Below are 268,063 nucleotides of genomic sequence, written 5' to 3'. Positions count from 1 at the left end.
GATTTTATGCGCGGATGCGCAGAAGCAAGAATGAGGCAATTAAAAGCACAAGACTATAAGCCTAATGCCTTGAAGTACGAACACTCCTGTCAAACCTCTCTAAAATATCGTGTTTCTGCTGTTTTAAGTATGAATATTACTTTCAAATTAACTGAAGCAACCATTATGCAGCCAACACGGGCGAAGAGAGGGACAGCAGCCTAGACAGCAATGATTAAATGAAGGCCACGGTATGCTGTTCAATTACCAATTGCTGCGAGGAGATGGTCGACTTATCCTCACCTCGGCCAATTGTTGTCTCAAATTGCTGTCGAGATATTTTTCACTACTTCAGATATTGTTCACTCGAGATAAATCGAGTAAATTATCAGTAAATTCCACAGGTCTAAGAAACAAAACATTATCATCATATTTTTTTTCTGTTTTGTTCCTCTCTCTTCACCCCCTTTGGCTGTAGGCCTATGGTCTTCTTTCGTATGGTTACTTATGTGGACTCTGGAGGTTTTCCTGGTTCAACTGTATAAATATAGATTGAAAGTAATTTTCCCTTACAGGTTTATTTGAGTTATATTGATTAACTAAAATGTGACCATTAACACCAAGATAAATTTTCAGAAAATATACGATAATGCAGGCGTTGTTTATAGGCCTAGATACTATATATTCAATTGACAATGTTAAGCCTAAACATCTACTTAACAAATTGATAGCCTAAACGTGATCTATTAACCTGTTCAGAGTATAGCCTCGTTTTCCTAAAAAGGGGAATTTGTTCAAAAACTTCACTTCATGTTTTTTTTTTCTTCAAAACACCCCTCTAGCTATACAATGGAGTGTCCAGCTCGCGAGTATAGCATAGATATAGAATAAAAAGTTTTATAACACCTCACCCACAGATTCTGTGTCTTGATTGGCCGAGAGCGAGTCACATGTTACTTTCTAATTTTGCTATCTTTCTGTGCACGGCCAAAAGTACTATGCGCATAGCAACCAAAGTACTATGCGCATAGCAACCAAAGTACTATTTCCACGGCGCGGTATTTGTGTGCAAATGCATGCTGGTGTGCGCATTGCGCGTTGTGCGTAGCGCATACTATTCCAAAGAGAGCGCGCCGCAGACTTGGGTTCAAACATTTCATGAAGGGGTAGTTTTTAAGAGAGAAATACATTTTCCACCAATTTTGTATTGAAATTGAAGTTTATTTCAACTGTGTTCAGATTTAAATAATTTAAAATATTAAAATCAAGCAGAATCTGTGGGTGAAGTGTTATAAAACAAATATTGAATGCTTTATCTCGTGGTGAAGTAAAACTAGCCTCCCTCGGCGATCCATGGACCATTCTATTTTCCCTCGGCTTCGCCTCGGGAAAATAGAATGTCCATGGATCACCTCGGGAGGATAGTTTTACTACACCACTCGAAGCATTCAATATTTGTATACTATATCTATGGAGTATAGTCATAACTAATTCCCTTTATGGATGTTGGCGCGCGCGTCACGCGTACTGCGCGATGTCAAGCAGAAAGCAGCTGTGGCGGCGCGTTGTGAATTTAGGACCATGAAATACTTAATAATTAGTCTGGTTCCCTATCCCCATTGTTCTTTGAACTTCAAAATAATATGGAGGCAGGTCAACCTCGTCCCCAGGGTGTCAAGCAGTACGCACCCACCACTACCTGCTCTCTCACCCTGGTATTGGATGATTTTGCACGTGCAAGCATGTGCATGTTGTGAATAACAACACCAAGTACATGTACACGATATAAATCCAATTCTAGCCAATTGCGGTATCGAATCAGGATACAGGAAGAAAATTTCCTATCCAGGGCTTACTACTGGAAACGAGGTTGGAAATAAAGTAAGCACTGGGGACGAGGTTGGGGACAGTTAGCTATCACGGCAACCACGTCCCCAGGGTGTCGAGCAGTACGCGCCCATCACTACCTGCTCTCTCACCCTGTTGCATGTGCAAGATTCAAGATGAACACGTACATGTATGCAAGTGAGAAATAGTCTGGTGCCTGCATTCGCGTTACATTAGCGTTTGTTTTTGTATGCAGTGTCTGGGGTAAAAATAGCCCGACTGCGTCTGGCCGTACGGTACTATCGCAAGCTCTGTAGTACAGAGCTTGCGATAATACTGTACGGCCAGACGCAGTCGGGCTAGGGTAAAAACAGAGTCAGTTTGTCGCAGCGCGGGTATGGCGTGAGTTACGAAAACACGATCTATTTAATTAAACTGTTAGGCGATCTTATCGAGACAACATGCAGTATCACATTCCATATTAATATGAACAAATTGGAAAGGAAATGAGTATTTTCGAGAAGGCGTGGACGAATGATCGCAAAAACATGTACTGCACGTTGTGAATAACAACACAAGTCCAGGTCACTGGGGACGAGGTTGCCAACGGTGAATCTTTCATACATCGGGAGGCATCCCTCCTGATGTAAGCAAATGATATGTATGACGTGTACAGGTCTGAATCCCGCCTCCTGAATTGAAAATCACAACGGTAATGTTTGCCCGCAACCAGCCTAATTCAAAATGGCAATAAGCCGCGCTACTAAAGTACAATATCCAATATATATATATCTTGAATATCTATAGACTCAACAAGAAAAGAAAGGGGAGGGAGATACAAAATTATTCCTTCATCCATGGATCCTCTATATATTAAAGGTGGTGGGAAAATATTCACGACAAAACAATTCACAACATGAATGCATGTCATGAATTCGTGTTCCGAAAAAAATATGCATTGCAGTGAACATTTTGCGACGCCGTGAAAGAAGTTGCGATGTTGTGAAATAAATCATTTAATTACGTCTTCATGTCTATTCAGGGACACAATAGTTTGGTGACCGTTTATCGGAGACTCTAGCCCGGCTGATAACTGAGCCCCACAACGGTCCGGGGGGCCGGGGGGCAGAACTCCCTAGGGAAACGTGTCCCCAACCTAGGAGATTCTGTCCCCAGGGGACCCCCCCCCCCCCCCAGTCTCACTCATTAATACCCATACACTGTACATGTACTAATCTTTATTAGGCCAAGTAAAAAAAACAAAACATGTTTGGCGTCCTGCTTTTTGAAAAAAAGGAGAAGGCCCTTTTTTCCATACAAAATGGCCGCCCAACCGGGCTATTTTTTAAGATAGCCGCCAGCTTTTTTTTTAAATGGCCGCCACTTGGACTCAGGAATAACATACCAGTTTTATATGAGCTAGATGCAACGGACAAAGAGGCCATAATGATGTCACTATTTACAATTTATCATTTTGTTGTGTGTGTGTGTGTTTTTTAAGAGGCGGCCTCAAAAAAGGAAGCGGGCGGGGACGCTAAAAATGTTTGTTTTTAGACCTTAGTGGTTCAACTTTGTTCTCATCATGGTACTCGTAATGTTTCTTGACCAACAGGAGTGATCATATAATGAGCTGGGGACGATAAGAAAATTTAGTAAAGTAGTTCCAGCGAGTCGCGCTTGGCGGACCACATCCCCTGGGGAACATATTCTCCGTTGGAGACCATAATCTCCGTTGTGCAAGGCGGACAGAATGACCTATAACATCTTAGACAACCGTGGCAAAGTTTCGCTCGAACCCCCCCCCCCCCCCCCCGGCAAACAGGACGCTGGTCAGGGCTGACGTCATTTGAGCTCTCATAGGATAGATTTGCAAGATTTGTAACGTAGAACGCGTCACACAAACTAGCTTCCGGTGCCCATCATGCGTAGCGCGCGCTAGCTGCTTCGCTCGTAAACCCCCCCCCCCCCCCCGCCAGTCAGTAGCCGTATCACGCACACAGCCCTGTTTGACCTCAGTTTTTCGTCCCAAGATCAAGCACAAAAAGCGTACGCGAGATTTTACGAGATTTATTCAAGACTACAGAAAAACACAAACAGTGCCTCGATACATGCACTGTTTGGCCAAGATGGCCAAATACGTGAAAAGTTAAAATCGTGTGCTTTATTTTGATAACAAAAATAACTGCTTTTGACAAATATAAAGTGTTAAGGCCTGTCAAACAAAATCATATATTTTTTATCAACAAGATCGAGGGCCGATAGTTTTTAGGTGTACATTTGATTCTTAAAAAAGGCCGAAACAAATGGCAAGGCTTAGTAGATAGAGGAAAGAATACGCTTCATTTTCATGTGAAACTCGTGCAGGAGACTTCTAATGTTTGGTCCAAATCGCGGGTTGAAAAATGAAGACTTTTGCGAGATTTCATGATAGACGTACATGTACGTTGGCCTATAAAACATTGTGAATAGCACGTGTTACAACACCTCACCCACAGATTCTGTGTCTTGATTGGCCGAGAGCGAGTCACATGTTACTTTCTAATTTTGCTATCTTTCTGTGCACGGCCAAAAGTACTATACCCGTAGCAACCAAAGAACTATACCATTAGCAACCAAAGTACTATTTGCACGGCGCGGTATTTGTGTGCAAATGCATGCTGGTGTGCGCGTTGCGCGTTGCGCGTAGCACGTAAGTGTTCCAAAGAGAGCGCGCCGCAGACTTGGGTTCAATCATTTCGTGAAGGGGTAGTTTGGAAAGAGAAATACATTTTTCACAAATTTTGTATTGAAATTGAAGTTTATTTCAACTGTGTTCAGATTTAAATGATTTAAAATAATAAAATCAAGCAGAATCTGTGGGTGAAGTGTTATAAAACAAATATTGAATGCTTTATCTCGTGGTGAAGTAAAACTAGCCTCCCTCGGTGATCCATGCACCATTCTATTTTCCCTCGGCTTCGCCTCGGGAAAATAGAATGTCTATGGATCACCTCGGGAGGCTAGTTTTACTACACCACTCAAAGCATTCAATATACTATTCGCGCACAATGAATGACTTATGAATATGCATCCGAATCAACTGTCTAGAGCTAGGTCTAGGTCTGCGCCCATTGAAAATACGCGGGGACGAGCTGACAATAGACGTAGCCGTAGCTCTGGAAGCCCGTTTCGGACACGGCTTAAGCACGCCATACTCGAGCGCCAGCTCGACCAATCAGTGGGCGTATGGGTCACAAGGTCACACCGTGTTTTGGTTTCTCGCTCTTTGCTTTACAATGGCGACGATCTTTTCGCGTTGTGAAAAATGGAAGTTGTTGGAAACATTAGGTGTACATCGAATTCATAAAATATCAACGACATCACGTTCACGAGATTTTTTGTAGATGAAGGTTCACTATTTCGTTTGATTACCTCAACATTTGGGAGACTTTCGTCGTTCTCGAAAAAAACCGGTAATTTCATGAAATAATTTTAGTCGATTTGTCCGTGAAATAATATCGTCAAAATGCATCGAAATCCTTTTTTGAGAAAAAAAACCTTGATAGATGTATGAAGTAGGTCTTTAATTACCTAAAACAACTTTGTTTGGATCGGTTGTGGTTTGCCATAAAAATTGCGAATTTTCTGAAGCCCTTTAGTCTTTACGGCCATCGTTCGCTGGCCTCGCGTTGCCGTCAGTTGTGTGGACGAGAAAATAGAGCAGATACGCGTGACACGGTGTAGCGTGAATATCCGACTCCATGAAGTACTGCACACGCGTGAGTACGATAATATGCTATTTTTAGGATCGTTTCCGGAGAGTGACCTGTCACGTGCGAGGGATCAACCAATAATAGGGAAATAGGGGTCCGATTTTCATAGGAGTCGGATTTTCATGTGACAACGGCATTAACTGACTGCCGCCCTGTAAACAGGACGCCGGTGGTCAGGGCTGACGTCATTTGAGCTCTCATTGGATAGATTTGCGTGACCTGTGACGTAGAACGCGTCGCACAAACTAGCTTCCGGCGCCCATCATGCGTAGCGCACGCTAGCTGCATGCCAAGGTCAATCTGTACTTCCTTCACAAGATTCTGTGAAGCTCATCAGCCCTTACCAGCGCCCTGTTTGCAGGGCGGGGGGTACTAGCGAATGGCAAAGTTGTCTGGGGACATTATCTCCTGGGGACAGAATTACCGTCCACAGCGGCATCAGGAACAGCGCCACCATCTATATATATAAGAGCAAGTTTTACTTGGCCTCCGAGACGATGTTTGCTCCTGAAAGGATCCGAGACCGCGCGGGAGACCGCGGCCGCGGTCTCCCGCGGCGCGAAAATTGCTCCACGTTCGTGAAAAAATGCGGAGGGTGTCTTCCGCCGGGTCGGACACTTCTCTCTATATATAAGAGCAAGTTTTACTCGGCCTCCGAGACGATGTTTGCTCCTGAAAGGATCCCAGACCGCAGTCTCCCGCAGCGCCAAAATTGCTCCACGTCCGTGGAAAAATGCGGAGGGTGTCTTCCGCCGGGTTGGACACTTCGGGTCGTCATAATTTTCCCGCACGGACCGTCGATCCGTTTCGTCGATTTTTCGTGACTGCATTTTGCACAGGAATTTGCCGTCGTTTGCGCTTTCACGTTGACTGCCTGGCCGCCCCCTGTGCTGGCTTTTCTGCGAGTCGAGACTGTGCGAGGTCAGCGGCTTCAACGTAGGGGTTCCATTTACGTGTTCTACTTGGCCGTTCTACAAAAGTATTCACCAAACGGTAGTATGGTGACCTTGGTAAAATATGTTTTGTCCATGGTGCGTGGCCACCAAGTGTCCCTATTGTTTCCTATGCTTTGCTTGCCGCCTCGGCGCCGAGTGCAACGAATACTCAGAAGGACTACACATTAGTATGCCTTACGCAGTCTGGCCAATCGAAAGTCTGCACTGCGTAGTACTTCCGGGCTATGCGTAAAAACCGTCGATGGTAACGCGTACTGCAGCCTACTCCACACCCTGGAAACGAGGTTGGGTCTACGGTGCTCGCTATTTGAAGCACAAGCCGGTGACGTGATATAGTGCTCTGTTGCTTCCATCATGTGTTTATAGCTCCATGCTTCCACCAAGGCTGAGCGTTGTGAGTTCCCTGCCCGCCACGTATAATTCAGTGTCGCGTTATGATTTAGGGGGCCTAGGCCGGCCTGTTTGGGATCAACGAAGGTCAAGGATCGATGCGTTGCTTCAAATATCACGATCTTAAACGCAGTCACAAAAAAATCGACGAAAAAGTGTCCGACCCGGCGGAAGACACCCTCCACATTTTTCCACGGACGTGGAGCCATTTTGGCGTCGCGGGAGACCGCGGTCTCGGATCCTTTCAGTTTCAGGAGCAAACATTCCTCGGAGGCCGAGTAAAACTTGCTCTTATATAGATGGTTGAACCAACTTGAATACATGTAAAAGTTGAATCGACTTTTTCCTCGCAGACGGTCTCGCAAATTGTAAGAAGTTCAACTTTACGTTTGTTGAAGAGTCCAATACTGAAACTTAATTATGACCTTCCTCCATGATTCAGACCGTTTGTAATTTTATGGTAACACTCAACATTTTCATTTCAAATGACACCTTCACGTTTTATTGCATTATGATTTATTGTCAAAACTGTACAATCAGCCTTCGCCTGTGTACTACGGTAACCTTTTTACTACGTTTTCCAATGCAACTGCCTCACAAAATGCCAATTTAACAGACGGGAACTTTACAGACAGTTGCCATGGTACATAATTATCATGTGCGTAAATCGACGGGGGACGGGGAACCCACCCCCACCCCCACATTTCAAAGCGGGGACATTGTTTGGTCCCCCCCCCCCACACTTTTTCTTCCCCAAATAAAAATTGTAGCCTACAATAATGATTCAATCGCTCAGAATACATGTAGCTGATTCAATTACTCCAAACTCAAAACTTTAAAAGATGATCTTTTGCTCAAATTGGTTTTAGTGGTCAGAAATTGCCTCAGATCACACCACAGAAATTGCTTTTCTATAACTGCATGTCTCCCCAACTATATCCCCCATTTACATTTAACTCCCCACATTTTCATCCCCAACACTACGCCCTACCCGATCTATGATCGGGTAAATCAGCTTGTTAATAATAGTTAGCCTACCCTCGGGCCTCGACCCGCGTCTAGAACTGCCGCGGCATAATAGTCAACTGGCATCATGAGATATTCCGCCTTAACACCATTTAATTTTTGTGCATTATTTCCGGAACATAATTGCTCAAAATCTGAAGTATAGTCCAACTAACCTATTAAAGCTGGTAGCTACTAACATTTTGAGAAAAGAGAGAAAACGTTAGCAGCAGCGCACACATTGTTAGGTCTCATAACTGGATATCATAGCTAACGCACGTACAAAAATTGCTCTATATGGTACATACAATAAAGTCTATCCGCGCGCCCAACCGCGGGCCCCCTATAACTTCTATGTATTTCCTCCATAAACCAAACCACATCATTCCAAGCGGAATACATTTGCAGGGTAGGCCTACATCTTTACTTTGAGCAAGGTTTCGATAATTCAATCGGTTTCAGTTTCTTTTCAGGGTAATTGCTAATGAAAAAACAATTCAATTATCGAATGTCGTATACTTCCGGGAACATGGGGAACGTGTGATTGGGTTTGCCTGCATCCCAACTTACAAGCTGGACCATTCGATCACTTCAGTTGGTATTAACTGTTTTCCTTCCTGATCCTTCATCAACAAATACATTTGACCCGCCCACAGCATTTCTTACCTCCATGCCCACAGTGACTCTTTTCTCGATCTATTGTTTCTACATAGAAAACTCAACCTTCATAACCTAGTCAACAAACGACATATAAAAGCCATTTTAAGGTTACAAGAATAAAACATTACAAAACACAGCTTACCTGCAGGAGCTATCAAGAGAAGCAGAATCAACGACGCGATGATCAGTGTCTTCAAATCCATCTCCTGACACTCGTTAGGATACAGCTATGGCTGTGTATTTATTCACGGGGCGCAGACACTTGCTCGCACCTCACCGCTGGAATCTCTCCAAGCCTACAACTGCCCAATAATTTCAAGAGTTGCCCCGCACCGAGTCCTCGCGTTGATCTCGTGACTATAGGAAGAATGCCAAGGCGTCCCCACTGACGAAATGGGATTTTCCCGGCCGAGTTGGGCAAGGGATGTGAGGTAACTGGCCCGCCATCTAATTGGTTCAAGGCCGTCACATGTTTCGCCTGGATCACCCGGCCTAAAAGTACTCCTGAAGCCCATCGTGCACACTCGGCAAAATGATTGTTTGCCATACCTTATTACAAGAATTCAATGTCGATCCGGGTCATACATAGCAAATCAACATGTCTCGCTTGGGAAATCCCCTTGCTTTTACTTCTGTTCGACACGGCACTGCCGTTTTGGGCCATTGTCTACACGTATATGCATCATATTTCAATCATTGAATTTTGTCAACAAAAGACTGGCGCCACATTTCACAATGTAGGAAGTATGCCTTGAAAGAGATATTACGGCCTGAAATCCCCGAAACTTGTTTGTTTTGGACTCTGTTTACATATCCTATTTCAAAGGTCTGGTTAAAAGGAAACTAATTTAATGTCGCACTGTTCCTGAGAAAAGACGAAATATCCCGGTTGTTTACTTCTGACGCGGCGGAGGATTTGTGCCATATGCATATCAACCTCGTCCCCAGTGCTTACTTTATTTCCAACTGCGTTTCCAATAGTAAGCCCTGGGTAGGAAACTTTGTTCCTGTATCCTGATTGGATACCGCAATTGGCTAGAAATGGATTTTTATCGTGTACTTGGTGTTGTTATTCAAAACGTGCAGTACGTATTTTCGCGATCATTCGTCCACGCCTTCTCGAAAATACTCATTTCCCTTCCAATTTGTTCATATTAATATGAAATGTGATACTGCATGTTGTTTCGATAAGATCAGAACAGTTTAATTAAATAAATCGTGTTTTCGTAACTCACGCCATGCTCGCGCTGCGACGAATTGACTCTGTTTTTACCCCAGACACCGCATACAAAAACAAGCACTAATGTAACGCACATGCAGGTACCAGACTATTCCTCATTTGCATACGTGTTCAAAAATCTTGCACATGCAAAATAATGATCCAATACCAGGGTGAGAGAGCAGGTAGTGATGGGCGCGTACTGCTCGATACCCTGGGGACGAGGTTGTATCCATACGTATTTCCAGCCGTGTCCATTCAATGTACGGTAGACGTTGTGTGTGTACGTGACACATAATACACACATCACCAATACACTTTTTTCGGGGATTTCAGGATGTAGTGCCCCTTTAAGAGTGGACGTTTACGGCTCTTTCCAATCACTGACCATTTGTAAATGATCCGTGTTTAAAACGCGTTTTGTAGCCCAAATGGGCGCCTTCCAGGACGCAATGTCCCTTATATACAAGGCTGAAGCATGATTAAACTAACTGTTGTTGGTGGAGTGGTCTCTCGTGTGGTCTCCTTAAGACACAAACCACATAGCCATTTGTCCCCATTATTTTATAAACAAGACAAGACAAGTTTAGTAAAGCTGGTCCCAGAGCGTGCAAAATGATGTTCAAACATGGAGGAATCAATTCCTCTGTGGTTCAAATGATTCAAAAAGGCTATTCACTGGAAGCCTTTTCATGCATCTGGTCTATCTATACACAGTGGGCCGGATTAGCCCATTCATTGGCGTAACGGGGTTATCGCTATACGATAACATTACCCGATGTAACGGTCTCGGTTATCCGGTGGCCTGATCTCTCCGGAATTCGCACGTTACCCTCGCAGGCTCAGTAATCCGCAGGGCTGCATTACCGGCACACTCACGCAAAAAGTGGTCGGCCAGCTTTCTATACAAAATCTATTGGCTCGTGGTTTTGTGCGTACACCTTATCAGTCAGCCGATCACGCTCAATTGACTTCGGCAAAACCGCAAGTCCCATCATAAAGAATACCGGACCGGAAAGTTAACCGGACCATTTTTTCCAAGAGTGTGTTTCTAATGGCTGATGGGCTTTAAAAAGAACTTTTGCAAATGGGAAAGACACTTTGGAAACATCCAATCAGTTTGGATATTATGCTTCATGAATTTCTGAATAAACGAGCACATTTTTAAACAGTATTTAATTACTATTATTTTTCGGTGTGGTGGGGGGGGGGGGCTAGACAGAAGTTATATCAGAATGGCGCAATAAGACCGACAGCGGGCGCAATAATTTTGATTAGGGTTTCAAAAATTTCTACGCGAGTCGTTTGCATAAAAAGTGACCCCACAATTTTTTGTAAAAACCGAGACCGTCTAGTTTAAAAATCGTGCGAATATAGCCGAGGATCATCTCCCTAGCTTTTGGGCTATTATCTAAGAGCAGATTTGATAAAATCAGGGTCCAAAAATGGGTCCTATTTGCACGAAAAAAATTTAGGGCATTGGTAAATTTGGCAGTATGCAGGCTCAGCCTTGATGCGACGGGCTTCGAAGCTTGTTGCCAGTGGACTTTCCGATGAATGCATTGGCGTCGCGAAGGAGACCACGGAGGGGGGGGGGGGGGGCAAGGGGGCGCCTGCCCCTCCCACGGAAAGGGGGGGAGGGGAAAAAGAAAAGCCCATGGATTATGAAAGGGCCGTGTCCGAGACGGCTACCATAGCTATATACGGCTATACGTTATTCATCTATGGTCTATGTCAGCATGTTCCCGCTGTATACATGTAGTAATAATCGATGTACACCATGGATAACAGCGCAAGACAGATTCGGACGCGGTTAAGTATGAGGTTTAACATCAACTTTTAATGCGAGTTGATTTGGCAATTTACCATAGACAACTTACCTCTCCAAAATTTTCAAATAAACCACACATTTATTGTGCTCATTCAGCGGGGCTCTAGTATCGTGTCTTTGGCAAACCGATGTCGTAAGTGATGAACATATGGCGCACCATCTATCGTCGACACAGGACCGCAAGTACTTTACCCGTAACCAATGCAACTTTACCCGTAACCAATGGAGAGCTGAAAAAAGGGTTAGGCCTACACAAACAACAACGCGGCCTCAGTCTTGTGTTCCTCTGTCGACACGCTGGAAGACTTCAAAACTGACGAACACGCCTGACCCACCCAGATCAGAATCTTTCGCTCTCTGGAGGCCGCCATGTTGATTAATAGGTCAGCTGACTTTTTTTTTTTTTTTTGCCCAGTTGCAGTCTTTGACACATTTCTGCCTAAGATTGTAATGACATACAGCCTGTAAGCTCCGATTGGCTGGCGGACGGGGTCGCTTTCTTATCAGACGTTCGCCCGCAGGCTCCCGGCGGACTCTCCGTCGAACCATGGGCGAACCATGGCAGATCCGGAATCGGTCGAACAGATTCAGCGGCTCGGCCTAAACGCTACTCTGTGCCAAAAACATCAACTGCCAACAAAATAATTGCTGGCCTTAAAAAAGCGGTTTTGGCTCCGAAGGGGAGAGTACAGGATACAGTCATGTGCAACAAGTACAATTGTTATACCACAGTATTACATTGCGAATTGGTATTGGTCCATCATCAATCACGTTTGTGAATATTGATTGGTCAGTAAGCTACGGGGCACGTGATCGTCCACTTTATCAACACCCGTAGACTATTTTCGTTTTGTTTTAGAGCTATAAAGTATGGCGTCCTGAAGCAGCGTAGAATACATAACATGTAAATTTATGCAGCATAAAGAAGACGTTGACAAAACTCAAAAGGGTGAAAAAAATTCACATCTTCGCGTTACCTGACGGTGACTGTTCCCCGGTCGTCAGTGGCCCGAGGAGTACTGTAGGTGACTACACGACGGCCGTCTGCCTCGCTAGTGGTGTAGGTGACGGATATCGGGCATGTTGAACCAAAAGACGGCGGGGTGGTGTCTGGTATTTGGTAAAAATATTTAGTCTAAATCAAGCAAACTTTGGTGCGCTGGGCAGAAAAGGTTAGGGTTGATAATAATGCAGTAAAACGTTCTGTCATTTTGACACCGTCCACCACCACACATAGTATGCTGTCTAACCCTATATGGTGCAATTCATTCGCTATGGGTTCACGCAATAGCCTACCCACAATGCCACACAATCCACCCGCCATTCTGCCTCTTTTCTTGAGTAAAATTTGGCCGTATCCAAATGACTGTCTTGGCTACGGCTTGCAATATTACATACGCGCCAGTGGAAGAACGCCAAACGTACCAATTTATGATGGTACTGGATAAATCTTATGGAGAACTTTGTACATGAAAACCCATAGACAATTTTGTGACAAAAGTGGGATCCTGTAAACAGGAGAATAGCCAATCAACAGCCACAAATTTTAACCAATTACTTACATAATGTTGCACACTGTGCTGTGTCTAACCTAAGTAATATTTACAAAATCGTAATGGCAGGAGCCTGCAGCAGCCGCCATTGCTCGGGTAGAGGACGAGGAATTCGCCCTTGTAGTTGAGGGCAACCAAAAGGTTGTCCGCAAATCCTCTGCCCTGCAGCGCAAAAAGATCGACACATTTGATAAGTGGGACTCCTCTTTCCATACCTTTATGGCCATTTTTGTGCAAAAACATCTGCAGCGCGCCCCCGAATTGTTAAAGTACGCCGAAACTGTTAGGCTTGCTGTCCGCCAGTTTCCAGGGTTCGGATGGCGACAATACGATGAGCAATTTCGCCTGCCACAATTAAGCAATTGTTGAGAAGGCTTGGAGGGGCAACCAGCCAATAAGAGACCTTGTTCTGCGACACTTGACAAGGCCTGGCTATGGGCCAATGAGAAGTAGGGTTGGTTCTTTACATTGTAGAGGTAGAAAGTTTAGGCGGGAAGGAAAAATTGCTATGCAGTCACTGAAGAAACAACTTGTATAGTCAATTTTACCTCACAGATTTTAATTCTCCGCCACCTTCCCATCCTCCTCCATTCCTTCTCCAATTTTCGAAGCGGATAAAATACCCCATGGTTCATTAATGATTTTTTACTCCTGCCATTACGATTTTGTAAATAATACTTGGGTTAGACACAGCACAGTGTGCAACATTATGTAAGTAATTTGATGGGTAGTTTTGTTGTCAACATGTCTTCCCCTGAGTCAGTACAACAGGGGAGGATGAGCCGTTCCTTCTTCTGTGAGTGCAAGCGAAGAAAGAACGGTGCATGCATGGACAATCTTTTTGTGGACTTAATTGGCGCGGCATACAATGTATGTACATACATGTACTAAGCTTTGTGGTGATATGAAGTTTCCTGGCACTTTCTTAATACATTTTCAGTTCGGCCTATCGTAAATAGGTCATATAGGCCTATTGCATTGATGATTGAGCTGTGGTGCTCCGAGTCAAATAGTGCTTGGAGCTGCCCTTGGGCCTTTGTGGGTGCCCAAAAAACCAAAATGCACAATAGCTATGGTCTCCGAGTCAAATGGTGCTCGGATGAGCTATTGGTGCTCTGGGCCTTTGTTGTGCCCAAACATTGGATATATATCTAATAATAATGTGCTGCATGCATGATGGGTCGGCTGCCCAGATTTCGGTACCCGACATAGGCCTATATGAATAAAAACCTTTCTGGTTGAGGCGTGCACACACACAACTTTCTGTGTTGCTTGTGGTCTATTTTTTTGTCTGCTTATAAGGGGCCTTTAAAACGCCTCTTACACGCAGTATCGCAAATTCTAGCAAAAAACTTGGCATAACTGTAAAGCGTATGCGTGGGTGGTAACGTTGGCAGGAATCGGCGGGAATCCTAACTATCAGTCTAATTTTATTTAACAAATGCACTTTTTGGTGTTTTTTGGTCAAATTTAATGATCATAATTTCCAAACAGTAATTTTTTTAACATTTTGAATTTTATTTTCTAATTTGGCAAGAACCAAATAGGTAAGAACTGCAGGCAGTAACAAGTTGACTTTCTCCTTCATATAAATCAAAACACGTTTTTCAAAGTTGCCACTTTTATCATTTTAAGAGCAGATTTCGCACTTTTTATGTTTACAGGGTATTGTGACACTATCAACACTTACAAAAAAAATATAATATGGGTGGAAAAATATTCTTTAGGATGTTTTCTTCCCAAAACAAGTTTAAAAAGTTGAAAATGTGGTATTCACTAAATTTGAATTTTGGCACACTTTGAGGCGATTCTGGCCCACTGTGGGACGGCCCAGCAGATTCAAAGTCTGGAGTAGATCCCTGAGAAGAGACAGTCTCCATGGACTCCCCCACTGAGGGAGCCTTTAGTCAAGGCCCGAGTGGCTATCATTTTTGGACGTGTGGCCGGCGCCCCGGATGCTGGCATGAAACAAGACCAGTGCGAGTGGCGAAGCCACGATGGCCTTTACTATCTCGCGCTTTGACTAAAGGCTACCACTGAGGAAGTTGGTGGCCATGGCCTCTGGATGGAGAGCAATGACCACGTTACGGGTCACTGAATTCTGAGACAATCTTTTAGTTATCGCCTAACGTTACGTTGTCTCTTAAAAGCATAAAGAGCTAGAGCTAGGCTGGATACAAAACTCACATTTACGACGAAGACGGAAAAAAAATAGAGCAGAAACAAAATAATGTATAAACACTTTATTCTAAACTAGAAAAACTCCTATTAGGGGAGTATGTATGGGGGACCCCCCGTGCACCCCCCCCCCACAACCCCCCCCCGCACCCCCCCCCCCCCTCAAAAAAAATCAAGATGGCGGCAAATATGGCCGCAAATATGGCCTCCAAAAGCGGTCAAATGTGAGAAAAATGATATATATTAGCCAAATAATATGATAAATGCATACATATAAATATTAAATACATGCTCTTAACCCTTACAAATTTATTTTAAGCAATCTTTCGTTTTGCTACCATGAACCAAATTTAAGATGGCTGCCAATATGGCTGCCAGAAACGGTCAAATTTGAATAGCCATATATCGGCCATAGATGTAAATGATGTGTATGAATGAAAGCTGCTGAGATTATGTACTTGAGACTTCATTGCATATCTGGATTTGTCTTACTTGCAAACATGTTCCAAATTCAAGATGGTGGTCTAAGTGACCGTAGTAAGGCCGGGCTTCCATCACCGGCCGGTGGCAGGTAATTCTGTCCCCCGGTAAAAGTGTCCGGGGGGACAGAATTACCTAGGTAAAAGTGTCCTCCCTGGCCCGTTAATTCTGTCCCCCTCCAGGTAATTCTGTCCCCCCCCCCCCCCCCCAGGTAATTCTGTCCCCCTCTTTTAAAACCCGGAAGGTTATTGTTTTGATGAATTCACTCTACAAGGTATACATTTTGGACTTTTAGTCTGCCCTTCATGAATATAAAAATATTTAATTTAGTCTATTAGATGATACGTGAACACAATGTTTCGATTCGGAATACGGTGATTAAGAGTCTATCGCGATTCTACCGCGATAGTTCAACACAGCGGCGATGCATGGCGATGGCCCTCGTCTCATTGATAGTATGATACAACGTCTACTTGGATTGGTCTGTGTTCCCATCATAGCGCGTAACGAAATTTCCTATTGGACGAATTTCCATTGTAGAGGGAGACGCACTGCCTCAAATCTTGCAGCATGTACTGGCGCGTGCGACCCGCTGCTGCTCTCATTACATACTGCATGGGGACACATTTACCAGGGGGACAGTTTCACCGTTGGGCAGGGGGACATTTTTACCTGGAGGGGGACAAATTTACCTAGATAAAAGTGTCCCCCCGGACACATTTACCGGGCCACGATCCGGTAAATGTGTCCGGGGGGACACATTTACCAGGGGGGACAGAATTACCTGTCACAGCGGCTTAAGTACAGGCCAGCCGGTAGCTCGGACGGTTAGTTAATCCTCTTCAAACCGGCGAGCAACCAGCCAGACTCTGGCTGAGGCACCCACCCACTAACAGGTGACATATTGAGTTCATGCCTGATAATTGCAGATCCAGCATCTGGGACCCAACAATGAGGGGTATTTAATCTGCTTAATCCTCCACGGTCAACAAAAGGCCTTAAGGGCGGGACTGCTATAGAGATTAACTGGCCACTTTCCTCGGGAGTCAGTTACAGGCGAATGGTTATAATTAGGGGTTACTTTCTCCTTTTTCTTTTGGTAAATTTTACTTTCATAGAAACCAAACTGTTAGGTAATGCGCTAAAACGAAATGTAATGAATTAATATATGCCAGCCATCCATCTATGGGAAAAATAGAGTCTAGAAGCTTGTTTACACCATGTTTACACAATAGACACTAATCCGCTTAGAACTCTTTGTTTAACTTTGGAGGCTGACAGGCTGCATACCAGTAGGTTGTTTGTTGAGTGAGTGAATTGCCATTGAGATACTGGAGCAAGACCGGCCTTGTACCGGCCGAGAGCGGCAAACATATCGGCTGAGGATCATACTCAAAAGGCCGGTACAGGGCAGCGCAGTGGAAGAAGTCAAATCATGGAGGTAGAATTAGATGTACCCATGCAGGAAATTCTACCTCCTAGAGAGCACATGGCTATATTACATGTATTTGGCTGATAAATGACGTTTTTCTATTTTCCAATAAGGCGCCCATATGGGCCGCTACATTGGCCGCCATTTTGAATTTGAAGCATGATAGCAACAAGAAAAAGATTTGCGAGGGTAAAAAACATATAACTAACAATTTTATTGATGCTTGTATCACATTATTTGGCTGATATGTGACTTTTTTTAATTTTTTTACAAATAAGGCGGCCATATTGGCCACCATATTGGCCGCCATTTTGAATCTGAAGCATGATAGCACGAAATAGATACCAGAAACGAATTTGCAAGGGTAGAAAACATATAGCTAATAATTTTATTGATGCTTTTATCACATTTTATGGCTAATATATATGACTTTTTTCGATTTTGTTTACCATTTTGGCTGCCTTATTGGCCACCATCCTGGCCATCATCATAAATTTGAAGCACGATAGCAAAAAAGAGTTACCAGAAATGAATCTGAGAGGGTCAAAATCATATTTTACAATTTTATTTATGATTTTATCATACTACTAGGCTGATATGTGATTTTTTTTTCATGGCGGCCACATCGGCCACCAAATTGGGCGCCATCTTGAATTTGAAGCATAATAGCAAAAAAGTGATACCAGAAATGAGTTTTTGAGGGTCTAAAACATATAACTAACCATTTTATTTATGCTTTTATCACATTATTTGGCTGATTTATGTTTTTACCAATTTTTGCGGCCATATTGGCCGCCATCTTGGATATTTCCTTCGCATCGGATTTTTTTTTACTGTTTACATCCAAAATGTGTTTTAGTACCCTAAAAGGCACCCCCCAAAAATTGGTGAAAGTTAGTTCTGGGGGGGGGGGTGCACGGGAGTCCCCCATACATACTCAACTATATACACATATGCCAGAATTAGGTAAGGATATGTTATTAAAAAAACAATCCGCCATTTGTATTGTACACGTCCGCCTTTTTGAACGTCGCTATAAGATAAAAGATCGCGGGGAACTGTGGGTAGGCTATCGAAGGAATACACTGATCAGTATGTGTGATCCATGGAGGTCAGTGGTGTTCACTTTTAGAGATTGAATTGCGCCCTCTTAGGAAAATGCCGCAGTAGCGCAGTAGACATTAAAAAAAAACACCTCAAAAAATGTAAACTGCCGAGTCGTAATCAAAACAATTCATCACAACTCAATCAAAAATCAAATCACACGCCAAATCATAAGGATGGGGATCAATATTAGCAACGGAATGCCTCCGTCGCAATCAAGTTGAATCAAACTGATAGCCTAATGGACTTGCGATTCGTGATTTTAGTCCAAAGGGCATCATGAGCTCAGCTTACTTTTATACAAAAGTAATCGAGAAATGTATTCTATTTTCAACTTATAATTGCACTTATAGGTTACCTGGTGGGGGCGGGGAACGCCTTCGTCTTCTGCGTCGTCGCCAGCTCTCTGAGGTAAAAAAAGAAGAAGAAAGTACTAATAAGACGAAGATACATGCAATGTTGCTAAAGACTCCTCTCTGCTACTTAGGAAGGGCACCTGTCGTTATCTAATAACCAAAGGCAATAGACCAGTTCACTTATCACATGTAATTCAAATTTTATGCGCGGATGCGCAGAAGCAAGAATGAGGCAATTAAAGGCACAAGACTATGCCTTGAGAGATTCTGTCTCCAGGGGAATTCCCTCCCCCCCCCCCCTCCAGTCTAACTAATTAATACACTGAACTAATCTTTATTAGTGGTTCAATTGTTTCTCTTTATGATATTCGTAATGTTTCATGACCAACAGAAGTGATTTATCTTTCCTTTTCTTTTATTTGGCTATACTTTGGAGAACTTATTGTTTGGTGCACAGGTGCGCAAAATGAGCGGGGGACTATAAGAATAATCTCTATTCCGATCGGGAAACGTGATTATAGTACCACGATAATACAGCGTCCCATCCTACATTGTATGCGTGCGCAGCTGATTTTCGATTAGTTGAGCATAATCAAAATATTACTTAATACACACTCTCAGAAAAAAAAACACACAAGTTGTGTAAAATTTAACCATGTTTTATATGTACTATACAAATTCGCTTGCAATTGTGTAAAAAGTTACATAATGCGTGTTGGGTAAAAGTTTTGTGTAGAACTTAACTTGATGTCTATGTAAATATATTTACACATTTATTAGGTAAAAGACAATTAAGTAAACTGTACATATCTTTCAGGTGAAACAATACTATATTATCATGTAAAATTGTTTTTTCTTAACGTAAACAACTACGGAAGCCCATCGAAACACGAACTGTTTCATTTTAATTTTATTTATTCCCTTCCTGAACTCTGCAGCATATCACAGCATAAAGCTATAAGTTGGAAAAATCATGACGTCTGTGACAACAGCTACTTTCGGTCTTTGAAGATAATTTCCTCAAGCTGTGTGATTGTCATACCGTCCCCTATCCATAGCAGTTCTTGGACACTTTGCAAGATAAGATACAAGTTACAACAGTACAGGATGCATAACCCATGGCCCACAGCTTGGCCACGGCGAGTATGCATGCATGAATGTATACGTGTACATAGGCCGAATACAGGCCAATTCGTACACAGGACAATTCGTACGTGGTCCAACTCGTACACAGAATTAAACTCGTCCAACTCGTACACAGAATTAAACTCGTATACAAAATTACATGTGGTCGACGAGTCTTGACTATGTACTGGGAACGGTGTGTCGTTCGATTTCTTTAAACTGGCTAATTTTTGCCCGCATACGAGTTGCCTGGCGTACGAGTTGGCCCGCGTACGACATGTACGAGTTGTCTCGCTACGAGTTGTTCACGTACGAGTGAACAGTGGCCGAGTTAAACACTACTAATATTAAGAATATCCTGGGGTTTTTATCGTACAAAGTGTCCAGGTATTTCTGGGGCTTGGGGACGGTATAACAATCACAAGAGCTTTAGAAAATGTTACCTTCAAAGACCGAAATTAGCTGCGGCATATCCCCTCGTTGAGACGTCACGGTGTGCATCTTCACTGATATGCTGTGCTGTGCTAGCTGCATCGCGTCACCGCGTGTACGTTTTTACCTTGTTTTAGTGCGTTTTACCTAATTGCAGTACGTTTTTACATAATTAAGGTAAACTGACTGCTTTACTTATTCAATATGTATTTTACAATTTACACGTTTTTCGAGGTACTTTTTTTCCGGCGAATTTTACCGAAATTGTTCATTATTTCACATATCAATTTTTACCTAATTATTTTTACATATCTTTTTGAGAGTGTAGGTTTTCCCGGACAATTTTGGAAAATGTACATTTGAATTTGTAAAACAAAAATTCAATTTGGCGCTGATTTTGAGAACGACGTACTATCCTGGTTTCATTTTCGCAATAACCAGCATTCGATTTCATTTCGCATCATTCAAATAAAACGAATGTGCACAACGTTTCATTTAAAGGATTACAAATACATGATTAGGCAGTCGTGTTTTTTTTTTTTTATTGTGCCACGGGCTGAATTGAACATTCTTTTTCATTTGTTATCATTTAAATTCGCATATTCTGCATTCAGTTTAAGTATACAGGCCTATACAAAATCATGATACAGCTTTCATTGATTCATTAATTAATCCAGGTATTGTAAACCTAATTGATCATTAAATTAATGTGTTTGTTCTTATATGCACAAAAGGCCTATTTGAAATAAGCAAATGAAATGTTAAAAAGATATAAATCTTACCAAAATAAAATCAATCAAAATAATCTTGTGGGCATAAGCCTATTATTGGGATGGTAAAGGGAAACATCACGTGTCATATTACAAGGTATATCTGGGAACGTTTTCATTGTTTGTTCTTTGTCTTAATTGTATTTTAATGTCTTTCAGTATTTCTTAAAGTTCTCTCCCGTTTTATCAGTTCGATTGCTTGGTTATGCGATTGTGGCAAATGCTGAGCAAAAAAAGAACGATTGTCTTCAGCTTAGGTTTTGAGGATTTATTACAAAAAGTTATTTTAAAAGACTACACCACATGGTTAAGTTAAATCATCATGAATATTCAAACATTCAATCATGCAATCAAACATTCCTCATATGTTACTTTTGGGAACACATAAATGAATTCCAATGCTTGACCGGGCATATCCGTTAAGTAACACTGCGCGGGAAATCGGCTGCACATTTATCGAAATAGATTGGTGATAAATTAAAAGGAATACAGGATTGCGGATGTGCCTTCGATTTCGCGCTAAAATGAAATGTCAATATACCAAATTCAGTGCACATTCGGGAAATCGTACGCTGATTTTTTTTACGACTGAATGCACCTTCATGAAAATAGAATTATCATTTTACCTCGTTTAATGCTTCACCGTTGTGTGTAATTGGTGTTTTTTTTGTGCATTTCCATTATTGCTTAATTTTGCTATCTTTCAGAATTATATTTACTAGTTTAAATGATTTATTGTTGCGTGTAATTGTTTGATAATATCTCTATTTTATCTCCTTTGTTTTTGTTGGCCAGTTGGAGTCTTATGGTTGGAGTTTTTTTTTCACTTTTAAATTTATGTTCTTATTTTTAACGTCATTTTGTGTGTAATGTTTGTTCTGTACAGCCTTTCCACAACCCATGAATTTGTCAAAAATTTATCATAATAATAATAATAATTTGTTAAATAGAAACAGGAATTTGGAACGTTCATTCTATTTTGCACGACTGAAACGAATGCTTCTTTTACAAATTCATGAACACATTTCCAAAATTATACGGGAAAACCTATACTATATTATAGCGATGTTTAAAACTAACTTATGAGGGCAGGTTTATTGAGGTTTTTTAGGTTAATTTTGGGATGAGTGACGATGAAGACGACAAAACACAACACGAAAATAAAGCTGGCGCACCGTGACGCACCGTGAATGAATGACAATTTGATTTTCTTGCATTACTAATTAATTTTCTTGCATTACTAATTAATTCTTTTGCAGTACTAATTAATTTTCTTGCATTACTAATCATTTGAGAAGTTAGTCAAATAAGAAATTTTTTCGGGGTTATAATTAGTCAAAATGACCCATACATTACAAACTATTATATAATAAAATAAGACACTGTGCACGACCAGTGAGCGAGTTGCACTTGGCGGACCTCATCCCCTGGGGGACATATTCTCCGTTGTGCAAGGTGAACAGACTGAATAACCTATAACATCCTAGACAACCCTGGCAAAGTTGTCTGGGGGACATTATCTCCTGGGGACAGAATCTCCGTCCACAGCGGCATCAGGAACAGCGCCACCATTAATAATATATAGTTAGCCTATACCCTCGGGCCTCGACCCATGACTAGAACTGCCACGGCATAATAGTCAAGTCGCATCATGAGACATATTCCGCCTTATTTAATTAGCATCATTTAATGTTTGTGCAATTATTTTTCTCGGAACATAATTGCTCAAAATCTGAAATAGTGTAGATACCAACTAACCTATTGAAGCTAGTAGCTACGAATATTTTGAGAAAAGAGAGAAAACGTATGCACACACATTGTTGGTTCTCATAACTGGATGTCACTGCTAAACGTACAAAAGTTGCTCTATATAATTATGGTACAATTAACAAGTCTGCCGCGCGCCCGGTCGCGGGCACCCTATATCACTTCAATACGGTGGCCCTGGAACGACATTTTAATATTGACTTTTTTAATGTGCACCTTGTAACCTCTTAATATTGACATTGTACCTTCGCAATATGCACGTTGCACGTAGCTTAAAATCGCATTGTGGAAGTTGTTCCTTCTTAATGTGAATGTTCCAACCTGTTAATGTTCACGTTCGATCTTGTCAATGTACACCATTGATCATTCTTGATGTCAACGTTGCACCTTGCTTCTTCGCAATATGAACCATGTACCTTCGCATTGTGAACGTTTGACCTTGCATCTTGTTAATATCATTGTTGAACCGTCCTCCTTCGCAATGTGAATCATGCATTCTAAAAAGTACGAAGTCCTTGCCAAGCCCTATAGTTAGACAACCAGTTATGATGGAGTTTCAATCTGACGGCTGTTTAATGTCACTTAACCTGGGCGTCTACCTTGTAGTGATTTGTATCATGACTCAAGGCTCTCTGTTTTATTTCACTCATCTTTTATAGTTCATGTTCATGCTAACCATAACCCAAGGTTGGGCATACATTTAAAAACATGTATCCTGAAGCAAATTTGTCATTGTTTCAAATAACCCGATCTAATCATTTCAACCGTTTACTATACACAAATTTATACCGGCCGGTTTGCTTTCTGAATGAAATGATTTCTTTCTTCCTGTACTTTCATCTTTGCCATATCCCAATAATTTTTGACTCGCCAACAGGGCTCCTTACCAAATAGTATGAGGATCCCCGCTGTTTTGACGAGCATTTGGATTTCGGGCTACTGCAGGGGCCATTCAGAATTTTCAATGTTTTAAAATTTCGACTTTTTTTCCAAATTATTTTGACCCACCCACCCACCCCTAATTTCGATTAATAAAAAACTGAACATGTACATGTACATGCACTTGCATGTACATGTACTTGAACACCATGTACATGTGTGTCTAGTTCAGTGACGGCGTGAAGTTGTCGGTCTTCCTCTTTTATGTGATAAAATATGTGATACCTCACCAACAAGTATCTTTTAACGAAATTCAATCAGAATATTTATCAATTTTTTTTTTTAAATGTTTAGTTGTTGTGTTACTTGTTGGTGTCCCTGCCACACTGTACGATGGTGTAGCCGTGCGTTATGCACGTGGATTGTTGACTTTCGTTTTGACTGGGACTTTACTGAATAGAGTCTGGTGACTGTACATAGAAATTTCTTTGAATAAAAGTCGAATCGTTCATTCATGTGCACTTGTTATGCAAAGCAGGGGCAGTGGTTCAAGGATATCTATGTCGACTTGCAAAAAGTGTGCAAGAACGCGACTTGAATGCTTTTATGTGTTCACAATACAACGACGCATAGTTATTTCACTGTGTGACACAGTGAGAAATTTTGGAATCATAATGGCGTCAGCGATACTTGCTGGGGAGCTCTTAAGTACGACTTTCTGTACTTTGGTACTGTTGTTTCCAGGACAATTGTGTGTACGGTAACCCGACGTACCCAGATTTTTAAAAACGAAATTGCCTACCTCAAACTTGTTAGTGCCATATTTGGCAACTATATTTGCGTTATTAGTTTAATTAAACAAATGAACAGGTTAATTAAACATAGTACCATTGAAGGTACCTAAAAGTAGACATAACAGCATAGAAGACCGACAGACGAACATAAAATGTTACAAAATAAACATACCGGTATTTGTCTGGATAATTTTTTAGGGCGTTACCGGCAAGTTAACACAAACTTGGTGTCAAATAGATCATGGGAGTTACTTTTCTTTGACTTTTCATACAAGTGTACATATACTTGAACTGTATGACCTGCAGTGGCGTAGCCACCGGGGGGGGGGGGGTCGCCTCCCCACTGAGATTTTGAGTTTCTAAAAAAATTATCATTGATCTACATGAGGCCCCCCCCCATGCAATGTTCCAGCCCCCCCCCCTTCCCCCCCCCCCCCCCCCCCCCCCCCCCCCCCCCCCCACTGAAAAATTCCTGGCTACGCCACTGACAGTACATACAGGGGACGAAGTTGGAAAAGAAATCGGAACGTTTGCGCGTAGTTCAGGCAAGTCAAAAGATCTATCTTTCTGGGGGTTTTTAATCTTTTTCCATGGAAAGTGAATTTCGATTTTCAATTATTTAGCTTTACCCACCCACCCACTATTTGGAAAAAAGATCGAAATTTTAAAACATTGAAAATTCTGAATGGCCCCTAATAAAGTCGAACCCTACATACCCCCCCCCCCCCCCCGGATATCCGCGCCTGACCGCAACATGAAGAATATTCGCAATTGGCTGACGACCAGTCATGTATGCATGAACTCCAAGCAAACAACTTCGTATAGGGTGCCCCGGCAACACTTGATCGCTGCAGCGGGTAAATCGCGCATTCAACCATAAAAGCGTCTAGCCCCTAGACAAGCTCGAGTATGTTGCGGGTGTATGCACTGAATAAACAATTAAATAATTGACAAGCCACCTGTCCCCCCGCGCGCTATCGCTTTTACAAAGATTGACGGGAATGGGACCGTTGGTGAAATCCCCGATATTTCCCCGAAGTAATAAATATCAATGTATGCCCTTACTATTGTTGTCATGCTTTATAAGACGTGGATATTATTTCGTAACGGTACCACCGCATATAAATGATGTTCCTTTCAATTACATCAATTCAATGTATTTCCTCCATAAACCAAACCACATCATTCCAAGCGGAATAAATTTGCAGAGTAGGCCTACATCTTCACTTTGAGCAAGGTTTCCGTACAAATTAAATCGGTTTAGTTGTCATAGAAAGAAAAAAAGAATCGCTTCAGTTTCTTTTCAGAGTAATTGCTAATAATCCTATGTAGGTACGGGGCTTTAATTAAAGCCATAAGCAACTTGTGTGAAACCCGTATACTTCCGGGAACGTGTAATTGGATTTGCCTGTATGATCCTAACTTACAAGCTAGGACATCCACACCACTCACTTCAGTTGGTATTAGCTGTTTTCCACCTGATCCCCTATTAACAAATACATTTGACCTGCCCACAGCATTTCCTACCTCCATGCCCACAGTGACTCGTTTCTCGATCTGACAACAGGATGCAGATATAACCATGGAGGAATAAGAATTCTTATTCCTCCATGATATAACCTGGGCTTGATAATTTTGTTAACAACTTCATGCTGTGCACGTCAATAAAACGTTGATGCAGATCAAGCCAGGTAGCGGCCAATAACCCGGCCATGGTTTTCAATCCTAACCTACATAGAAAACGCAACCTTCCAGGTAACCCAGTCAATAAACGACATATAAAGGAATACAAAATTACAAAACACATCTTACCTGCAGGAGTTATCAAGAGAAGCAGAATCAACGAAGCGATGATCAGTGTCTTCAAATCCATCTCCTGACACTCGTGAGGATACAGCTAGTGTGTGTACGTGCATTTATTCGCATGGGTCGCAGACACCTGCTCGCACCTCACCGCTGGGATCTCTCCAAGCCTGTATGTAACTCAATTGTTTCAAGAGTTCCCCCGCACCGCGGCCTCGCGTTGATCTCGTGACTAGAGCTACAGCCTAGGAAGAATGCCGAGGCGTCCCCACTGACGAAATGGGATTTTTCCGGCGAGTTGGGCAAGGGATGTGAGGTAACTGGCCCGCCATCTAATTGGTTCGAGGCCGTCACATGTTTCGCCTTGATCCCGAGATCAGCAGGACGAATGTATACCCCACCCTTTGTTTGCTACCTTGCATATGTATTTGTACTAATTATGCATGTAAATGTATGCAAATGATATTTAATGCTCTAATTAATATATAAAACTGCCATAACTTGAAGAGACAGTTGTTTTAATCCACCAAATTTGGGCAGTGTTTTTATGTGAACATGTGCAGTAATGTACTCTTGGCATTACACTGTTAAGTGTGTGCGAATTAAATTAATAAACAAAAGCATTCTGCGCACAACCAACTGACCAAGAGCCCAATTTGAAAGCAAAAAATGAAGTGTGCTCTTTGGTATGAAATCAGCTTGTTATCCATTAATTGCAAGTAGTAATTGTTTTTATGATTTATTAGTTAATTAGAAACTCATTTTAGATTTCACTAAAAACAAAAACAATCTTGAAAGACTGTCGTTGCCCTTCCCGGTCCCATACCTAGCCTCTATGCTGGCGGCGCGGCCGGGTGCTATACGATCCATGGACATCAGCCCGGAGAGCTTGACTTTCACTACGATAAATGAACATGATATATGTGCATTTATACTGCTGTATTCTTGTCATTTAATTGCCCCTGAACCATGAAAATGTATGAATTTGGTTGAGAAAAGAAATGAAACTTACAAAAAAAATACATGAAGCGACGCAATTCAAGTCAATAAAGACTAGCCCCATACAGCACGTGTACACATACAACATGTACACACGCACCCATACTTGTTTCACATGACTAGTGTGGACTTTCAATTGCTTTCGTGTAGTTAAGAAAAACCAGTGAAAAAACTCATTTTTCTCAAACTGTGAAAACTCTTTCAACCCAATTTTTTTTCTATGATTCCCTTTAGTGTTTCTCTTCATTCTGCTACGGATAAACCTAACCCAAAAATGCCTCTAAACCTGTTTTCCAGAAATGGGGAAACACTGTGTGGACGTGGGCAAGTCCACACAACGTCGGTGCTACCTACATTATGTGGACGTGTTTTGTTCGGAAGTCCACACTGCGTATGTAAGACAAGCTCACCCTATCAACCGCGTGTGGTCAGCCGGCCAGTGTTTTGCAGGCATGTTGTGCACTTGCGACACGGGTGCGAGTGGCGTTTTTTTCCTCGGGAGGGGCAACTTTGGAGACGATTTTTACATGAATAAATGACACTTATTGGCAAGATTAAACCATATTATGCAAGTACAGGAGACCACGGCATTTTGTGAATAATCCCTCATTATAAAGATGGGACTCTTCAAAATCATCTTATAAGGTTGGGGACCAGTAAATAAACTGCCATGGACCCCAGTGATAAATACCTCCACCTCCAAAATTCAGGTAAAATACCCAGAAGTGAGGTGTTTGAGCATGAGACACACGTCAAATTAAAGCTATTTCATCATCTTTCATTTTCTGTTCAATTTTTTTGGGGTAGTCCGATGACTTTTGGGAGAATGTCCTCCTGAACCCATCGTGTATGTGTTTGTGATTGTTTGTCAATGGCTCTACCTTATTTCAAGGTCGATCCGGGTCACAGCAAATCAACATACTAAGTCTGGCGTTGGAAACCCCCTTTCTTTTACTTCTGACGCAGCACTGCCGTTTTGGGCCATGCGTATCAATCATTGACTTTTGTCAACAAAAGAGTGGCACCACAAGCGACAATTTCAAGTTACTATGAGACTCCAGCGGTCCCACGCACACTTGCTAAGTACAACCGGTGACTCAACACTCCAATTTTGTATATTGAAATTTCTTGGCGCGTTAATTACCCGAAAATAGCAATTTTGCAAGGTATTGTTGTGTGAACGTTCATAAAAAAATTATATACTCTATAACACCATATCCATTCCAGGACGAATATCCCTTTTTAAAGTCTTTGGTCGTTTGTAAGTTCAAACCGTAAAAAAATCGTCTGTTGCCTGTCTACACATTGAGGAGAAAACCATACTGATTCTGTGACCATTGCTAATGAATTTAATCGTAGCTTTCAACTGAATGTTTCTACTGACGGTAATTCTTTTGTTCCTGTTCAGTGTAGTCACACCTGTAATCAGTTTAGGTTAACTTCGATTCAGACTACTCCATTTGAAGTTAAGAAACTGTTCGATAACCTCCAATGTTGTCACCTGGGATTGACAACATTTCGCCTATGCTCCTTAAATCGGCTGCCAAAAGTTTAGCTTATCACTTGGCCAATATTTTTAACTCTTCTCTTGCTACAAACAAGGTACCATCGGAATGGAAATTCGCTAATGTTGTTCCAATTCATGAAGCTGGGACTCCTCATAGTCAGGTGGCACACGATCATGGAATCGTGACCGACTGGTCCTTGAACTTGGCAGATAGATTCTTATAGCCCTAAAGAAGATATTTAGAAGGGATGACACCTGAAATTATTTTGGGAAGGGTGCCTAATTTGCGTAAAGCGTTAATCCATGCCGTATATTTATTCCCATATTTGGGTATAGATGATTATTTTTTTATTTTTTGAAAACTATATTTTAGTGATTTTACTTACATATCCTTATTTAAATAACACTTTCTAGCATATCGGAGACTTGAAGATTATAAGGACATAATAAAGATCCAAAATGGTAACCATTATACCCTAAAGTTGCGCGCATTTGCTTTTTCCTCAGATATCATCATAGTCCATGCAAAACCGCAGTATTGATGACCTTCAAATTCACAAAGTTACTTACTGGCAGAGTTACCCTAACCAAAATAAATGGGAAATCATGTGAAAAATTATATCATCTTGATATTTAGCCCACAAAAACATAAAAGGAAGGAAAATGAAGTGTCCGTAAATTGAGCTAAAGATTAGGCGAAGGGTTGCCTAACATGGGGACTAAATCAAGTTCAAGGATGAATCCCCAAAAATAAGCGGTTTTTTTTTAAATAATGATGTCTACGTCCAAACGTTTTCTTCCCAATAATTTTGAACTTGTTTAAGTCCCCACGATTAATAGGCAACCCCTCACCTACATTTTAGCCCAATTTTACGGACACCTCGTTTTTTCCCCGTTTTTGTTTTCTGGGCTAAATATCACGTTATTATTGCTCACATGATTTTCCATGGAGTTTTAATCGAGTAACTAAGCCAGTAAGCAACTTCGTGAATTTGAAGCTCATCAATACTAAGGTTTGGCAAGACTACTTGATGACATCTGGAGACCGTAAATACGCGCATCTTTAGAGTATAATAGTAGCCATTTTGGATCGTTACTATGTCCTCATAATTATCCAGTCAGTCTTAAATGCTTTAGAAAATGTTATTGAATTAAGGATGTGTAAGTAGAATCACCAAAATATACTTTTCAAAAAATAAACAAATGAAAAATTTACCCAAATATATGGGAATAAATAAATTACACGGTAGGGATTAACGATTTATGCAAATTAGGCACCCTTCGCAAAAGAATTTCAGGTGTCACAACAAATTCCAAACTGGAATCCTGCTGCTGCACAATTTTAACGTGTTTTTAGATGTGGTTATGGTCGAGAATAAGCTTTATGTGGCCTCTCTGGACTCCCATATAATTTGCACTAAGTTTAGTCGGGCACCATTTGCAGTCATCAGCCGACATTTGAAGCAAAACAATCAGGTAAAAAAAAAAAAAGCCGCGTCGCCGCACCACTTTTTGGGCAAGCTCCATACCAGAAACCGGAGACTTTTTTTTTTTGGCCTTATCACCGTTATACTACGATGCGCAAAAAAAGTGAGGTGTACGTGTGTTTTCACATGTTGTTCACGAATTGATCGTGGGCGGCCGGGCGCGGCAAAGCCGCCTGTCCACGAAGCCTGATTTTAAACGATGTGTGGATAACACAAAAGAATTTCAGGGTCACAACAATCTAACTGCCAAGTTTGGTACTTTGGACCTGTCGGTCACGATCTTGTAAAAAATTGGCTCTAAGCCACCTGACTATAAAACCGTCAGTCATATGCAATGGCCAGCTGAATTCTTTCTTTGGTGTACAAAGTCAGTGCTGTAAACCCAAAGTAGGAAAGGTAGGGCATATCGGAGTGTTTCGAAGAAAGCAGCTAGGCCAGGTCAATCGTAAAAAAATGATTATTGTGCTTTTGGAATGGAGTGTTTCGAAGAAAGCAGGCCAGGTCAATCGTAAAAATAAGATTATTGTGCTCTTGGAATGCTAGCTTAATAACCCAGCGACGATCCCCTTAAGACAGACAAAGCAGACGTTCCGAACGACGAAGCTAACCGGTTCTCCTCTGAACCGGCCCACAAACTGACACACAGAATTTGCTATCAAATGGTTTCACCACACATATTGGCGCTTATCAGCCAGTCGAAGAATCCATTCAAAAAGTTATACTTAACTATTTTTTTTTTCACAAACTGACCCTAAATGTCCTTTTATTTATTGGGGGGGGGGGGGGGTAAGCCCGTTGAAAAAGGGCATTTGAATGGAAAAATGCAGTCTTTACAAAATATTGGGGGGGGGGGGGGGGGTAAATACCCCCTCCCCCCCTCCGCTGCATGGCTACGCCTATGTTATAAATTCAGGCGCGGTTCTACGGGGGGGGGGGGGGCTAGGGGGGGGGCTGTAGCCCCCCGAAATTTTGTCTAGCCCCCCCCCCCAAAAAATTAATTCCTTAAAAAAAATAAAAAATTGCATTAGCAAAAAGAAGGATTGTGATGTACATGCAAACGGTCTCCCCAAAGAAGAAATAGCCGTGACAAGGGTGCATTAGTTAATATAGTGTGAATGATTTTAGGATTTAATTGGCGCTCCCCATTGAAAATATGGAAGTTCATCATCTTTAATTTATGCAAACTGTTCAACAGGTTGAGAACCATCATATTCAAGTAATCTCGATTTAAAATAGCGCCACCGCCAGCAGCGATGACACCGTGCAATGGAAGTTCCATTCACCGTGCAATGGAACTTCCATTGCACTGTGCGCCGCGCGCCGCGCGCGCGCCGTGCGTTGGGACGAATAATTCAATAACATGTGATCAATGATCCACCAATCAGATGACGGGGATTTATTCAGGCGAGGTGACAGATGAACTGTTCCATTCCACGAGCCGAAGCCGAGTGGAATGGAACATTTCATCTGTCATCGAATGAAATTATTCTTTCCATTGCACGAACGTGAAACATTCATTATTTGTTTTATAATTATAACACCTGAATAAATCCTTGTCATCTGATTGGTTGACCTTTAATAGCCAATTTATTCAGGTTAAAAACTGTTTAAAAGTGCGACAAGTTCATCATATCTATATTAATGCAAACTGTTCGACAGGTTAAGAACAATCATATTCAATTTATCTCGATTTAAAACAGCGCCACCACCAGCAGCAGCGACACCGTGCAATGGAAGTTCTATTCACAGTGCAATAGAACTTCCAATAGATCAATAGATCACCTCGGGAGGCTACACCACTTCATTATTTGTATAATAATACTTAGATTCTGCTTGGTTTTAATATTTTAAATTATTTAAATCAGAACACAATTAAAATAACCTTCAATTTCAATACCAAATTGTTGGGAAATGTATTTCTCTCTTTCAAACCACCCTTTCACGACATGTTTGAAGCCAACTCTGTTGCGGCCATTTGCGGCTCTCTTGGAAACAATACGCGCTACGCGCACTCCAGCATGCATTTGCACACAACTACTGCGCCATGGGTATAGTACTTTGGTTGCTATACGGGTACATGTATAGTACTTTTGGCCGTGCACTGAAAGATGGCAAAAATAGAAAGTAGCATGTGGCTCGCTCTCAGCCAATCAAGACACAGAATCTGTGGGTGAGGTGTTAATGTTATAATTGGCAATATGCTATATCATTAAAAACGGGACGGAGATATTTGTAACCATGTTTAGATCAGCTCTCGTATTTCCAAAGAGTGAACACTCAGTCAATTCGAGTGACGATTTAGAGTCCCACCGACTGAAACTAGGCACCAGACGTACAGGGTGAGTAAAACAAAAACGAAACCCAAATGTCGGGACTATTGTTTTAGTGAAGTTCTGCATGGAGCACTTTCAAAATCTAGGATGTTTTTTTCAGAGTATTTCAATCTAAAGTTGGAGTGGCTTTCACTCTAAATCATGTGGTCCCTAGTGTCACTCTTTGGTTCCGGCTTTATTGCTGGCTTCAGAAGAAGAGATTTTTTTAACTAATCAAAATACTCTAAATCTTATCATTAAACATAATAATACAAATGGACGAGAGAAAGATTGAGCACATGCCCCGAAGTATGCCGAAAACGAAGGCAAAGCCCACGTTCGGTAAAATACCGATAGAAATACAAGTAAATGTACATGCAGTAGTCATGTTGTGTCCAAGTAAATTCGACCAGAATTACGTAACGACATCCGACTGCAGTTCCGAATTTAGCACACAAAATGAGCATTTTTGGCATTATAAAAATAGCTTTAAAAAAGCTAGAGGTTTGGCGTTTGTTTTTGTGGCAAAAGCATGATGGGATGGGGCACTATACATTGTTTCAGTTCAATTATGAAAAGTCGATGTAAAAACAGCAGAAATGATGACATTTCGACATATTTCAGTACAGTTGAGAAGAAAACTCGCTGAGAATTCTTGTACGGGAAAAAACACATATAACGGAGAACAAAGAAATAATTGTAGCGAACCAAACGGTGTCGTGATGGGGATCACTCATCATCAGCCCCATCATCCAAAAATCAAGAGTTGCTTATTCCATCAGAAAAACAGTATGGACCAAATTCGATCAAGAAGTAACCCTAATAAAAACTACATTTTAGGCAAAAAAAAAAAAGGCTCCGGTTTCTGGTATGCGCGCGCGTCACCGTAGCCATGCGTCGGCAAAATGAAAAAGTTTTTTTTTTCAATGAAAGATGATGTCTCAAAACCGCCAAACTCACTGGTTTGACTGGAATCCTGCTGCTGCACAATTTTAACGTGTTTTTAGATGTGGTTATGGTCGAGAATAAGCTTTATGTGGCCTCTCTGGACTCCCATATAATTTGCACTAAGTTTAGTCGGGCACCATTTGCAGTCATCAGCCGACATTTGAAGCAAAACAATCAGGTAAAAAAAAAAAAGCCGCGTCGCCGCACCACTTTTTGGGCAAGCTCCATACCAGAAACCGGAGACTTTTTTTTTTTGGCCTTATCACCGTTATACTACGAAGCGCAAAAAAAGTGAGGTGTACGTGTGTTTTCACATGTTGTTCACGAATTGATCGTGGGCGGCCGGGCGCGGCAAAGCCGCCTGTCCACGAAGCCTGATTTTAAACGATGTGTGGATAACACAAAAGAATTTCAGGGTCACAACAATCTAACTGCCAAGTTGGTACTTTGGACCTGTCGGTCACGATCTTGTAAAAAATTGGCTCTAAGCCACCTGACTATAAAACCGTCAGTCATAATGCAATGGCCAGCTGAATTCTTTCTTTGGTGTACAAAGTCAGTGCTGTAAACCCAAAGTAGGAAAGGTAGGGCATATCGGAGTGTTTCGAAGAAAGCAGGCCAGGTCAATCGTAAAAATATGATTATTGTGCTCTTGGAATGCTAGCTTAATAACCCAGCGACGATCCCCTTAAGACAGACAAAGCAGACGTTCCGAACGACGAAGCTAACCGGTTCTCCTCTGAACCGGCCCACAAACTGACACACAGAATTTGCTATCAAATGGTTTCACCACACATATTGGCGCTCATCAGCCAGGCGAAGCATCCATTCGAAAAGTTATACTTATTTTTTTTTTTTTTTCACAAACTGACCCTAAATTTCCTTCTGAAAATTCGAACTTGGGGATTTTCCAGAAACATTATATGACAAGTGCTGTACTTGATATGAAATATATAAGCATTTTATAAAGCTAAGCTTCCGTATCGAAGTTCAAAAACAAAAGAGTGTCGCAGACGGGGGAGGGGAGGGGCTGGTACCATCGTCGATGGGGCGCTGTTCAAAACCGACAATTAATTATGCACACAAAGGGCCAATATAATGGTGCTTTTCAGGGCGATACATGTGCGAAATTCTTAAAAAGGCACCCAAAACGGCAGATGCCACCAAAAAGGACACCTATTCGTTTTTGAAAAGGGCACTTGTTCAGAAAATAGAGCACTTCGTGAAAAAGGGCACTCTTTACAAATTATTTGGGGGGGGGGGGGGTAAGCCCGTTGAAAAAGGGCATTTGAATGGAGAAAGGCAGTCTTTACAAAATAATGGGGGGGGGTAAATACCCCCTCCCCCCTCCGCTGTATGGCTACACCTATGTTATAAATTCAGGCGCGGTTCTACGGGGGGGCTAGGGGGGGCTGTAGCCCCCCAAAATTTTGTCTAGGCCCCCAAAATAAATTCCTTAAAAAAAAAAATTGCATTAGCAAAAAGAAGGATTGTGATGTACATGCAAACGGTCTCCCCAAAGAAGAAATAGCCGTGACAAGGGTGCATTAGTTAATATAGTGTGAATGATCTTAGGATTTAATTGGCGCTCCCCATTGAAAATATGGAAGTTCATCATATTTAATTTATGCAAACTGTTCAACAGGTTGAGAACCATCATATTCAAGTAATCTCGATTTAAAATAGCGCCACCGCCAGCAGCGATGACACCGTGCAATGGAAGTTCTATTCACCGTGCAATGGAACTTCCATTGCACTGTGCGCTGCGCGCCGCGCGCCGCGCGCGCGCTGTGCGTTGGGACGAATAATTCAATAACATGTGATCAATGATCCACCAATCAGATGACGGGGATTTATTCAGGCGAGGTGACAGATGAACTGTTCCATTCCACGAGCCGAAGCCGAGTGGAATGGAACATTTCATCTGTCATCGAATGAAATTATTCTTTCCATTGCACGAACGTGAAACATTCATTATTTGTTTTATAATTATAACACCTGAATAAATCCTTGTCATCTGATTGGTTGACCTTTAATAGCCAATTTATTCAGGTTAAAAACTGTTTAAAAGTGCGACAAGTTCATCATATCTATATTAATGCAAACTGTTCGACAGGTTAAGAACAATCATATTCAATTTATCTCGATTTAAAACAGCGCCACCACCAGCAGCAGCGACACCGTGCAATGGAAGTTCTATTCACAGTGCAATAGAACTTCCAATAGATCAATAGATCACCTCGGGAGGCTACACTACTTCATTATTTGTATAATAATACTTAGATTCTGCTTGGTTTTAATATTTTAAATTATTTAAATCTGAACACAATTAAAATAACCTTCAATTTCAATACCAAATTGTTGGGAAATGTATTTCTCTCTTTCAAACCACCCTTTCACGAAATGTTTGAAGCCAACTCTGTTGCGGCCATTTGCGGCTCTCTTGGAAACAATACGCGCTACGCGCAACGCGCACTCCAGCATGCATTTGCACACAACTACTGCGCCATGGGTATAGACCGCTTGCAGATGCGTTCGATAATCGACGCGCGAAGGCGCGCGACGCCATGTTGTGGGACAAGCGTATATCTATCTATGCACATTTTGTCCCATGACATGGCGTCGTGCACCTTCGCGCGTCAATTATCGATCGCGTCTGCAAGCGGTCTATAGCACTTTGGTTGCTATACGGGTATAGTACTTTTGGCCGTGCACTGAAAGATAGCAAAAATAGAAAGTAGCATGTGGCTCGCTCTCAGCCAATCAAGACACAGAATCTGTGGGTGAGGTGTTAATGTTGTAATTGGCAATATGCTATATCATTAAAAGTGGGACGGAGATATTTGTAACCATGTTTAGATCAGCTCTCGTATTTCTAAAGAGTGAACACTCAGTCAATTCGAGTGACGATTCACTCCCACTGACTGAAACTCTGAAAGGCACCAGACGTACAGGGTGAGTAAAACAAAAACGAAACCCAAATGTCGGGACTATTGTTTTAGTGAAGTTCCGCATGCAGCACTTTCAAAATCTAGGATGTGGAAGCCCAATTCATAAGCTTTCTTTTAGTACAAGAATCATTCAAATCACTCATGTACTTTTCAAATTACGGAATTTTAAACACAATCACCGTTTTAAAGTTCTGTCCACGGATCACAAAAAAGGTGTGTGTTCTTTCAGCAAAACGAAAACAATTCACACACACTGTTATCACTATATGATTTGTCTTCGTTTTGCTGAAAAACACTTATCTTTTTGTGATCCGTGGACAGAACTTTAAAACGGTGGTTGTGTTTACAATTCCGTAACTTAAAAATTACATGAGTGATTTGAATGATTCTTGTACTAAAAGAAAGCGAATTGGACTTTCATATCCTAGATTTTAAAAGTGCTGCATGGAGAAGTTCACTAAAACAACGGTCCTGACATTTATGTTTCGGGTTTTTTTACTCACCCATTATAGAGTGAAATCATTCAATCGAATAATTGCAATGGATTGGTTCTTTTTTTTCCAGAGTACTTCAATCTAAAGTTGGAGTGGCTTTCACTCTAAATCATGTGGTCCCTAGTGTCACTCTTTGGTTCCGGCTTTATTGCTGGCTTCAGAAGAAGAGATTTTTTTAACTAATCAAAATACTCTAAATCTTATCATTAAACATAATAATACAAATGGACGAGAGAAAGACTGAGCACATGCCCCGAAGTAGGCCGAAAACGAAGGCAAAGCCCACGTTCGGTAAAATACCGATAGAAATACAAGTAAATGTACATGCAGTAGTCATGTTGTGTCCATGCTAAGTAAATTTGACCAGAATTACGTAACGACATCCGACTGCAGTTCCGAATTTAGCACACAAAATGAGCATTTTTGGCATTATAAAAATAGCTTTAAAAAAGCTAGATGTTTGGCGTTTGTTTTTGTGGCAAAAGCATGATGGGATGGGGCACTATACATTGTTTCAGTTCAATTATGAAAAATCGATGTAAAAACAGCAGAAATGATGACATTTCGACACATATTTCAGTACAGTTGAGAAGAAAACTCGCTGAGAATTCTTGTACGGGAAAAAAAAAAAATTTATAACGGAGAACAAAGAAAAATGGTAGCATGGGCGTCGCGGGGGGGGGGCAAGGGGGGCACTTGCCCCACCCCCCCCCCCTGGAAAAGCAAAAAAAAAAAAGAAAAAAAAAGGAAGAAAAAAAAAAGAAGAAAAAAAAGAAAAAGAGGCGCGAGGACAAAGTGGTGTAAATTTAATGAGTTGGGGGGGGGAGGAATGTCCCTGCCCCCCCCCTCTAAAACTGATGAATCGAGAATGTGTTGAGAAATACAGGCATTTTTTGGCAAAATAAATTTTGCCCCCCTCTAGAAAAAATCCTGGCGACGCCCATGAATGGTAGCGAACCAAACGGTGTCGTGATGGGGATCACTCATCATCAGCCCCATCATCCAAAAATCAAGAGTTGCTTATTCCATCAGAAAAACGGTATGGACCAAATTCGATCAAGAAGTAACCCTAATAACTACATTATATCACCGTTATACAACAGAGCGCAATAAGTGAGGTGTACGTGTGTTTTCACATGTTGTTCACGAATTGATCGTGGGCGGCCGGCGCGGCAAAGCCGCCTGCCCACGAAGCCTAATTTTAAACGATGTGTGGGTAACATCATTGCCGGTGATTAGGTTAACTGTACCCATTACAATGTACAGCAGGGAGCCAGAACCATATGATTCAGGGGTGAAATATTAATCGGAGGGTTTGAGGGTCACTGCAGGCCCCAGTATGGTATATGTTTGTATAGATTGACCTACAGGCACTTCTAAAAGACCAATTTCTTTTGTTCAATGTAGACCCTTCACACCTTTACCTCAGGAATTCCAAATTCCAAAAGAAAGGGATTCATTTAAAAATCCTTAAAGCAGGAAAATCCTGACAAACAATTCTGAAATCAGGACGCGTCACCACTCTTGTTTACAATACGGACAAAAATGCCGGTCAAGCTGCCCATAAATGCGATGTCCCTGAACATCGATGTGTTTTGGAGACAAGCATAAATTATCAACTGTGGCCACTGTGCACAAGCCATCCATAGCCATAGAGAATAATATTGTGTACAATCAACAATAAAAAAAAAAGTAATACAATTCTACAGACATTTTTTAATATACATCATTTAAAAAAAGTTGAGATTCCAATATTTACTTCATTTCATACATTATACGTAATTAAGCACCATAAAAATACTGTTAACAGCTTTATATCCGTATAATGCCGTTAGGTTAAATGGATACAAACTTTGCAATGGGTCTGGGTTATACCCAGAAATCCTCTCGAGCATTTATACATGTACATGGTTCAATGATTCAGTATGAAGGAAATATAACTTCCAAGTTATGGAAGGTGCATGGCTTTGTAAAATGTAGGTATGGGTGATAAATTAAAAAAGGTGATGTGAAAAACCGTTCTGAAGATGAGCTGACAACCAACACTAGTCCATGCTATAAACCACAAAGAACCTCACATGCTGTCGCAATATCCCCCCATTAGTGGTGTCGGAGGGTAAGGCCAAGAATAAAACCCACATTTAGGATCAAATTTAGGCATGCTAAATAACTGTTTACATACAGTGAAGGTTGGACAGTGTGAAGTGCTGTGGACAGGAAGTCTACTAGTTGGCCTTCATTCAACTCCATGTTGAACTTCGCGATCTATTCTCAAAGCCATAAGTGATCCTAAAGTTTCAGCCTGGCCAGGCAAGAATGGTGTATTACAAAGCATTTTATCACTCAGTCCCCTCTAACAATGCATAATATGCCAGTAATTGAGTCATGTACAATGTTTTTTTGTTCTCACCTCAGGAAGCATTTCTTTGCTTACCATAGGAAGCCAATATGGAAATATTATTATACTCATTTTGTAAATTGACAGACTGAGCTTGATTAATTCCACAATCCTGTGTACAGTTAAAATACCCTGCTCATACAGTCAATTAAAAAATTCCGAACAGCAGTCTCAAGTGCATGATACTGATCGTTTCAGACAATAATTAGATTGACAAACTGCTTAGAGCTAGCATTATTCTGAAGTCTCCTATAATCAAAATGGTTTATTTCATCAACATGGGTGGAAACCCACATCACAACCTGATGACATGAAGGGTTCCACATGGACAAAGCAACTTTGCTTGCACCCAGCATCCACATACCAAACACAGGCTGATTATATAAAGCACCCTCTTGCTCTATGATACAAACAGACCGCTGTTTGGAGTCGTTCAGGTTCACACATTCCCGAATTAGTTATGAATACAACCAGAATAAACCAAGAATTGAAATTGGTTCCCGAATCACCCCAACAATTTTGAACATGTTCAAATGTATCGGGGTGCTTCCTGATCTTTAACGATCTTTCACCGAAGTAACAGAATCATCCCGAGGCAGTCAAGAACCCTCCCTGATTTACTCAAGAATTGCTATTCGTTGCGATTTGGCTTAAAAATCAGGAAGGTGTGAACCGAGCATTATGCTTGACAACTATGATAGCCAAAATGCCTGAGCAACTGGACTCAAAAGAGCACACAATGGGAACAACAGAGAAGATATAATGATCACAAACCATAGATGAAATGAACCCTAGTAATATAATATACACCATGGTAACATTTGTAAGGTTGTGCAGTGTATGAATCCTAAACCCTGGTAAAGGTAAAACTCCAATTTGTAGGATCGCCTTCGCATCATTTCAGAATACAAAAAAGTAAGTAAAAATTTAGACAAGAGGTACCACAGATAAAAAAAAAAAAAATTTCAAGTGACTTTCAGATTAAATGCGGACCCAGCATTTGATCCATCTACTGCCCAGCTGGCATCAAGAGACAAATCAAAAACAAACATCAGCAGAAACACTGCCTTCCAGAGCTGCCATCAAGTCAATCACAAGTTCAATCAAAAGTCATGTTACAAGCAACAGCAGAACAATGACAAACTAGACGAATGGTGTGTTTGTAATTAACAAGCACAGAGCTGATTCGATTTTGGAAAAATTATCATGTTAGGATTTTTTGTAAAGGAATTAGCTTTTGTAGATATACAAATTTTATCCCAATCACATGTCGGGACTAGGAGAATGTGCTTGTTACATCCGGGTTATCGTTATGACCGAGCTCGTTATAACGGGAGTCGACTGTACTTCCATAGATATTAAATCAGGCACATTTAATGTGACATCATGTGACACGTGAAGACGTCATCATGACGTCATTTCAAATTTTACCCGTAACACGTCCCTGTCTATATTGTAACATACAAAGTTTCGTCCCAATTGGATGGGGGTCCGCTCATAAGTCCGACGCCTCAAAGCTCCGACGCCTCGTAGGTCCGACAAATTAAATGCCTCGTTTTTTTCCGACGTCGGACTTATGAGGCGTCGGACCTATGAGGCGGAATAAATAAATGTTATGCCTCATAAGTCCGGCGCCTCAGAAGTCTGAAATTTCGGACTTATGAGGCGTCGGACCTATGAGGCGTCGGACTTATGATACGGCCCCATTGGATGTGTAGTTGTGGAGATGTAAGGCTTTAAATTATGCACATTAATGGGAGTCACATGACATGTGATGTTATCATGACGTCACTCCAATTTCACCTAAAACACGTCCCTGAGTACAACTTTTAAAAATGCACACCAAGTTTCATTCCAATCTGAGTTGTACTTCCGAAGATAAAGGGCCTGGGAAAAATGCATCTTTAATATGACGTCACCTGGCACATTATGACGTCATCATGATGAAAATCTTCGCTGACCATCTTCGACTGGTGGTCTACGTGTGCCAAGTATTACATTGATAAGATTGATAAAAGTGCTTAAGTTGTAGGGAAGAAAAAGGTGTACAAAACCTATAGAGAAAAAGTCTGAAAAAAAGGGGAAAACAAGAGTTGTTTTTGCCATTTATAAACCTTGTGAATTGACTTGAGACCGGATGACTTGTGACCGACTTGTGATGACTTGTGGTTGTGAATATTCTGCTGCCTTGATCTCTGGATTGAAAGTCATGGACTGACCAGCATGTCATAAAGATTCTTGCTTGAGAAAGTCTGAAAGAGTCAATTAAGCTGAAATATGAGGACTGCTGCTAATGTTTGTACTTACTTGTGTGCCAAGCCAACTGACTAGAGGGACAACAATAAATGTGCAACACAGTGTAGAGTACCCAATTAAATCTCCTAGCCAACTTCCTGCTCCCGTTCCTCACATGTGCCACACTGCCAGACTCAAATTATTTCCAGGGAAAAGTCTTCATGAAAAGTATATGTCTCAGCACACTACAACATTTTCTCCTTGGATTACTGTCAGTCCATCTTTGGTAATGAAAATATTGTCAAAAACTCTATGCGTAGTGTAACAATGATGCCATCTCATTTGACACCAGTTTAGTACTGAAGTCCTGTTTCAGCTTTCTGTCAGTGCCTCATTTAGCCACGCAGGTATAGGTTGGTCAATGCTCGACAAGTAAGCCAACAGCTGAACGTTGAAACCCTGGTAGAAGTGTCGGAGGTAAATCTCCATTTGGGCATCCATGGGAGGGTAGCTGCGACCTTTGCTCTTGCCCAAGCAGCGTGTGCGACCCTTCCTGAGGGCAAGGCAGTAAAATCCCTTCTTGTCGTCGTAACTGTTGACGAATGGGAAAACAAAAAGAGAAAACATGGAAAGGGCTTATAAACAGATGTGTCAATATCTGAGCCAGTAAAGCTAGCATCTCAAAACATGGAACATTAGTGTTACCAATGGAACACTCCTTATTCCCAAGGGAACAATGCAGTGTTCCCAGTCGATTTCACAAAATGTTAAGGACAAAGGAGTTGTCCAGACATCCTTAATACGCCCTTTTGGGCTGTAACTGGAAAGATCATTAAAAAGTATTGTATAATCATGCACACAACTATACCTTAAAAATTTGCATTTTTCGTGTAATTATTACATGAAGGCATTTTGGTTAACAAATGTCAGTCTTTTGGAATGCTAGTCTTGATTCCAGTCACACATGTTTTTTTTTTCAAAAATGTTGCTCAATTTTAAGACACACAAGCTCTTATTCATTTGTGACCTGATTTCCCCCAGTGATTTGTCTCTTGCTTGGTAAACATTATTTGTGGTGTCTTTTTGATTTACTGAACAATTACACTAATATTCATATTACACGTTACTCTTAATACTTACACAATTTTATCAGTGAAGTCAATAAATGCATTTATCGGTAGAAATGTTTGGATTTTCACCATGGCAACCACTGGATCAGCTCTCAACAAGTCACCATCTAACACCATCAACTGTCTCAAAAGAAACAAAAAATATCTGAATGAAGGACACGACAAAAGTCCAGCCAGCAATTCAACTTGGCTTTGCCCTTCATGTTTGTACCATTGCTTAATCGTATGAGGTGGTACAACACACTGATCAAATAAGGCAGATAAGGTTAATAAGGTTCTGACCAAGCGAAAATTCAGTGTGACATTATAACATCCCAGCGACACGTCGCAACCCGAGTTACGACGGGTAACACATCTCGCGACGCTTTGTACGATCCATTTCATGAAACTTGCAATGTGCTGAACACAATGAATTAGCCTGAAATATTGCAGTTAAAATTTCAAAGTAGCTATACAGTCCGCTGTATTTTTGTTTCCTTTAAAACTGCATCATACGTCCGCCATTTTGTTTAACGTTTTTCGAGAGGAGATCTGATGACTCTTTGTTGAATATCAGATGACTCTTTACTGTACGTTGAATAAATACACATAACAGTCAACCGTGTTGTGCTATAAATACACCTCAATTTACGATGCATTTTGTGAAATGAATCGCAGGACGCGTCGCAGCGCTACGATGCATCGTAAGTTACCATGAGTTTCCTGAAATCAGGAGCTGGGCAACTGGCCTGTGGTTATGCAACATCTGACTGCCTACAAAGAGAATATTCTTTCTCTTTTCAGACATGAAAAATCCTTAACTTCATCAGCTGTTTTGCCTTTTATCTCCAGCTCCAGCCTTAGATGAACAAAAGGAAAAAAGAGCAAGTAACTATCACTTCCATATCGCCAACTTGCGAAAGGTTCAAGTGAAAAGTGTGTGTCATTGGTAGTAGCTACACACTTCAAAGGACTCAGGGACATCCTCAGCTAAAATGCCTAGGCAGTTAGGAATAAATTATTCAATGTTCCTGTAGCAGATTATAAACTGTAATCTTCCGAACTTACAATCCTGAATCTGAAGTTGTGGAAAAGTAGTGATTTCTGAAATGGCTATATACAAAATGAAGAGTTTTGTCAATTTTAATTTGCATGCACTAGAGATGAAAACAATAAAATAACTGCCTGGAGTGAAAAGCTGCCAGCCTGTCTTTCTTATTCCATCTGACCTGGTTTGGTGGGTAGTACTGTAGCCATCTCTGCAGGTGCTGGATGTACTTGCCGGGATCCAGGCAACGACTCCTCAGTAAAGTGACTGGCCTTGGGGCTTCAGGGCCTGACGTTAGAATCTCGTAAAACGTGTGGTTCAGGCTGGCTGGATTTCCATGGGCCCTCTCATGCTGTTATATAGCAAAAACACTCAAATGACTCTGGAGTGACTAGGTCATCCCACAGGAATTATCTTAGCAATAAAAGTGATCCGCACTACAGTCCTCCAACAATTCTTTGCCTCCAAAACACCATCATTATTCACAGTCAAATTCCAACTTATATCAGTGGGAGCAAAAAAGTGAAAACTGCCAAAATACAAGTGTGCACACAATAATTACGTGCAACCTTTTTTTTACAACATTTGTACGCTATTTAGTATTTTTCAACAATTATTGTCAACGTTTTCATGACAAATATCCTTTGTGAAGTCATCTTTCCATCATATGCCACTGCATATTTACATTGTGTCAATGTTTCATTCCGGTACCCGCTGCTATATTTGATTCGAACCAGCCAGCCGACCCCAATGTCTGCGCTAGTAAGCAGGAGGTTGTGGGTTCGGGTCCCATCCGAGTGATTTTTTTCTCATCACTCGGGGGCAACACTGACTATACAGTGTTTATAAAATACGTTGGTGACCAAAAGGGCCAGACCCAATATTGAATTTACATCATCCCGATGCAAATTCCATCTTATGACCCACCTGTCAGTTTGTAAATATAATTGATAACTACAACGATAGTTTCAATAATCACTCATTTACCTTGTTAGAAAATTCATTTTGACACTATTTATATCAACAAGAATTGCAAACAAAAGAGTTTTATGTGTACAATTCTAAAGGTTTTTGGCTCAGAAATGTGTTGGGGTGCTCTTGTAGGCAGCCTTCATGTCCATGAAGTCATTTTTGATTGATTGAATAGAGAGATCGTACTGAATAAAAGACACAACAACTGATGAATCAAATGATACACTAATTTTTGTGTGCTTACATACCTGGTACCAGGAATGAGCTCTTTTGGCTGGATCAATCAATATTGCGATGAGCTTGGCCTTTGGAAGCAGCCAGTGCATCCTACGCGGTGCATACACATTGTCAAAGTACGTCGCACTCTTCTCAAACAATAAGTCAGTCGAGGTATTGTCAACTTGTGGGAAGAAATTCAAGTACCTTTAAAAGGAAGGTGGAAGAAAATAAACAATATTTCTGAAGGGGATTTGGGTCAGGGTCATTTATTGGGTAGAAGTTGTTACGGTGATACTTTATTGAGACAAACAACTAATGACCTTATTTCCCATGGTTCTTTGTTAAACAAACCTTTCACTGTTTGGAAATGTGCTCTTCTCTGCCTAAGCACTTCACATGGGATTGCAGATAAAGTAAAAAGAATGTCATTTCCTGTAATTCTGCAATTGAAATATTAATATATTTGGATAATGTCACTCACCACTCCAGTCCTTTGTAATAGTTTTTGGAGTTTGAGAAAAACTGGACTTCCTCGAAGGTCTCCTGGCTGGGAAGGTTGCTCATGATATTGGGATGAAGTGACAGGAACGTATAGAGTGCAGTGGTTCCTGAATGTAGCCAAACAAACACGATACCTGTAAGTCCACCTTGTATCTAAAAATACTGAAATCAATGTTGCAAGTGCAATTATTTCTGGTTCAGAAAGTTGAAGATTTGCACTATGAACATTTGAATTGGAGAGCTTTGCATTGTAAAAGGTTGTTTGGGGAAAAATGTATGGGTACACAATAGACCTTATGCATTACGATGGAGCTAGAGGGCAGTGGTTTGATTTGTCCCAGATAAGCATGAGTAAGCGTTTTGTGCTTTCATTGTAACAATGCATGCACAATGAGGTCTATAAGGTTCCCAATCCCTACACTATTCATTCTGATAGGGGCACAACCAGTCTGGCCTGTGAAAACATTATTGTTGTCAGGTGATAAACAGTTTGAAATTTGTCAAACAATGATTCCACAGCTAAACGTGGGCTGATTTTTTCTTATTAGAAAAATAGCAATTCTAAAAATAAAACTACTTTTCTGGGTAAAACTCGTAAATAGCACAGACAGTACGTTGTTAACATTTAAAAAAACAACAGGACTCTCTTTTGTGTAACATTTGACAAATGGAACTACTTTTCTTCCTTAGGACAATCTAAACTCAAATCTAAAACAATTTCTCAGTGGTTGCCATGATCTTTTTGGCCTTCGGTTTGAGTGCATGCATGAGCGTATGTGGAAAATTTTGATAGTTTATATTACAATAGTACAAAGGGCGCTGATATTTGTGTGTACATACTTTAAGCTGATCATTACATACTTATAGTGAAAATTGTTTAAATGTTTAACCAGCAGAAAAATGTAAACATCAAGTCACAGCCCTAATAAACAACTCAAGCTTATAATTGGCCTTCTCGAATTGTCTTCAAGTCACTTTATAAAGAGATTTTTCACTTTAAAAGAATGGCAAAATTGTTCAAAGACTGAAGGTGTTCAGTTATTCATGGCCAAATAATGACGGACTGTGTCGTGGCTGGATGAATGTGTTCATACACAGTTAATGCAAAAAGCCTATTAATGATTATGTGAAAACATAATTCAGTTCACAAAATAACATTTTGCTTGAAACACAAGTCTTGACAAACACCTGTTTTCTGTGGTCCAATCACCAGGAAGCTTGGAAGTCGATTGCAGTTGTGCTTTTCAGGAAGTATTTCTAAGTGTCGTTTGTCATAGCATGGGTTCTATTGAACAGGAAGACAAGAAAAAGACAAAGTGGATTAAGTACACTACACAGAAACTAAGGTCAATCACTTCCTTCCGATGGAGAAGACATTTTTTTTGGTAGGGGGGAGGCAAAAGTCATTAGAGATTAAAAAATCACACAATGACATGTGATATTCTAGGCTTGTCTTTCCTATTTCATGGCCCTACTAAATGATTTAAGCAAAAACACAAAAAAATGGCACTAATTGTGGCAGAAAGTGTGCAAAATCTTCCTTGGGTATTTCATCAAGGCATAGATGTACAAGCAAGCCTTTGCACATTCATGGGTGATTATTGTTTCATCACTTTGCCTATTTAATGTTTTTCAAGTGAAATGGATGTTTTTACATAATAATGTACCACCAATAGAATTGTTCCCTAATCACTTACTGTCCAAACAGGGTCTTGTTCTTCAGGAAACATATCAAAATATTTGATGGCCAAATCCAAGGGTGATTCAGCCTTGAGTTTGAGGTTGGTCCACTTCTGCACAAAGTTGACGACATTGTCAAACGTGTACAATGCCAACCGATCACTGCCGTAGTTGGTCATGTGTGTCATGTACACGTTGATCTGCACAAAAACAAGAATGAAACTATTCTATTTACAAACACAAAACAGTTTGTCAACAATGGTCAACAATTTTTCTCCAATTAATATTAAAGGGCCCATACTATGTATTTTTTTATGCAGTTCTTGAAAATACACCATTAAAATCAGGTTAAATGGGATGCCCACTTAAACAGATTTTAAATTTTTGTTTGGCCATTTTCAAGGGCATTCCGGTGCATTTTTGGTTTTGGTTCCAATACGAATTTCCATATTCATGAGCAAAAGTGTGATGTCATTTCAGGCAGAATCTTCAATATTACCGTTATTTCAGCACAGAATTTGTACATTTTGCTGTCACAAATTGTCTGTTCTTTGGTGATTCACTGTTGTGTCAGTACATGGCTGTAAGCCAATGAGCAAACTTTTCTCACAGATCTTTTCAATGAGCAAGTTTTTGGGTTCACAATTTGAACAGAAAACCCCAAAACTGAACCGTGCCCTCCTGAAACGACATCGTAGCAACAGCGCCCTCAGTTGTCAGGAAAAGCATGGAAATTGTCTAATGTTTAAAGAAGTGCACTTTCAATAAAATTAATCAATGAGGGATGTCAAATTGTTTTCATACATTTCAGGGAGAAAGTTGCACAAAATTTATTCGAAAGAAATATTCATTTCATGAACCCTTTAACCCTAGTCAATAAACAATGTGGGCATGAAAGGGTTAAGTGTCTTAAAAGATGACACTTTCAAAACTGTTGTTTGTTCAATTACTTTAATAGCCACCCACAATGTTTAGTTTAGATTTGCTGCCAATAGTTGTGTGCATCAAAGTCTTACTGGATTATTAACAATGGTTTGAAACAGCTCTCCTCCATAGATACTGCTGTCTAATCTCTCCCTACCACCTGGATATTGCTTCATGATGATAGTATGAGTGAACAAACCACACGTCTGTCTAGGAAGCACCTACAAAAAAAAAAGCATATTCATGTATATATACGTATAAATATATTTGTTAAGAATCATTATCACAAAAGTTATTTTCAATTAATTTCTAAAATGTTAAACATTAAAATAAGTTCATGTGTACAATGGACCCAGTTCAGTTTCCTTTCAGAAAACGAGCACTTACCTGTACATGTAGATTCTTTGGCATTGTCATAATTTAATTTGCCTTAGAAAATATTTTGAGTGTTAACAAGTTTTTTGGTCATCACTTGTATTTCCAAGATATTTGTATTCTGTGACTCTCTCAATCTCTTGGCCCTGGATGCCAATCTCTGACATCTACATGTACAAGTCCTCCCACCATTCCAAAGGCCTAACCTGGATGACGACACAATCACATGGCTGGAGACGATAGATCTTCCCATGTAATATTGCTGATGAAGAATCAAACAATCAACAACCGCCATGGATAACAACAGTTCTGAGCCCACCAATTTGCAAAATTATTAATTTTCACAAGGATAACAACTTGAAAAGTCCCATCATTTGAAGAAATTTTACCAGTATAAACTGAAGTGTCATTAGCATACCTAATCACAGGGCAAGGCATAAGAATCCTATAACCACTAGTGTACAGAGAGAACATAACAGGGGACAGCACACAGCCCTGGGGAGCTCCAGTATTTATGTCAATTGTATATGAAAAAGAATTGGAGAATCTAACTTTCTGTGCATGAGAGTTAAACACGAATCTGTCCATCTACAGACATATCTTTTTACCAGTTTGCGTCGGAGGACGTGATAACACGCACTAGCTGTTTTTATACACAGGCATTCCTGTTTGGTTAAAACGTCTAGATTGGGTGACGTCTAAACATGTTAATCCCTCGTGTCTTTTATACATGTACACACACACAAAGTCTGTGGAGGCGGACCGTGTGTTGATCTTGAATTGGCCGTTGTGCACGGCCTATTGTTGTACAATTTACGCTCCAGTGCTCACCCGGGAGTATTTAAACATATGAGGTTTCGGCAACAAAAATCAAACAAACACTTATGAAATTACTCATGCGAATCAGTATTTGTGGCATTTGGCTGTTTATCAGAAGTTGGTCGGAAATGTTGCCTTTTGCCAAAATCGAAATTTTCAGCAAAAATAATCCCGGTGCGAAGTGGTTAACCAAAACATGTGGCTGAATCGTATTGATAGCTAATGACTAATAAACAAAATGAGTTCTAACCTTCATGTTATCATTTTTGATGGTAGTATCCAACCTGCGACTTTGGCCTCGTTCATAATATGGCAAACTGCCTATTTCAACTTATTTTGGTTTTGATTGGGCCAAGCAAAAGTCTGAAACCAATGCTTGTGGAACTCCTGCTATATGTGCCTAGCCAATTTCTTTGAAACTTGTTGTTGAGTCTTTCTAGATATTCCATTCTATTCCTTGCAGTTGTATGTACATACATGTATTAAAAGGACACATCGTACACTGTACATTCAAAATAACAATGTGGCTTACTACTTGTAGCTACACGTGTAGCTGTTCACAGTGGTCACTATACATGTACTATGGCTCCATTACCATGATATCCTTGTATATGAAGCCTTGTCGCTTCCTAGCAGGTCTGAGGGCTGGGTACTCCTCCGTACTTGTTACTTTGATGCCCCAGACTTGCTTCCAGGCATTGTATAACATAGGGTAGGCTGGGTACACCCCAGAATGGTGTGGGGCCACGGCGTATGAGTCCTCCACAGGAATCTTATGACTCTGGAAGTGCAAAAGAGGAGTTACATGTCCTTCAACTTTTTGCGGGAACCTTATATCCTCTCAAATTCACTGCTGTGAGGATAAGGGGCTTCTAAGGGGCATCAAGTCCCATGTGCAATGATAATGACTAGGCTCTACCTTCCTCATTATGCAAATTCTTCAAAAACCTTTGATGGATTTTGAGGATCTGAAAGAGTTAGATTACCTCCAGCCTAAACTGAAAAAAGAAATCTTGTGACTCTTAAAAAGAAACGCCAATTAAAGAACAGAGTTCTGGAAATGCACCTACATGTAGGTTGTAACCTATTTATCTTTAATATATTATTCTGTATTGCAATTGTGTTTTAAGTCTTCTTGAGTTTTATAATAATGTGAATTTCTATTTTCATGAACAGAACAGGAATCAATAAAATTGCATTTTGCGATGAACAAAAATTGTGCAAGCATTTCTGGTGTTTTCTCAAAAAGGTGAGTGCGTACTGAGTAGACTTTCAATTTTATTCCATATGCACACAAAATGCAAATGGGACCATTTGCATTTTGTGTGACCAAAATTATTCAGGAGGTTAACTACTCAAACTGAGAGTCCAACAGGGCATGTTCATCACGTAGATCAAAGAGAAAATCAGCAATCCTCTGATAAGCAAAAGCTTGCCAATACAGTGGAACGCCGCTATAACGAACATCGTGGGATCCACAGAAAGTGTTCATAAAAACGATCGTTCGGTATAGCGATTTTGAACCGCCGGTACCCTCTTTTGACCAATAGTGAACTGGCATTTCTCACATCCAGCGGCCGCACGAGGAGTCGTCAGGAAACTTTAGCAACGGGTGGTTTTCCCTTTTATTCCTTGGGGAAATAATAGCCATCTATCGCTGTTCAACATTCAAACACGATGTAACTATGGGTCGTTTAATGTTCCGGAATTTAAAGCGGCCAAAATAGCGTTTTTGTACACTCCAGTAAATGTAATATGTTATAATCTGGTGCATAAGTAAGAACCCTCTAACTTCATGTTCAGGGTGAGTTATAGTGAGTCCTTACTCAAGTCCCAAAATATTGTTGAATATACATTGTAAGACTGAAGTTGAAGCCCTGGTCCTTTTGCAAATTCTTGAACATTTTCAGCAAACCTTTTTGTCCACACACTCAGATTTCAACCCATAATCAAAAGCAAAAATACTTGAACCATTGACTGGTTTCTAAGATGTTATTAAAACAAATCCACATTTAATTTCAATATTCTTGATGAACCTGGAGAAAGTACTGGATTGTTGACTTACTGCAAATAATTAGCTGTTTCGGTGTACACACCGAAACAGCTCTTGTTTCTGTTATTTTTTTTTTTCTCTTTTGTTTTTCAGACTTTTTTCTCATAGGATAACACGTGTTTTCGTTCTACAAGTCACTTTTGGCTTTTTTCCAAATCCGATCGACTTCAAACCTGGCACACACTTAGACCACCATCTGAAGATGTGTGCCGAAACTTTTCGTCATGCTGACGTCATCACGTGATTTATTATAGAATTTTGAATATTTAATTTTTCCCATAGACTTTGTACACAGAAATTTAAAAAAAAATGTCAATTTTCAGAGGGCATTTTCGACACTTTGCCAGTAATTCATTTACACCAATCTTTGTCCAAGCTATGACCCTAATTCAAACAACATTTTGCAATGATGACGTCATGATGACGTCATCCGGTGTTTATTGATAGGCAATTAAATTGTGACAATTTTAATATTTAAAAATGCATAAGAAATCAACCGTACGCGTCTGCAGCATTCTGTTGCCGGCAAGTGGTAGAGTAGGTTAAGGTCTTTATTTCATTCAGTGTGCGTGAAATCACGTGACCCTTGCTTCCGGTCGAAAAAGGCCAAAACCGGAAGTGGCTTATTATTTAAAAGTGGTAATAGATATGAACTTGCTTTTAACTGTGTTAGTCTCTTGGCTGAAAGTATTCTTCAAATCATCTACCGATGACGTCATGCAATCTTCGAGCGCCCTCTAGCGACAGGTTGAAAATTTTCAAAAATGTATTTTGAATAGATGTCTGTGGCGAAGTTTGTCGGAATCGCCTAAATATTGGTGTATATGATGACCTTGACCCACTTAAGACGTGTGCGAAGTTTAAGGTGTATGACGTCATCAGACCGGAAGTTATAATGAAAAGACCCTTTTTCCTTTGAAAATTTCTGAAAAATCAACCATGGCAGTTTTTATATTAGTTTTTACTTTAATTGTCTATTTAAGGGTAGGTCTAAAATATTTCAAAGCTTCGGGGCAATAAGCAAACTCGGACATGCCCTGCGCACGCTTAAAACTTCAGGTTGACAATAACTCTGCTTTAAAACATGCACAGTCCACAATGTACATGTACATGCACGTACGTTGTACATATCATATGTCAGTCAGCCCGCGCCAGCGCACGTGTTGCTGAGGTCAAATCCTGTCCACAGTGACCGTTTTAGCCGATTTCCGGCTAACTTTGACAGATTTTATGTTCATGCATTGTCAGGGACGTAGGATAGACACTTTTTGTATAGAATACGCATGTACATGTTCATTCGATCAGGATAAAACTCCTTTACGGCAGTCATTAATAAAACGGTCGAAACAGCTCAGTGTTTGTCCACAAACACATTTCTAGTTTTGCTTAAAGCACAAAAGGTTCAAGTAAAATTCCTACCTTTGCAAATCGGAAATTCTTTCTCATGTCTGCCACCAGCTGGCTCTGGTTGCTGAACATGTGGGGCTGGGCATGGTTCCACATGTGTGGAAACCAGGCAAACTTGTCAGCATGCATGACCAGTGCCTCGTCGCCTGCCTTCTCCTCCTCATTGCCACGTTTGAAGAACTTACCCGAGAAGCCCAGCTTGAAAGTGAAGCCTGGGATCTTATCAGCCAAGACCTGCTGCTCCAGGAGTAAGGCCTGCAACATCACATTATTTCAACTTTTTGTTTAATCAAAGGAACAATATTTAGGGGTGACAGTACTGACTTAAAATGAAGGAGCATTCAAGTCATGCAGTAACTCAGAACATTATACATGGTGGCTTGAGCGACCAGTCCATATGTGTGCACTTGGACCTGCAAAGGACCCTTCAAAGTGGTTTCAAAGGTTTCAAAAGGGCCTTTCAAAGGTTGATTATATGTGTTTTGAGAAAGACAAAATGTGCAATATTAACACGTTATCCACATACACAACTCAACTTTCATTTCAAATTTGGCAATGCAATTGCATTAGCTACATGTACAGCTTTTTTTGTTAGTTGACTTGCAGCACTAAATGTCTCCTTCTAAATCACACAAACTCAGGACATTAAAATGTCTCTGAATATGTCCGACTGGATGAAATCTATTTTCCCAACATTTTGATCTTCAAGGCACTGTATTTGCTGAAAATCCCCCAAATTCCCATGAATCCCATCTGTTCATACGTACCTCTACATCTTGCACGGTCATCCGAACTCCTTTCATCCCCACAAAAATATCATCTATGTCCACCTGTATGTATCTGTCTAGTGACTTTTGCAGGAGTCCCTGTGAGAGAAAGCTGACACTGTCCAGAAACAAAATATAGTGTAGCCAAAATCGGAAGTTGTTCCCGATGAATATTCTCTGAATGCCATCAAAGTGCCCCTGATCCATGAGCACCGTCGTGTGGAGGACCTCCGAGGGAGAGCGAAGTTGTAGGGAGTCCTGACTAAGAGTTTTGGCCTGGACCAGTGGCTTGTAGGACTCGTGATCAGTTCTGAAGACTGTCCAGTCATTGTAAGGTATGGTGCCATTGATGAACTGACCTGCTTTAGTAATGTGTAAGACATCGCTGGCGGATGGGTTGATTGTGAGGTCTTTGAGGCTCAGCCGTTGGTCCATGTAAACTGGGAATTCACCAACCTGTCTAGTGTATCCATTATCATCCTCTCTGACTACAGCAAAGGCAAGGATGCCTACATTGTATTTCCTGCAGTATTCATGTATGGTGTTCAGCAGGTATGGGTCCAGGCTGACATAGGAGTGAATACTCTGGAAGATGATGATTGAGAACTTGCCTGTCCGTTTGTGCTCCAGCCTGGGCCAGTGCCTCTCCTTGATCTGGACTGAGGTGAAGTCTATGTGGTTGGCTTCCAGGGCGCTGGTGAGATTGTAGGCAAAGACTGAATCAGAACGTTCTGTGATGATCAGCGCTGCAGGGATCAGATGTAGGTCATCCTGATCTGCAGCTGGTGAGTGCTTGCCCTGTCTGCGTCGGGCAGGGTGTCCCTCACTCCCACCCAGGGCCTGACTGGGGGGAAGCTTCAAGTGGAGATCCCGGTCGTGATCGCCCCGTAGTGGAGTCATCATGTTGTAACTCAAGAACCAGATGGAGAGAAGACTGAGCAGGACCAGCCCAAACATGATCTTCTTGATGCTGGTCATGCTGGAGTAACGGATCAGGTTCATCATAATCCCGGCAGATGGGAGCCACAGAACACAGACCTGGGATGGGCAAGATCCGTCATAAGACTCTACAAACATCCACTTGTCCAATCAACGTGTTCCAATCCATTCTATTCTGTGAAGTGACTGTCAACAAAATTAAAATTAAATGCTCAAGCACTGGAAACAGCTACTTTTTAATATCTACAATCCCCGCCAAAATGGTTGGGACACATGGAAATAATCTTAGCCTCCAATGGTCACCAACTCCCCGCTCCCCCGGTCAATGTTGTTCTCTTCAGCGGATGGAGTACACACCGCGCAATGAGAGACAACATTGAGCGGGGGCTGGGGGGTTGGGGGCCCAGCGAGATTTGGCCAGGATTGTAGCTCCATCACTACCATAAATGGTCTAGTCTGACTAAATTTGGACCCTACAAATCACCTTTATGAAATATTCAAAAATACCTCAGACAGTTTAGCTATTCCTATTGGTCGAGAGCCCGTCACGTGGCCGGTCTTAAACGGATGATAAAGACATGGCTAGCTGGTCTTAAACACTTTTCCAGTGTCACAATAAAATTTGGACTCCTAAAAATCCAGTGCCTCTTATCGTTTCATTGGTTGAACGTTCACAATCCTCACGAAGGCATGCGCAACACTACCAGGGAGTCAGAATTTTATAGTTCTAAATTCAAAACGCAACGCGCCAGGTGCGTTCTGCGCGACATCGCGCAGAACATGATACGCGCGCGTCAATCTCCATAAAAGGGTTGTTTACATCTTACTCGCCAGCTGAACACTCCATTATTTTGCAAGAGGGATGTTTCAAAAAGCATAAAGTGAATTTGTTGAACAAAATCAGGATGTTTTGAATGAATTATATGATTTTTTCTTACCGAAAAGGTATTTATGAATGGGAATAAATATGTGCTCCGTCGGTATTTATCACTCTGTTTAAGACCACTTAGAGTCTGGGTGCTGATAATTACCCTCGCCTCCGGCTCGGGTAATTATCAGCACCCAGACTCTAAGTGGTCTTAAACAGAGTGATAAAAACCTCCAGAGCACACATTTATTCCCTTATTATGACATGATCAGGCAATATAAGGGTCTGAGTGGATACTCTGTTTTGCTTCAACAATACCATGACTTCAGATTTCACCCCACCCCAAAAAAAGCTATAAAACTTTGCCCCATTAGTACAAATCAAAGTTTAAGATAGTGGTACTAAGGTTAACTTTAAGTATGTGATTTAAAGATTTGCAGAAAATGTGAAATGTCCTTGTTTTTTTCTGATTGCTGTCATTCGTTTTCATTCCCCATGGTTTTGGAATGACAGAAAGCACTGTCATGTAGAATGTCCCCAGTGTTGATGTGATCTTGAAGAATGTTAACTTATCACAGACAAAGTCTTTTGAAATAAAGTGTGAAATTGTTGCATCATGGATGCATATCGATAATGATATCTAGTCTTGTTCTTACCCCATACAATGCATTCCAAACAACATATTAAGGAGTGGGGAAAGTTAATTAGCATAGATATAAACTTAGTCCATGGGATGAGAGGCCGAAAACGCTTTAGTTTTCGAGATACGCGATCTGGTCCGCCAAATTTTATAAAACTTTCCAGACAGATAGATTATGATGTACCATATATCTAAAAAACTTTGTTCCCCGATCCACAGTTTGTTTGGGAATGAGAAAATCTGGGATAAAAATGCCGAAAATTTTGCATGAGAAAAAACTTAAGAAACAGCGCCCTCTGTTGACACAGTCAGAAACCTTTTCGCACGCAATGAGTGCTTGCCAGATAATACCAGTACATCTTTCAAGTTCCATAATAAGATCATTACAGATCAAATACGTCTTAGCCGTTGCCGAATGGCAGCATTCAGAAATCGAATTTGTCATGTAAAAATCAATTAGACGAATTTAATTTCTGACTAACATTTGGCGACAAACTCAGACTCTCAACAGAGCAGCTAGATGAAGCATGTAAGAAATGGGGCATGAAAATTAATGGAGCGAAATGTAGAATCTTATCCCCATCAGATGAAACAATCACTCTGGATGGGATACAGTTAGACTCCACGAGTAAATTTGTGTTCCTCGGAAGCATGGTACCAGGCAGCTCTGAAGACATAGAAAGAAGAATTTCCCTAGCCTCATCAGCATTCGGGAGACTGAAAACACCAATCTGGAATAACCGAAACATCAGTACCCCCTTAAAGGTACGACTGTTCCAAGTACTCATCCTTCCTATCGCGACATACGCTGCAGAAACATGGACCCTCAAAGCAGAAGACCAGCGTAAGCTGGAGTCCTTCGAAATGCGCTGTCTGAGAGCTATCCTCGGAGTGACTCTCCGAGATCGACACACCAACATCACAGTGCGGGAACAGCTGAAAGTGAAACTCACGATCACAGAAGTCATCAGGCGAAAGCGGTTGAAGTGGTTTGGCCATGTAGCAAGAAGGCCACCAGACAGCTATGTCGCTAGAGCATACCGGCAGGACTTCTTGAACCCAAGACCTCGTGGCAGACCTCCAAAGAAGTGGATCTCACAAATTCCTATAGCAACAGCCGAACGCCGAGCATCTCACCGTGAGGGCATTCGTGGTTGTCTACAACAGGGGAGCGCAAGGGTCCCATGGGACTGAGCATTTAAGTCAAGTAAGTCAAGTAACATTTGGCGTAGACTAGACGAAATCAATACCTCGGTACAAAAACGTATACTTCTTCTTTGAATTTGCTTTAGTGAACTGAATTTTAAATTGTCACACAAAAGACGAAATTAAACGTTGGAAGTGCACTAAATCGATGGTGATGGATGAATATGAATATTAGAAAAGGTGAATTCAAATAATAAACGTTATAAATTAGCCGGGAAAACCTATATAATCTAATTTAATTCATTTATGTATTTATATTCTTTTTTGGGAGGGGGGTATTTAAACCTGCACAGACTGTTGTTACCCACACAAAAAGAGTGGTGTTTAGATTACATAAGTTTGTTCAATCTGTACTGAATGAGCATTACTCGTGTATTTTCAACTAACCAAACGAGCTAAATGACCACATGTATACATTACAGGCCGATTAGATAATTGTTGTATAACATATCAAAAGTCTCATTAAATTGTTTGCAAACTTTTTTAAGAAGAGAAAATAAATTTATATTCCCCTTTTTGGAAGCTGTGAGTGGCAGCATTACAACTGCAATTTGTTTCAACCGAAACCGTTTTACCGTTTTAATTATTTTGAACATTGTTTTAAGAACCGATTCATCATTGCCCGTCCATTCCGTGAAACCACAAATAACCCAAACGGCTCACCGCTTCCTTTTTTGAGGCTGCATCAAATTTGTATTACTTTTTTTAATTTTAGGCATAACATTTTTTAAAGATGTTTCAGAAGTTCAGATGCTCCACCAGATGCCACACACTTCTATTTTTTTTTAAAACATGTTACTGTGAGATAACAGTTCACAAAATATTATTCTGAACTGTGGTTTAACCATCAAATTGATGTTTAGCTAAATACCTAACAATGTTAACATTCGATCTTAAATTTATAACGTGATCATTTCATGTTGGACAAAACTGTAACGGTGATATATTTGGTGATATATATGAGGTCCGATGAAAAAATAACAAAAATCTAGAACTATATAATATGAAAGCAGTGTCATCGAGACTACATGTATATATAGGAAGCTAGAAGAACTCATTGGCCGAGTTTGGGCGGGTCTTAATTGTTCTTGACACGGGACCGGGTATATCATTCTTGCAAACAACGACGGATAGGTGCATGGTGCGAGATCCTGTTCCGAGTGCAGTGTTCGTGGGTCGTGTTCCTGACGTTCGAGCGCGAGAACAATAAATACTCGCATCAGACCGCCCGAACTCGGAGTCGGACGGCCATTGCGTGAGAAAAGGTTTCTGAGTGTGTCAGTAGGGGGCGCTGTTTCTTATGTTTTTTCTCATGTAGGATTTTCGGAGTTTTCATCCCCAATTTTCTCATTCCCAAACAAACTGTGGATCAGGGAACAAATTTTTTTCGATATGGTACACCATAATCTACATGTCTGTGAGGTTTTATAAAATTCGGCGAACCAGACCGCGTGGCGAGCGAAAAAAGGCCTCGTCCCAAGGACCAATTGGTGAAATGACCAAATTGATATGCACCCTATGGCAATGATTTTGAACTTGATCTCAAAAAGATGCTGTCTGCGATCAATTTAAATTCTTCGAGATCACAGCAGCACTAACATGAGTGCTTTCTAATCGAGAATGAATGGTATCTTTTGATACAATGAGTATGACTCTGAGTAAGTAGTCTATGGTTTTTTTTTATCTGCATGCTGCAAGGTTCTGAAAGGTTCAGAAGGTTCTTCAAGTTCTGCAAAAATACCCACACCCTTTTCCATTCCTTTCCCAAAATTGTGGAGTTTAGGATTTTTTGAATTTTGGAACAGTATTTTGGGAGAAAATGTGACTTTCTGACCTGATATTTAAGGATGTGACATTTACACATTTCAATGTTTAAACGAAACAAATTATGAATCCATTTACAAATTTTCTAAAACGTTTAAAACGAAACCCTCGTTCACGCAATCTTCCTTTGACTTGAACATGTAGCAAATAACCATGTTTTCAAACCTATTTAATTTACAAAACCTTAGAAGTACCGCAGCACTTGATCACATTCGGGTGCATGTAGTTAAGTTTTTACTTTTTCAATGACTACTACGTTATTTATAATTTCAATCACTGTAGATTGATCATGTCAGTCATGCCAGTCAGCAGACATAATGGACAGGTGTCAGCCTTTGTGAAAAGCTAAATGTTTAAACATTTAAATGGTTCTTATAATATTTGCTAAACATTTACAAAATTAAATGCAAAGTCACATCCTTACTGATATTCCAGTAGCAGCCGTGCTAATCGACACATTCACACAGCTGTTGCCAATTTTGTTTTCAGTGTGTGCATTTGTCGCTGAGGTCCCTGTCACTGTTTTTACCCCATAGTTTCCTTCAAAAATCAAAACCCTGCCCTCTTTCCACAAAATTAATCCTGCAGATATTAACACGGTGTCATTGTCATCTACTTACATGTACATGTAGGTGAGTCCAAAAAGTTAAAAGGGGATTTTCTTTCTCTTGATAGGAATGGGGTCCTACATGTGAACTCCACAAACACCCCTTTCCCAGCACGCCCAAGGCCAAGCAAGTTGTTATCACATCAATCTCATCATCATACTTAATCTTCATCCCCGAAATTCTTTGGCGCGCGTGCATGCACACCCCGCACGCGGCCGCATACATGGTATAGTAACTGTGTTGCACGCGTGCGTAAGTCTTCACAAGGGAGTTCGTACTGAAAATGTTTTCACCGAAAGCGTGGATCTGCCGTTTATTTTTGGTAAACACGTTGCCCATGGACATATTTACCTTTTTTCTAAAACCAATGTAGGCATAATTATACAAAATTTCAGCTAGTTTAGCCGGCTTTCCTTCATTAAACGATATTTTGCCTGCTAGATTATACAGCGCATTATAAAAGGTATTAAATCACCTCCAGCATTGTGCACCTCCGATGGCCTAGTGGATAAGGGCATGAAGTTCATGAGTGAGAGATCCCTCGTTCAAATCCCTGCTGGCGACCTTTTCAATTTCTCTTTTTTTTTTCATCCAAAAAATTAAGAATATTGTTCTTTGCTTGTTTTAAATTGACTCCAACATTTAATTACAGAGCATAACATTTTCTTTTTGTGATTAGTGGCTCTGGAGGATTTGTTTTAAAGGGAAAAAGTCCGAAATTGTAAAATGGTCTGATTCCCATCTCGTGAATACGAAGTCACAACGACAATGTTGGCACGGAATTAGACTAAATTTGTCAAGGTAAAAATTTCTAAGTCCCCAAAAAAGCCACTGCGCATGTTCAGTGCTTAGCCGGCAAAATATCGTTTACTTAAATTTAGCCGGCGCTGGCTAAATATACACTGCCATAAAAATATACAAAAAATGTGTTATAATTTGTTTTGCTATGGTAGTAGAATTAATACCCTGGACGTCAGTCGTAATGCAATGAAGATGTCAGTCGTAATGCAATGAAGATGTCGAGCGCAATCTGGACGCTCACGCAATAGGGCAGTGATGTAGTGCCTTGATGCTGGGCCTTGGCCTTAAGGCTGCCTTAAGGCTGGATTTTAGGGCCTTGGCCTTGGCCTCGAGGCTTGAGGGCAAAAGCCTTGGCCTTAGCCTTGGCCTTGAGGGTTCAGGGCCTTGCAATTTTGAGTCAAGGCTCTTCAAGGCCCATAGATTTTTGCATTTTCCAGATAAATCTGTTCGAAATTTTGCTGTTACCATTTTAATCGTATTACCATGGAGGAGGGAAGCACCCTATAGATTTGTGTGTTGGGCACACTTCCACTTTTGTAGCATCACATTTTGTTACCATTGTAGTAGATTTGCTGCAAAAATATTCCGTACACTTGTGGGGCTAATGAGATGATCACTTTAATTGGATATAACTATGGAATAGATCTGATTGGTTGTATATGTCTCCCTGATAAGTGCTAAAGATTTGCATGTATCTGTTTTAGATAATGCTGATATTTCTGACCATGTTGGGCCAGTAAATAAAAATTTCCCAATTTATTTTCTTGGATCCCCCTTTTGTTACACTTGGGAGAATTGTGTGTCAATATAGAAGTAAATGATTATTTTGTTTAGTTAAACCATATTGAAGACCTGAACTTATACTTTAATAGATACAGTGCAGTCATAAAACGGTGTAGGCCTATGCGAGCATGTTGATTGCAATAAAAGAAATGTTGTTCTTCGTAACGAGCAATTCGTGATGATAAAGGCGGATCTAGGGGGGCCAAAAGGGGCCATGCCCCCCCCCCCCAAAAAAAAAACAAACCATTTTTTAAAATGTGATGTCGTAATAAAGGCAGGCAATGAGTACACCGCCATCTTTTCCTAAAAAAAAACATCGGTTAAAATGGTCAGAAATTGCCTCAAATCGCACCACAGAGCATCTCGAATCCCAAAAATTTTCGGGGCCCTTAAGCGGGCCCTGAAGCCCAAGCCGTAATTTTTTGACCCACTTTTTTTTGGGGGGGGGGGCCAAAATGTCTTTGCCCCCCCCCCCCCCCTAAATTGTGTTCTGGATCCGCCCTTGCGTGATGATGTGTCACTCATGTGACTATAATTAGTTCTATATCAGTGGTCATTTCATAAAACAGGGCCTTGGCCTTGGCCTTGGCCTTGAGGGTTAAGCCTTGGCCTTGGCCTCGAGGCTTGAGGGTCAAAGCCTTGGCCTTGGCCTTGAATGTCAAAGCCTTGGCCTTGGCCTTGGCCTTGGGGGTCAAAGCCTTTGCTCCAACACTGGAATAGGGAGTCCAGGAATTCCATTTTTTAAGAAAAAAATCTCATGTTTTGTGTAAGATCACTGAAAAGACAATTACACAACAAAATCAATGGCGTTTGAATCAGCTTCACACCTGTGTTCAAGGGCGGATCCAGAACACAATTTTTTGGGGGTCCAAAAAATTTTTTGGTCCCCCCCAAAAGTGGGTCACAAAAATTACGGCGTGGGGTTCGGGGCCCGCTTAAGGGCCCCGAAAAATTTTTGGATTCTAGATGCTCTGTGGTGCGATCTGAGGCAATTTCTGACCACTTTAACCAATGTTTTTTTTAGGAAAAGATGGTGGTGTACTCATTGCCTGCCTTTATTGCGATGTCACATCGGTTTCGTTTTGGGGGGGGCCATGGCCCCCTTTGGCCCCCCCCCCCCCCCCCTGGATCCGCCCTTGCCTGTGTTTGCACTTTGGAGATACAGCAATTTAATGGCCAAATTTGGAGTTTCAATTCTGTATGACTTACATGTACATTATTTACTTTTAGCGTGTCTTATAAATCTTACTTTCCAAACCCATCAAAATGTTTAATATCATAGGAATCCCCATTAAATAAACAATAACTTGATTTTTGAATCAGGTTTTTACCACTCATAACAAAAAAGTTATAATTTTTTCCCCAGACCTGGTACGCACTGTCGAGGCACACACCATGCAAACATTGCGATGCGACCAGACAATGCCAGACGGCCCGCCGTTAGGCATGGGCAAAGTATAGTTTTGATCCAGCTCCACATAACGCAGCAACACGGAATATGTGCACGCATTATCACTGTTACCGCGTGCAAAGGCCGATCCCGCTTCACACAACGCAGCAACACAGAACATGCATGCACACGTTATTACTGGCACCAATGCCATCCGCGTACAATAACATGCGGTAGTAGACTGGTCCGTACCATTTTTATTTATAAAGTTATGATAAAAACAGTTCGATTTATCAAGTAGATTTTAATTTTACACGGTGGTTTAAATGAAAGTGCCGGCGCACACGGTAATGTTTGGCGCAATCGGTCGATATGGAAAGCGCGAGTTAAGAATTCGTTTTTTCCATCCAAATGAATGCAAAGTTCTGAATTAATGTTTTTGATAATAGGAGTCAGGATTCCTCTTGGTATCAGGATATTTTTTGTATAATTTCTAGAGTCATGTTGATACTTATTAGCAATGTTTGAAATTGACTAATTTTGCGTGGTTACAGATATACGGCCCAAAACCACTGGACTCCCTACTAATACTACGACTGGACTTCATTGAAAGGGAACAGGAGGGAGTACAATAAACTTGTGCAAGATTCCAGATTGCACTGGACAAAGACGTCCAACCTGGGCTAGGCCATGCATGCCATGCCCATGGGGTACAATTGTGACAGTGCACATCTGTATGTGCTGGTAAGAAGGCCCTAAGTACTAGTACTACTGAAGTAAGTAGCCTAGGCCTAAAACAAGTAAGAAAGTCACATTTTCTTCCAAACATGCCAAAGTAGGCCAACTATACTGTTAGTATTTATAATAAAAATTACAAAAACCTAGAGACAGTTAGGGCCTAGGCCCCCTTATCTAAATAAAAAAAACTGCTTCAGTGCTTGGGGCCGCTTGGCCATGTTGGTTTTGGGTACTCCGCGTAGGCGTAGCGGAGCCCCATAGATGAATCACCAACGAATTTGTTGACTACTACAAAACGACTACTTAGTACAAAAATGTACATCAAAATGTACAGGTGTGTAGTCTATTGCCAGAAACCGCTGCACAGTTTTCCCCTAAACTCCGTATGGTATTTCTTCACATCCTCACGTATAATGCACCCAAACATCCCAGGTGGACTCTGTCGGATCTTTGCAAAAATTGATGCAAAAAATCTGCGTTCCATACTGAGCAACATCAAAGATACTAGAGAGGGGAAGATAGGACAGTCCGCGCAAAACAGTGAAACCGGAAGTACTTGCTCAAAGGTCACCCTGGGGAAGGGCGCCTCCTACGGCGGGTAGGTAAAACTTGCGACCAATAGCACAGCGCCATACAGTTTACAATGGGGAAGTCGAAGATTTGGTGCGCTGCAATTAATTGCCAAAATAGCCCCCCCAAAACACCACAACTGTCATTCTACCGTTTTTCAAAAGACAGTGAGAGGTAAGGCAAAAGCTTTTGGTTAAAAAATATTGATAAAAGTCCTGGTAAAGTAGGGATAGGATTTCAATTTGTTGTTTATGACGCCAACCGAAGGGAAAAATTAATGCATGTTGCTATGGACAGGAATGGACGAGCTTGTCCCTAAGTTGTAGTGTCCTGCCGACTGCGAGAATGAGATGAGGGGTCTATTTTATTGAATTTGCAGGACTAATAATGGAGACCAGTCATGAGGGTGCCCATGCTAGGCCTGATGAGCAGAGTACTTTAATAGAATGAATGGACCTAGCTTTATAGATAAATTAAAAATAGGAAATAGGCTCCTACATTTGTACTTTAGCTGCCATTTACTAGACATCACTTTACATCCAGCACCCTGTGCACAAATTCCATGGACTGGTCTGAAAAAATTCCAAGTGATTTTTCACTAATTTTCAGTAAATGCATCAATATTTTCCTTGCTATGTGAATTTTAAGGAAATGTTATTCTGCTGATTGCTGCTGTGTTAGGTCACAGTAGGGAAAATATTAAAGTGTTGTCCATTAGGCCTAGGCCTGCAATGCCATGGAACTTTTCCCTTCATATAAATACCATTATCATTTTAATTTAAGGCCTACATCCTGTTGTAACCTGCTAGCCAAGTGTGTGCTCCTAATCTGCAAGTTTTTGTTTTATCTTTATGGTCTAGTTAAATACCGGGGAAGGAACTAGTAAGCCCTATTAATTTATGAAAATATGAATGAATCATGTATGCCTTTTTTTTCTTTGGTCACAGATCAGCGAAGTGGGTGCAAGCCACAAGGCGAGATGATTGCGGGAAATGTCAGCAGACTACCTCAATAGAAACTGTAGAATATGTTCAGAACATTTTGAGAAATCTCAAATCCTGTGTGGAAGGCTAGTGTGGAATGCTATAACCACTTTGTTTAACATTCCTAACCCACCATCAAGCATTTCTCTGAAGCGCAAACGACCAAGTAGGGACACTAGTACCAGCAAAAGTCCCTTGTATTGTTATAATTTAATATTTTAGATAGTAGTATGGCTACGCATCCAGATGGAGACCACACTTATGCAAAGATCAAACCCACTGCCAGTGAAGTTTCTGAACCACAAGAGCCAAGCAGTGTGTACAATGATGACAATGCAGATCCAGATTCTGATGTACAAACACAGCCTACACAAAATGAACCTGGTAAGGAAAGTCTTTAATTTCTCTGTTTATAGCCGAAGAAAACATAACTGCACATGAACTGTTTGCAGGAAGAATTGTTGACCATCTCCCACAATGCAGGGGGAGAATGGACTCTCTGAAGCAAACTCTTGGTGGTATATTGCATTGTGAATATCCAGAATTCACTCCTGTAGGACCCAAGTGTGGGCACTTGAACTGAAATTATGTGCCTTATTATGTGCAGTAAAAACGTCCTTTTTAAAATGATTTTTTTTACTTTGGTCTTTGTAGAGAGTGCACAAGCTTCTGCAGGCACTTCAAAGGCTGCTACGACGAGCAAAGATCAGGTTAAGTCTACAGAAAGGGTCAAATACACAGACTAAGAAATAAAGTAAAACACCTAAAGGCTAATCTAGAAAAGATACCCAAACAATGTGGTTCAGTCAAAAACATCATACAAGATGCTTTTAAATTCTTTGATGAAACTGCCTTGCATTTCTTTGCAAGTCAGCTTCGAATTGGGAAAAGGAGAATGAAAGGTAGACGAGATACAAGTAATGAGAAACTTATGGCCTCTGCTTTGCACTACCAGAGCCCCGCAGCATACAGGTTTTGTCGCAAAATTAAGCTTTTTGCCTTACCAAGTGAACGGTCCTTAAGAAGATGGTTAGAGAGAGTACAAGTTCAACCAGGGTTTAATGACACTAGTTTTGAAATCCTGAAGCAGAAGGCTGAGACCATGTCCGAAAGAGAGAGGGTTTGTGTTTTAACACTGGATGAGATGAGCCTAAAGGCTGGGCTGTATTATGACTTGCATAAGGATGTCATAGAAGGAATGGAGGACTTTGGGTCACTTGGTAGGACAAAAAACTTGGCAACTCAAGCACTTGTATTTATGGTGAGGGGCCTCAGCTCAAAGTGGAAGCAACCTGTGGGGTACTTCCTATCCAATGGAGCTACCCCAGGTAACACACAGAAGGTGTTGTTATTGGAATGTTTGCAAAAACTGCAGGATGCGGGTTTCATAGTGAAAGTTGTTATCGGTGACCAGGGCTCCACCAATCAAAAAATGTTCAAAGAGCTGAATGTTTGTGCAGACAAACCTTACATTGAGTTAGAATCTGAGGATGGACGTACATGTACAAACAAAGTCTTCTTCATGTTCGACCCCCCACATCTTCTCAAAAATGTTCGAAACAATTTGAAGAGACACATCTTTGTAGTGGAGGGACATGAAGTAAAGTGGAACTATATTGTTGAGTTCTACAAGCATGATTCCACTCTTCCCTTGAGGATGGCACCAAAGCTGAAATCAAAGCACACAGAACTCCTTCCATTTGCCAATATGAGGGTTAACCTTGCAGCACAAGTCATGAGCCACAGTGTGGCATCTGGTATCTTAACATATGCATCCTTGGGAAATTTACCCTCGGAAGCTGGTTAAACAGCTCAGTTTTTGGAGCGTATGGATCACCTATTTGATTCTTTCAATGCTAGATCTTTAAAGTGTACAAAAGTATACAGAAGAGCAGTAAGAGTTGGGTCGCCCCATGTGCAGTTTTGGAAAGATTGCATACAATGGATCAAGAAATGGCAAATCAAAGATGGGTCAACAGAAGGAGTTGCCTGTTTTAATGGGTGGGTTCTGACCATAAGTGCTGTTGTCCAGTTGTTTGATGAACTTACTACCAGCGGCCTGTTCAAATTCCTGTTCACAAACAGGTTGAATCAGGACTGTCTAGAAAATCTGTTCTCTATCATAAGGAGTAGGGGAGGACATAGAGATAACCCTTCGGCAAATGAGTTCAGGGCTGCCTTGAAGCAAGTAATGTGTAGTAAGATGATGGTGCCTTTGGGACGTCAAAACTGAGAGGAAGATGGCTCAGTTTTCTTCAATTTTACAGTGTCAGGTGCCAGTCACTCTGAAAATAGGAAAGTGGCATCATTGGAGCAATCTGATAGTGTGTTTCAAGGTTTATGTGATGACCTAAGTGAAAGTTCAGACCAACTTCAAATGAACGCCATTGTGTATGTTGCAGGATATTTGGCCAAAAAAACACTAGCAAAGCACAATTGTCAAACATGTAAAAATGCATTGCTGAATGAAATAAATGTCATGGTACAATGTAGATCAATCTCAACTACTGACCAGCTTAAAAGCATACAGCAGTCACCAGTCCGACTTTGGAGGTTTGACAGTGCCTAGTGAAAATCTTGTCAAATTTTTTGAGGTGTGTGAGAAAGTGTTTGTCAAATTTTTTAACAACTTCTTTCACATCAAACACATTGGGAAACGAATTGAGGACAGAATTCTTGCAGTTACAGGTAAAACTGTCTGTTTGAGTTTGTGTCAAAGAGATCAAGAAATTAAATTTGTCTCATTTCTTGTAAGATTCAGATTGCATGCTGCAGTGAAGTTCTACAACAAGGACTTGACCAAAAGAAAGACTGACCAAAAAGGAAAGAGAAAAAACAGAAAGTTGATCAAAATATCCCATGTGTCTGCATAGTTTGCCACTTGTCCAATTACTGAAGAAAACAGGCACCGATGTACTAAATGATGCCCAAAATTTCATGCAAAATGACAACAATCTCTCAAAAGAGATATCCTTCATAGTGATTGGTTGATTGATTAAAATTCAACTGTTGAGGCCTACCATTGTTCAATGAAAACGAAATACTTATAACAGAGCAACTGAATTTGTTTAAGAGGATTTCGTATTTAAAAGTTTTCATTGATTATTTACAATGAAAAATTAATATTGCATATTCATTTGTAGAATATATGTATGTTATTTATAAGAGTATTTAAAGTTGATCAAAATATTCCATATGTCTGCATTTGCGATTTGCCCATTTGCTGACGAAAATAGGCACAAATGTAAATGATCTTTTGATGCCCAAAGGTTCATTACACAATCTCCAAACAGCTATTCTTTATATTGATTGCTTGCTTGATTTCAAAATCCAACTGCAAAGATCCACTATTCATCAAAAACAAAAGGAATGAACAGTTATGACACAGGAACTTTAATTGTTCGGGAGGCTTTTGTAATTAAAATTACCGGTATTCATAAAGTATTTAAAGTGAAATATTCCTATAATTATTAAATTAATTATTGATTAACAATTGATCTTGGTTCCATCTCAACTTCAGAAAAATATAGTTGAAATGATATGGTTGGATTTACTTCCTCTCATCCCCTCAATAACGAAATGTATTGTGACGTATAAACATGAAAAAATCGTCATCTTTTGCTTTTATCATGTCATTCATTGCTTTCTTTTTTGGATTCATTTCTCGTTGTATTTATTTTGTCATATAGTTCACGCGTACATTCTGCATAGCCGAGAGCACGTTTACTTACCTACCGTAAGCGGCGCCCTTTCCCATAGCGCATTTTGATGACGTCATGGTGTTTCCGAGGTCACCTTACGCGCTGTCCTATCTTCCCCTCTCTAGTATCTTTGGCAACATAGAGAAGTTACATGTGTATGAAGATTGCTTGCGATTGACTTGTGCGTGCATGGCTAGCATCAGATGGGCCAATCACAGTGCTCCTCGATTGGGCGCCTCAATTGGGTGCCTCTACGGCGCCCAATCAGAGCCAACCTCGTTTCCATGGGTACGATCTTGCTGCACCATGCTGGTTCCCATCATGCCTTGCGCGATCTTAACCCCTAGAATTGTCTCATTTAAATGTGTCAAATATTGGCACATTTAAATTAGGACTGCAGTCGATGTACCTAACGCACAACACCATGTTTAAAATGTTCAAAGTGGTTTTTTTGAAGAATTAATCCTTTCAAATATAAGGTTTCAACGTTGCGTTATTTTGCAAGGATTTGTATTAATGTACGTACCTCTTTAGTCCCTTTACAACCAACGATACAGGTATTTTGGGGCAAAAAAAACGAGGCTACCATAATCCATATTATACAGGCATCGTGCAGTTTTGAAAAAAAATGATTGTATGTGACATGACGTGCATAGCACGTGAGCGCATTATAGGGCGTGCAGTCTTCGAAATGCGCTCGCAGTATGCTCTGAATAGCCGGTCAGCGTCGATTACGTGTTCATCGCGGCCAGGGGTTAGTGAAGGAACGCGCACGTGCCCATGGAGTCGAGGCTGAATCAGAGCACGCTGTGATTTAGACTGTTTCCCCATTTTTGATGTTCGAATGATGATGGGGTCAGGGAACCAGACTAACTGTGATTGGCCTGTCTGATGCTACCCGTGCGCACGCGCACGCACGCACACAAGTCAATCGTAAGCGATATTCATGAACGTGCAACTTCTCCAGTTGCTCAGTACAGAACGCGGATTTTTTTCATCTTTTTTGCAAAGATCGGGACAGAATCCGATACGGAGTTTGGGGGAAAACTGTGCAGCAGTTTTCTGGCAACAGACTACACTTTGATGATGATGTACATTTTTGTACTTATTACAAATACAGTCGTTTTCCTAGTTCCGGATTTTTCCTAGTTCCGGATAGCTTCAAATAAAAACCTACCTCTTTTGGAATAGTCTCCAATAATTTTTTTTCTGACGAAGTGCATTTTGAAAAGGAAAATGTAAGCTTCTTGATACACAGAGATCTTTTCGATAAAATCTTTAGAAGAGGAATTTTGGCCAGATTTCTGAACGCACTTTGAAATGTTTGGACGGTTTGTAGAAAATCGCGAGAGCTGCGAATCGACGAAAAATTTTCTCCTTTGCACATCACTCGCACCGTGTGATTTCGAATATTTTGTTCATACACTACAGTCGTATAAACTCTTCCATCGAATGTTTGTTAAATCAAAATAAGTTGCAGAGTCTCTAATTTTAAAAAATTCGCCAACGAATGACCGAATGTGTTTGCCTAGTTCCGGATCACGCGTGCACTGACGACTGAACTACACGTGCGTTAATCGATTTTGTGTGACGTATTCTGTGCTGTGTCAAATGTTTTCGGTCCAAGCATGATTTCGTGCCGTTGTGCTGCAGACAAACGTTTCAAAATCATTTACGTTTTTCTCTTTTCTAAATTTGCTGGAATTCTCATGAATGAACTTTTATGGCAGTGGGTATTTAGCCGGAGACGGCAAACCTTTAGGAAACGTTAGCATGCCGGATATGCACTGAACATGCGCAGTTACATGTACTTTTTTTTTTTTTTTGTACTTAGACATTTTCCGGTGACAAATTTTAGTCTGGCTCCATGCCCACATAATTATTGTTGTAACTTCGTATTCACAAGATGGGAATCTGACCATTTTACCATGTTGGACTTTATTTCCCTTTAAAAAAAAAACCTCCAGAGCCACAAATCTGAGAAAGAAAATGTAATACTCTGCAATAAAATGTTTGAGACATGTTAAAAATTAAAAGAAGAATATTCTTATTTTTGGGGGATGAGAAAAAAAAACCTTAGAATTGTCGCCAGCGGGGATCGGGATTGAACCCGGGTCTTCCCGCTCATGAGATCCATTACTTATCCACCAGACCAGAGGTGCTGCACAATCGTTGGTGGTAATTTAATATATCTTATAATTCAGCCCTATCTTAGAGAGTACAGTACCCTCTGTTGATAGGGATTGCCGCCGGCAAACCTTTAGTAAACGTTAGCTTGCTGGTATTACCGTCAGCAAAATATCCACTATCAACTTTACCTGAGGTACTGTACAAGTAGACATGGATAATTAAGATGGTTGTACTGAAGTTTACTTACGATCCGGATGAAAAGTGAAATTTCCTGTTCAATTCCGAGAGCTCCCCTCGCAATCGTGAACACGTGAAATTTCCGACTCGTGTTAAATGTTTGAATGACGCGATGTGGTCTTCGTGCCCAGCGTTCATTCAATGGTCCCCGTATCCCGAGTGCGATTCCGTTACCGAGCACGCGTGATGCATCGATTATGATAATGACTGGGGCACGTTTGTAAACACAAGTGCATTTCGAACGATAATAGGTAAAGGTATAACACCCTAATTTTAAAAAATTGTCTAAAATTATCAAGTTATACATCAAATTAAAGCTCTTGTTGAGAGAGAATCAGTGGTGCAATTTGTTTTTGAAAATTTCTTTTGGTTTTGAGCTACGTCGTTTTAAAGATAATAAAGTTGTTACTTTGTGTGTAGCCCCACTAGTGTGGCCGTCGGTATGCTGCGCTGAACCTAAGGCCACACACCGTGGTCCGCGCACTACTGAGGACGTTTTCATAAAAATTGCAGGGAATTTCTTACATATGGTTGTATTCTACGATGTCCCATCTATCACTTCTGGGATGTAGGTGTAATGATGTTCAATTTTCCGAGATATTCTTGAATCTTTCTGGAGCCCATATGCACTCGTGAAACGTCCGGTGATTGCAGCCATTTTGAATGTGACAAGAGATGACCTCAAGCTGTGACGTCGCGTTTATGCAAATTGCTTGTCGAGCGGGGGCGCGAGTTGCAAATGCGACGGCCGTTTCCTGTACCATGCATTTATCGTCTGGGGGCCACGTGCACTGATCTCTATTCAGGATCTACGGCACAGGAAACAGCCGTCGCATTTGCAACTCGCGCCCTCGCGAGTCATTAATTTGTTTAGAACGTGTACGTTTCAGCCGTCTCCACCCTGGGTGTGTTCAAAGCCCATACTGTCGTACGGCGCGGATCGGAGCACGTATCATTACACGAAACAGTCGTTGATAAAGCGCGACTTGTTTTTCTTCGCGATCGAGCAACGACCGGGATGTCACGTCAGACGCCCTCATTGACAAGCTAATTCAAGAACTGAGCCTCCATGCAAACACATTGAACTGTAAGTTTTCAGACCATTTTGCTGTTTTTTCCCAAAATGTTCGCTGTTTGGGAACAATATAAGGGGTCTCATGGAATGTCAAGAATGTATAGATCAATCCAGGATAACTGTCTCTCTCATTTGTAATCTCTTTACCGGTTTTTTGGGGTCTTTTTGTCCTCGCGTGGGTTTGTGACTATGCTACTGTGATGGTGCTACCAAAGTATGGCGAATCGGTGGAGCGTTGGTATGGAGGGGTACCCGTAATTCAACGCTCCACTCAGTAGAGCTAGGGGCTACTTTGTGTGTCACTATTGTGAACATCATAGCGATCGCGGCACCCAATTTCACAAAAGTTATGTAAATATGTCAAGTTATACATCAAATTATAGCTAGTAATGTGAAGAATTCAAGGAAGTTATCGGCATATCTAGCCCCATAAATGTGGCCTATTTACTGGACTGCCTCCGTAAACATAGGCCACACATCCACATGTACAAAAACGTGTCGACTTTGCCAAATTTTGATTTTCACATTTAGGCTTACTTTGTAGGTTTTTTTTGCTTAAGAAGCATTCTCACCCTCTATATAGGCTAATCAGAAAGTGCTGCCTTTTTCAGATGTAGATTTTTCGTGAAATTTCCAGATTCATTTTGGAAAAATTCTGCCAACCGGACACCACTTTTTTCAATTAATTTTCTAGCACCAAAAGTTACCTCTTTTATGGTTATTCTCTCCACTTTCCCTCCTCTACTCTCACCCCCTCTTTTCCTTAATTTCTTTTTATCAATCAGTCGCTCACTTCATCGAGATTCGAACCTCGGACGCTTGCTTGATACACGAGTCTCTTAACCGCTAGGCCGCGCACGATCGCTGTTGCAATGATCAATCTTTGGACGTATTTGAAGTATCCATTGAAATAAACTAAATATTCATGAGAAAATAAATATTCATAATGACGTATTGCACTATCATTGGCCGGCTCATGCGACGTCTCATGCGACGTCATGGTTATTGATGTCATGCGTATAACGTACCGCTGTTCCAGACACTTCAATCAGTTTTGACCGGCTGCTTCAACTCAGATCTGCACTACATGTGCATGCAAAATGTGCTCCAAAAACACATTTTTACCAATTTTTTTTCGCATGTCCACTCTTTCCTGGATTCCTCTTGGTTGAAATCACAAGGTAAGGTGAAAATTTGGATGTTTGGCGGCAGGTAAGTGGTGTCCGGTTGGCAGAATTTTTCCCATTTATGGGGGTCGCACTAAAAAGTGTCAACACAGCGTCAACACGTGACAGAAGCATCAACACACCGTCAACACATCCAAAACACATTCTGAATTGACAGAAAAGGTATATAATTGTAAAGCATAGAATAAAAGAGAATTTTCATTGGATTGAGTTTCCATTTTGTTGTTTAAAATATAGTATTTTCACGCGAAAAAATGACCCTTCACTTGCACGGCCGTTGTCTGCCATTTTGACTTCGCACAAAGCTTGGACTACACCATTTAAAGTAGGGGTGTGTAGGTAATCTTGTCATAAACAACAGAGGGCGCCTTGCTGCAGAGAGGGACACCAGTGCACTCTGATCTATGAGGGACTGAGGTTTATTGTACAACGCTATCACCCTTTAGCATAATGGTATGGTCCGCGCTGCCACTGAGGCAACATGGCAGCCGATCTCGGAGCGGCACGGAGAGCCAATTTTCTTGAACTGAAAATCGCAATTTTCAGACGTTTAACCTATTGATTTTAAGCCAAAATCTTGTTTCTGCCCATACTGTATGGGTTACATACTGCTTTTGTCAATTTTAATGCATTTTGGATGTGTTGACGCTGTGTTGACGCCGTGTTGCAATGTTGACGCTTTGGAGTGTGTTGACGCTGTGTTGACGCTTTTTAGTATGACCGATTTATGGGGCTACGGCATATCATGATATGTCCGAATGTCAAAGAGGCGATAAGTTGCGGCCAAGCATGCCAAGTTACTCGGACTAACGATTACCACAATCACTGAATCAGGCACACCTTTGGGTGCAGAACGGACTCTCTGTAAAATATTGACAATAATTTAAAGCTCTGAGCCTATATCGTACTCACCTAGGGTCTAGCGGCGATGCATGTCCAGTCAGCTTTCGAGACATTTTTACTCGAGAATCCGAGAATCTGTCAAAAAATGCATGGCCGGCCGCTCTCTTATGATGGCGCCACCAAGCGCCAATGTAGCGACCGGAAAAAAAACAACCTGTGACGAATAGAACAATAGACCCAACCTCGTTCCCCAACCTCTTGCCACGAGGGTACGATCTTGCAGCGCCATGTTGTTTTCCATCATGCCTTGCGCGATCATAACCCCTGGAATAGACCGCTTGCAGACGCGATCGATAATTGACGCGCGAAGCTCAAAGGTGCACGACGCCATGTTATGGGACAAAATGTGCATGGATAGATATACGCCTGTCCCACAACATGGCGTCGCGCGCCTTCGCACTGCTCAATAGCCGTAGCCTTGTTGCCATTTTGTGATTAAACAATAACGACGTTGGGTTCAATGGACGTACGTATCATGTACATTACGTACGGGCGTGTACAAACTCATACAAGACCAGATCGCGCAGGAACAACTTTATCATTTCACAAAACCCATGTGTGAAGATCTTGACAGTTCGATGTAAAATGGAAATGGAATGATCTTATCCAAAGAACATCGCAATGATTCGTTGGACATTTGTGCATAAAGCAGTTAGAAATGGAAGAATTACTTCTTTCTTTAGATTTTTTTTTATGCATCTAAATTTATTGATTTTATATACATATTCACGTTTCCGTATAAAATTTGATCCCTGGTTTCTTTTTTAGTATTGTTTTGATTTTAAAATAAATCAACCCCTTTCTTTACTTCATTCATTCATTCATTCATTTTATTTTGCCAATATAAAAACAATACAAGATATACGCACCTCGTACTCGCGTACGTTGGAGTTATTAAACTGCGAACAACCAAACGTCGTTAATCGTCCAATCACAAAATGGCAACAAGGCTACGGCTATTGCGCAGTGCCTTCGCGCGTCGAGTATCGAACGCATCTGCAAGCGTTCTATTGTGTCAAAATATGGCACACTATGATTAAGGCTACGTCTATTGTCAGCGCGTCCCCGCGTATTTTCAATGGGCGCAGACCTAGACATAGCTCTAGACAACTGATTCGGATGCAGCCTAAGCTGCACTTTATCCGTTTTACGCGCCGATGCCATCTTTAAAATGTTGAAAGTTATGATTGGAAGAATCAATCCTTTCAAACATAAGGTTTGGCCGTTGCGTTATTTAGCAAAGATTCGTATTAAAATGTACGTACCCCTTTCGTCCCTTTACAACAGAAGATACGGGGGTTTTTTTTAGCGGAAAACGAGGCTGCCATAATCCATATCGCACACAACCTCGTCCCCAGTGCTTACTTTATTTCCAACCGTGTTTCCAATGAGAGAGCAGGTAGTGGTGGACGCGTACTGCTCGACACCCTGGGGACGAGGTTGTATCGCACAGGCATCGCGAGTTTTGAATAACAAACAATTTTCGTACGTGACGTGACGTGCAAAGCACGCGAGCGCCCTATGGGCGTGCCCGGCGTGCAATCTTCAATGCGCGCAGGACGCTCTGAATAGCCAGTCAGCATCGTTTACGTGTACATCACGGCCAGGGGTTGTGAAGGAATGCGCACGCGCCCATGGAGTCGAGGCTGCAATAGACCATTATCATGTTGTGGCCATCTTGGTTTTTCCAATTCAAATTAACGTAACCAAAGCGAAGCTGGAAGGGAAAAAATAATAATCTGGTTCCTTTTTCGAACAAAAAAAAAAACAATAGGGGGAGGGCCGGGGGACTTCCCCTCCCCCAGTTCCCTAGGTCGGATGGGAGTCAGGGGACCAAGGTCAAAATAATGTTCAAAATTTCTAGTTTAATTAGCATGTCCCGCACAAGTGCCGTTTTTGGATTAAAGTGTTGAGATTGACCCCTGATACCAAAAATGCTACTTTGGAAAAAAGTCGGAATAATTTAAAGATTAAATATTTCATATAATACAAAATACACGAATATTATATCCTGGGTAATAGTGCAGCTGCTTAGCCCCTTATTTTGGCCAAGCCGTGCACCAAATTGTGATAGGCCTAAGAGCATGAAGTTTGGCGTTCAGAGCCAAAACGGTCTGAGAATCATGTATACAAGTGTGACGTCATCAGTACAGAGGCTTATTAGAGGTGCGTGCATGGGCCCACCTTGAATCTTGCCGATTTGGGGGCGGAACTTTATTCAAAAAGGGGAGAGGAATAAGAACTCAGAAAAACTGTATACATTCATTCTTTTTCCCATGCCTTGAATATAAACATGACATAAAACATTATAGCATTTTTAAACGTCATTATATTCTCCCAATTTGTTGGCGTGGCCTAAATGTGTAAAGGGGTGGTGTATATGAGTGGTTTGATCCAATTGTGACAAATATCGTGCATTTTCGTGGCAACACCATGAAAATTGGCAGGTCTGGTTGAACTTCAAATGAGCTTGAACATATTTTTACGAGAGAGATCCACTTTGGAATGTTCTCACTGTGGGGGCGGAGCTTTATTTTGAAAGGGGGCGTACAAAAATCTCGAAAAAGTTCTTCGCGACAAAATTAAAATCGAAATTTTGGACATTTGACCTTGGTCCCCTGACCCCCATCCGACCTAGGGCAACTTAAGAATGGCCATTTCTGAACTACCCCCCCCCCCCCCCCCGACGGACAATGGCCAGCTGGTACCATCAAACCTTTTTGTGCTCAAATTGTTTACTAAACTCCACCTAGCTCCCGGTCTATTTGGTATTTGGTTAGGTTGGCTCGGTTTGGTACGTTTGGCGGGTCTGGTTTGGGCTCTAAAAAGAATAAAAGATAGGGGTTTACATTGGCAGTTGGAACCTTAAAAAATGTAGTATTCTGAAGTTACGTTTTGTGTTTGTTAATGTAATGAGAGGAAAATTAGTTTACATTTTTTACTTACTTGTTTTCAGTCTAATGTTTACCTGTCTTAGTATAGGATTTCATTGTGTTGAAGGTAATTACATTAAACATTTGCTTTGCTGTAATTTTCAGAAATGGATAAATTTCGGTGTTAGTATTTTATAGCAAATATTGTTACATTAAATTGCTCGTGAGGTTTTTGTTCACATATGCTGAAAAAACGAGAAAAATGCTATATATTCTTGTAGTCTGGTTCTCTGACTTTACTTCAGACGGAACGGATAGACGTCTGGGAATTGTCAGGTCAGAGCCTGGAACCAGACTAGCTGGCTTGCACGCGTTCAAGGATGTGTATACAAAATGTGGACTACCTACATTTGGTAAATTGGGGAGTAGTAAATTCAATTTTTTCCAACGATGGTCATGTGACCATCGTTGGAAATTGATACCAAAATTTCACTTTTCTTGAAAATGACAGTATTTCACATGATGCTTGACTGTTATTCACTTTATTCACTTTAAGTACGGCATAATAATTTGGTAGGTCGTTTTTTTATGTTAGCAAATGTTGTTTATACCTTTACGTTTAGTAGCGTCCCCCTTCCCAAATTCATTCAACAGACCAGCTTAAAAGCCACGTTCCATACTACATGTACATTTCATCTACTGTCTGTTCCCATCGGATCATTCCTGTGGTTCAAGTCGCTCATTAGCCCTGTGTGGGTTTTCCTTCCTCTTTGTTTCAAGGCGTCAAGGCGTAATTTGTTTTTACTTTGTAAAGTTTTTTTTTCTCTTTTGGCTTCTTTTTTTTCACTGGTTATTTTCCTAGCAATTTAAAAGTTATTTACTTTTGAATGACACATCGAGCAAAAAAATCCATCGATGTTTAGATATTGAATAATTTCTTCCCAAAATTCGAATTATTGGCTGCCAGACAATAATTATTTGGCTCCCGTAGGCAGGGCGGGTTCATTTGTGTGCAAAATTAAAGCATTTATCTTTCAGATGGTTGCAGACGCCCAAAATCGGTATACATACAAATTGAAAATTTTCTAGGAGAAAAAAATCCATATTTTAAGAGCACGGGGTAAGCAAATAATAAAGGCAGAACTTGTGTATGTTTTGGTCACGAGACATGCGTTTCCCCAAAGGTTTGTCGGCCTACATCTTACTTCGGATTTTCGGGTAATCGATAGAGCATGGAAAAATCTTTCATTTGATACACATTTTGTCTTAAGGGGCTACGTCATTCTGACGTTATTAACAGTATGAAAAAGACGGAAGGTTTTTCATTATTTACAACAAAATAATTGTGTTCCAAGTGCGCTAACGTCCCACTGAAGTGGGTACGCAAAGCCAAGGTTACTTCCGGCAAAAGGACGTTATTATTTACCATGCCGCTTAAGCGCACGTTTTATGCAGGGGGGGGGGGGAGGTCTTTAGCCTAAAAATATAAATAACATCAAACATAGCACCTTGAAATAAAAATGCACAATATTATTTCAATTAGCAACGAATTTCACGAGTCAAAATTTCAGCCTTAATAATAATAATATTTTATTCGGCAAATCCACATATATACACACAATTACAATAAATACATAAAATTTGATATTAAAACAAAAGGATACAAACAATAAGAAACCAAGTAAACACTACACACGAAAGACAGAACGTGGACAGTGCAGGGCTGCCAAGGAGAAAAATAAAAGTGAAACAAAACACTGTCGGCAATAGGGCGTGTCTCTCCAACCCTGCACAATGACAGACACATAATACAGACCAAGCAAAAAACAATTAAAAACACCAAAATTATTGTCTAAAAAGGTTTCAAGTTAAATGAGACTTGAGGGTTTGCATGGTGGAAAGATCAATAAGTGAGAGGTTTGCGGTAACACCATGTGGAACTATCTCTTTTGTGAGTATGTGTGGTTCTGAAGAGAACCGTTGGTTTAACTCGACGTTTCGAACAGTATGCTCTGTTCGTCATCAGGAGAATGCCGGGCTCTAGTTGGGATGGTGGTTTAAGTACTGCCAGGTGCCGAGTGTTCGGTGAACCGTGTAGGCGGGAAATTCTGACTGGATGCTAAGTGGGATCCTGAATACTGGGGTAGGCTGCTGGTTATTCATAGGATGGATATTTTTTTTTGGGGGGGGGCGTCGGGGTGATGTAAATCAAATTAGGTTTTGCCCTTCACCGACGTATAAACATGCACTGTATACTCAGTGTGTTACCTCCCGAGTGAAAGTTGGAAAACAATCACTCGGGTGGGACTCGAACCCACGACCTCAAGCTTTCTAGTGCAGACGTCTTACCACTCGACCACCGAGCTAACGGGATCGGTTGGCTGGTTCGAATCTGAAGTACATAGCAGCGGGTACCGCATTGACAATTCATAAGATGGAATTTTTGCGTCGGGGTGATGTAAATCTGCTGGTGTTCAGTGAGGCGTGTCAGAAGGGTGGGAGTGCAGCTGCAGTGAACTCACTGGGATGCCAAGGGTATAGGAGACCCATATGGCAACAAAACTAATCATGGGGGGGGGGGGAACTATGGGGATGGGCCGTTGTCCGTGGGTATAGAAGACCCATTGGACTCGCGATGAAGTAGTGGTCGCCAAATGTCACTGATGTGGTAGCCAATGTCTTGTGGGAACGGTGTCATGTTTGTAGATTTCCATGGCCTCTCGGACACGCCTGGGTGCCACTGTTGGATGCTGGTGATGAGTCTTGCTTATTGCCAGATGATGTTGTGGTCCATGCTGTGAGAATGTTTGATGATGGAGGATTTGTCGTACTCTCCTCGTCGGCCATGTGCTTTGTGTTCCTTCAGTCTTGTATGTGGTGATGTCACGCCCGGTTTCCCCGATGTATACTTGCCACATTCACATGGAATCCAGTAAACGCCTGGCTTGGTCTCGGGGCACTGTTTGTCTTTGTGGGACTGAAGGAAGTCGTGGATCTTGTTTGGTGCGCTGTGGAAGACCTTGATGTCGTTGTTGTTCAGGATGCGTTGGATGACGTGGGAGGAACTGCCTGTGTATGGTAGGGTGACTGATGACTTGCACCTATAGGGAATGACCTTGGGTATAAGAGACCCTTTGGTCGGGAGATGTTCTTGGGTCTTGTGTCTTGATGGTCTTGTATCCTTTGCATTGAAGGGCGGTCTTGACATGGTGGAGTTCTTGGTTCAGGTGTTCTTGGTCGCAAATGTTGAATGCTCTCCGTACCAGGGTGCGGTTGATGGACGACTTGGGTGGTGAAAGGATCGGCTGTGGAGGTAGCGGTCCGTGTGTGAGGGTTTGCGGTACACATTGCGACTGAGGGTTCCATCGAGTTGCCTAGATACCTCAACGTCCAGGAACGAGATGTAGCCATCACGTTCCTGATCCATTGTAGTTGCTTTGAGGTGTTCTAGAAACAGATGGAGGTTCTCAGTGCCGTGCGGCCACACGATGAAGGTATCATCCACATACCGGAGCCACACACTCGGTTTCTGGTCGGCTGTGAGGAGCCTGAGTGCTGTCTGTTCAAATTCTTCCATAAACAGGTCCGCCAGAACTGGGGATGAGGCGATCCCATGGTACCATATCAGCAGCTAAGCTTCACATTGGAAAGGCAAGAACTGCTTTATTTATTAAAACAGTTCGACATCAAGGCCCACGGCTCTGGAATAAAATCACTCCAGTTCCTTACTTTAGAAGTATGCATGGTTTTAAAAAGTATAAATTTGGCAAGTCTTGTTTTTTGCAAGTTTATGTTTCCCGAGTCTTGTTTTTTGCAAGTATATGTTTGGCGAATCTTGTTTTTTGCAAGTATAAATTTTGAAAATCTTGTTTTTTGCAAGTATGTTTCGCGAGTCTGGTTTTTTGCAAGTATAAATTTGACAAGTCGTGTTTTTTGCAATTATATCGTCACCGTTTTCACGAAGGGGCAATTTCATAAAAATCGTCCGTTTTTCGAAATTTGTTTTTTTTTGTGAAAATGAATAAAGATACCAATATCTACAACCTAGTGAGGCTATACTTTCAAAAAATTAATTAAAATCTTAATTAACCTAATTAACGAATGGGCGAATTTGCCAAAAGTGCCGTTTTGCGTTTTCACGCGAAGGGGCGAATTCCGCACTCTGGTATTAGTAAATTTTCAGTAAATAAATACATTGTAATATCACGAAAGGGCGAATTCCATGCGCGTGCAATAAAACGTTTTCACGAAGGGGCGAATTTCAAGGCGCATGCGCAGTGGAGCAGAATCTGCGCGTACAGTACAAAAAATGCATTGACTCAGACCGCAGAAAGGGCGAAATCTGCGCGTAGTTACTTTAGCGAATTCACGAAGGGGCGAATTTGCTAATCGGTCTTTGTTTTCGTTTTCACGAACAGCCACTTCTCTTAATTGATTAATTCTGCAAAACTTATCACATATTTTTCTTAAAGTTTGCTACATTTAGGAAGATAAGAAGCTCTCCTCAAGTTCCTCTGATACCTAAATCTTGCATATTTTATGCATCCTTAAGTTTCAAATTGTCAAATAAAAAAGGACCAACTTTAAACACGATTATCTCGAATGTTTGTTCAGACAGTTAAATACTAAATTCGCCTCTTCGTGAAAACGGTGACGATATGTTAGGCAAATCTTGTTTTTTGCAAGTATGTTTGGCGAGTCCAGTTTTGTGAAGTCTATTTTTAGTAACAGTCTTGTTTTTTGGAAGTATATATTTCCCGAGTCTTGTTTTTTGCAAGTATGTTTCGCGAGTCTTGTTTTTGTGAAGTCTATTTTTAGTAACAGTTGTTTTTTTGCAAGTATAATGTTTGGCGAATCTTGTTTTTTGCAAGTATAAAAAATTATGTTTCCCGAGTCTTGTTTTTTGCAAGTATAAGGAACAAGATAATGTTGCGTTCCATACAGTTGGGGCACCGTCGTACATCACCATAGGTCGACCGAATGGACCATGTCGATTTCTTGATGAAGCTATTCTGTGACAGTTCCACTCCGGCCTTCACGGTAGTGTCAATATCACCCTGTATGAGCAAATAAGATTAATTGTTCAGGTATTTTAATTATTTGTTGTTCACAAAGGCTGAAAGTGAAACGGCTTTCACAGATAAAGGATTTTACATTGGGACTTGTGCAACGACAAACTATTTTATAACGCCTATACATGTAATCATTTACCTGGATTAGATTCACTGTATTAAAGATGTATCCAGAAAATCACCACTGAAATGACCATCATCTTTAAGTTCATCCAATACTGTGTGCAGTGTTTTCGAAACACACTCCACCAATATTCGATGCGCTGATTGTGTTGACTGGTACCTTGTAGAAAACTCCTGTCTCCTGCAAACGCATCTTGGAAATTGGTTCTCATGAAGTGTTGCATTTGTCGAACTGTACCATTTTCAGTTCCAAAGTCTGACCGAATTACTCTTGGACATCCTATTTTGGCCCTTACCGTTCTCACATAATAACCAGCAATGACATAAGGATCGCTGTTTGTTACGTAAGCTTCTAACCAAAGCACATTCCTGGAAAACCCATCAATGCAGCCATTTATGCAAATGTCATAGGGTTTTAGTTTATCATACGAGTCCAAGTGCCACAGGAAATTGGGACCGCTTACGTGATATCTGCGTCTCTGAAGCCTCTCCTTGCCCTTTGTTGAAAACCTTGTTCAAGTATTTCTAACAGATGGCGCACTGTTTCTCTATCAATACTGATACCACTCTGAACGCATCGCAAGTGCATCCATTTATAGCCATGCAATTGCCCAGACGTTTGCAACTCTCCTTCGATAAAGGTGGCGACGTCTGCAATAACGGTGTGATTTTTTTCGCCGGAAAAGCCCTAGAGCTCGCAGTTTCCGGTTAAGATGCCGTTTGCTGATAACAATATTGTTGTTTGCGAGAAGTGATGCATTATTTCGTCGTAATTAAGGCCTAAATTAAAGTTGAAACGAATTAATTGGTTGCTCTCTACTACCGGCATGGCTACTTTCATCACAAACAACAGCGCCCTCATGCACACCGCCTAACAGACTTAAAAACAACAAGATTCGCAAAACATTTACTTACAAAAAACGAGACTCGAGAAACATATACTTTGTACTTGCAAAAAACAAGACTCGCTAAATTTATACTTGCAAAAAACAAGATTCGGGAAATATATACTTCAAAAAAACCAAGACTGTTACTAAAAATAGACTTCACAAAAACAAGACTCGCCAAACATACTTGCAAAAAACAAGATTTGCCAAACACATACTTGCAAAAAAACAAGATTCGCCAAATACGTACTTGCAAAAAACAAGACTTGCCAAATTTATACTTGCAAAAAACAAGATTCGCCAAACATATACTTGCAAAAAACAAGACTGTTACTAAAAAATAGACTTCACAAAAACAAGACTCGCGAAACATACTTGCAAAAAACAAGATTCGCCAAACATATACTCGCAAAAAAAAAAAAACTGTTACTAAAAATAGACTTCACAAAACTGGACTCGCCAAACATACTTGCAAAAAACAAGACTCGGGAAACATATACTTGCAAAAAAACAAGACTGTTACTAAAAATAGACTTCACAAAAACAAGACTTGCGAAAATTACTTGCAAAAAACAAGATTTTTCAAATTTATACTTGCAAAAAAACAAGATTCGCCAAACATATACTTGCAAAAAACAACTGAGACTCGGGAAACAGTATACTTGCAAAAAACAAGATTTGCCAAACATATACTTGCAAAAAACAAGATTCGCCAAACATGTACATCCAAAAAACAAGACTTGTTAAACATATACATCCAAAATTCAAGATTCACCAAACATATACTTGCAAAAGAGCCATTTATACATTCGATGGCACTAACAGGCTTTCGTACGTCTGGTGCTTCTAACGCCTTTTCCCTTCAGTTGGCACACGACGTTTAATTGTCATTTCGGGGGAACGTGTTTTTAGAGCCTATGCGGGGCGCATTCTGTTCGAGTCTACCGAATGTACCGAACATAGATTCATTTATTCTTAGAAAATGAATAAATTTTCAATCCGATGTCTTGTTGGAACGCTAGCAAATCAGCAACTAGATTATCTTTTTAACTTTTTTGGGATGCCCGCGTGAAGTATTAGACGGTTTCGAATTTTGTGACCTATTTTTTTAATAGCAATTTTTCTACTTTTGAAAAACAATTGGCCCACAATTAGTTCTGGAATAAACACATTCGAATTTCGCGAAAATTGGGGGGAAAGGTAGTCGAAAATTGTTGAAGAGAAATGGAACTTTGTTGATCGCTTTCCGTTTTGATCACTTTTTAAATTCTCCAAACATGTGAGAAAGTTTGAGAAAGTAGTCTGGATCTCTTCACGGCGAAATCTTTGAAACGTCCAAGGAAAGGTTCGAGGAAGGAACTAGACTTCCTTTCATTACACTGACGTCATTGCATTGAATTGGATCGATGAAAGTATATCGGTACCCGACTAAAACTGTAGCCATCGATCGCGATCGCGCGTACCTACCTACCATTCTGCGCTAGCTATCACCAGCTCTGTGCAGGCGGCGGAGGCACACACAAACACAAACGACTCAGTGTCAGTGATGATCGCACTCAATTTAAAGCCCTGAATTTTATCTGAACTTCGGATAGAATCTTTTAAAACCATACGTATTGAAAAGAAAAGTTACCCAATCTGGTGTCTAGATTGCATAGGAAAACATGACAACAAGACGGGTAAGTCCGCGACCAGTCACTGGGGGTTCGACCGCCGGACGGCTGACGCCGCGTGACGAAGTTGAGATGGACAAGATTATTGACGACGGGATGCAGCGGCGACCATCCAGCTCCGCTTCCCGCCAGGCCTGGAGCGACAATGACGGCTTTGACATCGGCAACGAGGAGAAAGGCATTAACGGCGACTATGGGGACGACTATGGGGACCAGGAGGACGACGGCGAGGTGGTTAACGCGCCCACTGCCATGGAAAGTGAGCTGTACGTCGGGGGAGAGATTCGCACCATTGATCCCAAGGTCGCCAAGCAGAAGGCGGAACAGGCAAAAGCAGGATGCTGGACCAAAGTCAAGAGAGGCATAAGATGTAAGTTAAATGATAACATTCAACGACAAAGATTGGGGAACGGGAAGAACATTTTGGTAATCCTATATAAGGTTAGAGACTCACCAAAACAGCTGACTAAATGACAATCAAAAGTGACATTCGATATTTCTTGGCACATTTGAACATTTGGCAATGACACCTCTTGAATATCAGCAGGTTTAATTTTGTAGAAAGAAGGCAGGGCTTTGATTTATGAGGGGTAAAAGACGACGATGACAAACAGAAAATATATTTAAAAAGCAAGATGGCGAACTGCAAAAAAAGGTAGAATTTAGTCACATTTTCTTTGAAAGTGCTTTCAAAATTACAACTAACATGAGTTTGAAGAAAAAAAGACTGCTTTGGCCTGCAAAAGTCACTTTGGTACTGGACAGTCATCTGCAAAAGTCAGTTTTGAACAGAATTCGTACAAAATAGAGGTGTCCTAAAAGTAAGGATTACCAAGATGTTGACTTCCAGCGGCGGGCCGCTCTTTCATTTTCATACCAAAAATTACTAGGCCTACTATTTTCGGCGATCGTGTAGTGTAGGCCCGGTTCCTAGTATAACTTACATAAAATTAATATATGGGAACAAAATCCACTTTAAAATTATTGGACCTACCAAACTAGTTGGCGACATTCACAATAAGCAGGTAGAGCCTATGTCATAGATACATGTAGAGGGCAGGGTTTTGATTTTTTGACGGAAATTTGGGGGTAAAAAAATGACGATGACAGCGCGGCGACAACACGTGACCCGAAAATAAAGATGACGATCACCGTGCGATGTACCGTGAGCACGCACGGCGCACTGAATCGTAAGGTTAGGTAGAATCATCAAATTTCAAAGTTGATTCGCTAGTGTAGTTTACTTTATCTCAAAGAGCTTTCAAAATGCAATTAAACAAGTGGTCTCCTGAGTCCTAGCTTCATAGGGCAAGCAGTTCTGAAATTATTGCATTTTTTAATTATTTTTTTGGCCTTAAATTAAAATGATGCTCAATTTGGCTGAAATCAATGTGACCACGTATGGGAAATTTACACACAAATAACGGCATTGCTGTTTTGGGGAATCCACAACTTTTTTCTCCAATGTGATTTTATAACAAATCAACTTTCTAAGGTCAACTACACCCTGCAATTCTCTTTTATTGATGTTTGGAGCGCGGCCTTGGGGGCACCCTACAGCAAGGTAGCCGCAAACAGAGGGCTTGTTTTCAGGCCAAAAATCGCAGTCGGAGATTTTTTTGGGGGAAAATGCCCATACTCGGCCACAACTTTACCTGCCGCTAAACACATCAAGTTTCACCTTACCTTGTGATTTCACCCAAGAGGAATCCAGGAAGCTGTGTGTTAATGCAAAAAAAATTAGGCAATGTGTTTTTAGAGCCCATTTCGGATGCACACGTTGTGCAGAACTGAGTTGAAGCAGCCGGTCAAAACTGATTAAGTGGCTGACAGACAGCGGTCCGTCATACGCATGACATCGACAACCATGACGTCGCATGAGCCGGCCAATGATAGTGCAATACTTCATTATGAATATTTATTTTCTCATGAACATTTAGTTTATTTCAATGGCTACTTCAAATACGTCCAAAGAATGATTATCGCAACAGCGATCATGCGCGGCCTAGCAGTTAAGAGTCTCGTGTTGCAAGCAAGAGTCCGAGGTTCGAATCTCGATGAAGTAAGTAACTGATAAATAAATAGAAATAAGGAAAGAAGAGGGTGAGAGGAGGGAAAGTGGAGGGAATAACCTTAAAGGATACAACTTTTGGTGCTTGAAAATTAATTGAAAAAAAGTTGTGGAAATTTTTCCATTTTTTTTCTCGCAATTTTTTGATGAAATATGAGTCATCCATCCTTCCTCGTGCCGTACAAATGGTTTGCGGGAATTTTTCAAAACCTCGCTTCTTTATAGGTTGCAGACCAGTAAATAGGTCCGAAATTGCCTACGCTGGCCAAATCACGATTTGCATGCCCTCAAAATCTTCAGTATTTGAGCATGCTGTGGGCCATGAACTTGAGGGTTTTTAAAAAAATGGGTGGAAGCCATGCACAGGACTGTGAGCTTGTAGTTCCGTTTAATTTGGATGAAATTGGGGCCCTTAAAGCGCTCTATTTTGCAATGGAGTGTAGGCATCGTTTTTCAACATGGCGATGGGCTTCAGGACTATTTTCAGGGGTGATCATCATCGGATGGAAATTTCTCCTAAAAGTCATCAGTTAACCCCCGAAAATTGAAAAGAAAATGAAAGATGATGAAATAAGCTTTAATTTGATGTGTGTCTCAAACACCTTGGAGAGTTGTGAGTATTTTTCCCGAATTTCTGAAGTGGGAGCATTTACCATTGGGTCTATGGAAGTTTATTTACTGGTCTGCAACCCTAAGTTGGAAGCAGCCGACCATATTGATTGAAGTGTCTGGAAGTTTAGTGCGGTATGCATGACATCGACAAAGCATGAGCCGGCCAATGACAGTGCAATTTGTCATTATGAATATTTAATTTCTCATGAATATTTAGTGTATGTAATATTCATTAGTCTTATTTCAATGGATACTTTAAATACGTCCAAAGATTGATTATTGCAACAAGTGGTAAACAGTAGTGGTAAAAGTGTTGTGTTTTAAAGAAGAGTCTGATGTTTGAATCTCGATGGATCTCCATGAAGTAAGTGACTGATTAATAAAGTGGAATGAAGGAAAGGAGAGGGTGAGAGAAGAGGAGGGAAAGTGAAGGAAATAACCATAAAGGATGCAACTTTTTGGCGCTTGAAAATTGATTGGAAAAAAGTGGAGGTCTAGTACGGAAATCTTTTTGACACAACAAACATGAAAACTACTTAATAAGTACCAGTCAGCTGTTAAATGACCTAGGGTTTGTGTCTGGAATTTAGAGAAGGTAATGAACCTCACAGTTTATAGCAGACTAGGTTTACAGTTGACTGAGTGTTCAAACAAACAACACAACAATTGGCCTACCCTTTCCAGCTAGATGTCAAACTTTGAACTTTAAAAACTTTATAACAACAAGTACTGTACACTGTATGGTGCCTAGAGCGTATCAATACCACATGGACTCATCATGGTTCCCAACTATATGATGACGTATTCCATTAGCATAAGAAATTCTGTATGGTGCCTAGAGCATTGTCGTATCAATACCACATCGACTCGTCATGGTTCCCGACTATACGATGACGTATGCATTAGCACTATGAATTCGCGTGATGTGTTCAGTACATGTACATGTATGTCGTGCACAATGTTTGTGTGCAAATCAGTGCAACCGTGCCTGTGGATTTGCTGAGAAACTTTTCTGGAAAGTACTTTTTTTTTTAAGGAAAAAACACACTTTCAGAAAAAGTAGAAAATATAAAAAAATTGGGGCGTGAGTGAAAATCGAGGCGGGCGGTGATGAAAACGTAAAAATCAATGTTGATTGGCCTTAACTGTAATTCAAAACAGGACCAAGGCCAAAAAAAAATAATATTTCTGTTTCCGGTTACCCTACGTACCCTACCTATTTATTTTGACAGCCCCTACCCTATTTGTTTTTGGGGAAAATGAGGAAAAAAAACCTGAAAATCATCCAACTACCAACTACCTTTTAGGCCCCAAAAAAACCCCTTCTGCTTCCGATTACATGCCTTTCGAAGATAGGGTCGGTCTGTCAGAAATACATGTATATTTTTTTTTATGTAGATTGAATGGGGTATTCAATTGAAATAGCGTGAAATATTTCCATTGCACTACGAAAGCTATACACAAAATGGACACAAAAAGTGAATAAAACCTACCTTAATTATTGTCAATATATTTACTTTCGATAATTCTTAGAATTAACCCTTACCCTACTTGACCCTCCAACGCATGCCAATTGTGCCTCAAGAAAATCTCCTATGTTTTTTGCATGGCCCTCCAATATCTGCCATGTCATTTCAAGGGTAACTGGACAGGCACTCCAATACATGCCACAGAGAACAATGAGAGTCCTCTGATAATAAAGTGAGTGCCCCCAGCTGGTCAGTATCAGGCACCCTCCAGGGCCTCCAACTCCTGCCAATTGGAGCCTTCACTGCTACATCAAAGTATCCTCCAATAAACTGCAGCTGGAGGGCATTGGCATAACCAACTGACATGCAGTAAACTACCCTCAGAGAGTAAGGGTTAATGGAAAATTCAGGCCATGCACAGACTGGTTACCGCATTTTCATCATGTCTTCTAGATTGGCCCCTGCGCGGCGCGGCGGGAACCAGTCGTCGCTGCATTGAACTACGTAGTTATATCGTGTAGTTATATCGTGTAGCAAACTTGTAAAAAGAACGAAGGTTTCTTTTGAAGAAAAAAAAGCAACTGTAAGAAAACTAATAAATACACGCATTTTTGACGCAAAAGGGTTGTTGAGAGGTATTTTTGGTTTTTTTTTTTTAATAGCCAATAAAAATTTTAGGGTCGCGGCCTAAAAATAGGGTCGGTTGGGTAACCGGAAGCAGAAGTGTTATTTTTTTTTTGCCTTACCCTTGACTACATGTAGACACCTCCATATGATCGTACACACAAAAATATTGCCCCCCCCAAAAAAATCCTACCTACCTGTCCTATTTTTATGCCCCGCGGCAAAGCCGAAGGGGCATACTGTTTCCGCCTTGTCCTTCCGTGAGTGGGTGGGCGTGGGTGTGTGCTCTTGTATTGTATTACGCTTGAGGACAGACAACAAAAGGAGCACAAAGGGGCCTTTGATCCTCGGACGACGGTGCCTATTGTTAAAACCGGTCCTCGATCGTACGGTTATGTGCTTAGTCTATGGGAAAGTGTTATATTAGAGGGACAAAGGGAAACACAATAGGTTGTCCTCAGGCGTATAGTAAAACACGACAGTGGGTGCGTGGGTGTGTGTGTTGGTGGATGGGTGTATGAACTTCAAATTTGAACATATGAACTTCAAATTTGGTTTGTGTATTGTTCTTGGTAATCCTAAGAAGCCTTTTGCATTTGGGGCCAAATGGTCAAGGGTCAAGGTCACAGTGGCTAAAACAAAAGAAATTTTGTCAGCGTGATAACTTGGGTATACTTTTACATATGAACTTCAAATTTGGTTTGTGGATCATTCTTGGTAATCCTAAGAAGCCTTTTGCATTTGGGGCCAAAAGGTCCAGGGTCAAGGTCACAGTGGCTGAAACAATAAAAATTTTGTCAGCGCGATAACTTGAGAAATACTTTACATATGAACTTCAAATTTGGTTTGTGGATTTTCCTTGGCAATCTTAAGAAGCCTTTTGCATTTGGGGCCAAAAGGTCAAGGGTCAAGGTCACAGTGGCTGAAACAATAGAAATTTTGTCAGCGCGATAACTTGAGAAATACTTTACATATGAACTTCAAATTTGGTTTGTGGATTGTCCTTGGCAATCCTAAGAAGCCTTTTGCATTTGGGGCCAAATTGTCAAGGTCACAGTGGCTTAAACAATAGAAATCTTGTATTTATTCTGAGATCATAGGGATTAGGGATTAATTCATATAAAACCTACAGAAGACACTAATGCTGTCAATGAACGTTCCATGTGACCAAGGTACATTGTCCTCAGGCGTATAGTAAAACACGACAGTGGGTGTGTTGGTGTGTGTGTTGGTGGATGGGTGTATGTGTGTGTCCGGACAAATCTTGTCAGCGCGATAACTTGAGAAATACTTAACATATGAACTTCAAATTTGGTTTGTGTATTGTTCTTGGTAATCCTAAGAAGCCTTTTGCATTTGGGGCCGAAAGATCAAGGGTCAAGGTCACTGTGGCTGAAACAATAGAAATTTTGTCAGCGCGATAACTTGAGAAATACTTTACATATGAACTTCAAATTTGGTTTGTGGATTGTCCTTGGCAATCCTAAGAAGCCTTTTGCATTTGGGGCCAAAAGGTCAAGGGTCAAGGTCACAGTGGCTGAAACAATAGAAATTTTGTCAGCTTGATAACTTGAGAAATACTTTACATATGAATTTTAATTTTGGTTTGTGGATTGTCCTTGGCAATCCTAAGAAGGCTATTGCATTTGGGGCCAAAAGGTCAAGGGTCAAGGTCACAGTGGCTAAAACAATAGAAATTTTGTCAGCGCGATAACTTGAGAAATACTTTACATGTGAACTTCAAATTTGGTTTGTGGATCGTTCTTGGTAATCCAAATAGGCCTATCGCATTGGGGGTCGAAAGGTCAAGGTCACAGTGGCTTAAACAATAGAAATCTTGTATTTATTCTGAGATCATAGGGATTAGGGATTAATTCATATAAAACCTACAGAAGACACTAATGCTGTCAATGAACGTTCCATGTGACCAAGGTACATGTAAGTTGATGTTTAAAAGAGTGGTGTTATGTCATGGAAACAGTCACGGTTGCGGGGCATTTGTGTTTGTAAACACACCTGACTTGTTATATTTTAAAATGCCATTTAGTCGGAAGCAGAACTATTTTTTTGGCCCAAGCGCTTACTTTGTTTGCAGCATATAATTAACCCTAGTCAGACCCTTGGTTTGTGATTATAACAGCAAGTGGTCGGAGTCGCATAAGTTTTAAAAAATATTGAGATATTGATGATATCATTTTTAAATCGCCGATTTTTTTCTCAACCTGCATATTCCTAAAAAAAAATTGGCGATACTTTTGTTTTTTACCCACAACTTCACTGATATCTGACGAGAGAGCAAAGCTTTTACCTCATTTTTGCTGCAATATGTACATGTACGTAAATCAAAACCTAAATCCAAATCTCAGGATGGCTCCTGACGAGTTTAGAACGCCAAAATAGCTATAGCACGAGCAGCTACATGAAGTGTCATGCACCACATTTACAGTACCCGGACAAAGAACAGAATAAATAATCGCTGGTCCCATTCACACTTAAATATCATTTGACAATGACTGTGTAACACCAGTGATTTTTCAGAACGGTACGCTCGTCGGCAGACTCCAGCACAGCCATTTGTGTGTGAACACATCTCTCGATTGATGTACGTGATATACATGTATGTTCGTAAACGTAAGCACACTACATTCACTGCTGCTTGTGCGTTTAGTATAGGATGTAAATAACGAATATTAGTTTTGTTGTCACACCACATCGCGGATCTGGTTGGCTTGAAATACTCATTCACAAAATAATTCAGGCTTCTTCTGCAGGCAGGATGGCTTAACATGCATTGCATCGGTGGTAGGTGCATGCTGTGTTAGGCCGGGGGAAAAATCTGATGAAAAAATATTCAAAACTATGCCGCTGGAAATTGTCAGTTTGAAGAGGTAAATTAAATTTAAAATCAAACCGCACATCATCGTAAAATTCACTGTCCGGTAAACACCAGGGTAATGAACACCAGGGTTCTGTTAGTCTGGTTCCCAGACCAAAAGGTTCCGACTATTCCTGATGAATCTTAGGTCAGGTAGCCTCCGGTAATACATTGTATTACTTAAAAAACTTTAAAAACTTAAAAAACTAGTTGATAATTAATATCCATTGCTTTTATTTAGAAAACTTGAAATTCAACGACAATTTTGTACTCGGATCGTAAATGAGCGGCAAACTTTTTGCTGTGTCATTTACTAATTTGAATTTGACAACTGTTACCAGCATTTTCCAAAACTCGGCGTGGTCTTCTTCAGCTCCGCCTGCTAACAGTGTTATTTGGGTGCCTAACTTTGAAGATTCCAGGTCAACATTAGTCAATGTTTTCTTACAGAAATATCCAACTGTATTTTAAATAAAACATTACTGTACATATTATGAAGCGAGTGATTTATTTAAAAATTTGATCGAACATTAAAAGCTACAAGTGATAAAGCGAGTTCGGAAATGAAGCCGAGTTTTTAAAAAGGGCCGTTACTGTTGTCACGTTTATTTTTAGCCACGGAGGCTGCCTGACCTACAATTTAGACGTGAGCGTCGGGAACAATTGTCAGGTCTAGGAACCAGACTTGGGTTCTGTATCCATTGTCGATTGTCAGTTGTGAATGTTGAAACTGTATCTTGTGTCATTATTTTTATCAGTAAATTTATGTTTCCTTGTTCAACAACCTTATCCTTTTATATAAACGACTGCTTTTTGGTAGCGTTCCCGACAACAAGGATAAACCGCAATCTTGAATTACCTCTTTATTATATTAACCATTGTCATTAAGCATTTAAACCAATCAAAAAGCCACAACTTATTATTCATGAAATATATTTGACCCCAGAGCTGAAAAAGTCCATAAGGGAAGGCCATCTTATCATAACTACTTATCATAAGTGGTGGGATTATATTCCGATTTGTCAAGGGCAGTGATGTTTTAAACAATCACTTTTCAATGAGATCGTGGGCAAGCCCATTCCAGGGCATGCAATGGCAAGTGTCGATGGAGGGACATACTGTACGGGTGACTTCTGTCACAGGTCAGGGAAACGCATGGAGAAAGAATTCGAAACAAACCAAGCTGCATTTAAAGCTGAGAGAGCTTTTTATTTTGGCTCCTCAAGAAGTTATCTCAGAAACAGGGCACTGCCATCTCTGATGGAAGTGAGCCTGTAGCTCTAGTGCGTTTGATGCTGTCCTCCCAACTTCAGGACTTAAAAGATCCAAAATCCAAGTAAAAAAAAAGGCTGTACAGGGTTACTGGTGGTACCTTACCACGCCGTGTACGTGCATGGATGTCGGGAGTCGGCCATGCACGCCAGTGAATCGCTGAATGATGGACAATTTGCACATGTCGGGTTTGCGGTGACTGCCGACGCCGCGTTTATAAAAATGGCTTCTGAGGAAATTGAAACTGTCGTAATCAGTGCAAAATCTGTGCAAATTTGTTATAAGGTTTACGCGGAAAAAAAGAAAACAATCTGTTTTAGCAAGTTCATATGTACAGTAAGCGAAAGTTCTTACCTTTCCGTCTGTGCGTTTATATTTGGAGCATTGTGAAGATCTAACTTAATGTGACATTTTGATCATGCTCTCCTTTGTTGGCGATTTTATCGCTGTATCGCCAAAATCGCGGGGGGGGGGGGGAATATATACTAAAGAAGAAATCAGTATCACCAGCGCTAGGGTAAAGTACTACATAGTACTACAAAAATTATGTATGCAGGTACCAAATACCAAAAAATACTATGAGTGATGTGCCCACTTATATGCTGAAGTACTGCATACTTCAGTTTGCTACTAGTAAAAAAATGTAAAACGATTCCGGTTCCACATTGCATTGTACTGGCCTGAAGATGTACCTCCTGGAATGTCAAGGTCATGTGATCTGACTTCCGGTGTTAACAGAAGTGCAATTATTAGAGATTGTATTTTCAATGTTAAAAGTGACAGTTTTTTGATAATTCATTAAATTATTTTGTACCGGCCAATAGACAATAAAAAAAAACATTTGGGAACAGCTTTGTGGTTGTTCAGTTACAACCACAATCTCTAGTTTATTTTTTCCAAGATGGCCACTTGGCCTACGTTGTCTATGGAGTCTTGGACATTATTTTTCTAAAGAAAGTAAAAAATGATTTTTATGCCCCGCGGCGAAGCCGAAGGGGCATACTGTTTCCGCCTTGTCCTTCCGTGGGTGGGTGGGTGTGTGCGTGAGCTTGTCTTACATACGCAGTGTGGACTTCCGAACAAAAGACGTCCACATAATGTAGGTAGCACCGACGTTGTGTGGACTTGCCCCACGTCCACACAGTGTTTCCCCATTTCTGGAAAACAGGTTTAGAGGCATTTTTGGGTTAGGTTTATCTGTAGCAGAATGAAGAGAAACACTAAAGGGAATCATAGAAAAAAAATTGGGTTGAAAGAGTTTTCACAGTTTGAGAAAAATGAGTTTTTTCACTGGTTTTTCTTAACTACACGAAAGCAATGGAAAGTCCACACTAGTCATGTGAAACAAGTGTGGGTGTGTGTGTGGGTGAGCTTGTCTTACATACGCAGTGTGGACTTCCGAACAAAAGACGTCCACATAATGTAGGTAGCACCGACGTTGTGTGGACTTGCCCACGTCCACACAGTGTTTCCCTATTTCTGGAAAACAGGTTTAGAGGCATTTTTGGGTTAGGTTTATCTGTAGCAGAATGAAGAGAAACACTAAAGGGAATCATAGAAAAAAAATTGGGTTGAAAGAGTTTTCACAGTTTGAGAAAAATGAGTTTTTTCACTGGTTTTTCTTAACTACACGAAAGCAATGGAAAGTCCACACTAGTCATGTGAAACAAGTGTGGGTGTGTGTGTGGGTGAGCTTGTCTTACATACGCAGTGTGGACTTCCGAACAAAAGACGTCCACATAATGTAGGTAGCACCGACGTTGTGTGGACTTGCCCACGTCCACACAGTGTTTCCCCATTTCTGGAAAACAGGTTTAGAGGCATTTTTGGGTTAGGTTTATCTGTAGCAGAATGAAGAGAAACACTAAAGGGAATCATAGAAAAAAAATTGGGTTGAAAGAGTTTTCACAGTTTGAGAAAAATGAGTTTTTTCACTGGTTTTTCTTAACTACACGAAAGCAATGGAAAGTCCACACTAGTCATGTGAAACAAGTATGGGTGGGTGGGTGTGTGTGTCCGGACAAATCTTGTCAGCACGATAACTTGAGAAATACTTAACATATGAAGTTCAAATTTGGTTTGTGGATTGTCCTTGGTAATCCTAAGAAGCCTTTTGCATTTGGGGCCGAAAGGTCAAGGGTCAAGGTCACAGTGGCTGAAACAATAGAAATTTTGTCAGCACGATAACTTGAGAAATACTTAACATATGAACTTCAAATTTGGTTTGTGGATTGTCCTTGGTAATCCTAAGAAGCCTTTTGCATTTGGGGCCGAAAGGTCAAGGGTCAAGGTCACAGTGGCTGAAACAATAGAAATTTTGTCAGCACGATAACTTGAGAAATACTTAACATATGAACTTCAAATTTGGCTTGTGGATTGTTCTTGGTAATCCTAAGAAACCTTTTGCATTTGGGGCCGAAAGGTCAAGGGTCAAGGTCACAGTGGCTGAAACAATAGAAATTTTGTCAGCGCGATAACTTGAGAAATACTTTACATATGAACTTCAAATTTGGTTTGTGGATTGTCCTTGGCAATTCTAAGAAGCCTTTTGCATTTGGGGCCAAAAGGTCAAGGGTCAAGGTCACAGTGGCTGAAACAATAGAAATTTTGTCAGCGCGATAACTTGAGATATACTTTACATATGAACTTCAAATTTGGTTTGTGGATTGTCCTTGGTAATCCTAAGAAGCCTTTTGCATTTGGGGCCAAAAGGTCAAGGGTCAAGGTCACAGTGGCTGAAACAAAAGAAATTTTGTCAGCGCGATAACTTGAGATATACTTTACATATGAACTTCAAATTTGGTTTGTGGATTGTCCTTGGCAATCCTAAGGAGCCTATTGCATTTGGGGTCGAAAGGTCAAGGGTCAAGGTCACAGTGGCTAAAACAATAGGAATCTTGTATTTATTCTGAGATCATAGGGATTAGGGATTAATTCATATAAAACCTACAGAAGACACTAATGCTGTCAATGAACGTTCCATTTGACCCAAGGTACATGTAAGTTGATGTTAGAGTGGTGTTATGTCATGGAAACAGTCACGGTTGCGGGGCATTTGTGTTTGTAAACACACCTGACTTGTTTTTTGTTTGTTTACTGATTTTTTATTTTTTTTTTTGATTTTTTAAAGTTACATCTCAGCTAATCTTTAATACCATGAATGAAGTGGCATCAGCACTCTGCATTCATTATGCAACTTGTGAAATGCCATTACATCATTACATGTTACTATTGGCCAACCATTTTGTGCTGCCCAAACATCCTGTACTTGCTACAAATGGTCTCCATTTAGAATGTCTGTGGGCCTTGCAAAGCCAATAATTTTAAAAGCTATATCATCCAAATGTCAATTGCAAACATCAATTACAAGAATTGTTTCAAACAATCTTTCCAAAAGCCTTCAATGGTGTGGGTTTTTTGTTTATTGTGTGTTTTTGTTTGTTAGTTTGTTTTTTGTGGTCATGCTTTTTGTAGGCCCAAAAACTTCATCTGCCGCCATCACTTTTTTTCCTTCTCGCTTGAGTGATGAGGCGAAGGACATGAAGGATTGCATACTTCAAAAGTGTGCAATGTTCTCTTTTCTGATCTCTTTATTTTCCAAAATACATATAAGAACTTGCTCCAATAAAGCTAGAAAAGCTGAAATGTGCAATAACAAAAAAAACCACTTGGCAAAATGTTTTAAATGTGCAATTTCATTTTTGTGTGTCTCTTTGTCATTACATGACTCTTTTCTGGAACTTTGTTTTGTAATGTAAATTTTTTCTTTTGTATAATCAAGGCTTTGCAGAATTAATGATTTGTTCCCACCCAACTAGGCAACCAAAAGAGCTTTTATTGATCCTGCCTTGCAAAATAGGTCCTACATATTGACAGGAAAAAAAATTAGTCCCTGCAAACACTGGCAATGGTAACGTTGGGCAGGCGTGACTGTGTATATTACTTGCGTCAGATGAATAATTGATGGCTGTAGCAAGTCACACAGATCAATATTGATAGATGGAAGAAGATACAAGGACAAAGAGAAAAGCATAAGGGCAGAGTGTGGTGAAAACCCCAAAAAGGTGTCATCATGGCAAGATGTATACTGTGTCTCTTTCATTAAAACAGGCCAAGTCACTGGGAAACATTACATTTGAGTCTAAATTTATCTTCATTGCCCTTTTTTCACTACAAAGTTTTCATAATGACAGAACACAAATTACACAATGCATACAATGTAAGTACACTGCACAAATCTCAAGCTCCCCCCTGAAAAAAGGGATTCACCAAAACAGCAGAAATGAAACAAAAGTCCATTATGATACCCTGTACATTTTTTAAAACTCATCTGATCTTGCACTTAAGTGTTTGGTGTTGCATACACAGGAGTTCTTTTGTTATGTCCCACAGAATATAGTGTACGAGTATACACATTGTAGATACATTACATAGGAATATATGGAACATGCAGGCTGATGGCAAGGAGTATATGTAACAAGAATGCTAACGTGTTGTGTTTTTTTTTGCGTAATAACTTAACTGAGTATGCGGCGGGGTGGAGGCAATGGCTTTCTTTTTTTCATCATTGGGATGTAATGTACATGCACCTGCACTTGCACCTGCACCTGCAGTTGTCTGACAGTCCATAGATAAAGCCAGAATTCACTTTGTAAGACCACAGCAAGCTTCACTGAAAACTTCGTTGTCGTTTTGTTTTTTCCCCAGCTCTTTGGAGAACCCGACAAACAGACGACACAAGAAAGGACAAGGAACTTCACGTTAAGACCACTCTGAGAGAACTCATCATTTACCTGGTCTTTCTGGTCTTTTTGTGCCTGCGTAAGTATGCTAGACACTCTAAACACTCTAAACCGAAAAAATGATAAATTTAAACAGTGACATCATTTTGGTCTCTTTCTCTGTTGCATCTAGCCCATGTAAAGCTGGTGTGTCATTTCCTGAGTCAAAGTACATGTAGTGGCCATTTACAAAAAAAAGCTGGCAGCCATCTTGAAAAATAGCCCGGCCGGTCATTCTTGAAAAAAAAAGGAAAAAAAAGGGCCTCCTCCTTCCTTTTTTTTCAAAAAGGCAGGACGGTAAACATGGTGTGTTTTTTTTATTTGGCCTTATTGTATGTGTCAAGCAGCTACAATGCATGTAACATGTATTGTTCACTTGTTCAGCCTTTGCTCTTGCAAATAATGTTTAGAGTTTGTTTAAAATCAGTCCCTGTTCGGTGTGTCGAGGTGTGTGAGTGTGTGTGTGTGTGTAATTCCTTCTGAAAATACAATGGTGTCCCTTTATTGTAAGTAAGCATACATGTACATGTACATTGTCAAAGCTCTATAATTGTAGTCTGGCTCACCTTGTATCAGAACTCTCATTAATTGAAGTGCTTAATATTGCGCACACACTGGCGGTTGCCATCTCCAAATTGCCATCTCCAAATTGACAGCCAGTTGTGGTGGCAGTTGCCATCACAACTGGCCTGTTGTTTCCAGTTTCCATGGCAACAATTGATCAGGCGTGAATTTGTTTGCGCACGCCGAGCTAGCGTTCTGCTCTTGCAAAAGGTTGAATGCATACTAATGCCGAGCGGAGTCTGGTGCAATGCCAAAAATCGTTGAGTTGTAATTGAAAAGTAATTAACCTTCACTGGGTCTTTGAAACGTCTCACAAGCTGTGCGTAAATTACAACTGACGTCAGTCTGTCACTAGACAACAGGAAGCAGATCGATTTTTGTAGGATATGGATAAAAAAATATGCAAATGTTGCAGGGCGACTAATCATTGTTATTAAAATTCCTTTTTTTTGTAAGGAGAGTCTTGAGATACCGGGTAGCATCCATACATTGGATCATGATTTATTTTATTTTATTTTTTATTTTATTTCTTTCTGGTAATGAAACCAAGGATTCCTCAAAAGTGCCCTAAGCACTGTACCGGTAGCTCGAAAGCCTGAAGAAGCCTGTAGAGAGAAGACAATGAGAAGAAATTACAGTTTTAGAGGTGGGAGGAAAGGCCCAGATGAATATTCTGAGGAAAACCCACGGAATCAGGTAGGGACTGAAAACCCAGTCCACATATTGGCCCGGGCGGGATTCGAACCTGGGTCACAGCAGTGGAAGGCGAGGAAAGTACCGCTACGCCAACCTGACTCCCCTTTTTCAAGGTTCATTAGTTAAACAGCTGCATTGACTGATTATAAATAACAAGTAAGGAATCACATCTAGCCAAAAAAAAAGCATTTTGAATGATTATATTTTATGCTTTCAGTCTTGTCCCCTCTAAATTCTTGTCTTTCTTTTTTCAGTCGTGTTTTTTATTTTGCTTATTGGCCTCCATGGCACTGTAGTAACAACACTAAAGTTGCTGTAGCTATGCAAGCTGCATACTATGTACATGCACATGTATATGATGCTTTGGGAAAGTGTTTATTTTGTGTACATTTTTGTGGGGAGTTTTTTTTGGGGGGGGAGCAAATTTAAGAAGGAAAGAAAGTCATGCAGTGGTTGTTTACTTGTCCAAGTGTGTATGACATGTAGGAACAAATTTTAAACTCTTGTGTTTTAGACAGATCAATGAACTTATTCCAACAGTTTCATGTAATCACCTGCGTTTCTGGCAGTGCAAATAGTGGAATTGCTTTGTGGAGATCATTACATTAATCTCCAAGTTGTATTGGGTGTTTCAAACGAGGGTCCTCTTGAAAGCTAGTGCTTTAAAATATTGATGGGGGGACAGCTATATGGAAATGAGTACAATATGCACAGGTACATGTAAGGTGCTAGAGGGTTTGTGCACAGTTGCACAGAGGCTCAGTAGGGAGAATTTAGAATTCTTGTTGCTGCATTGTGATGTACACTTTGTTCACATGCTGTGTAAGTGAACACTATTGAGATTTCTTTGGGTGGTGCCATAGAATTTATAGCAGTTTTAAGGATGCCTGGGATGTTTATTTTCTATAAATATGGACACTTTAGGTTAGCCTTTGTGGTTTATAGTTTGCCTGCCTTTTTTTTTAATACAGGAAATAGAGTCAGAAATAACTCTTCTCAAATCACTGAGGAGAGCTAATCATACTCATTAAAATATAAAGATAAAATAATAATGATCAAATATATAACTAGAACTATGTGGTTGTGAGTGAACAACCACAGAGCTGTTCGCAACATGTTTTTGATTGTCTGTTGCACAGTACAAAATGATTCAATGATTTGTTCTAAACAAATTTTACTATTAAATTGAAATTATAATATGAATCGGTGATGGTCTTGTTCGGGACACATTTTCCGAAGAGAAGCTGGTTGGGTTCTGAAAACATAAAATTGAAAATATATTTTTGGGAACAGGTCTGTTTGTACGAGATATAGACATATAAGTAGAGATCTATGTCTGTTTGCAACAGAAGATAGGGCTTTTCCGCATTATGATTTGTTTTTATCAATAATACGTCCCTGACTATGCATGAACATAAAATCTGTCAAAGTTAGCTGGAAATCGTCTAAAACGGTCACTGTGGACAGGATTTGACCTCAGCAACACGTGCGCTGTGCGCGGGCTGACTGACATACGATATGTACAACGTACGTGCATGTACATGTACAGGTACATTGTGGACGTCCTGTGCATGTTTTAAAGCAGAGGTATTGTCAACCTGAAGTTTGAAGCGTGCGCAGGGCATGTCCGAGTTTGCTTATTGCCTCGAAGCTTTGAAATGTTTAAGACCTACCCTTAAATAGACAATTAAAGTAAAAACTAATATAAAAACTGCCATGGTTGATTTTTCAGGAATTTTCTAAGGAAAAAGGGTCTTTTCATTATAACTTCCGGTCTGATGACGTCATACACCTTAAACTTTGCACACGTCTTAAGTGGGTCAAGGTCATCATATACACCAATATTTAGGCGATTCCAACAAACTTCGCCACAGACATCTATTCAAAATACATTTTTGAAAATGTTCAACCTGTCGCTAGAGGGCGCTCGAAGATTGCATGACGTCATCGGTAGATGATTTGAAGAATACTATCGGCCAAGAGACTAACACCGTTAAAAGCAAGTTCATATCTATTACCACTTTCAAATAATAAGCCACTTCCGGTTTTGGCCTTTTTCGACCGGAAGCAAGGGTCACGTGATTTCACGCACACTGAATGAAATAAAGACCTCAACCTACTCTACCACTTGCCGGCAACAGAATGCTGCGGACGCGTACGGTTGATTTCTTATACATTTTTAAATATTAAAATTGTCACAATTTAATTGCCTATAAATAAACACCGGATGACGTCATCATGACGTCATCATTACACAATGTTGTTTGAATTAGGGTCTTTGCTTGGACAAAGATTGGTGTAAATGAATTACTGGCAAAGAGTCGAAAAATGCCCTCTGAAAATTGACATTTAAAAAAAAAATTCTGTGTACAAAGTCTATGGGAAAAATTAAATATTCAAAATTCCATAATAAATCACGTGATGACGTCAGCATGACGAAAAGTTTCGGCACACATCCTCAGATGATGATTAATAACTATGCTGAGTTTAAAGTTGATCGGATTTAAAATAATTGCCAAAGTGGCTTGTAGAATAAAATCGTGTACAAAACCTATGGGGAAAGCGGAAAAAGAAAAAAAAAAAAAACTAGAAATGTGTTTGTGGACTAACACTGAGCTGTTTCGACCGTTTTATTAATGACTGCCGTAAAGGAGTTTCATCCAGGTCGAATGAACATGTACATGCGTATTCTATACAAAAAGTGTCTATCCTACGTCCCTGACTATGCATGAACATGAAATCTGTCAAAGTTAGCCGGAAATCGGCTAAAACGGTCACTGTGGACAGGATAGACCTCAGCAACACGTGCGCTGCGCGCGGGCTGACTGACATACGATATGTACAACGTACGTGCATGTACATGTACATTGTGGACTGTGCATGTTTTAAAGCAGAGTTATTGTCAACCTGAAGTTTTAAGCGTGCGCAGGGTATGTCCGAGTTTGCTTATTGCCTTGAAGCTTTGAAATATTTTAGACCTACCCTTAAATAGACAATTAAAGTAAAAACTAATAAAAAAACTGCCATGGTTGATTTTTCAGGAATTTTTTAAGGAAAAAGGGTCTTTTCATTATAACTTCCGGTCTGATGACGTCATACACCTTAAACTTTGCACACGTCTTAAGTGGGTCAAGGTCATTATATACACCAATATTTAGGCGATTCCGACAAACTTCGCCACAGACATCTATTCAAAATACATTTTTGAAAATATTCAACCTGTCGCTAGAGGGCGCTCGAAGATTGCATGACGTCATCGGTAGATGATTTGAAGAATACTTTTAGCCAAGAGATTAACACCGTTAAAAGCAAGATCATATCTATTACCACTTTTAAATAATAAGCCACTTCCGGTTTGGGCCTTTTTCGACCGGAAGCAAGGGTCACGTGATTTTACGCACACTGAATGAAATAAAGACCTCAACCTACTCTACCACTTGCCGACAAAAGAATGCTGCGGACGCGTACGGTTGATTTCTTATGCATTTTTAAATATTAAAAGTGTCACAATTTAATTGCCCATAAATAAACACCGGATGACGTCATCATGACGTCATCATTACACAATGTTGTTTGAATTAGGGTCTTTGCTTGGACAAAGATTGGTGTAAATGAATTACTGGCAAAGTGTCGAAAATGCCCTCTGAAAATTGACATTTTTTTTTAAATTTCTGTGTACAAAGTCTATGGGAAAAATTAAATATTCAAAAATCTATAATAAATCACGTGATGACGTCAGCATGACGAAAAGTTTCGGCGCACATCTTCAGATGGTGGTCTAAGTGTGTGCCAGGTTTGAAGTCGATCGGATTTGAAAAAAGTCCAAAAGTGCGTTGTAGAACGAAAACACGTGTTATCCTATGGAAAAAAAATGGAAGAAAAAAAAAAAAAAAGAGAAAAAAAAAACTAGAAATTGTGGTTGTGAACAACCACAGAGCTGTTCCCAATATTGATTATCTGTTGGACCCATAGACATATAAGTAGAAATCTATGTCTGTCTGCAACAGAAGATAGGGCTTTTCTGCATCATGATTTGTTTTTATCAATAATACGTCCCTGACTATGCATGAACATAAAAACTGTCAAAGTTAGCCGGAAATCGGCTAAAACGGTCACCGTGGATAGGATTTGACCTAAGCAACACGTGCGCTGTGCGCGGGCTGACTGACATACGATATGTACTACGTACAACGTACGTGCATGTACATGTACATGTACTGTACATTGTGGACATCCTGTGCATGTTTCAAAGCAGAGGTATTGTCAACCTGAAGTTTTAAGCGTGTGCAGGGCATGTCCGAGTTTGCTTATTGCCTCAGAGCTTTCAAATGTTTTAGACCTACCCTTCAATAGACAATTAAAGTAAAAACTAATATAAAAACTGCCATGGTTGATTTTTCAGGAATTTTCTAAGGAAAAAGGGTCTTTTCATTATAACTTCCGGTCTGATGACGTCATACACCTTAAACTTCGCACACGTCTTAAGTGGGTCAAGGTCATCATATACACCAATATTTAGGCGATTCCAACAAACTTCGCCACAGACATCTATTCAAAATACATTTTTAAATATTTTCAACCTGTCGCTAGAGGGCGCTCCAAGATTGCATGACGTCATTGGTAGATGATTTGAAGAATACTATCAGCCAAGAGACTAACACCGTTAAAAGCAAGTTCATATCTATTACCACTTTCAAATAATAAGCCACTTCCGGTTTTGGCCTTTTTCGACCGGAAGCAAGGGTCACGTGATTTCACGCACACTGAATGAAATAAAGACCTCAACCTACTCTACCACTTGCCGGCAACAGAATGCTGCGGACGCGTACGGTTGATTTCTTATGCATTTTTAAATATTAAAAGTGTCACTATTCAATTGCCTATAAATAAACACAGGATGACGTCATCATGACGTCATCATTACACAACGTTTTTTGAATTCGGGTCTTTGCTTGGACAAAGATTGGTGTATATGAATTACTGGCAAAGAGTTGAAAATGCCCTCTGAAAATCGACATTTTTTTATTAAATTCTGTGTACAAAGTCAATGGGAAAAATTAAATATTCAAAATTCTATAATAAATCACGTGATGACGTCAGCATGACGAAAAGTTTCGGCACACATCTTCAGATGATGCTTAATAACTATGCTGAGTTTAAAGTTGATCGGATTTAAAATAATTGCCAAAGTGGCTTGTAGAATAAAAACGTGTACAAAACCTATGGGAAAAGTGGAAAAAGAAAAAAAAAAAAAAAAAAAAAAAAAAAAGGAAAAAAAAAAACTTTAACGAAAACAAGAGCTGTTCCCAATTGAAATTGGGAACAGCTAAATAACAAAAACAAGAGCTGTTTCGGTGTGTACACCGAAACAGCTAAAAAAAAAAAGGAAAAAAAAAAACTTTAACAAAAACAATAGCTGTTCCCAATTGAAATTGGGAACAGCTAATAAAGCTGCTAGAAAGTGCTTACTGACTGGATTAACCCGAAATATACAAATAAACAAACTTACAATGTAGACAGCCTAATGTTTGGATTCTAACAGAATAATTTGAGTAAGGATCAAAACGTTAGGCCGTCTGAGTTTGTTGATTTAGTTTTATCATCGATATTGTAAAATTGTATCCTCCTTGGATGAGAATTCCTGTTAACGTAAGTATCGATGTCTTTTCCACTTCCAGTAATGATATTCAATGTGTACTTTCTGGTTTACCATACTTACATGTAAATGCGTTTGCTTCACATTAGAATTGCTTTAGGGAATACAACATTGCTAACATAAAAAAAAACCTACTAAATTATTATGAAATACCTTGCTGGACTGTTACCGGAAGAGCAGTAAAAATTGAATCTAACTCTAAAATTTACTACAGACAGAATTTTACTACAGACAAATACATTGTGGAAGTGTTAAGTGAGGAATGCCAAACACAAAAACATAATTTTGACGTCATCATACGAAAGGGTGCCCTCTAGCGGCACTTCAAAAACAGTTTAATCTTTTGAAATGTCAAAACCCTCAATCAAGCATTTATGAAATTGCCCTTACCGGTATATCCCGTGAAAAACCACAAATGAATTTGCAAGGTTTCATAATAATGACGTCATCAGACCAGAAGTTACTGCAGGGAGAATTCAACAATGATCATTAAATTTTTAATTTAAATCCATCATATGATCCCTGTCTCAGTTTTGCCCAAAAAATGGCATCGGTTACACTTAATATTGACCTTTTGCTTCCAAATGCTGTGACGTCATCAAATTAGAAGTTGGGTGTTATTATTACATACACTTAATTTCCATATTTCCATGCGCTATTTTTACTTTTTTGACTGATGACGTCATTAAACCGGAAATGACTTGTACGTGTACCTAAATGTTTACTGAAATTTATCATACCCTACAAGATGCATTCTCTTTGTACATAATAATTGGTACTGGAAATGTTAAAGTTCTTGATCCTTTTTTCTGACATAAACATATTCATAACTTAACTGGACAGTGTCTGATGAAATAATTGTCTACCCGACCACTCTGCGTTTGTAACAACAAATGCGAACCTCTAGTTAAATGTGTTTTTTCCACTATACAATAAATCTGAAGCAGCTTATTAAAAACTAACCTGTCGGAATTTCAGCTCAGTTCATATCATACTTTTTCAGAAATCTGTGAAAAGGCATCTTCATTTACTTGATGCAAAGCAAGGTTTCCATTGAAAGCACTTCCTTCCAAAACGTTGCTATACGTTTTGACTTACACCCTTTTGTAAAATATCTGGATATTTTGATGCTCCTCTAAAACAACGATTTAATTGCACTCCTCAAACATGAAGGTCTGTGTACACAATATTTGTTATTTGGGCATTTTTTAAAATTTTGGACAACCTGCCCTAAATATTGAGCGCTTCTGTTCCTAAAAAAAAAAATGTTGTGTTTTTTAAGATAGAGAGAGGGGGGCTATTTGGTTGTTTCAGCTACTTGCCGAAACAGCCTTTGTTTTCGTTAACATTTTTTTTTTTTTTTGGCTTTTACGCAAATTTGCGAAAAATTTGGGGTTCGCTACCGAGCGCTGGCGGTAGGTACACTGCACGCTGGCCGGCCAGCCATGCGTGAGCGAACTCTTTCGTTGGAATCCGATGTGATTGCATGTGCGTGCCCTGGTCATGCATGCAACACACACGCTGTATGATCGGACCAAACCATTTTTGTAATAAAGGGGTGTACTGTCTTGGGAACAATAATTATCAATATGTCCGCAGCAGAAAAGACAACTAATACTTTTTATCGAGTCCGAAATATTTCTTTATATGACAGTCAGTTGTTCAACGTCACAATATATGTTTTTTCTGGAAATGTATTCAAGAAACAACTTAAAACACAAAACACTTGATTTTTTGACGTGCTACTCGTTTGTAATCACAACAGTTCTGTTGTAAAAAAGGACTTATTTATTCTTAGGGCAAAACAAATCAGCATCTGTTGCCACAAAGTAAGATTTTTAGCGCTCCAGTCAAACGCCACATGGTGGGTTGCATACTCTCTCAAGTGCTGCGGGAAAATGTTGTCATTCACCGGCACAGGCATGACAGGCTGATGCCGGGCCATGCGCTAACTTGCCGGCAGCAATTCCCGGTGGTTATTTCTCATTGTCAATGTTTATATTTCTCGCCAATCATGATCATCTTAGTCGCGCTTTGAATTGTGTTTCTTCATGTTTCCACCACTTTTTGCAATTTTCCTGTAAAAGGTACCTTATATCATTATCAATAATGGAAAACCTTGTCCTTCCGTGGGTGGGTGTGTGCGTGGGTGAGCTTGTCTTACATACGCAGTGTGGACTTCCGAACAAAAGACGTCCACATAATGTAGGTAGCAGCGACGAAGTGTGGACTTGCCCACGTCCACACAGTGTTTCCCCATTTCTGGAAAACAGGTTTAGAGGCATTTTTGGGTTAGGTTTATCAGTTAGCAGAATGAAGAGAAACACTAAAGGGAATCATTGAAAAAAAATTGGGTTGTAAGAGTTTTCACAGTTTGAGAAAAATGAGTTTTTCCACTGGTGTTCCTTAACTACACGAAAAGAAAGGAAAGTCCACACTAGGTATGTGAAACAAGTATGGGTGGGTGGGTGTGTGTGTCCGAATAAATCTTGTCAGCGCGATAACTTGAGAAATGCTTAACATATGAACTTCAAATTTGGTTTGTGTATTGCTCTTGGTAATCCTAAGAAGCTTATTGCATTTTGGCCCGAAAGGTCCAGGGTCAAGGTCACAGTGGCTAAAACAATAGAGATTTTGACAGCGCGATAACCTGAGAAATACTTTACATGTGAACTTCAAATTTGGTTTGTGTAATGTTCTTGGTAATCCTAAGAACCCTTTTGCATTTTGGCCTGAAAGGTCCAGGGTCAAGGTCACAGTGGCTAAAACAATAGAGATTTTGACAGCGCGATTACCTGAGAAATACTTTACATGTGAACTTCAAATTTGGTTTGTGGATTGTCCTTGGCAATCCTAAGAAGCCTATTGCATTTTGGGCTGAAAGGTCAAGGGTCAAGGTCACAGTGGCTAAAACAAAAGAAATTGTCAGCGCGATAACTTGAGAAATACTTTACATGTGAACTTCAAATTTGGTTTGTGGATTGTTCTTGGTAATCCGAAGAAGCCTATTGCATTGGGGGTCGAAAGGTCAATGGTCAAGGTCACAGTGGCTAAAACAATAGAAATCTTGTATTTATTCTAAGATCAAAGGGTTTAATTCATATACATTTGTAAAACCTACAGAAAAACACTAATGCTGTCAATGAACGTTCCATGTGACCAAGGTACATGATGTAAGTTAAAAGAGTGGTGTTATGTCATGGGAACAGTCACGGTTGCGGGGCATTTGTGTTTGTAAACACACCTGACTTTGTTTTTACTTGTAATGGAAATAATTTTTTTTTTTTGTATCCAAAATTCAACAGGCCCACTTTCTGCAGCATACTGTTAGGGGTTTTTGCTCTTTTTTCAATCATAAATTATGCTACCAAATGGTCTTACATTGCACCACAGAGCATCTAGAATTGCAAAAAATTTCGCGGCCCTTGAGCGGGCCCCGGACCGCATGCCGTAAGGGCTTCACGCTTCGCGCTAGCAAGATCCATTCCTCGCATGCCCCTATCCTTTAATTTCATTCTGGCTAGAACCCTGCATGGCGAGAACATGAACTGGCTGTTACATTGAAGACATTATGAACATCAATTTCACAGTTCCAACTCACTGAAAAAAACCTTTATAGCAAGTTTCCTTATAATGAAAGTCGTTACAATTGCCGATGGTATGGAAAATGTCATGGCATAGAACTGCCGAGACAACATCATTTTTTGATGTCATAACAAGATATTTCAACAGCATTTTGCTCCCGGATTTCTTTTTTTTTTTATAGCAAAATGCTCTTATTGCAATAAACAAACCAAGAGACAGTACGCACTTGACATCATTTAATAAGGCCATCTAGGTGCATGCAACTGCAATTTTTTTCCTCAGATTTTTAGTTTTTGCCGACCGACCAACTCTACTTCAGAGGCAAAAAATACAAGAACCATAGAAATAAAACGGAATGCCTTTATAAAATCAACTGCATAAACCATTGTTATCACATTTGTTACGTTATATAGGTTTTTCCGGCCAAGTTAGCAGATTTGGCGGCCAAATTGGTGACCAATCACTCATTTTTCCACGAATTTGAATGCATGTGAAGATCAACATTCAATTAGCTAAAAATACCAATCAATTTAACATTTGAAGCATGCGATTTCACATTTTAATCATGCAATTTTAACAACAGGGCATTTAAATTAAAATTGCACAAACGAGCATCAAAATTCGCCGGAGCTTCCAGCTGTGTAAGTTTGGTCATTCAAATTCACCATTAAGCAGGCATTTGTGAAAAGTTGCAAATGAATTCGAAAGAGATATGTCATTCCGTTGTTTGTTAGAATTAGATGGAGTGCCTTTGTTCCAATTTGGAAGTACCGGTATGGATATAAAGACCTGTCTCCAACAAGATTCTGCCAATACTCTGATCACCATGCACACTGTTACCGGTAGCTTGAAGCACTAGAAATCAACATGGCAGCTTATGGGCGTTACATGAGAATTTCAAATGTAGATGCTTTGCACGGCAAGAGATCGATGGCTAACAGACCTGCAGGAGACAGTATCCTCATCATTCCAAAATAAAGAGAGACAAAAAGGGACTCTAAGATGATTAAACATCTAAAAAGTTAAAAAGATAGGCCTATAAACAAATATATATAACCAAGATCACAATTGAAAACAGAAGATCAAAAATCCAAAGATAAAGAATTAAGAACATATAGATTTATGTGAACACGATAAAAAGAAGGGAAAACATCACCTAAGTTTACTGTTGTTGTTTCATATATTTATATATGTTTAGTTATGCCCCTTTTTTGTTTAATTTGTTTACATTTTTACTTCTTTAGAATAAAGAGACGGATAGAAGACACTTTGAAAAAAAATGAAACGGAAAAGCAGAAATGATAAAAAGGTGGAAGTTAAAAGATTCGCTTCGTATGCCTTCGTTTTATTTTAATTTTTTTGAATGCAAAAAGTGCTAAATAGAATGCCAGAAATGAAAAAGAAATCAAGAATCTCATGCAAATAACCCTTGACCAAACCGACTGCTGAATTGAATGATCACTTAAACCGAATGACATAACTTCAAGTTAGGATGAGTTAAACAGAAAAATGTCAGGTCTTTAAACGAATTTGAACGCCTGAAAACTAATACGAACCACGGGAATGACAGCAGGGCGCTTCTCCGCTTCAAATTGGCCACTATCAAGATGAATTCGAATGCTATTTTTGCAAAATTGGCTGGGAAAACCTATTTTTTATTTTATATTCTGTCTTTCTAAGGTTGGGACATCAGCATTACAAATTTCAAGCTTTTCAGTCTGTTGGATTGGATGTTTATAACACAAGAATTGTGCAAAAGAATTCAACATTTGTTTGCACATTCTGTTTTTTCCCCAGTGACTTTTGGAATGACTAAACCAACCATGTACTACTACACCAAGGTGATGTCAGAACTATTCCTCGATGCTCCCTTTCCGGACACCAAGAATACTTTCCGTGGAATAACAACCATGAAAGATTTCTGGAGGGTAGGTAGATAGGACATTTCAGGGTTCTCCCCACGTACAAACATGCGTATCGGCCCGATACGCTGGAATTGCAGCCTGAAATGCTGGTCAAATTTTTCTTCCCATAACACGCACAATTTAATTATTATACACCCCATTAACATGCACAAAATAATGGTTATACACACGCCATTATTTCATCTTGACATGCAAAATCTTGACGAAAAACCTGTATTTCTGACGCATGTGTGATCAAACGCACATGTGCACGACATGGAAGCTGTGCCGCTGTACGAGTTTCATTCCACAGTGGCCACTGGCAGGCCAGTGCCATCGCCATTCACTGGTTCCCACAGCGTACGAACAGAATCAAAGTTATGATGAAGGACCGGAACCAGTGTCTACGGCCTACGTATACCATGCTGTACATTTACCATATCTAGTGAACGGGCTAGACTGGTTCCCTGACCTTACAATTCCCCAAAGTCCATAAATTGCTCCGTTTTATCTTAAGTGGGGTCAGGGAACCAGACTACAGGAACATGATTATTTTTCTTAGTTTTTCCAGCATCTACAAAACTTCAAACAAGTCAGTGTAACAATATTTGCTATAAAATACTAAACCCCCCCCCCTCCCAATCCATCCATTTCCAAAAATTACAGCAACAGCAAATGTTGTATATTCCCTAAAGACCCCCAGAGTTGCTCTAAAATGCACCAGAGAGCTCCTAAAGTTAATCAATTTTCAAGGCCCTTAAGCAGGCCCTGAACCCCACACCGTAGCTTCGCAAGTTGTTGAATCACGACAAAACTTCCCCCAACAGGTTTGAAAAAATCCGTGGGAGAACCATGCACTTGACCTAACTAATGATGGTCTTTGTCTGTTGAACTGGGTTTGAGCCTTCTTGGCCCTCAATTTAGGCCTGTACATGTAATTCCTTCTGAAACCACACAGGATTTCCGGAGTTTTAAATTATTCCTTTTTTAAAATTGCAAATAACATGTTGGTCCCATATACTTTTCTTGAACACATTGAATTTCCTGCAAAAGTGTTAAAGCCCATTGATAGTGTTAAAGCCCATTGACATTTACGTCCTTTCAATGTGCCATTACAGCACTATTTGCTTATTACAAATGCAGTTTTATCCTGTTGATAATTTGTGTTTCTACAAGTTCTAGCTTTGCAGTAATTTAAGATTCAAACACCTGTTGTAGTACATGTCGGGGTTGTATACATCTTCAATTTACCATGACATAATTTTCCCGGAACAGCAGATTTAACATTGTTCTGCCTTATCAACGGTCTCACTGGTCATGGACGTGGCACTCTCAACATTGATGAAAAAACTGAGAATTACTCCCATGCTGAGTAAACAAAGTCCACCACTCTGAAAATGAGCTGTACCCAGCTTAAACGTACATGTATACCCATTCCAGTCTGAGGGATTGTGCATTTAAAAGAAATTCTGACAATGCTGTCAATCCGAAACCAGAATGGTTCATCTAAATATCAACATGTGATATTGCTACCCTTCTGCGGATGCACCATCTTGCCTAAAAAGGCTAACATTTTTTATTGCCTCCTATAAAACATCAACGTAAGACAGATAGGTTTGGTAAGGTGCTTAAACTGCAGTGCACATATATTGCAAAGCACCTTGTACATTGTACATCCTGATCAGTTAATCTTGCTAACCCCTTACAGCAAAGGTTCCGTGTACACTTAACTTAATCTAGAGCAATTGTTTTGAATGAAAATGCTAGTTTCACATATAAATTTCTGTTGCACATTTTTGTTGTAGTTTGCCGAGACCCCACTTGTAGACGGTCTATACTGGGAAAAGTGGTACAATGATGACAACGTGACAGGTGACTCCCAGGGCTACATCTACTATGAGAACAAGCTGCTGGGCGTGCCCCGTATCCGACAGGTGAAAGTCACCAACAGCTCCTGTCTGGTACACAGCGATTTCCGTGAGGACATCAAACAGTGCTATGCCCATTACTCAGAGAGCGTGGAGGACACACAGCCCTTTGGGCTCATGAACGGAACTGCGTAAGGCTCAATTTGTTTTCCTTTTTTATATCTGAAACTTGGTACATCTTTTTTGGAGGGTAGGATTAGGCATAATATTTTGGCGATCACATCGGGAAAAAAGCTACGAAGTTTTCCTTCCGAAAATAGCTATATATGTCAGTAGGCAAACAAACAAAAACAGAAATATTACAAGTGTGTTTGACACCAAAAAGTTGTTAGATAAGCGGTTTTTCGAAGACACTTTTTGTAAGAGCTGATAAAAACTTTAGAGTCGTGCAATAACATTAGGATCAGTCAGGCGTGGGTCGGATAACCGCAAGCAGAAATATTATTTATTTTGTTTATTCTCGTTTAAAAAGTGGTTTTGTTCAAAAGGTGTTCCAGGGAGGCTTAGAATGTACTACATAGCATCTGGACTTTTTAGGCAACTGTGACTTCGTCTACAAGACACTGTGACGCTTTACAAGTTCACAAAAGTTTACTTTCTACATTCTGTAACTGGCAAACATTTTCTTCATCGTTTGAGCTCGATTTTAAGGATCCAATTCACTACTTTAGTTTATGCATCACCTTGATGATTTTGACTCTGTTACCCTACGTGTAAACACACATAACAGACGTAAATACTTGTTCCATAGTTGTGGGGACATACGCTCGTCTGTATGAGGTATTTGTGGGGACCGAAAATGCTGTGGAGACAGCGAAAGTCCCCATAACTCGGTCCTAATTTGCCTGGCAATAAGAAACTTCCCCATAATGCGGTGACGGCTCGCCCACTATTGTTGACAACTGCAATCCAACAGTAAGAAGCATTTGCTATCATTCTGCCTTGTGAATGCTGAACAGTGAAAGAAAATTTTATTCATACGAATTCAAACATTTGCTTATAATTCCTAAATGCTTTTACTCCAAAGTAAATACTTTTGCTGTTGACTTGTGCTTCCTAGCATTTGCTAGTTTTTGGATCCAACGTATCAGAGCATTCAAATGTCGTTAAGCATGATATTTCAGAGAAAAACTGGTGACGTGCTTTAAACATGAACCCCTCACTATTTTAACTACCTGTATGTTCAGTTGACATTTTGGGATTTTTTTAACTCAAATTTCCTCCCCAATAACCGTATGGACACTATAACTCAATGATATTTCAAGAAACCATATTATTGACACTAAATGTCAAAGAGTTTTGAATTTTTGTGAGATTAAGTAATTTCCTCGAATAGCAGGAACATCCAGTTTAGTTTCCCCTAATGACGATGATAGTAATTTCTATTTGAAACACAACTTTCATAACAATCAGTCCCAGAAGACTACATTATGCACGGTGAGTTAGCTCTCTAGTTATGTAATATTCTATGATACATTTACTTGCAAACAACCAGAAGGAAAGAGTAGATTGCTATTCCAGCACACCCCATGGAATCAGGCAGGAACTGATCCATGTTGGTCTGGCAGTGATTTGAAACCTGGTCACAGAGGTAACCACTGTGCCAACTTGACTCCTTATATGATTCCTCCATATGACTTGCAATACACATTTTTTACTTGCCCATATACTTTATTACATGTACCTCAGCTGGGAGCACAGCTCAGAGGAGAGCTTGGATGGTTCAGGTCACTCTGGCCGATTGGCCTCATACGGTGGTGGCGGCTACTATTTGGATCTGACCCATGAAAAGGCCGACTCTTTGGCCTCCATCATAGAGCTCAAGCAGAACTTGTGGCTGGACCGAGGAACCCGGGCCGTCATGGTGGACTTTTCCGTCTATAACGCCAACATCAATCTATTCTGCATTGTCAGGTGAGAATTTCAAAGACCGAAGTTTGGGGTATCACCATAAGAAAATAAATAGCAAAATGCTTTCACAATTTGATTGAACATGACTCTGGAATCTCTCTCATCTTAGTGGGTACATTTGCATAGAGTTCATAGGATAATCAGGTACTGTTAATGTAATGTTATTGTCAATGGTAGGTTGGTAGTAGAGTTTCCACCAACGGGCGGTGCCATTCCATCGTGGACATTCCGCACCGTCAAGCTCTTGCGCTACGTAACTGCCTTCGACTACTTTATCATGGCTTGCGAGGGCATCTTTGCACTCTTCATCCTCTACTACATCGTGGAGGAGATCCTGGAGATCAAGGTTCACCGCTTGTCTTATTTCAAGAGCACCTGGAACTGTCTGGATGTCATCATCATCATTGTAAGTACACAGCGATAATGACCCAATGTCCTGGGGCTGCTCAGCAGAAAAAAATTTTTTTGTGACAAATAATTAGTCACAAATTAAAAAGATTGACATGGTTTGGCTCGTAATCTATCACTGCTCAGCAAAAATTTAATGCGATTGAAAATTCTGTGCTTAAGCGTTTTGGCACTGTACACAGTTTTGTGAAGTTCAGAAAAAAATGACTCCAAGTATTGATAGTTGCGTATTTGTCATGAGGCCTTGTTCCTCCATTCATATAGAAATCATCACTTATCAAGGGATTGGCCAAATAGTGAGAGGAATACTGGGCAGGATTGTACTTGGTGCCTCCATAATCAAGGCTTTCAAAGAAGGGTTTCTTTTCGCTGGTTTGCTCAGTCTATTGGCATGACTTTGGTTGTGCATTATTACTAGTACTTTAACACAATTCCCAATGCTGCTTTATGTTAGATGCACCCTGGTGCAGTTTAGAGCATTTGAGAGGTCCTTGAAGGTAGATTTTTCTTGAAAATGAGGGGAACAATATTCTAATCTTTATTAAAAACTGCATGAATATTCGACAATAAAAACACACAAAATTTGAATGAAAAAAATGTGTTTACTCTTTGTTTTGCACATTACCAAGCATTTAGCTACAGTGTCCATGATGTAAGCAGGCTCTGGGGGGCAACTTTTTGTCACTCATCATTGATGAGCTTAGCTTTGAAAAAATAGGGTCAGAAATAGCACTGATATATTGTTGTATTATTATTTTAATATTTTGTAATATTGTGGACCGCCATGCTTCCAATGCCAAATCCAACACTGATCAGCCACTGGATATCACACTATGAGGCACCAGCAATCATATAGTGCTGATCCTGCTGCATGCAACGCGGCCCCATGGCACACCACGCCAAACGCCTACTTCCAATCTGGTTTGGGCTGCACCTGACCAAACATTCCATGGGATAATTCTTCCATTGCCCATCTCTGTCTAGGTTTCATTCTTGACTAGAGATAAATGTATCAGCCAAAGAAAAGTAAACATTTGGTTGTCGTTCAAACGTATAACAGATCATATGAGAAAATACATTATGTATGAGAAAGTTTATTGCGTTCATACAAGCTTTGTGAATCTTGGGGTCCATGTTGCAGTTCATGCATGTGAAGTGTGCATTGGTTTAATTACTGTCCTGATTTCATCTGACACCAGTTGGGCCGCACGGAACTTGTATTGTACTTGATATAGAAGGACTTTTACACATCCAAATTACACATGCACATGAATTTTGGTCTTTGCTGACATTTCCCCCCACAATATCGTAGTATTAATGACAAATTATGCCAATACTTTGTGTATTGGTGAGCCACAAAAAGTGATCGGCAAAATGTTTGTTGTACATATCCGGCAGAAATTCTTGCGTATTGGGCCTATAATATGTGAGAGAACATTGCAAATTATGTGTATACATATATATACAATTGTGTTCTACAGCCCCTCTGTCAATTTCTTCATAAAACATTATGTTAAGTTACAGTTAAAATAGTAGTCTTCTGTCATTTCTCTGTTTGTAATATCCCCTTTTCCCCTCTCTTTTTTTTTTGGGGGGGGGAACCTTCCCTGAGATGCGACACCAATTGTTATCTTTAAAAGGGAGTCATGTTATAGAATTTGTGAACACAACTTAACTTGTGCTCTTGCTCTTGCTAGGTATCAGTAGTATGTATGGCCTTCTATGTCTACCGTGCTCTGAGAGTGGATGAGATGATTGAGGACCTTCTGAGTCGACCTGATCAGTACTCAGACTTTGAGTTCCTGGGCTACTGCCAGTCCATCTTCAACAACGTGATTGCTGTGGCCGTCTTCCTGGCCTGGATCAAGGTAAGGGCTTCAAAGGTGACACACAGGTCAAAGGTCAACCTTGATGGTAATTATCTTATATAAGCGGATAGCAAGTGATGTGTCACCTGTGGTCTCACCAATGAGCTGATCACAAACATTTATATAATGCAGCTACAATGTACATCGAGGAGGGATTGTTTGGTATACATATCCAATTTATGTAATCGGGTAAATTTTCTTTGGCCGTACCATGTATAACATGTTGCTTAAACAGTGAACGAAGATATTAGATGGAACGCTGCACAACGCTATGGTGATTGAAGCAATGTGTGTATTGTATTTTTCACACAGATGACTAAAGATGTGAACGCATCTGAAGGGTTAACGCAGATTTTTTTTATAAGACACAGGCTCATAATAAGGGCCAGGGAAAGTTGAATGCATTGTGTAAATCTACAGCTATTCAAAGATTTACTCAGAGAAACTTCCCCTCATCCACTTTGAGCACAAACCTACAGTCCCCGTCCAATCTCCCAAGCTCTCCTATGGAATCTCATCATAAAATGACAGTGTCAACTTACACAGTCAGCTACGATTGCAGGGAATTTGTGTTGCATTAATATGCTTTACTGTAACCTTTCTGCACCCATAGGTGTTCAAATACATCAGCTTCAACAAGACCATGAACCAGCTCTCCTCGACCCTGTCCAAGTGCGCCAAAGATGTAGGTGGATTTACCATCATGTTCCTCATCATCTTCTTGGCTTATGCCCAGTTTGGCTACTTGGTGTTTGGCACCCAGATCAAGGATTTCAGCAGTGTCGGTGACTGCATGTAAGTTGGAGCTGAAACATGCATGTGTTGCATTCTATGGTTGGATGGGTTTGTGCACAGCCTTGATAGCATGGATGACATGTAAAGGCTTGGTTACTACCCACAAACTGACTCAAGAATGCTGTTGACTGTTTTCAGCTTTGGTTGATGTTGTAGAGACGATGACTCAAGATTAACTCTTTGAGTGTGCATGAGGTGTGATTCGTAAATCTTAAAGAGTCATGGCTACCCACAATGCTTTGCATTACCTTTTTAATATTTCATGAAAGAATCGGTGGATAGGGTTACGGTAGTGCGTACAAGTGAATGCAAAAGTCAGTTTGAACAGGTTTATGACAAATCCTGTATTGTTGTATCTTTTGTTGTATCTCCTAGTTTCACCTTGTTGCGTATCGTTCTTGGTGACTTCAACTTCCATGAGCTTCAGGAAGCCAATCGCGTTCTGGGCCCGATCTTTTTCATGACGTATGTGTTCGTGGTGTTCTTTGTATTGCTGGTAGGTATTCAATCACATTTTCAAAGTTATTACACATGAACGATAATCTTGTGAGTTCTTATAAGGCTATGTATCTACTATGGCCACCTATAATCTTGTGAGTTCCCATTAGGCCATGTATCTACTATGGCCACCTATAATCTTGTGAGTTCCTATTAGGCCATGTATCTACTATGGCCACCTATCTGCCATGGTCATTAGGTTGTGGCCAGCATCACATTGCAGCCACCTGGCCAATGGGGCCACCTAGCCACAGTGAGATCTATGTGTCTGTTGTGGCCACTTCCCCTTCAGTTTGGAATGTATGTATGATGTATGCCTTATGATTGGTTTGGAAGCAATTTTAAAAAATAAATAAAAACAAGTTAGAGGCAATTTGCTTAAATTTTACGGTTTAAGAGGTGGATATGTCTCAAAACCTAATTTTAGGAAGAATGAGTAGAGCGTGATTTGAAAGTGTTGGAAAATAATTTTTAAACCCAACAGGATGTGGATCGAGATTAATTGATTTGCTCAATGTGAATGTATTTCACACAAATGAAATTTATGGTGCAATCTTGTTGAATACATCCTTTAGTTGAGAATATTAAATTGCAGTATATTTCACGGTAAAAGAAACCCCTCTTCCCCATAGAACATGTTCTTGGCCATCATCAATGACACTTACAGCGAGGTCAAGGCTGATATTGCCAACCAGAAGTCAGAGTTCGAGCTCACAGACTACTTCAAGAAGGGCTATGAGAAGATGGTGGGCAAGCTGAACTTCAAGCGGGACAAGATTGCCGACATCCAGGAGGCACTGGCCCATGCAGATGCCAACGCAGACCAACATTTGGACTTTGACGAGTGGCGCCACGAGCTGAAATGGTAAAAGCTGAGACTGCATCTGAATGGCTTAGCTACGGCTTGTAATTACACATGCTGCCTGAGACATGGGGGGACAGGGGCCAGTGTTGTGGTCAATTCTAAGTCAGTTCTATAATTCACAAGGATAAACAGTAACAAAATAATGTCATTGACACGGTTTATTTGAATAGCTTGTGACTTGAATTGCAAACGGGAGGACTTGTGATTGACTTGTGAGGACTCAACTGAAACACTAGCAGAAGGTTTTAATTAAAAACTAAAACTAATTTCAAATTGCTCAGATAACAATGAAAAAAGCTCAGTCACATTTAAGTGTAAATTAGGATGTGCTTACCATGCAGAAATTGACTAAGCACAGATTGGAAAACATCAGATGTCTGTGCATAATTGCCCATCCCACAGGATGACTCCCCCAACCAAAACAAGGGAACAGAAAAGCAGTGCGGTCCAGTGCTATTTGAGAACTTCCATATCTATGAAGGTCTTAGTTAATATCCTGCTTTTGTTCACTTTCCTACTTGTTCAGTTGCAGGTTACATGTTGGTTCTATGAACTTTCCTTGTGTACACCTCAAACTTCCTGCTAATATTTAAGTAGCAAGCATACATTCCTAGCTCTTTGACCCAGTTTTAAATGTAATCTGGTTTGCTTACCATCTCGTGGTGACCTGGTTAAGATGTTTGACGATGTTTGACGCACTTGCCCTCTGTCTCAGATGACTGGTTCAAACCTCACCTGGTGCACCATATTCTCTAGGTCATGCTTTGTTTGGTTGCTTATTTATCTGGGAATCAACTTACATAAAATCTTATAATTTTCCCAAAGATTAACATTAGATGTCAATATCATTTAAAAAAATATCACTCGTTGTATACCAGAGATACAAAATGCTCGATAAGATGTTATTTCCCATTGTCGTCCTGCTACATTCATTTATGGATCCATTCCATACTGTTAACACAGTTTTTCCAAATGTGTCATAGATTTCTGGTTGTCGAAACATTGCTCACATGAATTGGTAACTTTTTCCCCCCAGCCGTGGGCATGCCGATGCAGAGATTGAGGCAGTGTTTGCCAAGTATGACGTCGATGGCGACCGCATCCTTGATGCAGAGGAGCAGATGAAGATGGCTGCTGATCTGGAAGGACAGAAGGTAGAAAACAATGAACTCAAACTCATGCACCACCTGTTGGGCTGGGGCTTGGCTCCCAGTATTTGTATGTAAACATCAGGAAGAATCCAAACAGAATTTAGTCAGAATTAAACAGATATACTTCATTCTGGCCCAGAGTAGCCTGTGCTTTCTTATTGTGTTCCATTTCCTTTCCTTTCACCTTTTCCAGACCGATCTGAACAACCAGTTGGCGGAGTTGGAGGAGGCCCAAGTGACCACTACCAACCGTCCCCAGACAGCTTCAGCTGGCCGCAGCAAGAGCCGTGTCAGCTTCAACGATGGCCTGGACAGTGATGATGAGGACTCTCAAGCTGGAGGGGGGCGTGGTGGAGTCAGTGGCGTCTCTTACGAAGAGTTTGTTGTGTAAGTTCATTTTATATGAAAACAGAAGTATGTTTGATAAGAATTTAAATAATCTTTTATTAAAAAAGAGGCCTTGTTTGTAGTCAAATATTTTCATGGTCCGAAAAGTATCCTAAATGTAAGGTGGTACATTAGGAATTAATCCTGTGAAAGAAACTAGACAGTGGTCTGGATAGTTAAGCTTTAGATAATGGGTAGGAGTTTGGACAAAACAGGATAGTATTTCTTTTAAAAGTTTAACAAGAACTGCCAATATCTGTACATTTTTTGCATATTTGTCAGCTGTGGGTCCAAACACTCATTAGCCTTGCCATGTGAAGAACTCAGCACAGCCTCGGTGCCTAGGCTTGACTCCCGCTGAACAACAGTACTAAACCAAGGACCATCTAGAGACCCACAGGGAATGAAACTATGCCCCTCAGTGGATGCAAGCAGAGTAGAGTGGAAATCAATTCATTTGTGAAATAAATCTGAAAAAGTTTTGAATAGACGAGGAAATGAATACCAAAAGTTGATTCAATTAATGAACCAATAACAGGGTGTTTATTAGGTAGTTCTGATTCTACTTATGGCATGCTCCAAAACTGGCTTTAAGAAAAGACTAATGACACAGAAGGACCAAGGATAAACACAACTGAGAACATGTTTGAAAATAGACAATGAAGACATTTTCAAGAGTACGTCAATCCAGAGTCAAGCAGCAAAAAATCTAAAGACGATTTGATGTGGTTTTAGAATAAACACAACCATAAGGCTTGTACGTCAGAGGTGTGCAAGCAATGTTTCATTCTTTCATTTATGTTTTACCTTGCCATTGTTTCAGAAACATTAAGATTATTTATGTGATTTCTGTGAACCAAATAAAAACATTAGAAATTTCAGAGTCTGTTTGCGTGTGGAAAACACATACTCCTTGACAATTTTGTCAAACAGATGTTAGCTTTTCCTCATGATGCACTGCTGGTAAACATGATTTGTGCCTATGTGAAGTGTCAAACTCATTCTTCAACATGATCTTTCTCTGACTTTTAGGTTGAGTCGTCGTGTGGACCGTATGGAACACTCCATTGGGAGCATTGTTTCTAAGATAGACGCTGTGCTGGTCAAGCTGGAAGCCATGGAGCGGGCCAAGCTGAAACGTCGTGAGACCATGGGCAAACTCCTAGACAGCATCACAGAGGTAAATCCTCCATGATAAACTCCCCACTCTTCCCTTCGTCCTTCAACTCCCCGCCCCCCTCCCCCCCCCCCACAAATCTGTGTTCGTAACCACTACAACCTTTATATTCATATGTGTCTTTCCTGTAAGATTTTTAGTCATGTGGTAACATGGTGATTTTCTTTCTGAACTTAATTTTGGAAATTCAACAGTTGTTTCTTAAAAGTATTTAAAGTATTTTGTACATGTTTGTAGATAAGCATCCAAATTAAGTGATCAAATCCTAGAGGGAACGCTGGCCATTTAAAAAAGAATTCTATAACAATAGAGATGCAGCTTCTATGCATTTTCTCTGGAAGCAAATTCCAGTTAAAAACTCCATATGAAGTATTTAAGAGGAATTGTATTTCATGAAGTTGCTTATCTTTTTGTTTTGTTTGACAAGCAATGTTTTTCTTCTTGCTTGACACTGTTTTTATGTTCTGTTCCCCTAATTAGGAGGTTCTGTGTTTTTTTTTCCTTTTCTTTTTTTGGCCATCCTCTTTTTCATTCTTTTTGCTCGTTTTTATACCTGCTTAACGTCAAAGGAGAGAGAAATTAAGCAAGCCTATAAGAGTACAATGGGCTTGCCTTCTCGGTCTGGTTCCTCGGCTTCTGCTTATAGTGACTATGATGAGGTATATTGTGTGTGTGTGTGTGTGTGTGTGTGTATTCGTTACTGCTTATCTCAGCTCCAGACTACTTTGTAATTAAACTTCAGTTTGTTTTACCTGCACCATAATAAGAGTGAGAAGTGCACCCATAACCTGTAATTACTGCCTTGTTAAATAAGAGCTACATAACTCCCTTTTTCAGGGTGTAATGAAGTTTCCTAAACCTTTGCAAAACAGCTTAACCCTAACCACTCCAACTCCATCAAAATCCATCCCCCCATTTTGGCGGATTTGGGGGACTTGGTCCAGAAGGCCTGGCGTGACTAAATGTTGATGGAGTACAATGGACTTGGGCCTAATGGCCTGAAGCAGTGCTAGGGGTATCCGATTGATTTTGCCTAGCTTCCTGTACTGCTATTGTGATAGCAAATCCATGACTGTCAACCAGTGCGTCAGTGGTGGATTCCATTATGTCATGTCCAGTTTTGTATTGGACGCACAGTGATTGATGGATTTTGTTGACGCACATTCTTCCAGTCAAGATGTCTCTCATTTTAAATATGTGGATGATATGACTTTTTCTCAGATTATTACAAATCCAGCCCAGTGTGAGATTATACAACAAGAACTTGACTGTTTTCATCAATGGTCTGTTGTTAATAACATGAAACTTAATCCATCAAAATGCAATTTTTTGTTCATAAATTTTGAGCGTAATTCACCGCAGTCACCATTTCTTCACATCGGTGACTCACCAATCGAAAGAACTCACTGTCTGAAAATTCTTGGTGTTCTAGTACAAGATAACCTCAAATGGGACAAACAGGTTGATGCTATGTGTAAAATGTTCAATCGTAGATTGTTTTTCCTACGTCAGTTAAAACGTTGTGGTGTCCCCATTCCAGATCTGGTTACTGTGTACATTCAATATGTCAGACCTACTCTAGAATATGCGACCCCTGTCTGGCACTCATGTTTATCAAAAAAGCAAGAGGAATGTCTAGAAAAATTACAGCGCAGGGCTTTTCGTATCATTTTGTCTTATGAATATTGTCTCAATAGATCTTACAGTGAAATATGTTCCCAACTCAATGTTCCCCCACTTTCCCGCCGCAGAGAACAATTGTGTTCCGTGTTTGGCAAATCATTACTCACTTCAAACAAATTCAGAGACTGGTTGCCCCCGATTAGGAACAATGGGTTAAGGAACAATGATCATCTCAGCACAATACGCTGTAGGACTAACAGGTACAAATGTAGCTCTATTCCCTACTTAACTGATCTGATTAACAAAGATATGTGACCTCTTTTTCCTGAGTTGATGAAAGAACTCGTTGTTGGTCACAGTTTCTGGTTAACTGGTTAACTTATTACATGAAGTAAGTTCGGTATTCATGAACGTATAGAGCTCACTCAATGACGGCCATCTCTGTGGGGGGGGGGGACTGCGACTGCGTATTTTACGCAGTCGGATTTGAATGATTTTAATTTTTATTACTTGTGTGTATTTTGTTGTGATTTACCTTTTTATTGTATTCATGAACGTATAGAGCTCACTCAATGACGGCCATCTCTGTGGGGGGTCTGCGACTGCGTATTTTACGCAGTCGGATTTGAATGATTTTAATTTTTATTACTTGTGTGTATTTTGTTGTGATTTACCTTTTTATTGTATCTTTTACACGATGTAATTCTCTGTAATTTTAATATGTAACAATTTTTAATGTGTGTAAATTAAACTGCAATTCGGCCTTTTGGCCGTGAAAGTTTAATAAAATAAACCATTAATAATAATAATAATAATAATTTTGATGGACTTCGTCCAGTTCCTAGTAAAAGACGCTAGGGAGTTAGGGTTAATGTGTTGAGGCAGATAACCACAGTCAATGGTTTGATGCGACCAACAAAAATAACTATTTTTTGTTGCACAGTTTGTTGTTAATTTTGCAGTGAGTTTGCTTCTAAATAGTCATTGCCTTTGAGTCATTTGTTTGAGTGAAAGCTGTTGCAGATTATAATGAGGGATTTGCTATTTCAGACTAAAAGTGCTTCCTATTTTGTGGCTTTGATGATCACATAATTCATGTTGCTTTTACATTTCTGGGTGTATTTTTGTTTTGATGCACAGATCTCTTCCTTGAACTTTAATAATGCTATTGCGCAGTCAATTCTCATGTAAAAATATTTGCAGCAAATAACCTGCATATCAGTGTAAATATAGCCTTGGTCAATGCTCTCGTCGTCATTCGTCCCGTACACGGTCAATCGTCGGCATATATCCTCACGCGCTATGCACATGCATGTAAAAATACAGCGCGAACAGCGACCTCACGCGGCCACTATTTTTATATGCAAATCAGTTGGGGACGATCGAGAGCCTTGGTTCAATCGTCCATGTGAGGTTTTGGGGGTGGTGCTCATTATGTTAATAGCCTTAGCTGAACTTAAATGTCGTTTTCTTATTGGTCGATCGTTGCGTGGAAACTTGCATAGTGAAACGTGGCACCGGCACCGTACATAATACACGTTGTGTGTCTCTGCACACGGCACCAATGCACAAAAACTGTGGTTCCACTCACGTCCGCAAAAGGCGAATAGCTGCAAATAATTTGATGACGTCCGGATTTACCAAGGTGTGATTGGACACTCCACATATTAGCCCCGCCTACACATCTGTATTCGCATACGAGGTCGTGCGTTAGAAATCCAGCGCAAAATAAAGAAAAACATAAGCTTTTGCCGACGATTGAACCAAGGCTCTCGATCGTCCCCAACTGATTTGCATAAAAAAAATAGTGGCCGCATGAGGTCGCTGTTCGCGCTGTATTTTTACATGCATGTGCATAGCGCGTGAGGATATATGCCGACGATTGACCGCGTACGGGACGAATAACGACGAGAGCATTGACCAAGGCTAGTGTAAATAGGAAATAAAAGGGGAAACCTTGATATCTGCCTGCACCCGGGTGTGAGATGTGCAGGATGTTTGAAAACCTACATTAGCAGAGTTTACCTGTTTACCCATGAAAAGACTTGACCATTAACATAGACCTTATGTAGGTGTCTCAGAGGATATTCTATGTCATTTCCATTACTTAACAAATGAATACACAAAAGGTATATTCCTGTCTATCCTAGCGATACAAATCTAGGAAAGATTCCCACATCTGGCCATCACTCATTTGTCCCTTCAGTGACTATCAGCCATCAGAAAGTGTTAATATGTCCTAAAAAGTCAAATTTTTGCAGGGAAAATTTTGAAGTATTTACTGAGAAAACACTTAAAAATGTTCAGACCAGTCGCATATGGTTTGTGCGCAGGGTGAAAAGTGATGGCCAGATATGGGAATCTTTCCCAAATGTATGTGGTATTGCCCTCTAACTCGGCCTCCCTTCGCTGTCTCTCCACCCAGGAGTATAAATACAAATGTAGGTGCCATGGTCCAATGGTTAGATGTTTGACTCATGTACGATGGTGTGTGGATTCGAACCCTGCCACTTAACTACAATTGCCTCTCTCCACCCATGAGTATGAATGGGTACTTGTGAGGGTAGAGGACCGAATGTGCACTGATATCGGCTGCCGTGTGGTCTCATGGCCTGATGAACCGGGAAATAATTGTAAAGCGTTTGGAGATTGTTGATACTATGGAAAGCGCTATATATGCATTACAATTAGTTAATTGCCCTGATCTCAAACTGCTGCGAGAAACTGATCACTGGTCTGACACGCTGATGAACAGGGTTAACAACTGTGGAGCACTTTGAAAATTTTGAATATATTTACCTAAGCATCACGTCATGATTGTTTATTTTTGGTTGAATCTCAGGATGAGAGCAGTGGGGGTAATGTGAAGCGAGAGCAGATGGAGCGTCTTGTCCGCGAGGAGCTGGAGCGCTGGGATTCAGATGCCTCCTTCTCTCAGACCAGTGGCCGGGCTGCCAGCAGGGGTGGCAGTGCCCAGCGCTCTCGACCTGGCAGCTCTGGATCCCAGAGGCTCACCCTTGGGGTAGGTTATCGTTAATTGTCTATGGATAACACTGTGACCCCTGCTAACATATCATGCCATCTCCCATTTCACATTTTAGTTTGCAACAAAGAAGACTGGCATGATTTCATGGATTCCAAAATTACATGGTATAGTGGAAGTCCTCATCAGTGTCACAGTCATCATGACCAATGCAAACTTGTGAATGGCAATTTGACATATTAAAAGAGTATTTTCTGTTTTCTTAAAAGAACATCCCGAGTGAAGTAATGCCTTGGACATCTGCCATACCACTTCACAGAGTGGTGTTCTTTGTGGAGAGCAGTGTAGCATGTTACTTCAGTTTAATTCTATATTGCAGGGTTGTAAAAGCTATCCTTTGTAATTTTGCAGATTGACTCTAATTCTGTATGTTTCTTCTTTTTTATTAAGTTATATGAACTCTGTATGTTTCTTCTTTGTTATTAAGTTACATAAACTTTTTTTATACGCTGTATATTGTACATTGTATATTTTTACTCAGTCTATGTAAGCCTAATAATTCGACAGACTCCATAACTCTACAAACACTGTGACTCCTATGAAACACCTCATACTTTTTTTGAAGATGGTGTTTCATTTTGTAAGTCTACAGACTTTGTAAAAGTCAGTGATTTATGTCTCTGCTACGTCATATATCTCCAGTCTGTAGAATTCTGAAGAGCAGAACAACAAACAACCAAGCAGTCTGTGTAACTCTGTACTCATATTGCATTATGACAATACCATAAACATGTATAATCACAATGACATGGCCTATGCAGATCATAGGCTATGCAGATCCCCTTCTGTTGACGCTGAGAGCCAAAATCTACAGAATATCAGCTACTCCCTATCAACAGCATTGTCCCAGTCTGTAGTGTTCTGCAGTATACTATTGTTTGTAGGATCCTCAATTTCTAATCAGTTGTTCCCTGATTTTTCTAGAATGCAAGCAGAAGTTCGACCAGTATGTCAAGAGATACCAAAAGTCGCCAGTCTGAGGTACTCCTCTAACTCAGAATAAAACATGAACTCAAATTTCACCATTGATGATGAAAAGAAAACCGTTTACAGAGTTTTAAATTTGACCATCCTTTGTGTTACTTTAACTGTTACTGTTTGCTCTTGCATGACATAATACTTGTGTGCATATTGATTGAATACAAGTGTGGGATTTTGACATTGCAAGTGTGCTTTTCCTTGATGGAATCGAACAAAGAAAGATCCAGGCTCATGTCAGTCTGTTATTAGGAAGTTTGTAAAGAAAGAGAGGTTGCTCATTTGCTCAGACAAGTGATGAAAAAAATATTCAAATTATGCAAATAAAAGATATTACGATACTGTTTAAAACACATTTCATGGTGTCTCAGAACAAAGACATTGACAAATGGGGTGACTGCCAACATACTGCACCTGTAGAGGACACATTTCCTGAGGTCACAGATTCAAATCCCATTTTGGATAAGGAGGGGAATCCACACTGAATATTAGGAATGCTATAAGCAAATCTTTCACACACAGTTTAAATGTTCTGCCAGCCCTTTACAAAAGTATGCACATATCACGCGTGGAAGATGCATGGAAAGTTGGTCTTTGCCCAGCGTCCTATTGAAAATATAAAAAACTATAAATGGTTTACACTGTATCTGATTGACACTATAGATAGTTGCTTATCATTGAAAAATACTTGTTAAATAAAACTGGAAGGCAGATCCCTCATTAACAAGGTCCCATTTTGTTAAATTTGGGTTCCATTTAAACATTTTGAAAAATGTGGCTGAGGATCTTTATTTTTTTTCCATTTAAACGTGTTGGTTAACTGTTTTCTTCCACTTAAAGATGTACTCTCCGTGCCCTTCAACAAATTTGTTTTTTGTTCTTACAACTTTATGTTTGATATTAACGGGATTTTTTAAAGTTTTTTTAAATATTTTGGATGTGTCCAAGCCTGTGGCTGCTTTTACGCTCATACAGATGGAGTAGACTAGTTTCCAGTCCCTACTTTATTGATTCTGATAGGGGGCGGGAACCAATCAACTCTGCGAGAACTGAATTATTGCCATGCCACAAATAATTTTAATTTATGAACTAATAATTCCTTTAACTTGGGCTTATTTCTACGTTCGAGTGAATAGCTTTTGTATTGCTAGAGAAAAGAGCAATTAAGAAAAATAGCACGGAAAGTACATCTTGAAAACAACCAACATGTTTTGGAATGTACATGTTCATCTACTGATACACAAAAGCACAGTTTGTTGTTTTGTGCACATTAAACCAGTTGTAAAAATTGCAAGTGTAATGATTTAAACAGTTTGATAGGATTACCATTAAGGTATAAACATCAGTTTCAGCACTTGTGTTGATACGAAATCTGTATTAGCTGCAGTGTTTACAAATGGGTATTTTTCCTAGTGTATGCTTCGCATGGTGTGCCAGAAAAGGGACTTAAATCCATGTTTCCAAATTTGATGTTGATCAGACTGTCCCATCACGTCCTTTAATTTTTCAACCTTCTTCCAATCCACTCATCCCCATAAGGTGACCTCCCCAGTGAGCAGAGCCCCTTCCACCACCTCCAGAAAATCCTCCATGTCCCCCCGCCCACAGACAAACGTGTCTGAGGTGGTAGTGGATGTGGATGTCAATGTAAGTTGGTTTTTTTGCAGTGAGTGACGTGATTTGATCCCTGTTTGGTGACTGCTATTGATAATGCCATTTCTTCGAAAGTTTGACTTTCCCAGTATTATTAGTTACACGATGTGCACATACAGAAAAGGTAAAATTCCTTTTAACCTGTAAATTTACTGTCCATTTGAGCAAAATTTCCGGAATTCTTCGCTTACAATTAGCAGAGCCATGACATTAAACCCTGATCTGGAAACAAAGGATAAAGAGATATATGTATTAAAACATACAAGAGAAGTTTGTAACATCCCCCCCCCCCCCACCAACCCACCACCGATGTTGATTTTGTATTTTGCATTGCTGGTGATTTGTAACAATGCTGAAGAGTCACATTGGTCCATTATGTCTTGTCAGAAAACAAAAATAAACATTTTTTTTTATCGAGTCATGAGTTTTGTATAAACACCCCCCCCCCCCCCCCACCGGGTAAAAATTGTGGAAACACTGCCACATTCTGTGTGATGTAAACTTTGCTCAGGTAAAATGTGAAGTCGTGTGTGAGGTCGTTTGTAGCAACCTATCATCTATGTCATTACACTCAAACCGTTTGTTTTGTTTGTCAAAAATCCCTCATCTCCATTTAAATGTCAACTCAAGGCTCCTCACAATGATGATGATGATGATGTGTTTGAGAAGGCTCGCGCTGCCAGCGTAGCCAGATATGAGGCAGCCTCTCGAGCCACGTCAGGGGCTGAATCTAGGGCTACCTCTGGGGCTGCTTCTAGGGCCACGTCTGGAAGCTTGTCTCGCGCCACCTCTTCCCTCTCAGAGGTCTCCACCAGCACCTCCCGCCCATCTACCCGAAACCTTAGCCCTCGGTCGGACTCTGTGTTGTCCAGCGTGAGTTTGAAGACTTGTGTGTGGGTCTCAGCTCTCACCGAAAACTATTCCAAATCGGGGCCATTTTTGAATGCATTTGACTTTCAAACAAACCCTTAATTTGAAGACTAATTTGCATGTTATTTTTCACATTCTGTTCATCATTTTCAAGCATTTATAGAAAATCTAGAGATAAAAGACAAGAAAATTTATTTTGATGAAATAAACTTACACAAAGCCAGTACAGCTGATCTGACTTGATCATTGTTTATGGGTCTTTGTAACTGTCTAAAATGGCCTTTGATTGCTCAGTATGTGTGGATATCCACAGTTGTGTGGATATCCACAGTTGTGTGGACATGATATCCACAGTTGTAGCACCGTGTGATTTTGATTTAGACCAGGTGGTTGCAATGCAAACAACTAACAGTAACCGACAGTAACATTGAGTGTATGTTGATATTTCCTCAGTATGATTACTAATAGTTTGGTTTTGTTTCACTTTCAGGTTTTGAAAGTTATCACAGTGACTGTCTAGAGTTTGTGAACATTTCTATGACATGTTTATATGAACGGAGAATTATTGCTTTAAAAATGTACCGTCTATGCTTTTCTGAGGTTTCAACCCGAATTATAGAGTGGTTTTTCTTTGGGGGTTTTTGTGGGAGGGGGTGTTTTGGTTATTATTTTTCTAGCACTACAAAAGTTGTTCTTTGAAATGAGACATTGAACGAAAATTTTAGAATTATTTGCAGCCTAACAAAAACTTAGTTATCGCAGTATAGACTGGTTGCTGCCCCTGTATCAGATGTGATAATGTAGAGGCTTTGAACCAGTGTGTTTGCATCGCAAATTTGTGGAATTAAACATAAAAGCCCTTTCTCAGGGGATTGCAGATATTCGAACATACAAGGTGAATGAACATTAGCTAGGAGAGAAACAATTGAATATTGTGAAGCGAATGGACAGTACATTTTTACAATCTCCAATGGGCATTGAGCCTGATGTCGTAAACCAAACCTTAAGAGTTACTCAAACACCTCCGCTGATTTCCTCGTTTTTTTACTCCTCATGAGCGCCATTACAAATTGAAAAGTTCTGTACAAAGTCTTGTATGGTTTGGAGTGTCCTCTTCTTTTTTATTGAATTTGCAGTTGCAGGCCTGCAGGTAGATTTTGAAGGATCCAGGAGGCTTTAGGATTAAAGTGGAATGTCTGTACTGTGCAAGCCTGGGTGATGGTTGCAGAACCTCTTAGCAGAGACATGTCACTATGTAGGGATATAGAAGCAGAAATCATATTGATCACCACAGTATACTACAAAAGATTGTGTATTAGCCATAGTGAAATCTACTCAACACTTTTGTGGAACTAGTGTTCTGTTTGGGAAAGATTTAATCTCACAGAGTGGAGTGATGATCATGTGTTGTACAGAGATTCCCTAAAGAATTCTTTCACTTTTGAGCACACTCACAAAGTTATATCCTGATTAACTCTTTATGATTCAAAGTATTCTTCTTTTTTTGTTCCTCCGTGTACTTTACGGATAATAGAAATCCTCTATTGGAGACGATGAGTAGTAAGTCAAGTGTGTGCCCAACCACAATGAGTTGATTAGCTGTTCTGTTACTTCAACCTCCTCAGTACCATACGTTTTACATTATATTACATTGCATTGTTCTAGATTCCACTCTGTGCCTTATGTGCACATCTACAACTCAGGATTTTTTAAGTGTGAGACTTGCCGCCTTTTGCCAGGTCAATAAGATTTTCCATCTCTCACTTGGCAATTGACTCAACTGCACACAGAACTGATGTATAATTTATGGCATTTAGACCTGTCAATCTTTTGGGGTTTGATCCGGTTAAAAAAGGGTTCAAATCAAGATGAATTATCTTGCCATGTCTGTTTTTCTGGGTATTGACTCTGCGCGCATGTTACCCCATCAACAGTTACAAAAGGAGAGTTGGGGGAGACAACGGGAGGTACTGTAGATTGCATAGCTGAATGCTGATGGTGCCTGACGCTCACACAAAGATGTTCTGGTTTTGTGCAGATTCAAAATAACATAAGTTGAGCAAAGTGAGCACTGTACACCCATGAACCAGTATGCATAAGTGGGTGTCCCTCCCACTATGTACTTGGCTGTCAGAAGTGGTAGCACTATCTATTGTCCATGCTCAGAGTCCCTAGGCGACACATACATGGACAGTTACTTGTTCAGCTCAACAACTGAGTTTCATTACACCCGATTGTACAGGGTGGTGCAAAAAGAAGGAAACCCACTTTCGACAGCAATTTTCACCTACTTATTGAGCGTATTTCAAAAATTCAATTTAATTGTTTTCAAATATTGATCTTTAAACATAAGTGACCCAAAAAAATTGCACATGCATATTTTGTCTCTGAGACATGGTAGTTTAAAAATTTCATGTGCCAAACTTGTTTGTCCACGGACGGCTTTATTCCATCCGCTTGACTGAGCTCCAGAGCTTGATTTGAAGGGGAAAAAACACTTCACTAGACTTACACGTGGACAACAGTAATTTTAGTGACTTGTATTCAATTTTTTATAAAGATTTTTTCACCATGTGTGGTTGAAGAGCTATACTGTACTAAATTATAAAAAAATCTCAGTTCAAAAAAGTTAAGTAAGTAGGTTATTCCTGTCAAATGTGGGTTTCCTTCTTTTTCACCACCCTGTGTATAGAGAGTCATCAATATGTCATGCACTAAACGGTACATTTTGTCACCTGAGCAATGTTAACCCCAATGAAAGGTAGCATTCTTTCTCTCCTTCCTGCAGGACTCAAACAACATGTCAACAAGCAATGTGTAAAGATGTCATAACTGCAACTGCTAAAATGATAACACATTGGCAAGAGCTTTTCAGTTCATTGTGGAACTCCCCATCAAGAAAAACGATTTCGTCTGCGAGGATTAAATTGCAAAACCTTATTGCTACAGTTCCTCTTGATATCACAGCCTACTGATTACCCAACTTATATGACCATGATCTATTTCATTTGGTTGCAGTGATGATTGGAACCAAATCGGTGACATTATGTCATTTTATGTCCTTAAGGCTAAGCCATTGATCAAATATTGAACCAGAACTATGTTGGACTTTCATTTATTTTCACCACAATTACCATCAAATCAAAGTATTAGAACAGATTATTAAAAGGATAAATTTAATGTACATTTATTGGTAAAAAGTGTGTATATGTAGGCATGCTGTTGTAGTTGTACAAAGAACATAATTTTTTTCCTAGTGTTGTAAGAGGAAAAAATCAATCTCTCTTTGCATCAAAATGCATCATCATTTTCCCTTAGATGTTTGAAGGTTCGTTCTGAATCTCAGGAAAAGGTGTATAATTCATTTAAAAACTAGATACCAATTTTGTGAATATTTGAGTAAATCTACTTATTCATGAATAGTAAGTGAGTTATATATACTGTCATTTGTAGTAATTGTGAGACTTGTGAAATGTGACAGATTCTGATGCTTGCATGTTTGAACTGTAATTCCTAGCGCATTTTACTGTATTAGAATTGTCAAATAGGCTGTTTTTCCCCACAAATATATCAATATTTCGCAAGTTGTAACCGCAGAATGTGATGTAGAAAAATGAACGAAAAGTGCCTTTGGAATGTTGTATTTGTACAAATTGCCTTGTGTTCATTGTGATTGCCGTGGTAGGTGATGAGACACAAATATTCCTTGCATATTATTTTGTGATATTCTTCAGTACTTAAATTGTAACTGTTTAATAAATTTAGCCTTAACCAAAGCTTCAGTACCAACAATATTCAACTAATACATTTGCATTTGTGCAGTGAAATATAGAACTGGTTTAGCTTTTTCCTAATTGTGATCGTTAGGAATTCAGTGCCTTCTAATTCTTGTAAACATTTGAAAATTGCACATTTTATCTGAAATTTTCGGTATGATTCCGTATAAGTATTTTTTGCCATCTTTCTCTTTGCTTTGCCCTAAACTGCTCAAGCATTCTTTGGTATTCACCTGGCCCTATCAAAGTATCTATTCTGTATATATTGTAAAATATTGTCAAATTACAGCAGGACATAGTTTTATTTATATTAAATTTATCTTTTAGATTTGAATATGTTCTATTTCTTGGAATTACAATTTATTTCATGTACAAGACTCACTCCTTTTAACGTTTTAGTGTTTACGTTTGTGTGTATGTGCACCATTTGGCCCTCTTTACTCTCTATTCTGGTACTCTTATTTTCCTATTTTTCAAATAGTTATTTATCTGCAGGGAATGCAGGGTTTGTTTTTCAATGTTGCTTTCAAAGTTATTTTCAGACAGTATTTCCCCTTCAGCATATTATTTGATTGGTACAAATTTTGCTTTTTATTTTAAGAAAGATAAACAAGAAGTACAAATTGTTATTAAGATATCTGTATCATTACGGACTGTCTTGTACTACAAAACAATGCTATTCTCTCCAGCTTAGAATTTTCAACTCTCCTTTTGTATTGCAGTATGTTGTCTTGTGTTGAAGGTATTATTTTTGTACATTTTCCCTTGTAATTTCAGCATGTTTTGGACAACGCTTGTACTACTTTCGTGCCTTAAACATTATATTTTTCTTGTGTCTTTTAACTGAAATATATGAGAATTCACCTTGATAAGAACAAAATCCAGACAGTGCCTTTGCCGTTATGTAACAATTATAGGGGGGGGGGGGTCTTCAATATATAGTAATTGCTTGCATCGTAAAGAAAAATTGCATCACTCTTTAAAATGAACACGTTGTTATATTAGGGAGAAGCCATCCAATTTTTTGGAATGATTATTCCCCAACTAAATTAATGTAAAAGCTTTAAAACTTAGGACATCGTAAGTCATTCAGTGGGAGTGTTCGTGTTAAGTAAATGTATGTTGAAGTAACCCTTCATTGTCCATTTAAAGATAGCTGATTCAGAATCAGACAAGAAAATCACTCTGAAAGACAAAATACGCCTGCAATATGTATAGCCTGTGCTGTCTTTGTTAAAAAGCATCTTTTTTTTCAATTGCTTTTATTTGGCAATAGAAATTCACTTTTGATTGAGACATTGAAAAAAAAAAAATTGTTACATATTTAGTTATGGAATAATAAGGACTGAACTAAATTTGAATGATTTGCTGACTAACAGATATCCCTCTTTCCTATCAGTATCGATATTGTAGGGATGGGCAACCAGTCTACTCGCAGGGCAGATCTATTTGCATGCAAAGGCAACCCAAAGTATTAGTAAAGCCTTTTTCAGAGGCATTTCTGCACAAAATGGAAATAAAGTAGTTTTGTCGTTTAAAGAAACATACAATTTAAAAAAATATGAAAGGAGAAAACATTTGAATTTGTTTAAGAGCACGGAGAGTACATCTTTAACTAGAAGCCATGTGTGTTGGCGTGTTTTGGCCATGACTTTCCTTTTGCCTGTTGCTGTTATGACAATATTGCCTTCTTTTGAATTTATTTCTTATACTTGCATTGTAATATAGTGCATGGACAATTATAATACATGATGTAGCTGCTCAACTAATGTAGAATATTCTTTACTAAGTTGTCATGGTCATTTGAAGTTTGACACTGTAAAAAAAAAAGAAATTCCACCTTTCATTATAGCTCTGTGTGCTTAAAGTATATCTGTATTTATGTAACTGAAGCAATATTGTATTCTGATTGCAACAATCTTTGTTAAAAGCTGACTAATGCACACTTATACCCAACAAACTTTGAACTTGAAAGTGAGACATTTAAAATATAGAAGACATTGGGTTTTTTTTTGAAGTATTATTATTATTATTATTTGTTTGGCTTGCTGCTCATAATACATGTAGAAAATACTTCAGCTTGATTGTGGTTTTAACCAAGAAAGGTAAAATGGACAATGAAGTCCCCACACAAATTCCCAGTAATTATGATTTCTTTTCATATTTGGCGCATCTTCTCAGCTTTAAACAAGGAGCCGTAACAATAGATGTTTTATTTAATTTAAAAAGAAGTATTGTGAATATAGAAATAGATTTAGGTCAGAGGTCATTGCATTCAACATTAAGAAAATATCCAACTTGCAATACGTGTTTAAGGGTTATCTAAATGGTGAACAAAAATCCAACAAACGAATGATTGTATTTAGACACAGCACCAAAAACCTTATTTACTTATATTTTTTGGATGTATCAAAATGGTCTGTGTCTCATTACTAAGCGATAGTTTCAAGGTTTGTTAGTCTTGCCTCAAGCTTCAAGTTGCTCTCCCCGTGTTGTTTTCAGGTTTCACCCTGAAAATATACAGATTTGCTTGCGAAATTGATATTTTTTCGAGCAATGCAAAAATTGTCACTTTTGAAATTCGTGTGCAAAGTAACACACAATAAAAACGATTTTTCAGAGGTTTGAAAACATCCAAAATAGAGAAAAAGTAATAATTTTCTGTTTAAATAAAACAAACAACCCCGTTTGGAGAAAAAGCACGAATTCAGCAACTTTAAGATCAAAGAAGGGTGTCATTTAGAGTTCAAGTAACAAGGGCGGATCCAGGCCAACTAATTTGTTTTGTTCCCCCCCCCCCCCAAAAAAAAGTGGGTCCAAAAATGTTTTGCCCCATATGAAAAGCATTGGGTGTACTATAGGACTCTTGTGCATGGCAATGGTGCATAGTGGCGCAATTGTAATGCTGTACACAGAGGCTGCCTTTTTTGCGACATCATCACTTTAAAAAAAAAAATGGGTTCTGTTCTGGGGGGGGGGGGCACGGCCCCGCTGCTCCCCCCCCCCCCCCCCCGGATCTGCTGTTGTTAAGTAATTACCTCAGTCAAGACGTTAGATGTGGCTGCATTTTTTCCCAACACAGTTCAATAGTCAAACCGTTTCATACAAGTTTACTGATGTCGATGCAAATTGCACATATCTTTTCACCTCCTGCAATAAGAGCGGAGTAGGCCCTGTAATACACTGTTTTCAATGAAAATGATGTTTGATTGGAGACAACAAAACTGGAAATGCAAGGATCTGTAATAAAACATTGACCAAGTGTGATAGTATCTTAGTTTCGTAATGTGTGCTGATTTATTTTTTAAATTAAACAAAGCACTATCAACACGGAGGATATTGTGCGTTGTTCAGTTGGATAATGTCAGAGAGAATCTGTTGAAGCTAAAAGTATGTATGGTGTGTTTGACCCGGAATTTTGTACAACTCCCCCCCCCCCCCCAAGTTATACTTTATATCAGTCTACGCCGTGTCTAGTTCAACATACTGTCTTTCATATTGCTACATACAATCGGCAATTTAAATGAGCGTTTAAACCCGGGAAGCCAATATTTCATTGACAGAACGTGAATAATCAGGAGAGTTGTGCTAATTCTCATGCATATTTTGCGTAAATGCCGCTTAATATTCCACCTCACTTAAAAAAGACCTACAAATTTTAAACGAATAATAATTTCATTATGACAATTTTCCCAACATTTATAGGATTTCCCCGCCTTTTCAGCCCCAAAGAAAAAATACATTAAAAAAAAATCACCATCGCGTTCAATTTCATTTGCATACCGGTAATCAAAAGGAAATCTTCCTCCTTGCATCAAGAAACAATCTTTAACCCAATATTTATCTGAATTAGAAAAAAAAGTGTTTTTAAAGCGTGTTAAAGAAACTTAACTAAATCTTTAAAGTTTGGTCCAAACAAATGAAGTTGTCACTCTCAATTTATTTCTAAAGACATGGGGTTTTTTTTGGGGGGGGGGGGGGGGGTTGGGGGGGGGGTACGGTGCCCCGCACCCATTGGTGGGTTGGTTAACCACCATCTTCCGTCTGAACAAAGTCATTTTATTCAGATATTAGGCAGGGGAAAAATCCTTATAAACGGTGCAGAAAATCTCAATGTTCCTTAAAGATTCCTGATATAATGTTCGTCAAACAATCTTGATTCATTGCTTCAGGAATTTGGACCCTTTTAATTGTCTCTGAGTTCATTCAACACTCTCCTCTAAACATCCAAGATTCGCCATGCGAAAATGGGAAACTTAAGATGCGTTTGATCTGATTTTCTGCTGCTCCGACAAACAAAAACCTGATTTCCAAATTCGGCAGTCAGCAAAAGGAGAAAATCACATCTGCATTTTACTCATTTGATTTTAAATCGTGAAAAGGGGGTCCGCTCATATTAAGTCCGACGCCTCATAAGTCCGACGCCTCATAAGTCCGACAGCCGTTTTTAATTAATTGCACATTAACATTAAGGGTTGCACCAACCAACCTCAACCCCCCCCCCCCCCCCTCGAATGTGTAATTATTTACGCCCGTAGCATTAACCCTTGCGCCACAAACTGCGCCGGCGGACTGATCTGCTTCGTGATATGCCATACAGCTATATTACTGGAGAGCTAACTTCATGTACAAAGAGATGCCTGCTGGGCGCATGGCGCATCTCTTCGAACATGAAGTTAACGCGCTAGTAATTTAATATAGCTCTACAGGGTGAGTAAAAAAAAAAAACGAAACCCATAATGTCGGGACTTTTGTTTTATTGAAGTTCTGCATGTGCACTTTCAAAATCAAGGACATGAAAGCCCATTTCAAAAGCTTTCTTTTAGTACGAGAATCATTCAAATCACTCATGTACTTTCAAGTTACGGAATTTTAAACACAACCACCGTTTTAAAGTTCTGTCCACGGATCACAAAAAAAAGGTGTGCGTTCTTTCAGCAAAACAAAAACAATTCACATGCATCCCTCTGTGATTGGTTTTCGTTTTGCTGAAAGAACACTGAACTTATTTAGTGATCCGTGGACAGACCTTAAAACGGTGGTTGAATGTGTTTAAATTCCGTAACTTGAAAAGTACATGAGTGATTTGAATTATTCTTGTACTAAAAGAAAGCTTATGAATGGGGCTTTCATAATCATATATAGATTTTGGAAAGTGCTACATGCAGAACTTCACTAAAACAATGGTTCCTACATTTGAACATTTGGGTTTGGTTTTGTTTTTACTTATGAGGCGTCCGACCTATGAGGCGAAATAAATAAATTGTGTGCCTCATATTAAGTCCGACGCCTCAAATTTCGGACTTATGAGGCGTCGGACTTATGAAACGCCCCCCCCCCCCCAAAAAAAGGAGTTCTTAAAAAAAATCAGTTATTTTATATTTATACGGTTCAGACGAATGGCTTTTTGCATTAAAATGTTTCAGAGACTTTCATTCCATGACTGTGTGCTCATGTAGGCCTACATGTATTTGTAAACAAGTTTTACACGGTCATGTGCGCAAGCTTCGATCGCCGGGCCATGGTCTAACTAAAGGCCGGGCCCACGCGTTAATTAATTTATCAATATTGATAATAAGGGCTGACTTTTTGTAACAGCAAATAAGTCCACAACAAAAAGCCGTTACCATTGAGGCGTGCTCATCATTATTTGACTATACTTGGTTGCAGAAAAAAATAATTTCGACCGTTTTAATTTTCCGTACGTATGGTTTCAAACATTGATCTCCATATATACGTATACACAGACGGAGATCAATGGTTTCAAAGTACAGTGCGCCCTCTATACAATTGACGATTCATCATGGCGGGTCCTGGTGGTGGGATCGATCTGGAGCTGAAAAAGGTGATTAAAAACTTAAAATCATTTCCTCCATTTGTGTTGCAACCTGAAGCCACTTCAGCGGTTGTGTACAAGGTCAATGGAGAGTCAAGACAATTTTCTAAGTATTTCCTAACGGAAATGTTTCTCAGTCCTCAATCGAACTCCGGCGTTTGTGTATCGTCCGGGTTAGCCCCATAAATGTGGCCTATTTACTGGACTGCCTCCGTAAACATAGGCCACACATCCACATGTACAAAAATCGTGTCGACGGAGCCAAATTTTGATTTTCACATTTAGGCTTAGTTTGTAGGTTTTTTTTGCTTTAGAAGCATACTCGCCCTCTGTATAGGCTAATCAGAAAGTGCTGCCTTTTTCAGATGTATATTTTTCGTGAAATTTCCAGATTCATTTTTACACGTTTGCGTATCAAAATTTCAACATGAAATTTCACAAAATTAGACATCTGAAAAAGGCAGCACTTTCTGATTAGCCTGTAAAGAGGGTGAGTATGCTTCTAAAGCAAAAAACCCTACAAACTAAGCCTAAATGTGAAAATCAAAATTTGGCTCCGTCGACACGATTTTTGTACATGTGGATGTGTGGCCTATGTTTACGGAGGCAGTCCAGTAAATAGGCCACATTTATGGGGCTACGTCCGGGTCAGTGTGGCCGTCGGTAAGCTGCGCTGACTGGCTGAATTGCCTAAGGTTCAGCGCAGCATACCGACGGCCACACTAGTGGGGCTACATGTATATCGTTCGGTGCCCCAAATTCGCGCTTCCCAGTATTCGCGCAACCAACTAGCTTTCTCGCCTCGTATCTTTTTTTTTCACACAACACGGACTGACGTCAAATCACCGTCGATGATCCATCGTCACATCGCCTTTCTTCTCGATGCAGTTATGCAGAAATCAAAAGCTTTTCCGAGAAGTAATTTGAAAGAAATCAAAGAGAATGTAAATTAGGGCTAGCATATTTCCGTACTGACTTTTCCGAGTAACTTGGACCCAACTTATTGCCTTTTTAACATTCGGACATGGAGTGGCGATAGTGGGGTCCAAGCTAATGGTTATATATGCCGAGCAACACAATTCTGTCATTGACCCAAAAACCCAACATTGCCCAACAAAAACATCAGATTTCACCCTCAAAACGGCCTCCAATTACTAGATACGCCACCTGAGGTACAAGTAGACATCGATAATTAAGATGGTTGTACTGAAGTTTACTTACAATCCGGATGAAAAGTGAAATTTCCTGTTCAATTCCCAGAGCTCCCCTCGCGATCGTGAACACGTTAAATTTCCGACTCGTGTTTGAATTGCGATGTGGTCTTCATGCCCAGCATTCATTCGATGGTTCCCGTATCCCGAGTGCGATTCCGTTACCGAGCGCGCGCGATGCATCAATTTTGATAATGAGCAGACTGGATCACGTTTGTAAACACAAATGCATTTCGAACGATGAAAGGGAGTCGGGAACTAGCTTGAACCGGTTTCCATCCATAAAATCTGCCCTAGTTTTCGGTACCGAGTTTGTTTGTTGGAATGAATATGCCTTAAAATATATTTCTGTCGGAATAAGACCTAATCATAATGTTTAAAGTACCCAAAAAGTAGGCCAATAGTAATACCTATTTTTTGTTTTTATTGAAATGATGTGTATCATGCAACCATGTGTCGAGGCGGCACGATTGGCCACGGTATGGTCGACTGCGTGCAGGCGTGCGCACCTGTATAATTGATTGATTGATCACAGGTGTATTAGAATGAGCAATAAATGCCGGAGAACATTGTTACAGAAGAGTGGTTTTGTTATTTTTTTTATGGAGGGGTCATTTCAAATATATATTCGTCCATGTACTTAAAAATATAGCCACGTCATACTAAAGTTATATTGCAAATGTTTCTATTTTGGGAGAATTTATATATACATTTGTAAAATGTTATGTAATTGGCACACGGTTGATTTTCAGAAAAACAAACATTCTCGGAACTCTTTCCATGCATAGGATTTAAGCTTCTTAGACTTTTGACAAAAGTATGTATATTATAATATTTGTGGATTTTTTTTATTTACCTCAAATTTTCAATTATGATATGATTTTAAATATTTTGCATGCAGTTGTTTTTACCAAAAATCGAAAGAAATTCATTTATTTCACATTAAACAAACGTGTATTTAGTAACAATGTCGGATGGCAAACAAAAGTTAGTTTATCAAACTACAGTAGAGACCAAAGTTATGCACATAAACTTATCCTTTATTCAACAAACATCGATCCACATTGTTTTAAGAAGTAGGACACAATGGAGACTCCATAGAATGACGTTTTCCGTTCGTGTGCGAATTATGGGCACGAAACTTTTGTGGCAGCCAATTTGACTCATCTGCAGACGACGACTTTCTTTTTCATTGCGGACCATGTGGACAAAATTTTGAGCATCGCATAATGCAATCCGACCATTCGTGATTCGAAACGGAGCCTGAGCAAGTGATGGGAATTGTAAATTTACTGCACAGATAAGTTTTACAGAATTTCCTACATTATTACACTTTTCAACAAAAAAAATTCTATAAACTGGAATAAAAGAGTAAGGAGTCAGTCTTAACGGCCGTTTCAAAATTTGCAGAGTCATGACCGTGATGACGCGCAGGTCACAGGTCACGCAAAATCCAACCAATCAGAGCGTGAATTCATTAGAGTATCCCAGCGTCCTGTTTGCAGGGCGGGGGGTACGAGCGAACAAAGATTTTGGAATGACAGGCAACAACCGCGGTGCGCTTTGCCAAAGTTGATGCACGCTCAGTAGATGATTAAAGCTCTTGTCTGGTTCCCTGACCCCATTGGCCTTTTGACTATAATTAAGGAGGCCGGGAAACAGTCTGGTAAATATCAGAGACGCCATGCTTTTTCAAAACCGTCTGAATTCTTTGACGAATTACCATGACTTTTGGATAACTAGACCTCTGAAGGTACCGAATTTAACAATTTTGTGCTATTTAGCAGTCACACTATAGCTGGGTTGATTTTCTGCAAAATAATTTCGATCTTTAATTAATTTTCGCCTCCCCTAGCAACGGGACCCTCCTTGCATATAGCACATGTGGGATGTGTGACGTTAAATACGGAGGTAGTCCAGTATTTCCGTCACATTTATGGGACTACTTCAGCGGTTGTGTACAAAGTCGGTCTCGGTCCCCTTTGGTCTCGATATTTTGGCTGGTCTTGAGTCGAGACCAGCCAAAATATCGACATTTGAGTCGGGCACATATTAAAGCAAAGCATTGTTTGAAATGCACTTGTGTTTACAAACGAAATCCAGTATACTCATTATCATAATCGATGCATCACGCTCGGTAACGGAATCGCACTCGGGATACGGGGACCATTGAAGGAACGCTGGGCACGCCACATCGCATTGTTCAAACATGAGTCGGAAATTTAACGTGTTCACGGTCGCAAGGGGAGCTCTCTGAATTCAAAATAATGGGGCAATTGATTTACATGTATGTATGTATGGGCCAAATGATATGTTTTTCTTTTTCCAATTCAAGATTTTAAAGGGGGGAGGGCTGTTAGACACCGGTGTAAGGACATCTACTGGGGGACACGTGCCCCCCCCCCCACCCCCACCCGACCCCCCCCCCCTCGACTCCTCCCTGCTACCCCCATAGTTACGCCACTATCTAGAGCTACATGTACATGTAGCAAAATGCTGCATAAGCAATGGACACAACATATTTGGGCTGTAAAGGGCAATGTACAGGTCAACGTGCACATGCAGTATGTACATTTGTATGTAAATATGTAAATCAGGTTTCTTCCTGGACATGCTATCTTTAAAAAATCATAACTTAAAAACTTTAAGAGCGGCCATCCCAATTTTTTTTAAGATTGTTGCTGACATCATAAACAAAAATTTGAAAAAAAATTACAAAATTTGAAGCATATTGATTTTCGTAATTCACGGTCAAATGTCATTTCGTTATGCATTTTCTCTGTGCTTCATGCTACGATTTTGGTTTTATTTTATGAAATGGAGGCCATTCAAAGAGCTTTAATATGATGTACAACTTCGCTTTGTAGGCGCTATAATTTTTTAGATACAGGTATTTAAAGTTCGGAGAATATGCTAATTAGTCAAAAGTTCGTTGACCCGTATCTCAAAAACTAATGAGCCAATTTACATAAAAATTCAGTTCTGGGGGTTTCTCATATAAGCCAATCATCACACCAAATATCGTTTCAATCTGTGAAGGTCGGGTCCAAAATCGTGTTGAATTGACACGGAATGACACTAAAACAACAAAGTTTGAAGTTATAAAAAGGGCTGAAAATTACTGACAGTTCCCATTCGCACATGAGTCATCATGACATCATGCGAAGCCAAGAACCTTCAGCAGTCTCTTTCTACTGAAGAGTCGGGAGTATTTCTGAAGACGATCATGGGGAAATCTGGAGGGAGAAAAGAGCGAAAGAAACGCCAAGGAGAGGGGAGAGATGACGATCTTGCAGGGAGTAGCAGGGGAAAGGAGCGTGGCAAGAAGAAGTCGACAGGGAAAAGTAAGGAGAAGAAGATCAGCTCTGCACTTCACAAGGATCAACTGCGGGCAGTAAAGAAAACTGAGCTACGCCAGGCAGTGCAGCAGAGTGCCATCGAAGCTGGGGTGAGGATGGGCAGAACATACAGGGCACTAGCAGAGACGTCTGAAAGCTCGGAGGAGGAGTTCCTGGACAACGCCTGTGTGTTCTTATCATCAGAAGACGGCCAGTGTGTTGACAGCAGCTTTTGAGGAAGAGTACGTAGCAGAAGAGAACGATGGAGAGAAGGATGAGGAGGAGACAGACGGCGAGGAAGAGTAGGACGACCAGGAGGATGAAGATGGAGAGGGGGATGAAGATGAGGAGTGGGAGAATGCTGAGGAGGAGGATGAAAGAGGAGAGGAAGAAGACGAGGATGAGATGGGGAGTGACATCCCGGAACCCCCTCCACGAAGGGAGGTATCAGCACAACGGCATCAACCACCACTGCCCCCAAAGACCAGAAGAGGCAAATAGCTGGATCCAGATTCCAATGACGATCCCGATCCACCATGGGTGCTTCAGCCAGACTTCCCCCCCCCCCCCCCCCCCAGATGAGCATGGTTGGACAAGGAGTCTAGCAGACGTCTTTGTGAGACCGTTCAGGGGGTAAACACCACCAGGGCCTAAGTTTCGGCGAAGTGAATCTCCGGAGTCTCCATCACTTTTTTCAATTCTTCCCTCTTTCATTGCTCCTGTCCATCGTCAAGTGGACAAATCTCACGCTGCAGGAAGCATGGAAGTCAACCACCACCATACAGGAGATTCGGGCGTGGTTTGGCATCCACCTACCAATGGGCCTGAACAAACTGCCCAACTACCATGGCTACTGATCCAAGCACCCTGCCCTCCAAAACATCATGATTGCCAATACGATGTCTCGCAACAGATTTGACACACTCAACACCCACCTCGCCTGTAACGACCCAGACAAAGACCCGGCACTGCTAAGAAGCAAGACAAGGCGGCGCAGCTTCAAGCGCAAGAACCCCCTGTACCCCCTTCAGCCTCTCTGGAACAAAGTCAGACGCCGTTGTATAAACCGCTATCAGGCCCTGCGAGAGCTTGCCGTCGATGAAGCCATGGTGAGGTATCGAGGATACAAAGCTGGCATAAAGACATTTTGTATGCCCCTGGAACCCATCCGGGTCGATTTCAAGAGTCGACAACAGGAACCGTCCTCAACTTCATGGCCCACCCCTGGAGGAAGAAGAAGATGACAGACATCACGACCAAAGTAATGAAACACCACCGAGGCCGCTACCACCATGTCTTCACTGACCGCCTGTATATGTACCTCCATCCCTCTGGCCAGAACCCTGCTAGCCCATCAAATCTACCTGACTGGAGCAGTAAAAAGCAACAGCCGAGGCCTGCCCAAGGATCTCACAGGGAGATTACGCCAGATGAGAAAGTGAAGAGGGGCACTTTCTATTCCAGACAGAGCGGTCAATTAGTTGTGACAGCATGGAAAGACAGCAGGGTCATGATGGTGCTGTCCTCGGCCCATCGAGGATGGCAGGACCCGGAGAACCACAACGTCCAGTGCAAAGTCCCAGATAAGAGTGGCCGGAGGAAGTCGAAAACCATCCCAGCTCCCCCTCAGGCCGTTGACTACATCGCCACCATGGGAGGGGTGGACAGAGGCGATCAGCTCCGTGCCTACTACTTGTGCTCCTGGAAGTCACAGTACTGGTGGAAAAAAAGTGTTGTGATGTACTTCCTGATGGCAGCAACCCATCACTACACGGCAACATCTACCTCAGACACCACTGAGTCTGCCCCTGAGCCATCAGCAGCCCCAAGCCTCCAAAGAAGAAGAAGAAAACCAAGAAATAGATAAGAAAAAGAAAATTTAGAAGAGAAATTTCCAACGAGAAAGAGCAGTTTATAACCGGAAAAGAAAAAGAGAAAAAAAGAAAACCTTTCAGTTCTTTGTATTTTGTTGAAAAGTACAAAAAAGAAAAAGGACAAAAAAAGACAAACACTGTCCTAATTTTTAATTTTTTTTTAAAGGCAATGATGTCAACTTGACATTACAAGCAGATGTTGTGCAAGTCAAGTTTCTGAGCCACCCAAAAACTTAACCAAGATTTGGTGAAACATTGACCATCAACCCACTGGAGGAATTTATATGATTCAGGCAGTGGTGACCAGTAATATTTGAGGCTTTTGCAGGGTTCAGGTTACATGGCACTTTAACACTATGAAAAAAATTGGAGGATTTTGCAGGATTCAGGTCATGTGTGGGAAATTGGGGGTAGGGAAATGAGGTGTACATGCGATCATGTGTCGCGGCGACGCGACATGGCCAACTGCGTGCAGGTGCGCCTATATAATTAATTGATGAATACCGCAGGTGTATAGGATGAGCAACAAATGCCGGAGAACGTTGTTTCACAAGGGTGGTTTTGTTAGGTTTTGGCTGGAAGGGTTATTGCAAAAACAATGTACTTAAAAATATAGCCACGGCATATACTAAAAGTTATAATAAATTACCGAGAATGGGTCATTAGGGAGACTTTCCCATAGACTTGTGCACAAAATTTGTCAAACTTAAATGTGCCCTAACTTAATATTCCCTTGCCCTTTTCCCACGAATTTCAGTATTTTTACTATTAGACCACGAGCAACAAATATAACCTTGCGACAGTAATATTTTGCCTCTAAAGGGGGGCTGTGCCATTAGGGAGACAGTTATGTGTCTCCCTAATGACCGGTGTCTCCCTATTATAAAAAAAAAACGATAAGGTTAAAGGTGTCTCCCTAACATTTGCCTAATGGTACATTTAGTAATATATTGCTTTTAGTGCTATTTTAAGAGAATCTTTTAAATTAGTAAAATGTTATGTAGTACTTAAGCACATGGTTGATTTTCAGCAAATTTTTTTTCTCGGAAAAAGATGTCAGATTTTAATAGTTATGACCAAAAAAATCCAAAATAATATAAGAAACGTGTCTTTTTGGTTGCATCGTAAGATTTACACCCCTAGAAACTGCAAAGTATTAGCTATGACATGTTAACTATAATACTGACAAGAGTGGGAGACCAACAAAGACACTGTACGGTCATATTTTCAACTTCTGCAGGCCCGGAAGCATCTGCCTGCATTACTTTAGTAATTACATGAAGTTGTAAAAAGCTGATTTTTTTCATTTTTTGCCTGATTTCCTGGTAAAACCTTCGCATTCCACGTATTTTCGGCTGCTGGTTAAAGTTTGTGCATCAAAGGATACGATCCGAGTGAAAGTACGTCATTATTAGGATGCATGCGTTGCAAAATATAAACATGAGTGCGTAGAAATAGGAGCGCGTAGCTTTAGGAGGGCTGACGATACTGTAACGTTACTTGCGGACCCTGAGAATGTCAGACAACTCGACCGTTGAGACAACTCGACTCGAGACAGCTCAACCGTTGAGACAACTCGACCATTGAGACAACTCAACCCCTTTCCCTTAAATTGTTCCGGACAACTGGTCATTTTGAAAAAGAACAAAATATTCTGATAAACTTGAAGTACCGTACATTGTAAAAGTAAGATCTTAAGAGACCCTAAAAAACCAGCCTCCACAAAACGGTCCTTTTTCCCTTAAAATCCCAACCCAGATTCCACTTACATACATGTACTTCATAACCATGCAGCAGTCATTTCACGAAGTTAATGACCGACTTGAAACAGGTAAAACAAAAAATGTGAAAAATGTTGATGATTTCGGTGGCTTGTTCATAAAAAAACGTCCACTTCCTCGGCTTTCGTCCATTTTGTGTGGTTAATTATGCAAATGCAATGCCTCATGATGACAATCAAAAAATACGTGCGGGGGATGTATGTGGGTACCATACCCACTTTCAGGCACCGATAGTGGGTTGACTTTTCATCTAGTGCACTGACCTGGAAAGACAATGATTGTTTCGCACATTACACGTTTCATGCACAAGGCACTCACAGTCCCTTTCCACGACATGGCACCAGACGTAAATTGCGCCAAAAGCCCATACTGTCATACGGCACGGTGCACTTAAATACCGGTATCACTTCACAAAACAGTTGTACTTGTTGATTCAGCGCGACTTGTTTTTCTTTGAAAGTGACGTGACACACGCGCTCGATCGATCAATAAAATGGTTGGCACAACTGGGCAGACACATGAATTGTGAGTGGTAAGTTTATCAGACTATTTTGTTCTTTTTTTCCTTCAAAATTACCGGTTTTTTTTGAACAATTTAAGGGGTCTTATGGAATGTCATGAATGTGTGGATCTGTCCAGGGTAACTGTCTTTCTCATTTGTATTCTGGGGGCCTTTTGTCTTCGCGAGGGTTTGCACAAAATGCATACCAGCAGGGTTGTAGCTACGCTGGCCAGCGCTTGCCGGCGCTAGTCAGCATTCCAAATCACCGGCCGGCACTCGGGGTGAAAATGAAGCTTGCCGGCCGGCATAAATTTTGCTGCATTACATGGTGATTTTGGAGTTTTGACACAGAACACATTTTTTTTGTAATAAAAAATCGTCATTTTTCTACTTACATGCGCAATTTTTGAAAAGAAAATCCAAGTTCCCTTCACAATTCACTATCGCGGTGATGAAAACCATAATGCGCTGCTTGCAATGCTGCTGTACTGGTTCCCGCCGCACCGCGCCGCGCACTACATTTAAAGGCGTGATGGAAAGGCAGCAACCAGTCTATGCATTTGACAACATAGTGTATAAATTAAACACTGCAGTACAGGTCGTACAAATGGTCGTAAACATCGATGGAGAAAGAAGAATTCTGCAAGTGTATTCACAGAACTTTACCTCCCTTTTCTGTGTTTGTATTTTTCATTTTTCTTGAATTTATTTCGAGGTTGTTCTGGTCGTACACGAGGCGATACAGTGCAGCGTGTTTCGCGAAATTTCATGCCGCAGCATGTGGTTTTTCGCCCGCTAGATACACAGTGCTTTCTCGCTGCTCACGCCCCTTGTCTACTGTGCTTTCCACGCGATATACAGACAGTAAGGCCAGTTTCCCGTCGTAACTAGCGTTGTGCATAGTGGTGTGCAAGACATGAATTCTCCGTTATTTTTAAAGAATAATCGACATTAAATATTGTTTACGTTAATTGAGGCAAATTTTTATCACTTTTTGTGACCATTTTTGTGTAGCTTCGTAGCACAAATAGAAATAGTTCGGGCCCAAATCATGCGCAAATTACCCCATTCAATCAGCACAAACAAATGTGCAAATACAAAATTCTGACCTACCGGCCCTATTTTTGAAAGGAATGTAATCGGAAGCAGAACTTTATTGGGGGGGGGTATGGGCCTAGTTCTGGTAATTTAAAAAAATGAACGGTAAACAAATTATATGTTTCTTTAATTTCTTGCATTTAACATCAGGAACTTTAATAGAATCTCATAATGTCCTAATAATAGAATCTCATAATGGGCCAACCGAGTACATATACATGTACATGTACAATTACTCGGTTGGCCTGTGAGCCCGAAACAACCGGCACTAAAAACTTTCTAGCTACAACCCTGCATACCGTGTACCAGTCATCAAAGTATGCCTATTAGATGGAGCGCTAGTACAGAGGATACCAAAGTTCCAGCGCTCCACTCAGTAGAGCTACAGCCTTTTAATTAACTAGAAGTAGCCGAGTTCCGCATGCGCAAAATGGTAGGAGTCCCACCAGTGGGTACCTTACTACCTGACTTACATGGCAGGATGACTGTAAGACCATGTTAAAATTCTGCTAAAAATATCCACTTCAAAAATCTGCCAAATCGCCCAGTATATATTGCTGTTCCATTGTGCAAGGGTTTGTTTCAGAGATCTTTCAATCTGGGTTGGGATGATAGAGGGAAAATGGACCAGGTTTGTAATACACTGGGGATATACTTGACTAAATGTGAGCCACACAGTGATGCATGCTAAATGTCATTGACGTCAGGAGTTTTTTTTTTACAATTTAATGTGGTTTTCCTGATTGTTAATAGGCCATAATCCAAGCTAGCATTAGACTGCCTGTGTATCAACTTGACTGTTCTGCAACCTTTGGTTCGGAAGCATGCTTTCTTGGCCTGTTCGTCACTATTACATGTAGATGGAAGTAAAGAAGTTTGGCATGATTCCTGGATAGATATGACAAAATTTCCCTCTTGAAATTCAATTTGTAGGAATTCTCAAACAACTTGGGATTATGGTGCTTGTAAACTTTGTTGATGAAGGGCAAAACCCGGTGTAAATCACATGTAATCTCCCCAATGCAAAATCCATCATCAGCCGGGAACAATGCAAATCAACCTTACTGAGCCAGATCAGGATTAATAGCCGTAATTCTTTTTCCTGTACAACAGGCTTTTCAGGAGCTGCAGATTAAGATGATTGATACTTCCCAGCAACTGAAGATTGCTGATGTCCAGATCGAGCAGCTGAGACGGCAACAGCACCATGCCCGTTTGACAGACAGTGAACTTTCGCAACTACCTCCTAGCACAAGGGTCTACGAAGGCGTTGGTCGAATGTGAGTAGAAACATTGTGATTGCAATTTCTACATGTATAGGCCTATTAATTCAATAATCACATCGACAACTTTTTTTGCCAGTAAATTCACTGAATCCACCACACCCAATGGCACACAGTCTTAGGACTTCCAACTTTGAAGGGGCATCAAGGCTCTTAAGTTAGTGGCTCACATCCCAGGGGATTTTGAATGATCTTGGAGGGGTAGGATCAACTCTTCACGTAACTCTGTTGGCATTTCATTTTGCCTGGAGTCTTTGTGAATCCTCCCATTATCCACAGTCTCTGTGTAGTGTGTAGGAATGTAACAATTCATTCAAAAACTTTCAAGGGGTTTTAGACTATGGATGTGACGTTTACACGTGTAAACGTTTAAACGAAAAAAAATCAAATCCGTTTAGAAATTTTCACAAATATTTAAACGGAACTCAAATTTTGAAAATGGGACCTTGTATTTTGCGCAATCTACCCTCCAGTTTTATTTACAAAGAAATTAAATTGTATCAGCGCACTGTTATCTTCACTGCTCCACAGAGAGCCGCACAACGCCCCATAAAGACCTCCCTGTGCTCACAGACGTGCGGCACATAGTGCAGCGCTGGAAGAAAACAAGCATAGCAGTCGGCATCACGGCTGAACGCACTTGATACATCACAGCCCGCCGTGCACGTGGCACGCCGGCGATAATTTCTCTGAGCTCAAAATTCTTGGGCACGATCTTCAGTTTGTAACAAGATTGGAATGCTTCCAGGTATTGCTACATGTATCTGTTGACTGACACGCTAAGAACTTTCTCAGACTACAAGGGAACCAATCTCTTAAGCGACATGCATGAGCATGAGATGATGAGAATGTTTTCATTCTTTTGGCGCTAAATGTGTTGATCGATTCTGATAAATTTATTATTTTGTTTATAAGTGTTCACATTCGCCAAAGAAATTCTCACTGGCTAGCAGCTTGTTAGCATGAATGTCCCAGAAGTAACTCCACCTGGGGCTGCTTATCAACAAAGATATACAATGTATAAGTGTTGAAGGTCGCCTGTCAATCACTGTCTCGAAATTTCTTTCCAGACAATAGTATATTTTTTTATGAGACACTTTTCTATTTCCCGGCTGGAATAGGGGCACATTTAATACAGCACTAGCATTTAATGCTTAATGTCAAAATATATTCCAAGTACATTTACACAAAATATTGTAGGCCATACATTTTCTGTAACCCTAACTCCTGGGGCTCTTTTACTTTACTAAGTATCCTGAATCCGCCAAAATCCACCAATTTTGTCATGCAAAAAATGCTGGTATCCTGAGTCCATCAAAATCCCCCAGTGTAGATACTGGAGGTATCCTGAATCCGCCAAAGTCCACCAGCAAGAGTCTTGATGGATTCTGGCGGATTCATACGGTGGCCCACAACTGTCACGGCAAAATCAAAAGCGCCACGGCAAGCGCAAAAGCGCCGCGGCAAGCGCAACAGCGCCGCGGCAAGCGCAACAGCGCCACGGCAAGCGCAAAAGCGCCACGGCAAGCGCAAAAGCGCCACGGCAAGCGCAAAAGCGCCGCGGCAAAAGTAAAAAGTGCCGCGGCAAAAGAAAAAGCGCCACAGCAAAAGAAAAAGCGCCGCAGCAAAAGAATAAAAAAGAGAAAAAAAGAAAAGAAAAAGATGCGCGAAGTCATAGTGGTGTAAATTGAATGAGTTGGGGGGGGGGCAAAATGTCCCTGCCCCCGTCTAAAACTGAGAAATCGAGAATTTGTTCAGAAATACAAGAATTTTTTGGGAAAAAGATGTTTTGCCCCCTCTAGAAAAAATCCTGGCGACGCCCATGAGTTCACCGGTGTGTATACCAGTGTAGGCACACAATTGAGCTGCCCAGAGTTTGGATATATAGAATAAGAAAGAAAGAAATTAACTTAGAACCTAGAACTCATTGGCCCACCCACCCCCGGCTCAAGAAACCAAGAAGCTGAACAAGACCTCATGATGCTTAGCGATAGCGATGATGAGTTGCCCTGTGGACAGTCTTCCACATCATCGCAGAATCAGCCTGCAGGGCAGAAAGAGGGCTTGTTTCCGGCATCAAATAGTTCCGTATTCACTCGAAACAAAGCAAACGGCTCTTTTCAGAGCCACCAAATTTTCATAGAAGAGCTTAGAACTGTGCATCTGAACGATAACACTTCTCCTTTGTTTGATGTCTCTCCCTTACCCCCCACCCCCTTTTTTAAGTTAATTTATTTCTTTCTTATTCTATATCCAAAGTCTTCGCCTGTGTTACGTTCCTTACATGAAATCCACGACCTAACCTCCTCTGTCGAAAGCGTTGCAACTGTCTAATAGAACGATCCATTTCTCGATTTGTTAGTTATCTCATAGAGCAAGGTCAGTCGTGTTTATTGGGAAGGGGCGTAATCATACATGCCGCCACTACATCTAAAATTAAAAGAAAAGGAGTATGGCCGCCACCATGAATTGAGAAGTGATTTTATGGCTGAGAAAATAGCAAGGAAAACCGGTCAGTGCAAGCATGGTACAAGCAACGTTCAGAGAATAGTTTTGAAATTCCCGCTCTCTGGGAATTTCTAACCTAATGGGCCCGCGGGCGAGTTACGTGTTGACAAGCCTTACCCACCCACTGCCGCAGCCCTGCAGGAGAGCCTTAATCGACTTCCTAGATGTGTATGATATACTGAAAAAGAAAAAAAACTTAACTCATACACTCTGGGCAGCTCACTTGCGTGCCTACACTGGTATACACACCTGTGAAAAAAGGCTCAAATTAACGGAACTCTTCTCTGCATGCTAGTCGGAAGGGAAAATATGTCTTCAAAAATGCATCAGCTCACAGAGCCTCCCGTCCTCGTAATTGTTTGCATCCCACGAAATGTAAAGAAATGAGGAACGGCCCTGATGGTGCTGATATAGCGAGTCCTACTTTCCCTCTCCTTTATAAACTCTGAATCACGGCAGGAACTCTCTTGGAATAATCTTGGAATCCTACAACAAATTAATATCGCCGATTTATCAGTCCCTGAACATTGCTTCACTGACCGGTTTTCCTTGCTATTTTCTCAGCCATAAAATCACTTTCTGTGCGTAATAAGAATTCCTGGTGGCGGCCATTCTCCTTCCCATTTTATTTTTTGATGTAGTAGCGGCATGTATGATTACGCCCCTTCCCAATAAACCCGTGGCGCTTTTGCTTTCGCCGTGGCGCTTTTGCGCTTGCCGTGGCGCTTTTGCGCTTGCCGCGGCGCTTTTTGTTTTGCCATGGCGCTTTTTGTTTTGCCGCGGCGCTTTTTGTTTTGCCGTGGCGCTTTTTCTTTTGCCGCGGCGCTTTTTCTTTTGCCGCGGCGCTTTTTCTTTTGCCGTGGCGCTTTTTCTTTTGCCGCGGCGCTTTTTCTTTTGCCGTTGCGCTTTTGCGCTTGCCGTGGCGCTGTTGCGCTTGCCGCGGCACTTTTGCTTTTGCCGTGACAGTTGTGGGCCACCGTAGATTCAGGATACCATGGTGGCATAAACAAAAATACAGCATGTTTTTTCCATAGAGTCTTCAAAATCCATCACCTAAATTTGTGGTGGAGTTTGACGGATTCAGGATACCATGCTCGCATGAAAATTGTGATGTGTGTTGTTGCATAGGATCCATCAAAATGCACCAATGCATGGTGACCCCAGCATAGAGTACCAAAGTGAATACATCTCGTGCACAAAATTTGTGTGAAAAACATTAGCGCGTGTTTCAGCCCGTAAACCATAGATAAAATGAAAAGACTACCGGTAGATCGGCAGCGCGTCCACACGCGCCCATTCACTGTGTGATAAATCTCCGCCATTTTGGTTGTCTCTAGTAGGCGCGTAACAAATTAACGCAAAGTAATGGAGCTAAATGTATCTTTCCTCCAGCACGTGACCTAGCTCAATGCGCGCGAAGCTAGAAATGCGCACCGAGTATTTACGCGATGCGCACACATAATTATTAGCGATGCACATGGTGCTCTTTGCGCCTAAACAGCGTTGCGTTCGTCACGTTTTCGCGCATTATTTGTATCTTTCCTCCAGCACGTGACCCTCCATGCAAGTCCACCCAGTACATGTGTGTACATGTTTGTACAGTATGTGACAGACTTGGCAGGGCTAGTGCCAGCAGTATTTACTTGACCACAAACATTACAAAAGAGTTAAACTTTTGAGATCCTGAATCCATCAAGTCCCCCAACAGCTCAAAATAGAGGTATCCTGAATCCATCAAAATCCGCCAGTTCCGCTAGGCTTACAATCCTGAATTCATCAAAATCCCCCAGTTTGTGCAATATGAAGGTATCTTGAATCCGCCGAAATCCCCCGAAACAGGGGGGTGGATTTTGATGGATTCAGGTTCGTTAGGTTTAAATAAACGAAGTCACGAAGAATACAATCGTCATCCCCTTATTTTTCCGGCCTCAAAACGATTTCAAAAACCCTAGCTTGTTAAAGTTTGCACGCTCAGTTAATTCTTCTGTATATTCCAGGGGAAAATTTAATATGAATTATGCTCGGTTTTTCTTATTATGAATATGAATGAATATGATCAAGATTAATTACAGCCTTTAATGTCAAAATATATTCCGAAATATTATATTCTAGAGTAGAACAGTACACAAAATAATGTAGGCCATGCGGTATTTTTAAAAAATAAACGAAGAATAAAATCGCCATCCCTTTTATTGTCCCAACCTCAAAGAGAGAGACACCAAATAAATGGGGGTTATTTTAATACGATTAAATATGTCTGGTACTCTCGAATTTTTTTTAAGTAAAATGATTTCAAACACCCTCTAGAGCCAATTAAATTCTGAACTCTCAGTTAATTATTCTGTAGATTCCATATGGTGCAATAGTCCGAGTAACTTGGACTTAACTTATCGCCTTTAACATTCGGACGTGGTCTGGCGATAGTAGGGTCCAAGCTAATCCTTATATGCCGAGCAACACAATTCTATCATTGACCAAAAAAAACAACATTGCCCAACGAAAACATTAGATTTAACCCTCAAAACGGCCTCCAAATTACTAGATACGCCACCTGAGGTACAAGTAGACATCGATAATTAAGATGGTTATACTGAAGTTTACTTACGATCCGGATGAAAAGTGAAATTTCCCGTTAAGGTTGGTGATGCTGATTGTTAGTGACGCACATGTATACACATGTACATGTATAACACATGGACATGTATAGGCCTATAAACATGCTCGACTAGAAACATACTTTGGAAGGTTCAGCCTTTGTGAAATGGCTTAACGTTTAACGGTTCTCAAGATATTTGCTAAATGTTTACAAAATTAAATGCAAAGTCACTTCCTTATACTGTACCTCAAAATGTGTGTGTATAAGGTGACAGGTTTTAACAGTTCTGTACACTGGCCTCATATTGGTATAATTGACAGTCTGTGGTAATTTTGTACCATACCTTGACTGACATTGATAGATGTGGTGGGTCAGCACTGGTGAGTGCCTGTCAATAATGAACCAATAAGGCACAAACGGTTCACTCATGCATTCCAGCCAAACAAAGGCATTGCCTTTGAAAATGGCTGCTACACAAGCTGTAGCAGTACTTATTAATGGTCACCCTACATGTATCTATCAAACCCCTTCAACAGGCTGTGACAGTTATAATACGGTGTGATCCATAGGGGACCAGCCTGTACTATGGGAGAGGAAGTGGATAGATTTGTTGATGGTTTGTGACAGATATATCCATAGCAGGGTGAAGAGGCATGCCGGGTCCCATTCATTGTGCATATAATATGCACAGTTGAGACCAAGGCTTTTGTCCCTAAAAGCAAACAGTGTCATCTTTTTAGGCATGCAACTTTTCCTCGGATCTGCTGTTGTCCTCATTTTTTACTTCCCATGAATGCCATTACAAATTGAAAAACACTGTACAAAGTCTTGTGTGGTTTGGAATTTCCTCACTTTTTTCTAAATTCCCAGTTGCATGCCTGCATCTTTGTTGGCATTATTTGGCAAACATCATATTAAAAGTATTGTGAAATTGTTCAAAAGAAGTACAAATGTAACTTACCAATGGAGGGTTTGCGATGATGCAATTTGATCAGTTTTTAGGAACAACCCCTGTCCTAGGTTGTTCATATTACATGTAATAGGGGCCTGTGTTGCTAGCTCAAACAGACAGGATTCTTTGTCAACACTTTTAATTATTTCTATATTTTAGAAGCTCCTAAAATCCTTAAGTCGAACATTTACCATTTAAACTGTACTAGAGAAATCCATCCATTTTCTTCTTTTAATTTTTTTTTTATTTTGATCAAGATTGGATTATTTTTCCCTTTTCAAAACTTGAAGCGTCAAATTGATATCAAGCTTTCGTGTTCAATTTATAACTACATGGGCAATCATCAACATCATGGATTTCAGCAGTTTTGGCTAACTTATTTTTCAAGACTCTGCATTTATCCATTTTCAGTTTTATTTATTTCGTTAATTCTTATTTGGCAGGTTCCTTCTGCAAGATATTGCCAAAGTAAAGGAAACATTAGAAGGCAGGGTCAAGGCAGCCGACGATAAAATCAAGAAGCTACAGGTACTCAGAAGATTCTAGTTTTTCTCTTGAATTTCCTTCCTAAACTCATTTTATACATCCCTGCCAAAAAGAGATTTGTTTTTTGTTTGTGTTTTTTTGGGTGGGTTCCTTTTAATTTGTGATGTTTATTTTGTTCTTCTTTAGTAGTGTTCTGTGGTTATATTATCTTGACAATTCTTCTCCACTGCTTTTCTTTCAAATGGAACAATGCATGAACTTCAAAATTGGTATGAACATCAATCTTGATTCAGAGGTGTGCATACAAGTGTGACGTCATGATGATGTCATCAGCTGTCAAATTACAAGTGATTTTAGTTTAAAAAGGGACCGTTTTTGTTTCAATCATAACTCATAAACAAAACGATGAATTTCACACTTTGTGATCTGATAGACCATGCCTTGATGAACTTTCTTTGTCACATGTATACATGAAGTTGCTTGACCTTTACTTCCGGAGTTAGAGGAACGTCAAAGCTTGGTGGATTCAAAATACCTTAATAAGTGTCGATATTAAAGCAAGCTATAATGAAACTCTGCACAAACATGAATCCTTTTCCAAAGATGTGAGGTAAATTCTGATGTCATCTTGACGTCATCACACATCAAATTACAAGCAATTTAAGGTCAAAATTTAACAAAATACTTTAAAACTATACATGTATCTCTTTAACTGAATTAATTACCCGTGTTCATTTATTGCGATGTGGTAGACATTGCTTTGGGCAACATTTTGATTCCCGTGCACAGAACCACTTGACCTTTAATTCCGGGGTTATCGGAAGTGCAATGATATGTGAATTATGTAACTTGAAAACGAAAGCATTTTACTATAGTAATAGTAATTCAGAAAATGTTCAGTGAGATATGGTGAGCTCAAAAAGTCATGGTGTGCCATCGTCCCAAAAACTTAAAAACCAATCTTAACAATTTTACTAAAGTGCCTGTATACATTCTTTGAACAATAAAATATTACTTTGAAAGTTCATAATGATGACATCATCATACCGGAAGTTGTTGCAGGGAGACTTTGGAAATGATCAATTATTTTGCATTTTTACATTTAAATCCATCATTCGATACCTATTCGGGATCATTGTTGCCAAAATAATAATGTCTATTGACGATGGGCACACTTATGCTGTGACGTCATCAAACCAAAAGTTAGGAATCATTGCACGTACACATGCACGTTCACATGTACGTTCGTGTTAAATTTATATTTAACATATAAAACATATAACCGGGGTTTGCCCCGGTGTTTCTGGCAGTGGCAGTAATGTGCGCCGCAGCACCTTGTAAACCATTATAAGGTGCTACATAATGGGTCTCATATCTCTCATAAACTTTAGTTACCTTTCTTTAATAATTGACATAATTTCCAGCGCCTTGAGTACCTAATTGTTGCTATATAAGACTCCGTTATTATTATTATTATTATTATTTAACACTGACTCCATTTGTTTCTTCTCTCAGAACAACAAGGCGTACCTGGAGCGAACCCTCAAGGATAGCGAGAGTAACCTGAGGGAGATGGTAGCACAAAAACAGGCCGCCAAGTCATGATGACATGTACATGTAGCTGCTACTGAAGCCAAATGTCATGGAGCTACTATAAAGTAAACAATTATTGCTCAGCAACTTTATGTCCCCTGCAGAAATGGCTAAGAGCCACTCACAGGCAACAAACAGAGATAACCTACACTTACCTTTACTGAGTAGCGTCATCAAATTGGCTTCAGGTGACTGCTTTGTAAAACTAAAAACAAAATAACTTGTGTTGATGTTAGAGGTAGAATCATAGGTCTGAGAATGTGCCTAGCCTCAAGTCAGACTGTCCCTTGTACTGTGTGTCTTTACTGCATAGGCTCTTTGTGTCAGAAGAGTGGATGGCGTAGTCTAGCCTATCTACGACAGCTACATTGTAGTGTTGCAGACCCCCGAGTGCCTGCTCACACTGGTCCATGCATGTAAAAGGATACACAACCAATTTCTCATTTGAATGTTCACAAACCTGTCTGGTCTGTGCAGAGGAAAGTAGATTGTCTTTGCAGAGGAAAAGAGTGTCTCTGCAGAGAAAGTGTCCTTCATATCTCTTTCATATCTCTCACTCTCTCTCACCATTTGAGAGATACTTGTGCAGAGTGTATATTGTACGTATGCTTTATTCACGTCATCATTAGGTCTTCTGCTCATTGGATAAAAATATTTTTCCTCAAGCTCATGACTTGATCAAAATCACACATTTACCTTGTGGAGAATGAAAAATGAAATGTTAAGGACTTAAAATATGATTTGTTAGCTCTTTGTATACTTGGTATACTTTGTACAAGATTTGTGTATGTGCATGTAATTATATTGTGTTAGCAAAAGCCTGTAAAACGTGTATGAATTGCTTTCTGTTTTGCATCCTGTGAATACATGTGCTTGAAAATAAAGTTTGAATGCGCATTCTATGAAATCCTTGTTTTATGATATTGCATAGTCTGGTGTCAAATCCCTCAATAGTGACCTCGTAATCATTATAATTTCCTTATTCCACCATTGCATTTTCATTTGGTGGAAATTTACCAACTAACTGGAAGCTTTGTAACTATTTGAATTGGCTAGTCTTATGGTTACCTGGCGGTGGCCCTGGATACCAGGAACAAATAAGTGACGTCACATAAACAGTGATTAGGACATGCAACAGCCGTCGAGTCGAAAACGGACTGTGTATACAGAACGTACGTACTACTGACCCAGCGGATGTTAGATATCTCACCTCCGGGATCATTATAAGGATAATTTCAGTTTGTATGTTGTCTAGCAGCGGCTGCCGCATAATCCTTAGCAACAACTCTTCAGAACCTGAACTTTAAAATTTGACACAAATCTACACGAGCTAATAGTCTAACAGAATATTTCAATAAAGGCGCTTGGTTGGCTATAATCCTAAACCTGCCTTGTAGTTTGTCAGGGAAACAAAACAAAAGGTCCTTAGCAAAGGACCCATGACATGAGTAAGCAACTTACCACGTATGCTTCTCCGAAGTTTAAAGATTGTTTTCTTAATTGTTTTCCTCTGTTCTGTATTTTGGTTCCGATTTCAACTTGTGGTACGCTTTGATGGGGGGGGGGGGGCAAAAAAATTATTAAATGGTCACCCAAAAATAGGGGTCCAAGAATTATGAAATGGGGTGCAGTTCAGGGCCGCCCCGAATTTTTTTGGATTCTAGATGTTCTGTGGTGCAATCTGAGACAATAATTTTCCGACCACTTTAACCAAATTATTTTGGATCTCCAGATCCGCCCTTGGATATAAACTGAGGCCACCAGTAGAACATTCGCTCCATTTAAGTATATATAATATTTTGGGCATATATAGAATTTAGGGCAAAACAAGAAACACTCCTTGCACCCACATGGGATGGATTTATTACGATGTTCCACAAAACCCTATACAGCCACCAAGATTGAACTTCAGCGTCGACAGGATCATGGACTTTCGTACGTACGGTAACTTTCGCATCTTGCCTCAGACCTCGAGTGCGCCAGCAACTCTGAATCAATGTCAAACTGAGGGCCAAGAGCAGTAAAGGTGACCTCTCCTTCCCCAGGGATTAAAGTAGTTGCGACTTAAAGGCCACACAAATAACATAAAATCAGGATATTGTCGGTGTAGTGCCAGAATATCAAACATCTCTGTTCCTGGGTGAAGATATCCCTTCCACGAGAGAGGTTTTTGGTCTCTTTATCACCTACATTCATGAGATGTTTCAGCACCCCACCCCTCCATGCGCCCCAGAACCTTGAAGCCCAGCAGGCACTAGTTTTTGTCATCAGCTGGTGAGGAGGGCTGTGCAGTGACTTGCCAGGTCCTCTAAATTAACATTAAATACTGTTTTAGAGGTGAAAGAGACGGCCAACAAGTTCTGTAGAACTCAATCCCTCAAGTAAGCAAGGGCGGATCCAGAACACAATTTTTGGGGGGGCCAAAAAAAAATTGTGTCTCCCAAAAAGTGGGTCAAAAAATTACGGCGTGGAGTTCGAGGCCCACTTAAGGGCCCCGAAAATTTTTTTGATTCTCGATGCTCTGTGGTGCGATCCGAGTACTCATTGCATGCCTTTATTGCGTCACATAGAATAAAAAATTGGTTTCGGGGTTTTTTTGGGGGGGGGGCCATGGCCCCCTTTGGCCCCCCCCCCCCAGGATCCGCCCTTGCAAGCAAGTTCAATGAGTCTGCGTGTTCAAGATTTAGAATTGAAAGGCAACCCAATATAGTAACCGAATAAACGTTCAACATTTTGTGTTTGTAGGTTGAAAGTTAAATTACAAAGTTAAGTGTTTCTTAAAGTTGAGGAATTTTGGTGTCTATATAATGATTGATCCGTGGTCTAATCAAAGGCAACAAACACCTACATTTGCATGATCAAATGTTTGACTATGCCGTTCATGTACTCAGACATCTCCTCTAAATGCTTGTCTATTATGATTTCATTTAAAAAGGTAGTTAAACGTAAACATGGCTGGCTTGGCTGCGCATCGTTGAGTACGACATCCAACAGCCGCTGTGACAGTTGTACGTACGTTCTGTATACACAGTCCATTACTGACTCGACGGCTGTTGCATGTCCTAATCACTGCTTATGCGACGTCACTTATCTGCTCCTGGTATCCAGGTCCACCGCCAGGTAACCATAAGACTAGCCAATTCGAATTCCCCAAAGTGCAACCTTTCCAAAAATACCCACTAAGCACTTGGTCATTCCCAAAAAATAAATGACCCTGGCTCTTGGACTAATTGTGAGTGGACAAATAAGTCTTGTGCAGTCTTGGTATACATTTACACCAAATTGTGAATGTTTATTATACATTTCAGGATAACTTGGATGCTAACATTATTATTCACCAGTTAATATAATTATAATAACTAATAGCGCATACATGAATTCATCAATATACATACAGGAATGGTATACAGCCTTAACTGCCTCAAACCTGAAGAAGAAGAAAAAATCACTTGTCTTTTATTTGCCCATCCCCCACAAACAAAGTATCCTATAGTAGATGTAAAAATAATAATGACAACTGATGCAGTGACATAAAGTTTTACTGAAGGAAAAAAAGTTGTAAGTATTGTGTAAAAATAATTAAGCCAAAATATCAGAAAGTTATTCAGGTAAATGATGGATATTGGTTTCACTCCATTTTTTATTGAAGATAAAATTAGAAAATGCCAGGACAAACTGCATGTAGTACACCCGAGTTCAAGCTGTCGTGGCCCGGTGTCAAATTCCTTCACTAATTTAGAGAAAAAATTGAATGAGCACATCCAATCAATCATTTGGTTGGAAATTGTCCAATGTTTGACCATAAATTCACATTCGCCTGGTCTTTTCCGTGTCCCCCAAAGACAACTTTGACTGTCCATTGCCTTTCGTTTTAAATATTACTTTTTATGAAAACTACACACATCTGTCCTTTCCTTTAAAGAAAATGACAACTTGAAAAACAGCCATTGTACTGGCACGAAATGATGAGTCACATTTAGTTTCAAGGAAACTGGAAGACATTACATACCAAATTTAGTTAAGAACTTTTACAGGGCTTTTAATTAATCCAAACCACCACGGGCGGGGGTTCAAACTAACTCGATCCGAGTCAACTCGGTCCCACCATCAGACAGTCCAATAATTTGTTAGTCTTGGCACTCTTGGGTCAAAACATTGTTATTGTTATAACCTCTTTGTTAAAAAAATCTTCATATTAGTTCAATACTGGTACTTTGTTTACCCCTATAATGCTTGCTTTTAAACCTTTGTGAACAATTTCAGTGTCATGAAATTCAAGAAAGTCCGAAATTCACATACGATCCCGAAATTGGGCACAAAATCTGCCGACCTTAACATTTAATAATTATTTCTTTAATCTCCGGCTCCATCTCTTTTAAAGTTGACAAATTCTGATAAACCATTGTCATCTCCACTCACATAACCAGCTACAAGTTTGTCAGAAAACTATTTTCTTATTTTTGGGCACAAAAATATCGGAAAATCATGCCAAATATCAAAATTCTCTGTTAGCTTTGTACGGTTAGGTACATAAACTCAAGATTTATGAACGGGAATGTTTAGAGCTTAACAAAATTTCACTTGCTGTTGGAAATGTTTTTGCTTTAACAAGGCACTAGGGCCGGGCTGAAACTAAAGTGCGCCATGTTAAGGGCCGCGCCAGCCTTTATCAGGGTACACCATCTTGAAAATCAAAGCAAAGTTACAGCAGATAAACACTCCTATAAATGGATGGATAGCTCAAATTCCCCAAAACATCCATCTACATTATAGGTAGGTCACGCCTCATTGTATTTTGAAGAAGGATCTTATAAATTAAAAGCCCAAAACCAGTGGCTTGACTGAAGTTTCCGGCGGCGGGTTTAATAGGCGTATCGCTGCGGTGGGATATCACATATCTACAACAACTCATTGGATCGTCAGCCGGAGGGACCGAGTCGACTTTGGACCGAGTTGACTAGGACCAAGTTGGTTTAGGACCGAGTTGACCTGCACCCAGGGGGCAATGCTTATGTCATGCTCAGATAGGCGTGACTTGCCTTTCTTGCATTGGTTGCTACTGAAGTGCTTCTGAAGTTGTTTATGTTTGGCAGGTGGGCACAAGCCTACAATGATGCGCATGTACTTTTTGGTCTTTTGCCGCCCATTAGGTAGAAGCGACAATATATTAAATGTGTAAATGGCCCCAGCTCTGGCATTTATAAATACACCTTATACCAACCACAATAGCTCAGGAGTACAACATACATGTACATGTACATTTACATTGGTGAATTATTTTGTATGAATTAAAAAAAAAAATCCCCCAAAACACATCCAAAAAAGCCACAAAAATTCCTACTATTGAAATATTCTTGGGCAAATAAAAGTAAACAATATTTATCTTTTTATGCACTGCCACTTCTCAAAAACAGCATTCCTCTTTGCAACTTAATGCTAATTCAATGTGCCCATTTTGTTTTACCGAGTAACATTGAGGTTGGGTCGCCATTCTGTCTTGTGTCTCAAGTCACATGAGGTAGCATTCAAAAACTATATGGATTATTGTCTTTTTTTAATACACTAATGAAATGACTTTGTGGCTGAAAAAAAATCAGCCACCGTTTTTAAATACAATAATGTACTCCCAATGCACCCACATTAAAAAATATATGACCTGTTGGAACATTTCATGCTTTTTTTACATGATTATTTTCTTGCAGCATATAAAATGAAAAACTCAGCATTTGTCCAGGAACCATTTCTTACTGTTACTTGTCACTTTGATTTCCAATCTTTTTTTATATATATATTATGTAAATGATTATACTCACTATTTTCTACATTAAAATGCAGCACCAACAAATTTTGTTCTTTTACAGTCATTACTTCATCTAATTTGTTTTTTTAATTTTACTTAAGTGGCATGTTGGTTTCTTTTGGAACAGTTCATTGACAAAATGTGGAGAATTATACTCATAATTACATTGACATAATGTTGAGAATCATACCCAATTCATTAATCTTATTTTGAACAATTCAAATTAAATCATGTGACTTGTTTTTTTCCCATAACGTCATATTTTACATATGTCAAAATAATGTTTCAATGACAGTTTAAATCCAGGTTTTTGACAGGATAATGGTAAAAATGTCAATGTCATTAGCAAAAGGTTCATGCACCTACATGTGACAGAGCAGTAGTTTGAAGACATTGAGCACTGGGTTTAAAGGGAATATACAACATTTGCAAACATCGAAAAATAAAACTACCAAGTTTTTGCGAAATACCTTAATAGGACGTTGGTAAATGACAGTCTAAAGCATCCTGTAAAATTATGGCACCTGGTATACTGTCATTTTCAAGAAAAGTGGTATTTTTGTATCAATTTCCAACGCTGATCGGCCGATCAGCGTTGGAAACAACTGGCTTTTTTTCAAATACTGGCCCCAATTGACTATTGCACTTGTTTGCAATCGATTACAAACCTATGAACGGGTACGAGCCAGCTAGACTGGTTCCCTGACCTTACAATTCCCCAATGTATGTAAACTGCTCTGTTTCTTCTTATATGGAGTCAGGGAACCAGACTACAGGTAAATGATCGTTTTTCTTGGTTTTTATAGCATTTTCGAACCCAAAACCTCCAAAAAGTCAGTGTAACTATATTTGCTTTATATTTCCAATCCCCCAATTCCATCCATTTCTGAAAATTACAGCAAAAGCAAATGATGTATATTCCCTTTAAGCGAAAGATTGAAACTGTGATTATGCTAGCTTTTTCAGGCACAACAGTGACAGAACTATAATGCTGGATATTCCTTGCACACAACTTTACTAGATTCTTCAAAATGTTATTCTCCTTTCCAATAAACTTCCAAAGACAAATTAAAGCAAAACTACTTGGCTAGCATCATAACATAAATATATGTTCTTATTTAAAGAAAATGGTCCCATATCAAACACCATTATAACATGTATATGAACATTTCTCAACAAAGGCACTTTTTAGAACACTGGATTACAGAATAACTCGGGCAAACCTGGTTATTAACATCATTCTACCAGATATTTACCAGTTACTATACAACACGCAGAAAGTCAAATATCTCATATAAAAATAAATTTGTCAGCTACCTTGAATGCTAGGAACATCAAAACCTGTCAAACTGTTGTTATTCAGTCCCTCTAGTGACACTTTTCATAGGTCTGATCATTCTTATCAACTAGCATTTTCCCTTTTTTAATACATGTAAGTTATCTGGCTGCTTGATGCCCAACTGTCCTTTTACTCACTTGGAATTCTTAGGAATAAGTTTGGGTGTGTTCATATAAAAGTTGTCTGGCCACGCCCGCCTCGTTCCCACCACTCTGTCATACTCGTCAGTGTTGGGCGCGGTTAGGGTTAGGACAGTGGGAATGGCTTTGGAGTCACCATCAATGTCCACAAAGTCCTGGCCCATCTGTAGCTGCTCCTGTTCTATGGACAGCTTGCGATGCAGCAAGGCATGGGCTGCCACGCCTCCAGCCAACTTGAAGGTGGGCTTGGGCATGATAACTGGAGCCCCTTTCCTTGGGGTCTGATAACCGGAAGTCCCCACTCGTCGCAGAGTGGGAATGTGGGCAGGCTCCATGTAGCGCTCAGTCTCTGCAGGGTAGGTGGGAGCTTTCCTCTTACAGGACTGATAGAGTGGGAGGGTTGCACTGGCTGAGGGAATGGTTAGCCTCTCTGACGAGGATATCAACTTCTGCAATGAATAAAATATAGAACAAAGAATGGAAAGCTTGTTAGTTGTGTGGTTCTGAGAAGATCCAGTTGTTTTAACTCAACGTTTCAAACAGTGTGCTCTGTTTGTCATCAGGAGACTGCCGGAATAAAATATAGAAATGAATATTCTGCAAACTTCATGAGCTGACCTCGGGTTTCAATTCAGATGGAGCTGCTAAGTAGAAAACATTGCTCAAATTTACGTCAAGAAAAAATTGAGAACTTGTTACAAAAAATGAACTTTCCACAATGAACAACCTTCAAACAGTGAACACATGACATTTGGGTCAGATTTTGCTGAGAGAAACCTTTGGTTTTATGTTGAATTCACTAAATTTCTTGCCTTGTTAACATTTGTTTTAGGATACATTTACCCCCCCCCAAAAAAAAAATGGAAAAAATATATATGCCTATTCAGCTCAATAGGCACTAAAAGTCTATAAAAAAAACGGAAGAAATAATTTTTAAACTTCTGAAAAGTATCCCAGAACAAAGACCGTAACAGCTAGGCTCAATTATGCTGTAGAATTTTTTGTGCCCCCCCCCCCCAATTTTTTTTTGGGGGGGGGTAAATGTACATGTACCACAATTTTATGTAAATGTGGATATTTAAATTAAGTCTAAAAGGTTTTTAAATACATCTAAACAGGCCTACACATGGAATGTCACCACCCATTGACTCGTGAATTTCAGTGAAATCAAGTTGCAAAAAATAAAAGAAGATTTGCACGGAACAAGAGGGAAAGAAAGTACAATGTACCACATTTCAGGCCATGGCTGGAAAAGTTTTGGACCATTTCCTCCAAGACGGTAACATTTCCATGACACCCTCCAGCAGCCATATAATACAGAGGATGCTGGTTGATGGGCCTTCTTCACATGACTGAGTGTCACTATAAATGAGTTGGTTAGTTTTCAGCATGATGCATGATGCCACAGTTTCCAAAATTAGATTTTTGAAACGTGGAATTTGTTCCCTTCAAACTGTTATTGCTGCATCAGGCGGATTGTTTTGAAACTAATTTCTAGGATTGCTGGGCAAATATTATCAGATTATGTTGTTACTTTATCCACATGTTCACATTTTCCTGTTTCTGGAGTGTGGCAAACAAACGCCAGTTGTGGGGCTTATGCAAAAGTCAAATTAACTCGGTCCAAATTTTCATTGCAATAGAAATCATCCTGATGTCTTTCACGTATATTCATGAAGAAATTAGTTATAGCAGAATTAACATGCATTGGAAATCGTGGAACATATTGCAATCAAGATAAGCCTTTAGAAGGTAAAAATGCAGCATATTTGCAGTTCATCTGAGATATGGTACCTATATAAGTACAGAAAAAACACACTCATAATTTCCCATCACATTATTCTTGTTTTCCAAGAGTCTTCAGCATTGGTACCATCAGTGCTTTCCACTACATGTTTGTTTTTACTTTCCCTTGCAATGTTTATTGTATTTGTCCTATTTATTTTAAGATTAAAGTGACAAAGAGTGAAGTCACAGGAAGCAACCAATTCCAAGCCTGAAAGGCCCAGAGCCGGAAAGGGGAACACACCCTGTCCACCCCCCCCCCCCCTTTTCAGTCTCTTTAGGTAACACCTACATGTAGTCCAAGGATACAAGTCCCATCAGCTCAATTTGTGTATCAGTGTAAAGCAGGTTTCACTATAATTGAAGCTAGCATTGTGCACTGTGCATTGTATTCTCACCTTGACATTCAACATGTTTGTTTCAGATTTGCAAGTCAACACCATATGATCCCTAATTAGCCAATCCGAGTTTATCCCATGCTGAAAAATATTCCCAACAAAAATTATTAAATTCAGGTCAAAGTGATTCACACTTCCTACATACAACCAAAGGAAAGATAAGGTCACACAATTTTAAGTTTCTCCACTTTCTCCTTTCAAAGGTTTTTTTTCCACTTAGTAATATTGTTCCTTTTCTTCTGGTAGGCTATTTTGATTTCCAGCTCCATTCTTAATTTAACTTTAATTGGACTTCTGCTGCAATGCAAAAATCAAGCCATGCTGAATTACGATTTTATGTTTTAAGTATCATTTCTGTTATGACTTAAGTATGCTTTTCCTAATTTCTGAGTTGTCCTTTTTCATTGTACATTTGCCTGTCTCGATTTCAATTTGTTATACTGTCTGATCCTATTTCAAAATCCAATGTTAATAAGGGAATAAATGTGTGCTCCGGAGGTTTTTATCACTCGTTAAATACCGCTTAGAGTCTGGGTGCTGATAATTACCCGAGCCGGAGGCGAGGGTAATTATCAGCACCCAGACTCTAAGCGGTACTAAACAGAGTGATATATACCGACCGAGCACATATTTATTCCCATTCATAAATACCTTATCTGTAAAAAAATATCAAATAATTCGTTCAAAAAATCCCGATTTTGTTCAACAAGTTCACTTCATGCTTTTTGAAACATCCCTCTAGCAAAATAATGGAGTGTTCAGCTGGCGAGTAAGATGTAAACAACCCTTTTATGGAGATTGACGCGCGCGTGGCATGTTCTGAGCGATGTCGCGCAGAACGCACCTGGCGCGTTGCATTTTGAATTTAGAACTATAAAATTCTGACTCCCTGGTAGTGTTGCGCATGCCTACGTGAGGATTGTGAACGTTCAACCAATGAAACAATAAGAGGCACTAGATTTTTAGGAGTCCACATTTTATGTGACACTGGAAAAGTGTTTAAGACCAGCTAGCCATGTCTTTATCATCCGTTTAAGACCGGCCACGTGACGGGCTCTCGACCAATAGGAATAGCTAAACTGTCTGAGGTATTTATGAATTTTTTTTTTAAATCACTATTTTATGTATTTTATTTATTTTATTACACTTCTCCACTGGCTGATATAAAAAAAATATTACAAGATCTACAGAATCACAGATTAAAAAACACAGGAAATATACAATTTCAATAAATTGATAAAAAAGAGTTTATGCCAAAATACGTATGGATTAAGCCAGTGAGTGGCAAGAAGGAACAGGTGACTAGCACCTCTACAGAGCCATCCTACCACAGGAAAACGAGATCCTACAAATTATTTGTGTTTCTTTTCTACAAAAAAAGAAAAAGAGGGGCGGAGCGTAGGATAGGTAGAACAAACAGCCAAAGGGGAAAACAAGGGAAAGAAGAAGGAAGAATTAAACAAAGGGGGAGGGGGGGGGACGGTAAGCGATACTAGAACTGAAAAGAGTTAATTTCAAGTGGAAGACTGGCGAGGGGAATAAAAGAAACCGGAATTGGACCTGCAGCCAGCACAACAACAGTGAGACGCCCAGGTACAAACATCATCGGTTTCAAAGCTGCAGTTGAATTTTGTTTTCTTAAACTCCAGAACTTGAGTCTTGAACGATGAAAATGACGAATCTGATCTGGCTGCAAGTGGGAGCTGGTTCCATGTACTAACTATGCCCTGAAAATAAAAAGCTTTGTGGGATTCAGAATTGCAGTGGGGAACGGATAATTTGAAAGGATCAGCTGATAGTCTTGTTGTAGGGCAGCCCTGGTTAGAGTTGAACTGAACAAAATTATCCAGAGATGTATCATAATGACCAGCCTTACATTAAAAACAGTACACAAGGTCCTGGATTTCTCTTCTGAATGACAAAGGCATCAACTCAAGGCTAAATAAGCGCAATTTGTAATCCATGTCAGGGTAGCGCGGCATAAATTTAGTTGCACGTCTCTGAGCACCTTCAAGTAACCCTATATTGAGTTTCGACGTACCACTCCATACTGGACTACAGTACTCCAAGTCACTTCTGACCAGTGATACATAAAGTATAATGCTCACTTTTCAAGCACATTATTTTGCAGACCTGTTTCCAAAGTCAATTTGTGACCACAACTCCCATTACTGGAAAATAAATTGTCAACTGTTCTCTCAGAGAAGACTACTTTAGAAATATTGCTGAAAAATAGGCTGTCAGGAGAGTGACACTGCCTTGGCCTGACAATTAACCACACAGATCACTCAGCACCTTGTTTGCCTTGCCTGGGGCTATTTCACACAGTTTGTTTTACATTATGCCCCAATCCACATAGCTTGATTTCCTCTACATGGCTGTGAGTAAATTGGATAACATTGGTCACTTCCTGTTGGGTATGACCTGCGCCAGTGACTGCCCAGAGCTTGTCAGACATGATTACGTCTCTTGAAATGGGAAATTCCTTTCTTTTTCTTCTTTTTCCAGGGTCCAATGTCATGGCACTGCTTACCAGTAGTGAATAATCTTCATTCCCTGTAGCATAAACTTTTGTGTGATGTTCAGCACATTCACATCTTTGTGTGGACTTGTGGATTGTGCTCGTGTGTAACTGTGTATACCCCATGCTAACAGGGTTAGCACAGAATTTATGACAGGATGATGATCATATGTGCAGCATTTTATTGTTAGTACAATCATGAATTTGGGACCTGAATTGCATACTAAAGTTGTTCACTGTACTGCATAATTGTGTACATCTGTAACCAGGAATTCTTTCTTGCTGCACCCTACTGAGATGCCATTTGTTGGGCAGTGTCTCTTTTTTGAGGAAAAGATTGACATGGGTGGCCTAGTTTATCTCTTTTTAAATAAAAATGAGAAAACTGACCAGTACAGGACCTGAATGTGCACATACATGTATGCTCTATCCACCCGAGTTATCTGACAAATTACAAAGTCACATTTTCTCAATTCAAACATTGTCTCTGGTGACCTGGCTAGCTTCTCACAGTGAACAAACCCTGCAGTGCTCTACCCAGCTGTTCTATCCAGTCATTTGCAGGCTGTTATTTTTATCGGTTCAAACACTGTCTCTTGTGAGCAAGCTTATCATGCTGTCAACGAAAGTGCTATCATGCTGTCAACGATGGTAATAGTTTGGCCTCTTGAACCCAAGACCCTGGTTCCCTGTGCAGGTGCTTTATCGTGCAGTTTCTCACTTTATTGGTGCAAATATTGTCTCTGGTGAGCCAACTCACCTGAAATGTAATGAGACTGCATGTACCTTATTATTTGTGTTAAATCAGTCAGTGCTCAAAAATTATATCTTACCAAAAAATTAACCTAAGTGTTAGGTATCCGGTCAGCTGGTAGCGTAACAACTAATTTCAGATTTTCCAATTGGCATCAGCAGGTGAGCGGAACTAAAGCACACAGCTGTCAGGATTAGTATACATCAGCTTTAAGTTGTGCGATACTGGATCAAAGAGATAGTGTTGTTAATTTATTTATGTACTTCACTGGATATGAACCCAAAAGCAGCCAAACTACAGAACTTTACCAAAATCCACCAAACATGGCACATCTGAACAAAACAACACAAAACAAAACTCATTCGTTCAGTTCAATATGTATAAAATGGGTATTTTAGTGTCATTTGTTTCTACTTGTTTAACCAAAGATTATCAAAACTTGCACTACAAAGTATCCCTCCCAACCCCCCCCCCCCCCCACCCCCAAAAAAGAAGAAATTCGTTTGAGGGATAGCATTATCATAGTAAAATTACTCACAGGAATACTTTTAAGATTATTTGGTATCTTTCATTAGCTAAAACCCATGTGAATAGAAAAACAGTTTTTCTTAAACCATTACATCTGTTATTTCTCTTTATTGACATCTGCTGTTTCTCCACGCAGACAGGCAGTTTCCTTGACATTTTAAAAATAAACTTTCCAAAAGTGTATCAGGATTAGGTGTAACCAATCATCAATCACTTTGTCTGAGCCAACAAGACTTCTTAGGGACAAGGACAAGGACAAGGTGTTGGAGGGCTTACATGCTTCACTTCAGCACCTATGATCAAGATCCAATCATCTGCCAAGAGTCACAAAAATCAATGCATCATTCAATAAAGCACCTGTGAGCTGCAGCTTGATTGCACCAACCTTTCCATCTTCCTCAGCAAGGTGAGGGGCAGATTTATTAACCAGCCAGTGAGTGTTCCAGACATCCCATGGCATTTCTCACACTTTAAATTTATTGAATCATTGGTAGCTAACAACTGTCAGACTATGCTTGTCAGACTTACATGTAGAAACTCAAATCTTCATGATTGGGTTCAGCTATACTTATAAGTGTCCTATTCTAATCAAACCAAACAGGCCTGTGAAATGAACTTCAAACTCAATTTTGTGAAGATGAACAAATGTACAAAAATGTATGTGCCTCTGAGTTAAGTTAACAGAACGGGAGACCACATCTGACTTTTTATTAAAAGTTGCCTCTTTCATTACTGATAAATGAATGTGCATTTTTAAAATAAGAGAGTGTTTGGGGAAGAGGGGTTACAGAATGGAATATGGTTTTGCCAAAATACTTCTAAAGATGTCCCGTGAACTCGGGAAAATGTGTCTTCATCAAGCATCCTATTATTTAAGCATGAAAACAGTTGTTAAAGTGTCAAGCAATGCAACAGGAGTGAATAGGAGAAGGTACTGGCTGCTCTTTCCTGCCAATTTAAGGGGAAAATGTCCAAAGGAGAGGCCTGTGAACATTCAGTTATTCAAATATTTAGGTCACCTCATAACCAGCGACCCCAAAATCGACACGATATGGCATAAAATTGTGAGCGCCTTGGAAAGCTGGTCCCGTCTAAAACACATAATTTTTGGACAAGGAAATCCCACTCTTTATCCGAGTCAGAATTCTCAAGTCAACAGTGTGAGCCAGGCTTACATATGCGATGCAGGTGACAGCTAAACAAAATTCCCAAATCGACTCAGATATGGACCAGGTTCCACCGCAAAATGATTAAAGGCGGCAATGCCTGACAAACCCACCATCTTAAAACCTAAAGAATGACGACATTGACAATGCTGACTGGGACCGGGCTTTCAAGTTCAGTAACGCAAAGATCCTCCAGCTTGCATGCACAAGTAGTATAGCATCGTTCTGCGAAAAGCAGCACTTTAAATTCATAGCGCAAAACCCACCACTGCAGAATGATGAACTACAAAAGATGCTATGCTTTGCTCAACCACATAGTGGTCAAGCGGCGCATTGGGCACGCCTCAGTAAAAATGCCCACATCGAACCAATGCAGCTACTCAAGATTATGTTTAACCACAAAGATTTCAACAAGTGGCTACTACAAAAGTATGACCATGGCTCCTCAAGCTTGTAAACCACGCACGCGGAAAACAAAGATAACGACGACATGAAAGCCCCGCTATCAGTGCAGGCAGCACAGAACACTGACTGAACTGGTACTCTAAACGAATAATGTTTTATCCCCCAAAATCCAAGTTTTGTGCTCAATATTAAATTGTCATATGAACAAATATGGGCTACTGCAGTTTTCCTTACTGTTACCAGATTAGAGTAGGAAAACATTTTACAAAATGTATGTAAATATTCAGTCCAATAAATAAGATGACTTAAAGGTGTGCATTACAGCGCCACACTGGACGTAATCACTGTGCTCCAGCGCAAGTGTTCCACAGACTGCAGTGTTGCAAAGTCCCTCGTTTTTGACCAGTGCTTTTTGTGTAAACAAGTGGCGCCAAAATATAGTCCTTTTCTCTATGTCTTAAATTGAAGGGAAAAAATTACTTTTTCCCAGCAAAGAGTTCATGTGATGTGTTCCATGAGGGCAATTTGTGCAAATTTGATGTTCTGGGTATTTCTGAGGTATATCTCGTCTGATAACAATCTGAAGTAGCAGTGATCATATTCGGTGTTCAAGTATGTGAGGTCAACGTGGTGGCTGCATTATACCTACTGGGGTCAGAAGCCAGGCTGGCAATATCTCACTGCAAACCCAAGCGATGGGTTGCATAATGCAAGAGAAAGGACAGGGCAGTGGTCGGACAAAAACAATCATTAAGTCATTATCTTTAAGGTTTATGCTGTTTAGTGAAACCTACTGGACAATAAACTAGCCCAGGGATCCTGGATCCAAGAAGTAACACGTTTAGAATACAGCATGCCATATGATATTTGAACCTACCGTAGTTGCAACTGGTGAGGGGGGAGTTGTACGACAGTCTGTGGCAGTGCTATTATTCTGGGGTCTGTCTAACCCTTGTTGGTAGTTGAGTCTGTCCTGAGACTGCATGTTAATGATCTCTGTGTGGAGAGTAGCATTAGGTATCTTGGATCTGAAAGGAAATGCATGAACCTTGAGGTTAGTTATAACGGTTAGCTGAAAGAGAGGCTGCACCAACTTCCCCGATGTAACCCTGAGTTTTAACAACATGACAACTCACCTCTTCCTGTGGATGAGGCAAGCAATACCAACAATGATGAGAAAGATGGGAACAAGTATTCCTACGGAGACAGCCGCTACCATAGCACCACTCATCCCACTGGCTGGAATGATGGGTTTGACTAACAAGCAACGCTCACCAGCATAGCCGGACAAACAGCTGAATACAAAAAAAAGTTGTCTATTAAGTGCTGAAACTGGACATGAGAGATTGTTGTGATAGGGTATCAAAGTACAAAAGTATCACCATTTTGAAGTTTTGAATAAACTTGAACAAAAGACAAACTATTTCAGGCACCAGATGTCCAAATTGGTTGGCAAGATTCCGTACATCAGTTGTGAATAAAATAGTGACAACATAAAACTGTACCTCCAAACTGGAAGTTGAGAACAAGTAAGTTCCCATAGCATTTCACAGAGTTGCAAACACTGGAAATAGAGCATGATTGGTAGAATCTAAGAATGCATTCCTGTCTGACTGCTAAAAATATGTTTTATGGTTCACACAACTTTTGTTCCCTATTATATCTGGGTCTCCACAAGGCATTAATTTTCAAAACACCCTTTCTTCTTTATAGTGCAGCGGTGATATTGTGATGCATAGTGAATCATGACCTATAATGTATTGCACTACATATTGTACATGTCTTATGAAAACATGAATTTGTTGCTTCCCCAGCTGGTACCTATCCCATATCAGTGGTTTGTTAGTGCTGGATCATATGCGACACCATTGGTCAGTCGACCAGCATTGGAAATTCATACAAAAATACCACTTTTCTTGAAAATGACAGCACACCAGGTGCCAAGATTTTACAGGATGCTTCAGACTGTCAATCACTGTCAAACAGTCCAGTAAGGTATTTCATAATACTTCGGTAGTTTTGTTTCTTTGATGTTTGCAAATGTTTTACATTAATTCCCTTTAAATTCTCTTGCATTAAATGTGAATTGGCCTTCAGTTCAAGGACCCACCTGCAGGACGGTTTCTTGATATTGATGAGCCAACGACAGACTCCGCCATTTACACAATAGTAGCGGTACTCCGGCCCGCATTGCCCAAAATGGGACATATCTGGGGTGGTGCGCTGCCCACCAATCACGTCATCTGGGTACGAGGTTACCGTGGCTGCACCTTCAACAGTTTCATCCCTGCCGCTACTGCTGCTTTGAGTCAGGCTATGGTGGGAGGATACTGGTATATGCTGGTCAGGCGGCAAGGTAGAGCGAGAGGCTGTGGTGCTCCTTGCAGTGGTCAAGGAAGGGTGGTGCCAATGTCGGGTGTTGCTAGCCATCATGGTGAAGGACTGGCTGGTTGTGGAGCTCTTGGTGGTTGTAGTCGGCAGAGGGTAGGTGATTTGGGGCGGGGCTATCAACTCTGATCTAGGCGTTGTTGGGGCTGTAAAATACACAAGGCCAAAAGAAAACCTAAGGTTAGTATAATACTGACACTATTGAGTTATTAGAGTGGGCTCTAATGCAAATTGGGGTCTATATAATACATTATGAGAAAGTATGCACTTGTGTATGACACCAATGTTATCTACAAAATAGCCTGACATTTGCAGTAGGGCTGCCAACCCTGGTTATGTCATTGCAAAAGGTGAGTGCACAATACACAAGAACACTGCTGAATGGAACACTGCTTACCAATCATTCAGGAACACAGCACGAACAGTAGACAGACCTACCAAGTCACACGCATTTGGTGTGTGTCACACGCTTAAGAGTCAATTCACACGCTCACATGCCGGACAATCGTAACTGACACGCCTAATGCCAATTGTTCTGAACACATATTTTTAGGTTTTCGGGACAAGAATATAGAACAATGTTTCGTGGTGGGGCTAAGCACTTTTGCAACTTCAGTTCTTTGCGAAGATCATGATTATATATCGCCACGCAGCGTAGAGACACCTCATCATCCCCAGGGCCAGCCAATGGCCTTGTAACAAGATTATGTTCAGTGCTGCGCCCCTGCAGTAAACTCCCAGGTGTACAGTAGGGTTGCATCAAGCGTGTGTGCCAACAATGTGTTGTGCAATACTTCCTGCTGATATTGTTGATGTCCTCTATTGTGGTGCGGCCCCTACCTTGATTTGTTCACCTCTAGTGCCTTGCTGTAGAGCAAAATATGCACCTGTAATTTCACAGGCAAGTGAAATTTCATCATGGCATTTTTCCCCAAAAAGAACATAAGTTACTGTCAAACTTGTATTTAGGTAAGGTCCAACAGAGAGGAGATGATAATGCATGGGCATCAATCCGTGGGTGAAGGGGGGGGGGCATCGCCCCTTTTTTAAGTTGGGTGATATCGTCTCCGAATAAAATTGTTGCCTACATTTGATTCTTTGGCTGCTCAGAATAGCTGATTCAACTATGACTTCAAACTCAAAAATGATGTTTAAATGATGATCTTTTGCTTTAAAAAAAAATTGTTAGGGTGGTCAGAAATTGCCTCAAATCGCACCACAGAGCGTCCAGCAGGCCCAGAACCCCACACCGTTAGGGATTCACGCTCGCATTAGTTCTGATCAAGGCATTCCCCCCCCCCCCCACCCCCCTCCACGTTTGAGAAGCGAGTGATATATCAAAATTTGTCAAACCTTAAAGAAATCTTTGAACGCTAACTTGGGATTTTCTAAAAGATTTTCAAGTGGGCCACATTATTCTTGGCTGATTTTGTGCCCAATGTCCGGATGCCACCATTTTGCATTTCGGCTTTGCCACTCGCCGCTGTCACTCACCAAGCTTTTGTGTGATCTTGGCATCTCTGACAGTAGATGGTGCTTTTTTACCACTTTTGAAAGCTCCAGTGTGGAGACACACCATGTACGCAGACAGATTCACAGGCATACGGCGTAAAGTATACAATCTCAGAGTGTGCAGGGTAGGTTGGGGATGATTCCAGGGGAAAAGAGAAGGGGAAGAAGAAACTACATATCTCCCCCAACCACCAATGAAATTAAAGCCTATCAGTTTGTTGAATAAATTTCTAAAAGTATAATTATCACCTAAATTGATGATTTAGTGCAGTTTCAAAAACTGCATTGTTCTTCTGAAACACTTCTAAAAAAATTTATTTTTATATCTCTAAAACGCACCCACAAAACAAGTCTACCATTATTTCAGCACTTGTTGATATGTCCAGGGACAGCAGAATACAAACTTACAGTCAGTGATTGGGCAGATTGTATGGTAAGTTCAATTAAAGTGCATATTTGCTACAGCATTTTTGTGTGTGGTGATGTGAGTAATTAAGGGGCAATGAGTCGATAAACACAGGATGAACAGGATCAACCTGATGCCCACTCATAAATGTCTGCCTTTAATTTCCCAACTCCAGTGAGCTACTGGCTCACTAGACAAACATGCCTGGACCCATGTCTTTGAGGAAAGCCATTAACAGTGTAGAACATTGATTGGGTTAAAAAAATGTATACACCTATCGGCTCAAGCATATAAATGTGTTAACATTTGTATGGTGCATGCACATTTTGTAAAATTCAATTAAGATTTCCATCCTTGGAAGGACCCATTTCAAGGTCAAATTACTTTATGGTTGAATAAAGGAATTTACTGGAGCAGGGCTTGAACTTGCCACCTTTAGAACACCATGGCCATACATGTACTGCCGCTCTACTAACTGAGCTATATGTTGGTGATCTAACAATTTCGTTGATGTGTTTGTTCAAGGGCACTAATCAAAGTCTTGGAACAATATATCATATGTCATATGCTAACAAAATAAGCAATGCTACAAACCTGAAAAATAGACAGTGGACATCACTCAGAGAGGATACTGTTTTTATGACAAATCATCGAATAAACTACAGGTCTAATTAACCAAAGTCCACAATTTTACAACAGGAAATTGGAATGCTATATTGCTCACCTTCCTAAGCCTTTAATGGAATTAGGGTTAATTAGAGCTCACCGCAGATTTCCCACCCATCATGCACCTTTGATTCCTAAGTCTTGCTAGACCAAGTCGTAGCACCAATGATTGGATTGTAACTTTATTTGTCAGTGTTGTCTGGCACTTAATAACACATTTTATGTTGGCACCAGTTAGGGATAGCATTCTGGTTTTTGTTTCCAAGAAAGGGGAGAGAAACTAACTCTTCTTGGACAATCGTAATATCAACAGCCACTGGTCAAAGACGCTTGTTGAGTTGAAAGTACATCCAATTAATTGTAGGACCTACCTGAAGAAATTAGAAGATTAGCCCTGTCCTTACCATGGGCGACACGGAACTACCCCCTGCTGCTTACCATAGGCGACTTTAGTCGATTAGGAAGCTACACACAGAACACACTCAACACAGATATATTCACTGCTTTTCAGCAAGCTGGCATGTTGGTATGTTTTGCCACCCATACATCAACCATATACCAGCCGAAAGAGTGTTTTTGTATTGTTCTAATGAGGTAGTTTATTTCTAGCGTTGCCAAATGTTGCGAAAATTTAAGAAAAGAGCTTCAGAAGTATTCACGCACAATTTGAGGTATGGAGTGCCATTTGGTCATGTGGTGAAATGGCTTGCAGTTTGATAAATGGGACCAGATCAACAAACAGGCATAACATTCTTATTTTTATACATAGGGCCTTGATTTTTACACCACATAAATGAGTAAAGTTCACACATACTGAAATTTGTATCCTTGTGGAGTCATTTTTTTGTTCTCCTGTACTAACATTTTAGAATGTGAAAATCTAGTTTCTATTTTAACCAGAATTAATTTCCTGGGCTGAAATTTTGACTTAATATCCCTTACATAAAATACTTCAATTTGCGACAGATCAACACACCTTGGAAATTCCTAGTTTTTGAGTAAAATCCATATATCTATTTCGTGATAACCTTGTGGAGACAGATTCATCTATAGAAATTGTCCTGTGGAGACGTATACATTGTACAATCTTTTGTTCCCTAATACACCCATGTCTCCACAGGGTACCGTGTTTCAGATCAAGGAACAAAGTTTAAACACATCACTTTTGATTTTAATCACTACTTGGCAGTTAAAATCCGGGTTGAAAAAAAGAGTTTTCAAGTTACAGACTTGTATTTGAGTCACCAAACATCGAGTCCGAGTCCAAGTCACCTCTCCCGAGTCCGAGTCCGAGTCGTGCAGGTCAAGTCCGAGTCCGAGTCACCAGTCAAAACAGTCGAGTCCGAGTTATGAGTCACCTTTACTAATATACAGTTGACTCTCGTTAATACAAACTCTGTTAAAACAAATTCTGGTTATAGCAAACATAAAGCCTTGGTCCCAACTGTGCATTTATGTGCACAATGGGACAGGCACTCCTCTAGTGATATAACAAACTTTTTGGCTAGGTCCGGCTGAGTTTTCGACTGAATATTGGATGTAAATTTTGAGGTACATGTACTGCTAAAACCTCACAGTGTGAATGTTTCCATTTTTCACTGCTTTGAACTGAAAATACATGTATAACCAGGTTCTGGAAAGGATAATCTGGCACCGAACACTATCAAATTTGTTTACAATTTATCAAGAATGGACGCTGCATTATATATTTTGATAGTTGATTTCCCAAATCAATATATATCGGAAACAAGCCAGCAGCTGTGTACAGATGTGTTTCCTCTGCACAGCACTGACTGTATCGCTTGCTCATGAGAGGATCGTCTTCAAAATAATTTCTAATTTGTTTTGTGGTCATTTTGGTCAAGTCCCGAGTCACGCAGGTCGAGTCCGAGTTCAAGTCCGAGTCTGCAGGGTCATTCGTCATCGTGACCCGAGTCCGAGTCCGAGTCCGAGTCCGAGTCCGAGTCATGGAAAATGGGACTCAAGTCAGACTCAAGTCCGAGTCCGAGTCAAGAGTCATACAAGTCTTGACAGACTTGCAATCCAATTTTCATGCTCTAGTGATCTCCGCATGATTGAGCAAACAATTTGGTCCTGGAGAGAGCCAAGTGAATATAACAATGCGGAAAGGAAAGGGTTAACTCTTCATCAATTAAATTCTTGTAGACACTGTTTATCGTGAGGAACCTGGGCTAAGGACTTTTTCCGTAAGGGTTAATTGTTTTCATTGAATACTAGCTACAATAAAGACAAGCAGTGTACCCATAGGTCAATGTTCTGCAAATCAAATACGTTGGATTTAATAACTTATAACTTAAGTTAATTTTTTTTAGGTAGTCACATTTGGACAATCATTTTTTTTTTGTTACAGAGTATTTAACAATATCTGAAAACATGACGCAAAGGAAGAAGTGTTCACACTCTCTCATCATTAAGTTACACAGTGCCCTGTTTTGTTTATGCAAGGGAACATAACCATTCTTCATACCATATTCATCACTAAATATATACAAAACCTCAACAATAGGAAGACATTATGAAAAGTTAACTATAAAATGAAACAAATCGTTTGAAGAAATCCTCACCTATGCAGGTATATCCATTGCCATTAAATCCCGGCTTGCACCGACAGTAGAAGCTCGGGTCTGTGTCCTCACAGAATGCGTTGACGCTACAGTTGTGCTTGCCAGTGTAACATTCATCTGAAAGTTATTTTGAGCAGAGGGGAGGAGAGGAGGGACAAAAAGGACTGTGTAAGTTGGATGGGAAGAAATGACGATGACTTAGCAGGGAGGAGGTGACACATGGGCATTAGCCAATGGCTGCCGGGGGATGAAGTGCAAAATCCAACCTATGCATCACCACAACAAAAATTGACCATGCTTCCTGAACGACATGTAAATACCCAGCTGTGTTTAAACTGAGTGTCAAGAGGAGGCGAAGAATCTCATAAAGTTATTTTTTTTCAATATGTACAAAGTCAGGATTGTATTATAAATATACACTGTTTGAGACTCATAGGTAAAAACTCCTTTGATGTTCTGTGAAAATAATGTGTGCAGAACAGGGTTTTGGTGGGAAAGTTGTAAGGAAAGATTATTGACAGCTGATTAAGATGTATTGACAGCTGATTAAGATGTTTAATCAGTGGCAATAAGACTTACATAAGGCCAAAAAAATAAAGTCTCCAGTTTCTGGTATGCGCGCGCGTCACCGTAGCCATGCGCGTCGGCAAAATGAAAAAGTTTTTTTTTCAATACAAGATGATGTCTCAAAACCGCCAAACTCACTGGTTTGACTGGAATCCTGCTGCTGCACAATTTTAACGGTTTTTAGATGGGGTTATGATCGAGAATAAGCTTTATGTGGCCTCTCTGGACTCCCATATATTTGCACTAAGTTTAGTCGGGCACCATTTGCAGTCATCAGCCGACATTTGAAGCCAAAAAAAAAAAAAAAAACAGGTAAAAAAAAAAAAAAAGCCGCGTCGCCGCACCACTTTTGGGGCAAGCTCCATACCAGAAACCGGAGACTTTTTTTTTTGGCCTAATAGACCTGAAGTTCTTGCAAATTTTTAAAAAAAATTTGGGGGGGAGGGGAGGGGAGAGGGTACCTTAGCTGTTGCTGAAACAGAACCCAATATTGGCAACACCCAAAAGAAAGGTATCTTGTTTAAAAGTTCACCGCTCAAAAAAAAAATCCACCAGCAACTTTACCCCAACGGATATTGTTATGTGCAGCAGAGATCAGCCAAACAATTTTGTGTCTGTGTTCTGTTGTTAAATGTTTGATTTGTAAAAAGTGAAACTTACACCGACTTCACTATGTCCGTATTCAACATTGAGTTAAACTGTCTGGCATATTGCATGGATTTCAGGGTCTTAAAAAGACTTTGTTACCTTACTTGTATTACAAATTGACAACAACCACAATCTATCGTTGGTGAAGATCATGGCCAACAACTCTGGTATGGCCCTTCCAAATTCCCCCAACAAATTCTCAGTTATTTAAAAATAACATAACTGCTGCCAAAAGTGGATTAGGCCAAAAAAAAAATTAGTCGGTCTCTGGTCAGCGCGCGCGTCGATTTTAATCATGCGCGACGATCTTTTTTTTTCCAAAATGTTCCGCAGTAGCTCCAACAGCGCCCTCTATTTCCGCACCTCCTCAATTTTTTTTACCAAAGAGCACCAAGGAATGGGAAACTGCAATATTCATGGCTAATTCATACATATATTTACTTAGATGCATTTGCCATTTACAACTGCACACACATTGTCTTGTTATTATAGTCTCGTATATATTTAATATTTATGGCATAAAACTGGCCGAGAAAAGGACGCTTTTTATTTTATGATGACCACTTGACACGTCATAACTTGCGACATGTTTTAAGCCATTGTCAAGAAACTTACGACACGTTCAACACATCGCAACTTTCCTGAAATGTAATCGTACAACACATCGTGATTGCGACGCGGCAGCACTTCGTGAAATCGGGTGCAGGAATACTGTTTTGATAATCCACTGGCTATTGGTAAAATCTCCTCAAACAGATAGTGTCACATCCTTGTGCATGTGTGGTTTGTTGACAATTTTGTTAACTTGATTTCAGTCCGTTTCTTTCAGCTTCAAGGCATGGTCATATCAAAGAAACAAGCAATTGATAATCCCACAAAAATGTTCAAAAATAACATCATCATCATCAACAACAGCAACAACAACAATGTGCGAAAATGCTAACTTGAGCACAAGTAATCCAAAATGCCTTTGTAGCTCTATGGTTCAAAGCCTCCATGTAATTCCTTAACTGAAAGGCAAAACAAAATCCAAATAAATTCCACCAACATTCTGCCATTCAATCTATTTCTGTAGCTGGGCATAAGGAAGAAACGTTCATGGTTGGCAATCAAGAAGTCCCCACCAGGGCCAAGTCACAAAACACTTGAAGGAAATGAAAGGCAGCAGTCCCTGATGAGATAAACATGAAGTGGTGAAAACGGGAAGGGGATGGGTAGATGACACATTTCTGCGACTGCTTGATCACGATATGGTTAGGTCACACGACACCTGTCTGGCTACATGCTACATTCGATTTGAATTGATGAGCGAGTCTTGAAACTACCTAATGACAGTATGTGCAGTACCATCCTATGCAGCAATGGTGGTAGAATATGGTGGGGTGCACTACATGCATCTCTCAATACAACAACAAAAACAGACACCCACAAAAAAAAAAAAAATTAAAAGACAATAATTTTTAAACATTAATTATTGAGGTGTGTATAGATTTTGACTGATGGTACTAATCTCCTACCATGAAATAGCGCTTGCCATAAGCTACTTTTGTAGAGTTGACAAAAATTAGAAGGAAGTTAGAGTAGGTACACTCATACAATTATGTACACATACAAGTTTCTAGTTTGAAAATTGCTAATTAGAGTCTGAAAGTTTCCAGTTTCCTCCCGTTTCAAATTCCATGGGCTGCTTAATTAGGTTCCCTGTTCCCCCAAAAGAAAATGTCCGCTACTGCAATGACTGAAGATCTCTTACGACCAAAAAGTCATGGCAAGGAGACAGCTGTCTTTGCACTGTGTCCAGTAATTTAGTAGATTACCTTTTAAGCTATGTCCAGTCTCAAGACCTTGACAGTATGTTTACCTTTGCTTTTTTTTACTTCTGAGAGAAAAGTACTTTGAACTTCACTCCAAGGAGGACCCCCCACTGAGATTACTGAGTCTTGCTGAGCGGAGTTCCCACTGTTTTGCACACTGACTCATTGGTTAACCTGTCATCCTGCTGTAGCAGCCATAGCTGTGGATTACGAGGGAGTCTAGCGCAGTTGGAATATATACTGAACTGGCTTATAGTGCTAAAACTTTCAGCAAAAAAATTCAAATTGAACTTCTGTCGTTGTGAAAACATAGTATTCATGAGTCCTAGGTCTAAAAAATATGGTTTATTTTAAAAACAAGAAATGCTAATGAGCCATCAGTATGTGTGAACATTTTTTTGTACCTATTCTTGAAGCATTAAGAGTAACTTTTGAGCAAAAAACTTCCCAAAACAGTTTTTCAACATCACTCCAAGTGTGTTTCTTTACTTATGCCAAAATTGACCATTTCTTGATAACCAATAAAACATGGGGGCAAATTTATAGAACACTTTGTCAAGCAAGAGCAGCTTTGAGCTAACATGCCATGCAGTTTATGAACTCCAAGTATGAACAGTCAATAGTGCTTCATGACCACTGATGAGAGGACCATGTGTAAAATATGGACACACACTGCCTGAACACAATACATGTAGTGCACAAAGTACGCAAGATTTGATTTCTTTTATTCTGAATGCACACAAACCGGAAGCATTTGAGTGTCAGGCATGTATGTACCCCTCACCATTGAGTGAGTACTTGTACACATGTTACTGGTTCTTGTGTGATATGTCTGTCAAAGAGAGTCCTATCTTGGCAGGTAGTTGATAAATATGGTTTTTTTTTAATATTTTTAAAACGAGGCTTTACCTTGCTAGCTCCCTGGGGTAGGGGACTTTGACGCCTGTAGACTGCTTCGCAGGCAAGAGACAGCTTTGCAGTCTGCATGCTGCGCAGGCCATCAATTCATGAACACACACACACACATACTTATTCTGCAGTTGTGGGGACCATACACCTTATGAGCGATGGTTATTTTAGGAACCAAAAATGCTGTTGTGGCAACAGAAAGTCCCCACAACTGGATCCTAATTTCCCTAACAAAAGAAAACTTCCCCACAACGTGGTGCCAGCTAGAGTGCACATACACATACAGCTTTTGCACTTTAAAGTATAGTGATGATATAGATCTTCCCCTTAACAATGACAATTTAGTTTGTGACATCATAATTATCATCATAATGCGAGAGGTTGTCCTCAACCGACGCCTTCTCGGGAGACTCTGATGGTCGCATTCCATGCATCCCGGCCCAGCATCAGCGTCTTCAGCTCAGCGGTATCTTGTTGTGCTGTGTCCCTCTTCAACTGGTCGGCGAAAGAGAGTCTCCTCCTGCCCCTGCTCCTAGCTCCATCGACAGGTTCCCACAGTACTAGTGGGTTCCCAGCTAGCTCTGGAGGATGCACACAGTGGCCTGCCAGCCTCAACCCTCCCTCCCTCCAGCGTGTCGTAGAGCTGGATGTTGGGCACATGGTCTTCCCAACTGACGTTGAGTGCCATCCGTAGCATACACTTGTAGACGCCGTCTAGCACTCTCTCGTGCTTGGCTGTCATCGTCCACGTCTCAGCTCCATACAGAAGTACAGACTCAACTGTAGCCACGAACAGCCTTCTCTTGATGTCGTCGGTGAGACCAGCTCTCCATACTCGATAGGCACACAAACAATTGACTTTTGTTTGCAAAATTGTGCTTTTTTAAGTTTGTGATGATAAAAGGTGTAGGCAGAGAAATTGCCTGTTTTTGGTTATGCATTTATTGAACTCATACCCGTTTACAAATCATCACTCCCCCATCCAAAAATAAAATCCCTTTTAGAGGCAAAATTAGTCTGATTTTTTAAAGATTAGATCTTTAATGCAACAAACATTGACTAATTTTGCTTTTTTGGGGGGAAAAAAATCTAATCATCTTTTCACTCAGTCACAGCCACCAAAAGTATACAGGGGCATTTCTTCTTCTGGAATTGATTGTGATGTATGTTTGTGTGCCTAGCACAGCTTTCAGTGTACAAATATGTCATTTTACATAGTGTATTAAGCACATTTCCTCAATTTGTAGTTTCCACCATGCAAACCTTCAATGGCATTCTTCGAAAATCAGTTAGCACTAAGTAAACAGTGGAGCTAACAGGTTGTTTTCCCATAGAATTGCTAATTTGACAACGAAAAGACAACAAGCATAAAACTATTTAACACAACCAGATATCCTGTTGAAAAGAAAAAAAGGTGATTAAGAGGCGAAAAAAATGCAGAGGGGCACACCCAAAAAAGACAAGACACAACCTTCCAACATTCAAGACAGGTAAGCATTTACAGGAGAAAACAAACAGGCACACTTCAAACAACAAAATCATACTTAAAAATGAATAATGTGTAAAGCAATTCCAGACCCATTTTCAACATTGGCTTACGGCCTTTTGACACTATAGGCCTTTTGACACTAGACAAAATCTCAGGGGTGGCCCCAGAGCGATGCAGGGGTGAAAATAATTAGCCATGTTTCACACTTGAAATTCTCACCCCACGCCACCCCCGAGCCACCCTTGAGAGTGCTCATTCACCGGGGCGAGTTCAACCCTGCTTGGGACCAGAGTTGAACATTTTATCCCCGGGGCGAGACACTTTCCCCAGGGCGAAAACTGTAGTGTGAAATGAGCGGGGGGTGAGTTTGCCCCGGGGCTAGCATCAGAGGGTTAAAATAGACTCTGAAGTTTGATGTAATTGCAACAATTCATCTGAAAATACAATACATTGCGAACAACGTGCACTTTTTTGGTGGCTTTTCGACCGAAGCAAATCCAACCATCCAACCAACAGCTCGATCATTCGTAATACTGGACCACCCCGGGGATGGGTGTTCTAATGGGAAAAGGCCTTAACATGTGTGTATCTGCCCCCTTCCCCTACCTAACCCTGCTCCCCACTTCTTTCTTTTTTAACTCACCAAGGTTACAAGTAGCACCATCATTTCGTAACCTGTGCCCGTTATTGCATGCACAGACGACCTGATTGATGTGTGCCTGAATGCAGATCTGCTCGCACCCTCCGTTGAACACTGAGCAAGGATTGATACCTGTGGAATGAGTAATGGAACAGCTCTGAAAAGAATATTACACTAAATCATATTGTGTAAGAGTGTTGATGTCTTTGAATTACAATGTATGTGAAAACACTTGGGATATATATTGGCTTAATATTTTTCTGTTAAAGTGCACTTGTTTCGCTGATGTAATCATGAATGATTTTGTGATAGAATATTGCATTAAGCACTGTATGCGCATTGCTTACCAAGCGGCAATGAAAACAAATTGCACTATATTAATTGGCATGAACATGAACCAACAACCTCGCATTAAATGCATATGCCTTAACTTGCCATGGTCAATCTGTTTGCCTTTGATAACAGTAGGTGCCACAATCAATAACTTTTAATGAAATACCTAACAGCAAAGAGGGTCTGCAAAATTTTAAAGATGCGTTTTTCAATGTCCTATACCTAGAGAACTACGATTCCGATCCGGTTGAACCTTTGTATGCAAGTAAATCAGATTCATAGGCTGTTATAGGTAAAAATTGAAGTGACTTCACGGTGATGTCATACAAGATCAACCCAAATATATATTATTTTTAGTCTAAATCTAGCTAAATACAAGTCCGATTAGGTTGAAACTTTACACATTATAGGCTACTGTATGCAAAAATGGAAGTGAAGTCTTTATGATGTCCTTAAGTTTCATGTTACATCAACTTGAAGGTGATAAGTTGTAGTGCAAGACAACTGCAATAGTAAGCAAGAGGTCACGGGTTTGAGACTCACCTAAGCCAGCTCAAACATTTTTCACACAAGCCCTCGGACAACACTGAATATACAGCGTTTATAAAATTAATTCATGGAGGACAAAACCTACTACGATGTATTGAATTAACATCTCCCCAACTATCGTATGCTTGCAGCAGGGTGACCGTAAGGTCCTGGCTAAATTCTGCTAAATGCACTCCAAAAATCTGTCAGATTTATCAAAAATCTTGCCTTAATTAAGGTTCAAATTACATTATAAACAATCTATAGCCAGATAAAGATGTTATGAAATTGCGTACATTTCAGGCAAAATGCGGTTGCGTCACGACGAAGTCCAGAATCTCAGCACCTAGACCAGCCAACCTGTCCCATTATGCAAGGGTTTGTTTGAAAAAGTTCGAAGCTTTTTTAAACAAATGTACCTTTTTTTTCTTCAAATTTACTATGTTTTTCTGTCAAACAACCATTTTTGCAGAATTCTGCCAGAAATCTGCCCAAAAAATCCATTCTGTCAAATTTTCTATCCAACTTGTTTTTTTAACAAAAATTCGGTCAATGTTAGCCGAAAATCGGCTAAAACGGCCACCCTTGCTTGCAGGCCTATATATTTACTCACTTGAAATAACCCTCCGGCTAGGGTGTACCACCTGCACCCCTGTAGGTCTCTGCATGCTGCCTCTCAGCCTGACCCGCCCACCGCCCGTTGACTTGTCAACCCTGACAATCATGTCCTCCTCCCACTCCGTGAACCAGACATAATCCTGAAACTCTGAGATGCCAAAGGGCTGGCCCAACTGATTGCCTGTGATAATGCTGCGCTCTGTCCCATCCAGGTTGGATATCTCAATCACCTAATACATTTGCAAATTGATTACCCAAAGATGTCATCAAGTGTACATAAAGAGCCATATTAAATTACTAGAGGGCTGACTTGATGTACAAAGTTATGCCTGCTAGGCATATCCATGTTTATGCACAAACCTATGGAAAACTCAAAATTGTGTACGGCTTTTGTACGGCTATTTGCGTTTCTATTCTATACAAGTGCGTTATCCGAGCCAATACGCCCAAAACTGAAACGCACAATCAGTAAATGAGTGTTTCGATCATTTTGCTCTGCACAAACAATGCAAACGTGTTGGCATATCCTCTGCAGTTAATTTTTGTCGTGACGTTTTTTTTAACAGTCACGACGCGCTAAAGTTGTTTGGTTATGTTGTTCTTGCTCTTTGCATTTAGAGTACACTTTCAAATTCACTCCATCTAATTTCATCATGTTCTACAAACACCCACATGAATTCAAAATGTCTGCGCACAGGACGGCTTCAAAGTATCTCTGCCCATAAGAATGAGTTAGCGCTCTACATACAGCTCTATGATCAGGAGTCATTCAGTCTCAAGTCAACATGACAAGCTATGTACGCAAGACTTGACTTGTCCATGATGTGTAATAGAGTTGCAACCACATGTAGAACCCCCCCCCCCCCCTCCTACGTCTCTTTCTAGTTCAACTGCCATTTTGGTCAAGATGAGCAATAAGGTGAACTGACCCCAAGCCCAATTTCATTGATTCAAGTGATATCAATGCTCAACATTTTCACAATTTAAAGAAACAGTCATATTCAGTTCACTAGAACATGAGGTAGAGAAAAAAACACAAGATAAAAGTAGATTGAACACTACCCATTACAAGATTGCTAATTAAATTCAATTGATACTATGCTTTTATTCCAATCGGATGGCAAGATGTTAGTGCCGCATGAACAATTATTTCAGATAATATACAGGCAATACAACAACTTTTCTGAGGGAAATATGCAACATTTAGACGTCACTAGGCAGAGCAAAAATATGGTAAAATTTACTGGGTCGATGAGACGTAATCACACACCTACAAAATTCCGCAAGTGTGTATTGCTAATATTTGACCTGTAATCAAATAAGATGAATATTGTACTGTGTTGCAACTGTATGTAGCGGTATCTCTGTCCACTGATGCTGAAGGACCATAAATTATGTTCCGACAGTTTAAGGGATCCAAAAACTAATTCAAACCATCCCCTCCCCTCAGAAGTTATTCCCAGATTATAACTTTTTTTATACCAAAGTTACCGAAATCTTCACAATAATATTGATACTGCTCATCCAACACCACTTTTTCGTTAATTCAACAGAACATAATAAGAGGGATATACACACATAATTATGTAAATGTGTTTGAACAGCATCCAAAAAGTCAGTAGGTCTTCAGCCCCCTTGCCCCCCCCCCCCCAACCCCCAAGCTGCTGGTCCCCCAACGTTGACGAGAAATCACTGCTGTTGTCTGAGAAAGTGATTTGAGAAACCCCTGGTGAATCCTCTCTGAACCCTTATGGAGCCTGAGCCTGAGCCAACTCCATTGAACGCGCGATTTCAGCAAGGGCGGATCCAGGGGGGGGGGGCCAAAGGGGGCCATGGCCCCCCCCAAAACAAAATCAATTTTTTTTTTTTTATGTGACATCGCAATAACGGCAGGCACTGAGTACACCACCATCTTTTCCTTAAAACAAACATTGGTTAAAGTGGTCAGAAATTGCCTCAGATCGCACCACAGAGCATCTAAAATCGAAAAAAAATTCGGGGCCCTTAAGCGGGCCCCGAACCCCACGCCGTAATTTTTTTGGCCCACTTTTTTGGGGGACCAAAATTTTTTTTGGCCCCCCCAAAATTGTGTTCTGGATCCGCCCTTGCATTTCAGCAGAAAATATATTGCTTAGCAATGTTTTTCTAGTCTGACAAAGGAATGCTGGGAACCAGTTACAAGCAAGCTACCTCACATTACATTTTGACTGTTAAACTGTTAACAAAGCAAAACTTTTGGACTAAGCTAACTGTATACTACTAAGAAAACTTTCATGTGCTTTAGTTATAGCAGTCCCATGAAACTGCCCTACAACAGACTTACTTTTCTGGCACTGTCAATCCACAAGAGTTTTTGGTTCTTATAGTCGATAGTGATGCCAGTGGGCATGGTTAGGTTACTGGTTGCTATGGTAGCTCGATGCCTCCCATCATGGCGAATGGCCTCTATTTTGGCTGGGTTTCCAACATCAGTCCAATATATCAGACTGAGAAAAGCAACAACAATGATGGAAAATGCAGTAATACTTAGCAGCAGTGTTGTTTGATTTGTAAAGACAAGATATTGCATCACCTATAATAAATTCCTGTTTTTTGATGTTGCTGAGACAACATCAAAATCCTCCGGTGTGTGCTAATCCATATTCTTTGTTCCACATGCTGTTCCCCATGTCAACAGCACTGCTACAGCAGATGTTAATTCCCATACATATCATACGGTAACATTTACCTACGAACTCCTTGCACTAAAAAAATACCCAATTAATGACAGAAGGAGAGTCATCCACATTCTAGGCTGCTGTCTGCTGCTGTCTGCTCCTAGGCTGCTGCCTTTTCAGATACCCTCTACACAGCACAGTTGTTCACAAAGAGACAAACATTGTGTGGTGAGGGATAGGAGATCCCATGTCCAAACTGTTACAATTGTGTGTAAGAAATAGATGTGTAAAAAAAAAAGTAATCATTACAAACACGTGTGAAAGTGTACTTACTTTAAAGAAGGATGAACAGCTATCCCACTTGGAATTTGAAGTCCAGTATCTACAATGACTTCAGGAATGCAGGCATGAATGCTGCATGAGGCAATGTGGCCTTCTCTGTAAAGGCAAACAATCAGATTTAATGAGTAAGAAGAGTTATGTATTTATAAAAATTAATTTAACAATGGTGGTATCCAAGGTACTAAATCATCATTAGTCTTGCTCATTATTCAATAAAGCTCCCCGCAGACAACCTCACCCTGCCAATTAAAAAACAACTAGGTACCAATTTACTCCTTTGTTGAGAAAAAAAGAATATCAAATTGTACAGCACATGTTAACCCCTAGCCGCCAGGTTTTCACGTCTCACTGTGCAGGCTTATACACATCACTGCATAGCAGCCTCTGCGCAGTAGCGGCACTGAACAGTAGCAGCTGCCTAGCACCTGCCTAACATCTGCCCACAGACGGCATACAACGGCATACAATAGCACACCTGAGTGCGGTTATAGCCGTCAGTCGGTGAGGAGGGGTTAACAACATCCAGTTAAACCCCACAAGCTGAACTGAACCCACAATCTACAGAATTACCCAGTTTGACACAATAACCATTCAATTTGATACACTAGACCCAAATCTTTAGACTTTTTTTTAATGCTCTACTTTGTATACAGGCTATATTATCATCTTCATTTTATGGTAGATTGCAAATAAAGACCTGCACTATCTGCTGCATTTTCCCCTAGGTAAATATCGCAGCACGTATACCAAACTGCTTTGTATTTCACAGTATTTTCCTAGATTTGAAAACAGAAATACTTCTCTTCAAACATGGTCTTACTCTGAATCTGTCCAATACAGTCTTCCCCGCAACCAATCTAGGGCTATTCCGTTAACCGTACCCAGCCCCTCACAGACGACCCCTCTATTCTGACCATCCATTCCTACATGCTCAATTGTCTTCTTTCCCGCATCTGCAAAATAGACCATCTTGTCGGCGGGATCATAGTCCAGGTCGACAAGATTTTCCATATTTCCGAAGGCCACCTGCATGTAGTCTGTTCCGTCAAAATTGATGCGCTGGATGTCGTGTCGGTTTGTGAAGACCAGGAAGGGTTGTGGAGCCGGGGGAGGCTGGCCCTCTCCGATGTCGATGGGGCAGTCATCATGGGTTGTGCAATTCACCCGAGCTGTGTTGAGGAGGGCAAAAGGCCATATATATTTCAAGGGAAAAAGTTGGCATGTGGTACTTTGGTTTGATTCAACCCAAACACGAATTTGAAGTAATAACCAGATGTGTGTTCTGAACAAGACTGGGTATGCACTTTGTTTGTATTATACTAATTATACTAATAATAATTGCGCCACTTCGCTCTTGTGCCACTTCGCCCATTTGCCGCTTGGCCCAAGCGCCACCTCGTCCATGCGCCACTTCGCCCACTTGCCACTTCAGCCATGCCCAGTTATTATAGAAACATGTGAATTTCATCCTACTTTGCCTCTTAGGCAATTATCGAATGCAGCTTATGTTTTGTTAACTTCACAATACAAAGATGTGGAAAGAAACATTTCAAAACGCTCCATTTTTTTCAATACATAGGCCTATATGTCAATCAAATGCAACCATGCATTACTGATCTTTCACACGCATTCAGTTTGATGAATTGAAACTCTAGTGAATGGTTCAGTGGTTGAGTTTCCGTTCACAGACAGGTGGGCTGGGTTCTGAAAAAGGCAGCTTTGTACTGGCCCAAGTTGATCAAAGAAAACCATGGCGGTCGAGTAAATTAGACCAAATAGCCATTTCTAACTCAAGTGTTCCAACTCTACTTTGGATGGTGGCTGGCATTAAATAGGGGAAGGAGGCAGGGGCGTTGGTGCTTTTCTTATTTTTCTTTTTAAAGTCTCTTAGGTTAGAGCATGAGCATGGGCGAAGTGGCGAGTGGGCGAAGTGGCACATGGGTGAAGTGGCACATGGGTGAAGTGGTTGAGAGCGAAGTGGCACATGGCCGAAGAGACTGTAAAACCACCTAAGTCCTAATGGCAACGTATTGGGTATTTGTGAACTTGTCAAAATGGCACAGGAGAGTGTTAAAGATCTCTCACCTTAGTATAGGTGGACACAACCTGCAGTGTAAAAATGAACCCAAGAATTTATGCAAGGCAGCAGAGATAATCAAGTGCTTATCTTCCCTTTTTCCTTTACATTGTGCCTGTAGTTCATGATGTGCCCTGGGCACTGCTTGGGTTAAACAGAGTGAGGGTTTTAAGATTTCATCCTCAAAATATGATAAAAACTGAATTTACCTGTGGGACTCTGAGGGGGCTGCTTGAAAGGGTGAACAACATGGATACTTCTCGGGTTGGAGTCTAGGTACGTAGTGGTGATGACCACCATGTCATGGCCCGTATACTTGTTGGCACGACTGATGGTCTGGTCCGTCAGTCGCGTCCAGTAGATGTGGTCGACAAAGAGGGACAGGCCATAGCAGTCCGAGCTGGTGGAGAGAGACCAATAAAACGAGCAAAAGGTGACTAAGGTGTGACTGAAACCTGAAACCTCATTACTAAAACCTCCCTCCTTACTTGTGCAGATATCAAAGTGTTTCTCCTTCTACCCCTTACATGCTTGTGTGTCCCCTACTTGTTTGTTTCTGTACCACTGTCATGTTGCCATTTAGAAAGGTCCTGTCAGGACCAAAACGTCAGGTCCTCTGATAATTTTGATTTGTGTATTTCAGGTCTATCCAGTTAGTGAGCAATATATGCAGCAGGTGAATGCATTTTAATGACAAATGCTGTATTTAAAGAACCATGTCATGAATGTCATGATGTCATGTTTACCTACAGGAGGTAATATTCACATCAATGGTAACTTTTTGTCATTATGAAAAGCGAGAGAGGCACTTTTGATAAAGTGTCTCGCCATAGCACACAAGCGGAATGAGTGTAAGCGTTACTCACTTCAAGCCTGCTGTGACTGTCTCCCTCTCACTGCCGTCATAGTAGCTTGATTCAATCATCCCAGTGCCATTGTCCAGCCAGAACAATCTCTTGTCCACATAGTCCAGGACAAAGCTCTTGATGTTGCTGACCCCTGATTTGATGATGGTTTTTTGCCGCGTGCCGTCCAGCGTCCCCCGCTGGATCCTCTGCCGACGACCTATGGTGCTGATGAATATATACCTGAGAATCCATGGGAAATAATACAGTTTGAATGCATATAGTGCCATGCACATAGGTTTTTCCACTCTGTACTGCATAATTAAACCCATGTATGAACTTGATGCACAACAGCCCCTAAACAGTGACAAAGACAGCGATATGAACCCTCGCACCTCACTTTTACAGCAAGTGCCCACACATGTGCAACAGGCTTTTTACCCAGTGTCGCATGTCACAAACATGTGCATGCTAGCACAGTTGCTCTTGTGAGTAGGTCACAGACACAGGCCAGACTGAGACCAATATACATCATTGCACATCCTTAACTTGGATCAAGGAACAGCCCGAGAACACCAAGAGATGATTTCACAAAAGTCCTCTTTTCTTACAACGCGTCCAGATAACAAGTCCACACTCTAGATTTGACTGTTGATAGGAGGCATCCTGTGATCAATGTCACTAAATGCATCTGCCCTCTTTCCTTGTTCAAACTGACGAAACAACTCACCCTTCCATTGGATCAAGGACAATGGCAGTTGGTGTCCGGGGTCCCGTTTCCAAGATGATCCTTCGGTCGGTTCCATAAATGCTGCAGCTTTCAACTCGCTTGAAAAGAGAGTCTGACCAGTATATACGGAGGTTGATCCAGTCAACGGCTACACTCTCCAAGATCCCAACACCACTAGAAATGAGAATCTAGGAGGGCAAAATTTAATTCAAGAAGTAACATTAAAACTAGGAGGGAAGAAAGAGGGTAGAAAGCTCACAAACCCAACAGTGTTCCTTTGGATATGGTCTTGCTGCTCCATGTACTTTCCTGTTAAAATTGAAATACCCAACTACATGTATTTGGCTTTTCCGCATAGTTGCGGAAATGCCTTTCTTTTTGTTCTGCTGATTTCTTCTTCAAAGCAAAGTTGCGGAAAAGCCTTCGTTTTTGTTCTGATTTTTAGTTTTTCTTCTTTATGATCTTTTTGGGTCCACCCCAAATCCCATAGACTTTGTACACGTTTTTTGTATGAGGCACTTTTTTGTATGAGGCACCTAAAACAAAGTCCTATTCCTATGTAGACTTGGTGCCAAGTCGGTAATTGTTTTGTGTACGGTAACTGGTTACTGGCTTCACGCACGAAAAATATATATCGCTGCATGGAATGCGCGGATTTTTGTTCCCAGACCAAATGATGCTGACTATTGATGTTCAATTACCGACTTGGGGAATACGTTTCAATTTTGTACACAACATATGGGAGTATTTTGAAGTTCGCTAGCGAATTCTCTGCAAGCACTCTGATTGGTTCAGATTCCAGAGCGTATTCTCGGCCGCCACGGTAGACCGTAATCATTTTGAGGGTGTGTACTTTGTGTTGTGTACAAAAAACACTTTAGGGCATGCACAACTCAAATAATTAAGGTATATATCACAATGATACATTTTATTTCAATACACAATAGACGTAGCTAACTGTTTTGGCCGTTAAATCGTCGCCAGATCTGCAAACATGTCCCCGACCGGGTCCGACGTATGGAGAAGAACTCCCCATGTATCCGGAATGAATGAGTCCTCATTTGCATAGCGGTGCGCCATTGGATCTCACCGCAAACATGCCTGCATATGTATTGCGCTGCACGCATATATGAATAATGGAACAAGAACGTAATTGTCAAGTCGTTGGATATGTCGCAACCGCAACTTGTATTGAACCCACAGACAGACATAATAAATGCAACCCGCTGGTTGCTTTACACTGTCATTCACTAACAGTCCAGCAAGGTATTTCAAAATGATTTGGTAGTTTTATTTTTTGATGTTTGCAAATGTTGTATTTTCCCTTTAATCTTTGAAAATCAATATAAAATCAACTGTGAGAGATCGATTTTGTTTTTTACGGGAAATAATAGAATATTCCTGGGTCTTCATTTTTGATAACACGTGCAAAATCACATGACCCTTCCTTCCGGTAGGAACCGGAAATGCCTTGTTATTTGAAATTGGTAAAAAATGTGAACTTGCTTTGACCGTTGTGCATTCAACTGGAAATGTCAAGTCGTCCGTTGGGTCATGTGGCGTCATAATGTCATCATGATGTAGTTAGGGGTCATCTGACGTCATGTGTCATCATGAGTCCTGTGACATCGTCATGATGTCTTGGGTCATGTTACGTCATCTTAAATGTGCACTTTGTAAGACCGTTTTGGTTGAAACTTGGTACGTACAGACAGGGATGTAATAAAGGTTAAAATTGAGGTGATGTTATGATTACGTCATCATGGATAATGTAAAGTCTCTTCAAAATGCATAAAACTAGAGAACTACATGGTTTGCCAAGCAGCACATAAGTCATGAAACTTTGTTCTTGTATTAAATTCATCATTTGTCTATTTGTCTGACTGCACATGGACAAATTAAGCATGAACGTTTGGCGGAAAAGCCCTGTGTTCTGTTCATGGAACAGACATAGCTCTAGTTGATCATTCTATTCCTTAGACCCACTCAGCCAATCACAAGGACAGGTCAATGTTCAATGTCAAACAGTCTTAGGTCAGGTGTGCATATTTTAGTTTTGGTTAAATATGCATGCATGTTGTTGTGCAGTAATGTACATCCTGGCCTCACTTGGCATATGTGCTGTAGGCATTGTATGAACACAGTACACATATTTATCATCCATGAGTACATGTAATGCACTCTATTGACCGGAGGAACTTCCCCAATCCTTACATACATGTAGCCACCTTCAGACTTAGCCCCCCTTCCCCCTGCAAAAAACCTTCTGTCCACTATCTTGGGTAAAAAAATATTTGACCATTCTCATCACCGTCTTTGTCATCCTTTTTATCGTCAGCAGGAGGCATGCCACACTCAACACTGAATCTTACCTGATCAGCTCCTCCCGTTAACGGTGCCCAGCCAATTAAGTTTCTTGTTGAGTCGATAAAGTAAATCCGCTCATGCATGATATTGTAATCAAAGGAGTGGACTGTGCCAACATTCTGTAGAATAGGCAGAAGATTTGTGCCTCCCTCATCCATTTGAGAAATGTCCATGCCATGACTGAACATAATGGATGGTGTGGGTTCTACAAAATTAGAGGAATATTTTTATCAAATTTGTTAATGACACATTCATGGTAATATTTCAAAACCATACCCTTCTTTTGGGGGATTAACTGCCCCCTTGTCACAGCAAAAACACTTTGCATACTCAAGCTTGAGGGTGAATTTACTTTACACAGGATTCCTATTAAGCCATGACTACCTATATGGGACACCATTATGTTGGCTAAAGCATTGTGGCAGCGATCATCTACAGTCGTCATTGGCAGAAAAATTCCTTTTGAGATAAATACTGTATCACAATTTTAATATATGAAAATAGCTCACAACACGAAAGGTCTTCTAAATAATTCCCATCTTAGAGAGCACTTTTGCAGAAAAGGTATATTTAATAGAACAAAAGCATTTGCCTCTCAGATGGACTCTAGTAGTAGTATGCACATTAAATCTATTTTCTGCCATTCATGTGATATTCACAAGTTCTGATTAATTTCCTACCTTGTACAAAACATGACCATCTGTCTGCCTCTAGTGTATAACCTCCCAAACAGGAACACTGAAATGCTCCAAGTGTGTTGGTGCATAGCTGACCACACTGTTTCCTGCCTCCTTCTAAACACTCATTGATATCTGCCAAGACAAAATGCAAGAATCTTCTCTGTCATATAAATCACAAGGGCAAACTAGCTGGAACCCAGTTCAGATCCTGGTATGCGGACCACACAATCAATTGTTAATCAGTAGGGTGAAAAAGACAGTCAACTTGGCTAAAGTGAAATTTGAACCGATGACCTCCTGAATGCCACCTTTATTAGCTTTTTTAGTCTTTTTAGTTTGAAGCCTACTTCATTTAAAAACCTTGCCCAAATTACTGAGTTACACTGTGATAAAAATAAAAACATTGTATCAGACTGACCCAATATTTCGGTTATTATTGAGTGGTCGGGCACAACCCGACCACTGTTTAGAGTTGTTACGATTGATCTTTCTTTCTTTCTTTTTTTTCCGGACAACACTTAACTGGACAGTGTTTCATAAACTAGTTGTCTACTCGACCACTCTGCGTTTGTAACAACAAATGCGAACCTCTAGTTGAGTGGTCGGGCACAACCCGACCACTGTCTGGAACTGTTCTCATAAATCTTCTTTCTTTCTTTCTTTCCTTTTTTTCCAGACAATTCTTCTCTGCGGATTTTCTTCTAAACAGAATATGCTATGAACTTGTAACTTTCAACATATATCAACCCTCATCCCTAGTGGTACATATTACTCTGACGTCACGATGACGTCATCGCGTGTCAAATTACAAGCGATTTTCATTGAAAAAATGACGATCTTCTTTCACCTTACTCTTGAACAAAATAATCAATGATGTTCCAACCTTATAATCAGATAGACCATTAATTGATGAACATTTTTTGTGCGTATGTAAACACGCTTGACCTTTACTTCCGGGTCAACTGGAAGGTCAAATTTTAATAGGTGATTTTAAAATACAGACAGAAGCCTCAAAATCAAAACGAACCGAATTTCTTCCAAACAATTTATGGGATTATGATAAAACCTGGTATGAACTTGAGCCCCCGTCCGAAGATTAAAAAAAAAATCTGACGTCATCATGCATCATCTTGTATCAAATTACAAGCAATTTAAGGGCCAAATTTGTAAAAATAGTTTCAGCTATATCTTTATAACTAAATACAATATCGTGTTCGTTTTTGCGGGCACAAAACCGCTTGACCTTCACTTCCGGTGTTACCAGAAGTGCAATATAAATTGAATTTAACTCGAAAGCGGATGCTCTTCACTATAAGCAAATAAATTATGGAAGTGTTTAGAACGGATTAAAGGACACAAAAATAGTATTATGACAACATTATTTGAAGGGTGCCCTCTAGCGGTACATCAAATAGGGGTTCTTTTTTTTAATTTAAAAATCATTCGTCCAAATTTAACCAAATCGCCTCTTTTCATTTTTTTTTTATCAACTACATATAACTTTGCAGGGTTTCAAAATTATGACTTCATCAGACTGGACATTATTGTAGGGAGAATTTGAAAATGATCAACTTTTTTTTAATTTTCTATAATTTGATACCTATCTTATGACTTTGTTCGTAGCTCAAATAATGATATCCATTACAATGTTGACCTTGAGATATTTAATGTTGTGACGTCATCAAACCGGAAGTTAGGTGTTATTAATATATACACTCATTTTCATATAAAAATGAAGCAGAAATGCGTAGCACTGTAGATAAGTATATATGATGAAAATAAGTTCAAGCAGTGCTCACCGGGAATTTTGTAGCCTTCATATGATATTTTTATAAGTTATTTTAACTTCATAATCAACATACACATGTATGTCCTCTCCAAACTAAATCAGTATTCCCTTTCCCTTTTTAGACTGATGACGTCATTAAACCAGAAATAACTTGTACATGTACATAAAATGTATACTGAAATTTGATACATTTTTGTTTTAAACAAAATTATTGGCTGTACTGGAAAGGTTAAATGTTCGTGATCCTTTGTCCTGACAACATTTTTCATAACTTAACTGGGCTGTGTCTAATGAAATAGTTTTCGGCCCGACCACTCTGTGTTTGTAACTCAACAAAAGCCTTATACCTCTAGTTCTTCCTTTCTTTTTTTCCGGACAATAATTCTCTGCGGGTTTTCTCCTAAACGTAACTCAACAAAAGCCTTATACCTCAATGATTATTCATTCGTGACGCAAATAGGTCCACATGAGGCTGGTCGATTAGTCGGAAGATCGACTGAGCCACCTGTGGGAGCAGTGACCACTCTGTCGGGGCGATCCAGCCTCTGGAGAGAGCGTCGGCTGTGACGTTCTCTTCGCCCGGGATGTAGACTGCCGACAGTGCTATCCCGTGATGTATGCACCAGAGGGTGAGATCCCACGTTAGTGCACACAGATGGCCTGACCGAGTGCCCCCCTGGTGATTGATGTATGCCACCACTGTGGCGTTGTCGCATCGTACCAGGACTGCTTGCCCTCTGACGTCCGACTGGAAATGTTTTAGTGCGTTGGCGACTGCCAGCATTTCCAGGACGCTGATGTGGGATGATTGGTGTTTGGGGCCCCACACGCCCGCCACCTGTCGCGGGTGGAGGGTAGCCCCCCAGCCGTACCCTGACGCGTCTGTCGTGATAAGTACTGATGGGCGGGGCGGGCGGAAAACGCGGCCCTGCGTTATGTGGGCCTCGACTAGCCACCAACGAAGGTGGGGGACTAGCCAAGACATAGTGGGCACCGGATGGTCGATCGGGTGCCAACGGGGTTTGTAGAAAGAAAGCAGGTGGAGTTGAATTGGCCTCATCCTCAACCTGCAAAAATCCACAAAGTCCACCATACTTGCCATAAGGCCCAACAGAATGAGCCAGGCTCGAGCGGGAGCCACTACCGTCGGGAGGAAGAGGGACACGCACTGCCGAAGGTTCAGCAGGCGGTCCTCCGATGGGCGGGCCAGTCCCCTGCAAAGATCGAGGGATGCACCTAGAAAGGTGGGAACCTGCGAGGGGACTGGATGGGATTTCTTGGTGTTGATGAGAAATCTGAGGTCGGAAGCAAGGTGCCACGTTAGTTGGAGCGCCGCTTCCAAAACGACCCACTACTAGCCAATCGTCGAGGTACATGAATATCATGACCCCTCGTCGCCGCAGTGCCGCCCCGATCGTCTTCACGATCCGGGTGAACACCCGCGGAGAAGTGGACAGCCCGAACGGGAGCACCACAAATTCGTACAGTATATTTTTGTATTGGAAACGTAGGAATTGACGGTGCTCCGGCCTGATCGGTACGTGAAAGTACGCGTCCTTCAGGTCTATACTGGCCGCCCACGTTCGGGTTATGACTGATTCGAGAATGGTCCGCAACGTTTCCATGCGGAAACGTTTCGGACGTATGAACCTGTTGAGGGGTTTTAAGTTCAGTATTGGACGCCACACACCGGCCTCCTTCTTGGGGGCCAAGAAGAAGGTCGACATGAAACCCGCCCAGGTCCCCCCTTGGGGGACAACACGAACTGCTCTCTTTAGAAGGAGGGCGTCGATCTCCCCCTCGAGGGAGCGGCGTTTTGCTGTGTCGGGGGGTACAGGCGTTGTCCGAATAAGCATGTCCGATGGGGGAGTCCTCGTAAACTCGAGCACGTAACCGCTGCTGATCGTTTCGAGGACCCACCGGTCGGAAGTCACCTGCACCCAGGACCCGAAGAACTCCTGAAGGCGGCCTCCCACGGGTCCATCGGCGGGAGGCCGCTCGGAGATGGGTAAGTCACTTGTGCCACGCCCCGGTGTACCGGGGAGTGGGCGCACGAAAACCGCGTCCCGACTGGGGACGCTGTTGTCCGATATGTGGTTGTGAAAAACGCGGGCCGGCCGTCTTATCGGCGCGCCCACCAAATCCACCACGGGCCGCTCTGACCGGGGGGCGGCACCGGGGAATGACAAAAGACGGCTGCTTTTTCGTCTTATCCGCGGTTTTGGGCCCGGCCGGTTTCTTGAGATTTATTTTCTCAGTGGCCTTGAGGCGCTTTGCTTCGGCCTCCATGGACTCCTGGAACTTACCAGAAAATAAGTCCGGGCCTGAGAGCAGAAGGTCGTCGAGCACGTCTCCAGGTGAAGGAAGGAAAAGCGCATCTAGCACATTGGCGCGGCGTGACGATGTTGCAAAGGTCGACACTCTAGCGAACTGGTCGAGAGCGGAGCATAGGCCGCGATCGAGGCAATGGAGAGCTGCCACCATCATGTCGGCTGGTATCACCAAGTCTTCTTCATACCCCAGGGCCAGGTACTCGGACAGGAGAAGAAGAAAAGACGTCGCACGCATACCCATGCGTGCCGACAAGTCCATTCTACGGGTGAGATCCTCTAGCTTTCCACGGGTCTTGTCCGTAATGGGGACCTTGGAGGAAACCGCCCCTCGGTCAGCTGCGAGTTTGTCGATGGCCGAGTCCGGCAGGACTGGAGTTGAAAAATATTTCTCAAAATCCCCTGGGGGAAAATGATAATAAGAGTCTATGCGCTTGGCGTAGGCACTCCATGTCTTTGCGTGCATTATCCCGTCCATGTGGTCAACGTACACACAGTCCAGCGGCATTGTGGGAAAAGCCCGGACCGGTTCTGCCGTCTCTTCTTGAACGACTGACGCTCAGGAGGAGGAGGTTCGGTACCAGCAGGGAGATTCAGGACCCTGATCATATCCCGTTGAACCAAGCGGAGTTCGGTCTCAGCCACCGATAGGCATTGCATGGTGCAGGCCAGTTCGCGAAGCAGCCAGTTCGCGAAGCAGCGCCGTCACGGTGTCCCGGTATCGAGCCCCGCTCGGACTCTAGTGACGCCGATGGGTGTAAACTAATACCGGGCGGGGACGCTGGTGCACGGCTCTCCGTGCACAGCATTGTCGGCTGGTCTGTAGTCACCCCACCACGGCCGTGATGACTGGCGGGTGGGGGCTGTAATTCTGGAGGGGACTCCGGCGCACGGCTAACCGTGTGTGGTATGTCCCGTTGGCCCGGAGTCATCCAGCTGTGACTGTAGTGGCCAGTGTGTGAGTCAACTGGGCCGAGTCCCAAGTCCCCCTGTCAGCCCATAAATGAGGCCGCGAGGGAGTGAAAAGCCTCCAAAAAATCATTGCGCAAAATTGGGTTGCCACCCTTGTGGCGTTTCCCACGGTGTGATCGACCGGATGACCCGCTAGAACTCGTCGAAGAACGGCGGGGACGGCGGTTCTTTTTTCGCTATTTTCTTTTTTGAAGATCGGCTCCGAGTAGTTTCCGAGGATTGCGGGGACACGGGGATGCCCGAACAACGGATAAAATCTAAGGTAGAGGCATGGCCCTCAGAGGGATGGGCACGGTGCGCCCCGTAGTGGAGCAACCTTTTGCCGCACGTCCCTTTTTGGGTACTGCCCCGGCTTCAGACAATTTCCTTGTCTTGCCGGGGCGTTTTCACCTTCAGTTGGGCGGACTCGTGAATATTGACCGAAGACGGTGGGGTTGTACGGCCCCCCCGCTTGGTCAACGGGTCCGTCAGCTCTGACAGCCGGCAGTGGCTGAAGGGGCTGACTAGGGGACTGCTGCCGCGGTTACGTACCATCACCGGTGCAGTCCCCGAGAACTCGGGCTTGTCTTGTGGGATGTACGTCCCTCCATTATCGACACACCCAGTCCTCCCCAACTTCCTAGATTTACTCATTTCTTACTTCACTTCACTTAGAATAACTCACTATAAAAACTCTACAATAAACACTTTCTCTTTATTTCTTATAAATAGCTTTCTCACAGCAAAGAGGCATAAATAAAACAGAGAAATTCAGGTCGATTGAAATTTCACGATATACCTCGCCTGCGGCTGAGAGAAAAAGAGGACGCTAACGTAGTGCGCATGTCACAGGGCGTCGTGGATAGGACACTTGAGGGCGCTATTGTGTGTAAAACTCTTAGCAAATTGCCTGCTGGCATAGGGAACAATGCATAGGTAGTATTCGCTCTACAGGTAAGTAGAGTGATGTAGACAATGAATATAACTCAAAAGTGGAAGCATTTTACTACAGACAAATATATTATGAAAGTGTTTAGTGAGGAATGCCAGACACAAAAAACAGTACGATGACGTCGTCATCCGTAAGAGCGCTCCCTAGCGGCACATAAAATAGTGTTTCTTTTCTTTAATTTTAAAACCATAGGTTCAAATTTTACCAAATCGCCCCTTGAAATTCTTTGATTAACCACAGATAACTTGGCAAGGTTTCAAATTCATGACGTCATCAGACTGGAAGTTACTTCCGGTCATTCATTTGATCATTCATTAGATCATTTGATCCATGTCGTGTATCTTAGCCCAAATAACAATACCATTACAATGTTCACCTTTTGCTTCCAAATACTGTGACATCATCAAACCGGAAGTTCGTTATGAATACATACACTTATATTTTCCAAATTTTCATATGTTATTTAATTTCAAAATGAACATCCACTCCGAACTAAATCAGTAGTCACATCCCTTTTTTACTAATGACGTTATCAAGCCAGAAATAACTTGTATGTGTAACTTGTATGTTTAAACAAAATAATTGATTGTCCTGGAAAGGATTTAATTTCATGATCCTTTGTTCTTACATAAAAATATTCATAACTGAACTGGACAGTGTTTCATAAACTAGTTGTCTACCCGACCACTCTGCGTTTGTAACAACAAATGCGAACCTGTAGTTCTTTCTTTCTTTCTTTTTTTCTGGACAATACTTCTCCGCAGATTTTCCCCTAAACGGTTTATGGTATGAACTTGTAACTTTCAACATATATCGATCTTCATCCCTAGTGGTGCATATTACTCTGACGTCATCGGGTGTCAAATTACAAGCGATTTTTGTTGAAAAAATGACGATCTTCTTTCACCTGTAACCCTTGAACGAAATGATCAATTATGTTCCAACCTTGTAATCAGATAGACCATAAGTGGTCAACATTTTTTGTCGTGTACGTGAAATCCCTTGACCTTTACTTCCGGGTCTACCGGAAGGTCAAAGTGAGGTGAATTCAAAATGAAGACATTAGCCTGAAATCAAAACAAAGCAAAATTGACGGTCTGATCATAAAACCTCGTGTGAGCTTGTACCATGTTACAAAGATGTTATAAATTTTGTTACGTCTTCATGACGTCATCAGGTATCAAATTACAAGCGATTTAAGGGTAAATGTTGACAAAATAGTTTGCGCTATATCTTTCGAACTAAATAGAGTATCATGTTCGTTTTTGCCTGAGGTTGTAGACTATGCCGTGAAAAAACATTTATTTTTCCCGGACACAAAACCGCTTGACCTTTATTTACGGTGTTACCAGAAGTGCAATAAAAACTTAAGATAACTCAAAAGCGGAAGCATTTTACTACACATATACATTATGAAAGTGTTTAGTGAGGAATGCCAGACACAAAAAACAGTGTGATGACGTCATCATCCGAAAGGGCGCCTCCTAGCGGCATATAAAATATAGTTTGCTTTCTTTAATTTTAAAACCATTCGTCCAAATTTTACCACATCACCCCTTGATATTCTCTGATTAACCACAATTAACTTGGCAAAGTTTCAAATTCATGACATTATCAGGCCCAGATAATGATATCCATTACAATGTTCACCTTTGGCTTCCAAATACTGCGACGTCATCAAACCGGAAGTTAGGTGTTATTAATACACACACTTGTATTTTCCGTATTTTCATACGTTATTTTTAACTTCATAATGAACATTTATCCACTAACTCCGAACTAAATCAGTATTCACTTACCGTTTTTGAATAATGACGTCATCAAGCCAGAAATAACTTGTATGTGTACATAAAATGTTAACTGAAATTTATCACACCGTTAGGCCCAAAAAAAAAAGTCTCCGATTTCTGGTATGGAGCTTGCCCCAAAGGTGGTGCGGCAACGCGGCTTTTTTTTTTTTTTTACCTGTTTTTTTTTTTTTTTTAGGCTTCAAATGTCGGCTGATGACTGCAAATGGTGCCCGACTAAACTTAGTGCAAATATATGGGAGTCCAGAGAGGCCACATAAAGCTTATTCTCGATCATAACCCCATCTAAAAACACGTTAAAATTGTGCAGCATCAGGATTCCAGTCAAACCAGTGAGTTTGGCGGTTTTGAGACATCATCTTGTATTGAAAAAAAAACTTTTTCATTTTGCCGACGCGCATGGCTACGGCGACGCGCGCGCATACCAGAAACCGGAGACTTTTTTGGGGGGGCCTTAAAGATGCATTTTTTAAACAAAATAATTGATTGTACTGGAAAGGATTTAATTGCGTGATCCTTTGTTCTCACATAAACATATTCATAACTTAACTTGGTAGTGTTTAATGAAAAAGTAGCCTGCCCGACCACTCTGCATTTGTAACTCAACAAACGCGAACCTCTAGTTATTATTACAATGTAGTTACGTTTGTTGAGATATATATTTATATCAAACTAAATTAAAATTGGGGCACTTTAGGAAGGGGTTATAAATATTGTTGTGTTCCCGCGAACAGCGCTCTGCGTTCGGGCATGTTACTCTTGGTACTTGCGGGTGCAGGAAAATGTTGCGTGCACATTACTGTCGGTGCAAGAGTATACTCCCAATATGATGGAGAGCATACTCTTTCTAACCCGCGGGTCGTACTCCTGCCATTTGTGTTCTCAGGAGTATACTTGTTTTAACACGAGTAGCATGCTCGAACGCACCCATGAAGTTTACTGTTTTTTCCAAACGATCCAGTTCTATCCATGCACAGCGTAATGTTTGCAGTGATCTTGTGTGCCTTCACACAATGCGAAGCTTATCACGCACCCATACACACAATACAGTATGCAGTTCATATACCGTACGCCAAGCAGAATTTGATGGCACAAAGAGGCTTCATCTGACCTCCGATGGGTCTCGCCGAGGCTTGCGGCTGGTCCGAGGAAGAGAAGCGCTTCTGACTTGTCGGCAGCCTACAGGGAAAGGTGACCGAGTATGTGTTCCATCAACTGGATCTTGTCGATCAAGTCATCCGACACTTTGCTGAAAGAGCTTGGCAAATGATTTGGCGACCCAAAATTGCCAAATTACTACATCGCTCAGCTAGAAGCGAGGAGACATCAGCCAAAGAAGAAACTCCACCACACTGGCAGAGTTTGTAGCCAACATTCGCCACCTCATCTTTCGTGGCTACGTACCCCACAGCAGATCCGGTTACCAGGGAGCACATTCGCCCTTCCTGAAAGGCATGAAGATCAAGGCCCTTGAGGAGGCTACAATGGCAGTTGACAACTTTTTGAGCCTCCGTGATTCCATGAGCTTGGGAAAATCATGTATAATGTGAACACCGTACAGACAAAATCCAAGGCGAACTTGGGGTTTGTCACCCAAAAGCAGTTTAAAAAGTTCCAGGACAATCTTGACCGACAGTTAAATAGAATCGTCAACCTGATCAAGGATAAGCCCGCCAACAAAAAGAAATCTGCCAAGCCTGCTGAAGCCAAGAAGCACAAAACAGATGGCTTTAATTACTTGTTTCAATCATGGCAAGCCAGGCTACTTTGCAAACAAGTGTCCCAACATAGCGGCTACTAGTAAAGAGCTTGTCGTACTGTCTGTGATGTTTGGAGTGGGAATATGGACACAGATTTGAGAGTAACAATTTTATTCAGCATCGCATGTGATACAATTGCTTGAACTAAGACATACAACAGAGGGCTCTGTTCAACTACACTACATTCACCCTCTTTCTTAAATAAGTGGTTACAAACACTTAAACTTGAAAAGGTGTGCCAGTGAATGATTTCAATGAAAAATTGCAAAGTAGGGTTTCTGCTTTAGTTATCTGAGTCTGTTAAAACATGTAAGATTGTTTCTATGTTGAGCACTGAAGGTTGTGTGAGATAACTAATAAAATGAAATAAAACATTCAAAATTAGATTAAGTCGACTCCTTTAATTTGAGTGCTTGAAAGGATCCAAGTAAAAAAAATCTTTTCTCTCTCTCTTTCTTTTTTTAACAATCTTGTAAAATTTGACTTAAAACTTTCTCTTCAGTGGTGTTGTGTATTTTTTGTGTTTTTTTACACAAACAAACTTAATATTTTTGAGTTGGTTCTTTTTCTCCCTCTCTCTCTTTTTTAACACAACTTAAATTTAATTCCTTTTCTTTCTTGGAAACTATCAACTTTAAAATTTTGAAACTCTGAACTTTGAAAGGGATGTGTCTCTAATTGACTGAGTTGGATTTGCCATATTATTGTAGTTGGTTTGTTAGGTTTGATGCATTTAAGCAAATAAATTGCAGTCTGCACAGAGTTCACTGAACATAGTCCTTGAATCGCACTGGAGGCTTGCGAACTTGTGTGGATTGACGAAGACTGAACTTCAGTTTAGGACTATCCTCAAGAACTGCTGGAGGTTTGACGAGAGATTGAGGATCTTGGGATGGCTGTGGAGCAGTGACTAAGGATATGTCGTCTATGTGGTTATCACTGTGGTCATCTTCTGGGGTGTGGGGGTCAGGGGGTGGGGCTTGGACCTTTTTGAAGTAAGAGACGTGTCATCTGGTTACTTTGTCTCCTCTTGTGGCTTCCACCATGTTTCCTCTTCTCATCGTGACTTGGAAGGGTTTGGGGTTGAATGGTGAGGTGTGTTTGGATTTTTTGGGTTGACTTACAAGGACTACGCCTCCTGTCTGGATGTTTGACGGTTTGGCAAAGAGGCGAGTGTCAGCGAGTGTCTTCATTTTCGATTTCTGCTGGGCATCTCGTTCTCGCAAGGAGTCACCTCGACTGTATGCGCGCAAGGAAGACTGGATCTCTGGTAGCTCACATTTCAGCCTTCTGGAGTTGAGTGCTTCGCTGGGGGATAGGTTTGTTGAGGAATGAGAAGTAGCACTGTACTGGCGAAGGAATTTATGTAACTGTTGTTTCCAGCTTACACCTTCAGTCTCTGCGATGCGTATGACTTTTCCTAGTGTTCTGTTTAGTCGCTCTACTTCTCCGTTGGCTCTTGGCCATAGTGGGGTTACTCGTCGATGGGTAAAACCAAGATATATGATGCGAATTTTGCAAACTCATGTCCATGAAATGGAGGACCGTTGTCTGTCTTGACCAGAGTTGTAATGACTCGAGTCAATGACGCAAATCGAGTCCGACTCGAGTCACAATTTTTGGTGACTCGACACAACTCGAGGCCCTAAGGGTAAATGACTCGACTCGACTCGAGTCACTGCCAGCAAATGACTCAACTCGACTCAAGTCCCTCATCAGAAGACTCGACTCGACTCGAGCGAAGGCTAATAAGACTCGAGTCCCAAAAATAAAAGCACAACTTTGCGAAAAGTATTTGCAATGACTTACGGTGCAAAATTTATGCTCACTTCGCTTTGCGAAAAGCAGTCATGTACAAATATACAACGTGTCACAGACTCCCACCTCATGGTTCTAGAACGCACAAAATACTATCCAGGAACCAGATTTTTAAACACATTTTCTAATTCGCTGTTTCATCATTAGCCTTGGGCGATTTCTTATAAAGCTCTTGGATTCGAACGCTGGCTAAACTTATGGCCTCCTTTTATAAATTTAGGTATAAAGTGTTCAAATATTCGTGACTCGAATTGACTCGAGTTAAATATTTGACTCGACTCGACTCGACTCGACCTTTTGACCTAATGACTCGACTTGACTCGAGTCACTTTTTAAAATGACTCGACTCGACTCGAGTCACTTCTTTAAGCTGACTCAACTCGACTTGAGTCACAAAAATCAGTGACTCGTTACAACTCTGGTCTTGACAATGTCAGGAATTCCTTGCCGAGCAAAGATTGCATCCAACTTAGGAATGGTTGCTCTGGCTGAAGTAGAGCTCACTATCTTAACTTCTGGGAATCTGCTATACTCCTCAACGACAACAAGTAGGTACTCACCGGATGCGTATGGGCCAGTGAAATCGACAGCAACTTCTTTCTATGGAGCGGAAGGTAACAGTGTCATCTTCAGTGGCTCAGGACGTTCTGCACTATTTGTTGTAGCTGCTTGGCATGGTAGGCATTGCTTCACTTTGTCCTCAACCATTCTGTCAATTCCTGGAAACCAAACCTTCTCTCTGATGAGGCTCTCGATAATGGTGGGCTGCAGGGATGTGGGAATCGTTAAGCGGTTTCCTCTCAGGATTACACCATTGCAGATTGTAAGCTCGCTTCAAACTGGTTTGTATGGACGCATGTCTACATCATCCCAATCGTGTGACTTTCCAGATTGGATGGTTGTCATCAGTTTCTGCATGATGCCCTCTTTTGCTTTTTCTGCACGGACGTCCTCTAGAGTTAGAGCTTTTGGAACTGCATTGCTACAGATGTAGTTTATGTAGTCTTCTGCTACTGACTTGTTAGGAGATTTGGATTCCGGGGTGTCTACTGATGAAGTCGGCTGGGTTTTCATCATCTTTTCCCGGCTTGTACACAATGTCACAGTCCTAGAACATTGTACGCATTCGCTGGTGATCAATTCTTGCAGAGGTTGGCATGCTGCTCTTGAAGATTCCAAGGAGAGGCTTGTGGTCTGTGATTATGCGGAAATGGGCACCAAAGACGTAGAGATGAAAACGCTCGACGGCCCAGACCACTCCTAGCATCTCACGCTCTGTTTGGGAATATCTGGATTCTACATCTGACAGTGTACGACTGGCATACGAGATGATCTTCCCGTCTTGTGAGAGCATTGCGCCTAGTCCAACTGGACTTGCATCCACGATGATGTCTGTCGGTTTGCGAGGGTCAAAGTACACCATGACATTCTTGTTTGTCAGGATACTTTTCAGTTCGTTGAATGATGAGATTTCCTCTTCCCACTTCCACTTGGAATCTTGATGGGTAAGGGTGCGAAGGGGGTTAGTGATCGTTGCGTAGTTGGGAATGAATCGTGAGACATATGATGCTAGCCCGAGGAAAGACTCGACTTCTTTGGCATTCTTGGGGGGTGTTGCATTGACGAGGGCCTCAATTTTCTTTGGGTCTGCATTATCTGATCATGTGTCATGGCAGTGGCGGTTGGTGGTTGCTGTATGTGGCTGATCTGGTTAGAGGTTGCACGTTACATGGTCTGCATTGAGGGAGATCAGCTCGAGTTGTTTCGCAGAACTTTGCGAATGATAGCAGGTTGCAACTGTGTGTGTTGACAATATGGAACTCGGTAGAGCAAGAGTTGGGACCGACTCTGATTTCAGCTTCGATAACACCTAGCACTGGTAGGGGTGTTTTTGTACCGTAGGCAAATACTCTGGAAGTAGCTTTTTGTGTTTGAGTGTCTGCCCACTACTTCGAAGGAGATCAAGGGATTTGGAGTCTAACACATTGACGGATGCTCCTGAATCTATCATGGCAGTCAGGGTAGTGTTGCCGATGGTCATTTCGCAGGTAGGTAGACTGGCAACATGAATGACATAAGCGCTGCCACGTTGGTTGGCGAAGATGTAGACATTGTCAGAGTCATCTTGTTCTATGGCATTGACTTTCGCTGATGCTGACCAGCATACAGAATCAAAGTGTCAAATTTTTCCACAGTTTCGGCACTTTTTTCCTTTGGCTGGACAGGTTCCTGTATGGGGGTAGATTCCTCCACAAAAGTAACAGGTATGGCTGGGGCGTGGTGGTAAGTTTTGGCGTGGTGGTTGGCGGTGCCTGGACTTGGATCGGCCTCGGCTTTGTGATGCGTTTCGCTGTCGGGGAGGGCGGTGCTTGAAGGACCTGCTTGTGTATGCCTTGTCACGTCTGCTTCTGCCATCATCAGACATTGCGATGGCATTTGTCATTTCAGCTCTCCCTGCTTCTACAGCGTCAGCTTCTCATTCGCTTGTCTCAAGGGCACGACCACTGGAAAGTAAGTTTTCCAGCATCATAGGTTCACGCAGTGCACGTCTTCGGAGGCGTTGTGAGTGACACAACTGAGAATGATTTGTGCACATATTTCTTTGTCGACATCCTGGAATTCACACGTCTGTGCAAGTTGACGCTGTCGAGTATGGTACGTATCTAGAGTTTCAGTTTTGCCCTGTTTGGCCTGCCTGAACTGATATACCTCGTAGGCTATGTTGTGTCGAGGATTGAAGTATTTTGTCAGGTGTTCAGTTGCTGACTTGTAATCATCTTCGACATCCTTGAGTGTTTCAAACACTTCATTAACATCTGTGCCCGCATAGTGTAACAGCAGTGCACGTTTTCGATTGTCATCTTTTATGTCCATGGCCACCATTAGCCGTTAAAATCTCTGAAGCCATTTCTTCCAGCGAGGACCAGCATTAGCATCTTGATGAATGTCAAATCTTGGAAAAACAGGTAGCAGTGCCATGCTTTACGATAGCGATATTCAATGAGCACTGTAAAACTGTCGAGACAATGTTCTGTACAGCATTGGTGTAGCAGAGTTCACGTTAACCATGCAGTTACAGTATGGATTTACAGTTCTGCTTTCCGATTATTTCACCAAAAGAAATGTTTTTTTCAACGAGTGTAAGACTCACCACGTTGATGCCAGTTGGTGCAATGGATTGCTGGATCAGTTTTGTGTTAGGTCCTCGTCGCCAAAATGTGATGTTTGGGAGTGGGAATATGGACAAAGGTTTGAGAGTAACAATTTTATTCAGCATCGCATGTGATACAGTTGCAAGAACTAAGACATACAACAACAGAGGGCGCTGTTCAACTACACTTCACCGTCTACCCTTGCATTGGTCCATCTCAATCGACAGAACACTATCCAAATGGGTAGACAGCCATTTCAAGGCATGTCTGCATTTTTGCCAAAAATGTGCGGCAAAGACAGCAACTTTTAGTCCACATTGGAGCAGCGGTGACCATCATTTCTTCAGCACTTTTCAGCCAGTTCACAGATCCATCATCTGAAGCGCCTTCCTGGCACCGGCACCAGACAATATAACTTGCTTCTCAGAGCGGCACAGAAACTTGACCAGAATATGGCAAGGCTTTGCTGAACTGCGCAGTACGTGCGCTACCCAATTCAGTGGGCATTCTCAATCTTCACATCAGGTAGTTAAAAATAGTCCCAGAGAATTTGCCCAATCTTCTCTAGGGTATCTGCTGAGTGCTGGTGATTCACTCAAATTCTCCTTCTCAGGAATGCCACGGAATCTCAGGTTAAAATTTTTGGAATATCTTTCTTGCTGTAGAATGTTATTTTCTAGATCATCCAGTCGTTTGGATGTTTGGTCAAGTAGAGGATCCATTTTGTTTACAGTACCTGTTGTTCTGCTACTTCCTGCTGAAGCTGATCGACCATCATTGGTAAAAGTCAAAGCCGTTTCCATCTCCGTCTGCTTTTCACTGTATTCTTTGATACCTTCAAAGAATGGGAAAAGACCTGGCAAATGGAGTTCAACGCAGAGAAGTGCTTCGTCATGAAAGTTACTCACTCCAAGAACATACCCTCCAGGAAACCAACAGTCATACATACTTGGGCGTTGACATCACAAGCAACCTCAGATGGAATCAACACATCAACAAGATCACTTCCACTGCAAACCGCAGCCTAGGTTTTCTACGTCGCAACATCTCCATCTGTTCAAAAAGAACCAAGACCAAGGCTTATACCACATTTGTTAGACCTCACTTAGAGTACAGCTCGGCTGCTTGGGATCCATATACACAAGATCAGATAACGCAGATTGAAGCTGTCCAACGTAGAGGAGCAAGATTTGTGTTCAGAGACTACGACTACAAGAGCAGCCCATCTGCTATGATCTCAGCACTGAAATGGGATACTCTCTCATTGAGAAGAAAGGAGCACCGCCTCAACGTCTTCAACAATGGATTACACGGTCACCTGGCCATCCCGGCAAGAACCATCTTACGCCCGACCACACGCTAATCTAGATTCTCAAACGCTAACACCTTCCTCAGACTACAAGCAAGAAAGGACTGTTATAAATACTCCTTTTTTTCCAAGGACTGTATTAAACCGAGTGGAATCAATTACCTGTGAATATTACATCGATCACTGACAAACTACCCTTCAAGCAACAACTGTAAAAGCACTTAAGAAACTAGAAACATGCATGCGCACTCACAACCCTGCTCGGTTTACTCCAACTGCAATGCAACAAGGAGTGTTGAGCAGTATTGATGCAGATGCAGATGCACTATATGAACAATCTGTCAGTAGCTTTTTGTTGATTGAGAATAACCCGATCCAATTTGATATTGAGATCGGATTTCAAGTCATTCAACATGGCAGCCATCATCACACAGAGGACCAGTATCGCTGGTGCCTTGGCTTGTTTGTATCTAGCGCACCCGCGGGCAAGGCCATGGCGGGAACCATGCTGTATCCGTGACAGATTTTTTTATCCTTTCTCGTCGGCATATAATAATGAAATAAAAATATCAGTGGATTCAGCAGTCAGTTGGAAACTCACTAAAGTGCAGATCAAACATTTGAACAAGATAGAAATTTCGATGATAAACCGACTCGGATGACGGAGCAAATTTAAAACGTGTGTCACATCTAAAAGGGCACCCTCAATCAACTTAATAATAAAAATAATTATATAAGTATAATAATAACAATGTGGTGCTTATATAGCGCTTTTTACCAAAGGTCTCAAAGCGCTTCACAATTATTACCCCTGTTCATCAGGCCATGAGACCAGTTTTTGCAGCAGCTCGATATCATCACTCGGGGCATATTCTGGTCTCTACCTTCACAGGTACCCATTTATACTCCTGGGTGGAGAGAGGCAATTGTAGTAAAGTGTCTTGCCCAAGAACACAAGCACCGTATGCATGTTCCCATCAGGGTTCGAACCCGCACGTACCACGACACGAGTCGAACACCGTAACCATTGGACCACAGCGCTCCACCTTAAAGTGGTTCGTCTTGTAATATGCATTCATAGGCCTTCTTGATTGAGATTGTTAATTATATAATTACAGTGTGAACTACCTTGACAATGTCCAGTTTCATCTTTTCGATAACCATCAGGACAGGAAGATGCCGCCAAACACGATGACATTATTAGTGATGTAATCATTACAGCTGCATAAAGAAAAGAGGGAAAATCTGAATTAATATTGTTATGATTAGGATCAAATAAAGAAGTTTAATCTAATTTGTAAATTTTGTTTCAATGTAAGAAATTTCAATATTGAAGTATAGAAGTAAAATTTTAGGCTGTAGGTCTACAGCATACATACAATTTCAATTTCCCCTATTTTGGACACATCACACTATACAATATAGGCCTATTGCTTTAGTTTTACAAATAAGGCCAAGTTAAAAAAAACTTTAAAAAATAAACCACTTTCTCGTCCCAGTCCACTTCTTTTTTCCCACCCGCCTCGCCTCCTTTTTTTCCTTTTAATTCATGATTCGCAATATATTTTGCAAACATTACATTTTGTCAATATAGGCCTATATGTGATTAGCCTTGACCAAGGCGTTGCGGGCTTATCGATTCGCCGATAAAAAAAAAATCGCCGATAACAAAATCCCTAATCAACTTGGCAAGGCATAATTGCGTGCACATATCGATGCCCGTACTCTGCTAGTGAGAAAGTAACTTGTACCATACAGCAAGGCTATGCTTGTACATGTACATGTACGTACGCACGTACATCACACACGTACTCGTACAACAGCCATGCACACACAGTACATGTACATGTACAAGTACATGTACATGTACATGCATGAGCTAGTCCGCGTAACAGGCCACGCGGCGCGTATATCCCCCACACGTACGTACGTACACCCACACGCAGAACATAGTAGGCCTACATTTACTGCCTTATTACACCATGCGTACAGTCCGTACTCACGTGTGTGTGTTTGCTGGTTGTGTTAGTACCGAACCGTTCGTACGGACAAGGGTCGGTGGTACACGCACGGACAAGGGTCGGTGGTACACGCACGTAACCGCGTTGATTGTGGGTGCTAGGGCCCGATTATCTCCCTTCGACAAAAAGCCGAGAGACCGCATTGAACAAGGCTAATATGTGATGGGATCAAGCTACATGAGTCGTTTGTCGGGAATTTCCATTTGGAGGTACAGGCCAAAATAGGGCCACTTCATCACATCACTTCATCACATCTCGTGGTGTTCTGACTTCTATAATTTTTGAACTAACAATGGTATAAGCATGCGGTTTTCACAGTAGTAATGCCGAGATAGTGCTCTTTTAAAATCTGTAATAATTTTTTTTTGACCCGGGTCGACAGACGACTCATTTAGCTTGATCGCATCACATTTACTTAGTTGCCTTTTTATTTGTTCAAACAAAATTGTAGCTATAAAGAAAGGGTTAACGGGCTACGGCTTCTTTTGGACATAATTTTGAATCAGCAAGAGTTTAGAAAATGGAAGAATCCATCCACCATCTTGGAAAATTTACCATCTTGGAAAATTTGCCATCTTGAGGGGGCAAAAAACACCTCCCTTATTTTTTCAAAATGCTCAGACCGTATATTTTTGTTTAACTCTGCCGAATGCTGGGTTGGCATTGCCATCGCTTTGTCCTCTCACTTCCAGTGTCAACCCATGGTAGGCGTGGCAGGCATGACCCCCCCCCCCCCCCATTCATCCACTCCCACCCCAATTTATTCAGTTAGCAAAATCGTTGTCCAGCTGTCTCTCTAGCTAGCTCCGTATTTTTATGGCGGCATATAACATTTAGACACAAGAGAACGAATAGCGCGCGCCACCTATCCGCTCCGTTCACAAGTACCCCCTCACCGGCAAAGGAAGTACAGTTGGGGGTGCGCGGCAACTGCGTGTGTACATAGAACAAATCCCCAGGCTGGTGTACGCGCGTCAACCAGCGAAATGTACTGCCCATGGGACGTCGTTGCTAGGTAAAAGGGCGCCCTCTTTTGGTAGCGCACGGAGCTCATAGGCCAAGTTCGGGTAAGGACCATTAGTCGACTAGTGATTGATTTGTGACGTACCTTACGCCTGCGCACTGATAGCAACGTGCGAACGTCTCTAGTCAAACGCTGGTCAATATCCGGTTCGTTAGTGTGACGTCACCTCCAGCACTTTCAGCACCGTTTGGAACCGGAAGTTAACGCAGTTCGAGCGTTTGCAGCCAATGGGCGCTAGTAATCAGTGGTGCGTGCGCGTGTATGACGTTTTTACTAACGAGCCGGATATCATCGCAAAACTTCTGGATCCTGGCTCTCTGCTAGCGTTATGAATGCGCGCGGCTATTGGTTACCAGCGAAGCAACCAACCCCAGTAGGCTGGTTCCAAATAGTCGACTAGCGTAGTCAACCACTGTCAACTAGACAGGGTTCGGACAAACGTGGCCTTGGCATATATTGTCCCAACCTCGACCCCAGGGTGTCGAGCAGTACGTGCCTATCACTACCTGCTTTCTCACCCTGGTATTGGATCATTTGCATGTGCAAGATTTTTGAACACGTATGCAAATGAGGAATAGTCTGGTGCCTGCTTGTGCGTTACATTTGCGTTTGTTTTTGTATGCGGTGTCTGGGGTAAAAAAGCAGAGTCAATTCGTCGCAGCGCGAGCATGGCGTGAGTTACGAAAAACACGATTTATTTAATTAAATTGTTACGATCTTACCGAGACAACATGTAGACAGTATCAGTATCACATTTCATATTAATATGAACAAATTGGGAAGGAAATGAGTATTTTCTAGAAGGCGTGGACAAATAAACGCGAAAACACGTACTGCACGTTGTGAATAACAACACCAAGTACACGACAAAAATCCACTACTAGCCAATTGCCGTATCGAATCAGGATGCAGGAAGAAAGTTTCCTATCCAGGGTTTACCATTTAGGTTGGAAATAAAGTAAGCACTGGGGACGAGGTTGATATTGTCCCGATAATCATGTCAATAGTGCCCGTCGACTTGGAACAGTGCCCCCAGTAGTATTATGGTGTCCATAGTGATGCATTATTATACAAATATTGAATGCTTCGAGTGGTGTAGTAAAACTAGCCTCCCGAGGTGACCCATGGACATTCTATTTTCCCGAGGAGAAGCCGAGGGAAAATAGAATGGTCCATGGATCACCGAGGGAGGCTAGTTTTACTTCACCACGAGATAAAGCATTCAATATTTGTTTTATAACACTTCACCAACGGATTCTGCCTGATTTTAATATTTTACATTATTTAAATCTGAACATGCAGTTGAAATAAACTTCAATTTCAGTACAAAATTGGTGGAAAATGTATTTCTCTCTTAAAAACTAACCCTTCACGAAATGTTTGAACCCAAGTCTGCGGCGCACGCTCTTTGGAATCCGGTTCGTTAGTAAAAACGTCATACACGCGCGCACACCACTGATTACTAGCCCATTGGCTGCAAACGCTCGAGCTGCGTTAACTTCCGGTTCCAATCGTGCAGAAAGTGCTGGAGGTGACGTCACACTAACGAACCGGATAATACGCGCTACGCACAACGCGCAACGCGCACACCGGCATGCATTTGCACACAAATACCGCGCCGTGGAAATAGTACTTTGGTTGCTAATGGTATAGTACTTTGGTTGCTATGCGCATAGTACTTTTGGCCGTGCACAGAGAGATAGCAAAATTAGAAAGTAACATGTGACTCGCTCTCGGCCAATCAAGACACAGAATCTGTGGGTGAGGTGTTATAACACCTCACCCACAGATTCTGTGTCTTGATTGGCCGAGAGCGAGTCACATGTTACTTTCTAATTTTGCTATCTTTCTGTGCACGGCCAAAAGTACTATGCGCATAGCAACCAAAGTACTATACCATTAGCAACCAAAGTATTATTTCCACGGCGCGGTATTTGTGTGCAAATGCATGCTGGTGCGCGCGTTGCGCGTTGTGCGTAGCGCGAATTATTCCAAAGAGAGCGCGCCGCAGACTTGGGTTCAAACATTTCGTGAAGGGTTAGTTTTTAAGAGAGAGAAATACATTTTCCACCAATTTTGTATTGAAATTGAAGTTTATTTCAACTGTGTTCAGATTTAAATAATGTAAAATATTAAAATCAAGCAGAATCTGTGGGTGAAGTGTTATAAAACAAATATTGAATGCTTTATCTCGTGGTGAAGTAAAACTAGCCTCCCTCGGTGATCCATGGACCATTCTATTTTCCCTTGGCTTCGCCTCGGGAAAATAGAATGGTCCATGGATCACCTCGGGAGGCTAGTTTTACTACACCACTCGAAGCATTCAATATTTGTATACTATGATACATGTAGTGTCCCTCCTCGGTTTTCAGCGCGGCTAGCTAGCTACCTTGAATGGAGCGTCTGGCACAACCCCATTCAATTTGGTCTGCGACGGCCCTGGCTAAAACCTTACGGTCGGATAAATTAATGAATCCAATCTTTTTGACTTTCTTTGAATGATAAAGTATTTTAATATATGAACGACTTGATGCCCCGTCCCTTAAAAAAATAGATTTTGTTTTCTCCTAACGAATTTTCAATTTGTATGTTATGTTTTAACGGGGGAAAACTAGGCCTGCTTTTTTCCCGCTTTGGGGCGTCTGCAACTCTCTGAAAAGGGCTTTCATTTCGCTCCATGTGTCATTCAAAGTGATAAACTTATATACTTCTATTAAGTTCTATACAGGGTGTTTTCAAAAAAAAGGAAACCGAGCTTATTTTGTTGATTTCTCGGGTATGACTAATTATTTAGGAAAATGGTAACCACCAGCTGTTACATAACAATGTCTTCTTTTTCTTGACACCACGAACTCCATTTTACCGTCACAGATGACTGAGCACCAAGTGATGTAACATGCCAGAAATGGCTTTGTACCGTAAGACCAATTAACAGTTTTCAGCATGTTGAAAATAACAAAATCCAGGAAGTACATTATCAAAGTCATTTATTCAATTGCTAAAACATAGCAAGGTTTATCATATCACTGTCCCCGTTATCCAACTGTCCTTCAACATGCCCCCCATCCCTTTCAACGCAAATCTCTGCCCTGGTTCTCATTGCTGTGAACGCATTCCTGATAGCGACTCTCTCTGATATCTGTCAATTGGTCTTATTATTCTTAAGTTGAAGTTCTGCAAACGCTGAGGCATACACTATCGTTTGATGTTGGAATGATCGATGTGCTCAACATTCTAATTAAACACATAAAAAATGATTCCTTAGCGGGCGGCTAATTATTGAACTTAACTCGTTCTTAAGCACAAAATGCACGGGGAAATATATTCTTAAGTTGTGGATCTTGCATTTTGGTCACGTTAATTAGCTTTCAGTGAAGGTTTCACTCTTGTGCTCAACATTCTAATTAACGGTCAATAATTAGCTCTAATTAGACCATTCTTAAGCATGTTATGCACGGGATATCTCATTCTTAAACTATTGTTCATTGAGTTAATCGAATACTATCTTTTCGCGTTGGAACCGTGCTTGTGCGCGATATTCTAATTAACAGTCAATTTTGGGGGGTCTTTAGGCGGTGCCCCCTCCCAAACGCACGGGGTGTAACACTTAAGAATGACGGTTTTGAAGGTTGGACACCCCCACCTACTCGCTGCCACCATCAAACCTTTTGTGCGTGATATTCTAATTAAACCTCACTGGGCTCTTGGACTTACAAGGTTCGGTTGCACACGAAGGTTTCGCATGCATTCCGTGAGAAAACTTCCGCTAGCGTAATTTTTGTCGCAGGTCAGGACCTCCACCAAAATGTCTCAATGTTTGAGAAAAATTCACAAGGAAAGCTGGACACTCTCAAGCATTGGTTTCCCTTCACACGATGGCCTTTTTGTAATATTTCTCAATCATTGAGAACATCTCTCAATCATTGCGAGTTTTCTGGCGTCGTGTGGAGAGGGCTATAGTACGTAATCGGATTAACTTTGCTTATCAACGGGCCTCGCTTCGCCTTCGCAACCACATGGCTGCTATTCGCGTACATATTATTATAGGCCTATAATCACTGGGAGAGTTTATGACACAAATTTCCAATTATTAAAGGTGTTCCACTTGGATACACATTTTTTCAGAACATACTATCTTCCGATTCTAGCAATTATTGATGTGGTTGCAATTATAAAACTAACTTCCGTGACTCATGGAGCATAGCTCTCTGGTTTCAACTTTGAGTTTTAGGACAGTAAAGCCTTGTAAGCAAATTTAATCCGATTACGTACTGTGACGCTAAAAACAGAGAAATCATTGCACTCCAAAAACATGGCTTTTTTAACGCCTAACGTGGGAGACTTGAATAAGTTCAAGGATCCACCCCCCCCCCCCCAAGTTGTTTGCATTAAATTTATTTTGTCAATGTCAAAATATTTTCTTTCCCATTAATTGTCTTTCCAATAATTCTGGGATTTTCCAAACTTTTCACAGCAACTTTTTCAAGTCTCCCACGTTAGGCAACCCTTCACTAAGTAGGAAAATTGACACCTCATTATTCCCGGCGTTTTTGTTTGCAGGGTTACATATCACAACGTTATGATTGTTCACATGATTTTCCGTAAGGGTTTAATAGGGTAAATGTGGCAGTCAGCAACTTGGTGAATTTGAAGCTCATCAATACTGAGGTTTGGCGAGACTACTTGAAGATATCTGGATCCAAAGTAAAATGCGTGCAACTTTTGGGTACAATATGAGCCATTTTGGATCGTTACTATGTCCTAATAATTATTCAGTCGCTTATATGCGTTAAAAAAACTGTTATGTGCAAGTAGCATCACCAAAATAAAATTTTCAAAAAATCAAAAATAAAAGATATACCCAAATGAAGGCAAAAATATATTACACGGCAGGTATTAAAAGAATTATGCAAATTAGGTATATTTAGGGTCAAAATTAACGGTGATGGCATCCACCCACATCTTGTTGGGTATGGTTCAAAGCATGGATGCCAGCCATTACCAAAAAATGCCGTGAAATTATTATCCAGAGAACTTTTTTCACCTCTCAATTTTGGGATGGTAACGTTCAGGGGCGGATCTAGCTTACAGGAAACGGGAGGGGGGGTGAAAGCAGGCCGAAGGCTAGCCCTGCCTTGTGGGTCAGAGGGCAAGCCCACCGGAAAATGTTGACATCTCCCGTCAGATCAGACAGCCGATGCTTTCTCCTGCGTTCTAAGGCAATTTGAGGATAAAGTTGGGAACTTTAGCATTGTAGCCATTATTTTTGGCCCCATTTACTAGTATCATTTTGTAAGCGGTTGAACGATAAGCCGCGCTGGAGTGGTGCGCAATGCACAAAAAAGCACCTTGTAAACCCTTATAAGATGCTACATAATGGGTCTCATATTTGGGTCTCATATTTCTCATATTTCTCATATACTTTATTTACCTTTCTTTGATAATAGACATAATCTCCAGCGCCTTGAGTACCTAATAGTTGGTAGATACGTGCGCTATAAAAGACTCCGATATGATATGATATGATGATGATGCAATAACTCGACATGTCACGCCATGAAGACGTTGTTCAATACGTTGCATTTTGTACATATTGGGTGGTCCTTTGTTGAAAGGTGGATTTCTATATTAGTTTTTACTTTATTATTTATTTTTTTACAGGATATAATTTCATTTTATGTATGAGATGACTCAGATGAGGCCTACAGAGCGATGATCGATGGTGCGTGAACTTACATTGAACCACGTGGGACAGATTTCTGGGGGTGTAGTCTTCGAAGAGACTTTGATCATGTAGGCCTACAACATCCGCGCTAAACATAATTATATAGGACAGGCATACTACTGAAAAAAATCTTTACAAGAGCATGAGGCGCTTAAGAGATACTGTGTCCTGGAAAGCACCCAATTGGGCTACAAAACGCGTTTTGAACGAAATAATTTTAATCGAAAAGAACATACAAAATTAAGAAATAAACATCCACACAACCATCCTTTAAAAACTGCTCGTTTTTGTGTTATTTCGTGCGGGAACGAATTTCGGCTTCCACTTTTGAGACCCCCAAAAATCGGGCTGTTCGTGCTAGTTGTGAATTCTGCCGTAAAGCGTTTGCCTTTTGCGGTCGTGTAAAATACATTTGTACATTGGTGCTGTGTGTAATATAGGTTTTCTCGGTCAATTTCGGCAAATGAGCAGCCAATTTAACCACTACGCTATTCTATTTCGCGCGAAATCAAATGCTACTGAAAAGGGTCATTCGATTTCGTTTTATGACCAGTCAAATGTACTGTTGCGTCATTCGATTTAACAAAATAATCATGCAATTTAACAATTCAACAAAGCAGCATTCAAATTCGCAGGAGCTTTTTGAGGCGTGTGTTTAGTCATTCAAATTCATTTTTGGGCAGTCATTTCTGGAATTTGTGCAATCTAAAAAACGCTTTGTTAAAGTTGTGTTTCCTTAAGAATGTTGAAGGCATAAATACGGTTCACTTTTTGGCACTTGAGTCACTTTGCCGATGTACTTCGAAGACGAGCTTTTGCTACAGTTTTACACGCATATTTCTAGAAATGGCAGCTCGTGGTCGCTACGCTAGAGTGGCCCAGGTAGATCGAGAAAGGTTGATTGAGGCCTTCGAGGGAAACGAGCAAGACTACCTTGAGCTTGCGGTCAATTTGAACATCAACAAGTCCACAGCCAGATCAATTGTTGCAACATATTTGAGGACTGGAAGGCGAGAGACGCTGGCAAGAGGAGGAGCAACCCACTGCAAGATGGATGATGACATGCGAAACCATCTGCAAGGCATCCTTGACGCTAATCCCGTCTTGACACTTCAACAAATGAAGGCTAGTTTGAGTGAGCATCTGCCAGAGAAGCCCCAGGTTTCTACTGCCACCTTAGCCAGGGCCTTGGATGGGATGATGATTACACTGAAACTAGTGGAGGACGTCCCTGATGCAAGAAATTCCCTTGAAGTTCTTGATCAACGCGTCCAGTATGGTGAGTGGTTCCTGCAGCATGGTGTTCTGGCGCATCTAGTCTTCATTGACGAGACAGGTTATAACGTCTGGACTCGACGCTCCCAGGGTAGAGCTCCACGAGGGATCGCTGCAAGACGAGTCGTCGACAGACAACGAGGGAGAAATTGCAATGTCACCTTCGCTGTTTCTAGTGAAGTAGGCTTGGTGCACCACCGAATCGCATTCGAAACTGTGACGCGAGAGAGATTCGAGGAGTTTCTTGCGGACACAATTCAAGAGTGTGATGCAGTTTTCCCAGACGACGAACCCATTTACCTCATATACGACAATGCGAGGCCTCACGTGCGAGCCCAACTCACTGAAGGTGCCAACCCAATGATCCAGCTGAAGCGCCTCCCTCCCTACTCCCCATTCCTGAACAGCACGGAGATGGCACACTCTGCATTCAAGGCTGCAGTTAAACGCATCCTTGGATTACCCGAGTGGCAACAACGTGTCGGAGACAGACAGGCTGCCCAGCAAGCAGGAATGAACATGCAGCAGTGGAGGTGCGATCTCCTTCAACAAGCAGCCATCCAGAGCGTTGATGTCATCACCCAAGTGAAGTGCATGCAGTGGTACAACCATACCCAAACATATATGCCAAGATGTCTGGCACGCCAACAGATTGATGGTTGAGGAAGAAACAACATAAACAATAAAAAAAACAGGAAAAACATAAAGAAACACCCCATTCAAACACAATACAAAATTAGGTCTTGGTCAGTTAACCAATAAAGACCCCCCCCCCAAAAAAAAAAGAATGAAGAAGAAAACAAAGAAGAAGAAAAAACCTCATTGGCCCCATGTAAAGTCTACTGGAAGCATAAATAAAGAAAACAAGGTTTGCCTGAATTAAAGTGAAGATACGAAACAGTTGCCTAGTACAGTTTATCTGTTTATTCGTATTTCTTTAGTCGTACTTATTTGAATTCTCTTTAAGCGAAATTGATTGCCTCTTTACGAAATTGAAAAAAAATTAAATCAGTAAAATCTCCAGTCGAACCAGCTTTGCTAAATTGAATGATGATTGTGTGTCACGAAAAAGAATGACGATATGCTAAATTGAACACAGTGCTAAAGGAATTTGAATGCCTCAAAACGAAATTGAATGGCCGAATTCTGAATTTGAAACGCAGTAACAACTGGAGAGGCAAAAAAGCTTCAATTCGAACGCACGAAAATTAAATTGGCTGCTCATTTGCCGAAATTGACCGAGAAAACCTATATTAATGTGACACGCACAACGTGTATCGTACATTGAATGAAAACGACAGGAAAACGTATGCGTACTCCCTCGTGTCCGATGTAAATAACCGGGGTTTTTCGTCTTTTCTCGGGAACGGTAAGACATTAGGATTGTTTCCTTTCAACCAAGTGTTTGAAATAGGATAAGTAAACAATCCAAAACATGAACTTTTCGGGGATTTCAGGACGCCCCCTTAATGTCATTTTCTCGTGGTCCTTCCTCTCTTCCGTTTATGCAGCCATAAACAAAGGAATGAAACATGTTTATATTTACCTGCACTCCTTTTTTCATCAATTTATTAAACCTTGATGTGAAAATTACTGTTGATTTTGAAGGACTTTCAACCTTAAAACAACGAAAATACAGGGTACCAACAAGATATGAATCATACGACCAAAATGTTAGTACTCCTATGTATCACCATACACTGCAGTATATTTCCGTCTCAAAATGCTCGCTATGCGTATACGTACATAAAGTATAATTTATTTGTAAATGAGTCTTTTAATAACCACAGAAGTCGACATGCACGCTACAGGGTGAGTAAAAAAAAGCGGAACCCAAACCGCAACAAATATATTTCACTATTTTCAAAAAAATGTAGCACCAAAAATAATAATGACTGCATGGAAAGCCAATTTCAGAAACTACTTTTAGATGAAAAAAAAATATTGAAATTGCTCAATCCGTTCAACGAATATCACCATTTAAACTCAATGACCCTAAAACCTGTTTCGTAAAAAAAAATATTTTGTTTTCTGACTGTTTGGAACAACAACAAAAATGACGCAGAATACTTGTTTCAACAACTGTCAACAACTGTAGTACACAATATATTTATTAACAACCCTGCTTAGGCAAACAAAATGATTTTTAAAATCCATTTTTTTTTTTGAATATTTTAACTTTTGAACTGAGGTTGTACACTCGGCAGGAAAACACAACAGACTGCAATAGCAAATGTTTAGCACATCTTTCTCATTTTCTGTTTTATATCCTACAGGCTTTTGGCTATTCATGGCTTTCCAGTGCGGTAAAAAAAACTATATATATACCATTCGTGACAAAGACCGTGGGAAATCCATTACAATATCCATACAAACGTGTTTTGATAAGCATAACAGGTACAGTTTTCAAGTTTAATAGTTGGGCTGTTGTTACTCGTGGGCATTGGTATATAGAAAACACTACGTGATGAAGTTGTAAAGAATCACAGCCCGCCAGTTAGCCACAGGATATTGAATCATATAAAGATAAGCAAATAGTTAGACATCAGACCGACCGACAAATAGGTAGGGACAGTAGCTCAAACAACTTGCTAGACAGAGAGAGAGTCGTTGGTCCATTTAAAACAAACGAACAATCGTAAACGAAGGACACAAGACAAATAGGAAGCGTGACAAACTCTACCCATCCATCCATCCGGCTAGACTATCGTCTGCCGAAGAGGGGTTGTGTAGGTCAGACCACACTCTATTCGGAAACACGTTTCGAAAAATGTACATGTATGTGCATGGGTGTGATTGTATGTGTTTCTGAAGCCACGAACGTAACTGTTAAGGGTAAGATTCGACCTAGATTTACATCGTCACAAAATGGAACGAACACAATAAAGTTTTGAGTGATCTATGACCAAAAACTAAGCATTACCACAATTCGAAGTACAATGAATTAATTGGAATTAAAATTAACCTATATGAATTAACCTATAGGCCTATTCTAATGATGATTTTGCTTTATTTATTTATATATTTAATTATTTGAAAATTTTTTACTTTATCGCATGATTTTGATAGTCTGGAATTTGTGTCCCACTGTTAACAACAGCCGTTTCCAACTGAGTACAACTTAGTCAAATTTTGACTGGTTTTCCTAGTTATTAAAAATTGACTAGGAATTTATGCAAAGTTTCATACTATACTAGAACATGTAGTTGGAGTTGACTCCAATTTCAGTTATTTGCATAATTGTCAATAATACTGACTGGAAATCTAGTCAGAAATTGACTGATTTTCACCCAGCTGACCCTGAATAACTAGTCAAACTTAACTGGTTTCTAGTCAAACTGACTGATAGAGTGTACACCTACTCAGTTATCAATATACTCCCTGCGACCATTTCCCCCAAAATATATCATCAATGGACAACCAGCGTGTGAAACGGTCAGAAGGTACACCACATGCAATGGCGGGCGTTTGCAAATGCAGAACTGGATCATTTGTTACATATTGTATTTCGTGTGTGAATCTTATTCATATAACTTTGAAGGTTCAAAGAAGTTATACAATTGTGATTTAGGATAGAATGCCGACACAGTGCACAATTGGCATTGTTAACTGTTGGAATATTCACTGGCTTATATACAAAGGAAATCATATTCGTGGTGTGAATTTCATATTATGTCGAAGGCCTACATTAATCGAGTGGTTCAGACATTTTTAAAAGGACTTTTAATCTAGGTTCCAAAAGGCCTATAATTTGAGAGCATTCTCCGTGCCAAATGACATCCTCTAATTAGAAATTGAGCCCCAACGAGCTGGCCAACCGCTTTGCAATTTTCTTCATGTTTTTATGAAAAAAAACACATGCATGTAAGGGTGTCGGACGACTGGTGACAATCCTTTCCATGGTTGGCCTGAAAGCATGTCACTGGCAAGCTTCGGTCACTTTAATTAATTCTGACTTACAAAGCAACGAAGCGTAGAAAGTATTGTACATGTATTGCAAGTGCAGCCTCGCTTTTCTTTCCCACGTGCATAGGCCTAGGCCGTGCGGTGCTCACTGCGCAAAACTCATGGTTTCGAATGGTCGTGATGTTATGAATGGTCGTGGTATGTCTAAACGCCCTGATAAAGCAAGGCGGGTTAATATACATGTAGATATGACGGTAAAATGTAAGACTTCTGGAACTTGTCCTCAACTACCCCGCCAAGTTTCCGACGTAGATAGCGCAGGACGCCTTGGCCCTGCGATTCGCCCGCGGCTGAAATAAATACCAAACGATATTTACACGTGCCCAAATTGCTATTCCGGGACTTTACATGCAGTTGGGATTAATCTGGCCCAGGGGGATAGAGTCTCGAAAACATCAAGTGATTTCTGGACGGAGGGTAGGGGTTGGCCTTGCGCTTTCACTCAGCGCTGTGCATAAACCGCAATATTTATACATGTATGACATATTTCGACACACAAATTCCATACAGAGGTAACGAAGACTGGCAGTCAGGTTCTTGAGATGAAATAATTTAACATAACGCTTTTCACTCACGATTTCAAAAATCGGTTCAGAATATTCCAGTTTTACTGCACTCTTACTCTACGATTTTATTTCATAATGCGGTGAACTTTTCGTACAGAAATTTTAGACACAATGTCATGTGTTTATTTATTTTTGTGGGTTTTTTTTGTTTAATTAAACCAATAAAGCCCTTTCCACATAACCTTTAATATTGGTATAAATACTGATTTTCCCCTTTTCTTCCGTATTCGAATTAAGTAAGATTTGAAAGTTCGCATGGCGTTGTAGTATAAACTAGTGAGAATTTGCGGTAACACCATGTGCAGAATCTCTTTTGAGAAGATGTGTGGCCCTGAAAAAAACCCGGCTGGTTGTGAAACTCTTTGAGATGAGTTTCATAACCAACCGGTTCTTTTCAGAACCACACATCTTCTCAAAAGAGATTCCGCACATGGTGTTACCGCAAAGTTATTACTCTCACTAGTATTCGAGTACAATGCATAAATGTAAACTAATTTTAAAGGTATTTTATTTCGATACGTGCACGATACTTTAGTTTAGTTTAGTTTAGTATAATGAGAAAAAAATTCAACACAAATTCACCACAAAGAACAACACAAAGGTGAAGAACGAAACAAACAATTGATTTCATCAACAGAACTGGCTTATTTCCATTGGGGTCTCATAATTTTTATTGTACCGTATTTAGTCATAATGGTGTCATAATGGTCCTACTCACATCTGCAAACTCACCTCTGCCTTGAATGATAAAATTAGCGCCATTGGAATCTTCATCGATCTCTCTAAACCGTTTGATACGATTGATCATTCTATCCTTCTGTCTAAACTTGAGTTTTATGGAATTAGAGGTGTTGCCCATGAGTGGCTTTCCAGTTATCTCTCAAACAGACAGCAGTTTACCTTTGTTCATAATTATTCTTCGTCTAAGCAAGGTATTCTTCATGGTGTTCCTCAAGGCTCTATTCTTGGTCCCCTTCTATTTCTTCTGTATATTAATGACCTGTCTAATTCTTCCTCGTCTCTCTCTTTTACGCTTTTTGCTGATGACACTACCCTTCTGCACACCGGTCCCAATCTCCATTCTCTTGTCAATTCTCTAAATGCGGAACTTAATAAAGTTTCTTCTTGGTTCAGGGCAAATAAGCTTTCCTTAAATCGTGGCAAAACGAAGCACATGATTTTTTTTAAATCTGGCTCTTTCTCTAATCCGTACCCTATAATAATCGAGCATGTTCTCATCTCTAGAGTTTTCTCTACCAAATTTTTAGGTGTCACAATTGACGAGAAACTCTCATGGAGTGAGCATATCTCAGCTACTTGCCAAAGTCAAGCTAGGAACACCGGCGTAATGGCTAAGCTCCGCTCTTTTCTCCCTGAGGCGTCAATGATTCTTCTTTATAACTTTCTTATTCTTCCTCACCTTAGCTATTGTCACATCGTCTGGGCACATGCAACTAACTCTAAGCTTCATCCGCTCACCATAATACAAAAGCAAGCTATCAGGATCTGCACAAATTCTCACCCACGTGAACACACTGCACCTCTTTTCACATCACTAAACACGCTCAAACTAACTGACATTAATCAACTCCACACGGGTATTTTTATGTTTAAATTTGTTAATAATCTTCTTCCTCATTCCTTCTCTTCTTTCTTTATCTCAGTACCAGATACTCACAGATATTCTACTAGGTCTCGCAATAAGCACAATTTATTCCTACCGTTCACTCGCACAACTCATTCCCTCAGCACTTTGAAATACTACGGCCCGCGTCTTTGGAATGCATTGGACGAATCCACTCGAAGTCAGTCGTCCGTTGGCCAATTCAAACGAAAATACAAGAGGGCTTTAATCTCAAATTATGTAACGCAGCTTCTTTGAACTCATTGGCTATTTGTTAAGATTTTTTTTATTCTCCCCTTTCCTCACCATGTTTATTGTTTTAAACAATTTGTATAGTTGTGTGTTTGTGTGTTCAGGGGTCAACGACCCTGAAGTGTCCAACCTTTCAAGCATACACTGTAATACACGTCATACGGGTTACAGCCCGATAGTCCGAAGGGTCATTAGTCCGAGGGTTCGTTCGTCCGAAGGTTCCATAGTCCGAAGCTTCGATAGTCCGAAGGGCCCATTACAGCCGTGTGTTTGCGAAGACCAAAGCGTCCCGGTTGTTAACAAAATTCATCCGATAACGTACTTAAACGCTATAACAGAGCAGTGAAATTCATGCACCCCAAAAAAACATGGCCTTTTGAACGCTGTGTTTCTCAGAAAATATGTTCAGTATTAGCTGATTGAAATGTTAAATTGTAACGAAAAAAGAAATTCTAAACTTCATGTCAGTGAAAAATATCGCCGTCATCGATGCCGAAACGTAAATACTGGTTACTGGTATAGCTGACCTTAAACAAAGTCGGGAAAAAATCATTCGAAAACGTCCCAAAATCTATGTATTTATCTCAATTTCTAGGAATCTCCTCAAGTTGTTATTTCACGAGTAGTTGAACACTCATAGGCTATCGGCTTCGGTCCAAAAATTGGGCCACCGGGATCAAATGATCGAAAGGAGCAATGTTCATAGCGATTTTTGGCAAGGTATGCACATCTAGAGTTGGAAAATGTGTATAGCTTTGCAGTGTGAGCGGTGGCAGTTTTTTTGGGGTGTTATCACTTTTAATGTTTTTTTTTGTTCCAAATGGCCGCCAATGTGCTTGTTACCGGATTAATTATACGAGGTTCCAAGCATGTTTTGGCCGCCATTTTTTTTTCAGTGATAGCACCCAAAAAGCTGACACTGCTGCAATGCTATTACGTATTTTCCAACTACAGGGGTACATATCTTGCCAAAAATCACTATGAGCATTATTCCCCTCATTTGATACCAACCAAACTCCCAGGCTGATGGCCTATAATATCGTCTAAGTATATTCCGAATTTCAGCTTAATCTATTGTTTCAAACGCTTGTGTTACACCTCGAACTATCTCTTAGCAAAATTTTGACCGGTATTTTTTGCCGACCAAACATCACATGCATAGTTTTCAGGTTTGCTTGCATGCTTGGCCGATTTGGGGGCAACAATGACGAAGCGCATATTCGCATATTCATTAGCGTCACTCGGCGTGACTTCGCGTGGGTCTCGGTATCGACCAATGGAAGCCGGCAAAAAGGGTGATATTTATTAATTAATAACTCGTGACGGAGGCTATTCTGCAAATTTTTACTGCACACCATAATGGATAGGAATCTTAATATTTGTGATGCTTGAAAAGATTGACAGATATTGCAAAAACCAGTGTTACAACTTTTAAAAATGCACGTAACCAGGCCTATTTTCCCAATTTCAACGAGAAGTACTGAACTGAACATATCAAAACGATTTTAGCACATAGTTGGATCATTGTTGGATCATAGGCCCTATAGTTGGTCCGATAGTCCGAATGGACGATAAGGTTCGATAGTCCGAATGGACAATAAGGTTCGATAGTCCGAATTTACAATGGGACCATATTGTCGATTCGGACTATCGGACCTAATTGTCGATTCGGACTATCGGACCTTATTGTCGATTCGGACTATCCGACCGTATCTTCAATTCGGAATAATGAACCTTCGGACTAATGAACCTTATTTTCGTTTCGGACAATTGAGCCTTCGGACTGATTAACCTTATTCTAAATTCGGACTACCGGACCTTCGGACCGTCCCTTCGGAATAATGTACCTTCGGACTAATGAACCTTCGGACTATTGCTTCAAATGTTCGGATTAACGAAACTTATTTCATTTTCGGACTAACGAACCCCCTCTTATGATAATTTTATACATTCGGACTATCGGACCTTCGGACTAAAGAACCTTCGGACTATCGGGCGGATCCCGCGTATATACGTGGGGCCTTCCAATGCGCCATACGAAGTACACACGCACAAATATGGGATCTTTACATGGGAAGTTTCCTTTTTTTCCAACATAGGTTTTGTTTCTAAGTGCAAAGCACCAGGAAAGTTTTGCAACGCAGAGCAACGGAGAGCAAATATTGTCAGGCAATCAATTCGGAGAGGAAAGTCGGAATTTCATTTCCAAAAGGATCTGGAAAAACGTTACAAACTTTTGATACAGGTAAAAAGTAAATGGAGAGAAAAGGTTGTCTTTTATCGTCACTTTCAATTCCAATTAACATCGGTATTTTGTTTCCGGCCGTTTAGACCAAGCTGTGTTGTAAGTTTTATGTATTTATATTTACTCGACTTGTAATTTACTAAGTGTTTTTAATGAGCTGTCCAACCATATGTAATTGCCTTTGTAAGGATAAATAAAGTATTTTGAATTGAATTGAATTGAATTGAAGAGAAAGGTCATAATCATTAAGCCTCCTTTAGTCAGCGAATAACGGTTGGGCCGCGTTTATTAAACCCGGACCATAATAGTTGGAGGCCTCGCTGGACGAATACAAAAAAACTAAAGTGCACGGACTTCCGCTTGTCTTTATCTTGATATTAAGCGGAAGGACCACTTTTGTTTCAAGCTGTTTCCAACTTTTATCTTTTGGGGGGAAAATAAGTGAACGACAATCACTAAATTACGATTATCACTGACAAAGCCAAACTGGATTTAAAATAGTGTGATGAGGAGAACGCGCGATAACATTTGCGACCTACGAGTTGCAACGGAACTAGGCCTACATGTACCATCAAAAGTTATACGTTGAAATGTTGTGTTAAATTTTACCCTAAACGCAACAACTCTTCTACACAAAGCAACCGGCGTCATATAACCTCGATTTGTGCATCTTTTTAAAGTCAAGGCTGTTGTTATATATAGATATATAGATATTTTATTATCTGAGAAACAACGGTTTCCCTTCCGTCTGCGGAAACGAGGAAATATACAGTTCAAGTTTACAGATAGACGTAGGCCCCATTGCAGCAACTTCTATACAGGAACGGCTCTGACATTGGGGAATGATTAACGGATAAACATGTCACGAATTACAACAAACAAAGGAAGGAATCCAGGATTTCCTTGTTTCCAAACCACGAACTCTTAATGGCTCTCAACACACCTTGACCCACACCTCAAGAAAGAGAAAAACAAAACCAAACACAAAAGGGCATCGAATGGTCACTCTCCACCGGCCCCTCCCCCAATTTTGTTGGACCTATTCAAACGACGTTGACCATGGGTACATATAGCGCGCGCAACAGACCTGTCTATCAAGGAATCTGACACCAGGGCTTTGATGATGCGATAGACCGGGAACTTGACACTTGATTGATGGTTTTCGTGTCCTTTCTCTATGATTTGGGGTACGGGGACTGTAAGTAGGATCGCGGTCAAGTTGGAACGTGACCGTCACGCTGAGTGATATCCACGCACGTGCTAACACAAATCGAAAAATATCCCAGGCCAAATTACAAAGAGCAAAGTCTTTCTTTTGCACCTCGTCAGCTGTTATGTCTCAAACTATAATACATGGGGAGCTCTTTAAGCGTGAATGTACGCCCATTTCCCGCAGCATTCTGTTGCATATGAAAATGTAGCGGAAGAACATTATTTTAGAGCTATTACACTATTTGGGGAAAATTCAGTGCAGATTTTGGTAAACGTAGGTAAAATCTAGACGTATGTGAATGGGAAATCGCCATTGGCGCCCCCCGGCAATTGTTTTTCGGGGGTGGGGTCCCTTCTCCCCGTATTGCAGGATTGCCACACACACCATGCAGCAGGTTGGGGTTTCCCGTCTTCTGGTTGGGCCACTGCATTCATATTCAATGCCTTCTTCTCGACAACACACACCAATTATAACTAAGCTTCACTTAAAGGGAATATACAACATTTGCTTTTGCTGTAATTTTCAGAAATGGATGGATTTGGGAGTTAGTATTTTATAGCAAATATTGTTACTCTGACTTTTTTTAAGTTTTGTGTTCATAGATGCTGGAAAAACCAAGAAAAGGAATCATTTTCCCGTAGTCTGGTTCCCTGACACCACTTAAGATGAAGCAATTTATAGGTAAATAGGCCAAAAATCTGTCCGCCAAGCTCACGAGTAAAAGTTATACACTCAAATTCTTCTATATTAGAGAGTTTTGACAGCCATGTAATTAGGGAATTGAAGACATATAAGCACTGCACCTCTGGCCTAGACTTGGGGCTTCCAATTCTGAGTAATTTGAATGCAATTGGGTCCAAAAGTGGCGCTATTTAACCATGTTGTGGAGGGATCTTTTTCCAAATGGCTACTCTTCCAGTTTGGGAAACATCAATCATTTTAGGGGCGTTCTTCTTCGGGTGAGAATTTCTCCAAAAAGTCATCAGTCAACCCACCAAAAATTGAAAAGAAAATGAAAGACGACATGTTGATCATCATTATTTTTTCTGTGATGCCTGAACACTTGTGAGAGTTCTAAGTATTTTTAAAAGATTTTTGATGTATGGGGATTTATCACTGGTGCCTATGGGAATTGTTATACTTGTGTGCACCCTGACGTCGGGGAATCGTAAGGTCAGGGAACCAGTCTAGCTGGCTTGTACCCGATCATATAGGTGCTTAATCGATTGTAAACAAAATGCGGACTAAATGTGGCAAATTCGGGACATTATTTGAAGAAAAAAAAGCTATTTGAAATATGATACAAAAATACCACTTTTCTTGAAAATAACAGCACACCAGGTGCCCTGATTTTACAGGATGCTTTAGACTGTCATTCACTAACAGCCAGCATTTCATAATAATTTGGTAGTTTAATTTTGTGATGTTTGTAAATGTTTTATATTTCCTTTGGCTTTAAGAACTAAAATGAGAAGTATACGAGGAAAAAAGGCCTCACTTGGATTCAGGATATACGATAGAACTAGTCACGTTTACCAGTCCACGAATCTACTGCCTTGCAATGGTTAATACATTTAATACCTATTAAGCAGTGTAAAATATTCTTGTCATGAACCCCAACAACGTTTGTCCTGCTTCAGACATATACATGTATTATATACACACGGACATTTTTCCTTATTCCCGTAAAAGATGCGAATTAAAGGACGGGTTTTGGTATAGACAGACGTTTTTGACCGCTGAAAAGCCGCGCTTGACTCCATCCTAAGATCATTTGGCCATATGGAAGGCATCAGCTTCCCACTTGTACATTCGATGCCAGGCCAGTTGAAGATGAATTGCCATCGTAAACAAAATACGTGAATGGCTCGATGTGGTTTGGTTTATGCGCGCCCTTCCCAATACATGTATTGACAACTATCCACATATAAATGTCCACATGTGCATACCGAATGTGAGTAAAACGGGAGCAATACACAACTTGCGATCAATTTTGTTAATTAGGTGTTGGGCTTTATTAGGTGTTGGGCTTTAGCCCAAAACCTATTGTTATTCTATGAATTCAATATTCTTGTTTTTGTTTTATTTATTCTTCAAGACAAATTCTTTTCCAGAACTGTTTGTCAAAATGAAAATATATATGAACTTCAATTGGCAATACATGAATGCACAACCCACTGATGATGTAGTTTTTTGCAATTACGTCATTATGACGTCATCGTGGGTCACGTGAAGTCACTCCAAAAAAATTAATAAATTTAATCTTTGAAATTCAATATAAAATCAACCGTGAGAGACCGGAACTTGAATTTTGCGGCAATCGACATGATAATACATGCTCTTCATGTTATGTTGTGCGCGTCAAATCACGGGACCCTTCCCTCCGATCAAAACCGGAAGTGCCTAATAATTTGAAAGTGGAAACAGATATGAACTTGCTTTCAATGATGTTAGTGTCTGCCTGGATTGACCTTACAAAAAAATGATGGGTGACGCCATGAAGTGTTACAGCGCCCTCTAGCGGCAGGTTAAAAAACGTCAAAAACGCATTTTCACTTGATGTCTGTGGCGAAGTTTGCGGTCATCGCTTCAAAATTAATGTACATCATGACCATAACGCAGACAAGACCTGTGCGCGTTACAATAAAAAGACCTTGCTAAAAAAATTGCTAAAAAATATACCGTGATAGATATAATCAAGATTTGGCTATATATAGCACAGTTACCATAGCTCTTGAACTTTCAGGTAATGACGTTACAATGACGTCATCAAGTATCATATTACAAGCAATCAGAGATGTCTACATTTAATCTTTGAAAATCGATGTAAAATCAACTGCTACAGATTTGATTTTGGTTTTAATGGCAATCGATACAATATAGCAGGGTCGTAATTTTCGGTATTAAGTACAAAATCATGTGACCCTTCCGGTCAAAACCGGAATTGCCTTATTATTTGAAATTGGCAGAAGATGCAAACTTGCTTTCAATGATGTGAGTGTCTGCCTAGGCAGTACTGTACACAAATATTACAGGTGACGTCATCAAATGTTAGAGCGCCCTCTGGCGGCATGTTGAAAAAGTCAAACATGGATTTAAACATGCATTTTGAGTTAATGTGTGTGGCAAAGTTTGCGGTAATCCATGGCCCAACACCGTGTGGTTGTTCCTACAACCTCTAGTTATTACAATGATTCAAGAAAATATAGATATCAATCACTATAAAGCAATATGATTTATAGACATGATTTTCTGTCACGGGGACTCGAATTAGAATTAGGAAACATACCATCATCAACATTCCGTTTTTTAATTCCCCAACTATATTTTAACATGTTCTTTCACAAATGTATATAGGCGAATTTTTAGATTATTAAGTGACCAAGTAAGGGTACGAATGCTGGGCCCACCAAAACTAAATAAGAGGTCTTTATTGTAACCATAATCTTCAAGTTCAAGATATTTTGTATGCTCAAAATAACATCGCCAGTATTTGTTACAAATGTTCTATACTGTAAAAGAACACCGTGTAAAAATTAAGGCCTTTCCACTACCCCTCCCCCAACAAAAAGTAATGTTAATAAAAACTATTTACTCTGTATATATGAATGTCCATACGTATTTATTAATATATTGTATAATGTCATGCTCGCAATAACGTTTCTTCGGTTTGTTTGCGGTTTGTTTGCAAATTACTTCACTCATTCAGCTAAACTGACCATACTTAGCAAGTTCGCCATCGGTCCTGTTTGAAGGAATTTGAGGATCAAGGCTCTTTACAATGGACAAATGGGCCAATTCTCTGTATGCACTCGAGCTGATGTTTTTTAGCGCGACGGCGGGTCTGTCAAGCTCGTCAGCCGCTGCCAACGGTGCCAAGTAGGTGTGACTGAGCAACCGCAACAACTCCAAATGTCAAGGTCATTCCGATCAATTTCATCCACATTTCATGTTCAGTTTTTGTGATTAAACGGTTCAACTTGCCCGTGTGCGATTTGCAGCACAGATCATTTTAGGGTGGCATGGGTGGCTAGTTGGGGAGGCGCTCGCCTCTCACCACTGTGGCCGCCTGGTTCGATTCCCGGCTCGGACCATTTGAGTAGAGTTGTGCGTTGGTTCTCTCCCGTGCCACGAGGGTTTTTCTCCGGGCCCTCTGGTTTTCCTCCCTCAGGAAAAAATCAAAAACACTTTCGATCTCAGGCTGTGCTCCGTGGTCATATATGGGTCGATGTGGCTGGTTGCCGGAGGCGCCTTTAGGCCTACATGCCAGCGGCTCGATCAGGTTGTAGCCGGCCGCGTCCTTCGCAATTCAGCTTCTCAGCTGTGAGTAAGGATGATTAGCCTCCCAAATTATTATTATAATCGCTGAAATAAAACACCGTCCAAAAAGGAAAAGTCCACACTCATGGGAGGAGTCATCATTTTGAATCTGATCGTCTTATGATGACGTCCGATTTATATAGTATGGTGTTCTAAAACGGACAGGCAAACGACGTGTGCGTGAGTTTGAAACATCGTGGGCGTGTGAGCTAATTAAACGTCGTGTGTGAGCTTCCGTCGTGTGCGTGAGTTTGAAACGTCGTGTGCGTGAGTTTGAAACGTCGTGTGCGTGAGCTTTCAAACGGATTCCGCCGGATTTCTGGCCGCCGGCGGATTCAGCTAGCCGCAGATTCAGCCGCGCATTCACCAAAAGTAAAACAAATCTATAATACATGCGGCAAATGGTGATCTATTTTCCAGAAAGATAACTTCATTATTTTCCATAATAAACGACAAATAACAATATGTTTTCACGCCATTTCAAAAAACACAACATAAGCAACCGTTTCATCAACCATTTTTGAAATTTTGATGCAATAATTACCATTTAATTAGCTGCGTAATGGGAATCATCACATTTCGTGTTATTTTTCAACGCTTTTAAAGATGTTGGAAAGAACATGCATCATTTTGAGGCAAAGTGTACCGCACATGTCAAAAAAAATCACAATTTCATTTCATAATCTACGACATCATGTCACTGTGGCACACTTAATTTCAGTGGTATGGGCTGCAACCGAATACTAAATAGTTCCTGATTAGCCCGTTTAAAGTGGACCCTATTTTTACTGCACTATCAAAATGCATTCTTTTTAACTGCGTATATCACTGCATATTTAAAACAAGGTGTACCGCATATTGTTGTCAAAAAGTCACAATGTTATTTCATAATCTACGAGATCATGGTACTGGGCACACTTCATTTTGGTATTGGCTTCAGCCGAACACTAATTAGTGCCTAATTAGCCCGTTAAATTGACTCCATGTTCACTGCACTATTGTAATGTGTTTCTGCTGCGTATATCACTGTTTCTTGGGTTACAACAGTGCAGTGAAAATTTCAGATGCGTACGGTGACAGCCAGACACCAAAGAAGACTAGCTGATCACGTCTTACAATGATACACGGAACAATTTTCCCATCGTGATATATCATGTATATCATGTATTGTGCGTGTGTGTGGTGGAACAAAGCTGGCATGTACTGTAATTTGCATGATGCTACTTCAGCCTAGTTTCCATTAATATTCGGGCTCTTTCGGGTGTCAGTCTTGAAATTTGATTGATAAATTCCCTAGCCTAATAGAAAGTATAAGTTTTAACGCTTCGAATGAGACACCACCGGGGAAAAAAGTAGTATAAGTATCAGATAATTCACTTGGTTGTGTTAACTTACTATCTGTGTGCTTGTGAATGTTCAGTTTTACTTTTTAGCAGCGTTCTCGCTGGATAGGCTGGTTCCCGCCCCATCAGTATCAGTAATGTACGGACCGGAAGCCAGTCTGCTCGCAAAGCGGATCTGTTTGTGCCCACAGGGTTGCACACGTCCAAAAAAAAAAGGGGAAAGGGAAGTTTGTTTGGTCGGAATAAAACATACAAGTTGATAATATATAAATAGAACAAAAATACTATTTGTTGAAGAGCACGAGGAACGTAACTGTAAGATGTGTTCGTTCAAAAATATCTTCAAAGTTCAATTTATCAATTAATGCAGGGAAGCAACGTCTTTCGTTATGTTTGATAACATCTTTTCTACAGCCCACTAATATCTAAAATGCAAACCGTCAGTGATACAAATTAATGCTGTGAATAGACCATCCACTTCAGTTGTGAGCAACAAACCTTGTGATTGTCTACTTAATACGGGAAGTTCCCTTCACACCACAAATATGCCTAATGAAATTCATCACCTGAACTTTAGCTGGTTTGGAGGATGACCAACAGAGCTATGGATGAACGAGGAAACATCACTTTTCATCAACTACACACACGACAGGTCTCACGCATTGAATTTCGATCTAGTTTTGTGGGAAGAATTTCGTTACGTCACTAGTGAAACCGCCGCCCGCAAGAAGTATGCGTAGGCCTAGATTGACAAGAAAGAAACTTCGCCTTCGGCGCGCCACAACGCCACTGCTGAAATAATAGAGACGCAGCACTAATTTTCTTAATTATCCCCGAAAATGAGTAACCTGCTCGATAAGAGATATCGTAGACTGGCCACATACTTCGGATGTCCCCATCTCTTGCTCCTTTGGATTAGTATTTACATTTGATTAGGGTACAGTTTCCATGCGACGTAACAGTAGATGGGATGGCGATGTAGCATAGGTTGTGTCGTGCAGAGAGCTGTAGTATAACATATAGCTCAGTTACGAGTATATCCAGGGCATAAAGAATCAATCGGGTTTGTTTGATAAATAGATATGGGCCCACCTTCATTGATGCTGGTTCGCTAGCTTCAGGCGTTTGGCACGGATGGGTTGAAAGGGAGGTTGGATCGCCAAGCTTCGACAATTTGAATGTATATAGGCTTCTTCCCATTAGCGTATCCAGCGGGGGGGGGGGGGGGGGGGGGGGGGGGGGGGGGGGGGGCAGGGGGCACTTTGCCCCACCTGGCGGATTTTTTTTGTTAGCAATAATTTTAATACATGTTTAGAGTTCTTCTGACATCAATCCCACCAAAGAAAACCCGCTCAACAACCATTACCCTGCACCGTCAGGAGATCACACTGGTGAACGGGGAATCCACATTAAACCTATGTCTTATATTTACGGCGAAAATGTGGAAAACCCTGTTATATCTGACGAGGCAGCCATAATGTTTGCATTGCACATACATATTTCTAGAAGTGAATAAACTTTTCGAATTAATATGAGGTAAGCTATTATCAACGTCAGACTGGCGCTGCAAAATGAATCACTGTGACTGAGTAATCATAATGTTCTACAACAATAACAACGCTTGCGTTTGAAGCAATGTTTTTGAAAAGAAACATTTGTGACTGGAACCAAGACTAAATTCACTCCCACGGATCTATTTTTATTGTGCACCCGGAATTTCTTTTGCGCGGTGATACGGGATTTAATTGTACGCTGTTGTGTTAACTTTTATATTGGGAAAGTCTCGGGTGTTATCTTTATTCGTGGGAAAAGAGCGAAAATGACATTTATACACCTTTATATAATGCATGTGCTCGCCCATTACATGGTCATTGATAATGCCATACATTACATGAGTTCCCACGTATCGTGACAAACGTCAAGATATCTGGAGTTTTTCTGGACTGACACATCTTTTATTATATTGGAAGGAGCGAAACAAATACGCTTTGCAGCAATTTCACTCGATGCCGTGTGAAGAAATTGCACACAATCGCAATTGGCAAGCAACCTTTTCCACTCAAAATACCTCAGATTCTGAAGTTTTTGCCTGAGATGATATCAATGTTTGCTCCTGAATATGAACATTCGCAGTCCCAGGGCCTCAAACACAAATGGCAAACTATACACTAAAAAAACACACACACACACACACACACATTTCACGTAACTATGACCCCCGACAAAAACAGTGGCCCTTTAACGAGAAGCTGGTGCTTTTGTCATCAAGCACCTTCAGTGTTGATGACAGTCTAGTTAGCACGAGTCCTGGTTAATGTCACAGCACGACTGTAACCCTAGTCATATGGCTGATCAGGACCCTATAATATGCAGGGCTCTTATCATAAAGGGAGAGACTCTCATAAAGCAAGGGTCCTTGCTCCGTGCTCTCAGCATGCAATAGCACAATGCTCTCAGTCTCGTGAAGCGGGCATGCATCAACATCCCCATGCCGGCAAAAGATAATAAACACATTGATGATATACAGTTGCCATCAGTCGAACCCTTATGGGGCCTGCACCGACGGGAAAAGAAAGATTCGAATATACAAACAAACAAATAAAATATCAAACGCTCCACGTCTAATGTGTCCGTGTCACACCTCGTTCCAAACATATAAGTGGATATCCATGTCTCAAAATAGCTGTAGCAATAATTATGCCGCTACGATTTCAACTCATTTTATAGGTATATCAAGGGGTATATAGTCACTCACTGACAAATTTAGTGGCGCACAAACGGGTCAATGGGAAGATTGAGGACGAAATAATACAGGTTGTTAATGTGAAGTATTAACTCCTTTTATTCCTGAAGCCTATTCATCCCATGCTCTATAAAAGAATTATGAGAATATTGGATTCTCGTTCTCGTACATTATTCCGTTTTGAGGTGTGCGCACGAAATCCAAGCTCCGGCTATGTGCTGACGGAACTTCACGGAAGTGCATCAGTGCAGCATGCGTGAGATCGGGAATGGTTGTGGGCTAGGTGCAGAAGCTTTCACCATGCCCAATGACCGAAACATTATATTTGTAAATTTCGTCACTTCTGGGTTAACCGCAACAGTTCCAGCCTCAAATCTCATCAGGGCCAAGCCGTTTGCGTTTTCTGTCCGTATCCACATCGTGGTGAACATCACCTCCATGGGTGTGTTGTTTTGTTTACAAACACCACCTTCCGGGGAAACAAACAAAACAACCATTGATTGTTCTCTCCCAAACCGCTCCGTAACAGGTTAATTGCGAGTGGCGATAGCACGGCGGAGGTCGGTGACCTAGGAGCGCCCCCTTTACCATGTACATGTGTATCTCGAGCCCGCGCGCAGAAACACTTGGCGGCACGACGACAGGTGAAGGCTGCCTCGTCCGATCCGACGGCCGATGGCTGTTTCTAGACGGCCAGCGACACAGAAAAGCAAAACATTTGGTTTATCGTCAAAATCGGAGCTATTCTGTTTTACCGGTCGGTTCAAGCCCTGGTATCGTACTGCCTACAGCACAGCCGAAGTTCCGCTATCGAATATCGGAGAAGCAGAACGAGCCACTAGAGCCGAGGGAGTGCTCCGATATTCCCCGCCATCAGACATCCTTTGATTTACACCGTAGAACAATGCAACGAAGCACGTCGAGTGTATTTCAAGCATTTCCTGATAAGTCAAAATATGCATCAAATTGAAAAACACTATTCAAAGTCTTGAAGGCCCATATTCTTGGCCGTAGGCCTAAATAACGTCTCTAGTGCTTTTGACTACATACCACTTGTACCCTCGTACAAGTTCAGGTTGTGTATCAGTGTTTCAAGGATGGCAACAAGACTAAATAGTCGTAAATTAACTGTCATTATTGAGAGTAAAGAGCCTCTCCCCCACACACCCTTCCCGCCAAACTGTTGGCGCCAAGTTGCGATGAGGCGCGTGATAGATCATGTCTAGTCACCATCGGCTTGTCGAACTACGACAGCTGCCGCGTAAAAGACTTTTCACTCGACAAATTAATTGGTGATTTACAACGTCTGATAACGCAGACAAGCAACTTGGTTGGTCCCGAAGAAAAACAACTGTTATGTGTCACAAGTATACCATCTCTTCCGTAACTACTGACTGCAAGGTCAAATAGCAAAGGCATGTACATGTACATCACTTTATTTCATTATTTGGCTTCATCAGATTTTTTTTGCTGATGAAACTCCCCCCCCCCCCGCAAAAATTCCTGGATCCGCCCCTGCAACGTGTATCGTACGTTGAATGAAAACGACAGGAAATACTTATGCGTACTCCGTCGTGTCCGATGTAAACAACCGGTTTTTTCCCCCGTCTTTTCTCGGCAACGGTAAGACATTATAGGTTAGTTTTCTTTCAACTAGACCTTTCAAATGGTACAAGTAAACAATCCAAAACATGATATTTTCGGGGATTTCAGGCCGTGATACCCTTTTAAACAGATTTTAAATGAATCCCAAAGACATTCAACATGTGGTCGGCCTATTAGTCCATAGAGCTAAGACCCATGATAAGTCCAAGTATACAGATGCAGTATAGGTCAATGCAGGCAAAGACATCCATTTTTATTGCAAGTGCAACCACACAATTAAGTAGGCCTAGCACAGTTTCAAGGCAAACACAACATGGGCCACGCATTCAAGGATCTTGTACAGACCTAGCCCTATGCAGTCTTTAAATAAAAAAAAATGTAAGTTTTTCTCTTACTGTCTCACCAATGTCTCACTGAGCTAATGCTGATCTTTAGGCACTTGTTGGCAAAGGTAAAAGGAACAAACGCGTGTGAAGCTCACGGAAGCCCAGCATGTCAAGGACCAACATCAGTAATTCTGTCTTATTTTGTGCATCATCATGTCAAATCTCAGCACTATAGTTTGGACCACAATTCCGATCATACACTGTAACTTACGCCCGGCCCAATCAATCGAATTTATTATCGTCTGGTTGCGCGCCTGTTACTACTTTGGAAACATAAAACGAAGTACAAATGGTAAACATAAATAAAGCACAAACCCATCCAGATGGGTGGACTGTGTTGAATTGCAGTGGACTTTCAAATACCAACATCATCTGCCCTATATTAGCCTATATGGTATAACATCCCTGTACATGGATGCCTACTCCATGGTATAATCAAACTGAGTCCAGGTTATAGACATCCAAGATGATAAAGCCTCAGAATGCTACATTATTGTACAGTCACATCAAGTTTGAGTCTTTGAGTAGCTGAGATTGTCATGTGACCTCGCACCATTTGAATCGGGACTAGGCCCAAACGACACGAAGCTGCATAAAGAAGTCTTTCCGTTTGGAATCGTGTATTCTTTATACAAGACAATTTCAAACTTATTCATATGGGAGATACAAAGGTATTTTCAATTGGAAACGCATTGACCGTTGCAAAATAAAACAAATAGAAAGCCCGTGGTTTTAAAAATTACGAAAGAGTGATTGTTCTTGCTGCATTGTCTTCGAGGTTTTTTTTTAGGGAAAAACTTAACTCTGACTTGCAAGCTTTATGTTATGCATTTACACTTTGAAACAAGTTGTGGATAATGCGTTTCCTTTAACCTGTCAATGAATCAACATGAAATAACTTCGATTTGCGCGACAGCGCGAACGTATAGATAGTAATGATGTGCTTGCAGACTGACGGGGGCAGACTGGGTTCAGTTGGCATAAACATTCAGAACATGTGTTAAAGTTATCGAGGGTTCTTTTTTATAAACCGCCGGTGCAGGGGTCTAGCTCTCAAGGTGAAATGAGGTAAAATTCAAAAGTGACAACTTCGATTTTCCAGACGCGCTTATAACCCAATTAAAAAAATGCGGGACAGACCCCTGGTCTGTGCTCAACAAGAAATCCCAGAGAGCTATAGAGGACCTTTGATGGTGTCATCGGCAATATATTTACCTATGTATCGTATCCAAGGAAGGTTTGCGAAAAAGACACAGCAATTTTTACATGTTGAATGGAGATCCAGCAGAAATCCTTTAGTTTCAGAGCAACACGCAAATGTGGTGTGTCAGGAAAGAATAAAATAGGACAAAACCCAGCAAATCCCCTCAACAATCTGAGATTTGTGTGTATTAATTTACGGAGCAGGTGCCACGGTATAACCACTTCATAAACCTTAGATTGCTCCTTATTTCTCCGATTGCTGAATCCGCACGTCCACGGTGGATAGGCTGACGCAAAACATAACTAATAAGTAACCTTATATTTCCAATTTTCGTTTTGTCATTTTGAAGGGTATTATGATGCCTTTTGGTGTTAATGCCAATTAAAATGTTCATATTCATGAGCAAAAGTTTGATGTTAGTTCAGGCAGAACCTCAGTGTTCCGACTTACAGCTATTTCAGTACCAAAAGCTGCCAGAATTTTGGAAAGTTTAACGTAAATTTTCTTTTCTTTGGTGAGTCGTTGTTGTGTCAGTACGTGGCAGTAAGAAATTCAAAGAGAAAATTGCACCTAATAAAAGGGCTGTTTGATCTGCTGTGAACGTACTGATTTGTTGGGAGTAGCGATCAACGTTTCGCGCTGATTGATTGGAGAAAAAAATGACACAAACGCGTCAAAAGACATTGAAAAGACACGCAGCTTCCATACAATGTCTGACAGCAAACCCTGCAAGGTATAAGCCTGTGCAGTGTAAACTCTCCTATACACATATACATTTTCAACTGAAATCGCCGAGATTTTTATGTGTTAGATTGCTTACTCACCCTATTTCATTTTCAAATTACTGGTTGAATGGAAACTAACCTAATGATGTCACACGTTCCTGAGAAAAAGACGAAAAATCACGGTTGTGTATTTCTTTGGAGGAATACGCATACGTATTTCCAGCCGTGTCCATTCAATGTAAGGTACACGTTGTGTGTGTGTGTGACCATGGAGCTATTAATAGCTCCATGGTGTGACACATATAATAATGAACACAGCACCTACACACAAAATGTTGTTTCTCGCACGTCCGCAGAATGCGATGCACTGGTGGAACATGTGCGGCAGGATTCACGACCGGACAGCTCGATTTTTGAGAGTCACAGTTTTGACCCCCGAAATTCGTTCTCGCAAGAATAACACAAAAACACCCAGTTTTTAAAGGATGTTTGTGTGGACGTTTATATCATACTTTAAAATGCTCTTTGTAATTAGCAACATTTCGTTTAAAACGCGTTTTGTAACCAAATTTGGCACACTCCAGGACGTAATGCCCCTTTAAAAGTATACATTTGTCCAGAGATCGCCCAAATTGAGTGATTCTTATTGTCTACTTACATTGTTATAATGTGTGGATAACACAAAAGGTACATAATGTACATTAACATAAACTTTGACAAAGCCCTTTTTTACATCGATCTGAAGCGACAGCTATATTTCCAGCACTAATATTGTAATGCCATGGAATTATGAGTTAAGCTGTCAATGTACATTACATGTTGTGACGATTGGCTTGTGGAAATCAGATCCCATAACAATGAAAACAAGTTCTTTGAAGCAACATTTTTGAACAGAAATGCTCGATTTACGCACATTAGTAAGATATAGTTGTGAGAGACTTTCTAACGATCTTTTCACACATAAAACAATTTCGTGAAAATGCGTTGCAGAGCCCAAAACGGTGTGTTCCGGTCGCTAGTGTCCCTTCTATCGTTACAATCGAAACCTTGTAACACAGCGCATGCTCTGAGTAACTTATTAAATCACGAAGCTCCATGCTTAAACCCACTACGGCTACAACTATAAATAAAAGGTAAGTAAAAAAGAACTTGGTACTTTATAGGTGACTTGGGTGATCAAAGGTTCTTAAAAAATATCGGGACAAAACCGATGAAACCGACATGCAATTCCGTCTTAAATCCGACCGCCTGTGTACCCCCAAGGTCAGCGGGGATGATTCGTGGACCTTTCGGTTACCCCAAGAAGAAACTTAGCTCGTATAGTCGGTCCATCAAATTTACGATAAACGCAGAGAGGAAAAAATCAGACAACACTGGTTTCTCTGTCTTCTCGATCGGTCAAAAAACTTGCGGGGAGCTTTTTCCACGGAAAGCCATTACGGGGACTAAGTAAGGGCTTACCACGGGCCCTCCATTAAGCGTCTGAAAGTACAACCACCCGCTGCCTCTGGCATAACTTTATACCAGGAGCCGGTGCTGCACCCCATACAAGATGCCTGGATACTGAACATGTGGTACACTCGTTATTTAGTTGTTGTTGTTTTTTTACAAAAAGGGGCGAAGGGCGCCTGGGACTAATACATGAGATTTAGGTGAGCCTACGACTTATTGTTGCGGCCGTTGTTTTTGTTGTCATGGACGTTGGTGCAGGTTCTACTGCCTTTACGGTTGGTTGGTGGTTAAATACACTTGTGCTCCAATATCTTCACTATCTTGAGTGTTATCGCAACATGTTCGAATAGTTGTAATATAACCACAGAGAAAGGAAAGGGTAACAAATGAATATTGAAATTCATACAAGTACGTAATAATGCTGTAGATTCCAGTACGATTCAGTACGGTACGGGTGCACCTGCATGCAAGTATTGAACAATCATGGGTCCTCCAGAACTGCATGTTATACTCAACCATAATATGAAAATAAGTAAAACATTCAAACAATATGCATACGTTAAAGGGAAGAAACAACATTTTCAAACATCAAAAAAAAAATGATCAAACTATCATGAAATATCTTACTGGATTGCTTGGGAATGACAGTCCAGAGCATCCTGTAAAATCGTGGCTCCTTGGTGTGCTGACATTTTCAAGAAAACTTGTATTTTTCCAACGTTGGTCGGCCGACCGGCGTTGGAGAAAACTGACTTTTTTTCAAAAAGGGCTATAGCTCCTAATTTTTTATATTTAGTGCAATTGATCACATACCTGTGAAGGGATACAAGCCTTCTAGACTGATTCTCTGACCTTACAATCCCCCAAAGTCTATAAATTGCTCCGTTGCATCTTGCTTGGGGTCAGGGAACCAGACTACAAAAACATGGTTGATTTTCTTGGATTTTCCAGCATCTCCGAGCCCAAAACGTGAAGCAACTCAGTTTACAACATTTGCTATTACATACTAACCCTCCAAATCCGTTATTTCTAAAAAAAAATGCAGCAAAAGCGAATGTTGTACATTCCCTTTATTACAGGCATGCAACTGTGAAGTCACACAAAAAAGAGGAAATTCAACTTTTTCAAGACCTTGTACAGTGTTTTTCTATTTTCAATGGCACACTTGGGAAGTACAAAAAGAGGAAATCAGCTGATCCGAGGAAAAGTTGCATGCCTGCTTTAAATAGACAGCATGGAACAATTCAATCAGCCGTAAAGCAACCTGCGAGTATCCGAAAACATTACAAATTTGAAAAGGTTCCAACTATATAATGGGCTCCATGCGCGAACGAGAGGGCGCTTATTTACCACATGCGTGAGACCCGTTAGTCTGGTTCCCTGACCCCATTGTCCCTCGGACTTCTGAAATGGGGTCCGGTGTCATATGAAAATCGGACTCGTATGAAAATCGGACTCTTTTTCCCTTTTACTGGTTAAACCCTCTCACGTGACCGGTCCCTCTCCTAATTATCTATGCATGAGCATGCGCAATACCACCAATGAGTCCGTATTTCATAAAAGTTTAAAACCTAAATTCATGCTACACCGGTAACTAGCGGTGAATCTTGCATACATTACACGGAACTCCGTCTGCATTCCGCCTCCTGATAATGCATTCAAAATCACAACGGTAATGTTTGTGCACAACCAGCCTATATTGCAAAATAGGCAATATAACCACGAAGGAACTATGCAAATGATATGCATGACGTATATAAGTCTCAATTCCGCCTCCTGATATGCATTCAAAATCTCCTGATTTGCACAACGGTAATGTTTGTGCACAACCAGCCTATTGCCAAATAGGCCACGAATGTACAATTTCGGAGGTAATGAGCTTCGATTTTGCTGATTTCGAAAGTGTCTCTATATATATAGTAACCATCAATAAAGAGAGGGGCATTTATACCTTTATTTAAAACCTATGGAGATTTCCTTGAAAATTGTCTTTACTGTGGAGACACTGGCGTTTTTCGTACTTTTTGTGCTGGATGGCGATACTGCCGCGCCGAACTCAAATGAAGTAAGCTCGGTAATAGCTCGTCTTTAGCCAGTACTGTCTTTAGCATGAGTTGATTTAATTCTAAACGCCGAATTACTAGTCGAACTTTATGCATCTGGAAAAACTGGCCAACTTAAATATTACATTCAAGCAGCACTTCAATGAACATTCAGCGTGATCAAAATATTCGCGCCAATTTCACTCCGCGTAGATTTAATTGAGTCGAATGAGTTCGGCACGGCAATGGCACGGCGTTTTAGAAGAAAAGTACCGTGCCACTACCGTTCGGAAAGAGTTAGGGCGACCATAGAACTAGGACCTGGGGGCGACAGCCCTCGAGCCACTTTTTTTAAAATTCGGCACGGCGATATAGAAGCATTTGGTTCGGAAAATTGAGTACGGCACGGGACCGCAGTGCCGTCAATTTGCCGAATCAAACGGTTCTAAACGCCGTGCTATCGCCGTGCCAAAGTTTTAAAAGTCAAATTAAATGAGTTTGGCACGGCAGTATAGCACGGCGTCTAGAACGGGTCTTTCTTGAAGGATGTATCTATAATCTAATGCATTACTGTTCCTTATAAGTATACCCTGATAATAACTTTATCTTCATGTCGCTGTGAAACAAAATAGCATGCAGCCACCTTTGTGACGACGTTATGACGCGAAAGCGAATGCGAAGCGAATTTGACGTCATAAAACATTCGTTGCGAAATTCGCCCGAGTTGAAATAATTATGTTCAACTTTTACGAATTCGCAGCGCGAATACTTGCCACGACGTCACAAATTCGCGTTCGCTTTCGCGTAGAGTATGAACCGGGCTTAAATCTGTGCCGGCGAGTGGGGCCGGGATGGGGATGACCAATATCCAAAAAATTGCCCGGCCGTGGAAAATCGAAAAGCTGGAACCGGAACGGGAAGAAGTTTTCAAAGGAAAGTGAAAGGATCAGTAGCAACTTTATGATCACTGAATTTCCCTCTTTTCAGCCATTAATGTTTTCGCCATGGCCCGTGTTGGTTCCCCACGGTCATGGATGAAGAGGGGCCGGCACAGTCGAGAGAAGGCTTCATTTCTAAGACATTCGATTCTATTTACCACCAGAGCAAGGAATGTATGGACATTGGAGTCTTTGTTTATTGAACCAATTAGTGGTTCGCTGCACGAGATAAACAATTCCTCGAAACCTTATCGTGGCTGTGGTCAAACAACAGCACAAAGGCCAATTGTTTACTGAACACGCAACCGCAAGTAGGCCTCTATGGCCTACCACCTTTTTTTTGTGAAAAAAAGGGTCGTTTCAATCATGTTTCAATTTAATCAATTTTGAGTGATAAAAGCGCTTTCATTATTGCTCGTCTAATTATTTGACCATGTTACTCTCAGTTGTGATTTTTTTTAAATTAAATTAGTTTGGTCATTGTTTAGCTACATGTATGTATGGTGTATAGGAATACAAAAATAGTTACACATTAGATTAACGGATCCTATTTGTCCTGTTTGCGTAAAAAAGGAAGTGATGTCAGTGATTTTCAAACTGATGTCAAGCAAGGACTATAGACGAAACTGTAGTTTGCAGGAACCTGTGCTCCGTGGCACAAAATTGTGCGGGATATTGATGGGGGAAGAAAACAGGAAAGGCCATAGATAACCCACACAATGCGGAAACCAACTACACGCAGTATTCAGTGAATGGTAATGACGAAAGGAAAGGTCCATAAAAATTGGGAAGTGTCACAAACCGCAAACTAGCACAGACCGGACGAAATGCAGCAAAAACAGACATACCCCAACACCATTGTCTGAACACGTCTGATCTGAATATGGTCTGATCACGGAGGTAGAAAGACGTATGTATTCGAATGCTGGAATTGGGATTATTGCTGGATAAATCGTCTGCAACCGGGCATTACTTTCTTTCAAAGGGTATAAACGTTTCTGAATTAAGACAAGTCGTTGACTTTCCCCCTTTTGAAAATTCTAATTCGTGCTCGTGGTCAAATCGCCAACAAGGTTGGCGTAAAACAATGTGTGCTCAATTGTCCCAAGGGGCCAGTCTAGTGTCCCCTTTGTACCTGGCTGACCTAGGCTAACACTGACTGACTGCCAATGGTTCATTTTAGACTGACTTTAGACCATGAAGAGAGCTGCAGGAACGCATACTTTTTTCCGTAGGTGGGTGAAGCAATTTTCGTGAATAATTCAGTAGTTTCAAAGGAATCATTGCAAGACACTTTAAGGTTCTCGGTCTCTTTTTTCCCTTAAATGTAAATTATCCCAACGATAAATTTGGAGAAGAAAAATATATAGTCGATGAAAATGAGCATCTGTGGATTCGAACTGTGGATCTGTCCACGACTCATTTCGATATCACTATGCTATTGTGGTAGCTGGACGACAGTCGTTCTTTAAAATGCTTTAATGTAACTATAGTTGACTAAATAATAATGCTGTTGATGTTACTGTTCTTTTCTCATGAATAAACATTTCCCATTGAACTACTGAATAATTCATGATATTGCTTTAACCGCCAACGATTTTTTTTTTATATTTGCGAGCCGCATAGTGCTATCATATATCGTATCGACCACCCTGTTACGCAAAGTGCAGGCGAAATCCTGCCTATTGTCGGGTCATAAAAATATTCAGTGAATATCCACTCTTAACCAATTAAATTAAAATGAATGTTGTCTGCTCTGGGACCAGCTTTTATAGCATTGCCTTGTTGAGTGTACACTCAGGTAATATTTCACATTATTCACCTGAGTTTGTAGACCACTCTATATAGAAAGTTTACACTAACAGTAAATTATGATCAGTCTGATATTCATGGGGACTTCGTACTTTTAGGGTCGGTGCTTCGATGTTGGCTCAAACTAAGCCTCAACTTCTCTCGCAGAGAAAGATCTCATTTCCCTTTTCGGATTTCGTCCACATTTTCTACATGAGCAAAATTAGCGCAAACAAAGCGAACTACCTCCATGCAAGGCACATGGTGTTGATTTATTGCTTCGCACCGCGCCAGCAGGCCCTGCTCTCAAAGCCGCGAGAAAAAAATCGGACGGCTTTGGTGAAATCCCGGTCTGCTGTTGAATGCCCTCGCTTGTAACCCTAGGCATTAGAGAAAGGACCCATAGGTGAATCTTTCGTCCCTATTCTTGCCACTAGAGTAAGCACAGCTGTAGTGTCTTGACAGGACGGCCATGTTTTATATTTTCGGCTGCTTGGAGTTTTTTTTTTGGAAAATCATCAACACAGACGTGAGATACGATGACAGATCGGGAAGAGACGTTACGACGCGTCGACGTCTGTCCCATCTTCCAAAGAATAATGAATACAGTTGGTGCCTATATTGTTTTAATGTATTTAAAAGTACTAAATTTCGTCAAATAAAGCGTTAACTCGAAAGTTTCTTAGGTTCTCATGTTTGTATTAAATTCGTATGTGGTACAGATTGTCATTGTAAAACCGCAATAGAACCAGCACAAAATCAACGGACCTTATGCAACGGGTGAAGCCCATACTAGCTACTATCGCGTGGCCTTTATACCGAATTGAAAAGCGTTTAATGTAATTGCAGACAATAACTTACCGACAAGTAGAAAATGCAGAGGCTTCGTGCTGTGGACGCACACTTCCATTTCTGGGAGACTCTCAGCGACAATCACTCGCTCAGTAGGCCACAAGACAAGCGCAGCTCCAAAAATGGCAAACCAATTAAAAGTCAATTTGTCCTGGGAATACGCTGGGGCCGGACAGCGCAGCCGGGTCCAGCTGTCAATTTGGATGGTACTACATGTACATGTTAATGTACGCTTTTGTACAGTTGTTGCCAGTCTTATGTTGAAAAGAGATGTGGGGAAAAAAATCGCTCTGCGTAACTGTTCTTTTTTTCTCTTTTTTTTTCTGTTGGACCCAGTGAGGCAAGAATGCAAGACGATCTACGGTCAACAGTTTTAGTGACTTCTCCCAAAATAATGAAATGCCGACAGAATTTCGCGGCAATGGGTGCTCAACCCGTGGGCATGTTGGTTCCTTGCTCTATGGTTGGTTGAACTCAACGTGGTTGTAAACTCATGAAAGAAACGGTTGTTAGATGGCAGTCACGATACCGGCGGATAATCGAGGCTGAACTCCTGCAAAATGGTCTGAAAAACTCCTTTCCCTCTTGCAACGGCTTAACAGACTTATAAAAGTGTCTTAACTTCGAACTTCGAAGTATGTAGGGACCGAGTTTAGCAAACAAGGCAGTCTTGTCTGTCACACTATAGACCAGCTCTATGGGGGTCACACCGTGGTCGATCACGCGCGAGCTACCACTAACTACTGACGAACTAGCGCTCACGCTAATGGTAACCGACCTATGTGGGTGGAGCTCTTCCTTCACTTAGTATGCCGGTATACACAGCCAATGTTTATACCACATGGCCCACGTGGCCGCACCGAACGCTGTCAAATAATGACAACCTGTCACAGAGGCCGGTCAGACAAAGAAATTAAAGGGGCTCACGGGGATTTATACCATGTCATCCCCTGATACATTCTGTCAGGATCTCACCATCTTGGATGTCACCTCTATAGCTACAGAGCTCCGTAGGTTCATGCAGACGATGTAGTCGGTTTTTTGGGGGGTAGCAGACGACGACCTGATGGCGAATTTTAATTCCCAAACGACATAAGCACATGGGGTGTACGCTATGAGGTTTTGGACTGTACTTTCCTAAAAACATGAAAAATATATATATATACATATAAAAGAAAAAATAGAAATGAATTCGAACCTAATGAAATTCGGACTTTATTTCCCTTTAAAAAAAAAAGCCTCCAAAGCCGCAAATTAGAAAATAAAATAAAATGGACAAATTTGATTTCGAACTCACAACCTCCGATCTCAAAAACATAGCATTATCCAACTGAACCATCGAAGAGCTCGACATGAAACCGTAATGCATGGCATACCTGCGTACGTATAATAAAAGTATCGTAGAGGGCGCACAACAACCATCCATACGATGCTGTTTGGGAAAAAAAATAATTCGCGACCCAGCGATGTCAACGAAAAACGAAAAAACACAGAACTTTAATAAAATAGACCCTATAATGGGTTTATTATGGTGGCCCTGAAGGGACATCGCATATCGCAAACGTGTGCGCACACGTGTGCGATGTCGCGAAATTTATCGCGAATGTGTGCGCACACGTATGCAATGTCGTGAAACAATTCGCTAATTTGTGCGCACACGTATGCGATGTCGCGAAATTTATCGCGAATATGTGCGCACACGTATGCGATGTCGTGAAATTTATCGCGAATATGTGCGCACACGTATGCGATGTCGCAAAATTTATCACGAATATGTGCGCACACGTATGCGATGTCGTGAAATTTATCGCAAATATGTGCGCACACGTATGCGATGTCGTGAAACAATTCGCGAATATGTGCGCACACGTATGCGAATTTGTTTGCAATGTCGTGAATTTTATTGCATACCTTGTCGCATACCTTTCAGTAAAATTCCTAATGAACTGGGGAGTTGTAGCAGCTAGTCTGGAATCTAGACGTACTGTTAGATATAAATAGGGTCTGACTAATAAACCTTCGCGCGCACGCTGTTCCTCGTGCAATCGTTACAACTAGTACTGTCGAGCGCAAACTTGCTACTTGCGCAATTTGAAATTTGCGCGCGCAAGTTTGCGACATCGCACACGTGTGCGCACACGTTTGCGATGTCCCTTCAGGGCCACCATAGTTTATTGAACTAAAATAAATGAAATGGCGGTCAATTATTTTAGAAGTTTCATTATTTGCACTGCCAACCGTTATAATGTGAGTTTAAGGCCAAAAAAAAAAAATTCGGTCTCTGGTCAGACCAAAGTTCCGTAATTGACGCGGCCACGCGGTTTTTCTTTTGTTTGTTTTGTTTTTTCTTCAAGCTCGGATTGTACAGACAAGGTAGGTACTATTTTGCTTGTTTGGTGTCCTCAAGTACATTGGTGTCCTCCATAATTTGCCTTGGTGCTTTCGAGCATTTGCCTTGGTACAATTTCCCATTCCTTGGTGCTCTTTGGTAAAAAAAAATTGAGGAGGTGCGGAAATAGAGGGCGCTGTTGGAGCTACCGCGGAACATTTTGGAAAAAAAAAAGATCGACGCGCATGATTAAAATCGACGCGCGCGCTGACCAGAGACCGACTTATTTTTTTTTTTGGCCTAATAGTAATTCTTCTTTTTTTTGCGAAAACTTCAAAATTGTGCGGGTTTTTTTGGGTGAATCTTTTAATTCTAAATAAAAGGAAGTCGGGGCAGCCAATACTTTGATGGTATTTTGCCGTGGCTCTTTCGCAATTTTACTTAGCTCATAATTCTCTTCCCAAGCCCAACATTACATCATAGGAACAATTTGAAAAGGCGGGAACTATAGTCCTGCTAGCCGTTGATTCTCCGACCTGTACCACCGTACTGACATCGACACGGTGCACATGTATATGCATCGTCGTCATGTAAATGTGCGTTCCGTTAAAAAAAGTTCATTCGATAGGAGCGAAAAACAAATTAGCCGAACATTTAAACTCAAACTGTCACAAAATATGCTGAAAAAGCCTGGTTTGAGCCCAGACAGCAGGCCTGAATAGTTGGCGTCGACTATATACACACACATATAGGCCTACATTGGGAGAATGCTATCTTGGGCAAAGAGAGGTAAAATCGACAGGTGGTTGTTGTTTTTTAAGAATCGTTGAAAAATACACAACAAAACCTATTAAAATCCGTCATTTCTCATGAAATATATTTAATTTTTTCATACTTCAGATAATTTCATTTCATTTCATGTATTAAGCCCGGTTCATACTCAGCACGAAAGCGAAAGCAAACGCGAGTTTGTGGCGTGATGGCAAGTATTCGCGCTGCGAATTCGTAAAAGTTGAACATATTTCAACTCGGACGAATTTCGCAGCGAATGTTTCATGACGTCAAATTCGCTCCGCATTCGCATTCGCGTGAAGTATGAACCGGGCTTTAACATTGAAATTTTCTCTGAGTACATTTTTCACAATTTGTCAAAAAAACATCGAAGCCATTTTGACCCTCGGAAGCGCGCGAAAAACATTAATTCACTTTGAAGCCCGGTTCATACTTCGAAACGTGAATGCAAATGCGAAGCGAATTTGACGTCATGGCACGTTCGCTGCGAAATTCGCCTGAGTTGAAAATTTAAGTTCAACTTTTACGATTTCGCAGCGCGAATACTTGCCATGACGTAACAAATTCGCGTTCGCGTTCGCTTTCGCTTTCGCATCGAGTATGAACCGGTGTCACGGTCGGCGTGCTAGCTTCTCCGGGTGGATTTGGCGGATAATTGAGCACGTTACAGTGCACGTTACATGAGCACGATACACGCTCATGTGTCCGCTGTGCTTACTTTTCCTCGGGATGTATTCTGAAGTCTACCAAGCCATTAGGGAGCAACCTCGTGCCCCGTGGGTGCGATCTTGCAGCGCCATGTTGTTTCCCATCATGCCTTGCGCGATCGTAACCCCTGGAATTGTGTAATTTAAATGTGCCAAAATATGGTACATTATAATTAGGGCTGCATTTTATCCGTTTTACGTGCCGACGCCGTCTTCAAAATGTTAAAAGTTGTGATTTTGAAGACTCAATCCTTTCAAACACAACGTTTGGACGTTGTGTTAATTAGCAAAGATTTGTATTAAATGTACGTACCCCTTTCGTGCCTTTACAACCACAGATACAGGGTTTTTTTTTAGCGAAACATAATCCATATCGTACAGGCTTCGCGACTTTTGAATCCTAATTTTTTTTTCGTGCGTGACGATACGTGCAAAGCTAAGCACGAGGGCGCGAGCGCATTATGGGTGCGCCCGGCGTGCAATCTTCGAAATGCCCGCGCAGTACGCTGTGAATGCCATTCAGTGTCATTTACGTTATCATCACAGCCAGGGGTAAGTGTTAGGAACGAGCACGCGCCCCTGGAGTCGAGGCTGATTAGGGAGGTTTAGATGCACGTATTACGTGAACGCGAGCGTGAGAGAGATTTTTCGCGGGCGTTGCGACACGACTACGCTAGCTGGCGTCAAGTATTTTGTTTAAACGTTTAGATGCCACGTCACGCACAGACGTACGTCCGCAACCTCGACTCCAGGGGCGCGTGCTCGTTCCTTACACTAACGCGCAAGGCATGATGGGAAACAACATGGCGCTGCAAGATCGTACCCACGGGGCACGAGGTTGGTACGTCCGCAACCTCGTCCCCAGGGTGTCGAGCAGTACGCGCCCACCACTACCTGCTCTCTTTGGAAACACGGTTGGAAATAAAGTAAGCACTGGGGAGAGGTTGGATGCGTATATATTACACGATATCCAATCAAAGCCCGTAAACGTTGTCCCGCAACATACATATTCATGATCCCGCAAATGTCTGTATACACCACGTACATGTATGTTCAATCCCATACTAAACCATTTCTCCAGTTTTATTACAAACAAATGAAATATGCCGCTATATGAGTTAACAATTGTTCAAAATTGATACTACATGTATTTCCAATGTATTGCGAATTGGACAAAAGACAGTCCGCCGACGTTTATTGTCGGTGCAACAGCGTACATTATCACGCCGGTTTCGATCCAACTCGGACCCAAACCAAGTCGGACCCAAGCCAACTCGGACCCACGCCAACTCGGACCCACTACCAACTCGGACCCACGCCAACTCGGACCACTTACCAACTCGGACCCACTTACCAACTCGGACCCACTACCAACTCGGACCCACAACCAACTCGTACCCACTACCAACTCGGACCCATGCATGACCAACTCGGACCCATCGTTTACAATCATTCGACAGCGTTTTCAATCATTCGACAATTTCATAAAGTTTGTCCACTTATCATCTGTTAATACAGTGATGCTGTTAATTAAGTATAAATTTTCATTGTAGTTGTCAGGTAAAATATCTGTATTGCAGCAGTTTGTCATTGTAAAGCGCATTGAAATGCTATTTTGAAATGCGCTTTAAAAGTGTAATTAATTATTTATTTGTATTATTTGTTTCCATTGAAACATATTGCGCTTTAACCAAAAGTAATTAAAATTGAAGTTTAACCAATTATTCATTTTCATATTTGACATCGTTCACGCCATCTTGCTCAATTACCCGCCTGGCTTGAGGTCGAGTGAAAAGTAATCCCGCGCCTCATTCCGTTCTTGTCAAAAAAGTCCCGGCGTGAACTGGTTAACTACACGAAGACAAAGGAATGTCCACACACTGTAAGGTACATGTACATGTATGTGTGTGTGTTCACAAGATGTTCATGAGTTGCTCGCTCGCAAAGCGGATGCATCACCCGAGATGCAGGTGACTCAACCACACAGAAGACAACAGGCGGCGAAGCCACAACCCCTGCAAAGCAAGCGAGGCATTTAACAGCAATTTATTTCATTTTTAATTCAAACCACATAAATTCAGAACAGATCTTCATAGAAAAATAAAATTGGAAAGTATGACATTGAAACATAGATACTTTCAAACATGACATTATTAATTCAATAAATATAAGTAAACATTATAAGTCATTAAGTAAAATAAATAAGGTATAAAAACGAAGTCTATTCTAATCTATTCTAATCTATTCTAATCATCATTGCAAACTGGCACATTCCCTTCTGCAGCACGGTCGGCAATAATTCGTCCTCTTATCAAGAAACATAATCTTGATAATGATTGCCTTTCTAATTATAGACCAGTCTCTAATTTAAGTTTTATTGGAAAGTTAATTGAGAAGGTTGCGTGTCGTAGACTCACAGCTTACATGAATGAAAATAACTTGTGGGATCCTAATCAGTCTGCATATAGACCCTACCATAGTACTGAAAGTGCACTTATTAAAGTCAAAAATGACATTTTGTCTGCCATGGATAAAGGTCAGGTAGTTTTACTTTTATCATTAGACTTGTCAGCAGCGTTTGACACCATTGATCGTCATATTTTGATTAATCGTTTGTCAACCAGGCTAGGTATAGAGGGTGTAGCCCTGAGTTGGTTTATGTCATACTTGGATGATTGGTCTTTATGCGTTGAAATCAAAGGAAAACATTCAGTAGTAGCTACCAACACAGTTGGTCTACCTCAGGGATCTGTATTTGGACCCATTGGATATACTATATACACTCTACCTGTCCCAGATATTGCAAGACATCATAAGGTTTCTTATCACACTTATGCTGATGATACACAGTTGTATGTTTCATTTGACCCTAAGCAACCAACAAATAGCCTAGATACAGCATAACAAACCCTTTCAGCATGTGTTATGGATATCAGTAATTGGATGGGAAAGAATAAACTTAAACTTAATGAGCAAAAGACAGAATTTTTGGTAATTGGATCTAAACACAACTTGCGCAACATGAATGACGTCATTCTAATACTTGGAACCACCCAGATTGCACCATCAACATCAGTCAAGAACCTTGGTGTATATTTTGATTGCAATATGTCTATGTCTAACCAAATAGACCAGCTTTGCAAATCTGTTCGATTTCAGTTAAAAAATGTGTCACAGATAAGGAAGTATGTATCTGAAGATGCATGCCATCAAGTGATTCGCAGCCATGTTCTTTCCCGGTTAGACTATTGTAACGGGTTGCTTACAGAAGTCCCACAGATGTATATTAAGAGACTTCAAAGTTTGCAGAACTGGGCTGCTCGTGTCATCTTTAAGTTGGATCGCCGTCATGATGCCATGCCTCTTCTAAGATCGCTTCATTGGTTACCAATTAAACAGAGGATTGTGTTTAAGATTCTTTTATTTGTATACAAATTCTTTCATAATCAGGCCCCAGAGTATTTAAATGAGTGTCTTGAGTTGTATCAACCTGTGCGTACTAATCTTCGCTCCAATGCAGATCCATCTCGGCTAACTTTTCCCAGGACTCGTAGTAAGGCAGGAGATCGTACATTCACTGTTACAGCAGCTAAGGAGTGGAATGAACTTCCCTCCTATATTAAATCTGCTCCATCAGTGGATGTGTTTAAGAAGATCCTCAAAACATACCTCTTTCCCAATTGATGTATTATTGTTGTTTTGTTTGTATAATGTTTAATGATTTGTTGTTATATTGCTCATTACTACTGTAATCGCTGTGATATAGTTATACTATGAATAGCGTACCTAAATGCATAATAATAATAATAATAATAATAATAATAATCTCTACATGTACATGTACTTAAAAAAAACCACATAAACACCATTGCATACACTGCAAGAAAAACGAAGGTTCCATATTGAACAAAAAAGGTTAATCAAAAAAGTATAAAAAGTTACACAGATTCGTAAAAAAACACACAAAATTCAAAGCCAGCATGTGAACTAACTGCCCTGTGAAATTAACTGCCTAAATGGGTAAAAAATATTATTATTAAATGACAGGATAAACAAAATGTGCCATTTCCAAGTACCCAAAAATAATTAAAATTAAAAAAGCGTTCTATTAAAAAAAAAATAATAAATAAACATCTTGGCATACACTTCAAGGAAAACGAAGGTTCCATAATAAATGAAGTGTAAAAAGTCAAATTCGGATTTTTTCGGGTATACGATAGAGCTTGGAAATACATGTCGGGTTCCATAATATATTTATAAAAAAAAGTTATAAAAAAGTATGAAAAATTAAACAATGTCGTATAAAAAAAACACAAACTTCAAGGCCAGCATGTGAATTATTAAAAAAACAATCAATTACAACTTGGATGCGGGCAGGTCAAATTTGGATTTTTCGGGTAATCGATAGAGCTTGAAAATACACGTAATATAGCTTTCATTTGATATACAGATTGTCTCAGGGGTTACGTCATTCTGAAGTTCATCAGTCAAGATTTCAACCTTTTGCGTGCCTGGACTGCTTGCGACCTTTTACTTGTTATACTACGTATCCTACTTTGATGCGGGAAGATTACCGTGCAGGTAAGCGCACGCGTGCAGGAGTTGTCTTGGTGTCCTGCTGCTGGCATCAAATTCATCCCAAAGCTGGAAGAGGCGCCGCGTGAATGCGCTATGAATGGGGGAGAATGATTGACAGATCAATGTTACTGCATGCATTGTGTTTGACATTTTCGAACTGCATTCCTAATTTCCTTAACTTGACGATAACCTTTCTGTGACATATTGAAATCCTTCATTGGGTGTGATTTAATTTGGTTAATATTATTTGGCACACACACACAAAAAGCAGATGAAAAAGGAAAACATTGCACATAGATATCCATTTCTTCATGTGAATGAGTAATAAGAGAGCAAAATCAACGTGAGTATGATCAAACAACAAAACTAAAAGCCCCATTCTGACCAATAGGCCTATAATTACAGAATATCTTCACTATATAAGCACTGTAACATTAAGATGACCTATAAATATAATCTCTGAAACTAATGATTAAGTCATTGTTGGGTCCGAATTGGTCGTGCTTGGGTCCGAGTTGGTAGTGGGTCCGAGTTGGTAGTGGGTATGAGTTGGTCTTGGTTCCGAGTTGGTAGTGGGTCCGAGTTGGCGTGGGTTCGAGTTGGCGTGGGTCCGACTTGGCATGGGTCCGACTATTGACTTTGGGATGGAAATAGACGAAACTGTCAGGTACATGGTGAAAAAACTCTCCCTGAATTCGTACCATGTGCAACATACATCTCATACGTACTACATATGTATTTTGACGTGTAGGTACGAATTGTATGTCGTACCTACGACATACGTACGACATGTAAGTCGTAGGTATAACATCGTACGAGATACAAGTCGTTCTCACAATTTATATACAACATTATCGACAAACAAGTCGAACATATACGAGTTAAAATTCATGTTTTGTACACACGAGATATTAAGTCGTACTTATATATGACGTTGTCGTATGCGACATATATCGTACCCTGTCGACTCGACATACGCACGACATAATTGACGAATATATATATATGAGTACAACTTGTGATTGTGTCGCGGCGCGCGCGGTGTGCGGTAGCGGGAACAAGCTCGTATGGCAACAAGCTGATAGCCTTTGTCAAGGCTAGCAACGAAATGATGTCGGTTGCCTTCAGCAAATGTCTGGGTAATTAAGTCCTTAATTTTATCAGTCATCCAGGGTTTGTCATTGTTGTGACGCTTGATAATTTTTAGCTGAAAATTATCTTTAATGGCACAATGAACCAGACTATAGAAGGCATCTGCTTTGGCTTGACAAGTGTTAGCATTCGAAATATCATCCCAGTTCTGTGCCTGTACCCATCTACCAAAGGACCTAATACCGGATTCCTCAATAGGTCTTATAACTTTAGTCATTATTTTGTTGTAGGCTGGTACATTTTTGGGAACCCGTGTGATGCAATTATGACCACCCCGACCGACAGGAGCGGATACAGTAGGACTTTGATATTGATCCGAAAAGTTGGTAATAATAAGATCTAGGATAGCATCCTGTCTGGTCAGTTTGTTCACAATTTGCACAAGACTGTTACCATTACAAATAGGTCTAATGTCCACTTTATTAAAGTCACCAAGTAGAGCAATCCCAATACATGGTTTACAAGTCAAAAGTCTGTCCACTGAACAGATGATGTGATGCCGTAAAAGATCTTCATACTGAGAGTCTGGAGGGCTATAGACTGCAAACACCACAACGGATGGGACACATCTTGGGAATTTTGGGTGGTGTAACATAATCCATTCTCCTTCGATCTCTGACCTACAGTCAGTACCAAGTGTTGAGTTGTAAATTTTTTTTAAAAATGGTAAAGTTTCATTTATTATATTTTCACTTTCCTGTTCATCCTGGCTGTCCCTGTTTACTATGTACATGTACATTACACTTTATAAAATGACCCTTTAATTTATTTAATACCTGACTTTGTTTTTATCGTGAGCAGTGGCGTAGCCAGGAATTTTTCAGTGGGGGGGGGGGGGGGGGGGGCCGCTGGAACATTTCATGGGGGGGGGTGTCATGTAGATCAATGATAATTCCCCCCCCCCCCCCCCCGTGGCTAAGCCACTGATCGTGAGGGACACTATATAACAGCTTTTGATTGTACAGGAAATATCGGGCAAAATGATCAATTCTTGAGAGGAAACAACAGGCGGAGGCCCAAGGGTAATAAACTAGAACGGGAAGAAAGGAAGCTGCCTCATTAAAACAGTTCACAATCAATTAAATACACATACTAACTGATTCGTTTTTTAGAAACACAGTTTAACAGCACATAAGCTTTAAAAGACGATAAGTGATGTTTAGAATTGTAAAATGTGCTAACCATGCCACTATTTAGTATTCTGCCCGTCCTGTTCTCCCTTGCCTCATTAGCTGCATCATTTTTTGTTCCTCTATAGCGCCACCGTTCCGCTCCTCTAGAGCCAGCCTCCTCTCTTCCAGTTGCAGTTGCTTTTCCTTCAATCTTTCTTCCGCCTGCTGTTTCTTCTTAAGAATCTCTATAATTGCAAGCTGTTTGCTACTACTTGAGATCCTTTGTTCTGAAATGTAATAACAACACGCAACAATGTTATTTCTTCTTCTTGATTTGATGGGACATTGTTTCACTTCAAGACACTGGCTGTTAAAAAATACTATGTTTTATTATCTTCCATGTTTGCTCTTTTTGCCACCGGACAATATTGCCCTCTGCAAAACTGACAACACAGTCTTAAAGATCCCTTGTGATGCTAGTGCATGCTAGTCCATGTACCTTCATGAAATACATTGAGTGGCCACTAAACATTCTCCTAAAAAGTTGATGTTCATATGGTGGGATGTAGCTGAGGTTAATTGACAACAATTTGAGACCAAGTGTAGCCTACATAAACCACTATCATTATTTTTTCCATGCTTTATGTCAAAGATGCGTATGAAGTAAAAATGTGTCTTTATTGAGATTTGTATTCATATTTACTTAGGTATTACTTTACACATCTGTGACATTTAACCCTGCTATAATTATCTTAGTAACAATACGAATGTATTGGTCAGTGGTTTGACATTTTGTAAAAGGCTATCGTGTATTCTTTGCAACAAATTTAAAATTAAGGAACATGTTATCAACCTGAGGCCTTCCAGTGTACAAAAACTTACTCTTAATTCCCTCGCTGGTCGTCCCTTCTTGATCACCAGTGGCTGTTTCAAATAAAAAAATTAAATACAAAGATAAAAGTTTTGCCACAAAACTTGACAGGATACAAATTGTCTTGCGAAAAAGAAATATAGAATATTTTAATTGGAACCATAATCTTGGTCTGAACTCTTTATTTAATTGTTGAATAAACACACAAAATGACCTCCCAAAAACCTCTTACATGCAGCATTAGGGTTTGGTAGCAGTGGTGGGGTGTTCAGCTATTGATGCCAAACTCAAAAATAGCAAAACCGACAACCTCTTGGAAAGACCTCAAAAATAGCAAATACTGGCAACCTCTTGGATGGAACTCAAAAAATAACAAAACTGGCAACCTCTTAGATGAAACGCAAAAATAACAAAACTGAAAACCTCTTGGATGGAACTCAAAAATAACAAAACTGAAAACCTCTTGGATGGAACTCAAAAATAACAAAACTGACAACCTCTTGGATGGAACTCAAAAATAACAAAACTGACAACCTCTTGGATGGAACTCAAAAATAACAAAACTGACAACCTCTTGGATGGAACTCAAAAATAACAAAACTGACAACCTCTTGGATGGAACTCAAAAATAACAAAACCGACAACCTCTTGGATGGAACTCATAAATAACAAAACTGACAACCTCTGGGATGGAACTCAAAAATAACAAAACCGACAACCTCTTGGATGGAACTCAAAAATAACAAAACTGAAAACCTCTTGGATGGAACTCGAAAATAACAAAACTGGCAACCTCTTGGATGGAACATATAAATAACAAAACCGACAACCTCTTGGATGGAACTCATAAATAACAAAACTGACAACCTCTGGGATGGAACTCAAAAATAACAAAACTGACAACCTCTTGGATGGAACTCAAAAATAACAAAACTGACAACCTCTTGGATGGAACTCATAAATAACAAAACTGACAACCTCTGGGATGGAACTCAAAAATAACAAAACTGAAAACCTCTTGGATGGAACTCAAAAATAACAAAACTGACAACCTCTTAGATGGAACTCAAAAATAACAAAACTGGCAACCTCTTGGATGGAACTCATAAATAACAAAACCGACAACCTCTTGGATGGAACTCTTAAATAACAAAACTGACAACCTCTGGGATGGAACTCAAAAATAACAAAACCGACAACCTCTTGGATGGAACTCAAAAATAACAAAACTGAAAACCTCTTGGATGGAACTCGAAAATAACAAAACTGAAAACCTCTTGGATGGAACTCGAAAATAACAAAACTGACAACCTCTTGGATGGAACTCGAAAATAACAAAACTGACAACCTATTGGATGGAACTCAAAAATAACAAAACTGACAACCTATTGGATGGAACTCAAAAATAACAAAACTGACAACCTCTTGGATGGAACTCAAAAATAACAAAACTGACAACCTCTTGGATGGAACTCAAAAATAACAAAACTGCCAACCTCTTGGATGGAACTCATAAATAACAAAACTGACAACGTCTTGGATGGAACTCATAAATAACAAAACCGACAACCCTCTTGGATGGAACTCATAAATAACAAAACTGACAACCTCTTGGATGGAACTCAAAAATAACAAAACTGGCAACCTCTTGGATGGAACTCAAAAATAACAAAACTGGCAACCTCTTGGATGGAACTCAAAAATAACAATAATAACTTTTGATCCTCTCGAGTCTCTTTCAGACTTTTGAACTCTTGTAGAAGTTCTTTCTTCTTTCCATATTGTTCATCAGTGCCTGATCTGAAATCAGTTTATTTTATAAATACTGCCCTGGTGAGCTACTTTTTATTGAATTTTAAATTTTAAATGTATTGATCATTATTTTTTAAAATAAAACGGACGATTTCAAAACTTTCTGACACCTTTCATATTTTGTGTGTGGGTGTCCTTTCAGTTATTTAGCCAACCAAAGCATCAAAGTATTTCAACTACAAAATTCTTTCAAAATTGCATAAAGCCAAAAGAATTATTCAACAAATCTAATAAGGTCATTAACTTTGATTTGAAATTTAAATTAATTAAAGATTAGAATATTTCATCCTGCTATGCAAGTACATGTTGTGTCATCTGCCATAAAACATTCCATCACCCAAATATGCAAACGCAATTTAATCACCCCTTTTAACAGTGCGGTTACTATCAATCTTTAACTTTGCAAGTTTATTTTGTCCTCTTTAATAAAGAACGACAGTTGTCGCAGACATCGTTCTCTAGCCGAACGTGGCATCACTCTCTTGTTGAATGCTTTTGTGCATTCCTGTGCCACTTTTTCCCATGCTTCAATTGGGTCATCTGGAATGAACACCAGAAAACACGAACACGTATTCTTATGGGATTCTCTGTAAATTGGAAATTGTTATTACGGCTACCATCAATTAAACTTATCCCAGGTAGCAAGCCCATATGGGTGGCATATGGGCCCCATCGGGGCCAAGATATGGGTCCCATATGGGAGGAACCATATGGGCCCCAGATAATTTTGCACCCAAGATTCTTATGGGACCCATATGGGCCAGCCCAGATAAACCCATATGGGTTATGTCTGGGCAAACATCTTGGTAAAATATGGGGAAGCTTTAATGGGTCCCATCTGGGCCAAGATATGGGTCCCATATGGGCGGACCATGGGCCCCAGATAATTTTGCACCCAAGATCCTTATGGGACCCATATGGGCCAGCCCAGATAACCCATATGGGTTAGCTGTGGGGCCCATCTGGATAAAAATGTGGGTTGTCCAAAATATATTAATCCTAATCTTAATCCTGAATCTTACCTTATTATATTCTCACCCACCATAATGTCCAAATCACCTTATATTTCCATTAAATCACTTACAT

At 40.6% G+C, this 268,063-nt stretch overlaps 4 protein-coding genes across 14 annotated transcripts; 2 read left to right on the top strand and 2 right to left on the bottom strand.

Annotated features, from left to right (window-relative positions):
• Positions 1–38,683: 38,683 nt before the first annotated feature.
• LOC119731131 (bifunctional heparan sulfate N-deacetylase/N-sulfotransferase 4-like) lies at positions 38,684–74,224 on the bottom strand. 2 transcript variants are annotated; one of them, XM_038204150.1, is made up of 12 exons: positions 74,090–74,224; positions 53,498–54,622; positions 52,743–52,985; positions 49,866–50,051; positions 48,169–48,297; positions 47,170–47,352; positions 46,661–46,757; positions 45,453–45,579; positions 45,001–45,175; positions 43,962–44,132; positions 42,764–42,873; positions 38,684–42,215 (listed from the first exon to the last, which is right to left on the bottom strand). In XM_038204150.1, the coding sequence occupies exons 2-12, from the start codon at positions 54,572–54,574 to the stop codon at positions 41,996–41,998; spliced, it is 2,718 nt and encodes a 905-aa protein (XP_038060078.1). In that variant the 5' UTR covers positions 54,575–54,622; positions 74,090–74,224; the 3' UTR covers positions 38,684–41,995. The 2 variants fall into 2 exon arrangements, with proteins under 2 accessions (XP_038060078.1, XP_038060079.1); XM_038204151.1 differs by having other exon boundaries at positions 53,498–54,535.
• A 10,264-nt stretch (positions 74,225–84,488) lies between these two features.
• On the top strand, positions 84,489–137,020 carry LOC119731326 (polycystic kidney disease 2-like 1 protein). 7 transcript variants are annotated; one of them, XM_038204481.1, is made up of 20 exons: positions 84,489–85,078; positions 98,339–98,452; positions 110,711–110,841; positions 112,623–112,876; positions 114,435–114,659; positions 114,834–115,062; positions 116,762–116,932; positions 117,546–117,727; positions 118,103–118,223; positions 118,858–119,090; positions 120,127–120,244; positions 120,435–120,628; positions 121,661–121,808; positions 122,375–122,464; positions 126,271–126,450; positions 127,396–127,452; positions 128,989–129,096; positions 129,733–129,975; positions 131,507–131,532; positions 132,761–137,020. In XM_038204481.1, coding segments are annotated over exons 1-20 (3,204 nt in total). In that variant the 5' UTR covers positions 84,489–84,699; the 3' UTR covers positions 132,762–137,020. The 7 variants fall into 7 exon arrangements, with proteins under 7 accessions (XP_038060409.1, XP_038060408.1, XP_038060411.1 ...); XM_038204480.1 differs by lacking the exon at positions 131,507–131,532; XM_038204483.1 differs by lacking the exons at positions 128,989–129,096; positions 131,507–131,532.
• Positions 137,021–139,514: 2,494 nt separating this feature from the next.
• On the top strand, positions 139,515–159,727 carry LOC119731220 (prefoldin subunit 1-like). 4 transcript variants are annotated; one of them, XM_038204303.1, is made up of 4 exons: positions 139,515–139,593; positions 150,502–150,668; positions 157,171–157,255; positions 158,729–159,727. In XM_038204303.1, exons 1-4 carry the CDS (start codon positions 139,552–139,554, stop codon positions 158,816–158,818), a joined length of 384 nt encoding a protein of 127 aa, XP_038060231.1. In that variant the 5' UTR covers positions 139,515–139,551; the 3' UTR covers positions 158,819–159,727. The 4 variants fall into 4 exon arrangements, with proteins under 4 accessions (XP_038060231.1, XP_038060232.1, XP_038060229.1 ...); XM_038204304.1 differs by lacking the exon at positions 139,515–139,593 and adding an exon at positions 148,270–148,320; XM_038204301.1 differs by lacking the exon at positions 139,515–139,593 and adding an exon at positions 148,872–148,969.
• Positions 159,728–165,534: 5,807 nt separating this feature from the next.
• LOC119731154 (low-density lipoprotein receptor-related protein 4-like) lies at positions 165,535–215,550 on the bottom strand. The gene is made up of 16 exons (XM_038204201.1): positions 215,441–215,550; positions 198,444–198,575; positions 197,769–197,968; positions 195,397–195,584; positions 194,688–194,909; positions 194,031–194,221; positions 192,565–192,913; positions 191,736–191,840; positions 191,069–191,231; positions 188,741–188,975; positions 187,270–187,398; positions 181,200–181,316; positions 175,753–176,176; positions 174,779–174,937; positions 174,520–174,670; positions 165,535–166,534 (listed from the first exon to the last, which is right to left on the bottom strand). Exons 1-16 carry the CDS (start codon positions 215,526–215,528, stop codon positions 166,079–166,081), a joined length of 3,309 nt encoding a protein of 1,102 aa, XP_038060129.1. The 5' UTR covers positions 215,529–215,550; the 3' UTR covers positions 165,535–166,078.
• Positions 215,551–268,063: the final 52,513 nt, after the last annotated feature.

The sequence above is a fragment of the Patiria miniata genome, unplaced genomic scaffold, assembly GCF_015706575.1.
Source record: "Patiria miniata isolate m_02_andy unplaced genomic scaffold, ASM1570657v1 HiC_scaffold_23, whole genome shotgun sequence".
NCBI lineage: Eukaryota > Metazoa > Echinodermata > Asteroidea > Valvatida > Asterinidae > Patiria > Patiria miniata.
The sequence above is the reverse complement of the archived record's forward strand: the minus strand, read 5'-3'. Positions and strand labels throughout refer to the sequence as shown.

What these genes read in the sequence shown, in the direction of transcription:
- LOC119731154 (XM_038204201.1), bottom strand. Translation starts at nt 215,528, where the DNA reads ATGATTACATCACTAATAATGTCATCGTGTTTGGCGGCATCTTCCTGT. An exon ending in GCTGTTCATCCTTCTTTAAA is followed by an intron (nt 191,232 to 191,735) that starts GTAAGTACACTT and finishes TGCTTTTCTCAG; the next exon opens with TCTGATATATTGGACTGATG. An exon ending in CCTCACCAGTTGCAACTACG is followed by an intron (nt 166,535 to 174,519) that starts GTAGGTTCAAAT and finishes TATTCATTGCAG; the next exon opens with AAGTTGATATCCTCGTCAGA.
- LOC119731220 (XM_038204302.1), top strand. Translation starts at nt 149,059, where the DNA reads ATGCCGCAGCATGTGGTTTTTCGCCCGCTAGATACACAGTGCTTTCTC. An exon ending in TTCCACGCGATATACAGACA is followed by an intron (nt 149,155 to 150,501) that starts GTAAGGCCAGTT and finishes CCTGTACAACAG; the next exon opens with GCTTTTCAGGAGCTGCAGAT. An exon ending in TACGAAGGCGTTGGTCGAAT is followed by an intron (nt 150,669 to 157,170) that starts GTGAGTAGAAAC and finishes CTTATTTGGCAG; the next exon opens with GTTCCTTCTGCAAGATATTG.
- LOC119731131 (XM_038204150.1), bottom strand. Translation starts at nt 54,574, where the DNA reads ATGTTTGTAGAGTCTTATGACGGATCTTGCCCATCCCAGGTCTGTGTT. An exon ending in AAACCATTGTTAATAATCCA is followed by an intron (nt 47,353 to 48,168) that starts GTAAGACTTTGA and finishes GTTTTTGTGCAG; the next exon opens with ATCAACGTGTACATGACACA. An exon ending in GATTGGACCACAGAAAACAG is followed by an intron (nt 45,580 to 46,660) that starts GTGTTTGTCAAG and finishes GGCTACATTCAG; the next exon opens with GAACCACTGCACTCTATACG.
- LOC119731326 (XM_038204480.1), top strand. Translation starts at nt 84,700, where the DNA reads ATGACAACAAGACGGGTAAGTCCGCGACCAGTCACTGGGGGTTCGACC. An exon ending in TCTGGTCTTTTTGTGCCTGC is followed by an intron (nt 98,453 to 110,710) that starts GTAAGTATGCTA and finishes TTTTTTCCCCAG; the next exon opens with TGACTTTTGGAATGACTAAA. An exon ending in CCCAGAGGCTCACCCTTGGG is followed by an intron (nt 126,451 to 127,395) that starts GTAGGTTATCGT and finishes TGATTTTTCTAG; the next exon opens with AATGCAAGCAGAAGTTCGAC.